The sequence below is a fragment of the Balaenoptera musculus genome, chromosome 7 (assembly GCF_009873245.2).
Source record: "Balaenoptera musculus isolate JJ_BM4_2016_0621 chromosome 7, mBalMus1.pri.v3, whole genome shotgun sequence".
NCBI lineage: Eukaryota > Metazoa > Chordata > Mammalia > Artiodactyla > Balaenopteridae > Balaenoptera > Balaenoptera musculus.
This window is the reverse complement of record NC_045791.1, coordinates 70,131,844-70,420,201: the sequence shown is the minus strand read 5'-3', so window position 1 is coordinate 70,420,201 and position 288,358 is coordinate 70,131,844. Positions and strand designations below refer to the sequence as shown.

The window sequence follows — 288,358 nt, the reverse complement described above, 5'->3', positions numbered from 1 at the left end:
ACAATTTTAGCCAATATAAACTATTTAATCAATAAATAGTTATTGTGCATCCATGATATATGTGAAAGTCACTGTGCTCAGGATAAAGGAACAGATAACAAGACACAGATGGTTCCTGTGATCATGGAGCTGACAATCTAGCTATCTCAGAATTCTAGTTATCATATGAAGAGAAACTTTCACATAACTGTTTCATCCACTTCCCATCAGTATATAGTACGGAATCCTATGTCTAGTGAAGTGGAATTTTTACTTTAATATTCCAGTGCCCAGAGAGTCTGTTTTAATGGGTGTTGGGGGAAAGCCTGAGCATTGACGTTATTTGAAAACTCCCCCAGATAACTGAGTATGTTGCAAGGGTTGAGAACCAGCTTTGTTCCAGTGTTTCCTGCCTCTGCTGGGTCCTAAGAATCACATGGGGATATGATTCAAACTAGGCCCCAGACCGACTATATCAGAATAAGAGGGCTGGGAGTCTGTATTTTAACCAGCATTCTGTAATGTTTATAACAGGACCAATTTGGGAAATGCTGATTTTTTGTCAAAAATAAAATAAAACTTGTCAACTGAAATGTGAATCAATCCATCATAAATTCTAATTTTTAAGTTAAAGTTTAAAAATTTGTAATCAGCTTTTCATTATTAATGAGCCAGAATTTGCCTTTATAATAAATATTATACCACTGTTTTAGGAAGTGTCAGAATGAAGTGGAATTAAAATAAATATGGTCCTATATGTTGCTGGCCTTTAAAGAGCCAAATAAAAAATGGACTTTGTCCTGGCATTAACACAATTACAAATCAGTTTGTTAAAATATGTTTGGATTTAGAACATCGGATTTCTTGATCACAAACTAACCTAAACATTTCTTATTAAATGAAATTTAGTCATAACTGGAAATATCTGAAGAAAAGCAGTCATCCAGAAAATTAAGGTCAACCAAAAACAGATGGCATCTATGAAATAGGGCGTTGAATTCTCTGTTATGCCAAGTAAAAAAATAAAACAAAATCTGTGTTAGAAGACAGTCCTTTTGAAATTTATATGTCTTATCTGGGAATGCATATATATTTTTTTAATAACCCAGACTTTTTAAATAGTAGCAGGCCTTTCATGTTTCCCTCCAAGGCGTCTGTCATTTGAAAATAAAGTTCCAAGAAACATGGTTTTTGGAGGAAACATATTTTCATGTCACAAATCAGCTAGGACTTCTTAGAGCCCATTACATATACTACATTTTCATCTACATCCATTAGAAAGAAAGCATCTTTTTTGTTTTCTTACTATAGCCTTTTAAAGAACTTTATTTTCACCCTAGTGCTACTTTTGGAGAAAAACTTTTCCCAATTATGACGCATAAGGGGAAAAAGCATGTTCTCAAGTCTCAGCTGACTAAGCCATCTAGACTCCCAGAAAAAGGCAGGGAGAATAAATGACACTGGCAAGGGAACCAAATGGTTTTGCTGATGACAAAAATAACAGATACTATCCTAGGGCAGCAAACACAATGAAGCAAATGGTTGCTGCTGTAGAGCTTTTTCATCGTTCATTTCCACTACAACTTTCTATCTTTCAGATATAATGAGTAACCCAGAATTTTTCATTTACCAATGCAGAAAACCTCTTTCTAGGGCACTGGAATGTGAAAGGCATGAATAAAGATGAAGAAATGGGCATTTTCATTTTGACTGGAGCTAAGTAGTTTAAAAAATGATAATGGGATTGAAAATGTATTTAATAAAAAATTGTGCTGTGAATAATAAATCAGGTATTGTAATTCTGACATTAAATCATTTTCTAGAATATCTGTTTTTCAGTAGAATATGAGCTCAAAACTAAGAACTAGAAAATACATTAGACATTTTTCTATCCTGAATGACATTTTTTCTTCTTCGTAGAAAAAATAAAGGGCAAAACCATGCCCTAAATTGATATTTATGGATAATGTTTTGTATGGTTTTAAAATTAAATGTATTGTGAAATGCTTTACAAATATTAATTCATTAATCACTACTAAATTCCTTTGTAGATTACAGCAAAAATGCTATTAAAAGAAACCATACCCTTGTCCCGTCTTCCAAATGGCTTTTCCTATACTGGGTTCTACAATGAAGAGCTGTATATTTCATGATTATTCAAGTTCCTAGGAAGAATTTGGTCTTTTCCTGACTAATGATACCATTTGGTTCCAAACATCTGATATCCAAGTTACAGAATAAATGATTCACAGTATGGATTTATTCCAACATAACTTGCTCTCAAACATTTGTTGACATCTCACTGAAATCAAATGATGTGGAAAGTTACTCATGTTATATTATGAAATAAAATAGCAATTTATCAAATACTACATGGTACCAAAACGTGTAAATATATACCTATAGCTACAGCTGTTGATATGTCTGAAGAGAATTATAGTTGCTTCATGCTTGTTTCCACAATGAACATGGCTCACTATTGTAATTTAAACGTATTTATTCATGGTATATATTGGTGAGATATGTATCTGGTGAGATAAGAGATAAAGAAGGTAGTCAAGATTATCACACTTAATTGTATTTAAATAAATTCTTAAATAAACAAAATATCAAGACCACAAAACTGGAGTTAGATTTGCCATCAGAATTTCCAAGACCCTGATTAAGTCTTTCCCCCTCTGCTCACTCGGCACCTAGGCTCCTTCATCTCCTCGCAAACATTTGAGACCACCCAGTGCCCTCTGGATGTGTGCTGGATACCTGGGAGTGCCCAAGGTTTACCATCTTTCCCACAACATGGGCAAAACAAACCTGGATCCCAGCCTCAAGGAGTTTAGAAGAGAAGCCATGTTCACAAATAACAACCAGAAAAACAATACAGGATAAGTTCCTTGAAGAGAATAAAACCGTGGTGTTATGAAACTTTAACACCTTCTTCCTATGTGTTTGATTCCACTGCCCACCCCTTCCGCCCTGGATATCTTCACTGTCTCTTCTTTTACACCTTCAGTCTCTGCCAGCTCCTGACCTCAACTGTGACACCCTCTCTAGTTTTGTTCCGCTTTCTCCCCTCTTTCCCGTCAAGAAATTTCTGTCTAAGCTTTCTCAAAATAAATATGCATTGTCTTTTTCTCTTTTATTTTACCCCTAGTGACTAGAATACCAACACAAGAACCGGAACATGCTGCCTGGGGATTGTTTTCTTCGCAGTTTTACACTCACTCCCACCAATTTCCTCTATGACGAGGGTAACTTCAGAAATATAGCTCAATCATTGTTAAATGTTCTAGTACATTTAAGCTGATCATAACGTATCTTCATGATGTTTATATTCATCGATCCAAAATAATGGAAAACTTTGAGCCCTGTTTGCTGGGGGAGGGGTTGAGAAGAGAAATGGGAGAAGGCCTGTAATTTTCAGGTAACGTTTTGAGTTAAGAGAATAGTATAAACTGACTATTGTTTAAGTACTGAGCCATGCAACTTGTTCAGTTATGTAAGATTAAAACAGAAGATTCTCTTTTTTGGTTTTGTTTTTTACCGTAAAAACCTCTAAAGGGGTGGTCAGTTTTTAGATGAAATGTCGGAGGAAGAAAAGCATAAGAAGGTGAGATATAAAGAAGAGAAGAAAAACAAAAAAAAAAATCAAGGAATTAGAAAAATAAGGCCTTATAGCATTTCCACCTTCATTTTGAAGTGAAAAAAAGTAGAAGGGACGTTCAGGTAAAAGGGCTCCTAGCTTAGCCCCACCGCCAGGCCCTCCGCAAGGCTCTCCTCTCCCGAACGCTGAAGGGTCGGTGCGGCAGTCGAGTAAGCACTTCATTAGGCTCGTCCCACCTTCAAAGTCAAGGCTTCCGCCTTCACAGACACAACACCGGCTCCCACAGAGACGCGGCCGCTCGCTGCACCGGAGCCCGGGAGACACCGGCCTCAGCTCGCCCCACGCCAGCTTCTCCCGCCCGGACCACAGCCCCGCGCGACCCTCTGCGATGCTCGGCCCCAGGAGTCGGGGAGAAGGGGTTATGCGTGGTGTTTGGGGCAAGAGTGGAACCCAGAAGCTACCTTGGGATGTGAGGACGCCACCGCGAGGGGGCTCCGGAAGCTGCTCCCCGCAGGCCCCGCAGGACTCGACGCCTCCCCGTCCTCCGGACCGCGCTCGTCCCGGGAAACCCCGGCATCCGGCCGCCGCCCGAGACGGCTCCCGCGGCTTTGTACTCACTCTGCCCTCAAAGTCCGTTTCTGCAGCCCTCACGTCGGCCAGGCGCTCCCCAGAGCTAAATAACGGACGAGGCTCGGCCTGAGGTCCGACGGCCTAGTCGACCGGCTGCCTGGACCGTGGAGAGGCGGGAAGAGGCAATATCGACGGCAGCTGCACTCCATCCCACTCGGCGCAGGCGCAGGCGCAGGCGCAGGCGGAGTATCGCCGGCCTCCGGGCCCGTTTTATCCTTTTGCAACAGGGCTTGGAGCTGCCCTCCCAAGGGTAGGCATCTGCACAGAGCTGCAGTCAACAGTGTCCTTCTGGGCCCATGCCCCATATCACAGAGTCAAGCTAAGCCTCGTCCCTTTGAAGAGTCAGTCGGGACCCTACCTACTGAATAGCCTCTAGCACTTCTCATTTCTTTCCCCACGGAAATCGCATGTGGCAAAGCATGCAAAACAGGAGATGTGGAGGAAAAAGCGTGAGGAAGGAAGAGCGGTTGGAAACAACCAATATTTCCCAAGCAGGGTCTGAGTTCTAAGTTCATACTAGAATGTGTCTGAGTCCGTTTGACAGAGCTAAATATAGTGTGTTCACCACGTTTCTTCCTCCGCCAATTTCAGGAGATGTCTTGGTTGTTCCTCACTTCCACGGCCTTCTTTATGCTGATACGGGGCGTTTGTTGAAGAGAAAAAACCAAGAGGGCCGACAGCTGCAGACCAAGGAAAGGCATCCACCTGGAGGCTGAAGGAGGCAGTAGGGGAAGGGCAGAGGAACTGGCAAAGCTAGGAGGAGGTGGGGTTCTGACCATTTAGGAGAGCGAACAGAGTTGGGCCCGGGGGCGTGCTGTAGCCTGTGAATAATGGGAATGTTTGCCAGGTGCCATGCAACGTAATTCCAGTTTGCTGTCTCTTCAAAGTACTTCAGGAAAAGCGTACAGGAACTTTATAATTTACTTGGGTTTCTTTTAGATTTGACAGAAACAGAAAGACCTAGGTCTAATTCAGGTTTTGGTACATGTGGGATGTCAGGGTTAGTGAGGGATGTGAGGAGTGAGAGTAGGCAAAAGAGAAAGATAAGACCCAACAGAATATGGTCCTTTAGTCTCCAGAGCTTTAAGAATACTCTCTTTGGGAGATATACCCCTACATTTGCTAGACATTTATTGCTGCCAATTTTTCCCCACTAACAAGAAATGTTCTACCGTGTCACACTAATCTATTTAAAAACCAGAGAACCGTGAAAATTCTGCACAAAAATCCCAGACCCATGACGAAACAAACAGAAATGCTGCTGTATCTACATCCTTTAAAAGTTATCGATGTTCATTATAAAATATTAAATGACTGAGTAAATATTAACACACGTTCTATTGTTTTTTTAATTTCAGTGGAGTTAGGGACTAAAGGGGCAGCAGAAATTCTGTTTCACTGATGTGAATCACTCATTCTGTCCTAAGTACACTCCTACATAATCAAGTTTAACATACTACTCTGTATCATCTGTTTGGGGGGAAAAAAAAACTTTTAATAAGCCACAAATCTAAATTCTAAAAATTAATGTTTTATATTAAAAATGTTATCATACTACAAAAAAAATAAATTCATTCTGGGATTAAGGAATTATGGAAATGCAAATAAACCCAAGAGAGAAACAGAGACTGAGAGAGAAATAATTTTTTAAATAGATACCATGAATCTTTTGGCTCATTTTACTTACCAGAGAATTTTGTTCTACTTGACCCTAATTTTACCCTGATCAGAGGAACTAGAGTTTGACTCAGCTGTGCTTATGCTGTATCATCATTCAATAGTAATACCCAATGTTAATAGGACACAACCTATACACATGCAGCTGAACTTTGCCTTTCTCTGATTCATTAAGCTCATCTGTTACCAGATTTTAACTTCGCAAATCCAGAACTTTCAGTATCTCTTGCCAAAAGAATTCATATGGACACCAATCTGTCCAGCAGTTCCTCTGCAGGGTATGTCTGCATAATACCCTCTGTTCACTGTAAAGCTTTATTCCTCTGGAAGCTGAAGGTCTTCTGAATCATTATGAAGATGTCTGTTGAACGACCTCTCCTTTAGGGCTCTGATTCATCCCACAATCATCTCCTTCAATCTTTCACTATAATTTCGAATCCTCTACTAATCCTAGGAAATGGAGAAATATGGTCAGGCCATATGTTTCTTTACTGGAAAAAAATATTTGATGAGGTAAGCCTATTTTCATTCTACTTAGTACAGGTGGAAAAAATAATGATTGTATTATTTATTTTATTTTCATGTGTCCTGTTTAGCCTTGAAAAGACAAAAGTGAGAGCTTCCTCCAAGTTTTACCTATTCAGCCACTCACTTTCCAGGATCCTTTATCAGGAAAGCAATTGTATTGGGTAAAAGATGGGAGTCAATGCTAGAAACAAGAAAAGGCAAAATGTGGGCCTAGCTAAATAAACAATCCTAGACAAGGTATATTAGGGTGCTAGAGGAGGTGGTTAGAGATGAAAAGGAATTCAAAGCTAAACAAGTTTTGGGTCCACAAAGACCATACAATGCTCTGAAGCCAGATGAATGTGATATAACCTTTTGTTTCCTTCTTGCTTGGTTGTCCAGAAGCTGAGAATTATTTATTTATTGTTGACTCACCATAAATATCTCTGTATAATCTCCCTTCCCAGGTTCACAGGGTGTGTGGTAGTAGCCACTGGTGGAAACTGCTGTGGGTCTGGGAGGCCTGAACTGATACTGGGATATGAAACTTCATGCTCATAATTGTAATTCAGGAAGCCATCAGGCAAAGGCAGCACTGTCTGGGGTTGTGATCTGAGTACCAGAAACCAAAATGTGAATATTAATAAATATGGAACTACAAAGACCTCCTGTATTGAGCAGAGCACTGCAGGTAGAAGAAATGTGAGTCCTCAATTCAGTATGGTGCCAGTAGCCTCTAGTATGAGCATTCTGGAAGCAATTGAAGATACTAATATGGTAAAGCCTCAGTTCTGAGATACTAATAATTTTCCCCTACCTTACATGGGATTTTTGATCATCTCTGCCATGCTCTACTAGAAAGCAAGGGGAACTTCCATGCACACCACTGAAAACTTCCACACACACAGTTGGCAACTTGCAGCACCTGGCAGCTCCTGCTGGCTCTCACAATGTGCCCCTGCAGGTCCTCGTTTACCTATTGTTTGAACAGTTCTCCCCTCCTAGTGGCAAGCTTCCTGAAGGTTCCAATATCTCCATTTTTCCTTAATCTTTTTTTACATTATTCAAATTACTTAATTTTTTTCTTCCAGTTTTATTGAGATATAATTAACATACAACACTATTAGTTTAAGGTATACAGCATAATGATTTGACTGACATACTTCATGAAATGGTTACCACAGTAAGTTTTGTGAACATCCATCATTTCATATAGACACAAAATAAAAGAAAAAAAATTTTTTTCTTGTGATAAGAACTCAGGATTTACTGTCTTAACTTTCGTATAAAACATAGAGCAGCGTTAAGTATATTAGTCATGTTGTACATTACATCCCTAGTACTTATAACTGGAAGTTTGTACCTTTTGACTGCCTTCATCCAACTCCCCCTCCCCCCCACTCTCCTGCCTCGTTCCAGAACTTTTTAAAACCCTTTGTTATGGACCTTACCAAAAAGTCAATATTTTCACATTAATGACATATATACACTACCATGTGTAAAATAGATAGCTAACGAGAACATGCTATAAAGCACAGGAAGCTCAGCAAGGTGCTCTGTGACGACCTAGATGGGTGGGATGGGGGGGTGAGGTGGGAGGGAGGTCCAAGAGGGAGGGGATATAGGTATACATATAGCTGATTCACTTCATTGTACAGCAGAAACTAACACAACATTGTAAAGCAATTATACTCCAATAAAAAATAAAATAACCCCCCCCAAAATAATAGTAGACTTGACTCTCCCCAGATAAGTTTTGACAATTTTCCTCTCCACTACTAGTATATGGATAGCTACAGAAACGTATTTACAATTACCTTTAAGCTAAAGTCACATGACTACTATTGGGCCCTAGAATAAATATTTACTACTGATGAGGATATGGGATGCTCTAAACCCAGAACTTGCAGACTATGAAGCCATGATCTGGGCAGCACTATTTTGGACTGAATAAGGTCATTGATGATTAATGCAATAATAATAGCAAATATCTGCATGATGTTTTTTATTTTATAAAATACTTCTACAATACTCAGTATGTCAACTAAACCTCCATTACTAAAGTAGTGGAGCAGAAATTCTTATTTCCTATTTAGGATGGGGAAATTGAGATTCTGGGAGATTACGTGACTTGCTCGGGTAATTGTTTCAACAAGTTTTGTCAGAGCAGTGACTCAGAACCAGGACATGTGACTCCAAATCAAATGTTCATTCAACCGTTATATGCTGGTGGCCTTTTCCTGTCTTGAGCCTACATGAGAATTAAAGTCACAAACGAAAGGGCACTAACCATTTTCTGGCATTACTGAGCAGCTGAATGTCACTGTTGATGCTTTCGGTCTTACATCTTTATAGTTGTTTCATAAATGCCTGGTCTTTACATCTCCTAAATGCTTTTCATATATAATAAATGTTAGAGACAGTGGTTGGTCATTGTCATTTCACTTCTTAATGATTTGATGGAGAATGTACAAGTGGCCTGTGTATACTTGATTCAGAAGTCAGCTTGAAGCAGTGAGTCACTACAAAAATAAGCATTTAGCCATTGTATTCATTCATTTTAGGCAAGGATGCTACTTTATCATTTACCCCTTCTTCTTTGGAGCTGATAAAGTAATGGATGACTCTTCTGACTGCTAGTCATCATGGAAGAGGGATATGTTATTGCTTTTTACATGAATCAGAGCTATGGTTATGTTGGAGGGAACATGGATAAACTCTCTACCCCAGAAGCCCCAAACAGGTCTCTGGGACTGTCTCCTTTTATGTTTGTTTAAAACAGTTAAGAATGATGTTGGGTCACCCTTTGAGAAGGCCAGGATGCAAATGCTCTGCTTTACATCAAACTTGTGTGCTCAGAGCTCGTATTAACTCCAGCTTCTTTCAGCGCAAAATAAGACGGAATATATTGAGTATACACAGAATAGTCCTCCACCAGTTCCTCTCACTTTCGTGCACGGCCTTCACTCCTCCAAAACATCTTTCCTCCAGACTAGATGAGACGGTATCATTCTTTTTAAATATAAAGACTTCTTTTCAATGTTAAAAAAAAAGTCTAGATTCCAAAACAATAATTGTAATTAATTGTAATTGTTATTTGTATATTGTAAGAAAATACAAAATAAAAAAGACTTCAGTGAATTAAATAATAGGTTTAAAAAGAAAACTTTGTTTTATTCACCATGGTATTCTGAATACACTTTTGAAAAAAGTAGTATGTGTATGCAAGACATATTTATGTTTCATCTACACATGACTTTACAGTCATCCTCCCACCCACACATCCCTCCCACAACTGATCTAGAATTTTTGTTTCCCAGATTGTTCCATTGTCAGAGCAGTCTCCATAGCTCAATCTTCTCTTCAGGTAGAGAGATCAGCCTTTATGCAAGAGCAAGGAGCTGGTATGAATTCATCCATCCCTTCAGCAGACATTTGAGTACCTCCTCTCTAAGTGCCATGCTAGACCTAGGTGGCGTGATTTCTGGGGATGCCTGTACACCCACCCACTCATGTTTGAAATTGTGCTAGTCAGAACTGCATTCCTTTCCTATTAACCTCAGATCTCTCAACGTTCAGATTTCCCTGAGAAAGATAATACTACTGAGTTGTTGCTTGCTTCTCAATCCTAGCTACACAGTAAAATCACCTAGGAGACTTTTTTTAAAAACTGCCGATGTCTGGGTCCAACCCCAAGCCAGTTAAATGAGACCATGTAGGGGAGGAGAACCCAGACACTGTTTTTTGTTGCATTTTTTTATTTTGTTAAGTTTCCAGATGATCTAATATGTTGACAGGTAAGAACTATTGGTTTCTCAATGTTCCTAAGGACCTAAAGGAGAACAGTGGCAACAGGAATGATGTGATGAAATGTCTCTGAACATGAACCTGCCCTGGAGTCTGGATCGGCAGGCAGGATAGACAAGGAGCAAGTCCTGATGACAAATTTCTTCAACCTCATAACTCTGCCCTCGACTTGTCCTGACCCACTCTCTTATCTTGAACATGTTATTTAGAATGTTTTCATCCAAAAGACTTTTCCTTTGGCTGAACCCCATGTCTTCATTCTTTTAACACACACTAATATTTATTGAGCACCTACTGAGTGCCAGGCACAAGGCAAAGTTCTGCCCTCGTAGAATTTACATTCTAACTGGGGAGAAGGGCAATAAAACAATGAACTTAACATCCATTTTGTACTTCTGGTTCTTATCTCTTTTCTTTTATTTGCTGGCATCTTCCAGGTACTTGATATTACTCTGATCAAATGTAAATGGCTCTCATATTGGATTCTTTTCTATGTCATTATGCACAGGTATCATGTGGGCTTTTTAAAGAGTATTTCTAATTACACTCCATAAATCTATGTCTGAGATGACTAACTTCCATCCTACCCTTAGAAAATTAAAGTACTTTGGTTTTAAAATGTTTCTGTCTCCAGGTAAAATACGGAATTGGGGCAGAATTTAAAGTCAGGAGACCCAAATTCAAATTCTGACTCTGCCTTACTTGGCTATGTGCCCTCAGACCAGATACTTAACCTCCTTAGATCTCAACATACTCATTTGTGAAGTAAGGATAATAATATGAAAATCAAATGAGAAATAAACACATACTATTAACAGAGATCCACACAGAACACACATGTAAGACCAGTGACCAAGAGTGAGCTGGCCCAGGGGCCAAGACCACTCTCCCTAGCCCTTCCACCTCCATAATCAAAGGCGAAGACAGATTTTCAGAAACTCCCTCCTTCTTCGCCACCAAACACATGTTCTCACCACCATTATCTGTCTTGACAACTATCTCATTTTTTCATTTATCCTAATTTATGTCAGCCACCACAAACCCTCCTAGAATCCCTCTTATCTCCCACACTCTAATCCTTTTAAAACTCTTTACATATCCTATTCTTTCATCTTCTCTCTCCCTTCCACCACTCCTGAAAACCCATCCATGGTGCTTTCTGAAATTCATGTCCATTATTTGCAAAATAACCTTGTATTAATTATCAATAGATTTGCTGCATACCAAATAACTCCAAAAATTAGTGACTTAAAATAAAAACAATCATTTACTATATAGGATAGTTTCTGCAGATTGGAAATCAGGTAATGGCTTGGTTAGACAGTTTTAGCTTGGAGTCTCTCACAAGGCTGCAGTCATCTGAAAGTTTGGGGAGGAAGGATCTGCTTTCAATGTAGTTCACACATACTGGCAAGTTGGTGGTAGTTATTGGGGGGAAGCCTCTTTTCTTCTCCACAAGGACCTCTCGACAGGGCTGCTTGAGTGTCCTCATGGCCTGGTGGCTGGATTCACCAAGAATCAGTAATCTAAGAGAGCAAAGCAGAGCTGCAGTATGACCTTGCCTCAGAAATTACACGTCATCACTTCTGCAGTATTCTATTGGTCACACAGGTCAGCTGATTCAGTAAGGGAGGGGACTAAAAAATGGCTTACATACCAGGGGGTGAGGATCACTGGGTATCATCTTGGTGGCTGGCTGCCATACCTCTATTTTCACAAACATTCTTTGAACACTACCTTCACCTTCTTGCTCTCATCAAAACCTGGCTTTCCCCTGAGAATACCCTATCAGCCTTCCAATTGGAGACTGCTTTTTCCTTTTGTAGCCTTCAGATCTTCGAGCCTGGAGATGAGTAGGTGTCATCCTTACTCCTCATGGCTTTCAGACACTTCTCCCTCCCTCTTCCCTAAAAATGCCAACTTGAATCTCACATCATCATATATCACACATCAATCATTGATTGATGACTCTGCTATCCCCTCATCTCTCTAGATTCTAGCTCCTGGCTCATAGTTGTACTATCCAGTACTACTCCTGCCTTCATTCTTGAACCTATGGACACACAAGTAGATCATCATGCCTGCACCTTGGCCTCTCAATTCCTTGAACTTTTCTCTTCTTTTCTCTTCTCTTCTCCATTGATCATGTCAACAGCCTCTAATCCTATGGTCTTAGCCCTAAGACCATGTTATTAGCAGTAAATGCAACCCTTCTTAATGTTAAATTCATTCATTCCACCCTGTGACCACCACCTCCAATCTTTCCAAATCACTCCCTGTACTATCCCATCCCCAATCATCTTTCAAATTCACTGGGACCTCCATTGATCTACCACTATTCCATTGTCCCTCTCCCTTTAATGTTATCATCCCCCTACTTGCCAAGCTTAAATTCCATGACCAAGCTTTATAACTGCTCCCTTACGTATACCTTTGACTCTTCTGCCTCTCTTCAGATTTATCATACTTACTTGGAAGACCAGAATCTTGGTTACAATCTAACTCTCTGCCTGTGCCAAACCTCCACCCTACAACTAACTGTGACTGGAGAAAAACATACAGTTCTGCTGAATGGTCTCACTTGAAACTCATGAATGGATCCTCAAATATGCTCTTAATACTACTTATACATATCACAACAACAGGAATATCACAACTTAATTTCCCAAGATCATTCAGTTTCCCACTCTGCTAGATAACCTTTTCACACTTTCACTCTTCTCAAATACCCAAACTTCCTTCCTATCTTCACTACCCTTCATCACTGAGAAAATTAAAGCAATCAGAAGACAACTTCCACAGACTTCCACCCACCATATTTACACACCTACCAGTACACGTATCACGTCTCTGTCTCCCTGCCTGTTACTATCCATGATCCTACCTAAAGCCAACACTTCTTCTTAGGCACTAAATCCCATTCCCTACAGCCTACTCAAAGACATCACTCCAGCACTCTCTGCTGGATCATTTTCATTCAAATGCAAGTAAGATACTGATGTCATTCTTATCTTTTAAAAACATTAAAAAAAATAAAATAAAACAATAACTTCTCTGGATTCCACTTAACCCACTGGCTATTGGCTCATTTCTTCCCTGTCTTTTGAAGAAAAACACCTCCAGGAACACCTATACCTGCTGTCTGTATTTTATTTCTTGCCATTCTCCATTAAAACCAATATAGTCAGATTTTTGCCTCCAAAGAAACTGCTCTTAACTGTTCACTCTAAATGTGAACAACATCCATCATGTTGCCAAATCCAGCAGCCCGGTCCTACCTTCGCTTGCCTATCAGCAGGATTTGGCACAGTTGATCACTCTCTCCTTTTTGATACACTTTTTCACTTGGCTTGCAGGACACAACATTCTCTGGTTTTTCTCCTATCTCACTGGCTGCGCCTTTTTAATCTCCTTGGTTGGTTCTTCCTCTTTCTCTCAGACCCTTGAATGTTGCAATGCCCCAGGGCTCAGTTTTCTCTGACTACACTGATTCCCTTGGTGAAGAAAGCAGTATTATGGCTTTAAATACCAGTGATATGCTGCTGACCTCCAAATGTATATCTCCAACTCAGACCACATTCACAGGCTCCAGATTTGTATGTCCTTGGATGTAAAATAAACATCTTAAACACAACATGCCCGAATTTGAACTGATCTTACTGCCAAAACCTGCTCTACTCTCAGCTTTCTCTCAGTTAATAACAACCCCACCTTCCTATTCAGCAAATGAAAAATGCTGGAGCCCTCTTTGACTTCTCTCTTTCTCTCACAGCTCACATCCATTCCAACCACAAATCTTATTTGCTGTACTTTCAAAATATATTCAGAATCTGAATGCTTTTCCCCACCTTCTCTGCTGCCACCTGCTGTACGCCATCATCTCTCACCTGGCTACTGCAGTAGCCTCTTAACAGTTCTCCCACTTCCAGCCTTGCCCCTTTACAAGACTCTCAACATGGCAGCTAGAGTGATTCTTTTTTTTTTTTTTTTAATTAATAGACTTTTTACTTTTTTTTTTAAAAGTATTTGTTTATTTATTTATTTATGGCTGTGTTGGGTCTTCGTTTCTGTGCGAGGGCTTTCTCCAGTTGTGGCAAGTGGGGGCCACTCCTCATCACGGTGCGCGGGCCTCTCACTGTCGCGGCCTCTCTTCTTGCGGAGCACAGGCTCCAGACGCGCAGGCTCAGTAATTGTGGCTCACGGGACTAGTTGCTCCGCGGCACGTGGGATCTTCCCAGACCAGGGCTCGAATCCGTGTCCCCTGCATTGGCAGGCAGACTCTCAACCACTGCGCCACCAGGGAAGCCCCTAGAGTGATTCTTTTAAAACACTCTTGTATCCATCTTCTGTTCATAATCCCCAGTTGTCCTCCCCCTGGTACAGAGTAAAAGACAATGTCTTACTAGACCTTACAGGACTGAAAACACCATCTTGCTTACCTCTCTGACCTCATCTCCAACTGCTCTTCCCCTTGATCACTCCGCTCCAGTCACATCAGTCCCTTCTTCTTCCTAGAACATGGGCCAGACAAGCTCCCGCCTTAGCACCTACACTTTAGCTGTTCCTTCCATGTGGATGTTATTCCCAGCTTGGTTAAATCCATAGCTTTTTCATGTCTTTGCTCAAATGTCACCATATCATGGAGGCTTACCTTTACCACCTCATTGATTACCACCTCATTTATTATTGCAATGACACAACTGCGCGCACACACACACACACACTGCCAGTGGCCACTCACCCTGTCTCATTTTTTAAAAATTGTCTGGGGACTTCCCTGGTGGTGCAGTGGTTAAGAATCCGCCTGCCAGTGCAGGGGACAGGGGTTTGAGTCCTGGTCCGGGAAGATCCCACATGCCGCGGAGCAACTAAGCCCATGTGCCACAACTACTGAGCCTGCGTGCCACAACTACGGAGCCCGTGCGTCACAACTACTGAAGCCTGCACACCTAGAGCCCGTGCTCCGCAGCAAGAGAAGTCACTGCAATGAGAAGCCCGCGAACTGCAACAGAGTAGCCCCCGCTTGCTGCAACTAGAGGAAACCTGCACACAGCAACAAAGACCCAACACGCCAAAAATAAATTAATTTATTTTTTTTTAAATTTCTGTCATTTGTCATATTCTAAGGTATTTATTTATTTATTTATTTATTTATTTTTATTCACTATCTTTCCCTTCTTCCTTCCTCTTCCTCCTACAATGCAAAATGAAACCTCTTTGAAGGCAGAGATCTTTACAATAGTCACTGATCTATCCTAACCCTAGAACTTCACGTAACCTATTCAATAAATCAATAAACAATGTCCTCCTAGAATTTACCACCAAGAGATTTTAGGTATAGGTTCTACAGCTAACTAGTAGAAGAGCTAAAACTTGAACTCAGACATTATGATTACAAGTTCAGTGACCTTTCCACTCTCTTGCTCTACCTTCCAGACAAGAACAACCCTTTATCAAACCCTTGAAGTACCAATATTATTTGTTAAATTTTGACAACTTAATGAGAGTAAAATATATTACTTTAATTAAGTATTTGATTATTAGGGCAAATATTTTTCATGTTTTTTGCTGAATTAACTGAATTGATGGTATATTTTGCACCTCCAAAACTTGTTTTGTGGCCAAGAATGATTGCTTTCTTAGACCTCTATTCTTTCTCTTTACTACCATTACCAACACTATTTTCTTTTATAGCCCATTTTACACAAAGAAACTAAGGTTTTATCACTTTAGGAGAGTTTGTGTGCATGCTAATGAGAAAGAACACAGCCAAGTTGAAATTCAGAGGCTGTGGTGGATGCCTCCCTATTTCTGTGAGTCATTCTAGCACATCAGTATTGCAAAGCTTACAACCAAAATTCACTCCTCAGCGAAACTGCAAATCGCTACATGTTAAGTTGCTTGAAAATAGTCAAAAGCACAAATTTTTAAAACTCAAGTGCCAATGATGTACTGTCATTGGATTGAATCATTACAACAAACATCTTAAAGTAGGGGATAGCACACAGATGAAAAAGAAAAAGAGAAGGGAATCCAAAGTTAGGACTATGTAGAGTTAGAAATTCTTCTGCTTTGGGCAACCCTCTGCTCCTCCAGGTGGTGGCAGGAGGAAGGTAGCGGAAGCAACAATGAACTGTCAAAGTAAAAATGTTTTAATGTTACAATTGTGACTCTTATAAACATTAAGTATGTCAAAATTTACATAACTCATTCATGAGGGAACCAGCAGGATGATAAATCTGGCTCAAAGAGGATATGGAGAACTGAGTAGTTATAGAAACTGAAGGAAGAATGTTGGAATAGATTGCTAGGTTAGATACAAAACTGGTTGATATTCTACAAAGCAATAAAATCATCATCTCAGGGTTATATTTTCTATAAACAGAAATCATTTGCACCTCTACCAGATAAAACTTTATACATTAACATGTAATATCACGGAATACGGGCCCTAATCAATACAAAATAATATGTCAAACAAAAGGATAGTCCTCCAAAAGAATTAAGTAATTCTTGGGTGGGCCTGTTAGACAATGTTACATTATGATGCTGAAAAGACACACAGCCATCCCTTTGCTTTATTTCCAAATTTTTAATAATTTATTTTTAACAGAAATGACACAGGAGAGCCTTCTCTTGAAAAGCTGCCTTTGGAGAAATACTCTATTCTACTCCATGAGAACGTGTGTATGGTCTGTTTTGAGAACCCCTCCTGGTTCCAAACGTTAAAAGGATCCCTTCAGACCACAGCCTATCTTAGTACAGAGTATTTTGCTTGAATATAATTATATCTCTTCCAAACAAGAATATAATTTATTAATTAATGATTGAATGAATCCCATATTTCAGTCTGACTGATAAAATTCTCTGTATTCAAAGAATTTCAACTGTATTTCAGAAATGGGAAGCACCGTAGTGAAGAGTCTTAGAGTAAAATGATGTCCAGAAAGGTTAAGCAATTTGCCCAAGGTCACCCTGTGACTCTCAAACTTAGCTCATAGAGAAACTTAGAGCAGAAGAACACATGGGGCTATAACAGCTGTAGAAATTCCAGCTTCTGTGGTTGGTCTCTCCATAACCATGATCTCTAACACTCAAGTGATGCTGCTGTGCCAGAAAACAGGCTTTATAGCAAGGAACTCATGTTTAAGGACCGTGAGGACTTTCTGACTCTTAGTAATTTTCTCCAGGAAGATGCACAGAAAAAGAAATAGGTTAATTCAACTGCAAAAAATGAAATGATGAAAGCTTAGACGTAGCACCATTTAAATTGGCTAGTCACATCATTTCCTCTTTCATAACTTGACCATCGCTTTTTCTAATTGTTTTTCCAGAGAGAAAACTGCCTCCTTGACAGACACTTTCATTTTAGAAAATAAGGCCATATTGGTGAAGTAATCAGGTTTTCAAAAGATAAGAGTATGTGCTGATACCAAAAACACAAGGGATTTTGACTAGTGAATAACCTTGATGGCAGATTAGAAGGCACTCATCTTCTTTTTAATTCTCCTTATCTACGAATTGAATTTCGAATACAGGATGGGCTGGTAGCATTGAGAGTGAATTTTGTTACTTACTCTCAAGTACTTATGTCAGTCATGATAATTATGCTTGAGCAATAACCGTCTTTCATCATGAATTTGTGGAATACTGATTCTTCTCCTACCAAAATTATTCACTTAAAACCAAGGATTTGGTATTCCAGATGAATCTCAATGAGTGTTCAAAATTGGTTGCTAATTCCTGCCTTGATTCTGTAGTCCCTAAGTTACTCCGAACAATAGTCTTCACACAATTTAAAGTTAATTCAAATCTACATTAGTTTAAAATACATGTGCATACAACATGGCACTTTTACATTTAGGGAGACGGAGAAAACTGTCAGACAAATAGGATAACCAAAATGGACGGTCAAAATTCTGAAAACTTTAAGAACAGTTGTAATATCAAAAATACACCTTCTTGGTTATATTTAAAGTTTTAGTTCCGTATTACCTCATAATTATCTTAAATCCTAAGAGGAGGCTTAATACTTACTACCCAACCTGGACTATTCAAAATATATATTTTATTAAAATCCTCCAAATATACCATTCAAAATGACTGAATAAAAATCTTTTAAAATGGAATCTGATGATTCTTATTCAGCTCTCTCAAGGTTGTTAGTAAACACTCACCTTTTAAAATAAATGAATATATCCTAATACAGAACAGAGGTTTCAAGAAAATTTAGACAGCTTAAGCCGCCCAAAGCAGTATTTCCTAATAGTGTTCTTGCCACATTCAAATGATTTCATATTCTCCCACTTTGGCTAAATGTATACTAAAAAGAAGTGTTACTAGTTTGATACAAGTGAGTGACCAGAATGGGGGATTTTGGTGGCACCAACCCCATGCTCTGACAAGACAAACTGGAGCCTTCAAAGGGCAGAGATCCTTTATGACTGAGAAACCAGCCCCTGAAGTCTGGGGAAACTTCTGCATCTCCATTCTGCTAGAAAAAACAAAGCGTCTAATTGTTCTTAAAAATATGATGGGGGCTTCCCTGGTGGCGCTGTGGTTAAGAATCCGCCTGCCAATGCAGGGGACACGGGTTCGAGCCCTGGTCTGGGAAGATCCCACATGCCGCGAAGCAACTAAGCCCGTGAGCCACAACTACTGAGCCTGCGCGTCTGGAGCCCATGCTCCACAACAAGAGAGGCCGCGATAGTGAGAGGCCCGCGCACCGCGATGAAGAGTGGCCCCCACTCGCCGCAACTGGAGAAAGCCCTCGCACAGAAACGAAGACCCAACACAGCCAAAAATAAATTTAATTAATTAATTAATTAATTTAAAATATATATGATGAAAGGACAATAATTCTGGTGTTTTGTTTTTTGTTTGTTTGTTTGTTTTAGCATTTGAATTAAATGTATGTGTATGCCTAGGAGAAAGAGGGAGCTGAAGTTCCCAGGTCCTAAAATCTAGAAACTCGTTGAGTGAAAGTCAGGTTCAAAAACGTCCTTTGGCCATTGAATCATGTCTGTATTCCAGCTGACCATTTTCCCCCCCTTTAGACCTCCTTAAAGTCACTAGAAATTTATATCTTGAGGGATTTGTATCATTTTAAAAACAAAATTCCTTACTAGAACTCAGATACAAAGTCACTAAGGTCACGCTTTCACTTACTCTAGGGGATTGATAAGTGGGGAAAATTTCAACATATTGCTCCTCTCTCATACTCCTTGAGTTTCCTATATGAGGTGGGTATTCATACAGATTGAAATGGAAATTAACAATGATTTTTTTGCCTAGGGCATGAAAAATGCTAGCAAAATGCTACCTTAAAAGGTTTTGGTGGTCCATCCAGCTTCACAGGTGATCCATAAACGGGTTAAAAAAAAAAAAGGTTTTTATTAGATGAAGAGAAAAGTCCCAAACTGGAAATGTCAAAGATAATCTAAGCCAAAGGAGACATTCTAAAGTCGGTGGTGACATCATTGCCTTTCACCTTACTGTCAACAGACACTGTATATTTTTTAATGGAATTATATGAAAGTATGTTTATGTAATTCTAAAAGAATGAAATATCGCTATCTCAAGAGATAATACATTTTCCCAACGTATACGTGCCCTTGGGGATTTTAGATTAGAATGGAATATGTGCCTTATATATCTAAGCAAGGTTAAAAAAAAATGTGCTTAATAATAAAATTTAGCAAATACACTGGGAACATGACATGCCCTAAAGTTATCATTTATAATGAAAACAAAAATAATCTGAGAATAAAGACTTCTTTGAAGAAATAAGAGAAATAAATTCACAATCATGTAGATGGTCGATGCTGAAGCTAGAAATTGAATTCACTAACATATTTCTGTGCCCTGTTAGTAATAACTCCCTAGGTTTCCATACTATGTTCAGTCTTTTTGTTGTTGTTTTTAATTGTTGTTTTAACGAATGGAAACATTTTATATGTAAAATAAATGAGAAATTAATGAGTATAAACTACTACAACAATCTTGGTAGCACATGTACAAGATATAAAATAAATGCTTTAAAAAGTACTTAAATTACTCAAATCCTAGCTCTGAAAAAATGGGCCCACAGGGGACTTCCCTGGTGGCGCAGTGGTTGAGAGTCCACCTGCCAATGCAGGGGACATGGGTTCGAGCCCTGATCCGGGAAGATTCCACATGCCGTGGAGCAACTAAGCCCGTGTGCCACGACTACTGAGCCTGTGCTCTAGAGCCCGCGAGCCGCAACAAGAGAGGCCATGACAATGAGAAGCCCACGCACTACAACGAAGAGTAGCCCCCGCTCGCCGCAAGTAGAGAAAGCCCGCGTGCAGCGACGAAGACCCAACACAGCCATAAAATAAATAAATTAATTAATTAAAAAAAAAATGGGCCCACATCAAGGAAAACACATAATCAAGCCAGACACGTGGAAATTGGTAAGTAGCCTTAGCCAGCCACATGGATCTTCCCCTCCTAGCCTCCTAGGCTCAGTAAGTCTATGCTGTACTATTCCCTGGGAAGGACTGGTGTTTTCCTTTTAGTAGTTCACAGGTAGCAAGGTCAAGTTTGAATCTACTTGACTTTTTCTCTTTGTAAGCAGCAAGTCTCCTGTAACCAAGGCAACTGATATTGGCTCTGGTTACCTATTCCATATTGTTGTGCTGTCCAGGGTTATTTTCATAGCCATAATGAATCTCTTTGATAACTTCAGGGCTCCAGGTAATATAGACAATCTTGGGACGTCTTTTTCTAAATAAGAGGAGATGCTTGCATTCTCCTAGATACAGAGAGTTTCAGTATACCTCTCACCCATCATTAATATCTTATACTACCATAAAACATTTGTCAAAGCTAAACCAAAACAAAACAGAACAAAATCCTTGATACATTATTATGAACTAGTCTCCTAGTTAATAATAATTTGGATTATTAAATATTAATAAATATTTGGATTTCATCAGCTTTTCTAATAATATCCTCTTTCTGTTCCAGGATCTAAGCGTGACATACTTCATTTACTCATTATATCTCCCTAGTCTCCTCTAGTCTATGACAGTTTCCCAGGAGTTCCTGGGACAACTTTCCAGTATTTTCCAGGTTCCTCTACTGGAAAGTTACTATTTCTCCCTTCCTATAGTCTCTTTTTAGAATTAAGTCACTAAGTCTAGCCCACCTTCAAGGCAGAGAAGGTTCCACCTCCTGAAGAGGAGAATATCAATATATACAAAATAGAATTCTTTTGTAAGGAAGGTTTGTATCTTCTCCTCCAAACTCTTTATATGTGTCCCATTTCAGTACACACACACACACACACACACACACACACACACTCTTCCAGTGTTACTCTCTGAGTCCTTCTCCTAACAGTCTCCCCCCATTCACTCTGTGCTGGCTACACTGGCTTCTATGCTATTTATCAGCCCATCAGGCATGCCCCAGCCTTAGGTAAACTTACTGTTTATTCTGCCTGAAATGCTTTTTGCCCACTTATCCACATGGCTCATTTCTTCACCCCTTCGGGTCTTTACTCAGATGTTATCCTCTTAGTGAGGACTTTCTTGGCAACTCTATTTAAAATTACAATCTCCCCGCCTAATCACTGCCCATCACCTTCCTACTCAACACTACTTATTCCATCTCCCTGACTTAATCTTTTCTATAGCTCACGGTCAAACATGCTATGCATTTTGTTTATTTATCTTTTTATTGTCTAGGCTACCCCTTGAGAATGCCTAAAAGCAAAATGGTTATCTCCTGTGGTGATCACTGTTTCCTCAATCCTTGGAACTATCTGTCCCTTTGTAGAAACTCAAAAATACATGTTGAATGAAATTATTTTTTTCAATATCTTTTTTTCAGGATCATTTTTTTCAGGATCTTAGTCATTTCAAGCTTCTGGGCCTCCTCACTTTGCCCTGGGGGCTGTATCTTTGTTCTTGGGCATATGCAGAGTCATTGCAGCAGGGGGAGAGCACCTGGTCCACGGTTATTAAAGATGATAGTAATAAGGCAAGCAGAAGTAAATGACATAAATCTGTATATTCACCAAGATTTCCAATTGAATGGTCCATGAACTCTGCATCCTCCTCTTTCCCACTGTGGTGTCCCTTCAGGTCCTCTCACCCTCCAGCCCAAACCTTCTCAGAGATCAGGAATGCTCTGCTGTCTGAGACCTGTGAAGCTGCCTGCAGCCTATTTGTCTACGCCCGCCTCACTACTGATTCACCATGCCAGCACCAAGCAAGCCAGTGGATTCATGGAGAAGCTAACAGTCTCCTCAGGCTACATTCTTTAAAATGAATCACATGGGGCTTCCCTGGTGGCTCAGTGGTTAAGAATCTGCCTGCCAATGCAGGAGACACGGGTTCGAGCCCTGGTCTGGGAAGATCCCACATGCCACGGAGCAACTAAGCCTGTGTGCCACAACTACTGAGCCTGCGGGCCTAGAGCCCGTGCTCCGCAACAAGAGAAGTCACCGCAATGAGAAGCCCGCGCACCGCAGCGAAGAGTAGCTCCCACTCGCCACAACTAGAGAAAGCCCGCTCACGGCAACGAAGACCCAATGCAGCCAAAAATAAAACAAATAAATAAATTTTTAAAAAATAAAATAAAATGAATCACAGATCTTTTCCATAGCTTCCTCCAAACTTTATGTGGAGTTGCAATCACCCTCTCTATCTTGGTGGATGGGAGTGTTAAGGACATAATTAACCCTTGAAAATTCTTGTCTTCATCTTCAGTGCAGAAAAGGTTTTTAAATTTCTTTTGTGTGTGTGTTGGAGGAGTGGGTAGAGGTGGTGGCACAATTCTCTCACACTTACAGTTAATGGATAAACTTTACATACGAATATTTGTTAAGAACTTCAGCTCTTGATATTCAAAGTAAAGCTTGTACAATTCCCCCCAAAAATCTTTTCTCTCTTAGAAAGCTCTTGCAAATCAAAAGCACCCAGGCTTCCAAGACTTGGAAGTCGACTATGGATATTTCAATGTATTTAGAAGTGCAAATAACATTTTCTTCTTTCCTGATTCTTCCGTGTCTGACCATCCCTGGAACAAATGAATGTCTCCTGAGGCCACAGAGGGTGTTAGTTCAGTGAGGGAGTCGATGGTTGGGAGGTGGAACAAACCAAGAGAAACAAAACCCACCCTGATAGTTCCCAAATTTACTCTGCCATGCAGAATATTCTGCTCCAATTTTTATGAAAACTCAGAAGTGCAGGCCACCTAACTTGTTTCTGAACAAGACAGCCAGACGGGGTCTCTTGTACCAAGCAAGTGTCAGGAAATGGTGCAAACCTGGCCCCAGTTGACTTGCCTAAGGCCATGATGGCCAATAAATAGCTTCACTGGTTTAGCTCAGGAAGAGACATAGCAAGGAAAATGTTATCATGCAGTAACTAAGTGGTCTGGAGTAGTGGTCTCCAAAGAGAGGGAGTACAGTCCAGGAATTCTAGAAAAATTATTAGAACGATTATTTCTATTTTATCTAAAGAAAAATAATAAAGTAGTTTAGCTTTGTTATTATCTCATACACCAGGTGACCCTGGCACCTTGCCTAGTTCTGTATGTGAAGTGGTTGTGCGCACATTAAATTCCTAAACGGTCTTGAGACAAGAATGGGAGTTTCATGAAGTCGAGAGTGGCAGCTGCTTTTGTTCGTCTGCCTTCAGTATATCATGATATATTATAGCTAACCTGTGCCTGGTAGAGCAGCCATACTCGTCTGAAATTAAATTCGCCGATGTGGCTTTTCAATAAGGAAATCAGCCCCTGAAGTAATCCAGCACCACATACAAGTTGTTATAGAAAGCAAGTCAAACTCTCAACAAATGGATAGACTAATATTTTACTGGACTAGCACTGTCACCACTTTCAAATGTAGTATATTATCTTGTTTTAGCTACACTAATCTTCAAATGTTGGGCTTAAAGGAGTTGCTACAGTATAAACACTAATATACTACTAATAAGATAAACAGAAGTAAATTTTATAAATTTATTTATTTATTTTTGGCTGTGTTGGGTCTTCGTTTCTGCACGCGGGCTTCCTCTAGTTGTGGCGAGCGGGGGCCACTCTTCATCGCGGTGCACGGGTCTTTCACTGTCGTGGCCTCTCTTGTTGCAGGGCACAGGCTCCAGACGCGCAAGCTCAGTAGTTGTGGCTCACGGGCCCAGTTGCTCCGTGGCATGTGGGATCTTCCCAGACCAGGGCTCGAACCCGTGTCCCCTGCATTGGCAGGCAGATTCTCAACCACTGCGCCACCAGGGAAGCCCCAGAAGTAAATTTTAAAATGGCAGCAATGACCCACAAGAGAACTCTTAGCCACATACAGACAAAAGCAAGGACAGTTTAATCCAGAGGCTCCCAAACATTCTCCATTCACAGTGTCTTGATGTCTCAGTAGTATTTTCTTGGTAGCCCTAGATTAAAAAAAAGAAAGTTTAAAAATTCAATAGTTTCATTTATTAAGTAGTTAGGTCCAAAGAATTTAAGTATTTCTTTCCTAACAACTTAGTAGTCATTTGAAAAAAAAGTAATACACATAAATTGAAAAAAGAATTTATCTCATTCTTTAACAGTGACAATTACTAGTAGGATAAATGCACCTGTTGGGGTCTGCACAGCCTCTCAAACCTTGGAATCAGATTAGACACACCACTCTCTTTTCCTGTTCCACACTGATTTTCAGAGGCACTGCTTTTTATTCCAGCAACCACCAAAAACCTAGGACTGCAAATATATGCCATCACTGAAAATATTATAGCATTACATAATGTTGAAAATGGAATCTACCTTGTGCTGGTAGTTCACATCCTATCCAACAGATGTTGATTTTTGCTGTGTTTCACTCAAAAGTTTAAAATATCCTGCTGCATCTCTGTGTAAGACCCTTGGAAAAAATACCTGAGTGAGTCCAAGACTGGAGCAGAAGATCCACAAGATAAGTCTAGTATATTTTCTCATATTCATAGGGGGAAGGAAAAAAACTCTTAAAAACTACTAGAGTTATATCAGAAGGATTCTGGAGCCAACTTAAAGAGGTTCTCATTGGCCAGAGATGGGATACTTTAAGCATGTTAAGGATAATATCTTTAATAGATTGAAATGTATCAGTTTGTTTAAATCCTTGTCTTAATAATAATGATTTAAAAATCCAGTTGGTCATCTTGTAGATATATATCATTATTTTGAAAGCTGGTAAATAAATAGAAATAATCTAGCATTTCTCCTCCCTCTCTTTTTTTTTTTTTTTTTTGCTTTATCTATTACAATATTTTTAGTCTACTTTTTATTGTAGTTTACATACAATATTGTATTAGTTTCAGTTGTACAACATCGTGATTCAACGTTTATATACATTACTAATTGATCACCATGATAAGTCTAGTAACGCTCTGTCTCCATACAAAGTTATTACAATATTATTGACAATATTCCTTATGCTGTACATTATATCTTTTCGACATTTATTTTATAACTGGAGCTATATATTTTGTAGCTCTCAGTCTTCTTCACCTTTTTCACCCAACCCCCCCACCTCCCTTTCTTCCGGCAACTGCCAGTTTGTTCTCTGTATCTATGGGTCTGTCTCTGTTTTATTTGGTTGGTTGTTTGTTTTTTAGATTCCACATATAAGTGAAATCATACTGTATTTGTCTTCTTCTGTCTGACTTATTTCACTTTGCATAATACCCTCTAGGTCCATCCATTTTGTCACAAATGGCAAGATTTCATAATTTTTATGGCTGAATAATATTCCATTGTGTAAATAAAATATACCACATCTTCTGTATTCATTCATCTATCAGTGGACACTAAGGTTGCTTCTATATCTTGACTATGGTGAATAATGCTGCCATGAACATTGGGGTACATATATCTTTTTGAATTATTGTTTTTTTTCCAGAAGTGGAATTGCTGGATCATATGGTAGTTCTATTTTCAATTTTTTGAGGAATCTTCATACTTTTTTCATAGTGGCTGTACCAATTTACATTCCTACCAACCGATAGGAGGGCTTCCTTTTCTCCACATCTTCACCAACACTTGTTATTTGTTGTCTTTTTGATAACAGCCATTCTGAGAGGTCCAAAGTGATATCTAATTGTGGTTTTGATTTGCATTTCCCTGTTGATTAGTGATTTGAGCAATTTTTCATGTGTCTTTTTTCCATCTGTATGTCTTCCTTGGAAAAAGTTTATTCAGGTTTTCTGCTTATTTTTTAACCAAATTGTTTGTTTTTTTGATATTGATTTGTGAGAGTTCTTTATATATTTTGGATATTGACCCTTTATCAGACATACAATTTGCAAATATCTTCTTCCTTTCAGTAGGTTGCCTTTTTGTTGTATTGATGATTTCCTTCACTGTGTAAAAGCTTTTTAGTTTGGTGGGGTTTTTTTTTTCTTTTTTTGCATTTGTTTACTATTGCTTTTGTTGCCCTTACCTTACAGATTGAAAAAAAATATTGCTGCAACGTCAAAGAGTGTACTGCATACTTTTGTCTAGTCATTTTATGGTTTCAAGTTTTATATTTATGTCTTTATTTTAACTTTATTTTTGTATATGGTGTGAGAAAGGGGTCCAGTTTCATTCTTTTGCATGTAGCTACCCAGTTTTCCCAACACCATTTATAGAAGAGACTGTCTTTTCCCCCACTGTATATTCTTGCCTCCTTTGATTAATTGACCAGTTAAGCATGGGTTAATTTCTGGGCTCTCCATTCTGTTCCATTGATCTATGTGTCTGTTTCTGTGTCAGTGCCATACTTTTTGATTACTATAGCTTTGTAATATAACTTAAAATCAGGGAGTGTGATATCTCCAACTTTGTTTCTCTTTCTCAAGATTGTTCTGGCTACTTGGGGTCTTTTTGGGTTCCACACAAACTTTAGGATTATTTGTTCTAGTTCTGTGAAAAATGCCATTGGTATTTTGTTAGAAATTCCATTGAATCTGTAGATTGTTTTGGATAATACATTTTAACAATATTAATTTCCAACCTATGAGCACAGTATATCTTTCCATTTGTTTGTGTCATCTTCAATTTCTTTCATCAATGCCTTATAGATTTAGAGTACAGGACTTTTACTTCCTTGGTTAAATTTATTCCTAGGTGTTTTATTCTTTTTGATACAATTGTAAATGGTATTGTTTTCTTAATTTCTCTCTCTGATTGCTTTTTTTTTTTTTTTTTCATTTCTGATTTTATTTACTTGAGCCCTCTTTTTTCTTCATGAGTCTGGCTAAAGGCTTACCAATTCTGTTTATCTTTTTAAAGAACCACCTGTTAGTTTCAGCTGTTGATCTTTTCTTTTTTTTTCTTTCTTTCTTTCTTTTTTTTTTTTTTTGTCTCTATATCATTTATTTCCACTCTGATCTTTATTATTTCCTTCTAGTAACTTGGGCTTTTTTTATTCTTCTTTTTCTAGTTCCTTTAGGTGTAAGGTTAGATTGTTTGAGATTTTTCTTATTTTCTCTCTTTCTTATATAAACTGAATCATTGGGTAACCAAATAGTAGATGAAGGGTGTTTCTCTTTATACAAGTATTGCAGCTAGCTAGTAAATAAAGAAGGGATGAAATAATTATAGAATATTACCATTTTGCAACATCTAATAAATTATAAAATCTTGAAATCAATTATAAATGGTTGGGACCATCACAGGAGAGAGAGAGAGAGTGAGAGTGAGAGAGACATCCAGACACTTGATAAATTTGACAACACACAAATTTTAAACTTTAAAACACCATAAAAGATGTCAAAATACAAACAAGCTGGAAAAATATATAATATACATATTAGAAAATAAGTTAATTTCTTTAACATTTAGAGAACTCTTAAAAATCAGTTTGAAAAAATTAAATATGCCAATAAAAATAGATGAAAACATGAAACATCAGTTCCCAGAAAAATAAATACAAGGACATTTATTTCAGCTTTGTTTATAATAGTCAAGTCTTGGAAATACATGTTCATCAGTGATAGAAAAAATAAAAAGATGGAGAGGAATATATAAATAAAAATAAAATTAAAAGACATGTCAACCAATCACTATGTGTGGACATTATTCAAATGATGACTCAAATGAAAATATTTTTTAAAAAGGAATGACATTTATGAAACAATTGGAAATTTGAACATTGACTGAATATTTGATAATAAGGAATTAGTGTTACTTTTTTTCATCTGATAATGTTTATGTTTTAAAAAGCCCTTTTCTTTTAGAGAGTCATACTGAAATATTTATGGATGAAATGACATGATATCTGAAATTTCCTTCAAAATAAATAAGGGAGAGAGAGGTGTAGATGAGCCATGAATGGCTATAAGTTGATAGTCAGTGGAGTTGGGTACTGAGTACATGTATGTTCAAGAAATATTTTGTCTACTTTATTGTATATTCAAATTCTCATAATAAAATGAAGTTTTAATTTTGTAAGAAGAAAAAAAAAAAGAGCCAAAGAGGAGACAGTATAGCTTGATCTTTAGGAGCACAGGTTTCAGAGTCCAATGCCTAAATTCAAATTTTAGGTCCATGGGGCAATTATCTGAGCAGTTGCTTTCTCAGTTTTCTGATGTGTAAATTTGAAGTGATAATAATACCCACCTCACTGGATTGTCCTGAAAGTGACCTTGACATAACACCCTAAATTTGGCAGACAGAATGCCATTGACTTTGAGTTCAGAAAATCATGACATGGATGTAATTCTTCCTATTATGTACACTATTAGTTCTAAATTGTTCCCACACCATCCTCATCAGTGTAAATAATCAGAATCCCAGAATAAGAGTGATATTTTGAAAATTCTACACAGAGACTCTAGTATGCTTGCCACAGGGGTCATGATTCTGCAGACCATTACTCAAGCAGTTTCTTGGGGATGCTCACATGGCAAGAAGCCAACAGCCAGCACCAACTTGCCAATCATGTGAGTGAGCCACCTTGGAAGTGCATCTTCCAGCCCCAGTTAGGGCTTCACATGGCTGCTGCCCCAGTTAACAACTGACTCAACCTCATTAGTAACCCTGAGCCAGAACCACCGAGCCTAGACACTCATGAATTCCTGACTGGCAAAAACAATAAATACTATGAGTGATAATAAAATAAATTAGTGGCCATTTAAAGCCACTAAGGTTTGGAGTAATTTGTTACACAGTAATGGATAACTAATAGACATATAAAGATATGTGAACATTAAGATTCACTGGTAAATATAAATTCAGCTGTAAAATGCTACTCCAGTTTGCATAATTCTCAGAAAAAGAAAATGTTCTGGAGTGCACTACAGAGAAGCTCCTTTACAAGATCAGCAGTGGTCATGATTAATATATGGACCAATTAACACAGCAGATTAAGTGTTGGCTCAAAAAAAAAAAAAAAAAGAGTTTGCCTTCTTGGGCTATATCATCCACTTGTTTGAAAACAAAGTGTGTTTTTGAAAAATAAACATTTGATTAAAAACCATCTAATGTAAAGCATAAGAGGTAATATGGATTGTCAGCAACAAACTGTTCCTGATGGCATGTGTACTTTGGGTTTGTGGTCAATTTATTTTTTTCCTCAATTGATCTTAGTATTCTTGTTGGAACCATCTGGCAATACTATTTCCAAATATGCATTGGAAGTTCCAGTATGGAACTTTGCATGGAGCTATGCAAATAAGGTCAGGGATAGTTAGAGCTATAAACTATAATTGACAAAGACTTCAGTTGAACAGAAGGTCTTCTATTTGTCAAGTGTTGTGCTAGATGCCTGAAACAGAAAACTCAGTCAAGTGTGAATTTTTAAAAACTCAGAGTCTGAAAACTCTTTTAAGTAATAAAGGCATTGATACAAGGGATTAATCAATTCAAAAGGGATGGGAGGAGAACCAAAATGAAAATCAGGGGCCACAAAGAACTAAGATGACTGAAGAAGACAAGGGGCCAGCCAAGAGTTATGTGACTTCCCTGCTGAAGAGAGATTGGAAGTTCAGTTAACATCATCACGATGCCTGTTAGTTTTAGGTTTTTCTCTAATATAATTATGATATTAAATTTTTTTTTCTTCTTTTTTTGGCTGTGTTGGGTCTTCATTGCTACATACAGGCTTTCTCTAGTTGCAGTGAGCAGGGGCTACTCTTCATTGCGGTGCGCGGGCTTCTCATTGCAGTGGCTTCTCTTGTTGCAGAGCACGGGCTCTAGGTGCGCAGGCTTCAGTAGTTGTGGTGCATGGGCTTAGTTGCTCCGCGGCATGTGGGATCTTCCTGGACCAGGGCTCGAACCCATGTCCCCTGCATTGGCAGGCAGATTCTTATCCACTGTACCACCAGGGAAGCCCGATACTAATTATTGAGTAAACTCAACTCTCAATTAACTCTCATTCCATGGGGTGGGTCCTATTAGTCTCGGTATTTCCAATAATGATATAAATTATAATTGTAAAACATTTATACAGAAATATGTATGTCACACTATAGTTAATCTTTTAAAACTTAAAAAAAATTTTTTTTTAATTAATTCATTTATCTTTGGCTGAGTTGGGTCTTTGTTGCTGCGCGCGGGCTTTCTCTAGTTGCGGCGAGAGGGGGCTACTCTTTGTTGAGGTGCGCGGGCTTCTTGTTGTGGTGGCTTCTCTAGTTGTGGAGCACAGGCTCTAGGCGCACGGGCTTCAGTAGCTGTGGCTCGTGGGCTCTAGAGCGCAGGCTCAGTAGTTGTGGCTCACAGGCTTAGTTGCTCCGTGGCATGTGGGATCTTCCCGGACCAGGGCTCGAACCCGTGTCCCTTGCATTGGCAGGCGGATTCTTAACCACTGCGCCACCAGGGAAGTCCCTAAACCTTTTGAACTAAAAAAAAAATTTTTAAGAACTAATTTGGTAAAGGTACATACCCTAAACCTACTAATTTCCCTTCTAAGGAGCTACCTTAAAGAAAAATCTTGCACATTTGCACAAGAAAACATGTAGAAAATATACTTTCCTGTATTGTTTATAATAGGTAATATTGGAAAGTTTAATGGGGTATTAAAATATAATTTCTTTCATTGCTTTTCATTTTAGGGTTTGCCTAGTTGTTCTTGACTGTTTATTTTTCAAATCATCTTTAGATTCAATTTGTCTAGCTCTAGGGGAAAAGTTCAGTGGTATCTTTATTGGTTTTGCCTTAAACTTATATACTAACTTGAGAGAGTTGACATTTCTGAGGTTAAGCCATTCCATCCAAGAGCAAAGAATATCTTTCCATTTGTTTAAGTTATCTGGGTTTTTTTCCTTTCATACAGTTTGCAGAGCCATCCCTCTCTTACTCTTAGATCATTGGTGTGGGTGGCGTTGAGCCTAATCTGACTGAGGGGAAAGAGTGGGCACACAGCCCAGGTTCTATCCATCAGAGTAAATGTTGGGTTCAGGAATGGATATATGACCTGACCTGGACCAATGAGCATCAGCTGGAGAACTGTTTCTGCCTCTATAAGGAAAGAGAGACAGTCTGCTGGGGTTGCTGAGGTGATAGAACGTAAAGCTTCAGTTGTTTGGAAAGAGTCTAAGAACAAAGCCAACACCAAGAAAAAGACAAATCAAGGGATGGAATGAGTCAGGCTCCTGACAACAATCCTTGTACACCAGGATCCAGCCTTGCCTGATCGTGTACCTTGGAGTCAGTACGTTTAGTTTTTTTAAGACAGTTCAAGTTTAATTTTTATTCCATGCAACTGAAAGAGACAACATGACTAATATAATACTTTAAAAAATTATTTTGGAAATCCATGTAGCGCGTGATTCCATTGTTATCAGATCATTTCTGTCTTCTACCTTGGTCACTCTCACCTAACTTTATCTGGATCAAGGTCTTGAGGCAGAGGAAGGACATAGTGAGAGCAGTCCACACACATCATTTTCTCTGCAAACTTTTTTGTCTCTATAGCTAGACAAGAAGGTCTTTGCTTAGAGACATGCAGTTAAACTTATATTAAAGATTTCAGCTCCGGAAGAAACGGCCTGGCCCTCTGCAGCCACAGGACACTGTATCACATGTATAAGACTCCTCATAACAATGAGTCTGACACATCCCTTTTTTCTGAACGTAAAAATCAGCCCTCTGGCTCTCATTTTACAAAGCGAAGACATGCTTTGTAACTGACTAAACACATAAAGGACAGAAGGTATGAACCTGGAGCTACTGTTTCTAAGTAGTTGAAATACATGCAACCAAAAGCTACAGGAGATCTTTAATATACCTGTCCCCGGTTCACATATTCCGCTGCTTCTGACTTGCACCACAAAACACAAAGAGCCCAGCAACACAAGAAACCCAGCAAATGTGCAGACGGCATGTCCCAGCAGGGGCCTCAGCCTCTCACAGCATGGGGCTCTGCCTCTCAGCGATGTGAAAAGCCCATCACAGAACCGAGGTTTCCAGCTGATGCTGCAGCCTTCTTACATTGCGGATAAGCAACTTCTCTACCGCTACTTTTCTCCCACGAATTTCACAGATGGTTCCCGTGAATTTGGCACAACCTCGTCACCTGAAATTTCCTAAGAAATGACATCTCTACCCCTGGAGAGATGAAGTAAATGTGTAAATGTATTTGAGGATTTTGCCTTAAATATCATGCTACATATTCTAGTTACATTGTATCTTGGCCATCGTAATGTGTTTCTTTTTATACATTCTAGATTATATAACATACACTCTCTAAAAAATGTATCAGAATCTCTAAAACTGTTACTTACTTCCATCCATTCCTCTTCTCTTAAATTATTAAGGATTTATTATGTACTCAATTTCTTGAATTCTGCACCAGAACTAATTATTTATTCCATTCCTCCTCTTTTGTTTTCCTCCCCTTTCATTTCCCTCCCCTTTTTATTCCCTTGTCCAGTCCTTCCTTCTTACTGTGCAAGTTCCTTCACTAGGCCCTGGATTACTGTTGTGTGTGTGTGTGTGTGTGTGTGTGTGTGTGTGTGTGTGTGTGTGTGTGTGTGATAGAGTTTAATGAATCTATTATAGGTACATAATCTGTTAGAAGTGTATCAATTTACCCTAAGGTTTGCTTACTGGGGGATTTAGGAATGGTGAAGCAGGCAAATCAAGAGTCTATCTGCAGGACTTCCCTGGTGGCGCAGTGGTTGGGAATCCGCCTGCCAATGCAGGGGACACGGGTTTGAGCCCTGGTCCGGGAAGATCCCACATGCCGCGGAGCAGCTAAGCCCATGAGCCACAACTACTGAGCCCACGTGTCACAACTACTGAAGCCCACGTGCCTAGAGCCCGTGCTCCGCAACAAGAGAAGCCACCGCAATGAGAAACCCGCACACTGCAACGGAGAGTAGCCCCTGCTCACCGCAACTAGAGAAAGCCCATGTGCATCAACGAAGACCCGATACAGCCAAAAATAAATAAATAAATAAAATTTAAATAAATAAGTAAATAACAAATCTTAAAAAAAAAAAGAGTCTATCTGCAGCAGGAAAAAAAAAAAAGGAATTTCCTCAGAAAAACTCATTCTAAGGGGAGAGTCAAGATGCACAATTTAGTGGTAGGAGTGAGGGTGGTGAGTCCCAGAAAAAAGGGCTACAATAAAAGAGTGAGAAAGCAGGTGATGTCACCATCACAGTTGAGTAGGAGACCCCAGCTTCCACCCGCAACAAAAATCAACAATTAGACAGCTATCCACGAACAAAATTAGCTCTGGGAGAGCTTAGAAGTCCACTTAAGAAACTTCAGCAACACAGTGGAACAAAATTCCTTCTGAGAATAACCACACACACACAAAAGGAAGAAAAAATAGCTTCATTTTCCCTACATCATCCTATCCTCCAGGCTGACATTGCACAGTACCAAGAGGGAACTCTCTGGCTCAAAAGAGTGCCCCTCACCAGGAAAGCGGGAACAAGGTAAGTGACCAACTTCCCCAGACTTTCAGGATGCTTCATGAAAGACCCTCTTCAGTCTCGCCCTATCTAGAGACTAACAAAGCTGAGACATCTAGAGATGGCTAGAAACAAGGAAGAAGAGCAGAGGCTAACAGGATCAGACATGCAGTGGGAACCATGAAGCGGGGGAACCATGAAGTGGGGGGAGCCATGCAGAGCAGATTCCTAGTGACTGGTTTTGCAGAGGACCCCAGCAGCTTTCACTGCTGAAGAAACCAAGGCAACACAGCTGCCTCAGGCCCCCTACAGATCTCACCACTGAGGTTTCCCCCCGAAGATTTTTCCATTTGCAGACACCAGCTCTCTCCTTGCTTTCTCTCCAACCCTTCCCTCCCCTTTCCCCAACAAAGCTGGGATCCATACTGGTAGCCAGCGCTGGCCTCTGCTACTGTGTGAGTGTGAGATACCAGCCTAGACGCCAGCAGCTGGCCCCCAGAACTATATGTGCTTTGAGGACTACCCCCTCCAGCTGTGCACCTGCAAGACCTTGGCCCAATTCCTGTCACCAGTCTCCAGTGCCATGCACATGCCCATAGGGAGACCCTGAAGCCACAGGAGTACACACAGACAGCCAGGATTCCCAAAGCTGATTGTGGGCCCAGACCTGACACAGTCTCCTGTCACTGGCCTGTGCTGCTGGCTCACCTGTAGCTAACCCCTCCGGCTGCACACCTGTTTGCCCCTGGCCCAACTCCCATCACTGGCCTTCACTACCGTATGCATACCTGTGGGGATACCTACAGCCATACGAGTGCATACGAGGCAGCCAGGGCCTCCACAGCTACTAGCATGCCCACAGTTGGCCCCAGCACTTACTGCTGGCCCTGGCCACAACCACTATGTATATGTCTGCATCCAGCCCCTGCCACTATACAGGCACCTGAAGTCAGCCTCCATGGTCAAGTGTATGCACACCACCAGTGCCGACCACCACTGATGCCCTGTTCTGGTAACTGGAGGCCCTGCTAAAGACCCCAACAGGCCTTACAGCCACTGCAGAACTCCTTCAGTGCTTGCCAAGGACCACACAGTTGTCAATGCCATGGACCTCAGCAGCCTAAGCCAACAAGACATTATACCTCCCCCAGAACCAGAATCACCACTAGCCCCCACATTTGGTGACTTATACCACTAGACCCCAGTTTGTAGCATGCTACAACATGCACCCACCCTGAGGTGAAGTACTTTCCATACCAAAGTTAGTCTATAACATCTGAAAGAGGTGACTGCTTCTTCAAATGTGCAGATACCTATGCAAGGCTACAGGGATCATGATGAATTAGGGAAACATGACACCACCACAGGAACACAGTTAACTTACAGTAACTGACCCCCCAGAAATGGAGATATATTAATTTCCTGATAAAAGATTCAAAATAATTGCTGTAAAGATGTTCAGAGAGCTATAAATGAACAGAGATAAACAATTTAACAATTATCCATTTGAAATTATCCAGTCAGAGGAGGAAAGAGGAAAAAGAATGAAAAGGAACGAAGAGAGTCTATGGGATCTATGGAACACACAAAGAGAAACAATCTGTGCATTACTGGCATGCCAGTGGGAGAAGAGAGAGAGAAAGGGACAGAAAGATACTTAAAGAAATAATGGCTGAGAACTTTGCAAAACTGGGGAGAGATTTGGACATACAAGTTCATGAAGCTCATAAATTTAAACCCAAAATGATTTCCTCCAAGAAATATTATAATAAAACTGTCTAAAATAAAAGACAAAGAGAGAACCTTGAAAGCAGCAAGAGAAAAGAAGCTTGTTACTTACCAGAGAACCCCTATAAGTTTACGAGCAAATTTCTCAGCAGAAACCTTACAGGTCAGAAGAGAGTGAAATGATATATTCAAAGTGCTAAAAGAAAAAAAAATTCCAACCAAAAACACTTTTCCCAGCAAACATTGTCCTTCAGAATGAGAGATAAAGACTCCCAAACAAAAGCTGAGGGAGTTCATCACACTAGACCTACCTTAAAAGAAATGTTGAAAGGAGTTCTGTAAGTTGTAATGAAAGGATGCTAATTAGTAACATGAAAACATATGAACATATAAAACACACTGGTAATGGTAAGTACATAGCAAATTCAGAATACTTCAATACTGTAATATGGTGGTATGTTAATCACTTAACTCTAGTATGAAGGTAAAAGGACAGAAATATTAAAAATAGCTTTAGCTACAATAATTTCTCAATGGGTACACAATAGAAGAACATGTAAATTGTGACATCAAAAACATAAAAGGTGAGGAGGGAGTAAAAGGGTAGAATTTTTTAATACAATTGAAGTTGCAATCAGCTTTAAATAGATTGTTATACCTGTAAGATGTTTCATGTAAACCTCAGGGTAACTGCAAAACAAAAACCTATATTCGATATGAACAAGATAAAGAAAAGGGAATCAAAGTATACCACTATGGAAAATTATCAATTCACATTGGAAGACAGCAGGAGAGGAAGAAAGGAACAAAATAATTAAAAACCAGTCAGAAAAAAATTAACAAGGTGTCATTAGCAAGTCCTTACCTATCAATAATTACTTTAAATGTAAACTAAATTAAATTCTTTAATCAGAAGGCGTAGAGTGGCTGAATGGATTAAAAAACAAACAAAACAAACAAACAAACAAAAAAACACCAAACTATCTGCTGCCCACAAGAGACTCATTTCAGCACTTCAGCTTTGAGGACACACATAGGCTCAAAGTGAAGGGATGGAAAAAGATTTTCCATGCAAATAGAAAGCAAAAGAGAGCAAGTATAGCAAAAGCTATACTCATATCAGATAAAATAGACGTTAAGTCAAAAACTGTAACAACAGAAAAGAAGGTCATTATATAATGATAAATGGGTTAATTTACCAAAAATTTATAATAATAAATTATATAAATATATGCAACCAATATCAGATTACCTAAATATATTAAGCAAATATGTAAAATATCTGAAGGGAATAATGGAAAACAATACAATAAGAGTAGTGGACTCCAATACCTCACTTTCAACAATGGATACATCATCCAGACAGAAAATCAATAAGAAACATTGGACTTGAACTATACTTTAAACCAAATGAACCTAACAGACATATACAGAACATTCCATCCAACAGCAGCAGAATACACATTCTTCTCAAGCACACACTGAACATTCTCCAGGACAGATCACAAAACAAACCTTTTCTCCAGGACAGATCACAAAACAAACAAATCTAAAAAGATTAACATCATACTGAATACATTTTCTGACCACAATGGTATGAAAGTAAAAATCAATAATAAAAGAAACACTGAAAAATTTCACAAATATGTGGAAATTAAACAACACACTCTTAAACAACGAATGGGTCAAAGAAGAAATCAAAGGGGAAATGAAAAATATCTTGAAACAAATGAAAATGGAAACATAATATATCAAAACTTATAGGACACAGCAAAAGCAGGTTTAGGTAGGAAGATTATAGCAATAAATGCCTACATTAAAAAAAAGGGCTTCCCTGGTGGCGCAGTGGTTGAGAATCTGCCTGCCAATGCAGGGGACATGGGTTCGAGCCCTGGTCTGGGAAGATCCCACATACCGCGGAGCAACTAGGCCCGTGAGCCACAGCTACTGAGCCTGCGCGTCTGGAGCCTGTGCTCCGCAACAAGAGAGGCCGCGATAGTGAGAGGCCCGCGCACCATGATGAAGAGTGGCCCCCGCTTGCCGCAACTAGAGAAGGCCCTCGCACAGAAACGAAGACCCAACACAGCCATAAATAAATAAAATAAAATTAAAAAAAAGAAAGATCTCAAATAAAAAACCTAACTTTACACCTTAAGGAACTAGAAGAAGAAGAACAAAGTAAGTGCAAAATTAGCAAAAGAAAGGAGATAACAAATATCAGAGCAGAAATAAATGAAATAGAAAATAGAAAACAAATAGAAAAGATCAACAAAACTAAAAGTTGATTTTTTGAAAAGATAAACAAAATTAACAAAACTTTAGCTAGAGTAACCAAGAAAAAAAGGAGACTCAAAAAAATAATATTATAAATGAAAGAGGAGACCTTAAAACTTATAGCACAGAAATACAAAGTATTGTGAGACTACTATGAGTAAGTTAAGTAAACACCAAAAAATTGGACAAGCTAGAAGAAATGGATCAATTCCTAGAAATATCCAACCTACCAAGACTGAATCATGAAGAAACAGGAACTCTGAGCAGACCAATAATGAGCAAGGAGATTGAATCAGTAATCAAAAACCTCCCAAGAAAGGAAAGCCCAGGACCAAATGGCTTTATGAATGAATTCTACCAAACATTTAAGGAAGAATTAATACCAATCTTTATCAAACTCTTCCCAAAAAATGAAGAGGAGGGAATGCTTGCAAACTCATTTTAAGCCAGATAAGAAAATGAGAGGAAAAGAAAAGTACAGGCCAATATCCCTGATAAATATAGAAGCCAAAATTATCAACAAAATATTAGCAAACCTAATTCAATAACCCATTAAAATTATCATACACCAGGTCAAGTGGGATTCATTCCTGGGATGTAAGAATGCTTCAACATATGTAAACCAATAAATGTGGTATATCACATTTATAAAATGAAAGATAAAAATCATGATCATTTCAATAGATACAAAAAAAGTATTCAACAAAATTCAATACCCTTTCCTAATAAAAAAAACTCAACAAAGTATGTATAAAAGTAACATACCTCAACATAATAGAGGCCACATATGACAAGCACAACTAACATCATACTCAATGGTGAATGGTTGAAAGCTTCCCTTCTAAGATCAGGAACATGACAAGAGTGTACGCTACCACCACTCCTATTCAACATAGTACTGGAAGTCCTAGCCAGAGCAATTAAGCAAGAAAAAGAAATAAAAGGCATCCAAATCAGAAAGGAAAAAAGTAAAATTGTGTGCTTGCTGATGACATAATACTGTATATAGAAAATACTAAAGATACCACCAAAAAGCTGTTAGAACTAATAAATGAATTCAGTAAAGTTTCAAGATACAAAATCAACACACAACAATCAGTTTTATTTTTATACACTAACAATAAACTACCTGAAAAATAAATAAATAAATAAATTTCATTCACAACAGCATCAAAAACAATAAAATACTTAGGAATAAATTTAACTAAGGAAGTAAAAGATCTACACACCAAAAACTATAAGAAAGAAATTGAAGAAGACACAAATAAATGGAAAGATATCCATGTCCATGGATTAGAAGAGTTAACATTGTTAAAATGTCCATACTACCCAAAGAAATCTACAGATTCACTGCAATCCTATCAGAATTTCAAAGGCATTTTTTACAGAAATAGAAAAAAAATCCTAAAATTTGTATGATATCACAAAAGACCCTGAATAGTCAAAGCAATATTGAGAAAGAAGAACAAACTTAGAGGCATTACATTTCCTGATTTCAAACTATATTACAAAGCTATAGTAATCAAAACAATATGGTACTGGCATAAAAACAGATACATCAACCAATCTAACAGAATTGAGAGCCTGGAGATAAACTCATGTACATACAGTCAACTAATATTTGAAAAGGTAGTCACGAATACTCAATAGGGAAAGGACAGTGTCTTCAACAAATGGTATTGGGAAAACTAGATATTCACATTCAAAAGAATGAAGTTGGACACCTACCTTACTCCTTTCACAAAACTTAACTTCAAATAGATTAAGGACTTAAGCACAAGACCTGAAACCTGAAACATAAAACCCTTAGAAGAAAATAGAGGGAAAAAACTCCTTGACATTAGTCTTGACAAGTATTTTTTGGATATGACACCAAAAGCACAAACAACAAAAGCAAATATCAACAAGTGGGACTACATCATACTAGAAAGCTTCTGCACAGCAAAAGAAACAGTCGACAAAATGAAAAGGCAACCTATGGAATGGGAGAAAATATTTACAAACTGTATATATGATAAGGGGTTAATATCCAAAATATCTATAGAATGCATATAACTCAAAAGCAAAATAATAATAATAATAATAATCCAATTAAAAATGGGCAAAGGACCTGAATAGATATTTTTCCAAAGAAAACTTCCAATTGGCCAACAGGTACATGAAAAGATGTTCAATACCACTAATCAACAGGGGAATGCAAATGAAATCCAGAATGAGATATCACTTCATATGTGTTAGAAAGACTATTATCAAAAAGACAAGATACAAGGGTTGGTGAGGACTCAGAGAAAAGAAAACACTTGTGCACTGTTGGTGGCAATGTAAATTGGTATAGGCACCATGGAAAACAGTATGGTGGTTCCTAAAAAAATTAAAAATAGAACTACCATATGATCCACCAGTCCTACGTTTGGTTACATAGCCAAAGAAAATGAAATCACTATCTCAGAGAGCTATCTGCACTCCCATGATTATTGCAACATTATTCACAATAGCCAAGACATGGAAATATTATTCAGCTGTAAAAAAGACGGAAATCCTGCCATTTGCAACAACATGGAAGGACCTTGAGGGCATTATGCTAAGTGAAATAAGTCGACAGAGAAAGAAAAATACTGCAATGATCTCACTTATGTGTGGAATCTTATAAAGCCAAATTCACAGAAGTAGAGAGTAGAACTGTGGTTCTCAGGGGCTGGGGGGTGAGGGAAATGAGGAGATATTGGTCAAAGGATACAAACCTCCAGTTATAAGAGGAATAATGCATAGCATGGTAACCACAGTTAACAATACCGTATTTTGTAGTTGAGAGTTTTTATGCGAGTAGATTTTAAATGTTCTCACAACAACAACAACAAAATGGTAATTATATGAGGTGAAAGATGTGTTGACAAACCTTATATATCTCCACAATATATACATCTATCAAATCATCACAGTATACACCTTAAACTCACACAATGTGTCAATTATATCTCAATAAAACTGGGGTGGGGGGAGAATGGAAAAAGTGAGAAATGCTAAAACAGACAGAAGTTCAAGACAGCAGAGTGATTAGCATTGAATCCATCAGCCTCTGCAGCATCAGAACATGGCACCCTCAATGTATATTATGCATGCTCTCACAGTCCTGGCTGCCTTGAGCCCAGGCTTAGGGACAGACCCAGAGGCCTCACTACCACCTCTGGCAGTGTCCAATACTAGGTACTAAGGCAGTGGAGACATCAACAAGGAAAACTGACCATCACTGATGGACGTCAGTGGACACTCCCATAGGCATTGATGTTTGGGCTCCCATAGCAGCAGGAACTATCACCATCCCCAGGGCCTAGAGTGAACTCTTTCCCAGTACTCATCGTCAGAAGCTGAGAAGGGCCAAACTGTGACTCTATTACAAGTTGTTATTATCCCAGAATCTACAACAATACCTGACACAGAGTAGGCATACGCTGAATATTTATGGAATGAATGTGTGAATAAATGGATGAGCAATGAATGAATGAACAAACTAGAAAATATTGAAGTCACTGGATACACATTTTCAACTATGGGAATAAGCTTCAAAGACTGTCTTTAAAAATGTATGAAGGGAATGTTTGTGAACAGTTAAAACTCCAATCAAGGTGGCGGAGAGCAGTCTCAAGGAAGCAGAACTGTATTTGGTTGTAAGTAGAACCCTAATCAAGTATATCAGACTCATGTTTGAAAGAAAAACCACACGAATAGAAGATGATCAGCCACATGAGCAGAGGAAAAAAACAGGATCCCAAAGGAAGAAAATGTTTACAAATAACTATGCAAGTGTTACCTAGAGGAAAAGGAATTCTGACTGAACACTAACATTTTGAACTTCTTGGTAACAGTACCCCAATCTGTTCCAGCTGGGGGATACTTCTTGAATCAAATCACTCCTAATATTTGGATTCCTTGCTCACCAATCTTCTGCCAATCCAGGCATTTTCATTTCTTGACAGTTATAATGCTTCCTAAAATTTGACAAATTTGTGCATAGGAGACAAGCCTCTGAGAGCTGGGTTAATGGCACTCTCTTGGGGTGCTGGAAAAATGAGATTTCTGAGCCCCAGGGCTGAGGACTAGCTATGCCCTCATGGTAGTGAAACTCCCAGAGTGAAGGCCACAAGCTGTGGAAAGTGGTTGGTGGCTGGCTGGTCTTCTAGAAGTCACTTCTCTTCTTTGCCCAGGGCCCTTGCCAATATCACCTCTCCCCCAAGAGAGTCAGAGGAGGACAGTAGGAAAATGGTGAACGCCACTTAGCAACCAGTGGTTTGTAATAAACATAAAAAAACACCCTGGAGTTCCCCAAAAAGGTGTAAATAATTTTTAAATCTCTGGATTTTTCTACAAAGAAAATAGAAGCAGAACCAAAGAAAATCCATTTTGTGTCTGTCACTATGACGCTATACTTTGTTGGGCCAGTGTCTCTGGGAAACTTTGTTTACACCATATTTATCCCAAATCTAATAAAATTCAAAGTCACTTAGTATTTGCTTCTGTGCATCTCACCAAGTCACCAATTACTTCCAAATTACCAAGTTCATCTTGTTCATTGATTATCTTGGTACCTCTGAAATATTTGACACTGTAGATCACCAGCTCTTAATGGAAACTTTTTCTATTAGGCACAATGATGGGGCAACATGCTGCCTCTCACCCTATCTCTTCAGTGGCTTCTTCACTAATTCCAATTTTTCCTCCTTATGCCTACTGGAGTTTGAGTCTTCAGACCTCTACTCTCTATCTTTACTCCTAGCGAATCCTGACCCATTCTGACTACTCCAACCATTTTCAACCAATATTTATTTATTGAGCAGTTCCTGTGTGGTATGCTATCTTCTTCATAATTGTGACTCAAGCCCAGCCCTGACTGGTGTCTGGAACATTAGATGCATGCCTTTAACAGAACTTCCGGACATTTATGTGTTGATGGCCTACCTTCACCTCCAACAAAGCACAGTATTGGATATGCAGATCAAAATAGCTTAAATATAAATGAAAATCATTTGCTCGAGCCCAGGTGTAGAGTGAATTTCAGGATTCTGGCTTCTTTTTTCTGTCTCAGTTCTGCCCTCTTCCATGGGTTGAATTAATGCTCAGGCAGGTTACTGGCCTTAGCACCATCTTCTTAGAAACCTCCACACCATGAGAGCCAAGAGGAGGAAGAAGCAGATGGGCAGGCTGAAGCCCAAAAGAAAAAAGAAAGATGAGTTAGAGGTCCAAGCAAACCACTACCTTGAACACTCATAGAGGCCACAAGAGCAGAAATATGGAAGGCAGGTGGCCAGGCACAATGGTACAAGTTGTTAGATTGCATGCTACTGCCTGGAACTTGTTTCAATGGATCTAGAACTTCCATAGCCATCTTGTTGCCACAGCCCCTGCTGAGAGGCCCACTTTGCACACACCAAAACAGGCTCTCCTGGTTCTGTGACATTCTGGACTGGTTGTATTCTCAGGTGTGGCTGAGTGTAACACGTGTACAATAGATCATCTCTTCTGCTGCCTTAAAAAATATCCTCAGGTGGACTTTCTCATTGTAATGAGTGGTTGCCACAGTTCCAGGACTCAAATGTACATCTCAGATTACAGGAGAAGAGAGCCTCTCTTCCATAGCCGCTGAACAGAAGCTAATGGCTTTATCCTGACTGATGAATTGGGGTCAGCATCTACCTCTGAATGGTCACTGTGGCCAGAGAAATGCTTTGAGCTGTTGGTTTAGGTCACAGCTCCAGGCTCTTTCCTGAATCAGTTACTGGGGCAAGGGGATGTGATTATCATGACTAGCTTAAGCCAAGCAGAGCCTTTCTCTGTAGCTAGAATTGTGTCAGCCCCACCAAAAGTATGGCTGCCAACTAATGGGAGAAGGGTGGAATGGATGCCAGAGAGGCAACCAATAGTTTTAGCTACATCTTGTCTATTTGGAACCCATAGAAAAAGAAGAATTCTGTATAATCAAGTTTCCATACAGCTAAGGGTTTACTTCATTCCTTATACATATTAACCAGCTTGAAGGACATAGTTCAGAAGTGTATTCTTTATATCTTCTACTATTAACAGAAGTATACCGAATATAAATTAACTATTTAATGATGATTTGAGGTCATCATGCTGAAAATTTATTATTGTACCAATTACAGTACAGGGACTGACCCCAGGAATTACTGAGCTGTGCATGGCTATGGCCCATGAAATGATCCAGAACACTATGAGCTTTAACAAATTGTATCTACTTTTTATGACTTTTCTTTCTCTTCCCTTTCTTTAGATTGCTACTTCTAATCTACAGTGGAATAATGAAGGTTTTAAAATTGCGTATAAATTAAAAGTAAAAAGAAATTGCCTAGGTGGAAATATGCCAGAATGCAAACCATGGTTGCCTCTGGGAAGGGGTGTTAACTTGTTTTTATTCATCTTTGTTTCCTCATTATTGTTGTCTATAATGATTAAGAGTAACTTTTATGATCTCTCACACACACACACACACACACACACACACACACACACACACACACACACACACACCACACACCCCATACACACACACATGCAAAACTAAACAAAGTAAATAGGATTTGGGTGGTGCCTTAAAATTCCCCAAGTGGAAAAATGTCCCAGGTATTAATTCTTCCAGGCTGTGACAGATTTTCTAGCAGATTTAAGGCCTTGTTGTTGATTCTCTGTTGCCTGGTGTTTTCTGGGTCAGGGAGTATATATGCTTGAAGCGAAGAGATCATAGAAATGTCAAACATACCAGGGGGAAGGTCAGCTACCTACCTACCGTGAGGCTTTGACCTGGTAGCTCTCCACCAGGCAGAGACTGGCCCTCAGCCTTACAGAGGGGGAAACGCAGTTTTGCCTGTGCCTCAGGGTTGCACAATTCATGAGGATGATGACTCAACACTGTGGAAACTCATGATTGACATGTGTGCTTCTTACCCAGAATATCAATTTAATGACAGACAATGAAAAAGGACCTGCTACCCAAAAGGAATTTCTCTCCCGGCATAGAAACCATACGGGGAGCCAAATTATATTTAGAAGGTTGATCTGGTGAGCATAAAATTAGAACAAATTATGAAGTGTCATAAGGTTAAAATAGCCTGGTACATCCATCCATCAACAGGCTGGGTCATATCTGCCAATCACACCTGACTGCCTAAGGCCTCAGACCATTCCAAACAATGCTTTTTGGACACTGCCAAACTTTATCTTCATGGCTCACCATTTTATTTATTTCATTACCAAATAACCCCCTTTCTAATGAGCAATTCTTTCTTTGGATGAGTTAATACAGTCACAGGCTTTGGATAAAGATTATTGCTCTTAAAGTTACTTTTCATACTTCTCTTTACATATAGCTCTGGGAGAGCAGTTTTCAACTGCCAGGGCCACCTCGTGGTTACCTCCCACTCTACATACTGTGTTCAACTTCTAAGAGAACCGAAATCCAAATCAAAAAGAGTACAAATAAATATAAAACCAAACTAATTACCTTACCCACAGCTCCTCCACCAAACCAAATCAGTTCCCCAAACTACCTTATCTTTTTAAAAAATAAATGATAAAGCTCATCTTCGACTCTTCTCTCTCTGTTGTCCCTTATTCTTGAGGTGGCCAAGTCTTATTTTCTCCTCCTTCTCAATGTCTCCCCCATCCATTGTTTGCTTTCCATTCCCACTGCCCCACTTTTTAAAAAAAAATCTCAACCTGAATTACTGCGAGTCCAGTAATTCCTTTCCTAACCTCCTGTTTCCTCTCTTCTCCTCTCATCTGCATATCATTGCCCTATTAATCTTCTAGAAACTTTCTCAAAATATTTAAGGACCCCTCATGACACAAAGAATGAAGTGCGAATGCTCTGGACCAGTGCTCAAAGTTCTCCCAAGTTCGGTCTTTACGTTCTGTTTGGCTTTGCTTTCTGTGACGCCTCAACAGGACCCTGCATTTCAGCTTTGTATATTCACTATGGACAAATGAAAAAGTTAAATACAGACAATACTTATGTTTTCTAATGCAAACCTACTGGGAAGAAGTCTTAGAAGTCAACACCAATAGATACCGTTTGCAGATTTTCATATTAACAACTCATTCAAATTTAAAAAAAAATTCCCTGTATTTACCTTCACAGACACATACATACTTTCCTAGAACCATGGTTAGTTACCAGGTAATCAACGAGTATCCATAGCTGCAGTCATGCTTTTGAAGGAAACCTAAACCTGTCCAATATAGGTCTTAATCCAATGACAACTTCAGACAAGCATTGCATAACTCATATTGACTTGTGACCTACAATCATTCAGGAATATCTTGGGACATAAATGTCTCTGACATTTAATGTGATAGAAACTCTGCTTATTTCTTACGCAGGCAGGATGTGACCTTGAGTGACATAATATGATCTGTTGGGTTTAGTCACCTTTCAGTAAGAACCCAACACAAAGTGATTTGAGCAATAAAGGGAATATTTTGACTCATGTAATTCAAAACGTGACATAGCTATACCCAAGTATTCAAACATGAACATATCTCAGCTCTGCATTTCCTCATACTTTATCCCCAGTAGATTCTTTCCAGATAGAAGGAATGACCAGCAGCTCAGTCTTAGCAACCAGAGCAAAAAGACGGTGTCACTTTCCCAATACTATCAATAAATATGCTACGGTAGATTCTTATTGGGCCAGCTCAAGTCATATGCCCATTACTGAACCAATCATTGTGGCAGGCGGGTACATTGTCTTGATTACCCAGGACTGTCTCATATACTCCTGCTCCCTGCTGAAGCCACAGGATGGGGTCAGTCCCACTGCACTACATGGATTGAGAATGGAGGAAATGTAGTTCTCCCAAGGAAAATCAAATGCTGTTATCAGAAGAAGCGAGAACAGATACAAAACAAACAGGTGAATACTAGGGGCAGATTCTTACATTAATGGGCATCCCTATTATCTCTTACTATCATATATTCATTCATGAGACCCACAACTTTATAATCAAATTTTAAGATTAACTTTAGCAATTTGTATCAATATTTTTAATATACATACCCTTAACCCAGCAATTCCGTTTCTAGGAATGATAGCTCTGCTATTAAGTGTTTTCCTATGTGCCCAACACTGGCCTGTGTACATTGCAGACATTATTTCATTTAATACAGAACTCTAGGATGGAGTGGTATTATCTCTATCTTTGAGCTGAAGAAATTGGGCTGTTAAGGGACTTAAACAAGGTTGCCCAGCTAATAAGAGGTAAAGCCAGAAGTCAGCCTTCAAAGTCTTCACTACTATTAGTTACTTCCCTCAGCAGTCTCTGTGGCATATAGTCTCATGAATTTATTCTAAGCAAAACTATGACAGGTGAGAAAAGATGTACATCCCAGGAGGTTATTTATAAATATTTGTCCACAGAACTCAAGTATGAAATAAAGTTTCAATAAATTATGTCAACCTACATATTCCCCTCATTATCAGTAAATATATACTAAGTTCTTACTTTATAAAATGATAAAAGATTAATGACTTTTTTGGTAAGGCTGTGAAATTACAATTTTGTTCAAACCAGCTATCTAAGCTATGGAAGCATCCACAGTTAATCAAACACAATAAGGCCTTGTGCATTGTTTCATATCTCTCACCATGTCAGTTTACCATTTAGGAAAAAGTTGGATACTTAATCTGTACAACAACTCAAAATATATCTTTATACATTGCAGCTGTCTATTATCAGGCCAAAGAGAGCTTTAGGCTAAATTATTTAACCTTGATGACACTCAACAGTGGAACATTCCATCAAATTGGAAAGTGAGTGGCCTAGGAGCCCACAGACCTGCTGGTTTTAACCATTTCACCCAAGAGTGAGAAGCTTCTGTTAGCAGTCAGAAACCTTCGCTCTGCCCTAGTCCCCAAATCAGGGCAAAAGAGGGGGCAGGACAGCAATGGCCCTGAAGCCAATGAAGAGCTTAGACCACTCTAAGGACAGCTGGAAAGGTAGCCATACCGGTCTAGGTTTCTGACAGCTGCCTGGACTAGGTGGGAGGAGGGGGAAAACTCAATACATAGAACTCTGTAACACATAGAAAGATCAGTTAATTTATAATCAGTCTCTTTTTACCATGCCTCTATTTCTCATTATCCTCAGGAATGTATCCTCAGCAAATATAGCCTTAAAACACTCCTGAAAAGCACATGAAGGAGAAGCTCATTTGCACAAGAGTAATGATTTAGTCCTGTGAACTTTTAATTTGCATAATCCCCTTTCCGTTCCCCCTTTTGTAAAGGTCTTTGATATTTTTTTCTCCAAATGACGTGGGTTGGGGAAAAGAATTAAGCATGCATCAAAGTTCTCCCTCCTGTGTTCTCAGCTATTACATTAATCTTTAAGATTTTTCTCTCCCATTTATTAAAAATCAGTGACTCATCCAACTTTACACATAAATCCACATCAAAGTTAATTAGAATCTTGGTAGGCTAATGTTTGTCTCTTCCCTTATTAATTCCTAGAAGCTTGAAGCAAGGCTCTGTGTGAGATTGTGGAAGAAAGAAAAAGAGAAGCCAGTGGACTGACCTGCTAGGGTTTCACGGGCAGTGTTTGCATGGCTGGATTCAGAGTTGGGCCCAAGCCCACTTGCTGTGAAGAAGGACCAGGCCTCTAAGTAGCCCTGCTGATGGTCAGATCAACCTCCTCTGGAACTGTGGTGAACTCTGACACCAATCTGAAAGAGGGAAAATGGAGGTAAGAATTAAACAACAGAGGATAGAGCCTTGCTTGCTGTCTTTTGCTCTCTCTCCTCTATAATCAGGAAAAGCAGCCAATCATTCTTGTAAATTGACTTTCTCTCTTTCCTTCCTGTAAAGTTAAAAAAAAAAAAAAAAGATACCATGCAGGTTTGTAGAACTTCTACTGGAAGCAGGAAAAAAAAAAAAAGTGCAAGAGGTAAGAGGATAGTGCAAGATAGAAATGATCATGCAGCAAGACATTTTTGCGTTTGGTTTTCTCAAAGTGTACCTGGAAAGAGAATGTAGGGAGAGTACATGAGTAGGACAGGGGATTCGATCTAATGTACTTATTAGTGAGAAACTGACAGCACCAGCTCCAGGATTTTACTGCATATTGATTTTGCTTTAGGAAGTATGTGTGGAAATCACATAAAACAAACTGAGAAAACAAACTTTCTTCCCAAACCATTCTTGAAATGTGTTGGGAAATCTTCCGAAGTATTTTCTTATTTTGAAAAATTAGTTACATTATTAACATTCCAAAGTCTAAAGAATACACAACAGGAAAGCCAAAACCTCATACTTCTGCCCCATAACAAGAGGTTTAAATTATCCACAGATAAGACAAGTTAAAGTTTTAGAGCATAATAAACTTATTTCACATTCATACATTTGAAACTACTCTTTATAAAGCCATATAATTCCATGCTATATGTAAGGAGATAATTTGAAGTCCTAGAAAAACTTAAAACCAAAAGAGTTCATATTGAGTTTAACCCACACTGGAGGGCTGATGCATTGTATTCAGCGCTTCCTCCCTTAGCTCTGATGACTAAGACTTTGTTCTGGGTCACATTCCCTGTGCTCAGATCCCTTCCTCCCAGGAAGTTTCTCACCCTTTCCCACCACCTTCTTCTTCCCCTCAAAACACAAGTGTCAGGCCGTCTCACCAGCTTGCCCAGGGCCAATGCTCCTGAGCCCCAGCTTGAGTTCACCTCCCAGGAGGCTCTTCTGCCTCCAGAGAACAAGAAATCCAGGCAGGTTGGACCCCCAGAAGAATTGATAATTCCAGAAAAAGAACAGGGATGGTAACAGGCAGAATCAAAGGCACTTTCAGTCCCACAGAGGGGCGGCCACAGGGTTGCTTTGGATCAATGGGTTCTTCACACCATTACACAGCATGGCTAAAATGTAGGGCTGGGGGTGGGCACAGATGCCTCAAATATGATAATCAGTTTATAATATTCACATTGTCACATAAGACCAGGTAAACCAGACTTGGGTTTTGCAATTTACATAGCCAAGTTCACGTCCTTGTGGCAACTCTACCACATTTCTACCCGTTACTGTTCAGTCCCTTTGAGATATGAAAAGGGTTGTTTTCCAACATCCCTTGGCCCTTCCTTCCCTAGATGCTACATTTAAACTTCATCTTCACTTTTCAATGCTCAACCCACCCAGCTCTTAAGGATCTATTGTTGTTTTGTATGAAATAAAATGATAAACATTGAATTTTGACACACCCTCTGTGCCACACTAATTCAACACCTACAAATGAGACGTTTGTTTTGATTCATTATATGTAACAGAAATCATATAGAGGAGCCATGTTTTATGCAGGGATAGGTCTAAAGTCAGCATGTAAAATAAAATCACGTAGCAGCTAAATTTGTTATGCCCTTAAACTAATTTGGAATGCATAATTTTGTATATACAGCTCTACTCAGTAATATATATCACTTTCAAATGATTCCACTTAATATAAGTGAAAAATATAATTTTCAACATTTTTTAATTTTGTAAGAAGAGAGAGTGAGAAGTTGGTATTCTTCATTGAGTTCTGAATAAGGTAGCTGGCTTGCATTTAGAGTGCACCTTCTATTAAAAAAAAAACAAAAAACAAAAAACACAACCATGTCTTTAAGGGCTAGAATCCCACAGAGCAGCAAGATGCTCCTCTCTGAGAATCACACAAGAGCTAGACAAAGCAGGGGAGCACCGGTTGTTGGTGTCATGGTGGATGCACGATTAAAATAAATATTTTTGTCCTTCTCTCACCTTTATCTTGTTTTTTATTGTTGTGTAGGCTGTTGGTTTGCTAAGCCAAGCACTTTTAGTTGAATTCCCATAAATTATATGTGTATGTGTATGAAATGCAACTCCACTGTAGAGGCAAAAATGTGTATCAGGTTGATTACCCAGCAATGTTCATTTATTTGTCTATTTACTCTAAATATGAAGTTTGACTCCTTTTTACTGGGGGATTGAATCTCCTATTGCCACTGCTGCATGCAAAAAGATGTCCATATACACATGCACAGATGCATGCGGGCGTCACACACACACATGCACATACTGCCACCACTGAGGGGGCAGTATATGAAACACCCTCCTGCAAAATCTCCAGTCAAGGTTTAAGCAACTTCGTCCCACTAACTGTTAAACCCCTTGGCATCTACAACCCCACCCCACCCTTGGCCATGTGGCCAGATGTCTCATCTACTTCCTTGTGCCCCGGAAGTTACCTACATGGTGCCTACAATGCCCCTTTGGGCACTGAGTTCCTCCGGGGCCCCACCAGTACCCTGCCCTGGTCCAGGGCCCTGCTGTGTGCTGCAGGCTCTGCTGCCCTCGCTGTGACCTGCACTTTTGCCATGGCCACCTTTCTGCCCCCAGCACTGCTGGTAGTCTCTATTGTTGCTGCATGTGCTGCGGTAACCAGTACTGCTGGCTGCCTCTCCCCTAGAAAGGCAAGAAAAAGAGGAAACCAAGACACTCTTGGGTACTAGTCAGCTCTCTCCTTCAACAGTTCAAGGTCTGAATTTCTGGGTTATATGGAGTCTTGAAGATACTACCGCAGGAGGGAAGGAGGGGGCCTTGTCAGCAAAGGGCATATTTCAGGTTAGCTGATGACGGGAAAATCATTAACATGAAATAACGGCAACAACAAACACTTATATAGCACTTAGAACACCCTAAGCACTGTTTTAAGTGCTGACACACATTAACTCATTTAAGGCAACTGTTTTGCCCCCTTTCAACCTTAAGAACATGTTGCTACCTGTATTGGCCTCCTAGCCCCACCCCAAACTTGCCAATAGGAGGGAAATCCCTTTCTCTCCCATCGTCAGCCAGAGTGACAGTTCTGTCTTCCCAGTCAGGGCATACTCAGATTGCATATGGTTGATAGCTGGCTTCTCCCAAATTCTAGCAGTCCTAGATTACTAGATTACAATATAAAGTGTAGGCTTCCTAGGAACAGATAATGTGTTTGCATTCACATTTTTAAACTTGTTTTATAATGAAAATGAGTAGGAAACATTTATACATACATATATACATGCATATGCATCGATACGTTTATCTCATATATATGAGATACACATGATATACATATGAGAAAACAAATGTCATATATATATAGTCATATATATATGAGAAAAACATATATAAAAAGTAGAGAGAAGAGTATAATAAACCTTTATAAACCAGTCCTAATTTCAACAATTATCAACATGTGAATGATCTTGTTTCATCTATACCCCACCCACAGAATTATTTTGAAGCAAATTGCAGACATCCTATTATTTCATCTATAAATACCTCAGTATGTGTGCCAGTTATCAGTTTAACATTCCGCAGCTCCAAACCCACCCTTCTTTGTTCCAATGTGTGATTCTGGAGCTGGACCCTAGAAACATTTCTCTTTTGCCAGCTAGCAAGATGTTAAGCTTTGTCGTTAGAGGACATCAGAGGGACCCTGGAGGCGGAAGGGGTGTCTCTTCCAGGCCTCACTGTGCTCTCCCCTGTCTGTTCTTGTAGTCGCAGGCAGCCGCAGCTCAGGAGCCGCATAGGGGCACTCACCTCCCAGAGAGTTTGGCAGCACCCAAATGGGTGGCTTCCCGGTGAGTTCTATTGGCATCTCAGCCAACCTCCCAGTGAGTCTCACGTGTGCTCAGCTGGGGTCCTCTCATGATTTTATATATGTGTGTGTTTGTATACAGCTATATGCAAAACATTTCCATGATTCTAAAGTTATAGCTACAAAACAAATATTTAGTGCAGTCTAGCTTCCATTCGTGTCCTCTTCCTTTTCCTTTAAGAAATCATTTTTCATTAATTTGTCAATTCTACCATTTTTAAAGATAAAAGCCAAAATATTCACATTCCCCTTTCTTTAAAAAAGGTAGAACACTATATGTACTATTTTGTACTTTGCTTTTTTCCACTTAACAGTATATCCTGAAAATCACTTCGTAAATGTAGAGAGACTTCTACTGCAGTTGCTTAGTATTCCCTGAGTGAATGCACGGTATTCAACCATCCCTGAACTGGCGGACATCTGAGTTGTCTCCAGTCCTTTGTTATTATAGGCAATGCTTCAGTGAACATGTCTTTTCATTTCTATGTCATAGTATCTTCAGTACTGTATCAGTTAGCTTTTGCTATCTATAGGACATTACCTCAAAACTTAGTGGCACAGAGGAACATCATTTATTAGCTCAACATTCTGTAGGTCAGCAATTTGGGCAGAGCTCAGCCCTGTCCTTCCTTCTGCTGTTTTCACTCATGTGACTGAAGTCAGCTGTCAACTCAGTTGGAACTGGAGAGTCCAAGGTAGACTCACTCACATGTTGGGAGGTTGGTCAGCTGCCGGCCGAGAAGCCACGAGTGGCCTCTCACCCTCTGGTAGGCTAGCTAGCACTCACGTGTACGTTCTTGTCGCACTCTCAGGGCTCCAAGCACGTCAAGAGAAAACAAGACCCAGTGCACAAGTTCTTTTCAATCTTCTGCTTGCATTAACTTTGCTACTGTCCTAGGGTACTCAGACAAGCTCATTGTCATGGGGAAGAGGGTGACTACCCAAAGATATGCACACAGGCAGAGGTATTCTAGCAGTCATTTGCAATCTGTCACAGGGATAGATCTCCAGAGACAAGGTTGTTGGGTCACAGGGCAAATTCAAATGTAAAATTTCCAAATCCCCCAACCTCCTAACCCTAAGGATTAGACCATTAGTACTCCCTCCCACTACGAATGAAAGTGCCTGTTTCTCATAGTGTCAGTGTCCATACAATAGAGTATGTTTTCAAACTTTAATATCTTTGTCAATCTAAAAGTGAGTGATGGTATCTCAGTGGCAATTTAATCTGCATCTCTCAATATGAGTGAGGTTGAGCATTCTTTTCATATGCTTAGGAGCCATTTGGATTTTACATGTGAACTGCCTATATTTCTTGTCCATTTTTTCGCTATCAAGCGCTACAGAGTGATTGGTCTTCTCTACTTGTACAAGCTTTGTATATATTAGGACTATTAGCCCTTTGTCAGTGATATAAATTACAAATATTTTTCCCAATTTATCATTTGTCTTTATGCTTTTTTAACCGTGCAGTCTTTCCTTTGTTTCTGGATTTTGAGTCATTGTTAGAAAAAGTTTTATCCATTCCCAAATAATGGGGGAATTCACCCATGTTCTTCTAATATTTGTGTGTGTTGGGAGGAGGGGATCTAAATATTCCAGTTTCCCTATCAAGATACCACCTCTGTTGTAAACTAAATTTCCTTAACTAATTGGGTGTATATTCAGTTGACATTTAAAGTATGACTAATTCCAAGTGAAAATGTGAATTAGTCAAATTCTGTATTCCTGTTCTCCATCTCCGCCTCTACCTATAGCTGAATTTACACTCCCTTTTAAAACCAATTCAAACCCCATCTCCTGTCCACACTGTCTAGTGAGTCAGCAGGACCCTCCCAGTTTCCACATTGTTAGGTAGTTGAAAGTACAAATTCCTGGTTGTGTGATCTCAGGCAAATTATGTCAATCCTCCTAAATCTTAGTCTTTTTATCTATAATCTGTGAGGATAACAAAACCTCCCTCACAGGGTCATTTAACAGAATCAATGAGATAATGTAGGGAACTCACTAGCATAGTACTGGCACATAGTAAGTGCTCAATAAATTATGGGTCACCCATTAGAGAAGTGGAAAGACCAAGTAATGAAAAAAGGAAAATACCTAAGACTGGAAAATATGGAGCTTAATGCAGAAAAAGCTTTGTTGGCAGTGATTAACATGTATGTATATAAACATGTGTGCACAAACTGGGAAAGAACACACAATTGTGTTTTCTTTAGTGTGTTTCATCCAGGGATGCTTCCCTATAGACTGAGAGTGGTGGGCTCTTTGCTTGGCAAGGAACTTTTACACTCTTGAGTATACCAACTCTGAATCCCTGCCTGTGAGAAGAAAAGGCAAAACCGTGAGCAGAAGACACTTCTGGTCAGCTTAAACCTTAAGAAAATCAGAGTTTTCGACTCAAAATGTGCTAAATAGCTGAGCACTTGACCTGCAAACACTGAAGTTCCAAGGTGCCTCTTGCATGCCTGGCACTCCATCCCAGAGGACTTCGTATCATGTCCTGCCAGAGGTTCCCCTTCCAACTCCTGACTCAGAGCTGCTTGGGGCAGATGGTATGTTCCAGGTAGCCAACTCCTTCCAGCCACACCCGTGGGACTGCAAGTCCTCCTGCTCAGCTGGTCTTCATTCTAGCAGTTTCTACCCCAAGAATCTAGGATGTCAGATGTAAATCTTGAGGGGGAAAAAAAATAGATATTAGTAAGGGCAGTCCTGGAGCTAAATTGAAACAAGACAGAGTAAAAAACACCAAGGTCATGGAATGACACTTGTGAGGTGTGTGAGGGTGCTGGGTTTGGTAGCACTCTGGCATGGCTGGAACAGGAGTTACATGGCTCAGTGAGGCAATCTAGAGCTGACCTTGGCACATGTGAAACTTTTACCTTTAGTTAAGCTAAGAGTGGTTTTTAAAATATCACAAAAGTGACTGCCACTGGAGCCATGGGGAGGGGGGTTTGCTTGGGAAGATGCATGAGGGAAGTTTCTGGAGTGATGGCAATGTTCCATATCTTCATAGGGGCTGGAGTTACCCAGGTGGCTAAGCATTTGTTAAAACTCACAAATGTACACCTGAGATTTGTGTATTTCTTTGTAAATTTTACACTAAAAGCAGCAAAACCTTGAAATCTAGTGAACAGGCATGCTGAAATAAATATTTAGTGCACTGATGTCTGCAATTTATTTGAAATGTATTAAAAATGGACTAATGGATGTCCAGAATAGGATGAATAAAAACAAACATAGGGCTTCCCTGGTGGCGCAGTGGTTAGGAATCTCCTGCCAATGCAGGGGACACGGGTTTGAGCCCTGGTCTGGGGGGATCCCACATGCCGTGGAGCAGCTGAGCCCGTGCGCCACAGCTACTGAGCCTGCGTGCTAGAGCCTCCGAGCCACAACTACTGAGCCCGGGCGCCACAACTACTGAAGCCTGTGTGCCTAGAGCCCGTGCTCTGCAACAAGAGAAGCCACTGCAATGAGAAGCCCGCGCACCACAACAAAAGGGTAGCCCCCGCGCACTGCAACTAGAGAAAGCCCGCTCGCAGCAACAAAGACCCAACACAGCCAAAAAAAAATAAAGAATTAAAAAAAAGAAAAAACACATAGGTGGTAATGGTAAAAATCGCGCTGGTGAGTACACAGGTGTTTACACTACGATTCTTTCAACATGTTTGAAATTTTTCATAATAAAACGTTGGGGAAAGTTATCAGAAGCAAACCAGCAAACTCCGGATACACAGCAATCCTGAGGACTGTCACTGGGAAGATAGAATTCCTTCCAGCACCCTCTTCTCTCCCCTTGGCCACTGACCTCCTCCCTGACACAAACCCTGGCGCACACATCCTTCCTCTTCCCCTGCACCTTCATAATCCTGCCCTCACCCTCTGGGCAAAGGTGAATGGAAAAACAGCACAGGCTACTCAGGTATTGGGCAGACTTCATGATGAAGACTCAAGCCGACATGCTATCCTCGTAATCATGGTAAATTGTCAGCACACGTACTTTTCTGCACCCAGAAGACTGTAAAATCTTGTTTTTTTTAAAAAAAAAAAACCTAATTGCAATTATATAAATTGCTTAATATTCCAGATTTTAAATTATAGAAAAGATTGTCTCCTAATAATGGCATGGAGAAATGACCAGTATTTGCCTCTTATTTCCACTGCTCACGGGGAAAGAACATAACATTTGTTAAGCCCTAGATACAGAACAGATGTTTTGCATACATTGACTCACATAGTTCTCATAGCCCTGCCAGCATATAGCCCCAATATCCTCATTTTATAATGAAGCTCATGATTATAGAGCCAGTAAATAGTAGATCTAGGACTCAAACCAAGATCTCCTCAGCTCAAAACCAGTTCTTTTCACCAAAGCATACTGTCTTTGGCATTTAAAATAGGTTATGTTCTGCAAAGCTAACATAGCTCCAAGAACAACAGCAGTCACTTGGCCAGGATTTGACAAAATACCACTAGTAAAGGAATAACATTTATAAGGGCAGTTCATGTTCTACTTCAACTGCTTTTACCAAACCACCACCCACCCAAAGGTATTTTTAACGGTTTACACTTCCCACCAGTATTATTGTTAAATGTAACAAGCATACAAAACTTGGCAACTATTCCCATATTTTCTGTAGCTTTAGGGGCAGTTCAGGGTTTAATAAACCTGCTTAACTGAGGGGAATTTACTTTTGACGTCGGTACTGCCTGTTCATAAACTAGAATTAAACAGATAGCCCAACTTCTCCTTAATGATCTTCCATATGATGCTTAAACCATCAAAAATTCCTATCCAATAATGGAATAATGGAATCTTTTCCTCACATTAAGCCAGATTTCTATACTACTGAAACGATATAGCAATCACCCAGTAGATGGCACTAATTGTGCTGACTACCCTGTTTTTATTGGTTTTCTATCTTAATTAGTCCAGAGACTTAGGTCAGAGGTCTTACTCAGCTCCCTACTAGGGTTATAAATATTTAAAACAAAAGACTAGCCCCACATGGCAGTCAAATCATACCTTGTATATTACTTCTTTATGTAAAGTATTTATGGTATCCATCTCTCTGAACAGGATTAAGATCTGTTAAGTGGTAGGTTCTGTAGGCATTCTCAGTAATATTTATCATGCCTCCAACCCCACCAGCATCTCTCCACATAATAAAGTAGGTAACTGAGGAACGCTTTGGGGGATAGGAGGAAGGTAGGAGATGCTGCAAACAGATTTGCTGAAATAAGCTACAATAAAATCTTTTTTTTTTTTTTTTTTTTAACAGAAACCTAGGGTGAAAAGGCTTATTTTCACTTTGATCTATATAGGTCCAAAGGAAGCCAGGCAACTCCACTATGGGTAATCTGATCTTAACATACTCTATTTGAACCTAATTCAAAACTCAGCGCTCAGCTCACATCCAGAGGCCATACTCAAAACTCTGTTCTGCTGGGAACTACTCTGCTTTACCCATCAATTCTGACCTTCACAGGTATATGCTTCCAAGTACAATTCTTCCACATTTTATAATACAGAACCTTCGTATATTCTGGCCTCACAAAGATAAACTGGTACGTGTATTTGTGTACATACGCTTCAAAATAAAGTTATTTCTTTGTTAATGGGAGATATCAAGGGCAGGGGACAAAAATTTTCAGGGACTTTGTTTCAAGTGCAGCTCTCCCAGACCTACACTTATAAACTCTCCTTCTGGTAGAGCAGAGAAATAATCCATACATTTAACAAGTTCCTGGGGAGAATCTCATATAGATTTATAAACCATTCTTTGAAAGTTTTATTCAACATCTATTCAATTTGTGGACCAAGAAACTGGACTCTCTCTTCTATGTCCAGAAGCATAGATTTTGATGGCATGAAATTTTTTAAAATGTACTCAAATTTTTGAAAATGGTTAAAGACCTGATTTTTAAGGACATGTCAATGGTCCTTCAGTTGAGGCTCTTAGACAATAAACATGGTATGACAGTGAGGACTGTGGTGCGTCAACAGTCTCAAGAGACCTGGGCCCTAATATAATTCAACATCTAGTCCCTAAGTTTTCAGGAGGCATGTTTTTAAAACTTTGGGAGCCATGGTAAAATTGTGTATTCTCTATCAAGACCTTTAAAAAGACTTAAGTGATTAAATGTCTACTAGCCAACCTTGTGAAAATGTTCATCTTCTTTACATCATACTGATTATCTCATTGTGGTAAACAGCTCTTCCTAACATCTTTGGACATAATGTTCTTAATGAGGAAACATACTAAATAAGGGGCTTGTCAGATAGTCTGGACTTGATTCTCTTGCCTGTGATCAGTGCTTTAAGAAACATTATACCCTTTTAGCTCAGAAACCTGGAGTAATGTGGTCACAGTACTGGAAGACAAATTCTTGTGCATCCCTAACAAAGCAAACCTTGAGGAATTTGGAAAAAACTTGAATACACCTGGAAAGTAGAATGTTTTTCTAGCTTTTCCCTCAGGTTCTAACAACATACCATCATTCATGATAGTGCTGTTTTTCCAAGGTCACAATTAGATTTCCTCAGAAGCATAACTTAACTGTTAGTCATTATGGCTACTTTGTGAAATGTGGGCTGTTTACTCCATTTACTTAATAATTGGCTGGAACCTCAATACACAGATTTTCACTACGGCCAAGTATATCTGCTTTTACCCCTGTCATTAAACCCATACCAGAGATCGACTGTGACCCTCTTCTACTAGAAATGTTCACCTTCATCAGACAGGGGATAAAACAAATTAAGAGAAGGAAAAATAGATTATTAAAAAAAAAAAAAAAGAGGCCATCATAGGGCAAGTTTTCCCAAGTCTAGAGGTAAGAACAGACTTTGGTGTGGAAAAGTGTTCCATGTTGATACTGCTTTTCACATGGTTTTCTGGTTTGTTGTCTCTAGAACCTTTGTGAATACATTAAAGTCTCTCAAGAGTCATGGCAGCCTAAAATTGCTTGGAGCAATCAGGCATTATGGTACATTATGATACTTAATGGTATTATTAAGGTATAAGAAAAGGGAAGTCATGTAAGTAAACTGGAATGTCAGATCCATATAAACTTAAACAACTGCTACTGTGTCTTAAGACTGATGTAAAATACTCTCAACTTGCACCTTCTTAGAAAACTTTTTAGTTTATCTTAAAACTTCCTATACTTTAAATGTTCTTTATATATCATAAGATTACTTTTTTACTAACCTCACATCTATTTTTTAGTATCACTCCCTTGGCATTATTACTCAACCCAGCAAATTAAACATCCTTAAAATGTTAAATAATAAAAATACAAGTGACAAATACTCAGTGATACAAATATTTAGGGTAGCCTCAAGTTAAACTGTCCTCAAATTTAAAACGTAATTACTAAAGCTACAGGAACAAAGCAAAAATGACTTGGTATACTATAGGAAAACCAGTCTAAGTGTCCATGGGAAAGCATACTGCAGCCTTCACTATCATACACCATCATCTGGGCTTATGGGTTTCATCTTTCCATGTCTACTGTAGCAACTCCCAGGAGGGGCCACCTGCCTAATGAGACTTCAATCCACTTCAGAACTGGTTTGTAAAAATAAAGTGGGACCCAAACCTAGCAGTGTGTATTTCTATACTAAATGGCTTTTGTTTTCAGTAGGTGTTTAAACTTATTTAAAAGTTGATAGCTGAAAGCGCCAGGAAGGAGGAAGGTAGGAAACTTTCTTCCTCTTAACTTCTTGATGAGTACTGTCCAAGCAGGCTGGGAAGGCAAATATTCATTATGGATTGTAACTCACTTTGCTTTGGTTTTGAAGGCTTTCCTTAAGAAAAAAGAAATTTGTTAATAAATGATAAAAAATACAGAACAACAAGGTTAAATGATTGAGGCAAATGTCAATTACAAAAGTAAAAGATAAGGTCTTTCTCTACTTAATCTCAACACGTTAAAGGGTAACAATACTTCCACACCTAACCCTGCATTTTCTTCTGTTCTTGAGGTATGACTAGACAATAAACACTTGACTGCTTATTATGAGCCAGAAATCATTCTACTCATTCACACGGGAAAATCTTAAGTATACAAAGGGGTAATATTACTCACTTACTTGTTTTTATAGTTATGGAACCTATGGCTTACAGAGGTTTCAAGTGGAATAACTTGCCCAACATCACAGGTGAAGAGAAAATAAGGCCAGGATTGGAAGCTCAGCAATCCATACCTGATTATTTTAATCTTCCAAAACTCCAAAATTCTTTCTTTTAAAATCACCTTAAACACTATTCTCCCACAAATAACTCAGTGTTAGTGCTCCTACATCTACTTAGATTTAAAAAAAAAAAAATTATGTACTAATTTGTAATGTTTTTTTTTACTCCAAACATCTGTAATTTTGTGAACATCTTAAGAAAATACTAGTCACAAAGCCAAATTACCTATAATCATCAGTATATGAATAAAGGAAAAACTTATTTCTATAACATATAATCCCCAGTTACTGAAATACTATAAACAATAATCTTCTTGAGATTATTCATTATTTCATCTACCCCTTAACACTATCCCCACAGTGCCTAATATGTGACATACTGAAATACCTGTTAGACACACTGGATTGGAGCAAACAAATACCTGGCACAAATTTTTATATTTAAACGCTATGGCACTTTCAGAAAACAAAGTCCACTTAAATTATTGTTATTTGAGGTGGGGAAAAAAAAGACACAGTGACAAATACAAAGCTAAGTAGTCACCAGGCTTAAGTCATCATTACAATTACAGTAAAAGGTACTGGCTCTCCATTGTAAACCATTAAAAGAGCAAAAATAAGGTAGGTCTGTTAACATTAACGTAAGTTTTATTCAAGAGATAATGTTGAAGAAGAGTTTAATTCCAACAAAGGAAAAATTTACCAGTTATCCACCCTACAGTAAAAAGTGGAACTGGACACCATTTACAACACATAAATAAATTCTACCTTTACATTTCTAAATAAAGCTGTATTTGCTTCTTTGAGAGAGCCATTTCTTAACTTTTGCTGATAAGGCTTTGTGAATTGTGTTCAGAAACTGACAATAAACACACACACACATACCCTTCAAATAAAGTAAGAACCTAGGAATTTCACTCCAGGCTGAGTTTCTGCAAGGACCTAGGACGCTATAAATTAAGATTACATTTTTCTACATAAATTCAATTTGAACTGCCTTCATTATAATATTTATCTACCATAATTTGTAAAAATTAGATCAATGTTTATTATGTCTTCATAACTCCCTCAAATTAAACTTCAATATTTGACATAGTAGTTTAAGAAAATAAACATTCAAGGCCTCAGTTTTAAATTTCCATTCAGTGTAATGCACAAAGCTGATAAGTATTAATAAGACTACCCTAAGATAAAGTAAATGTAGCTTTCTTCCAAAAATTTCTTGTTATAATACAGATCACATTCTATTCCATAATTCTGATAAAGAATATGTTTTTTGGTAACAGAACAAGAGTTTAGGATGATTCAGTCCCTGGAAAATCTTAATGGCAGTCACTCAATGAAGAAGTCAATCATTCCTGGAGTCACAAACACTCAAAAATTGCTGTTAGCATTAACCATGTTTTTGTTTTTTTGGTGGTTATTGCTTTAGCTGGCAATATCTGTTTTTAAGACAAAAGAACATCTCCCACTAAGCCTTATTTTAAATATTACAAAGTTTATACAGAAAATAGACTCATAGAGGCTAAAATGCTGATGTTGTAAGTAACTCAACCCATGAAATGGGTGCAGGTATTTTAGAGGATATCCAAAGATCTTTTTGCTCTAAAAATAAATGCCCCTATTCTTCAGAGTGTTCCCATTCTTCAATAGGAGACTCGAGCAGCTTAATAGTTCTGCTATAAAAAACAAACCACTCTTGTTAACAAACCAAAAACATAAAAGGAAACCGATAAAGGACAGTTTTCACAGCTAACAATAAATAAAAGTGCAGTAAGTGTTCAAGTAGGGCATGTAGTTTAAAAACTACATGGGCGTATTTGGCATAGGTCATCTTTTAAAGGCTCTCCGAGGGTCCCTGCCATTACTTATTGTGGTCATGACTGTTTGATTATTAGCTGTTCCTGGTTGCTGTGGATTTACAGGTCCCCGGCCATTGCTTCTACCAGCATATGAAAATTGGCATCCCCTTGCTTCTGAGCCAGTTTGAACACCATTTCCTAAAAAAGAATATAAAAAATCACCACCATTTTCAAATAGAAGTACATCTATTTGAAGTTGTAACACATGCTATTAATGCTTACAAGTAATATTATGGAAAACAAACTCTTTTATTTTTAAACTACTGGAAAAAACTCAGTTTGAGTTCTAGGTTTTCCCAAATATATAATTACTGTAAATATATTAACTTGATGCTTGAATTAATAGGGAGAGGAAAAAAAAGCAACTTGGGCAATAGAATGAGAAATTAATAAAGTAGGAAAAAAGCATAGATAATGCACTACCTACATTATAAGGGAAAAAGAAAAAGCAAAATGGTATGTAAGTATTGGCATTTGGTTCAAATAAGGTTAACAATGTTTTAAGAGAGACACATAATTCTAACTTTTTAAAAAAAACAAAGCGTCCCACAACATAATAACACAGCTACAGCTGTGCTCAAACATGTAGCCAACAGGTCAAATAAAACTTCAGCCACCTTAATGAAGTCCAATCACAAAAGACTTTTCCTCTGGTCTTTAAGAATAAAGGCTTCAAAAGACCTTTAACAAGGATGCAAGAACCACTGACCTTTGAGAGTATTTGAGGGGTAAAGGGCAGTCTTTTAAAGAGGCAGCCATGAGCATGTGAAAAATTAAGGTGAGCATCAATCTGAAGATAAACTGCTTTCAGTACACAAAAATAACCAGTTATTCTGCATCTATTATAAATAATCACTAGATTACAGAAATTTTGTAAAAATCAATGGAAAATAACATAATGAATCACCAAAACTTAGATTTCTTATTATTAGCCAACGTTCACCCAGTAACTGGCCCAAATGTTTAAATACAGGATGTGCTCAATAAATTAGCTTAAGAGGGAATCTGCTTTCTAGAAAAATCAGTTATATTTTCATAAGATAGATTCCCTTAATTCTTACACCTGATCACAAATACACCAAAAAAAAAAAAATCTTACCCACTGGTCCAAATGTACCTGTACCCATATTACTATTCATGGAATTATTCTTCTGTTCACTGTGTGCCTATTAAAAAAATGTTTTAATTTAATCAAATGAAGATTTTTTAAAAACCATATTATTATAACGTGTTGTAGTCATTCTTTTTTTTAACTTTCAAGGTTTTTTTAAACAATTTAAAAAGATTTATCCAAGTCCTTTCAATGTTAAAATATTCAGGAATGTTTCCAGACCTTTCAAAGCTTCTGTTACATCTTACATCTTCCTGATATTACTCCCTGCTCCTCAAAAGTGCTAAACTGCTAAATGGCACATACAGTCGTCCCTCAGTATCCCATGGGGATTGGTTCCAGGACCCCCCAGATACCAAAATCTGGAGATGTAGAAGTTTCTTGTGCAATATGGCGTACTGTAGTCAGCCCTCTGTATAGGAACGTTCTGCATCAGCAAATTCAACCAGTGCAATCCCAGTTGGTTAAATGATCCATGGATACGGAGAGCTGACTGTACATTTCATATATGATACTACAGATACCTATACAGACTCACAAAACATATAAAATGGAAAAGAATTCCATTAAAGAATCTTTAAAAAGATTCCTTTTAAACTTCTCTCCATTATACTTAGGGTATGAAAAGCTTGGCAACCTAGCCACAGATTTATAGTACACAGTCAAAATTAGCCTAATCATAAAAACAGACAATACATTTGGATTAATTACCCCTTTGTTCTGCTGTCCTCGATAATCTGGGTTAGGTTCACTGAAATTTGGCACTTCTGAATAAACCATACAAAATCTGAAAGACAATAAAAGTACAATTTGAATGACTTCTGAAATAATCAACCTTTCTTTACATAACATGCATAACTTTCAGGAATAAAGAACGTAGATGTCAAATGAATTAACAAACAGCAATATGCTAACTCTATTCATTTACAACAAAAACTTTCTAAATGCTTATGTTTCATTAAAAAGAAAATCAAATATTTGATTGCCTACAATGTTTAAAACATTCTATTTTGTATTTTAATTCTTCTTCTGTCCTTGTCAAAGATCAAGGACACAGAAACACATCTTTGTCCTGTTTTTCCACATAGGCTGATTGATGCCTCTGAACCATGTTTAGGGTTCCAGAGTTTTTCCAGCAATGGTGATGGATTTGTACTGATCCACTCACACACTTTCATGCAGTCCCTCTTTGACCAATCACTGTGAATCTGCAAAGATAATCATTCAAGGTTAAAAGTGGATTTTGCAGGCATGAATAAAGACAACTGGCTATCAAGACACGGTTTATCCCAATGCTTCTTATCAGCTGACTATGGTGTATACTGATAAACATTACACATAAGCATTTTCTTAGCTCCTCAACCCACAAATAAATCGGAATCAGTTTTGGTAACTCCTGGACTGACCCTGACAAAGTCACTATGTATTGAGTGACCCCCAGTGGTTCTTCACATAACTGACCTCCATTATTATAAATACCTCTCTATACATGGAAGTCAGAACAGGATCCTCAATCTTTCTGTAATACTGATGCTAAGACCTCTCATAACACATTGCTCTACTACTACTCTAAGTACGAACATAAGTGAATCCTAATTTTCCTCCTAAGAGAAAGCAAAGTGTTACCAGTTTCTGATCTTTAAAAGCTAGCAAGATTGCTTATTTTTCCCAAAGTATCTTATTCCTGTAGTGTAGAATACATTCTTCCTTCCTTTATTTATTTATTTTTGGTGCCATTTGTGGCTTCTCTCTTTAGATATCTTCTATTTTGACAGGCATTAAGTAGATGTCAGGCATTAACCCAACAGAATGGACTTTATAATTTGGCTCATTGCCTATACCACACTTTATGAGTACATCCCAAATGTCTAGGCCAGCATGGAGGCTGAATTACCTTTACACCCCTAGAGAGGATGGTTCCTCCAAGTCAGGGTGGAGATTACCAGGGTAGTAGTTTATAGAAGCTCGCATTGTGGCTGCCTGTACGATACCTAGACTGTGGATAAATACAGGACTTCAACTGTCATTGCTGCAAGTCCTTTTACATATGGGTACATATTCACCCATAAGCAGAGAAAAAGAAAAATTAAACGTATGGCCTAACACCCACACCCAGCTTCTTAACTGGCAATTCACTATATGACAGAACTTACTTCAAATGGCATTTGTGACACCTGAAAGATATACATTCCCAAAGCCTACAGAAACGGTCCCACTGGGGATTGTCTCAAGTGCAGCTTCTTAATGCTCTTTGCCAGGAAAAACTGACATTCTCAACCACAGGAAACAGTACTGATAGGTGTTAAACTAGCACATACATGCAAAGTTAAGCTGCTGCAAGCATTCAGTTTACCAGTCAAAAAGTCAACAAATAGGTTCATAGTTTATACCTACCAGTTATTCTGTACATATTATTTGTAATTTATTCAATTATATGAAATGCATCTTGATACTTACTCCCCAATTTTTTGAAGTTCTCCACCCCTTCCAGTATAAAGTGTCAGACATCCTTTCCACATGGATGCATACCTAGAAAGAAAAGAAACATCAGTTCTATGGAAATATGTATATTTCCTTCTACTTAAATAAATCTTTATACTATATTTTTTGTATTGGGGTGCAGGTGGGGCTCAAACCCTGTATCTACCATTGATTAACTTGTTACTTATTAAGGAATAATGCAAAGAAAACTCTACTGACAAATTTTGACATAATTATGTAAACAATAACTAACCCTAGAAAATAGAAGTCTTTTTGCAAAGCAAGCATTGTTATACTCCAAAGATCACATCTTCAGTCAATTAAGAAAGGGAGAACATTCAAACTGCAGAGATTCAAGCAGAAATTACTTTTCAAACACAGGACATATAAAATCAACACCCAGTGTTTACTTTTTTTTTTTTTTTTTTAAAATGATTACCACAATAATTTAGTTAACAACCATCACCACATTTAGGTACAATTAGTTTTCTAGTGATGATGACTTTTTTTTTTTTTTTTTGGCTGTGTTGGGTCTTCGTTTCTGTGCGTGGGCTTCCTCCAGTTGCGGCGAGTGGGGGCCACTCTTCATCGCAGTGCGCGGGCCTCTCACTATCGCAGCCTCTCTTGTTGCGGAGCACAGGCTCCAGACGCGCAGGCTCAGCAGTTGTGGCTCACGGGCCCAGTTGCTCCGCGGCATGTGGGATCTTCCCAGACCAGGGCTTGAACCCATGTCCCCTGCATTGGCAGGCGGATTCTCAACCACTGCGCCACCAGGGAAGCCCCCCTAGTGTTTACTTTTACACGCATGTACTTGGTCTACCAGATATTGATATATTTTTTCCTTTGCCTCCATAAAACACATAGGCTAGTATGTGTTATTCCTAAGCTACTGAAAATTTAGTAAAATTTAATCAAGGGGCTAAAAAACTCTGATCACAAATCTTTCGCTTATCTGCTTTTCCAAATTCCCAATTTTTAGCAACAACTTGGCTGAACAATTATTTACTGAGAACAATTTTGAATGCAGGCAGCATCATTAGATAAAATAATCCTATTCACGAATCTAAGACAAATGTAAATTAATCAATATTATAAAATAAGCCCAAGGCTTGGTTTTCAGTGGTTCTTTGTACAACTACTATGGTAACTTCATGATTTAGAAAGATAAATTACAACCAAATATTGTTTAAGTATAATGATAGTTCATCTTTTAATACAGGTTAATAAAAATTTTCTCATTTCACGTTATATATTTCTCTTCATTTAGTAAAGGTTATTTATTAAAGACTCCACTTACCACTTTTAAGTTACACAAAAAGTGACTTAGGAGACAGTGCACTAATATTTCACCTTACTAAAGTAAAAATTAATGTCTATTTTGAGAGAAAATTTGAAGTTACTACAACTACAACATTTAACTTTCACTTATTTCAGCAATGAGATCAATGTTTGCAGAGTTTTCTGATATGCATGCCAATATTCAAATTACCATTATTGAGATGTATACCTTTCTTCAAAAGCTACTTTTCTTAGATTCAACCAAAATTTAAGGGCCTTACAATGGGCCAGACTCTGCTAGATATGTTACTTTAGTAAGGTATAAATATTCCCATTTTACAGAAAAGGAAGTTGAAAAGTGTAATAACTTCAAGGTTACACTGAAGTTAAAAAACAGTAGAGTTTCTTTGGTTTTGAATTTTCCTTTAAACTGTACTCCTTGGTAACTATACTCCTTAAAATCCTATAGATACTATAAGGCTACTGACTTAGTTTTTCCACATTTTTTTTGATGGACACATCTATGTATTTTCCGTGACTACAAAATATGAAATAATTGAAAAGAGATGCTGTTTACAGTGTATAAAAAAACTTCTAATCACTGGATGAGATACTTTGGCAGCCAAAAAACTTTAATTATGCTAATTCTCACCATATCCTCCCAGGTAGAAATTCTCTTTTGTGCAAGTTAAAGATGTAGAAGTTTAAAAGACATAACCAGTGTCATAATGAGTCAGTGTATGAGAAAAAAAAAGTCTAAGTCCTGACTCTCACTTCCTTCTTTGATGATACTCTGCCTCACTTCCTGAAGATGTTGTAAGACCTGTAAGGTACTATCAAAGGGCTCTAAGCTCCTACTTTCAGGGTGATCCAACACTTTTCTGAGATTCTATTTACTATGCCAACGTCAATCTCCACCCACTTTTCCTACAGTTATGACCAATGAATTATTACAATTCTACTGACCACAAAGCTTCCAAAATATATTTTTAAGACCCCTTTCTGGCATTTTATCTTCCTAATACTTGGTAAATCTTTAAAGGCAGTCTAATTACTAATCAAAAAAAAACGGTTGTACTAAATTATTTTTAAAAGCCAATCTGCCAACTAACTCTTTTGGACAGAGGTATCATAGACATCTTTCTGCCAAACATTTTCTGCACATCATTTTGTTTTTGTACAACATTGACCTTACAGCAGTAGGCACAAGAAATTATTTTCAAGAACGAGCCTTCCAGATATTGTAACTTCCTCTTTCAACTTCTACATCCGAGTACAAATCTGACACACTACAAAACCTACTAAATTCTCCAGCTACAATCTCGATTTACGTCCACACTGTCTAAATGAGTATACAAATAAAATACGGGCAGGATCTCAAAAGTCATTAAAAAGGGGAAAAGGTTGGAAAAAAGCGAAGTGACAACTATATTAAATAGTTTATGAAAAAGATTAAGTATTGATTATGTTAGTTTTAACAGTCTACTAAAAAGACTCAATAATCCCAAAACAGTATTTAAAAATCTACTTAATCTGTAAACTGAGGGTGGGGTTGTTTAGATTCGGCTGAAACTGACTGCTTTTAAAGGCGAAAGTGTTACATCCCAATGCCGTCCATCACCTGAGATTAACGTTGAAGGGGCTTAAAAAATCCTCGGGGTGGCCCACAGAAAAGATGAAATTTTAGAACTTGCCAAGGTCCCGGGAGTCAGCCAATTCCGATTCCGCAGACTCCTACTTAGGAGGCACTGTGATCCCCCAACCCTTTTATGCACACCTACCCTCTGGTCAACCGGATAATATCCCCTGGCTGTATAAGACCTCCGATTTCATCCCACACGGAAATAGTGATGCTGCCAGTTTTATCTGCTACTTTGCATGATCTCACTTCATGGCCGTCTTTGGTTTTGGTCACGCGTCCTGTGAGGATTTAAAAATCAAAATGGGGAGGGGTGTATTAGATAATGAGGACTTCCAAAAAGCTAACTCCTGCTCCGGGATCAAAATGCACCTGAAAGGTGGGAAGAGGTCGAGCCCCGGGTTCTCGCCGCAGGTAGGCTACGGCCCCAGCTGGGGCCAACGGGGCCACGTGGATGGGGGAGGGGAGAGGAAAGGGAGGAAAGGGGGAGGGGAGCCCCCGGCTCGCGGCGGCGGCGCCCTTCCCTCCTGTCCCAGGACGCACAGAGGGCGGCGAGGCGGGCTGCGGACCCCACTTACCTATCTCCAGCACAATAAAGACGACATTTAAGTTTTTCAGTCCGGGCTTAATATCTTTTATAAAAAGAGGGGGGTCGTTGACCCCGTTCATACTGAAGCAGGTGCTGCTACGCTGCGGAGACTCGAGTGGGCAGGGAGCCTGACAAAGCTTCCCACCCCCCGGGCCAGGGGCGAGGGCAGAGGGGCGACCTTGGGCGGGGGTGGCGAGAGAAGGGGCAGAAAGCGGTTAGTCAGGGACCAATGAAACCAGTCCAGACGGCACTGAGCCTAAAAAAAAGGGGAGGAAAAAAATAAAAACAAAAACAAAAACGCTCACAAGTTTAAAAGAAAAAAAGACGAACCACTCCGCACACCAACCCCGCTCCCTACGGGGCGACAGGAAGGCAAGCGCGAGAACTGCCCCCTTCTTTGGATAAAAGGAAGAAAAAAAGACAGCGAGAGGACGCCTCTGCCCTGAGTCCCGCTCACACACACACACGGGCGTTGCCCTGTCTGTCCCGGGCTCCCGGGAGTGACGGACTGTGACAGCGAACCCGGAGCAGAAACCAAACTACCGCGCACCCAGAGTCCCAAACACCGACTGCGGAACGCGCCCGCGCGCCGGCTGGACCCCCGGGTCGCCCCGCCTCTTGTGACGTCCCATGGCGTCTGGCTCGCCCGACGCCCCGCCCCCCAGGCTCCGGGGAAGCCAAGGGGCGGAAACGGGCAGGCGACGCCAGCGCAGCCTCCCTCTTTCCTCCCCGGCACGTCAGCGCGGGCCCCTCCCCCTCAGCCGTCCAATCGGCTGTCGGCTCCGCCCCACCCTCCTCCAGCTTCCACCGTCGCTGCGCAGCGTCAGCCCTACTCTGCCTAGTCTTCTTTCTCCAGGATTCTATCGCTTGCTGTCAGTCTTTTGGGTTTTCTTGCATTTTTTTTTTTCCCCCTCAGAGTTCAGTCCTTCCACACACACCCCCCCGCCCTTTAGTTTCGCAGTCACGGTGAACGGTTGCTGTGTTTTAGGACCCAGTGAGTACGCCAAAAAGTATGCAGTAGAGTAAGAACAAGGTTCAGGCTAGGGTGGCTGGTCTGGGTTGAAAGAAAAAAAAAAGGTAGGGATGGGTCCTTAGCTGTAAGGCTGGAATTTTAGGGCCGGAAGGGAAGTTAGAGATCAACTCAACCGCCTCATTTTAAGCATATTTAAAATTGAGGTCCAGAAAGGTGAGGTAGTTTGCTGAAGGTCACCCAGGAACTTTGTGAGCAAGCAGGGCGTCAACACAAGTTGTCCAACCTAGTCTTGGTGCTTTTTACTCTATAATGCTAGGCAGATAGACAAGTAGTTAAATTCCTTTGCAAATTTATTATTTTTCCTTACCCTTCTCTAGATTACACCGCTTCCCCATGTTGCTTTTCTTTATGCTTGTTTGTTTTTTAATAGACTATTTTTTAGAGTAGTTTTATGTTAGAGAAGAAGGTACCGAGATTTCCCTTATACTCTCTACCCCGACACAGGCATAACCTCTCCCCATTATCAATATTCCCCCCAGAGTGGTACCTTTGTTGCAGCTGATGAACCTACATTAACACATCATCACTCAAAGTCCATATAATTTACCTTAGGGTTGGTTCTTGGTGTTGTACATTTTATAGTTTTGGACAAATGTATAATAACATGTATTCACCAATATAGTATCATACAGAGTAGTTTCACTGCCCTGAAAATCTTATGTGTGCCACCTACTCATCCTTCCCTCTCCCCTAACCCCTGGCAACTACTGATATTTTTACAGTTTTCATTTTCCAGTATGTCATATAGTTGAAATCATACAGTATGTAGCCTTTTCATATTGACTTCTTTCACTTAGTAATATGTATTTAAGTTTCCTCCATGTCATTTCATGAGCTATCAAGTCATGCATTTGTTTTCATACATACAAAATAACTGTGTGACAACAGTGGGAGACCCTGAAACATTATAACCTGGGGAGGGAAAAGAGGAATAAAGTTTTCTTTATCTTGTGTAGTGAAAAGGACATGTGCTTTAGAAGCAAACCTGGGTGTGAACTATTTACTAGCTGTGTGACCTTTAGGACAGTTGATTAAGCTTTCTAGTCATAATTTAATCATCCAAAAATAAAAGGATGTCTACCTCACAGAGGATTGCATGGGCTCATAATAGTGCCTAGCAAATAGTAGATACTCAATAAATATTTTCCCCTTGCCTATTTTCTATGATTAATGAAAAGGAGACAATAGTAGCTTAAGCTGTGATTACTTAATCTTTTCTACCTACGTGGTGATTGCTAATTTTTATCCCCATTTTACAGATGATGAAATTCACCTGAGACCACATAGCCAGAGAAGGCCAAACTGAGTTTTGAATCTAGGCAATCTTGACCCCAGAGCCTTCCGGCCTAAAGGTAATTTTTAGACTTAAATTGCAGTAGTGGAATTATGAGTCAAAAACAGACTAAATAAATAAAGTATTAGCAGCAACATATATCTATAGGGCTTTAGAGAATCATGTAATTAACTATTTGAGATGGTAACAGATACATTGAGAAGAGTATCAGAGAATTTGCGTGGCAGAAGACTTTTTCCTTGAATCTTTCTGAATATTTTTAGCTCAACCACACCACTTCCCAAACATCTGCAAACAAACAGCATAGATATATTACAGCACAAGAAATGAGTTTCAACGATAATCACAACATTAATAGGGGAGTCAAGACATTCTTAAGGAAGCAGAAGCTTTCAATTCGTGGACAAATAAGGTCCAGTGTGCCAAAGACACTGACGTAATTCTGGAAAATGGTGTAAGACAATATTATAAGCATGATTTCAATATCCAGTAAAACAATGATGAAACATGTGAGTTAATGGCAGAACCACATCCAACGTCAGGGCTCCCGTAGACTCCCAATCTGGCCCAGAGTTTAGGCAAAGAAAGTTAGCCACTCCCTGAACCCTGGGTCATTTGTTCCCAGAAAGGGGATTAGGTAGGACTGCTCAAACCAATTTTACAGACATTTAGAAAGAGGAACCAGACACTTGGGAAACCAGCCCCACAAAAGTAGAAGCCTGTGCTCAGAGGCACAGCCCAGCCCAGCCCTGCACTTCCCCCACAGGACAGAAATCAGTCGAACATCTCTCACTTCCTTTCCTCCTAACTCAGCAGTTCTCAGAAAGGAAATGGCAACAAGTGCTTTCTCATTCACCAAAACTAAAGGCAGTCTTGAGAAACAAGATGGTGTGGGCAGTTTACGAACTCTTCAACCCAGGTCAGTTGGTTTAAACTACCCCTGATCACTCCTCAAGGGTGGTGGTTAATTAAAAAAAAAAAACGAAAGGAGATGTCTAGAAGAGCAACTATTGCCACCCAAATAATCTTTCCTAATATTACCATTCAGTGAAATAAACAAAGATCTATCAATGCCCAGCCAGTTAGATCGTAATGACTATATTGCTGCTTCTTTACTGTCTTTGCAGGATTACTTCATGGTCTTGCTTCTAAGACTGTTTGTGGGCTTTTGTCATTTTCATAGCCCAAACATAGACTTATTCTGAGATGATGAGAGGTTTATACCCAGAACCTCAACACCACTACTCCGTGTAAAGAAGATATTGCTTGGTCAGATCCAGTACAATACCAAAGGGCATCCATTAGAATTTTGTGCATGAGTTTGCCCACCACACACTACCCGTGCTCACTACCAGGTTCTGGTTTCTGGGACCCCAGTGGTCATTTTCACTTTCTTTGTACTATCCGTCTATTTTAAACTATTACAACATCAATAAAATACCTGGCCAAGTACTATTTGATACTAGACATATTGTGCAGTGAAACTAACAATAAAAAAAATTAACAAGAACTGCAGTGTTCTCACATTACAGAGATAATCCACTTTGTAGCATAATTGGCAAGGTCAAAAAAAAAAGGTCTTAATCTTCTTTAAAACATTTAATCAAAAGCCTCATAAGTAATGTTTAGTAATATTTAAACACAAATCATCCCTAGAATGGTAAATGCTGACACACATTGAGCATGTGCTATGTGCCAGGCATTTTACCTTAAAAGCACTTTATGCTTATTTATATATTACTTAATTCATGTGAAGTGGATTTTCTCATTTTATATACTAAGTTATGAAGCTGGAATTTAAAACCAACTGTCTGTTACATACAATGACCTTTTTTCCAAAACAGGTTATTTTCCCTAAAAAGTGCATTTCTTTTTTTTTTTTTAATTTTTTAATTTAATTTTATTTATTTTTTTATACAGCAGGTTCTTATTAGTTATCCATTTTATACACATCAGTGTATACATGTCAATCCCAATTGCCCAATTCATCACACCACCACCCCCACCCCCCCCGCCACTTTCCCCCCTTGGTGTCCATACGTTTGTTCTCCACATCTGTGTCTCAATTTCTGCCCTGCAAACCAGTTCATCTGTACCATTTTTCTAGGTTCCACATATATGCGTTAATATACGATATTTGTTTTTCTCTTTCTGACTTACTTCACTCTGTATGACAGTCTCTAGATCCATCCACGTCTCAACAAATGACTCAATTTCTTTCCTTTTTATGGCTGAGTAATATTCCATTGTATATATGTACCACACTTCTTTATCCATCCGTCTGTCGATGGGCATTTAGGTTGCTTCCATGACCTGGCTATTGTAAATAGTGCTGCAATGAACACTGGGGTGCATGTGTCTTTTTTTTTTTTTTTCACACACACACACTGTATTTTATTTTTACAAGAGATAAATAGACTGACACCAAACATTGTACATGGATGACCACAACAAAAGCAACAATGATTGCAATTACCAAACATGAAACACACTCATACTATGTCATAATATTGACATTCAGTCCAGTAATCCTCCACTGTAACAGCTCCTTTACTTTGCAGTGAAAATTGATTTGTATATTCTTTGCCTCTGAGTCCTTGTGGGATTTTTTTTTTTTTTAATTCAGACAAAAAGTCACAAAAATTATACTCATCCTCATCAGTTCACTCAGTCCCATGTAATTCATTTTTTTTTTCATCTTGATCTTTTGTTAGCACTTTTATGAGTTCATCAGTTTTTCATTAGAGTTCTGAAAATGCTTATTCATTCAGTTCAGCAGTACAGTCAGTTACCAGAAACCTGTACTTGTCAGAGTCTTTTCCATGAATTTCTTGAAGATGAAACCCTTTTATAAGAATATATTTGCAAAATCATCAGAGTACACCCAGAACTGTCTGTAAATGACAAAAGACTTAAAAATGACCACGGTTAAAGATTTGATGAAAGTTCATAATAATGCAGTTGACAAGAAAATTAGTTATTTCTGAGATATACATTTTAAAGTAATAACTAGGATTATTACTTATAACATTATACCAGAACATATAAGATTTTTAGAAATTTCATGTAATGTCTGAAACATTTATATTAACATATTTCCATACATATTTCCATACAAATACAAATATAAGATTTTTAGAAATTTCATGTAATGTCTGAAACATTTATATTAACATATTTCCATACAAATACAAATATAGGATTTTTAGAAATTTCATGTAATGTCTGAAACATTTATATTAACATATTTCCATACAAATAACCCAATGAAAGTTTAGTATTAGTTGTTTTGTTTGTTTTTTTATACTGCAGGTTCTTATTAGGCATCAATTTTATACACATCAGTGTATACATGTCAATCCCAATTGCCCAATTCATCACACCACCACCCCCACCCCCCCGCCACTGTCCCCCCTTGGTGTCCATACGTTTGTTCTCCACATCTGTGTCTCAATTTCTGCCCTGCAAACCAGTTCATCTGTACCATTTTTCTAGGTTCCACATATATGTGTTAATATACGATATTTGTTTTTCTCTTTCTGACTTACCTCACTCTGTATGACAGTCTCTAGATCCATCCACGTCTCAACAAATGACTCAATTTCTTTCCTTTTTATGGCTGAGTAATATTCCATTGTATATATGTACCACACTTCTTTATCCATCCGTCTGTCGATGGGCATTTAGGTTGCTTCCATGACCTGGCTATTGTAAATAGTGCTGCAATGAACACTGGGGTGCACGTGTCTTTTTGAATTATGGTTTTCTCTGGGTATATGCCCAGTAGTGGGATTGCTGGATCATATGGTAATTCTATTTTTAGGTTTTTAAGGAACCTCCATACTGTTCTCCATAGTGGCTGTATCAATTTACATTCCCACCAACAGTGCAAGAGGGTTCCCTTTTCTCCACACCCTCTCCAGCATCTGTTGTTTGTAGATTTTCTGATGATGCCCATTCTAACTGGTGTGAGGTGATACCTCATTGTAGTTTTGATTTGCATTTCTCTAGTAATTAGTGATGTTGAGCAGCATTTCATGTGCTTCTTCGCCATCTGTATGTCTTCTTTGGAGAAATGTCTGTTTAGGTCTTTGGCCCATTTTTGGATTGGGTTGTTTTTTTAATATTGAGCTGCATGAGCTGTTTATATATTTTGGAGATTAATCCTTTGTCCGTTGATTCGCTTACACATATTTTTCTCCCATTCTGAGGGTTGTCTTTTCATCGTGTTTATGATTTCCTTTGCTGAGCAAAAGCTTTGAAGTTTCATTAAATCCCATTTGTTTATTTTTCTTTTTATTTCCATTACTTTAGGAGGTGGATCCAAAAAGACCTTGCTGTGATTTATGTCAAAGAGTGTTCTTCTCATGTTTTCCTCTAAGAGTTTTATACTGTCCGGTCTTACATTTAGGTCTCTAATCCATTTTGAGTTTATTTTTGTGTATGGTGTTAGGGAGTGTTCTAATTTCATTCTTTTACATGTAGCTGTCCAGTTTTCCCAGCACCACTTATTGAAGAGTCTGTCTTTTCTCCATTGTATATCCTTGCCTCCTTTGTCATAGATTAGTTGACCATAGGTGCGTGGGTTTATCTCTGGGCTTTCTATCTTGTTCCATTGATCTATGTTTCTGTTTTTGTGCCAGTACCATATTATCTTGATTACTATAGCTTTGTAGTATAGTCTGAAGGCAGGGAGTCTGATTCCTCCAGCTCCATTTTTTTTCCTCAAGACTGCTTTGGCTATTTGGGGTTTTTTGTGTCTCCATACAAATTTTAAGATTTTTTGTTCTAGTTCCGTAAAAAATGCCATTGGGATTTCATTGGGATTTCATTGAATCTGTAGATTGCTTTGGGTAGTATAGTCATTTTCACAATATTGATTCTTCCAATCCAAGAACATGGTATATCTCTCCATCTGTTGCTATCATCTTTAATTTCTTTCATCAGTGTCTTATAGTTTTCTGCATACAGGTCTTTTGTGTCCCTAGGTAGGTTTATTCCTAGGTATTTTATTCTTTTTGTTGCAGTGGTAAATGGGAGTGTTTCCTTAATTTCTCTTTCAGATTTTTCATCATTAACGTACAGGAATGCAAGAGATTTCTGTGCATTAATTTTGTATCCTGCAACTTTACCAAATTCATTGATTAGCTCTAGTAGTTTTCTGGTGGCATCTTTAGGATTCTCTGTATATAGTATCATGTCATCTGCAAACAGTGACAGTTTTACTTCTTCTTTTCTGATTTGGATTCCTTTTATTTCTTTTTCTTCTCTGATTGCTGTGGCTAGGACTTCCAAAAGTATGTTGAATAATAGTGGCGAGAGTGGACATCCTTGTCTTGTTCCTGATCTTAGAGGAAATGCTTTCAGTTTTTCACCATTGAGAATGATGTTTGCTGTGGGTTTGTCATATATGGCCTTTATTATGTTGAGGTAGGTTCCCTCTGTGCCCACTTTCTGTAGAGTTTTTATCATAAATGGGTGTTGAATTTTGTCAACAGGTTTTTCTGCATCTATTGAGATGATCATATGGTTTTTCTTCTTCAATTTGTTAATATGGTGTATCACATTGATTGATTTGCGTATATTGAAGAATCCTTGCATCCCTGGGATAAATCCCACTTGATCATGGTGTATGATCCTTTTAATGTGTTGTTGGATTCTGTTTGCTAGTATTTTGTTGAGGTTTTTTGCATCTATATTCATCAGTGATATTGGTCTGTAATTTTCTTGTTTTGTAGTATCTTTGTCTGGTTTTGGTATCAGGGTGATGGTGACCTCATAGAATGAGTTTGGGAGTGTTCCTTCCTCCACAATTTTTTGGAAGAGTTTGAGAAGGATGGGTGTTAGCTCTCCTCTAAATGTTTGATAGAATTCACCTGTGAAGCCATCTGGTCCTGGACTTTTGTTTGTTGGAAGATTTTTAATCACAGTTTCAATTTCAGTGCTTGTGATTGGTCTGTTCATATTTTCTGTTTCTTCCTGGTTCAGTCTTGGAAAGTTATACCTTTCTAAGAATTTGTCCATTTCTTCCAGGTTGTCCATTTTATTGGCACAGAGTTGCTTGTAATAGTCTCTTAGGATGCTTTGTATTTCTGTGGTGCCTGTTGTAACCTCTCCTTTTTCATTTCTAATTTTATTGATTTGAGTCCTCTCCCTCTTTTTCTTGATGAGTCTGGCTAATGGTTTATCAATTTTGTTTATCTTCTCAAAGAACCAGCTTTTAGTTTTATTGATCTTTCCTATTGTTTTCTTTGTTTCTGTTTCATTTATTTCTGCTCTGATCTTTATGATTTCTTTCCTTCTGCTAACTTTGGGTTTTGTTTGTTCTTCTGTCTCTAGTTCCGTTAGGTGTAAGGTTAGATTGAGATTTTTCTTGTTTCTTGAGGTAGGCTTGTATAGCTATAAACTTTCCTCTTAGAACTGCTTTTGCTGCATCCCATAGGTTTTGGGTCCTCGTGTTTTCATTGTCATTTGTCTCTAGGTATTTTTTGTTTCCTCTTTGATTTCTTCAGTGATTTCTTGGTTATTTAGTAACGTATTGTTTAACCTCCATGTGTTTGTGTTTTTTACATTTTTTTCCCTGTAATTCATTTCTAATCTCATATCCTTGTGGTCAGAATAGATGCTTGATATGATTTCAATTTTGTTAAGTTTACTGAGGCTTGATTTGTGACCCAGGATGTGATCTATCCTGGAGAATGTTCTGTGCGCACTTGAGAAGAAATTCTAATCTGCTGTTTTTGTATGGAATGTCCTGTAAATATCAATTAAATCTATCTGGTCTATTGTGTCATTTAAAACGTGTGTTTCCTTATTTATTTTCATTTTGGATGATCTGTCCATTGGTGTAAGTGAGGTGTTAAAGTCCCCCACTATTACTGTGTTACTGTCGATTTCCTCTTTTATAGCTGTTAGCAGTTGCCTTATGTATTGAGGTGCTCCGATGTTGCGTGCATATATATTTATAATTGTTATATCTTCTTGGATTGATCCCCTGATCATTATGTAGTGTCCTTCCCTGTCTCTTGTAACATTCTTTATTTTAAAGTCTATTTTATCTGAAATGAGTATTGCTACTGCAGCTTTCTTTTGATTTCCATTTGCATGGAATATCTTTTTCCATCCCCTCACTTTCAGTCTGTATGTGTCCCTAGGTCTGAAGTGGGTCTCTTGTAGACAGCATATAGATGGGTCTTGTTTTTGTATCCATTCAGCAAGCCTGTGTCTTTTGTTTGGAGCATTTAATCCATTCACGTTTAAGGTAATTATCGATATGTATGTTCCTATGACCACTTTCTGAATTGTTTTGGGTTTGTTTTTGTAGGTCCTTTTCTTCTCTTGTGTTTCCCACTTAGAGAAGTTCCTTTAGCATTTGTTGTAGAGCTGGTTTGGTGGTGCTGCATGTCTTATTTTTCTAGAAAATTTTGTCATGATTCAAAAATTGGCCCCTCTCAGGGTTTGTATGGAATCGAAAGAAGCCTAAACATTAGTTTGGGAAATATAAATTTCTTTGTAATATCCAAGTTCCCCATTCAGGACCCACACTGTGATCTTCTATACTGGTCTTTTAAATTTTGCTGGATTAACTACTCATTCATGTTTTTATACATCTTAAATCCCCCTGAGATATAGTTTTGCTTTGATTTTGATTTTGCTAGAGTGAGTTCTCAAGTAAATTCCCCAGAAAGAAAAGCAGAAGGTAACTTTCTGGTACTTTACGTATCCAAAAATGTCTAATTTTTTTTCTCATATACATATCATATCTTGGGCATATATAGAATCTTGATATTGTAATCCTTTTCTCTTAATATTTATCCCTAAGTCCAATAGATAGAATGTTCCTTGAAACACTACTATTAGAAGGAAAAAAATGGAAAACAACCTAAATGTCAAAAAGGAAGAGATATATTAAATGGTAGTGTATCCTTTGTAGGCAAGTCTATAAACTATTTTTAAGGTAGGTAAATATATATGCATGATAAGGAAATAAGTCCATGTGGAAAAAAGGACACTGCATAACATGTATACTATGATTGGATTATTTATTTATTTATTTATTTATTTATTTTTGGCTGTTTTGGGTCTTCGTTTTGTGCGAGGGCCTTCTCTAGTTGCGGCAAGCGGGGGCCACCCTTCATCACTGTGCGGGGGCCACTCTTCATCGCGGTGCGCGGGCCTTTCACTATTGCGGCCTCTCTTGTTGCGGGGCACAGGCTCCAGACACGCAGTCTCAGTAGTTGTGGCCCATGGGCCCAGTTGCTCCGTGGCATGTGGGATCCTCTCAGACCAGGGCTCGAACCCGTGTCCCCTGCATTGGCAGGCAGATTCTCAACCACTGCGCCACCAGGGAAGCCCCTGATTCGATTTTTTGAAAAATAAAACCCTACATGGATATATATTCATATATCTATTTTCGTATCTATACATCTGGAAGAACATGAACCAAAAATTAACAAATCACTATGGGGATTAAGATTAATGTGTGTGGAAGGAAGAACTTTCACTTTTTATTTTATATACTCTAAATTATTTGAAGTTTTAGAATGATGTCTTATTACTAATTAACAGGGTAGAGTTTTATGCAGCCAATGTACACATTTACTTGACCTTTTCCACGCCTTTATTTCACTCTACGCTGTTGACCACACTCCCTCCTGTACAAACACTGGTTTAGGTGACTCTTCTGAGTCTTTCCATGACACACTATACTTATTCCAATTTAGAACTTTGCATTTTAATTTATAATTGCCTATTTATTTGTCTATTTTTTCCAAGTAGACTGGAAAGTCAGATACTTTCCCTATTTCATCATTTTATACCTTATAGAGTGCCAGTTCAATGACTATTTGTTGAAAGTGTCTGTGATTTGAAAGGGAATGTGTATTATCTGGTTCTCTGGAAGGTAAAAGAAACAGTGCTCAGAAGGTAAAAAGGGAAGTGATAGAGGCAGGATGGAAAGTCCTGAAGATGGGCTGTGTCCATTGGCTGAGCAGTTGAACTACTGAGGGAGAGGTTCCCTTAACTGCAGTCTAACTAGATCAAAGGAACAAGGTGGAGATGTGTGTGAGAAACTATGCAAAAGTGGCGAGAAGGTAACTGGCCTTCTCCTTTGGGGGAATTCCACACTTCAGTAGGAAACTATTATGTAAATGTCTGTCTCTGGTAATCTAGTAGTTTCTGCATCTCATGTGGATGGGATATATAGGAGTAGCATGGGACTTCTGAAGGGGAAATTGGAAGGCAAATATCACTATAAAAGCAAGAGAAAGCAGGACTTGCTTATTAGGGTAAAGACTAAGCTGTCCCCGAAAAGAGACACCAAAAAGTATACACCTATACGCAGAGGCTTAAATAACATGTTTTCTCATGTTACAGTAAGGTGAACAGTCCAGCTTGGCAGGGAGTCTCTACTCCACAGAGTCATTCAAGGACCCATATTCCTTTCATTTATTGCTTCATGGTCAAAGTTAGGTTGTGGGGACATTCAGTGTTCCAGCCTGAGGAAAGGGAAAAGAGAGGAACTTCAAGGCAAGTCACTTATCTTTTAAGGTAGAGATGATCCAGAAATTACATATAACTTCAATTTACCCATTACTTCTACTTATATCCATCAGCCAAAACTTAGCCACATAATCACATCTAACTGTGAAAAGAGGATGAAGCTGTAGTCTTTAGCTGAGTAGCCATGTACCTGGTGTAACTTCTATTTCTATGGAAGAAGGGAAGTATGGATTTTGGAGAAAAACTAGTTTCTGCCATATAAAGAAATTATTGTTTTCATAACCTGAGTAATAAAAGTTGTCTTGAAACTCTAGTTGCCATCAAATGCTGGTCTACTACTGCTAATGCACATGCAGTGCAAAAACCAAGGACAATGGAAGAAACTTAAAGCTAAATGTATTCAACGTAAGAGACTGTCCTTTATTATGAGATAATGTTAAAATATCTTTAATGATATGCAGAGCATTTTTTTGTTTTTATTTTCTATGCATAGCATTTAAAATGTCCTTTAAAAAAAAAAAAAGAAGTAAAATAGAACATTGGCAAAACTACTATCAGTATACCCATTCCCCAACTTCTGTGTGTGTGTTTGTTGAAATTTTACTGATTCTTGAAATCCTTATCTGAGACTAATGCACCATATTGCTGAGACAAAGCACAGAGGGTCAGCAGAAAGGCTAGTAGTTAGGAGTAGAGTCCCTACTCCTTCAACATTGAAGGTGGCATCTCACCCCCAGAATAGGTTTCTTAAACTCTCCCCACTGGACCCGCCATCATCTCCCTCTCCATCACCAGTAAGGTCCCCCTCCTCTGGACTCCCATAGTATTCTTTACATGGTTCTACTGCAGCATTTATCACATTGCATTGTATCAAAAGTTACTGTCTCTCTCCTCCAACTTGAACATGATCATCTCAAGAATAAGGACCATCTGCTCATTGAAGGTACTAGTTCTTTTTCAAGATGAAAACATCTGTATTAATTTGCTAGGGCTACCCTAACAAAATACTACAGACTGGGTGGTTTAAACAGCAGAAATTTATTTTCTCACAGTTATAGAGTCTATAAACCCAAGATCAAAATGTCAGCAGGATTTGTTTCTTCTGAGGCCTTTCTCCTTGGCTTCCAGATGGCTACCTTCTCACTGTGTCCTTACATGGTCTTTCCTCTGTGCACATGGATCCCTGGTGTCTGTACATCCAAATTTCCTCTTCTTATAAGGACACTGGTCAGATTGGGTTAATATCATGCTTTGTACCAGTCAGATTGGATTGGGACCCTAACAACCACATTTTAACTTGTCTCTTTAAAGGCCCTATCTTCAAAAACAGTCACATTCTGAGTTACTGGGAATTAGGGCTTCAGCATATCAATTTTGGGGGGCAAAATTCAGCCCATAACACCTTTATGATCTTTGTTGATTATAAAAGTAATATAATATTTTTTTAATCAAATCATACAGAAATGTGTAAGTAGAAAGTCAAAGTCTCCTATCACTTCACTTCTCATGACACTATCTCCCGACAGTTAGGGGTAATCAGTGTTCCGTGAATGAATGAGTGAGTGAGCATGGGGTGGGCTTCATATAACATCTGAGAAAAATGAGCCACCAAGAGGCTAAGCAACTTTTTCTAGGTCATAAAACTAGTTAATGAAAAGAGAATCATACCCAGTTCTACCAATTTCTCATCTAACATTCATATTTCTCTTTATAAGTTACCAAACTTGGGAATTCCCTGGTGGTCCAGTGGTTAGGACTTGGCACTTTCACTGCCAGGGCCAGGGTTTGATCCCTGGTCGGGGAACTAAGATCCCGCAAACCATGAAGCACGGCCAAAAAAAATTAAAAAGTTACCAAACTTAATTAAGTGCTTTTCACTTATATTTGCCTTTGTCGTAGGCTCTTTCTGCAGCAAGAAACAGATATTCACTTAGATTTTCATGTACTTATTGCTGCATAACAAACCTCGTCAAAATTTAGTGAATTAAAACAGCAATTATTTCATTTTCACAATTCTGTAGGCTGGCCATCTGGGTGTGACTTCTGATTGCCTTGCCTGCAGTCACTCATGTGGCCTCATTCACATGTCTGCCAGCTGGTGCTGGCTCTGCACTGGGGTGCTTCTGTTGCCCTCCACAAGGTTTCACATCCTCTGGTAAGCTACACTGGGCTTCAGAGCTTGGTGATCTCAGGATTCCAGGTGGCAAAAGTGGAAGCTGCAAAGTCTTTTGCAGATTAGACTCTGGAATGGGCATTATGTCACTTCTATCACATTCTGTTGGTCCAAGTCAGCCACAAGGCCAACCCAGATTCAGGGGGGTGGAGAGATAGGCTCTGCCTCTTCATGGAAGGAATAGCAACATCACATTGCAAAAAAGTATGTGGACACAGGAAGGTGTGATTCACTGGGGGGCATTACCATAATGCTTTTCCACAGCTGACATTTCCTACAGGATGACATTCTGCGTGTTGGCCTTCCTATCATGCCCACAACTTCCTTTTAAAAAAGTGAATAATTCATATGGTATCATGCTTTGTACTTTGTAACTCTCCACCTGGCTTCAAGAAGTCAGACTGGAGATTAGTGCTTGTATTAGGATTAGAGCCAACTTCAAGTGAGAGAAAACCCCACATGGCTGGACTTAAAGCAGAAGTTTATTTCTGATTCTTGTCAAAGTCAAGAGGTAGGTTCTTCAGAATTGGTATTGGCCTCCACATTCTCTGGCCTCTTCTTTCTTGTTTTGCTCCATTGACTGTACCTTCCATCACCAAGGTTGCCTCATGATCCAAGATGGCTGCCAAAACTCCAAATATTACAGTCTATTTCACCCAGCAGGAAGGAAAAAAGGGAGGGAAAATAAAATCCACTCTTATAATGATACTTCCTAGATGTTGTACATCTGACTTCCACTTATATCCCATTGGCCTGCACTTAGTTATAAAGCTATACCTATCAGCACAGGGGATTGGGAACTGTACTCTTTATTTCTGATAACTCTGTGCCCAGCCAAAAATTAGGGGTTCTATTACTACAGAAGAAGGAAAGAGTAGATATTGATGGATAATCAGCAGTCTCTGCCACAGTGCTCAGCCTAAAGCCAGACATCAGTATGCTGCCCATGGGTGTATAATGTGGCCTGGTATGAGAAATATGCCCAACAGATATGCATTATTAATTCATTCCTTCTGCAAACATATTTATTTATTGAGTCTTTTCTATGTGCCAAGCACCTTTCTAGCTACTAAAAATAGAGCAGAGAACAAAACAGACAAAGTCACTGCCTTCATTTAGTTATACTCTAGTTTGGAAAGATAGGCAATAAACAGTATAAAGTAAAAAACTGATAACTGATATGAACAATTCATCTAGATGAAGGGGTAGACAGTTAAGAAATGTGAGTGGGAGAGGATAGCTATTTTAGGGAGGTAGGACATGAATGAAGACAGCCATGCAGATATCTGGAAGAAAAGGCACAGGTAGAGGGAACAGTAAGTACAAAGGTCTTGAAGCAGGAGCATGCTTGGAATGTTTGAGGAACAGCAAGGCATAACTAGAACAAGGAGTGGGGGAGTGGTAGGAGATGAGGATGAAGAGATAGCCAGAGGCCAGACCATAATAAGGACCAAGTAGTGGATTATCAGTAAGATACTCTTTCTTCAGGAGTCTAAAAGCAAAGATGTGTCAAGTTTCCTCAAGATCACCCCAGGTTCAGCGATTTGCTAGGAGGACTCACAGGTCTCAGCTTATAGTCATGCTTAAGGCTATGGCATCAACAGGATACAGAGCAAAATCAGCAAAGGGAAAAGGTGTATAGGGCAAAGTCTGGAGGAAGCAAGCTTCCAAGAGTCCTCTTCCAGTAGACTCACACAGGAGGTGCTTAATCCCTCCAGCAACAGATTGTGACAACAGGTATGAAATGCTCTCTACTAGGGAGCTCATTATAGACTCAGTGCCCAAGGTTTTTATTGAGAATTGGTCACATAGGTACCCTCTTCCTAGCACATATCAAATTCCCGACTGTCAGAAGGAAAGCAGGTTTTTAGCATAAACCATGTTGTTTGTACAAACAGTTTAGGCACAGTGAGCCATGCTTATCATTTAGCAAATGGTCAGAACCCTACTGAAACCTAAATTCTCAGATCGCAGTCAAGGGCTAACCTTGCAAGCAGATCTTTCTAAGAATAGCAGTCTTGGACCTGTTGTTAACTCTTTTCTACATAAAAGCACACAGAGAGATATGCATGAAGCAGAGCAGAATATGAGCCAGGAAACTAAACAGAGACTAAGCAGACTCCATGGGTTAGTGGAAGCAATGAATAAATAGAATCCATGAGATAAATAAACTGAGAAGTAGCCAGAGGGCAGAAACAACAGCAGGAGGAAGAAGCAGAGAACAAAGAAGCCGAATCAAATGAATAGAAGGACATCTTGTGCAGGAAGAACAAACATCCTTCTATGTGACGACCACCCCAGTATTCCTTTTGGGACATGAGAATTACTAGATGATCCCAGAGACCAATAAACAGTGCTCTTCATGAGGCCTGATTGCTCCATTAAATTGACTTCCCATACTTGCCTCCTAATTTCCTCTTGTATCGTATAGTAAATTCCCATCACCCAAGATCAGAGGCATGACTGTGCTCCTCGTAACCTGAAACCTCCTCACTAATACCTGGGTTTTCAGCCATTCAAAGCATAGACTTTAGAGAGGAAATTAGTACGGTGACCAAGGGATCACTGGCCAACTGGTTGAAGGACCCAGATTTGTAACATAGCATGAACCGCCCCACCCCTCCCCCCCCACCACATGAAGCCACGTTCCAGTCGTATCAAACTACTCACAACTGTACTCAGAGGCTAAGTGGACTTTTATGCTTTTAACATTTTGATCATGTACTTCACTCTGTCTAGAATTTCTGGTTTTTTCATCCTCAAAAAAATACCTCGGCTGGATGCTGTTTGCATTCTCTATGAAGTGTCTCTGACCGTTTCTCTCCCCACACTCTTGTCTACCGTCTTTTAAATGAATTCTTCCCTCTGCACTGCTCTCTTAGCTACTGGTCTATGTTTCTGTAGTAACACTTATTAAACATATTGTAATCAACTCCTTATGCATCTGTCTCTGAAATGAATTATGTTCCTAGTACCTAGCATAGTACTTCACAAATGGTAATTTTTTAATAAATGCTTATTTGGTGAATGAATGAATGAATGAACCAAGAAACAAATGCATTGAGTCACGTATTGAAGAATTCTGATTCCAGAAGTCAAGGACAAAGCTCCTGACCAAGACACCCTATTCTCAATTCTCATGCTTGAAACAATAATATCCCTTATCTATTGGGATGCTTATTATTTTCCAAAATTATATTGCTTTTGCGCTACATTATTTCTTTGATGATATTGTTGCTTTATAGATGTTAAATAGCCATGTTAGCATTTTTTTTTTTTTTTAAAGATTGGGAGCGTTTTATTTATTTATTTATTTATTTATTTATGGCTGTGTTGGGTCTTTGTTGCTGTGCATGGGCTTCTCTCTAGTTGCGGCGAGCAGGGGCTACTCTTCATTGCGGTGTGAGGGTTCTCACTGCGGTGGCTTCTCTTGTTGCAGAGCATGGGCTCTAGGCGCGCAGGCTTCAGTAGTTGCGGCACGCGGGCTCAGTAGTTGTGGTTCACGAGCTCTAGAGTGCAGGCTCAGTAGTTGTGGCGCACGGGCTTAGTTGCTCCGTGGCATGTGGGATCTTCCCGGACCAGGGCTCGAACCCGTGTCCCCTGCATTGGCAGGCGGATTCTTAACCACTGTGCCACCAGGGAAGTCCTGCCATGTTAGCATTGATTCTAATCATTTCCCTAGTGAGGAAGCAAATTTTTTTAACTTTTATTTTTTAATTATGGGAGGACTTAAATATTCCCCAACTAAAAAAGCATGTGATAAATATACTCAATGTTGTGGTTTCTGAGTATGTTTATACAAGTAAATAAACACACAGAATCGCTCTCCTGCTATGAAAGTACTTCCTATTACTACTGCCTCATATATGCATGTATATTTTTCAAATCAAACTTATCAGAGGGGAATAATTTCAAGAAGTATTGTTTTTACAATCCACTGCTTATGGCACTGAAAGTGAATTCCTTAAGAAATTTTATAATAAAACCAGTTCTAAAAAGCCTAGTCATGGTCATAGCAAACATCAAATAAAATCTAAATTGTTAGTCTTTTCACAAGATCTCTTTTGAGTAGTGGCCCTTTAAAATCTGGTAGTATATTTTATAGCTTTCCTTTACTTCCCTAGGGAGTTATCAGAATTAAGGCCTTTGCTTGAATGCTTTGATGACATGTCATGATTGGCTGTTAACATGCAAGAGGTTGCAAGAGCCAAACAAAATGGATTCCTAGAAACTAAGGACAGATTTTTTAAAAATAGCATCGTCTGAAACTAAAGGTAATTAGAATTGATTTTTAATTTCCACCATTAGCCATCTAAGAGAGGGTTTGCAAATATATGTGAATGAGATGGGGTATTGCCCAGTTCGCATGTGTTTTTGTGGGGGTGGAAGGGAAACTAATATTTTTTGATTATTTTCTTTGTGTCAGGCAGTTAACATACACTTTCATTTAATCATTACAACACTCCCTCTAAAAAAGGACTCTGATCCACAGTCCATAGATGGGAAAGTAAAGGTAGGAGAGAGAGGCTCCAGGCCACACAGTGCAGAGCAGAACTGAAATTCCAACCTAGTTTCTCTGACTCCAGAGTTTGTGTCTCTACCACCCAATATAGGAGGCCAGGTTATCACATCACAACATATAAATAACTCTAATTAAATGTAACCTATCCTGGATATCGTCCCCCAAATGGAATTTTCTGCTTGGAGATATTTAAAAAAAAAAGAATAGAACAGGGGTCAACAAGCTGTGACCTCAAACTTGTTTTGGTAAATGAAAAGGTGCTGGAATGGTGCCACAACCATTGCCAATGGCTGCTTCCAAGCAAGGGCAGTGTTGAGCAGTTGTGACAGAGGCCACACGGTCTGCAGAGCCCAAAATATTTACTATCTGATCTTGTTCAGAAAAACTGTGCCAACCTCTGGAATAGAACCTTTGTCAATCAATATGTAGTGCTGTCCCAGGGAGAGAGGTTCAGTGTTGGGCAGACACTTGGAGAGCTGTACTGCTGGGCAGGTGCTGGGGGATCTGCTGACTCTGCCCCATCCTGGAGGAAGTATTTTATAAAATGAGTCAATTCCACTTGCCCTGACCTATTGTCCATCAAGGAATTCCATTACAGAGACCATTCTCTGGGTACCATGATCACTGAAAACATGTATGAAGAAAAACATTAAATAATATAGTTGCTATAAAAACATAACCTAACGATAAATTAGTAGACTAGAAATAGAAAACTAATACATACAGAAAAACTTTTCAAGTTTGGTTTAGGCTGCCCATCCCTGAACCAATTAAACATTGGTAAAGGAGATGGGGTTATGGTGATGGGTTTAAACTAATCTTGGCCACCACTGGCCACCCAATATGACAGCTAATCTTAAAGGTGGAGTCAAGTGTATGTTGACAGAACAATCACCATATTCACTACAATAAACATGATTTTGTGATGAAGGGTCTTTTAAGACATAGCATAAAAATATACAATCCTAATTAAACAGTACAGTTGTCATTATTATTCTCCCATTTGACACACAGATTTAACTGATCATAAATGACTAAAAATTTTCATCATACAATGTCATTGCTTGACATTTCTAAAGGGTATTTCTAGAAACTTTTGAAATTTGCAAAATTGAGAAAAACAGAAAAATTTCATATATTAGTAGTTTTTTGGCTTTCTTCCTGTTCCATTGATAGACATGTCATTTCCTATGCACAGAATCACACCCTACAAATTACTGCCTTTTCTTTAATTCCTTTTTAAATAAAAAATTAATCTAGTTTATTTTTGAGAAAATCACATGTTCACACGATTAAAAATTTTCAAAGTAAATTGTCTCTAGTGAGACCTCTTTCCTATCTCTGTTCCCCAGTCACCCAGTTTCCCATTCCCCTCTACCACCAACGTTTCCATTTTCTTCTGCATCATTCCAGAGATAACCTGTGCCTTTATAAGTAAATATGTATATATATTGTTTCCCTCCACCTCTTTTTTACAATATTCTGCCCATTGCTTTTTTTCCTTTATAATATATCTTGGTGATCTTTTTATGTGATATATATCTTGCTCATTCTTTTATAGGTCTTCATAATATTCCATTGATGGATGTACTGTAATTTATTTGATTAATCCCCTATTGATGGACATTTGAGTTATTTCCAGTCATTTGATATTACAAACAATGCTGCAATGTGTAAGCCGAGACATATGTCATTTCTCACGTGTGGGAAGATATCTATTGAATAAATTTCTGCCTTTTCATCTTTCACCAAAATTTCATTTTCACTTGATGAACAATTTTTGCACCGGGAATGCTCACTAAAACACTTTAATCTCTTGTTTGTTTGATATAAAAGACTCATTCATGTCATAGACTGAAACTACTTCCAAATTATATATTCCACATACTAACTTACACCAAAACTCTGTTGCCTGGCTAAGAACAATCATTTTCTTAGAGCTTCACTTGTATTGCCAGAACTAGCAACTGGGAGACACACACACACAAAATAATAACACCATTGACTGCCTATGAAACAAGTTGAGAACAACACCAGGAAGTTGAGACACACATGCCAGGCAGTTTTCTGGCCTTGTTCATCAGCACAGCAACTGACTTACTGGTCTCAGAAACCTTTCAGTTCAAGCTGACATCTCAGCAAAGTCTCTAGGTTTGTGGCCCTTCTGGGGAAGCTTGTATGTGTCCAAAACTTTGAAAAGTTTTCCTGTCAGAGTTTGCAAAATTGTAACCCCCTGGCTATTTCACAGGATCCCATTAGCAAGGGTCAAGAAAGCTAACGGCATTGTTTTCTAGTTACCAGCCCAGAGCAGAAGCCAACAGACTCTGAGCAAGGCCCAAACAGTTTATTTAATGTGGATTATATCACCCCCTTATCAATGAATGTTCAGTCAATGCCCTAGGTGATAGGAGCTAAGTGATAGGATCCATATGATAAAATTACGGTAAAAATACTAGCTAACATTTATTGAGCATTCACTATGTGCCAACCACTAAGCTAAGAGCTTTACATGCATTCTTGTTTCCAAGTTCAGTCCATTGCAGATTTAAGCAAGGGTGTACAAGAAGCTCATTCCTTCCCCTTCTGGTCCCTCTCCCAAAGTAAACCCTGATCCCAGACTCTCATTTGTCCTAAGAGCTACTAAAATGAAAATACCCCTGCAAGAGGGAACACTGGAAACGGAACCAGGTTTTATACACCGTTTTGCCTGATTTTATCGTATTCTTAACAGGACAACATTTTAATGGGAGAGCTCTATGGATGCGTTGTTAGGTGGAGACAGACAGCCACTGACAGGGAGGCACTGATACACAGTAAAAGTTCAGTTTGCCTCAGAGTAGTCTCTGGAATATAATCACCACCATCGCCCCTCCCCAGTTTTAACCCCCACTCCCTTATGAATGCGTGGGAAAAGCAAAGGCCAGGATGGATTTTTTGACTCTGCATTGTTACAATAATTAACTTTACTTAATGGTTCGTTAAGTATTGACATGCTCAAGGATCAGTAACTTCTAATCAATGCATTAGACCATCTTCAGAAGTTGCTTATGGGTACTTATGAAGGGTGTTTGGGACTATGCCTTTAGTCCCAATCAGCTCTAAGAACAGTTTCATTTCATAGCAATTTCTTTTTCAAAATAATTTTCTTAAGAGTTGATCGTGGGTCTTTAAGCACAGACTGAAGACTATCTCTCACAGAGACATAATTTATCAAGGCCTAAAACCACTCAGACTGAGGAAGACCTCTGACTAATTGTTGTGAGGGGTGGGCAAGTGGAGTGGAATGCCTAAAAAAGTGGGTCACGCAGCTAATCACAGGGTTAAGCCAAGAGTTAAACGAAAGGCAGTCTCACTCTGTCTCTTTGATCTGTATCCAGTCGCTGGCATTAACTTAGTTTTTGAATCTTTTGAGTTCCCACAGGGAACTGGGCTGGGCTGTATTATTTATGGCCTCTCCTAGCTCCAAGTGTAGCTTGCTGAGTGAATGTCTGGGGCAGAGGGAGAAAAAAAAATCCTGTGGGTGTTCCACTGCATACAAGCCCTAACTGAAAGCATAAAACTGGGCTGCAATTACCATGCCCTCTCCATTATTTCCAGAGAATTACCCAGGAACATTACTGGAAATGAGCTGTCTTGTCCAGTCAGCTCCCATTCTCTCAGGAAGGTTAGAGCCCTGTGAATTTCACAACCCTTGCAGCTTCTTCGGAAATGCATTATGAGTTTCCAAATCTCTTGCTCAGCCTTGATAAAATTCCCAAGTGATTGCAAATGTGAAAATAAAACCCAAAGCTACTTTGTACCTTGGTATATATGAATAAGACAGGGAGTGAAAATTGCACATAAGTAACCTAGACTTCATAATCATATGGACTTTTGGGCACTTAGTGGAATCCACAATCCCTATATGGCAGAAATAAATATTGTTAATGATACAGGCTAACTCTTGTCATATACCTCAGCAATTCATGGAATGTTGGAGCTGGTAGGAACTTAAAGGTCATCTACTTCATACCTTCATGTCATGAATTTGAGACCAGAGAGATTCAGTCACTTATTGATAGGCACTCAGTTCATATGGTAGAAAGAACACTTAGCTTAGAATGAGAAAACTTGAACTTGAGTCTTCACCCTGCCCCTTTCTGGTGGTGGTTTTCAGACAAGCCAGTGAGCCTCAATTTTATATTGGCAAATTGGAGTTAATTTATGCCCCAGACAGGCTGTGAATATTGCTTTGGTGGGTAGGAACAAGGAGGTGCCACTAGGAACTTGGAAATAATTTAGCTCTTACAGAGTCAAACTAGTAAAATTCACACATAATAGATGAGAAAGTCACATGAAATTGTAAACTTATGACAGAAGAGTTGTTTTTAAAATAAGTCCGTTTTCCCCCTGATTTTATAGAGTACCATGTGTCCATTGTACTGAAAAAAAAAAAAAGAAGAAAATGCAGATTATGAGTAAATGCATGGTGAATGCATTCCAGATATATGCTGGAAGAATTCCTCATATTCATGAGGATGGGATCATGCCATACATGCTTTTGACTCTTAGCGAGATATTGGTATAATCTTTCAATGTATTTGAGAGCACTCAGAATTCTAAGCAAAATGAACTGAGTATAATATCTGGGAAGCCAGTCTTATCTGAAATGTGATGGTAATATGATAATCCAAGGAAAAACTGAGCGAATAAAATAAACACGCTTGGCAAGAAGCAAAGCAAAAGGAAGCCCCCAAATGCCAGAATGTAGACCAGGCATGGGGCTAGATTAAGCTTTACAAGCTTTACTTAATTTAATCCTCTCAACTACTCTACAGAATAGGTACCATTGCTATTTTCATTTTTCACATGAAGAAAGTGACGGTCAAGGAAATTAAATAATTTACCCAACATCATGCTATTAATAAGTGTTAGGAACTGGAACGTACCCAAGCAGTACACTTCCAGGGCCTGATTTGTCTAATTTATATTTTATTTTTACTAAAGTTACACATACATATAATTTTTTTTTAATATTTATTTATTTATTTGGCTGTTCCGGGTCTTAGTTGCAGTACTTGGCATCTTCGTTGTCGTGTGCGGGATCTTTAGTTGTGGTGGTGGGATCTAGTTCCCTGACCAGGGATCAAACCCGGGCCCCGTGCATTGAGAGCGCGGAGTCTTAACCACTGGACCACCAGGGAAGTCCCAACACATACACATAATTTAAAGAATCAGAGTTCTTCAAGGTTTGTTTGAAAACAACAGTCTCTAGTCCCTACCTCCCTATCCCATTTCTCACAATCTAGAGGTAATTATTTTCATTCCCTACCTAAACAGCTGATTCTTAAGGTATTTACCTCCATATTGCTAAACAACTTGTTTGAATTCTTTGTGGGTTTTACATTTTAGACATTCTCTGTTGTCATTCCACTCTAGAAGATGAGGATTTAGCCCTCTGTCTCCCTCATTCCCCACTCCCATCATGAGCTCTCTTCCCCTCTGCCTGTTCTCTCTATGTAGTCTGCTGTGGACTGAATGATTGTGCCTCTCCAAAATTCATATGTTGAAACTTAATTCCCAAGGTGATGATATTTGGAAGTGGGGCCTTTAGAAAGTGATTAGGTCTTGAGGGTAGAGCCCTCAAGACTGGAAGTAGTGTCCTTATAAAAGAGACCCCAGAGAGATCCCTTGCCCCTTCTGCCATGTGAGATTATAGCAAGAAGGCGTCATCTATGAACCAGAAAGTGGGCGCTCACCAGACACCAAACCTTCCAGTGCCTTCATCTTGGACTTTCCAGCCTCCAGAACAGTAAGATATAAATTTCTGTTATGTACAAGCCACCCAGTCTGTGGTGTTTTGTTACAGCAGCCTGAACAGACTAAGACGGTCATACTGTGATTTTCATTATATCTAATATTCAGTTGTCAGAATTCCTTGTCCCTCTTGTTCTGGATTTTTTGTTTATTCTTCAATACAAATTTATTGTGTTCCTACTATGTGCCAGGCACTATTATAGGTGCTAGCTTATGTCAGTGAAAGTTTATCATAAGATTCTCAGGTGGGCATCTATTTTTACCCATTGTTCTGGGCAGTTGGTGGGCCCTTCACTCTGGAAACTGAGATTGTAGGATATTTTTATTAATTTTTTGTTATGATTTACTATCCTCTGTTCTTTTCTTTTAGTAATCCTGTTTTTAGATATTGGACCTCCTATACAGCTCCTCTAATTTTCATCTTTTCTCTCCTACTATCCATATGCTAGTCTTTTACTCTACTTCTTGGGAGATTGCCTTAACATTATCTTTTAGCCCTTATATTGAATTTCTCATTTCTATGTCATGTTTTTAATATCTAAGTACCTTTTGAGTTTACTGACTATTCCTTTTATAGCTAACCTGTTATTGTTTCATATCTTCTCTTATCTCTCTGAAGACAAGATAGTTTGTTTTCTAAATTTTCTCTTGACAGACCTTGTTTCCTTCAAGTTGCTTTCTTCTGTTTCTTTTGGTGTTTAGCTTACATTAATAGGCATTCCTCACATATCTGATGATCACTGGCTGTCTAGTTTTATTTTAAGAATGGGGCACTGAAAAGAGGATGTGCTGCATGCAGAAGGGGATTCTCCGTTGAGTTTACTACAGGATGATGTAACATAGGCCAACATACTGGACCCATGTCAGTATCTTTTCTCTGAGGCTGATTAGATTACCCAGAGAATTCTTCCAGCCTTTTGCCAAGAAAACATAAGCCTGGCTAACAGTGTTCTGGGAACCAAGTGGAGGAAAAAGACTGAGGAAGTCTCAACACACAATTTAAATATTTACATTTAATCCCTGGTATTCAATATAGTAGTCCTCTTCCTTTCCCCGATCTCAATCTAGAGTCCTTCTGTTAGTTCTTGGCATGGGAATAAGCCTTCAGTTTCATACTGAATGAGGCAGAGGCAGTCTCCTGCCTGCAAGGAATAGGAGTAGGGAATTAGGGATCTACCAGCTTCTTAAAAAGACTTTCCACTAAATCCCCTGTGTTGTAATCCCCACCCTCATTCTCACTTCCTAAAGTATCTGTTGCTCCAGTTTTTTTAGGGCTCTGTATTGTAAATTGGGTTGGTTATCATCAAGTTTAAGATTCAGCTTTATTGACTATCCTAATTCAGTTAGTACTTGTCTCTCTGCTTCCTAGTTTCTAAAATTTTATTGCTGTTGTTTCCTATCCCATTCCCTTTGTCCTTGTGCGTTTTATTAAAATTATTCTATAGTTTTCTTAGCTGGGTGAAGGAAGGAAGGGATTTGAGTGCTTATGTTCAATCTGACATCTTTAAGTGGACTGATCCAGACCCTACGGTGTTATCAATACATTACAGAAAAGTTTGCAAGGTTTGTTCTAACTATTCTAGAAAGACAGATACTAGATCTAGCAAACAGAAACACAGTCACTAAAGAACCATGATAACCATTGTTGGACAAAATGTCCATCAGGACTCTCCATCTTTTTTTTGTTTCGATTCCATGCTTACTGGAAATCTTCTAATTATATAAAATTCAATATGTCTGAGGTAAAATTCATAATCTAACACCCAAACTAGGTTCTCTTACAGTGTTCACCATCTTAGTAAGTGGTACCTCATTCTTTCAATTACTCATGTCAGAAACATTGGAGTCATTCTAACTCCTTCCTCCTTCTCAGCCCCCACATCTACCCATCACCATGTCCTGCCTATAAATATTTATAACATGAGTCCATTTCTTCCCATCTCTACTCTGAAGACCCCTGTTCAAGTTACCAATACGTCCTACACTTGTACCGCTGTCTCCTAAATGATCTCCCTGCAACCATTACAGCCCCCTCACCTGTCCGTTTCCCACACTGTAGTCATAGTCACCTTTGCAAAATGCAGGTCAGATCTTGTTCTATACGATCTGCTTAAAATCTTCAGTGATTTCCCACTACTCTTTAGATAAGGACAGCAATCCTTAGCAAGGCCTGTAAGGTCCTGCAGGGACTGGCCTGTCTCCTCTGGCCTTATCTAGTGGTATTCCCCCCCTTGCTGTCAGCTCCCCAGCCACGCTGCCTTTCTTTCTGATCCTCTTTTTTCCTGATGCTCTCCCTGCTACCCACCCCTCACTACAGGCCACTGCAGGCAAAACAGCTCCCTCCTACAGCTGCCCCTAACAGCCTAACTGCCCCATTCACTTGGTCCCAGGTTCTCACCTACTGATTCCTTAGGTCTTGGTTCTAGAGTTACTTCCTCAGGGAAACCTGGTGAGGTCAGACTTCTATTTAGTATAGGCACACAGAAACATGCTTCATTTCTTTATAGCACTTATTAATTAGGCCCTCATTTTTATGACTGTTTTATTAATATCTGCCTCTCCTGTCAGATTGTAAGCACTATAAGAGCAAAGAGCATGTCTATTACTTTTCATCACGCTTTTCTCAGGACATGGCTAATTGCTGATTTTTCTTTTAAGGGTTGATTTAAAAAGGAAAAACTAGTATGTATCGTGGTTGACATCTTCCTCAAAGTAAGAATTTCAGTATACTGAATATCATGCAATATTTCCTTTAAAGATTCAAGGTCACCATTATAAAAACACATTGTGTAATATAGTAAATTTCTTAGTTTTTTGAATATGTAGGGATATCAACCATGATGTTAAATAGCCTCAGACTGATTGTCCAGAAGAAAAGCGAGGCAATTTTGAAGTTTTCTAAAGGGAATTTGAATTTTTTAATGCTTAGAAGACTAACAGATTGGTTCAGTTATCACCTTCAAATATAGGAATCATTTAATAACAATTATTATTATCGTTATTGAATACTTAGCATATACTTTATTATCATTATTGAATACTTAGCATATACTAGTAGTAATCAAGAAGTTTAGGGCTTCCCTGGTGGCGCAGTGGTTGAGAGTCTGCCTGCCAATGCAGGGGACGCGGGTTCGAGCCCTGGTCTGGGAGGATCCCACATGCCGCGGGGCAGCTGGGCCCATGAGCCACAACTACTGATCCTGCGCGTCTGGAGCCTGTGCTCCGCAACAAGAGAGGCCGCGACAGGTGAGAGGCCCGCGCATCGCGATGAAGAGTGGCCCCCGCTCGCCACAGCTGGAGGAAGCCCTCGCACAGAAACGAAGACCCAACACAGCCAAAAATAAATAAATTAATTAAAAAAAAAAAAAAGAAGTTTAAAAACATTATCTCATTTAATCCTCACAGCAACTCTCTGAGGTAGGTAACTGGTAGTATTTTCATTTTACCAATGAAGAAACTCAGGCAAGTTAAGGAAGAGGTTAAGAACTAACTGTGGGTAAAGGCAGTCTGGCTCTAGAGCCTGTAGGTTTAATCCCTTTAATGAAAAAGGTGATGAGCAATTCTTTTCAGGAGGCCAGAAATTTGACCAAGGAAAACATCTTAAATGAGGGAGAGCCTTCATTTGGACAGAAGGAAGAATCATTTAAAAGTATTAAACATTGCAATAAACTATTTTTAATAAATAAGTTGCATGTTTATTCTGTTTAGCTTTGAAAACTAGAGTGGGTAGGAATACAGCCCAGAGGGGTCAGTTAATTATGTATTTAAGAACAGGGCAGCACAGGGAACTCTACTCAATGCTCTGTGGTGACCTAAATGGGAAGGAAATCCAGAAAAGAGGGGATATATGTATACATATAGCTGATTCACTTTGCTGTACAGTAGAAACTAACACAACATGGTAAAGCAACTATACTCCAATAAAAAGTAAAAAAAGTAAAAAAAAAAAAAAAAAAAAGAACAGGGCTTAGACCTGATTATCTTTTGAGGTCCCCTCTTGTTCTCCAACTCTGGAAGGTTGTTTAGTGCCAAGTTATCTTTTGTCTTCAACCTTTTCCCTGGTTGAAAGTTTGCCTAATGTAGTCAACTCGTTTATGGTATTATCCCAGGATAGCTTATCCAGGGCAAATCTTGCCTTATTGAGTTTAGCAATCACTTTGCTTAATGACTTGCTGTGTTAACAACTTGGCATACGCTTCATCCACAGTCAGCACCTACTCAGTTTAATTACTTGCTTTGTTGATGTTATACTGTCTTCAGGGAAATACTTTGAAATCCAAAACTTAACTGACTCCTGTAGTACCAGTCACCCGCCCCCCCCACCCGCCCCAAATGAGATCATAAATGATGCCACAGAGGAAGAAAAAGGAGAAGAATTTAAAGAAATTGACATGATTGTCATGAGGAATTTGATGAATACAAAATGAAAAAAAAGACAATCTGACAATAAATCAGAACAGCAAGAGTCTATAAGAATAGTGTTAGGAAGACTAAATCATTCTTTAAAATTATCTTGAGGCTTGCTAAAAATATGCTAAGGATACTTTTCAGAAATAGATTATATTTTTAAACACCAAGAGAGCCCAACTTTATGGGGCAAATGGTCTACGTGTTGGCAGCTGCTGTGTAAAAGGAAAGCATGCTGCATCTCTTCCCTTGACTCTCCATGGAGCTGCCCTGATCCAGGAAAGCCTTTATTCTCCAATCCTCATGCAAGAGAAATCCCATCCTGTTGCCCTTACAGGGTGCTATGCTGCAGGACTCCGACAAATGGCTCACACTTGCTTTGGGAGAATGCTTGTCTAAAGGCCTTAAAACCTTAAAACCTGTGTGCTCAACTTCACCAAATGCCATATGTCTGCCTGTCTTATCTTTAAAAACCTTCTTCAGTCCTCAAATGAATCATTAGAAAAAGATGGGAAGTAACGGGTGAATTGTATATCTGTTTGGACCCTAGGCAAGTTCGCTGCAGGATTGTCTTTGGCTTAGTTAACTAAAAATATATATATATATATTCCCACAGTAGGGAGTCTAAACTGGTTTGTGGAATTTGAGATCAAAAGGTCAGGGGCAGCCTACCCATGGGCTTCTGTAATGTTTGAATGAAAGAGAGCACTTGATGTATATATACATATAAAACCAGTTAGCAGTTTCGATTGTCTTCACAGGACAGTGCCAGTGGCCCCAAATGACCAGTGACTCTCCTGTATGTGAAGATGATTGACATTATCATTCCCTAAATACACTAAAGCTCTAATTTTATAAGGTTTGTCATATTTGGAATTCTTAGTTCAATGTCTATCTCATCCCCAAGTTCACTGCAGGCTTTGTCTGCCCAACTTTGAATGGTATCCAGGGAACTGTACGATGCAATACCCAGCTCGTCACACTTTATACCCTAATGACATCCCCAGACCATGATCTTTTATGAGGCCAGGGGAATTACAACTGTCTTCTCTGATGCATTCCCAATATTTAGCAGAATACTTGTCATAATGTAAATGCTCAATAAATAGGTGGGTGGATGAACAAAAAATAAATTAATGGCCTGGGTGTGTTTTCTTACTTTACTCAGGACCCTGGGAAGGTCACTTAATCCCTGTGTTCCCAAATCTGGCTGTACTTCAGGATCACCTTGGGAGCTTTTTAAAAAACAGGGATTGGTCCCCACCTCCAGGCACTCCAAACAATAGTTTACATAACTCTTACAAGTGACTGTGATGTGCCACTAAATTTGAGAAGGGTCTAACCTCACTTTCCTCATTTGGGAAACAACTGGCCCTGCTGCCTCACAGGATGTCATTAAGGTCAAATATCTTAAACTGTAACATACTCTAGCAAAGAGGGGGGCTGTATGTGACCGCGCAAGGTAGGACAAGACTGGAGGCTGACCAAATAGACCTGCCAGAGAAAATGAACACACAATTTCAGAACCCAAGCGGCACATACATGACTTGTCAAATTCTAAGATTTCAATGGGATCTGAAAGTTTTCTGAACAAATCAACTCCTTACCTCTTTGCCTATAAATCTCCTACATCTGTCTCCCTTTGGCTAGTCCTGGCAACAAAGCACCTATTTTATATTAAAAGTATGGGAAGTTTAGGGGCTTCCCTGGTGGTGCAGTGGTTAAGAATCTGCCTGCCAATGCAGGGGACACGGATTCAAGCCCTGGCCCGGGAAGAACCCACATGCCGCGGAGCAACTAAGCCTGTGCGCCACAACTACTGAGCCTGTGCTCTAGAGCCCGCAAGCCACAACTACTGAGCCCGCGTGCCACAACTACTGAAGTCCGCGCACCTAGAGCCCATGCTCTGCAATAAGAGAAGCCACAGCAATGAGAAGCCCACGCACCGCGACGAAGAGTAGCACCCACTCGCCGCAACTAGAGAAAGCCCACATGCAGCAACGAAGACCCAATGCAGCCAAAAATAAAGAAATAAAATAAAAAAATTAAAAAAAAAAAGAGTATGGGAAGTTTATTGGAAAGAGTAGTCTGAGGAAAGACCATTCATTCATTCCCGGCTGTATTTATCTACTTGCTCAACTGGTCATAATTGGTCATTTCAATTTCATGCAAGATGATACCTCAGGCTGCTAACCCCCTAACCTGACATCAAGACAATTGTTGAAATACCATCAACACTCCACCTAGATTCCCTGGATTCCTCTTTTCTATCTGCCCATCCCCCCAGCTTCTGCACAATTAACTTTAATGTAACTTCTGGCAGCCTTCTTCAGAGAACTACCTTTGGGCTACAGGAGCCCCTTAGGATGCACTGGCAGCCAGAAATGGGGTGGGACAGGGGTGGGGGGGAGTTGACCTTCTGTCCCCTCACCCCAGGGCAGCAGGTAGTCAACTTCTGACTAGTAGAGGAGTGTGAAAGCCCAGATCACTTGCCTTGAGACAGAATAAACTATGCAGTGTCATTTACACTCCAGAGCTCCCCTCCCCTATTCTACTACCTCCACTCCCTTACTGGCTTCTCATTTAAGAACTTCCTTGATAATCATTTGCATGTAAATCTTCATCTCAGCATCTTCCTCATAACTTCCTATCGTGCTCAGCTATAGGTATTTTAACTTAAAAATAACTTTCATTTGCATTTGTCTGATTACTCAGATGGAATGTGCATCTATGTGTCCATGAGAGTTATGTCAGTTGATTTCTTTTGTGATCTCAAGTCCTTTGCGCATTTCATTAATTCAGATTAGATTTTTGTTTTGTTTTGTTTTGTTTGTTTTTTTTGTTTTTTTTTTTTGAGATTTTTTTTTTTGAGGTGTAGTTTACATACAGGAAAGTAAACAAATCTTAGTGTACAGTCCAATGAATCTTTACATATGTACACACCCATGTAACCACCACCCAGATCAAGATATAGAACATTTGTGTGTGTGTGTGTGTGGTATCGTTGATTTATAACATTATGTAAGTTTCACGTGTACAACACAGTAATTCACAATTTTTAAAGGTTATACTCCATTTATAGTTATTATAAAATATTGGCTATATTCTCTGTGCTCTACAATATATCTTTGTAGCTTATTTATTTATTTATTTTTTAGCTTATTTATTTTATATATGGTAGTTTGTACCTCTTAATCCCCTACCCCTTTCTTGCCTCTCCCCTCATCCCTCTCCCCACCAGTAACCACTAGTTTGTTCTCTATATCTGTGAGCCTGTTTCTTTTTTGTTATATTCACTAGTTTGTTTTATTTTTTTGATGCCATATATAAGTTAGAACATACAGTATTTGTCTTTCTCTGTCTGATACATTTCACTAAGCATGATACCCTCCAAGTCCATCCATATTGTTGCGAATGGCAAAATTTCATTCTTTTTTATGTCTGAGTAGTATTCCATTATACACAAACACACACACACACACACACACACACACACACACACACACCACATCTTCTTTATTCATTCATCTGTTGATAGAAACTTAGGTTGCTTCCATATCTTGGCTGTTGTAAATAGTGCTGCTATGAACATTTGGGTGCATAAAGATATAGAACATTTTTAGCACCCAGAAGCTCCCCCATATCTCCTCCCAGTCAGCAGTCACCACTCCCAAATATTCTAATCGCTATCATCATAGATAAGTTTAGCCTGTATTATACTTCTTATAAATGGAAACATCCTGTGTGTACTCTTGTGTCAGGCTTCTTTCATTCACCATTGTGTTTGGGAGATTCATCCATGTTGCGAATATCATTTATTATTTTTCATTGCTGTGTTATTTTCTACTGTATGGATATACCACAATTTATTTACTCATCCTATTGTTGATAGAAATTTGGGTTGTTTGCAGTTTGGAGGTATTATGAATAAGGCTGCTGTGAACATTCTTTACATGTCTTCTGGCAGATATAAGCACTCATTTCTGGGTATATACACAGGACTGGAATTGCTGCATCATAGGTTATATGATTGACTAGCATTGGTTGGTGCTATAGCAAACTTATTAACTCTTTGTTCTATTTGGGTAAATTTCCCCCTACTTACCTTTTAAACTATAGTTATCTTCTTTTTTCTCCAAGTTTTATTGCAGAATAATTTTCACACATAAAATTCACCTCTTGTAAGTGTAAAGTTTAAGAGTTTTGGCTAGGATTACTGTGGGTTTTTTGTTTTTTTCACTTTTTAAAAAAATTTAATAGATCTTTATTGGAGTATAATTGCTTCACAATACTGTGTTAGTTTCTGTTGCACAACAAAGCAAATCAGCCATATGCATACACATGTCCCCATATCCCCTCCCTCTTGAGCCGCCCTCCCATCCTCCCTATCCCACCCCTCTAGGTCATTGCAAAGCACTGAGCCAATCTCCCTGTGCTATGCTGCTGCTTCCCACCAGTCAACTATTTTACATTCAGTAGTGTATATATGCCGATGCTACTCTCACTTCGCCCCAGCTTCGCCCTCCCACTCCATGTCCTCAAGTCCATTCTCTGTGTCTACCTCTTTATTCCTGCCCTGCAACTAGGTTCATCAGTACCTTTTCTTTTCTTTTTTTTAGATTCCACGTATATGTGTTAGCATACATTAATTGTTTTTCTCTTTCTGACTTACTTCACTCTGTATGACAGACTCTAGGTCCATCCACCTCACTGCAAATATCTCAATTTTGTTTCTTTTTATGGCTGAGTAATATTCCATTGTATATATGTGCCACATCTTCTTTATCCATTCATCTGTCGATGAACATTTAGGTTGGTTCCATGTCCTGGCTATTGTAAATAGTGCTGCAATAAAAATTGTGGTACATGTCTCTGTTTGAATTATGGTTTTCTCAGGGTATATGCCCAGTAGTGGGATTGCTGGGTCACATGGTAGTTCTATTTTTAGATTTTTAAGGAACCGCCATACTGTTCTCCATAGTGGTTGTATCAATTTACATTCCCACCAACAGTACAGGATGGTTCCCTTTACACCACACCCTTTCCAGCATTTACTGTTCCTAGATTTTTTGATAATGGCCATTCTGACGGGCATGAGGTGATACCTCATTGTAGTTTTGATTTGCATTTCTCTAATAATTAGTGATGTTGAGCATCTTTTCATGTGCCTCTTGGCCATCTGTATGTCTTCCTTGGTGAAATGTCTATTTAGGTCTTCCACCCATTTTTTAACTGGGTTGTTTGTTTTTTTGATACTGAGCTCCATGAGCTGTTTGTATATTTTGGAGATTAATCCTTTGTCTGTTGTTTCATTTACAAATATCTTCTCCCATTCTGAGGGTTGTCTTTTTGTCTTATTTATGGTTTCCTTTGCTGTGCAAAAGCTTTTTATGCAATCCCTATCAAACTAGCAATGGCATTCTTCACAGAATTAGAACAAAAAATTTTACAGTTCGTTATGGAAACACAAAAGACCCCGAATAGCCAAAGCAATCTTGAGAAAGAAAAACAGAGTTGGAGGAACCAGGCTCTCCGACTTCAAACTATACCGCAAAGCTACAGTAATCAAGATATATGGTACTGGCACAAAAACAGAAATATAGATCAATGGTACAGGATAGAATGCCCAGAGATAAACCCATGCACATATGGTCACCTGACTTACAACAAAGGAGGCAAAGACATACAACGGAGAAAAGACAGCCTCTTCAATAACTGGTGCTGGGAAAATTGGACAGCTACATGTAAAAGAATGATATTAGAACACTACCTAACATCATACACAAAAATAAACTCCAAATGGATTAAAGACTTAAATGTAAGACCAGACACTATAAAACTCTTAGAGGAAAATATAGGAAAAACACTCTTTGACATAAACCACAGCAAGATCTTTTATGACCCACCTCCTAGAGTAAGGGAAATAAAAACAAAAATAAACACATGGGACTTAATTAAACTTAAAAGGATTACTGTTGTGTAACTACTACTACAACAAAGATAGAAAACGTTTCCATCACTCTAATTATCTTCTATTTTAACATAGAAATATTTACAATTTTGATGCAACCATCTATGACTAATCTCCTATTTCTCTATTTTTAACACACTTTGTTAATTTTACCAGATGAACTCTAGAATTACTCTACAAAGTCTGAAAACAAATACCATTGCCTTCTTATCTAGAAACACAAACATGTAATAAATACAGAGTCCTAGCTCTTGAGTTGGACAAGCCAGCATAGGAATCCCAGTCACTTACTTGCTGGATGACATTAGGCAAGCCCCTAGCCTCCCTGATATCAGCTTCTTCCTCTGTAACTGATTATAATAATGGTGCCCGTGTCATGAGGCTGTTGTAAGAAGTGGTGAAGGTAACTATAGCAGTTGCTTGCTATTTGCCAGGCACCGTTCTGAGCACTTTATTTGTAGTGACATTTAAATCTTATAACAATTCTGTGAGATATATATTGTACCTCTCCTGGTTTTACAGATGGAGAACTGAAGCACAGAGAAGTTAAAGAAAGCAAGTCAGGCTCAAGAGTGTGCCGGCTACTGCACTGCTTCTCAGCTTCATAGATAAGGAGGTGACACAGGGAAAATATGGAGCGTAGGCCCTAGCACAAAGTACACAGAAATGCTAATTTTTATTATTATTATTCATCTTCTTTATACATTCAATAAAGTTATATAATTGTCTTCATATCGGTCATGCACATTTCTTGTTAAGGCTACTCATAAATTTTTTATGCCCTTTCATACTGTGTGCATGGGATGTGTCTTTTTTCCATGATGTTTTCTCATTGGTTATTTTGAAATGTGGAAGGCTATTGACTTGTTTATACTGTGTAGCTAAAAGAACCTCAGCAGCACTTCAGTACCATTTAAAATACCCCTCCAAAAAGTAATTTTAATTATGTATAGTGCTCTTTTAATAGCAAATGAAGTTAGTAGATAGGAAGTGAGAAAAAAATGAAGATTAGAAATAACGCTTTTGATTCTTTCCTCCTTGGTTAAAGAGAAAAGAGAGGGGAAAAAGTAGAAAGAAATAATTCACTCATCTGAGACTAGTACACAAAAAGCCACAACACATTATCCCTCCCCTACAAAAAAATGCTTTATTCTCAAGCTCCTTTTCTTATGTGATACTTTAAAACAATATTTACAGTTTAAATTAACTAAGTGAATTTTTAAATGCCTTCTCACCACTTGGAGAATTCTGAGATGAGCAAATACTTTTCCTATCTGGATGTTTGTTTTATTCTTCTTGAGAATCTGATCAGGGAAAAAAGGAGGGGAATATTTCTTTTGAAAAATTGATTTTTCTTCAATAGATAGCCAAATGTTGTCCTTGTTTGCAGGACAGGGGAGTGAGTGGGTGGGGTGGGTAAAAAGTTTCTCTTGGGTAAAACATTCAAAGGTTTTGACCTTTGTATAGTAGCTGTATTTAAAAGTGACTATGTCAGCTCTCTTGGGGACATTTTAGTGCCAGTGAAGGTACATCTGTGTCAATGTAACATAATGACTGATCTGCTCTCAGTCAGGAGGCCAATGGGAAAAGGCGCTACAGTCAAAGAAAAAGTAGAATAATCAAACGACTTTTGATTATTCAAAGGACTTAATCAAAGGACTGTTTACAAAAGGTATGGGCAGGTGGAGGAATTCTAAAGAATGGTGCAGTATGCCAGGGCCGGTAATACTGAAACTTACCGCCCCAGACCGGAAGGGAGTGGGTGAAGGAGCAGTGATAGGAACTTGGAAAGCCTGTCGATAAGGCCATGTTATAAAGATTCCAAAAGGGCAGTCACATCCAAATCCAATACTAAACCTAATGTGCTCAAAGGAGGCCCATTTACAGCACTAGAAAAGATGGTATTTCCCTCTAGCCACTCAATACATGTTTCTTGAAATTGATTTTATTAAATATAAGAACATCAGCTAACGTATTCATCAAAACTTCAGGTTTGTAAATGACAAAGACCTACATCAAACTGGCTTAAACAAAGAAAGAGAATTTATTTGTTCGCAATTGGGAAATTCAGGAGTACAGGTGGCTTTATATGTAGCTGGATCCAGGAATTCAAGCAGTTGTGACTCTCTGAGGATGCACAAGCATGAGAAGAACTCTAGCACTCTCCAACTCCTCATTCATTCCTCATTCATAGGAGGAGTGATCTAGATCTGCGGGCACACTGATGCAGTGGGGGCAAGTAGGGGCTAAAATATAGTAGAACCTCAGGTCACCAAACCATGAGCCATAGCCTAGGAGAGAGTTATTCAGCTGGGGAATTGGAAAAAGTATCTGGCGTGTGGGCATGGTTCGGCTCTCCCAGTGTCCTTCATTTTCTCTGATAAGATGGTCTGTCTTCCAGTCTGCCCTACTACCTTGTGCAGTCTGCAGTGGAGGGCAAAGTCTAAAGGTCTCAGCCATGCCAGTGACTGGTTGTAAATCCGATTAACTAAGGAGCAGAGTGTTAGAAAGTTCTTTTGGGCAGTAATCTAAAGTCATGACCTCAGTCAGCTTCTCAGTAATAAAATGATTTCATCTCCATTTACCTAACCTCTCCATCTATCTCTCAATTATTCTCAATTTAGGCAAAGAGGGGTATTATATTTTGGACCCCTAAAAACTCCATCAACACTTATCAGGATACTGTCTACTCTTTACATTTCTCAACAGTGCTTTCCTCTCTATGCTTGATTCTCAGGCAGATTTTCCTGATTTTGGAGTAGACAGCCTAATGAAGTTCAAGATTCAGTGATCTTTCAGCTCGCAATTTCTGTGAAAAGAGAGTGCTTCTTTTATGATAACCCTAGCAAATATTGTGGGAAATTTTTTCATTGGTTCGACTTGGGTCATGTGTCTATCCCAGGACAGGAATAGAGCACCCTGACTGGGCACACCTGGGTAACTTGACTACTCCAGTTGCTGGGGGATGGGTCAGCCTAACCTGAATCACATGGGATAAGAATGGGGGAAGGGACTACACTCACGTGCAGCTTGAGCAGAAAGCAACTAGTTTGGTCTCAGTAGATTGCTAAAGACCTTGCAAATGCTTTGAAAATTGTTTTCCTTATTTCGTATTATTACTGGTTGTCAACGTTGGCTATACATTGGAGTCACCTGGGGAGCACACCACCCCAGACCAATTAAATCTCGGGGATGGGACCCTGGCATTGGCATTTTTACAGCTCCCAAGGTGCTACTGATGTGCAGCCAAAGTTGACAAACATATCCTATGGAGAACATTATTTCTAAGTCTGGGGCCAATTAAGAATGACATTGATCTTGCTCTGTAGCTAGTTTAACTTGTTATAAAATAGAAAGCCTGAGAGTAGAGGGAGATTCTGGGAAGATAGAAGTAATAGTGACATGGTTTTTTAATCTTTCTATAATTCTACATAAAAACAGACTGAACAACTAAATAAAAAACCCCAAAATCCACAAACAATGTATGCAACCACAATGGGTGCAAGATATGTGCACAGACCATGGAGTAAAAGCAGGTGACAGCAAACCACAGTGTCTGTGCAGATGGATGCAGAGGAGAAGCAACTGGGTGTCTGGAGGATGTGAGACAAGGAAATCCACAAAATAGTGGATTTGAGGACAGCAGCTCCCTTCCTGGACAGGGCACTACCCAGAGGAGAAACTTCTGGAAATGAAATCAAATTGAGCAGAATAGGGTCAGTAAAAAAATGAAGGGAAAAGAAGTTCCTACCAAAGTGGAGGAGAGTTGGGAACTTTCACAAAATATCAGTAGTTAACTCCAAAATATGGAAGGTAAACACTAAACTTTAAAAAATGATTATCTTTGGCAGTAAAATTTCTAAAATTTTTCACTTCAACTTCACATGCCTCTTGTTATTTAATACGTTATTCCAGTGAGCATGTACTGCTGGAACAGCAAGCATATATTTGTAACATACATATGTTACAAAAGCCATATATATATACACATATATAAAGTATATATTTAGATTATAATATATATACTTAAATTAACATTGAAAAACAGTATACTAAAATACAGGTGCCTGAACTAGCCTATATATCCCAAAGGCAGTTTAAGTAGAACCCACTTGGAGATCACCAAAATGAAACCCTGTATATCATGTGAATCCAAAGCAGGTAATCAAGGAGGAAAGTGGGACCTTGCAAGAAAGACTGTGAAAACAAGCCGCTGGTGCCATACCTTTTTCTGCAGACTTGGAATTGTTTAGACATTATGAAGGCAATAAACGATGACTACTTGAAAGAATGAATCTAAAATATGAGTGAATGTAGAGTATAAAAAAACTTTAAATCAGTTTTTTTTTTTAATGAAACAAAAATCAAGTAAGCATTTCAGGAGAATGAAAAACTAGAAGGAAAAGTATTTAGAACCTTGAATTGGAGAGTACTGTAGTGTTGGACTAAACTCAGTTTCAATAATTAGAATTTCCAATAAGAAACTCTAAAATCAGGTCTCAGTCTTTTCTCCACTGTGATAAACATATGAAAGATTTCATGAGCATCGTAGTTTCTCACCATTTTCCACATATTAGCCATGATTCTAGCCTCATCTCTCCCTCAAAACAACATATTAGAATGCAAATGAGAAATTCTTGGGTCCCTTTAATTAAAAAAACTAGAGAAGATCCTAGAAACGTTCAGTGTAACTATTGTCAATAACTATGTATGGTTAGGGCGTTAGCATTGGAATGGATCTTTTTGATAATCCAAGTGTTTCCTCAATCTGTGTTCCCAGGCAAATTACTTTACATCTCTAAGTTTCATTTTCTCCATCTGTGAAATGGGTTTCATAATTGTACACATGCTGTTGTGATAACAGAATGAAATAGTGAATGTAGAGCATATAGCAAATACCAAAATATTGGCTAACAACAACAACTTACCAGTAATATTCTCAGTATAGATGGTAATATACTAGTGTGAAAGGAAAAAATGCCATTGAAAACCATTAATTGATAGTCTTAAGCTTCATTCTTAATAAAATTCTTTAATTCTTTATATATTTCCCTCATACTCAGGTTAATAAATCTTTTGCTATTTATTTTAAAAGTTATGAGTACCTACTATGTATAAGGCACATGCACATTAGTTGGTAATTTGATGGAAAAGGTATTAGGTTTTCTCCCATTTTATTTAGCTTTTATTTGCATAGTATTTAAGTTTCAGGATCCTCCTCAAATGAAGGGGGATTTTAAAACCACAGTAACACCTGGTGGGTGTTCCTGTGCAGTTACCGCTGGCCTGTGCGGCCAGCTCATCTTGTGCCTCCAGCCTCAGCGGGACGTGGGCAGGGTTGTGGGGCCTGAGCTGTGCCTCCAGCTGTGCAGCCAGAAGCCCCTCTTCCAGTCCAGGGAGTGGAAGGTGTGTGGGATCACAGGTGCACCAGCTGATTGCAGAAAAGCCCTGAGTTCATTGTAACACTTGTGTTCTGAGTTGTGCACGCCCTGGGAACTTGGTAAACAAGCCTCCCTCAGTTTTAGTCTCTGGAGTCAGCAGCGTATAGCAACCAGCTGGTTTCCTGTGCATGCTTGCAAATGACTCGGTTTGCATGATTTCTCACCAAGGTGACTAAATCAACTGGTGGGCTTTGTGTAGACAAAGACTTTGAACCTGTTTTGCGTGGTGCAATTTCAGTTATGATCTCTCCAGTTATTTTTGTTTACAAGCTGTTGGTCCTGACAATTATTTACATTTTAATTACGAGTGTTCAACCCCCTCAAGAGGAGAGTCAAGCAGCTTATTTACTTCCTGCTGGCAGGCTTCTGAGGAAACAGCTTAGCCAGGCTTGCGGAGCCACTGAACTAAAATAAAGTAACTTTCAGAAGAGCAGCACCACATCCTCAATAGCCAGCTTTGCTTCTCCTCTACTGGGGCTTCTCATGGGAACCAAAACTGAAATGAGCCTCGCAACGTAGCACTCAAAATACTGCTTCATTTTTCCCTCTCCCTTTTATCTCAATGAAGCAAACTTCTAACATTCTATTTGCATATATGTACAGCACTCATTTATTGAGCACCGCAAGGGAGAGCGTTGTTCTCTGTGTGCCTTTTCAGATAAGCGTGTCCCTTTAATCATTTAACCTTTTCCTTATTTACGAAGAAATAGTTTTAAATATTAATCAGCCTCAACCCCCTTCTAAAACAATACACTAAACAGAAAGCAAGCTTCCGTTGATGACAGGTGGCCATCATTATGGATTAGTCATTGAGATGTACTCTGATATCCACAAGGCCTACGGAGGTGAGAGGCTTTTATTTAATGTTAAATAAAAGCCTCTCACCTCCGTAGGCCTTTTATAAATGTTAAATAATTTAACATTATTTAATGTTTGTTCCAACATTAAATAATCCCACACTGTTACCTCCTCAGTTCTTGTTTCTGCCTTGATATCTCTTCCTTCTCTGTCGGGCTACCTGTCTCTAACAGCTCTTTCTCCACTTTTAATGGGCTGTTGTTTTTAATCTGCCATGAACTGGGAAATCAGATAAGCCTGTTTCCTAGAACTAAATGCCTGACATAATGTTCTATAAACAGAGTGCACAAACTTTAGTGCGTACTTGCCTATTAGTTAGGGTGTTTGGGCTGCAAATAATGGAAAATCCTGACTCATCATGGCTCAAACAGCAAGGCAATTCATTGTTTCATAGAACTAAGAGGGCCCAAGGAGGATGGAGTCCAGGCATGATACTTCAGGCTCTGTTTTACTCCTGGTGATTCTACCAGCTCTGCCTTCTTCCATGCCTGGCTTCATCCTCCAGCTGGTGGCAATATGGCTGCAGTGGTTCCAGAGACACATCCTGACCCAGCAATGTTCCAAGGAAGGAAAGAGAATGTCTCCTTCTGTGTCTCTTTTAGGAGAAGGAAACCTTTTCCAGAACCACGCCACCCCCACTCCAGCTGACTTCCCCTTCCTAAACTTGCCACCAACTAGGGGGATAGAATTCTCATGATTGATTTGGACTAATTAGCATCCACCCTGGGCCAAAGTGGAATTCTCTTAGGAAAAAGAAGAGGGAAAAGTAGACATTGGGAAGGGAACCAACAGTGTGTGCTAGGAATTGAAATCATTTGCTTATGATTTTTTAAACAATTTTTATAGATTTGCAGCTGTGTCTATAATTAGTTCAGATATGGAGCAGATCACTTTTAGAAAAGTGAGGTATTGTTTTAAAATAAAATCAAACGGTAACCAGAGATATTTAGTGAAAAACTAATATTGGGGCTGTGTGTACCCATAAATGGAGACAAAGTTTGGGGGTTGCTTCTCTGTGAATATTATAGCACTTGAATGATTCAACCTAGAAAAAAAAGACTACACAGTTTATCACAAGGAAATGTTTGGAGGAAGGAGCTGTTGAGAGGGGGAGCTATAGAGGTGACTGTGGCTTTTCGTGAAGGTCAGGTACCCTTCAAATGACTACAGGTAAATCCATTAAGTGACAGGAAAATCCCATGAACCAATATTTTCTTCTTGGAGCACATTAGGAAAAAGATGTTAAGACCTAGACCACTCATCAGGGTGTAAGCAGTCATGGATAAATTAGGCAAATTCACTTATATCTTTTGTTTCTTCCTTGAAGCTCTGGTAAGCTTCTCCCTATATGGGGAGCTCACATGAGCATTTCTTCAGTTAACATAAGCGTATAGAGTAGGATGTTTCTTTTAGATCAACTAATGAACCCCTCTCATTTCATAGAGTTCAAGCTTCCAAGAAAATATCACCTTTTCTTCAAAGTGGTCCCTGACTCTCCTCCCCATCTCCAAGTGTGATTTGATGTTCTTTCTCTTTGCTCCTTTAGCACTCTTTGCACATTTCCAATATCATGTTTACCACACTGAATTATAATCTTTGATTTTTTGCTTGTCTTTTCCCCTAAATTCCAAGTATCTTGACAAAGGACCCAGGTTCTACTTATTTTTGTCCCACAGGGTTATGGTACTTAATGACTATCTGTCAGAAGGATGGATGAATAGATGGATCAGGAAACTAAAGAGCAAAGCCATTAATGATTTGTCCCAGCCCCTCTCAGGAAGTTAGCTGCACAGTTAGGAAGAGAATCATAGATGTTAGGGCTATTTTCCAATCCACAAATTTGCTAGGTCTATGCAGATGGTATTTTTATTTTAAAATAAACTATGCTAGGGCAAGTAGAGTGTGGGGACACTAGAGCCAAAACAAAACAAAAAAAGCCATGAAATCACAGCCTCAGGCTGTGCAGGGTTTTAAGAATGGCAATGTGGCGTGCGCGCACACACACACACACACACACACACACACACAAAACTTCCTATGAGAAACAAACACTTGTAATTCTCTTTTCTAAGACACCTTTGGTTACCAACCATTGAGGAGACTGATTCCTAAGCCTGTCCCTTACTCCCCTCCCCATATCCCAATATGTACAAAAGGCAAAGTGCTGTGAACATGGGGACAACAGCCACTAGATGCCTCCATCATTCACTTTAGCTTTGTGACAATTCCCTGGAAACTCAACATCTTGAAGGATAAAATATTTTTTATGGCAAAGTTCCAGTGTCACTTCAGATTTTAGTAAGATCATAGCACTCTCTTTTCTTAGACTAGAACCAGGCGGAAAGTCTCACTCGGTTATAGCCCTGAAGCTCATCCTAGACTAGTCACCTAAAGTAATGAAAGGAGGGAAGGGTCACTTCCCATTTGACCCAAATTCACCAGAGCCACAAACCTGTTAGAGCATTTATTCCTCAGTGCAGAATGTAACTCCTGCTCATGCCTGAAAAATTAGAGTGACCCATTTTATTGAATGGTGGGCACATTCCAGGAGGTAGACTAAACTGGCTCCAGGACTGATGAAAGTGTCCTTTTCGCCTCACATTTTGGGACTCTTATGAATTATCAGCACATCAAGCCCTGACTGGAAATGCCAAGATGTTTCAAATTTCACAAACTGAAGCAATTTGGCTAAATGAAATTTCACCAAATATAATTTGACCAAACATAAAGTTTGTATGTGTTTAACTTAAAGTAATTTGGTCAATAGGAAAATTAATAAAAATAATACTTACATGAAAGTGAGTAATCATAATCACTGCTTCTTTTAGTGTTGGTAACTTTGGTATGTGTACCATGAGGTGGCTCTGTGTATCTTTTCATTTTTGTCTGTTAAAATTGGTTCTTTTGTTCTTATTGTTGTTGTTGCCAGTTACTTATGCTCTTTGTTTCTTAGAATACTGAAAAGTTGGAAAAAAGAATTGTTCAACAACAGTGGAACAACCTAAATGGCCGACAAAAGTAGATTGGTTAAAACAACCTAAATATCCTTTAATAGGGGAATTCATTAAAACAGAATTTTCATATGCTTTCTTCCATGCTTTATTTTATTAAAGTTCTTTTGTTAATTTTCTAGTGATATAAAAGCAGTGTTACTAAATACAAAAAAATTAGGACATATAGACATGCAAAAAGGGATATTATGAACACATAAATTCAACCTATCTAGTTGAAACTTTGAAATCTTGAGTTATTTCCTTCCAGGACACACACACACACATACACACACGTCTAGTCCTTAAAAGTAGGATCATGCTATGTTTCATAACCTCCAGTATAAGGCCACAAATTATTAGATCTCTAAGTAATTTTAACGAATATTCGATTGATCGAAAACTAGTTAGGAATTATTTTAAGTCCAAATAGTAGGGGGAAAATGTGATATGTGGACACAAATGCTTATAGCCAAATATAGGGTTATGAAACAACCTTATGATTAATATCAATTATCAATATTTTAAAAATTCACTTTCTACAAATTCAGAATTTTAACCTGATTGTCCTATTGGTCAGTTCTCTTTGGATCATATTCTTTAGTTCCTATATGCTTGTGGCCAAATCACCTTTGAGCAAATTATTAGAAGATGCAGTTTATTTTTAAGTTAAAGCTTAACTTCCCATGTCAAAACTGCCAGAGATGTCCGCACCAGTCATTTCCAACCCATTGGACCAGAGGCACACAACCTCAGATGGCCAAATTAGTGACACACCTGTGGGCCTTGTTCCAAAAAGAATTTTAGGTGGCTTTCACAAATATATGCAATAGAACCACATTAAAAGTAAGAGGAAATAGGTGAAAGGTACACAGGAACTCTCTGCTCTATGTTTGCAGCTTTTCTGTAAGCCTAATATTTGCTCAAAATAAAGTTTAAAAAATACCTTGAAATATAAATAGATTGGAGAGAAATCTTTTTCCAAAATTAAGAGAAATCAACTCCCCCAGTACACACACAAAGATGGGTAGTGATAAGATGAGACCTGATATGAAAATTCGTAGACAGGAGACATGCTGTAGGGTTTTACACAATTACTATAGTTAAACAGTGCCAAAGTAAGAAAGAAACATGATTGTTATAAGAATCACATTACTATCTATGAAAATGTACTGACTAAAGAGGAGAAGCAAAAGGTTTCCTGCACTTAGGTCCAAGAGAAATTTTTCCGCAGGTTTTTCCAAAGTGAGGATAAAGTGATGGAGAAGTTAACATTCTTAACAACACCCTAACTCTAAATAAACAGTGTCCTGTAGAAGAAGGAGTAGGATTGGATTGATAGGCAGAGAGGGAAAAGCAGTTAGATTTCTTTAATAGTCATTTGAGATATTACAAATAGACTCTAAACAGTTTTCTCTTTAAAAGAAAAAAAAAACCAAAACCTAATTATGGGGAGGGGTGGAGTAAAGAATGCTTTCAGGAAACATTAGTATACCTGTCCTGTCAGGAAGGTTCAAAAATAAATTAAATACTAGACAAGACAGGCAGACATGATACATTCAAGTCAAGAGTCACAGCTATTAGCCAAGGCGGAAAAGCAAGACTCTAGGCAGATGAGTTTTAAGAACGAATGGAGCAGCACCATGTTTCCTTAACGTACATGACGTACCCCATGACGTCAGGTGCTGCCTGCACTGTTTGTTTGTTGGCTTCTTTACTTTAGTCTGTTTAAAAAAAAAAAAAAAAGTCTATTTGTTGGGAGGCTCAGCCCATCTCAAGCAAAATCAGAAAGTAACACAAGCTGTGTCTTCTATTTGCTTCCTACTTATAACTCTGTCCTCCACCCATTTAAAAGAATGTTTCAAATGGGCCTAAATAAAGGAATGGAAGCATTTAACTCTGAATTCCTGAGGTCCAGCCTTGACTAGAGGAGGGACTCTTAGGCTACAATGGTGAAGAAAATGAGGACACTGTGAAGTGTGGAGCCCAGGAGCAGAGGTAAACCTTCAAGGGGGCAGAATCCAATGGGGCACTGGTGGGCTTACATGAGCTCCAACTGGGAAAAGAAGATCCGATGGGCTTCCTTAATTCATAGGGCCTTCCCCTGGTGAGCGGAGGATGGAGATAAGCCTGTTCCCACTTTAGACTCACAATGTTCTCATGCCCTTTTGTCCCAAGATATCTACTCCTTGCTTGGTATTACTATTTACTTATCCTGTAGTGTGCAGGAGGTTGTAAACCAGAATTGGCCCTTAATGAGGCTGCTAGAAGTCTATCCTGGAGTTGATAGGGATTGGAAGGGAGGGGGTATTGTCTAAGGGCCCAGGCTTCCTAGTGACAACCCGAGGACTTGGAGCCTAGTCAACCTGAGCACAGGTCTCCCAGCCCAGCTAGTGCCCTCTGTCCTCACCCCTTGTCTCCTCTTCCCCTCTGCCCCAAGATGCTGCACATGCAGTATCCATTCTTACTGCAACTTCTTCTCCAGCCTTTGCCCTGTCTGTGCTTAGGTTTCTTCACCTCATCCCCCCTCGCCATGTGCGCATCCCAAGCATGGCAACATAGATTTTCTATCCTGGACACATCATCCATCACTCAGCCTCCAGACCCAAGAATTTGGTTCTTTTGAGAGTGATTGGGTGGAGCTGCATGGGGGGGAAAAAAGGAAGTGAACCAAAAAGCCTCAGCAAGTGAGGGGACAGGAAATCTTATAAGCTACTAATGGCAAATCCTGATGTCCACTTCCCTCATAATTCAGATTCAGATAAGAAAGTTGAGATCCCAAGTGACTTATTCCAGATTACTCAGTCATTCATTGCCAGAGTCAAAGCTGGAATCCAGCTCACATAAATATCACCCAATTGATGTGGCTTCCTTCATGCCACATGGAGACAGAAAGGAAAATTGAGGTCTTTCCAGAAATGCCTATGCTAATAAGAGTGTGGGAAAGATATCAGGAAAGGTTTACGTTGGAACTATTTACAGATACTATGAAACTAATAAAAGTCTAAACTGATCTTTTTTTAAAAAAGCTTGCCTTGTTCATATAAAATAATGTTAATTAGGGGCATGTCCACACAGGGCAAAGCATTTCATAAATATTGTTCACTGGTGTGAAATATTGATTACATATTTTCATAGCAACAATCAAATATAGAGGTGGAATTTCACCCCTAGTTCTGCCTTCCTTCCTGAAATTAGGCATTGTTTTGATAAACTTGGTCAACTGAAAATATTCCCTCTATATCTGTCAAGTTGGTAGATGTTTTTTAGGAAAAAATATTGTTTTTCTGTTTAAAAATTAGATCACAAAACCTATGTATGGACACCAGTTTCTAGAAGAGGCGCTATTTTAAAATAGCACGTGGGGTCTGTAAGCCATTTCTTCAGAGTTGTCTCCTTTGACTAAGAAAGTAATCTGATACCAACCAAATGATTTGATTAATCAGTCCAATCAAATAAATGTTTAATTCCTTAGTGTTTTCTGTATGGGGTACAAAGAGCTGCTGCAGTCACAGAGCTTGCCATCGAGCGGGGAGGATTAGCTAAGGGCAGAGAGCTGTCACTGGAGATTCAGCGTGGGGGGAAGAGGGGTAAGTAGTGTCTATGACACAGAATCACTCTTTGCACTGCAGAGTGCAAAGAGCTATGGGGATTCAAAGGAAGGTGGGAACACAACTATTTGTTGAAAAAAAATTGGAGAGATCAGGAAAAGCAGTTGTGGAGGTAGATGCTTTAAGACAATCCTTGAATGATGGGAAGGATTGAAAAAAACCATTCCTGGGCTTTGCTCCAGAGCACAAACGTTTAGAAAATGCAAATATTTAGGATATTGATTTTTAAAAGATTGTGCAAAACATTTAAATTTTGCTCCTTCTAAAAACACTTGTCTCTTGCCATTGTGATGAACTTTTCAAGTCCCCAGGTCCTAGCCATTTTTGGCAGCCTTCTAATATGAAACCAGAAGGAATCCCAACAGCCTGGAGACATTTTGCTTCTGTGTCACAGACACTACTTGCCCCCCTTCCCCCCACGTTGAACCTTCATTTGTGCATGTACTGAAGATGACTTTACTTTTAACTAATTCACTCACTGGATAAATATTTATTGAACATCTGCTATGTTCCAGGCATTGCCAGGCACTAGTAATAGAAGGGTAAATACAAATCATCAGGGAAATGCAAATCAAAACCACAATGCGATATCACCTCACACCTGTTAGGATGGCCATTATCAAGAAAACAAAAGATAACAACTGTTGGTGAGGATGTGGAGAAAAGAGAACCCTTGTGCACTGTTGGTGGGAATGTAAAATGATGCAGCTGCCATAGAAAACAATATGGAGGTTCCTCAAAAAATTAAAAATAGAACTACAATATAATCCAGCAACCCCAGTCCTGGGTATTTGTCCAAAATAATTGAAATCAGGATCTCAAAGAGGTATCTGCCCTCCCATGTTTATTGTGGCATTATTCACAATAGCCAAGATATAGAAACAACTTAAATGTCCATGACAGATGAATGGATAAAGAAAATGTGGTATATACATATGATGGAATATTATTCAGCCTTAAATAAGAAGGAAATCCTGCTGTATGTGACAACATGGATGACCCTGGAGGACATTGTGCTAAGTGAAATAAGCCTGACACAGATGGACAAATACTGAATGATTCCACTTATATGAGGTATCTAAAGTAGTAAGTTCATAGAAACAAAATAGAATGGTGGTTGCCAGGGCCTTGGGAGAGGGAGAGATGGGAAGTTGCTATTCAATGGTTGTATAGTTTCAGTTATGCAAAAAGAAAAAGTTCTAGCTGTCTGCTGTACAACATCACGCCTATAGTTAACAATACTGTGTTGTGTACTTAAAACTTGTCAGGAAGGTAGATCTCATGTAAAGTTTGTTTTAGCATAATAAAAAAAATTAAAGTTTTTTTTTAAAGGGGTGAATACACCTTAAAAAAATCAGTTACACACAAGAGAATCAAAGGACACCAAAATGAAAAGGTAGCTGGGGCCACAGGGCAGAGGAACTAGACCACCAGGGTGGAACATTCCTTAGAGGTATTTCTGGAAGCAAATTAAGCCACCCAGACTATAGTCACAGGCCCATTATTTTCTAAGAACTCCAAATTAGAACAGTATGTACTTCCTAATTTTCCAGTTTGCCAGTTTTATGGACAAAAAGTAGTGTATTGTTTTCCGCCTGGTCCTGGAATATCATGGACTCCTTGCCAAAGTTCCTGCTCTCCCAACTCCTGGCTGGTCCCCTTATGGGAATTGCCATCTTATACATGGCTGTTCTGGAACAAGCTTCCAGGATATTCTTCAAAGGCAACATCAAAAGCCCAGGTTAAAACTGGAAGGTTCCCTATGAGCTTCCTATTCTGTTGTGCCCCAAAGAGAGGACATTTGGTAAGAAAGAGATTGGTGGTCAAAGGAACGATCTCATCCAAAAAGGTAAGACTAGCTCCAGTTTAACAAGAAGTATCTTTGTCTCCTGATATCAAGGTAGTGCAATACCCTACATCCAATACAGTTCCCCCAGCACACAGTTGACAACAGGGGCACACACTTCTCCATAGAACATCATTCCCTCCCAGGGCCAACCAAGTGAAAGGAAGGGTGGTTACTCAGTGAATAAGCCATGTCCTCCCCTGCAGATGATGTGACCAGTATGCCCACCACGGCTAAAAAAAATCCGTCAACGCATCTGTGGATTTGCTGGGCCTGAGCTAGCCCCTGCCTCTATAGCAACATATTTAGCCACTCTCCTCATCTACTAAGAAAAAGATGTGACTGGGTGAGTCATAGCCGCGAGATTTGGGATTTATCATCAGGCAAGGAAAACCAACGCCTAAATGGAATTAACAAAAGCCTTTATTTGTTGGGTTGGGTTTTTTTAAGCTTCACTGAATTGTAATTTACACACCATAAAATTCACCCATTTTTAAGCATAAAATTTAATGATTTTTACAATAGTTACAGTAGTGCAAAATGTGCAAACTTTCTGTCACCCCAGAAAGATCCTTTGTCCATTTGTAGTCAATCCCTATTCCTAGCCCCTGCCCCCAAACAACCACCATTCTGCTTTCTGTCATTGATTCCCCCAAAATTTCACATAAATGGAATCATACCACATGTAGCTTTTTTGTGTGTCTGGCTCCTTTCACTTAGCATAACGTTACCATTACTGAGGCTCTTCAATTTTGTAGCATATATCAGTACTTCTTTTTATCATTGTGGAGTACTTCACTTTATGGATATACCACATTTTGTTTTTTCATTCACCAGTTGATAGACGTTTGGATTTTTTCCAGTGTGCTGCTATTATGAATAAACCTGCTATGAACATTCCCATACATGTCTTTGTATAGACACACATCTTCATTTCTCTTGGGTAGGTACCTAGGAGTAGGATTGCTGGGTCATATGGCAAGTTTATATTTCACTTTTTAGAAACTGCCAAACTATTTTCCAAAGTGGCTGTACCATTTCACATTCTTATCTGCAATAGTTGTTATTGTCTGTCTTTTTTACTATAGTCTTTTCAGTGAGTTTGTTTTTAAGACTCAGATTTTTCTCACCACTCACATCCCAGAAACCAGCATGGATAAGCATAAGATCTGGGTCATAACTGGCTAAGGCTTTTGAGACTGTGGCAATTTAGGAAAGAGTCTGGTTGTAGGAGATGGACAACTACACGCTTGTTATTATAACAAAGAAGGGGTAGAGCAAGGCCAGACACTTCCTTTGTCCAACCTTTATTGGCTGAGGCAGGAAAACTAGTTCTTCTAAGAATGGAAAGTTTCATTTAGATTAGAAGTAGTCTCAGCTTGTTCATGCAAGAACTAATGAACATTTATGAGCGCCTGTAGTGTGGCGAATAAAAGGTATTTCTCATATACTACATAAAATGAGAGTCAGTTTAACTTAAATATTTTTTGACTGTCTGTTGAGAATAAAACATTATATTGGGGGATAGAAGAGTGCCAAACATCCCTGATTCAAGAAGTTTGAAATCTGCTCATTCTGGTGTATGGAAGTGGGAGAGGAGGTAGGATGGGGAGGGAGTGGTACCATTGCCTGTCATTGATACAGACTGCTGAGTCACAGACACCTTAGCATGTTCTAAGAAGTGCTTGTGTATGCGTGCAAAGGGGGCTAGGAAGTTGAGCAAATACTTGAAAAAAATTAATTTGGAAGGTGAATGACTATAACCCCAAAGTTAGTCTGTAGTACACATTACTAATTCTGAGAGTTGTGAACTGCCATCATATTAGTGACCCTTAAGAAACTTCTGAGTAGATCCATTTTATGACTCGTTGCCCATGACTTTAAAGTTATTTCAGTGTTTGTCAAGATCTTGTGCGGTTGGCTGGGGAGGGGCAAGAGGAGGCAAACATGGAAAGTGAGACAGTCGTATGGACAGGTACTACAGGCTTGCTTGTGCAGGTGGAGGAGGGATTCAGTGGCCTTCTCCATTCCCTGCAGAATAGCATTTCTCACTCTCCCTGAGGTGTGTGCCACGGACATGCTGGAACTTTCTGAAGTCTGGCCAGCAGGAACCAATTTTATACGTTTCCCAACTCCACCTTCAGTGAGGTCTAGAATCAGCAAACACTAGGAATCAGGCCTTCCGTCTCACCACCCACCTCAGAACCTGTTGTTAAACATTTACCAGCATACCACTGCCGTGAGCTGTACTAACTCGCTAGCAAAGCATTCTGGGTGATCTTCCTCTGAGCTTAGGGAAGGGCCTGAAGGTTACCTTTGGAAGACATCTGCAACATACACTGGAAAAGACTCAAACGGTTTACTAAGTAGAAAACAAAGACTGGGTACTCTTACCATGGGGTGGGGGAGATGGCCTTTGGAAATTAAGCTCACATCTTGTAAGACAGATAAAGCAGTTTCATACATAATTATGACAGGAGACAGGAGGTGGTCAGAAGCACGAAGTGTAAACTAGAGATGATTCAGAGGAGGGTGAGGCTGAGCACACCCCACGTTCCAGTGCAGGCCCTTAGAGCCGAGAATTGCCGGGTTGCTCCCAGCTTTGAGGCTCCTGGTATACCAAAACATGAAGAAATGCCAAAACAAGGTTAAAAAAATGGTAGTATATTTTAAACGTTTCCACTAAACATCTTACATACTAAATGCAATGCCATATAATTGCAGTATTCATAAAAGCATTAAAATATTAACTTACTGCACACTTTGGGGGGGGGATGGCTTAAATTAAAAGTTGTCTGATAAACATCTTCTTTGAAAACTGTTAGCTAATCTCAGTGACTGCCTGTTAAGCCTCACTGGGAGGTGAAGCCTAAACGTAAGGACCATCGGGACAGGAAAGCCCTGACCCCAGAGCCCTTTTTTTACATGCTTGTGTTCGGGTTTATAGCAAAACCTTCATGAATTCCAAGCAGGACCTTGTCTATCATCTACAGAAAGAAGTATCTATCTCGTAGAACTAGGAAATTTTAATTTTGCATAGGTGAATTACTCTAATAACTGAATTTTCTCTCTTTTAAATGCCCAAACAATTTTCACTATATTTTATGGGAAATTTTCCACAGCCTTCTATAGGTTTTTTAAACTAACATCACCTACTCTTGACAGTTCAGGAATATTGTTATTATCTGCTCTCATGGTACTACACGGCAATTGACAATAGTTTTGCCCTTTTAAGGTTTTTCTGCTGCTCTCTCAGTGCTGAAGTCACTTCCTGCTGCCGTTGGCACACCCGCCCCTCGCAGTGTGGCTTTTTTCTGGTTGGTGGTTACTATACCCACTGGGCTGCTGCAGTCTGGGGAATCAGATAAGCACTTTGTTTACATTTGTTATGAAGAGTCTGTAATGTGAGAGAGGGGCCTGCGACATCTGAACCTAATGGGGCTCCATAATCCGACTTTCACACAGACTTTGAGGTTTGCGGGCTGTGTTTTAGAACTAATTGTTGTTGCTGGAAATATGGTATTTATGTGAGGAATTGTTAATATACTGTTACGGGCTGAATTGTGTCCCCCTCTAAATTTATATACTGAAATCCTAATCCCCAGTACCTCAGAATGTGATTGTATTTGGAGATAGGGTCTTTAAAGAGATAATTAAAATGAGTCTTAGAGTGGGCCCTAATCCAATGACTGGTGCCTTTATAAAAAGAGATTAGGACACAGACACACACAGAGAGGAGACCATGTGAAGACACAGGGAGAGAAGGGCCATCTACGAGCTAAGGAAAGAGGCCTCAAGAGAAACCAATCCTGCTGACACCTTGATCTTGGACTTCTAGCCTCCAGAACTGTTAGAAAATAAATTTCTGTTGGTTAAGCCACCCAGTCAGTGGTACTTTTTATGGCAACCCTAGCAAACTAAGACACTAACCAAGTTTCTGCCCCTGTGGTATAGTGTCCTGATATTACACCTGGAGTAGAGAACAGTAAGGGCTATCTTGAAGGCTCCCCTTGCCAAGCCCATGTCTTAGGACAACTCTTTAAGCTGTTGGTAAATTATTGCTAACATTGATTTTCCAGGTAGTGCAGTGTCAACTCATGAAGCAGTAAGGAAAAGATAACTAGACACTGCAGGAAGAAAGAGAAATGAGCCTCTATGTATGCACGAATAATGCAGAATTTAAGAGAAAAAAATGTTTCACGTACAGGAAGATAAATTCTGAGCTATCAGTTAAAATCTAAGAAAAGCACCAGGAGTCATTGTCAACTCTTCTCTAAACAAATATATTAGTCCAAATAGCTACTGAGACCAAAAAAAAAACAAACAAAAGAACCACTTATAAACTGGGAAATTTTATACACAAAAAATTTTTTTAAAAGCATGAAAGTAAATCAGGGGGCTTCCCTGGTGGTGCAGTGGTTAGGAATCCGCCTGCCAACGCAGGGGATATGGGTTTGAGCCCTGCTCTGGGAAGATCCCACGTGCCGCGGGGCAACTAAGCCCGTGCGCCACAACTACTGAGCCTGCGCTCTAGAGCCCGTGAGCCACAGCTACCGAAGCCTGGGCGCCTGGAGCCCGTGCTCCGCAACAAGAGAAGCCACCGCAGTGAGAAGCCTGCGCACCGCAACAAACAGTAGTCCCCGCTCACCGCAACTAGAGAAAGCCCATGCGCAGCAATGAAGACCCAATGCAGCCAAAAATAAATAAATTTATTTTTTTAAAAAAGTAAATCATTAGGGTATCATCAGACAAAAACCACAGTGAAAGATGGATGAGTGTGTGACACGCTGATTTCAATTTAAGAAAGACATCGAAGAAAGAGAAAAGGCCCAGAGTAAGAAAATGAAAATTTAAAGGGAAAGAAGTGACTTAGAAATGAGGACAGATGGGACCAGGAAAAGGGGAGTGAGTTGGAATAGAATTACAGTTTTTGAAATTACGAACATGAAGTCTGGTTGGACAGGGGCTGGTCCTCCACACCCCAGGGTGCTAGACCTGATGAAAGCCCTTGGAGTTTAAAAAGTGTTGTTTTAGGATCGCTTATATATGGAATCTAGAAAAATGGTACTGTTGAATACCATCAATATTCATCTGCAGGAATAAAGATGCAGACGTTGAGAAGGGACTTGAGGATACCGGGGTAGGGGGAAGGGGAGGCTGGGATGTAGTGAGAGAGTAGCATTGACATATATACACTACCAAATGTAAAATAGATAGCTAGTGGGAAGCTGCTGAATAGCACAGGGAGATCAGCTCGGTGCTTTGTGACCACCTAGAGGGGTGGGATAGGGAGAGTGGGAGGGAGGCACAAGAGGGAGGGGATATGGGGATATATGTATGCATATAGCTGATTCACTTTGTTATACAGCAGAAGCTAACATAACACTGTAAAGCAATTATACTCCAATAAAGGTGTATTAAAACAAAAGTCGTCGTTTTAGGATAAAGGAAAGGCACTCTTTGTCTAATAAGTGAAAGACAGTATGCTAATTTCCCCCAATTGTTGGTACCAAAAAAAAGATACCTAGATGTGAAGCAGATGTGCATCAAAATATGTGTGATGGACAATGTTAATGGAAACTGTGGATGTTTGGAAATTTTCTAATCAGCCACAATTGAATCCAGGGTGAGCAAACCCGCTTACCCACCATTGACCCCAGACCCTTTGCCTGAGACAGAACTGCTCTGTCCTCACGAGGCACAAAGCAAAGACACCCCAGAAGTCTGAGTGAGTAGGGGACACACAGGACAGGGAAGTTCCGAGTCTTCACATATCTTCAAGGGGACTTTATTTTTTATTTCCTTACTAGCCCTAAAATTTTCCTGTCTTCTTAGAAGTGGTGGCAGTTTCTGAGACCACATAAATAGCAAAAATATGGTTTTAAACTGTTCCTAAATATTAAAGTAGAAAAAAAGTTAAACCAACTTGGAGCCATTCGCAGTCATTTATCTCCTATTGATTGGAAAGTGCTGTCCTTATTTGCACGTCATGCCTGCCAGGTGCTCAGACAGAATCTACCTGGCTTCAGGACTGTTATTCCTGGGCTCAGAGTTGTCCCTTTTAGACTTAATTCAAAAAAAGCAAACAGGTCCAGATTCCGCATGGCTGAGCCCTAGGGCAACGAGCTGACATCATCAACACGTTAGCTTCAAAGCCCAGCACCTGCAAGCAAGGGCACAGGGCCTGGCAGACCTGCTAACAAGTTAGATTCCAAAACACTTGACAGACTGGAAAAGCAATCAGATGAGCATGACCAGGTGTCCATAACTTGACCACTTAACCTCACCTGATTTTACTTCTCTGACCAGAATGGCAGGAAATTTAGCAATGTAACTGACCTACCTCTGAGCTCTAATTAAAGTTTGCTAAGAGCTTTATGATCTGCCCAGACAACTACCCTGGGAATGCAGAAGGGCTCAGTCACAGTGCTGCTGTTATTATTTTGTTGTTGTTAGTATTGTTCCTGTTTTATAATAATGATTCAGAGCGTAACTGACTCTGAGAGCTCTGATTTTTGTTTTTGTTCGTTCGAGGGGCAGTGGTGGGGAGTCTTTGTTATGTGCCTCCTTTGTTGACAGTGATGTAAGCAATGTCTGCAGCAGGACTGATGCACGTGCACTAAAACACCCATCTCCTCTCCTCAAGCGTCCTCTGACCAAGGGAATTGGGTGTGAGATACACTGTCGGGGTGGAGGATGGAGGTGCTATCTCTGGGCCATCCCTGACATGTTCTCTTTGTACGTGCATTGGTTAGCATGGCAGTCAAACCCAGGCGTTGATTCTGAAGACTTTTTAGTTCAGATTCTGTGGTTTGCGATTTGAGAGCTAGAACAAAAGAATTGTCTAGGGGTTGAAGGCAGACATTTAACTTTCGGATTCATTTGAGAACCTGAAAGATACAACACCCACACCCACATCCACCCACTCAGTCCCAAACACCGCAGCATTGTTTGGCTGTCAGACAATTCATTCCATAAACCAGCTTGGGGTGAAGATGACAGAGAGTCAAACTTTGACCTATTCAATGCTCAAACTGAAGCCAAGTTAACAAAATCTCTGCATTTGGAGGAAACTTAGTGGTCTATTACATCCAGATTATACACAACATCTGAGTTCCCATGATAACATTACCCATAAATGATCATGAACCTTTTGTCTAAATACCTCAAGGCAGAAGGTAGACATTTATGCTGAAACTAATGAAGCATCAGCACCAGGGCTTCTCATTTGCAAAGGCTTCTTCCAAGCCCTGTACCTAACTTTGTATCCATTATTTGTATTTTTTGTCTTAAAGTGGACCCCCCAAAATGTATAAGCTTCAGGACCCACAAAAGCTGAGGTGGGGAGAAGAACATTCCGAATCTTTACACTGGAATAAAATTTGCCCCCCTACACATATGCCTGAAATATCAGAAACATGTTTTCTGTAATACAGTGATATTTCTGAGATTGGGTGTAATCATTGAGTGAGTATTTAAGAGGGTTATCTGAAAGTCCTACATTTAGATTTAACACCACTTGCTCTTTTTTTGCCCCAGGACCTTTGGCCAGGTTGTTCCCTCTTCCTGGAAACTCTTACCCCTTTTGTCTGATTATCTCCTACTTTGCTTTCAGATCTCAACTCACATGTCCACCAGAATGTCCTCCCTAAATTCCCTGATCAGGTCATATCCTCCTCTATATAGCATCACCACACCATGCTTCTTCCTGGCACAGATGACACTGTAATTTCACTCATGTTTACGTGTTTATTCTTTTGATTACTCTCTAACTCCCCCACCAGACTGAACGATGCCTGAGCCCTGGACATGACCTTTTTCTCACCCCTGCAACCCCAGGCTCAGCACAGAGCCTAGCACAGTACCAATTTGTAGACCAAATCAAGAATGCACAACAAGGGTTAAAAGGAGTTGGTAAGAAAAGATCCTCTGGATTTAGGTTAAACACAAACTTAAAAAGAACTAAAAAGTCAACATTATAAGGAATTACATTTTAGCTCGTTATAATGGACATTTTCTGACAATAATTATTTGATGTCTAAGAATGAAACAGGCTATCTTAAAGAGTAGAATCTGTTCCTCAAAAGTACATGTTTACTACTAAGGAAGTTGAAGAGGAAAATTCTGTAAAGGGTTAGAGATGGACTGAGATCAGCTACATCAACTAGAAACCTTAAGTCTATGGTCACTGATGTACCGTAAGGGCACTTATGATGATCTAATTTGTGAGGATGTGGTGCTATGTTTAACAATGAAGACATTAAATAGAACTAAATAGTTTCTGTCAGAAATTTATGTTCAATATAAGTAGAAACCAACACATGGGAGCGAGTATATGTAAGCAAATAAAAACGTGACCACTGATAATAACTTAATTCAACAATAAATATTCTGGGCTTCCCTGGTGGCACAGTGGTTGAGAATCTGCCTGCTAATGCAGGGGACATGGGTTCGAGCCCTGGTCTGGGAAGATCCCACATGCCGCAGAGCAACAAAGCCCGTGCGCGACAGCTACTGAGCCTGCACGTCTGGAGCCTGTGCCCCGCAACAAGAGAGGCCGCGATAGTGAGAGGCCCGCGCACCGCGATGAAGAGTGGCCCCCGCTTGCCACAACTAGAGAAAGCCCTCGCACAGAAACGAAGACCCAACACAGCCGAAAATAAATTAATTAATTAATTAATTTAAAAAAAAAAAAGAATAAATATTCTTTCCAAGATGGAATAAAGGGGTTAAATTTAACCTCCCACCTGAAATAACTAGAACACAAAATAAAACATATGAAACAATGGTTTTGAAAGTATTGAAAAACAAACAGCACAGGACTGTGATCCCTGAAAGGAGGGAAACAAGGTGACTCCTGCGATTGAACCAGCGTATTTCCTAGAGGCTGTGACACAGGAAGGGGGAACCCACACAGAACCTGTAGTCTAGCTGAGTGGCAGGGAGAGAGATCAGAGTTCAGAGAGGCCATGACAGCTAGGATTTGTAGAAGAGTGCCAGAGAGGAGGGAGCTGCACAGAGAGAAATTTGGAGAAAGGTCCCTTCAAGTCTTTGGCTGAGTGCTAATCTACATATGCATGAGAGGAAACCACCCAGGGCTGGGGAAAGAATCCTGAGAATAAAGTTTCTGGAACTCATGCCCGGATGGGAATAGTTCATGTTCCTTTCAGTCAGAGTGGAAAGACCTCTTCATGCAAAGGACATCAGATAGGGCAGGGTTGGCAAACTACAGCCCACAGGCCAAATCCAGCCCACAGATTGGTTTTTGAACAGCTTGTAAACTCAGAATGATTTTATATTTTTAAAGGATTGTAAAAACACACGGAGAAAAATATGCAACAGAGACTATATATGGCCTGCAGAGCCTACAATATTTACTATGTGTCCCCCTTACCAAAAAAGTTTGTCAGTCCCTGATATAGTCAGCTTAGTAGTGGAGACAAATTAGTCCCCAGCTAAAGGCTTCTCTGGACCCACCCTAGCAAACTTAAAAGCAATCCTTAAAAGGATTCTACAAATTCCTAGTAATATAGCTAACAGTGAACAAAATCTAACACTATTTAATGAAATACAACAAAATTCAGTGCCCCAAAACATAAAATTCATCCAATAAAAATTGCTGGATTGTAAGAACTAGGAAAATATTACCCTGTATGATTTATCTATTGCTGTATAACAAACTACCCCCAAACTTGGTGGCTTCAAACAATGATCATTTATTCTTTCTTATCATTTCTCTGAATCAGGAATTCTGACAGAGCACAATAGGCAATGCTTGTTTCTGCTTCACAATGTTTGGGACCTAAGCTGGAAGATTTGAAGTCTGGGGGCTAGAATTTTCTGAAGTCTCATTCAGCTACATATTTGGCAGTTGATGCTAACTGTTGGCCCCCTTCTGTGAGGAAAGTGTTGACAGAGCAGGTCTGGTTGCTTATTCCTTGCATATCTCCAAGAGAACATGGAACCCTGAATGATCCTTGACCATCCACTGGGAATATGTCCCTTGGATGTCAGGGATTGTTGATTTGGTTATGTACACCTAGAGCAATGGGCTGTGCTATATCAGCTTGTCAAGTTTCTCTGCACAAATATCAAGATGAACAAGGTGCACCGGTTTCATTGTTGGGGTCCCAAGTTTTAGTTGCCATGGCTGGTTGCATAGCAAGATATGCTTGTGTGCCCAGCACACCAAAAAAGCCTTGGACCCTAGGGCTCCAACAGGACTCACTGGGTAGGGACATTTCACACATGTTCCTACAGTTCCCTGCTGGTGGCCTCTGATGAAGGACTCTGAAGCCTGTACTGGACCTCTCTGGACTCTACCCAATGAAAATATCTTTCCTGCTGCTTTACTCTGTATTTTCTCCCGTAATAAATTTTAGCTGTGTGTATAACCTTCTCTTGAGTCTTGTGAGTCCTTCCGGCCAATCACCGAAATTTGGGTGTCTTGGGACCCTTAAAAAACACCATGAAAATATTAGTCAAAAGAAAGCTAGAAGATGTAGAGGTTATTCATTGCTGTATAACAAATCACCTCAAATTTAGCAATTTAAAACAACAAACATTTACTATCTCATCGCTTCTGTGCATTGGGATTCTGGGGTGGCTTAGCTTGGTGTTCTTGTTCAGGGTCTCTCACAGTCTAGGTGCCAGTCTTGGCTGGGTCTAGAGGATCTGCATCCAGGCCCACTTACCTGGTGGTTGGCAGGAGGCTTCAGCTCCTTGCCACTTGGATTCTCCATAGGGCTGCTCATGACCTGACTTCTCCCAGAGAAAGTGACCCCAGAAAGAGACAGGGCCTTTGACATAAGCCACAATCTGTTATCATCTAATCTCAGAAGTAAAATAACTTCACTTTTACCAAGTTCATTAGTTACGCAGACCAATTTTGGTATCATATGAGGAAGGACTACACAAAGGTGTGTTTACCATGAGGTGGGGATCATGGGGAACCATCTTGAAGGCTACTAGAATAGCTATATTAACATCAGACAAGGTAGATTCCAGAAGAAGGGATATTATCAGAGATAAAGAGGAACATTTCATAGTAGTAAAGAGGTCAATTCCTCAAGAAAATGAAAAATTCTAAATGTGTATACTGAGCTTCATGCCTAATTCTAAAACCCAAATAGAGGTTTTTCTCCATTTGTGTTTATTGTTATAAGCATTTTCTGTAGGAGATATTTGGCATATTTCTAAGTCCACCTGTGTTTCATCATCATCTTCATTATAGTTGTCCTCATCAATATCAAGGGAATCCAAAAACCAATATATTTTTTCTTTTATGAAATAATTATGGAAATACTGTAAAAAAATAAAAGTTCATTTGTAAATAACTTGGCTTTAAGTAACGCTCAGTAGGAAAATCACCTAGGTGTTAAGAAAGGGCATGGGGATTTCAAGAAATCAGAGTTCAGCAAGGCAAACAGGAAATCATAACCACAAACGAGAAACAATGCCAAGACAGCGGAATGTGATGTCGAGGTAATGGATATTTTTAATTGTTGGTAAGCCAGCAAAATTTGACACTGATGATGTCTGGGAAGTGGGGAGGAGGCACTAGAAATTCTAGTAACTAGGCCATGAGCACATGAGGATCAGACTGTCTTGTTCACCACTGACATCTTGGTGCCTAGCACAGTACTGGGCATATGAGTAAACTAAATATGAAATGTTTATCTCTTTTTGGAAAGAAAAAAGTCTGTAATGGGAGAGCCTGTCAAAATGGACCAACAGGTTTAAAGACATCATTTGAATAAGGACTCTAGAATATAGACTTTCATGCTTCAAGACTAGTTTATCTGGTCTCTTCTTAAATTCTAACGGCTTGTGATAAGAAGAAAAGAAAGATCTGGAAGAGAATTCTATGCTAGAGTCAAAACAGGCAGATTTCAGATGTCCCCTGGCATTCAAGACTCTCCATGATCTGGCTTTTACTTACTTTTCTAGAATTTTTTTTTTTAATCAATTCTACCTTCTAGAAATCTTCCATTCCAGCCAAATTGACCAAATACTGTATTTTTTAAATTTAAGTTGTACATTTCTGCCCACTTTTTAATATCTCTGAAATCAAGAAGTACATCAGTGCATTTGGATGATGACCCTCCTTTAAACATATCCTCTGTTTTCTTCTCCCAGAGATTTGGCTAAAAGTATTTTTTTTCCCCCTCTTTTACATCAGTGGAAATCCAATCAGTTTTTCCAGACCCAATATAAATCCAAAATCTTCTTTAAAAAACCTTCCTGATCAGCCTTCATAAGAATTAACTTTCTTCTGACCTACAGTGGTACTAAAATCTAAGTTTACATATTCTGTACTACTTAATATTGTAGTTGTATATGTTCCTGTTTTATTTCTCTTTCCAGAATATAGTAAGCCTCCAGAGGGTGAAAACTATGTCTTTTACAAAGTTGCACTTTTCTATAGCAACTAGCACATATTTTCCTCATTTTGATGATCAATAAATATTACTTTGGTGAATAAAGGAATAAGTTAATAACTATACAAATTATGCTTAAGGAATACAACTAATTACAGAAGAATGGGAACAAAAACAATATGAGAAGATGTCCATGGTACATGGTTAAACAGGAAAAAAGCAAGTTGCAGAATAGTATGTATAGAATGATTTTATTTTTGCTAAATCAACCACAACAAATTCCTCCCTAATATGCAGGATATAAATGTTTGCAGGTACTTCATAAGTTGTTTGGAAGAACATAGGCCTAATGGTTAACATCAATTATCTCTGTAAAGTGGGATGCAGGTGATGAAATTATGAAAGTTCAAGATAAATTTTCCCTTTTTACTTGTTTTCTTCATACACACACACCCCTATGTTATTTGGCTTTGGATTTTTTAAAAAGTCAGCAAAGTATGTGAATACATTTTGCAGTGAAAATTAGGGGAGAAAAAGGAAAGTTCTGGCTATCTTTCAGATATGTAGCTTTATGGTGAAAAAGAAGAGAAAGCCCCGAATTCAATACCTAGAAAGTTGTGAGTTATGAGATATGACAACCAAGAAATAAGACTAATTCAGAAAACTATAGAAGAAGATAGTTTTTTGAATCCAGATGTGACAGAATTCTAGGGCCTAGTACATTGGTTGATTTAAAAGCCACTATCACACAAAACAAAGTGGAAAGTTCAGGGCAGTGGGGAAGTAAGTTATTTTAACAAAAAAGCCTCTTGCTTATGTTAAGGTATAACTGAAGCAAGATTCCTATGCAAGGGACATCTCTCAAATGTGTTTTTCTTTATAACATTGCCCCATCAGAGGCATATTGCAAGTAGAGAAAATTGTGTATTTGTATGTAATCTTGTGACACCACTGATGTTAACTAAACACCCTGGGTGAGATATTTGTATCTTTACCTTTAGTAACAACAGTTAACTTTTAACTTTTTATTTTATTTTATTTTATTTTACCACTATCCATATACCTGGCACTGTGCTAAGTGTTTTATAGGTTTTATTTTATTGGTGTCTCCTGACAACCCTATGATATTACTCTCCCCATTTCACAGATGGGGAAACTGAGGCTTAGATAAGTTAAGCAAGTAATGGCGTCAAGTTTGAACTCAGTAAGTGTGCTAATTGATGCCAAATCCCTTTGCCTTTCCACAAATGTGTCTGCTATATAATCATACCTATTATTGCTAGACATCCCATTATTCCTATTTCACTTTCTTGCCTCACTATTGTGTGAAGGTATGTCCTAATTGCCCACATTTGTACCAACATAACACTAGAATCATTGTAACACATCTCAGAACAGTTCTTCCATCTACTCAGCTTCCTGTTTTTATCAGAAACATAAACAGGATATTCTGCTGGAAGGCAGGTGTTCCCAAATATTACTATTTTCCTTTACTAACTTGTAGCACCACCACTCCTAAATTCACCTATTTTCTTTTTTGAACAGTGCATTCTTTCAGCTTTATTCAGTGTAGAGAGAGAGAAGTATGTTAATCATTGCATAAAGTAGTCTAGGTTCATCATCCCTTATCCACCAATTTTGAAGTCCAAAGAGGTTTGAAAAATGAAAGACTTTTCATAACTCGCTTGGCCTTAAAGCCTGAGCAGACCTGAGCTCATCTGGCAACAAAACCTGCCCTGAACTGACTTGAGGCTATTTGTAACCTTCATTGATCTCAATCAGAGTGAATGTTTACACATTTCACTGCTGAAATGTCAATTTGTTTTATTACAGGGTGCCGCCCAGAACACACTCAGGGTTTTACCTGTGATATGGTATACTTACTTTTTTACCTATCCAAGGTCCAAAAGAAGTCCTAAATTACAAACATTTCTGGACCCCAAGGGTCTCGGATAAGTGATTTCAGATGTGTATCCTTTCTTTTACTCCCCCACCCCCTACCCCAGTCCTTTTTTAAAGAGTTAAGTGTAAGGTGTTTTCTGACATCTAATACTTCAACTTGGTGAACATCTATGGCCATGTAATACAAACACTTTGTGACTTTAGAAAATTCAAGTGTCACAGTGAATTTTAAGCTTTTTAAAATTTTAGCTCTTTTTAAACTTAATTTTTATACAGAAGTCATTACAGTCGTCTCCCACCCCCTATCCCCTTGCTGATAGTTTCCTTGTTCATTGATTGTGAGCTACTAAAACATTTTCCCCCAGTGAACTTTTTTTTTCCTCCTTAGACAGTGTCTAAATATGGGAAATTGCTTTATCAGGCCACTGGTTGGTTGTTTGATTGACTTTTTTGGAATGTGTAAAGCAGTTTATAACTCCATGTGGGATCAGATTAACCATGATGTGATTAAAATTAAGGAGGTCCTGATGAGCCTTAAATTTCTGACTGATCTGGGTTTGTTCAATCTGAATTTTTCTGGATATATTTATGCAGACTCACAGGGTTCATCTTCCCATTCATCTGTCACATTATTTTTCTGGCATACTGGCATGCTCTCCCAACCTTTGGTGCTAAACCATAACATCTAAATGACCCTTAAATCTGGCACTTCAGAAATTTTTTTAACTGTCACAGAATTATCATTCATTAGGTGAAATTTTCCATGATAGGTGTCTGAGTCATGCAACTTAATTCTAAGAGCCAAGGAAAGCTTCCCAAATGAAGGGAAAGGAAAAGCTCTTCTTAAGGCAATTCCTTGCTTTTCTGTGGTAAATCAGTTGCTCTGACAGTAGACTTGCTCAGAGAACATGTACCTAAATGCTTAAAATAGCAAAGAGTACTTCTCCCTAATGAATCAGATTCTGCAAGGCATTACTAAGTCTTACAGTATTTATATGAGCAGTATTTCACTAATCAATAACTAGAGCTACATGGTAGGGTTGAAAACATTCTATCACTTACAGTTTTTTAAAAAAGGAAATTCCCTAGTGATTAACATATACAGGTGTATGTGCCTGTTATTTTAAAAGCCGTCCATGTGGTTTAAGTTGAAATTATTTGATTTGAAGTCCACACTTTAAGTCATTAATTAATCCTTCTAACATCAGTGTGGCCTAAATGAATGCAATGATGCCCATTTTAAAGGGACTGATTAAAGATATCTAGTATATTTCCACCTTAAAGTAAATTTTCATTCAGAAATAAAACTCAGACTCTTTGCTCCCTGAGTAATTGCTATGTGATGACTGCTTTTCTCCACAAACTAAGTTATTCTTGATGATTCTCAAGTCTGCCCTTTGTCTTTACAGAATACTTGTTGGGCAGGCAATGGGGTTGAGGACCTAGGAATGCGCGAGGAGGAGGATGGCTCCCTTAGAAAATGGGGGAGGAGGCTGTGCCAGTGGTCCCTCTGTGGGTTGGTAATAGCTCTCTTTGAGTTGTCATCCTCGTTAGCAAGCATCCGGGGCACCAGCTCCCTTAGCTGCCCTTTCCCAGACAATCCAGGCTGCTTTCACTCCTGAATCCCTCTGTGGAGTTTCTCTCATCAGCCATTCTTGTGCACAGACCTCACTCTACTGCCAAAAGCTATAAATGGCCTGTCAGGCTTGATGTGCATGGGGCTGTTAACAAATAGGAACTGAAAGCCAGAGAATTTCATCTCCATGAGGTACCAGGGCTATTTCAGAAAGCAGAAGTGCCAGCTTCATCCTTTAGTGATGGTCCTCAAAGGGTAATTAGAGAGTGCAAGAAAAACCCTTAAGAAAATCCGAAATAATATACTGTAGTTGGGGAATTCTGAAAAGAGAAAACATGCTACAGACTTTTCTGCTTCTTCTCTCTCTTTTTAAACAGCCACACATCTTGTTGGTGTGCTAAGCACATATTTCGCTAAATGGGAACTTCATTCAAGTTCTCTCATCTGATAACATTTATTTATTATTCTACTTCCACTTAACCTTTTTCTCAGTAAATATAGCTATAGGATACAGGAAATCCCTTAGCACTTATTATCTATTGAGCCAGCATGGTGCTTATTAAGCCGGAGGAGAAGCCAGTGAATGCTATAGGTGTGACCTGCCCTCAGGGAGCTTACATTCTGGGGGCCTGAAAGAGGCTGGGAGCAAAAGCTTTACAAACAAGTCGCTTCTGTGGTGCTGCTGTGAAGGTTTGGCAGTTGCTGGAAAAGAATAAAGATATGTTGGTCTGCATTAGATATTCAGGATCAAGTATCAAAATGAAAGCCTATAATAGGCTTTGGCATAACCCCAAATTTGAATTGTGGGGGGATAAATGTTCTTGGCATCATACTGGAGTTTTTTGGAAGAAAAGTGCTATTAAAAAAAAAAAAAAAAAAGACTCTGGGACTTCCTTGGCGGTCCAGTGGGTAAGACTTCGGGCTCCCAATGCAGGGGGGCCAGGTTCGATCCCTGCTTGGAGAACTAGATCCCGCATGCATGCCACAACTAAGAGTCCGCAGGCTGCAACTAAGAAGCCCATAGGCCGCAACTAAGACCCAGCACAGCCAAAAAAAAAAAAAAAAAAACTCTAAGGCATTGTCTAAAATAGTACAAAAGCCACTGGTTGAAAATGAAAATGTTAAAAAAAAATTCATAGTAAAAAGATACATTGTTATTTCTCTGTATTCTTTGAAAAGAATGTAGCCAAAGATACATGTTAAGTAATTAGTCATTTCAGCCACAGTGATTACACCAGTTGCTCATTCACTCAGTGATTATGTAAGGGTTGTGGGTAGAGATTGCATTTTGTCTGAGTGTCAGAAGGAAAAGGGCCTTATTTTTATTCGTGGTCCTCATCCTTTCCCCCACTTCCTGGGAACTACAGATCCCCTCACTTTTAGGTCAACCTACACTCACATCATCTTGGAGGAGATGCCATAGCCTCTCCCTATGAGCCTCTGCTTGACCAACTTCACTGTTTGGAGATTCTTTCTTACTAGGTTTCTTTCAAAGATCTAGGCCCTGCTTTTGCTCTCTGCTCAGAAGTTACTAATATACATGTTTATGGCTCCACTACATAACGTTGCTTTGTCCTGAGCCAGCCCACACTCTGCCAAAGAAGGATTCCCTAATTTAGGAGATCATATCCACTAAACAAACTATCCAGCTCTGCTTTTAATGGCCCTGTGGGCACAGGTTAAATGCTTTTGCTAATACAGTTGTCAAGAAATCGTGTTTGGAACCTGGACTGAGAAACAGGTGTCAAGATCTACAGCTGTGGCCCTGTACCTCCAGACCAAGATGAACAGAGCCGAAAAGTTCAACATCTAATCAAGGGTCCACCAGTCTTCCAGGTTTAAATGAGACTGAGAAAGATAAACAGATTTGGAGAACTGCCTGGACACTACTCTTGAATAACTACATCACCCCCTTTTAATTATTTATAACAGATAGATATAAATATAAATGAGTCTCAAGCAAGCAAGGGAAATATTATCTCAAGTTCACTGGAAAGCGCTCAAGCTGTGGAGTTTCTGGGGGGTGCTGGACCAGAGATGAGAGTCCTCAGAGGCCAGTGAGCAGGCCAGGCCAGCAGAGCCACCTGATCCATTCGGGGCAGTACACAGACTATTAGGGGACACTAAGGAACTGCCCCCGTTAGGTATAACCTCCCCAGAGGACACTGGCCAGACATATTTACGTGAGTAGTTCAGGCCAGTAGAGGACCTCAGTACAAAAACATTGGTTTTGCCTATAATATTTATTGATATATCTCAGTAGCACTTACTTCTAACTTGTTATTACTAATATGTTTGCAAGTCTCCCCAGCCTACTGGCTTCCACCTACAAGTTATTATCTTCTGAATTTTAACCCACTATTCCAAATCAGACTTCTTTATTCTAGCAAAAATTTCAAGATGTTTATGCCATTTTTTTTTTCTTAGCACAGTAACATCAGATCTGCATACATGGGTATCTAAAACAGTTACATGCAGTAGGCAGAGCCCAACCCCTGCCTAATTCTGTGAGTTTCATCACCTGATGGTCCAGAGGGCACAGAGGCCTATACAAAAGCATCCACTGCCAGAATGCTTTGTGTATGCCCTTCCCATTTTTCTCCACGCACATATATTTCTGTATGTGTGGCACTGCTATCTATAAAGTAAAAGACTGGAAGCAACCTAAATATCCAAGATTAGAGAAATTTTCATTTATATTGTATTACAGCCAATTGCTGGGGTATTTTGCAGCTATTTCAGTGATCTTTATAATAATCTGTAGCAATGTGGGAAAAGAATTCAAATGTACATTTAACCGAAAAGGTAAGGATACAAAATGATTTGTATGCTTTAATACAATTTATATAAAAATAAATGCACATGGGAGGAACGGGAACTGGAAGAACACATACAAACCTGATTAATAGTTCATGTTCTAGGTTAGTATGATTATGGATAATTTCCTTATGTTCAGAAATTTCATAGTGTTGATACATTGTTTTTACACAAAATGATATTATACACATACACATACGTACTTCTTCCAAGACAAAGATTAGGACTTCGATAGGTCTTGGATTTTAATATTATCACTTACAAATAGAAGTAAAAGAAGTTCTTATTCAAACTGGTTGAACCTAAGAGAATTTACTAGGATATATCATTGGAAAGTTCAGAGGTTGGACCACCCTCAGGGTGAACTGTTCCAGAGATTCATGAGGTCCTCAGTGCTGGGGTTCCATTTCTCTTGACTCTGCCTTGCTGCATATATCAGCCTTTTTGTCACACTTCTTCCCTCGTGACAGAAAAAAGGTTGCAGCAGCCCCATATTAGAGAAAGAGCAAGGTCAACTCTTCTCCAAACCATCAATCAACAGTCTTCTGATTGGACCAGTATGGACCAATCATTGAGACCAGGGGACTGCTACCCTGGCTTACGGTTAAATGATGCCATCTGCACACCAGTCTATGGTAAGCTGGTTACAGTTCCCAAATATTTGCTGCCCCTACCTTTGAGAGGATTATCCTTCCCCACCTCGATGACATCAGGTTTGGCCATAACTTGCTCTGGACATTGAAATACAAATTATCAACGTTCAAAACCAAAATGTGACATAGCTGTTTAATGCTGCAGCTGGCTGCGCTGAAACCATTTTGTTTCTCTGCCAGGTAGAAGGGTTCAGAGCCACTGTGTGGTTCACCATACTCTCTTTCCCCTCTGCTGCAACTCCTGGCAATATTGCAAACAGAGGTTTCACTGTCAGCGGGGTTAGAGAATGAAGATGAAACTCAGTAGAGCCACAAAAAAACCAAGATGCATGTTTAGCAAGAGCTGCACCTTTGTTATTAGAAGCTGCTGAGATTTGGGGGTTGTTTGTTATTAAACATAACCTAGCCTATCCTGACTGGGCTTGGGTCCTGGCTTGGCCATTTCCAAGTTACGTGGCCTTGGACAAGTTATTTCATTTATCTATACTTATTTTCCTTATTGTAAAATAGAGATTATATGCAAAATTCCTGATACAAACTCAAAAATGACAACTATTATTATTTGTTGATAATAAGAATTATAATTCTTACTCCAATGGGGGATTTTCTTCTAATTTACCTCAGTGATTTTCGGTGGGGAAAAAAGTGCTGCTATCTGAAAGAGGAGGTATATTGTATTCCTTTTTCCAAAGGCAAAGTTACAGACCCAAAGTCTCAATATATATACTGATCACCTGTAGATAGAACAAGAAATTCTTCCTCAAATATATAAATGTTAGCTCCTTGGAATGCTCTTATTTTTTTAAGGAATAAAAAAGATTAACCCAAAATTTCATATGGGAAAAATGCTTTTTCATGTTCAATGCCAAAATGTGATATAACTATTCAACAGTACAGTTGGCTTCACTGAAGGAATTTTGTTCCTTCTCTGAGATATCAATTATTGAAGATAGGCAGGCAACGGATATTGAAATAAATGATTTTTCTATTCCACTGTGAAAACTCTTGTGTTCCCTGCACCCCTTCCCACAAAGTGATGTATTCTTTTGTGTGTATGAGACAGAGAGAGATTATAGTCAGAGGAATGCAGTTTAAAAGTAAAATGTCTACTTTCGTTTTTAATTGAGATTGTAATTATATCTAGACTTGAATCTAAGTTGACGATTTTGTAATCAATAATTATTTTACATTATGGAACACATTTTCCATCTCAGACATCCATCACTGACATCTAGCATGTTTTTTTCAGATAGTGTATGTTTTATCTTGCTTAGTTTTCTGGTGTCCAGTAATTAAGATATGAAGCAATTATTTGTCCTTTTAGATAAAAAATGTGCTCTGAAAAATGTAGGGTGAACTAAATCATGGTTTAAAGGTATTAGAGCAGTAATTCCCACACACTGCTGTGCAACAAAACTACCGGAAACTTTACACACACACACACACACACACACACACATTTCTGGGCCCTACTCAAGGACTTGTGAATTACAATCTTTGAAAGTAGGGCCCAAATTTTTTTATTTAAAAAAGCTTCTCAGACACCCAGATCTTGGTTTTTAAATATTATTCGCCACCAAAAGAAACCAAGGATCCTTGGTGAAGTGGCTGATTCTAGGGCCAAGGTAGAAAAGCTTGATGGGCTTAGAACATTTAAGATGAGCTTAGAACATTTTCTTGTGCCAGAAAGAAAATTGCTCAAGGAGTGGTGGGGATCATGTCCAAGAACACAGAAGCCTACTTGATGGGGCTCTTGCTGGCTTTTGAGCATGAAAATAAAATAATAACAATAATATATTATAACCCATTGAATAAAATAAGTCTATATTGAAATAAAAAAGGAAGGAAGGAAGGAAAGGCTCTTACAATAGAATGCCAACTAATAAATGTAGAAGGAATAATGCAATTAGAAAATCTCTAGTTGGGCAAGAATCACCAATAGACGCTAAAACCAATGGGTGAGAGTTTGGTGAGGAATAGATGTTTACATTGTCTCAAAGTACCTCCCCATTAATTACTTGTTAATGAAAAAAGAAAAATAGTAACTTTACAGTGAAAAAGCCTGGCATGTGCCCCCTGTACTGGCTTAAATGGTGGCCCCCAAAAGATAGATCCACATCCTAACCCCCAGGATTAGGAAGTTATGTGAATGTGACCTTCTTTGACAAAAAGGTCTTTGCACATGTAATTAAGTTAAAGATCTCAAGACGAAATCATCTTGGATTACTCGGGCCCTAAATCCAATGACAAGTGTCCTTATAAGAGACCAGAAGAGGAGAAGGCATGGACAGAGAGGAGGAAAAGAAAGCCATGTGAAGATAGAGGCAGAGATTGGCATGAGGCAACCATGAGAAATGCTGACAGCCACCAGAAGTCAGAAGATGCAAGGAAAGATTATACCCTAGACCCTCCAGAAGGAGTACAGCCCTGACGACAGCTTGATTTTGGACTCTGGCCTCCATACTGTGAGAGAAAACTTTTCTGTTGTTTTAAGCACCCAATTTGTGATAATTTGTTATGGTGGCCTTAGGAAACTAAGACACCACCTTAACAAAATGACTGGTTAACATCACCAATAAAGGGATTAACCTGCATCATGTGGTTCCTAATGAGATGCACTGAGAAGTTCACAGCATTACTCTCATAATGTTTCTGCCAAAATTGCACAACCTGAATCTAATCATGAGGACACGTCAGACACAATCAAATTGAGAGCCGTTCTACCAAAACAAGTAGTCTGTACTCCTGAAAAATATTGAGGTTATAGAAACCAATGAGAGGTTGAGAAACTTCTCTAGGTTAAAGGAAACTAAGAAATATGATAACAAACTACAATATGTGTCCTTCACTGGAGTCTGGACTGTGAAAAAAATAGTCATGTTGGGGGATAATTGGCAAAGCTTGGATATGGACTGTGGATTGATTAATAATATTGTATTAATCTTAAAGTTCCTGTTTTTGTTACTCATACTGTGATTATGTAAGAGAATATCCTTATTCCTAGGAAATACACACTTAACATTAAGGGGTAAGAGGGCATCCTGCCTGAAACTTATTCCCAAATGATCCAGAAAAAAGCATCTATGCATATATGTAGAAAAAGAAAGAAAAAGTACATCTGGCATTTATTAACAAGTGGGACATGAGAGTTCTTTGTACTGTAATTGCAGTTTGTCAGTAATTTTGAAATTATTTCAAAACAAGATGTTAAAAAAACTTACTAGATTATTATAGTATGTAACCAGGTATGAAAACTACTGCATTAAAACTCACTCTTTAAGGCAGTAGTTCTCATCTGGGTGATTTTACCTCCCAGAAAACGTATAGAAATGTCTGAAGACATGTTTGATCATCGATGACTGCACAGGGTGGGGAGGGGGGAGTGGATCTGGAGAGGCACTACTGGCCTCTAGTGTGTATAGAGGCCGGGGAAGCTGCTAAAGTGGTCAAGTGCACAGGACAGCCACTCACAACAAATAATTTTCTAGCCTAAAACATCAATAGTGCTACTGATAAAAACCCTTGCTTTAAGGAAATTATACATCTTCACTAATATAACCAGATTCTAAATGCTTATGGGAAATAGCACCAAATTTGAATATGAGCTTAGAATAGAGCAAAATTTTATATCAACAAAGGATTCCCATTTTATAGGTAAAAATATGTTTGCATTTCAAGACTCGGAAATCACATACAGAAATGCGTACAATTGCATGTCACATCATACATCAAACAAGAGTAGTGGGGGAATAAAGAAGCATAGAAGTTCAGTTCTTTCATTTTAACATCAACCAAGTAGCTTTCATAATATTGGACAATAAGTCCACTGAAAATGTGATTTCAAGGCATTAGAACAGCTTGGTGAAAAAGATAAATAGATTTTTCTCAAACTTACGACTATACTCATAAAGCAGTAAAAATATATTACATTTACTGGTTACCTGGGGTAATCCATATCACTGCTTTCTAAATCTAATGAGATTTCCAGTTTCTATATGTTTAGCATAGGAGAGCTACGCAAACATCAGCATAATTAATGAGTGATGAATCCCACAGTATTAGTCAGATTTCCACATAATAAAGAATCCACAAACCTCAATGACTCTTAACACCAAACATTCATTTCTCACTCATGGGTCTGTGCACTGACTGAGTTGACTCTGCTTCAAGATCAGGTACGTTCTGTGTGTCTCTCACTCTGGGCCCAGTAGTTACCTAGACAGATGGCTGCTACCTCATGGCAGATCACAGACGCTCAAGAATCCAGGCCAAACTCTGCAAGCACATATAAAGCCTCGCTCACATCACATCTGCTAATATTCCGTTGGCCAAAGCATACCATGACCAAGCCTAAAACATTGGGGCAGGGGTGTATGGGTCTACTTTACTGAGAGACATTGCAATGTCATGTGCACAAAGATATGGATGTATAATCCTATTACAAAAGCAGCAGAGAAGAATTGAGAAAAACAATGCAATCCACCATACTACTAAAGGCACTCTACAATAGCAGATTTTTCTAAAAGAACTGATGCTACTGATGCTACTTACACACATCATGTTAACTCAGGGGCTGGCAAACTTTTTCTGTGAAAACCAGCTAGTAAATGTTTGGGGCTTTGCGGGGACATACAGTCTTTGTTACAACTCTGATGTTACAGTGTGAAAGCAGCCACAGAAAATACATAAACAAACAGGTGTGTCTGTGTTCCAGTAAAACTTTGTGTATGGATACAAATTTGAATTTCACATAACTTTCACATGTCACAAAATGTTACTCTTCATTTGATTTTTTTTTAATCATTCAAAAATGTAACAGCTATTTTTAGCACATGGGCTGTACAAAAGTAGGTAGTTGGTCAGATTTGACCCACAGGCCATTGTTTGATGACACCTGTATTAGCCCCTTAACCAGCAAAGTCCTTAGCATTTATTGGTCATAGAAGACTGTATAAGAGAAAGAAAAGGCAATAACCAAGGAGTTTATACAGTTGAGGATGTAAAATACATACATGTGAAAACTATTTAATAATATTTGAAAAATATTATATAGGAATGAAAGTCCAAAGTCATGAATGTTAGGAGATATGGTGCCAAGTTATTAAGATTTAATACATTAGGACAATTCCTTAAAAAAGTTTTATGGATGAGAACATGGATTCACTGAATGATTACCCCATTCTTTCTTCATACACTGAGAAAGAAGACTTTTAGAAATAATACGTAAGCCTACAGTCTATTTTATTTTATGAATTTTGCCTTTTATATAACATTTAAATAAAACATTACTTTAAAAATTGTTAGTACTGCAAAAGTAATTCATACAATACAAAAATGTTGAAAATAGAAAGTGGAAGTCAGCCTATAGTCCCACCACCTACAGGTATCCTCTGTTAACAGCATAGTATGTAATTCTAGAGCTTTTTCTATACATACACATATGTGTTTTATTGTTATTTATTAAAATTTTATACCTAGTATTTAGCAATTTGCTTTCTTCACATTTAGCAGTATATCCTAAACATTTTTCCATGTCAATGTGAGTAGTTTTATCTCATTTTAATTGTTGCACAGTATTCTGTAGCATAGAACAGCTTACTGATGTGCATTTAGGTTGTTTCCAATTTTCCCCCTATTATATGTAATGTTGTGATAAACATCCTAAATCTTTACCTAAATTAACCATTTATTTTTAAGGAAAAAAATATCTACAAGTGGAACTTCTGGGTCAAAGCATAGAGACAACTGTTTTCAAAATGTTTTTCTTCTCAGTGTTATCTGATATTAAATCTGGTATTAAAATCAAGAGTGTTAATGGTAAGCTGTTGGTTGGGGATATGAGGGTTTGAGATACTGACCACATAAAACATGAGAATATAGTAATGTGTGTGGTTTTTGTATGTATATGAACAGGGTGGATAAGCGAGAGAGAGAAGCAGAAGGGAAGAGAGAGGAAAGAGAAGGGAGAAGAAATTTAATGTGAGAATCATCCAAATCCAATGTAAAATGATACCAGCTATTATATAAGAATTACTGGTTGTACTAGGAAAACCCTTTGTGAATAGCCAGGTATACTCATACTGATTTGTAAATGAAAAAAAAAAAAAACAACTGTTCAAATCCTAGGTAGTAATTTTCATAAGATATACTAATGTACCACTAGTAAATTATTGGGCCTAAGAATTTTTAACTACAATCTATTAACTTTATTTCTTTTTCTCAATAAATCATTAAGGGTGGTTCTCAACAGGAGTGGGTGGGTGTTACAGTTATCTACTGCTGTGTAACAAATCACTCCAAAACTTTGTAGCTTAGAACAACAATTTGTTATTATTACTTATGGTTCTGTGGGTCAGCTGTGCTCAGGTGGGCAGTTCCCTCTGGGTGTCTCTCATGCAACTGCAATCTGATGTTGGCTGGGGCTGACTCATCTGATAGCTCAACTGGGCTGAGTGTCCAACATGGCTCCCCCCGAGGACTGGCAATTGGTAGTAGTTGTTGGCTATGAGCTCAGTTGAATGTGCTAACCTGAGTGGCCACATGTGGCCTCTCCTTGTAGTTTGTGACCCTCACAGCATGGTGGCTATACTCGGGGGTGGAGTGTGCTGAGAGTGAGTGAACACTCCCAAGAGTGAGTGTTCCAAAAGTCCCAGGGAAAAGCTGCAAGACTCCCAATGATCTAACCTTGGAAGTCCCAGAATATTTCTTCCACTGCTTTCTTTTGTTTCAGCAAATCACTCAAGCCTTCACAGAAGCAAGGGGTGATGCATTAGACTCTACTTTTTGATGGGAGAGCAGCAAGTTACACTGCAGAAGTGCATGTGGGATGGAAGCTATTATTATGGCCATCTCTGGAAAATGCAATCTGCCACAGTGAGGAGTTGGCAGGAACTCTTGGAAATTGTGGACTAATTTTTCACATGTTTACATCTTCTCTGAAGAGAATCTTGAATATTCATAAGATTCTCAAAGGAATCTGACCAAAAAAAAAAAAAAAGAAAAGAAAAGAAAAGAAAAAGTAGAAACAATCACTGATCTAGGTAGATTATGGTCTATTACATAATTAAGTTTATTCTATACTGTAATATTCCTTTTAAGGATATTTAATCTCTACCACTATCTTGGAATTGTTTAGCATCTAGCTGTGATTCACTAAGAAACTCATCCAATTAAAATCTTTAAAAACAAGTCCGGATAATTCCAACAGTGTGAATGACCATAAGTTCAATGAAACTGGATAAATACACACACACTCCTGTACATGTATAAAAACATGCTCTGAATTTTAAACAGAGGGGGCCGATTAAATGGTGTTTATATTTTGGACCACTGTTCCCACTAGATCTACCTATATTTGACACTTAAAGAGAGAACTCTAATCGACTATTAATATTCTACACACTCTTCAGGGGAAATTTCTTTTTAGAACCCTGCAACACAGTCCTGCACAGTGCACAATGATTTACATCATTGAGCATGAGATTTGATTGCTTTTATCTCAGCGTATGTAATTATAACTTATTGATCACAAAATTATCTGGTTTTTATTACAGCGTTTGACTCTGTGACGTCCCCCCCTAATCCATGATGGCCTCAGAGAAACTCCATTTTGAGTAAGAACTATTTATGTCTGTTTATGCCCCTATACTTGCTATTAGTTTCATGAACTTGTCCCCTCTGGATTTTGATGGAGGTGGGAAGGGGAGGGCAGAGAATTTGGGAGGGGGTGCAGGAATCACCAGCCAGCTATATTCTTCACTAGAGGTTAGCAGAAGCACAACATCAGTCAAAAAACCAACCACAGTCCTTTGCTTAAATATCAATATATGTGCAAATTCAAGGTACAGAATTAACTAACATAAGGGAATTTTGTTGCTGCTGCTGTTTAAGTTGATATGTCTCTTAAGTCTCTTTTTTGTCTGGCACATTCATCTCCCCCATCACCCTGTTCTCAAGAATTGACTTCGTGAAGAGACTGGGTCAGTTGTTCCATAACATTCCAGATTTTGCTGATTTTTTTCAACTTGTTTCCTATCACCTATGTTTCTGTAACTGGAAGTTAGCTATAAAGGCTTGATTAGATTCAGTGTTAACATTTTTGGCACAGATACTTCACAGGTGGTCCTGTGTATCAATACTTCATGTGAAACCACATGAGGAAGTACATAATACCTCTTTGCCCTCCTTTTAAAGATGCCGATTGATTGGTAGTTGTAAAGTTATAAGGTGACCTTTTGGCTCCCTTGGAATATCCAGTTCCTCATTAATATTTAGTTTCTTAGTTTTAGCATCCATAAATGTTTATTGCCTGAATCAATTATTTCATTAGATGTTACAGAATGGTAAATTATTCTATCATTCCTTCTACATTTGTTAGTTAAAATACTTCTGTAAGAAAACGTTCTCTCATCCACTGGGGCTATTTTGTAACTTGCAAATAGATTTTCACAGGAAAGGCAGATCAAGACAATTTTTTTCCCTTTAAATACTAATTTTCAGAGTACAGAGTTGACTACCTCTAATAATGACAAATGATTTGTACTTGTTGCTTTGGCTTTCTCTTTTGAGTATCATAAATTCATGCATATTTATTTAATCAGTGTGTTTCAATCAATTGCTGTCATCTTCCGTTTGATGGTAAAATTGTCCACCTTTAGCCAATGGACAGCCTCCTTGCTTTCTAGCATAACAAGATGATCAAGTCTCGGCTTGTCATTTGCCATTCCACATCTGGAATCAGCAATCTCTTCAAGAATCACTGGTTCCTTTCAGTAGGAAATAGTATTCAGAGACCAGAGTTTGGATGCTAACATTCTCATTATTACTGAGTTGTCACTGCTGCTGGATCTGTTCAGTGGACAGAGCTGGGGTATTTTAACATTTTGAATTTTAAAACATTTCAAAATTTTAAACATTTTAAAAACCATAATCACTTATTCATAACTATAATTATAATAACTTCAAAATAATACCAATAAAATATAGTATAATGAAATATATCAGTATTACTACTAACATCAAGACAATAATGAAAGTGAAGATTGCTTTGTATTTTTATTAGGCCATATTCCACTAACGAACGACGTGTAACATCCTATGTTCTAAAATACCTAATGGGCATGTAAGTTTAGGCCAAAGCTTTTCCCTTGAGGAAGAGGAAAGTTCTGCAAGGATAATGGTCAGAATGACCTCAGTTATCTCATCCCCCCCCCCCCCCAGCTCCCCCCCCCCCCCCCCCCCCCACCCCCCCCCCGTTGAGTCCTGAGAAGAGAGGAGAGGAGGAAAGGCCCAAGGTGAGTAGAAGGTGGGGATGCATTAGCCTCTTGATAGGCATAGACAGAGATGCTCTGAGCCCCGCCCTCCAGGACTGCTGGGTGTTGCTGGCAGCAGAGGGGATATGCCCCAAGCAGCACTGAACAAAGACAGATGAAATACGAGATGTATGTTTATCTGTGCACAGTGTCTGTGCCAAGACTGCAAGCACGAGATAGCCAGACACTTCACTGAAGTGATAGAAACATTTCATAGTAGTTTGTCATTTCAAAAGAATAAATTGTATGAATGAAAATTATATACTCCCCTCCCAGACCCTAGATCATCCAAAATATTTCATTGGACAGCATGTGGCGCCAGCCTGACATTTTTGGGTGCATCACAAGGCTTGTTGCTATTATTTATCTTGTTCTTATCATGTTGGCATTTAAGCACCTTATCTCTGCCCTTGAGAGAAAAGATCCCATTTCTTTGGGCTGTGTTTTTTAACCAGTGATTCAGGGGCACCGATACACTCGCTCATTTAATTTTGAGCTGTACTCACATTTCTGCTGGGAGGCAACAACAAGGAAAAAACAGGTGAGGTTGGTAGCCCTCAGGGAGGCAACAGGTGGGAGGAGAGTGATCTGGAAGGAAAGCAAGGAAAGGCTTTGGTTCTTTTGGTAAACTGAAATCTGTTTTTTTCTCCCTGTGAGACACCACAAACTGTCTCACTTTCTTCCCTTCTCACCTTTTCCTCTTTTGTTTTGCCCAAACCCATCTTTACAAGCACAGAAAGGGGGAGTGACTTGCTTAGGTCCCATTCTCTATTTCCATGCCAATTAATTAGGTCTCCCCCACTCCCATCCCTGAGGAAAGACCCCTGCTCCTGTCACCTCCCACAGTCTTCTTATCATCTTGGAAATTTGCTTAGTTCAGTCCATTAACATGAATTACTGGGAGCAATTTGGCCACTCTGTTTCTTATTCTTCTAGCCCTTTCCTTAATCCTTTATGTTTGCAAAATATTTGCTTAAAGCAGTAGTGTCAGTCATTAATGTTCATATGGGATGTTCAGCATCCCATAGAGAGCTTGCTCGAAATACCAGGTCTTCTAACCTTGTATTTACATTCTGATCTAATAAGATCAGATCTCACAGTGGGGCCCTAGTGATACTGATAAAGGAAGTGCAAGGTTTGAACTTTCAGGAAAAATGGTTTAAACGTATGAGGAGTGGAGGAAACAAAGGATAGCCCTCACATTCTATCTGTACTCTCATTCCACTGGGGAAGACTCAGAGGGATATGGGAAATTTGCCCATGCTTCATACAATGGAATACTAGTCAGCAATTAAAAGGAACTAATTGCTGATACACATAAGAGGTATGAATCTCAAAAGTATTCAGTGAAAGAAGCCAGACACAAGAGTGCATATATGATAGAAATCAGATCAGTGGTTATTTATGGGAGGGAAGGGGATTGATTGGGAAGTGATCTGAGGCAATTTTCTTAGTGACGAAAATGTCTGTCTTGATTGGCAAGGGTGTGCATTACAGGAGTACATGCCTTGTCATAATCTACGTGAACATTTATGATCTGTGCTTTTCATTGTATGCAAATTATATCTTAAATTTTTTAACTTGAGTATACCTATTTTGGGTAATAATAAAATTTTTTACCAATCTTTTTTTACCAATTTATATGCAAAAGTCAAAAAAAGAAAACTTTTGAGATAGAAGATGATTTAACACAGTGCTTCAAACATGGTGTGCACTTAGTAAAAATGTATTGACGACTAATAGCCATGCAAGAGTGGTTCATTGCAAGAGTTTGTTTATAAGATGCCTACTTTCAGCCCAGCAATATGTTCAAATTCAGCATTGTATACAAGATTCAAATGTCCTAACCCTATAAAAATATTTTTAGTAATCCTCCATCCCATCAATCTGGTTATACAGCCTTTTCATGCAAGTATAATAAATAAAATCAATACCTTTTATTACTTCACCACCAGAAACTCTTAGTACACCCAGATTCAAAGGCATAAGGCTATCTGCAAGGCTGATCCAACCTTCAGGGAGTATTTTACAAGGAAAGCATACTATTACAATTTTGTATGAATAAGGAAAGCTATCCTCAAATCCTAAAAAGGATTTCTTTTTAATTTTTTTAATAAATTTATTTATTTATTTATTTTTGGCTGTGTTGGGTCTTCGTTGCTGCACGCAGGCTTCCCCTAGTTGCGGCGAGCAGGGGCTACTCTTCATTGTGGTGCGCAGGCTTCTCACTGCGGGGGCTTCTCTTGTTGCGGAGCACGGGCTCCAGGAGCACGGGCTCAGTAGTTGTGGCTTGCGGGCTCTAGAGCGCAGGCTCAGTAGTTGTGGCACGCGGGCACTAGAGCGGAGGCTCAGTAGTTGTGGCGCACAGGCCTAGCCGCTCCATGGCATGTGGGATCTTCCCAGACGAGGGCTCAAACCCGTGTCCCCTGCATTGGCAGGCGGACTCTTAACCACTGTGCCACCAGGGAAGCCCCATAAAAAGGATTTCTTAGGTTGAAAAAGTACATATAAGGGCTATCAATCCCCTATGGATGATCTCTAGCTGGATAAATATAGGGAAAATTCAGATATTCTTCCAAAGAAATAAAATTTTATGAAAATATATACTGGATGAATTTTATATGTATTCCTATAATAAAAAGTATGCACTGTCAAGTCTCAGGCAAATCGGACAAATCACTCAGTAGTACTTATCTTTCTTAATTGTGCTGTCTTTCCAGTGGTGACTGGCCTCGTAATGCATATGTGACTATCTTCCTTTACATTTTCCTACAATTTGAGAAATATGACCAAAAAAATCAACTAACAAGCAAAAGTGTAAATCAAACTAAAGCTTCAGATTAAAAGATAATTTACTGTTAGATTATGCATCCACAATGCTAAAGACACAAGTTTGAAACAAATTCTTTATCAGTAGGAACTCCTCAACTATTTTCAATTGTTTTGTTTCTAGAGAATTCACATACAGAGAAGAAATAAACAATAAAACATTACAGGACAGCTATTACTGGAGAAATATGATTTTCTTTTTCAATTTCAAGAGGATAAAATTTTTAAAGGGAAAACATAGAAATGATGAAAAATGTTAAGGACAATTCAAAAACTGGGAAAAGTTTTAAATCTCTCAACGATATATAAAAATTTTCATATCGTAATAGAAGAATTAGAGCTTTAACAATTCAAACTCTATTTATTCCAGTGATCTCAAAGTGTGGTACCCGGACCAGTAGCACCAGCATCACCTGGGAACTTGTTTGAAATGCACATTCTTGGGCACCAACCAGGCCTACTGAATTGGAAACTCTGGGGACGGGCCCAGCCATCTGTATTTTAACAAGCCTCCAGGTGATTATGGTACAGGGTAAAGTCTGCGAATCATTGATTTATTCCAAAAACATTTATTGGGTACCCACTGTGTGCCAGGCTCAAAGAAAGGCACTGGGGACACAAAGATTAAAACTTAACATGAACCATAGTTTAATCAGTCACAAAGAAAAGGAATATTAGCCAGTAAGATTGTTTTTTGAATACAGGAAAATAGGAGATTCCTCTGGCTACAGCTGGATCAGGTAGAACTGCCAAGAACACTGAGGAATTCTACTAAGGTGGGGGCAATGGTCCTCAGTCAGAATCACCTGGAAGGATTTTTCAAAAACACAGGTCCTGGCCCTTCCCAGACCACTGGAATCACAATCTCCTGGAGCGGGGCTCAGGAAAACTGTATTTTTAACAGTTGCCCCAGTAATTCTGATGTTTACCCAGAGTCAGTGATGCTGCTGCTGTAGAGTTGTCTCAGGTTCTGTGCTTCTCAGCACCTCCCTGCTGGCAGCTTCTCCCTGTGTTCTGTGATTATCTGTAGCAAATTGCCTCTGGGAGCATTGCTGGCGAGGGGAGATGTGAGCATGCTCTTGGGTAAAGCGCAGATCCCCAGGCTAAACCACTGAATCAGAATCTTTGGGGACAGGGCTCAGAAATATGCATGTTTTACAAGTCCCCAGGTGATTTTTAAGCATGCAACAATTTGAAACTTACTGCCTTGTGGGTCTCCCCAAGGAGCTACTTTTCTACTCTCCACTACAGTCTAGTCTCCGAGGGCATCTTATCAAAACATGTTCCCTAACTTTTTTTTTGTCTCTTGACATGTGTGTTGCATAAATAATGGCCCCTCAAAGATGTTCACATACTAATCCCCAGAATCTGTGAATCCTACGTGACGAAAAGGACTTTACAGATATGATGAAGTTAAGGATTTTGAGATGAGTGATTATCTTGGATTAGATGGGTGAGCTCAGTGTAATCACAGAGATCCTTATTAGAGAGAGGCTCGTGGATCAGAAAAGAGATGTTACAGTGGAAAAAGGAGGAGCAGAGTCAGAGTTTTAAAGATGCTTCTTTTGAAGATGGAGGAGGGGCCGTAAGCCAAGGAATACAAGTAGGCTTTAGGAGCTGAAAAAGGCAAGGAAATATTCTCCCCAAGAGCCTCCTGAAGGAATGTAGACCTACCAACACCTTGATTTCAGCCCAGCATAAACTCATATCAGGATTCTGACCCAAATTTGTGGTCATTTGTTATAATAACAATAGGAAACATACAATGTGTAAAATATATAGAAAGGAAAGTATTGTAATTCAAGACAAGCAGTGCTAATACTGATGAAGCTTATCTCATTTGGAGATTCTACCACATAAAAGATGGCATATTTAGTGTTCCCTTAGGATTTATATTTATCAGTTTCTTTGATTAGAGGTCTTAATTAGACCTATAGTTACAATGATCATAGTAAACAATTCCAGAATCTTAAAAAACAAAACAACAACAACAAAAAACCAATCAGCCTCAGTTGCTTGATAGCAGTAAGATTTCCTTTTCAGATTCAGTCTTCACAATTTATCAGAAGATATGGAAGGTCATCTATTGTGTACAGCTAAAGACATCATGCTCACTAGTGTCTACTCTCAGATAGCTGACAAGCCTAAAAATACTCAATTCAGAGGAAGAATCAGGAAAAACATTCACAACAGACATACTTAATGTGATGTCATCAGCTACACAGTAAAATTTGTGAAGGAACACCACCCTGGGAAAAAGCCTTCAAAATCCTCTTAAATTATCCACATTCTCTCACTCACTCTTTACTTGCTTCACTCTTACCAGTGGATGGTTCGTTTCTTTAAGCCGGGGTTCTCAAACTTGAGCGTGCATCATTAGATCACCTGCAAGGCTTGGACCCCAGTCCCAGGGCTTCTGACTCAGGAGGTCTGGAGTGGAGCCCAAGGCTTTGCATTTCTCACATGTGCCCTGGTGCTGCTCTGCTGCTCGTCCTGGGATCACAGTCTGAAAATCGCTGCCTAGAGCAGGGATTTGCATGCTCTCAATACTGCCTGCAAGTCAGCATCACCTGGAGACTTGTTCAAGCCCTGATGCCTCAGCCACACCCCAGGCCAATTAAGTCTGACTTCCTGGAGGTGAGATCATGCATCATGATTTTCAAACACTCCAGGTGATTAAAGATGCTGGTTTTGTGCAGCCAAAGCTGTGAACCACTGCCCTAGAAGCCAAAAGAACAATAAAGAAAGGGAGCAAGTAAATGTGAAGGAAACAGGGCAGTAACACTGACCATGAGCCGCCCTGCCCTTTGGCTGCCCTGGGCCCTAGGATTTTCTCTCAAGCAAATGCTTCTCCTGCGTAAGAGTTGAAGTTTAAAACAGCCTCTGATCTAAAGGAATAAGAATATGATGCTACAACACACTACCAAGTCAAAATATATGACATTCCTAATTAGATATTTAAGCTAGGGGAAAATGGTAACCTGTTGAAAATGATAACACAATTCTAAATACTGTTTAAAACTTTATAATAGTTTTGTATTAAATTGCAAGGAAAGCCCTTAATTCTCCTTTTACAGAAAGAATCAAAGGAATAGTTTCTTATATTAAGTAAAATAAAAGTTCAGTGCTTTATTTCTCAAACAGCCCCAGTATTTTCTGTTTCTCAGGCAGTTAATGTCCTGTGCTTCATACTTCGTATTCAAATATTTCTCTCTTCCACTCATACACACAACCTATTTTTATTGTCATGAATATTCATTGGTTTCAAACAATGTTGCTCACCTCTCAATTCAAGTTTTATTGTTTTAAATTCATAGTTTTCTATCAATGACCTGGAACTTAGAATACCTACCAATTTACTATTTTTGCTGCTTTTGGAAGTAACCTGAAAGGCAGTACTACTTTCATTCTTTATTTATTTATTTATTTATTTATGGCTGTGTTGGGTCTTCGTTTCTGTGCGAGGGCTTTTCTCTAGTTGTGGCAAGCGGGGACCACTCTATTGCGGTGCGCGTGCCTCTCACTATCGCGGCCTTTCTTGTTGCGGAGCACAGGCTCCAGACGCGCAGGCTCAGTAATTGTGGCTCACGGGCCCAGTTGCTCTGCGGCATGTGGGATCTTCCCAGACCAGGGCTCGAACCCGTGTCCCCTGCATTGGCAGGCAGATTCTCAACCACTGCGCCACCAGGGAAGCCCCCTTTTTTAAAAAATATTTATTTTATTTATTTATTTGGTTGCACCAGGTCTTAGTTGCAGCTCACGGGCTCCTTTAATTGCGGCATGTGAACTCTTAGTTACGGCATGCATTTGGGATCTAGTTCCCCGACCAGGGATCGAACCTGGGCCCCCTGCATTGGGAGCGTGGAGTTTTAACCACTGTGCCACCAGGGAAGACCAAGGCAGTACTACTTTCTAACACACAGCTTGCTACCTGCTGCTTAATGTCAGGGGCGCTCTGAAAATAATTGGGGATTTTTTGTTTTTGTAGTGTGCCCCAAATAGCAGTTCTAATCTATTCAGAAAACTCTGATACATAATCTGACATATTTACTCTATTCTATCCTAGATTTGTACAGGATGTATGGAAAAGTACTTTACTTTGGATTTTAGCACCTATCAACAAATATCATAAATCCCTTAAGCAAATATGTTTGTAACATACTACTGTATAAGAAAGAGCTATTAGAGTCACATCTATTTCTCCCAGGCTATTTGATGTAAAAACTCCTTAAATATTTACTTTCGTAAATAAAGGAAATTCACAAATTCTTTACTTCCTGGTAGGAATCTAGCCTCTAAACATCCCCTTTTCAGTTTTTTTTAGGTGATTGTGAAGGATAAGACCTGCAAGAGTGACCCTCACTTCAAACCACATCGGACTATTTTAGCACATTTTGTTAAAATGATCCTATGTGTTGTATTGCAGAGTTGAATCTCCTCCAGAACACAGACTGGATTTTATTTATGGTACTTTTAATTAGAATCAGCCCATAGGAAAAATTAAATAAAAGTGAATTATAAGATTTACTTCATCAATGTCAAAAAAATTAAAATATGAAAATGTATGTCAAATGGGTCGTTGAACACCAAACGAGTTACACACACGCACATAAGTTGAACTGTTTTCAAACTGGAGGGGGGGAACGTTCCTGAATTTACTCAAATTAACTTTATAATACAAACATATCAAAGGTATGAAATTTTAATCTGATTTTTATTTTACTTTAACATAAGCTTATTTCCAAAGTATCTATGTTTTGTTGCTATTTTCCTGATAATGTATGATGGCTGAAAAAATTCACATATTTCAGGAAAAGTAAAAACCTCCCTTTTACCTGTGTTTTAGTAAACATAAATGGGTCCATACCATAAACAGCATACTTTAACTGCATTTTTCTTTTTTTTTTTTTTTAATTTTATTTTTATTTTATTTTTGGCTGCGTTGGGTCTTCGTTTCTGTGCGCGGGCTTTCTTTAGTTGCAGTGAGCGGGGGCTACTCTTCATCGCAGTGTGCGGGCCTCTCACTATCGTGGCCTCTCTTGTTGCAGAGCACAGGCTCCAGACGCGCAGGCTCAGTAGTTGTGGCGCACAGGCTTAGTTGCTCCATGGCATGTGGGATCTTCCCGGACCAGGGCTCGAACCCGTGTCCCCTGCATTGGCAGGCAGATTCTTAACCACTGCGCCACTAGGGAAGCCCTGCATTTTTCTTGTTGTTGGATAGTTTTCCACAAAAATACATTAAGATTCCCATGGTAAAAACCACACTTGTAGGCATTTCAACGTTTGGATATATTCTAATGTATTTAACCAATCCCCTGTTGATAGACATTTAATTATTTAATTTATAATTAAATTTATTTCAGTTATTCAATACTGTAAACAACTTTGCAAGAAACAATCTTGCAGCATGTATCCAAATATTTCTTTAGAATAAATTCCTAGGAGTGGAATTGCTGGGTAAAAGAATACAAACATTCGAATTTTTGAAGTTTTGGTATATATTACCAGATGACTCTCCAAAGATTATGCCAAATTTCATTCTTACCATGTATTAAAGTGCTTATTTTCTTCCATATTCACCAGCAAATGAAAGAAAAAGGTTTACTGAGATAAATTTTCATATCTTACAATGTACTTGTTTTAAGTATAAAATTCAATGATTTTTAAGTACATTAACAATTGTACAACCATCTCCACAATCCAGCTTTAGAATATTTCCAGCACCCCCTAAGGGCTGCTCAGGCCCATTGGTAATCATTCCTCACTCCCATCTCAATCTAATCTAGGCAACCACTAATCTATTTTCTGCCTCAATAGATGTGCATTTTTTCCATACGTCATAGAAATGAAATCATACAGTATGTGGTCTTTTGTGTCTGGCTTCCCTCACTTAGCATAATGTTTTTGAAGTTCATCCATTCTGTAACACTATCAGTACTTCATTTCTTTTTATTGCCAAACAGCATTTTTTATAATTACAAAAAAAAATCCTCTCATTCAGAAAAGGGAAGATTCTGGATATGGGAGTCACTGCTCTATAGCACTTATGCTGACTGAAAACTCCTACGTCCAAGGTGGAGAAGTGCTTTGCTTTGACCTTGATTCTACTTTCTGTAGGAAGCTTCTCTGTCCATTTTTCTCCACAATTGTTGGATTTGCCCTTTGGGAGATCCTTCCTTGTCCATTTCCATCTTGGTCATAATTCCAGTGAAGTGGGAGACCTCCTCCTGTGGGACCAAAGAGCGTTTTCAGCGCATTTCTTGCTCATGCAAGTTTGGGGGTCCAAGAATGATTTTAAGGCAGCCAAAGGGTTTTTTACTCCAGGTTTATGATTTCTTTGGCAATATGTTTTTACCACTCAGTCCCACATGCCAGGAACACCACCCAAAACTCTTTCTTAAATATAATTATTAACTCTCATGTCTATCCTTGCTTCCTCACCCTCATGCCTCTCTCACATACACACAACTTAATGCCAGCATCGTTGAGGTCATACAGAGTATGGGAGTCTTGGCAGAGAAGGCTATGCCCTTAATTAAATTGGTCTTTGTCATGGGGCCATCAATTAAAAGCATTTTCAATCTTATTTTCTATTGTTGGGGATCTAGAAACAGTTAGCTTTTCCAACTCTTTGCTGCCCCAAATTTCTTTTCTCTCTGTATTTTTTTAAAATTTCTGCTTGAAAATCATCCAGCTATTTTCTGACTCATTTTTTCTTCTAGTATATTCCTAATAGAAGCCAGTAACGACCAACACACGTCACATAATTCTGTTTTCCAGTCTCTTCCCCTAGAGCTACAGGCTTAGTAAGTGCTTGATCTGCCTTCAAACTATCTCCAGTCACAGTTTTAACACATATTTTACCACTGTATTACATGGGTCTCCATCTCCCCATCCTCTGATATTAGTTTCCTCACTACCCAACGCCGATTCCACATCTTTTAGGTTTTTATTAGAGTTGCAGCTCATTTCCCTATTAGTTAAGAATATGCTAGCAGTAAAGTGAATAAAACCCCCAATTTTAATAGCTTAACATAATAGAATTTTATTTCTCACTCATATAATATCAATTAGAGGCAGTGGAAATTAGGGCTATTTCGCTTCACAGTTCTTCAGAAACAGCCTGACAGACGCTTTACTGTCTTCAACAAAAGCCAGCAGACAAGGGAAGAGAGAGGCTGAGCATTGTGTGAGAGGTGATTACAGGCCACACTTGGAAGTATTGTACATCATTTCATCACTTCTTCTCATGTTCCTTTGGAAATAATTCTGTCTTAAGTGCACATATCACTGCAAAGAAGGCTGAGAAGTGTACTTTACCTCTGTGCCCAGAAGGAAAATCAAACAAGTCTGGCAAACAGCTAGCCAATGTCTGCCATAGCATTGTATAAAACATTTAACCTTTGACTCAGTAATTCCAGTTCTAAGGATCTTTGCTAAGCAAATATTCTGAAATGCAAATATGTTTGTTCATTCTGAGGTCATTGAAAGAAGCAAATATAAATGTATAAATAAATAGAACATTAAAGGTAGAACCCATTTATGTAATGGAATATTATACAGCAATTAAAAATGATTCTTATTAAAATGTTTAATCACATAGGAAAATGTTTCTGATGTACTATTAAGAAAAATAGGACACAAATTTTACATATAATACATATATGCTTTTTAAAGAGAGCAGTAAAATGACGGAAAGAAAATATGCCCAAGTGGTAACACCTATAAACAGTGTGAAAGGATTATAGGTTTGTCAGTTTCTTCTTTTTATGATTCTAATTATTCATACTGCCCACAATGTAACAACATTATAATCAGAAATAAAATACACATTCTTCTAAAACATAATAAATTCACAGTCATATCTAGGTCTTCTAGTACTCTACCTTAATGTCAATATCTTTAATAATGAATTCAGGAAAATAACATAATAATAAAATAACATATCTTTTTCCTTTATAAAATATAAGAACTGAATATTATTATTTAATTACATATTCCAGAAAAATAGTTTGAAATGGATAAAGTTACAATAATTTCTTCAGAGATGACATTACTATAGGAATGCAATTTTTACTTATATTTCCCTACCTACAATGCTTTCTGTTTTTTGTTTTTTAAATTTCATTTCTAAAAATGTCTAAATCCATTTCTAAAAAGAATATATTCTAATGCCCTCTCTCTACCTCCCTCCCTCTTCTCCTCCTTCCCTTCCTCTTTCTCCTTCTCCTTCTTCTTCTTCTTCTTCTTTCTCTCCCTCTCTCCCTCCCTCTCTCTCTCTCTCTCTCTCCACTCCTGCAATATACAACCCCTAAAAGTATGTTTGATCTACCATTGGTAAATGGTATTTATCACCCATCAAGATTTTTAGTAGAAGCTTATTTTCTGTATGTCCAGCTGCTTCTGTATTGGAGGTAGACAGACAAAAAGACAGACAAAAAAACCCACACCATAATCACTAGATTTATTACCACACTGTTGGTTTCTGAGAGTTTAGAATGGATGGTGGCCACATGTCATGATCAGTTTCTATCAACACTTAGTTGGCCAGCCTCAGATTCTTCATAATCAGATATTCCCAAATCTCAGATACTCGCCTAAAATGAAGCTATTATTCTTACCTATGTGCAGTACTGCAAATCTATCGATTGTCAGCATTTAAGTTAAGGAATGTTGATTTTTCTGTTCACAACTGAAGGTTATTTTCATGTTAGAATGAATGATGCCCATCTTTCTTACCCTTTGTGGAGCTAGGACCACTAGTCTGAATATTCGGTCAGTTAATCTCCGTGACACATTATCTGTGTTCCCATCCATGGGAATTTGTCAATATATGCAAAAGATATTGTGAAAAGAAATCAAGGGTTAGTATAAAGCATACTGTGTTCATGCTTTCTTCATAGCAAAAGTAGTTTGCACTTAAGTTTTTTTCTACTGACAAGTGAATTCATAGCATTCTGTCTCCTCACTCTCACTCTGGTGTTTATACAGATTATTTTCTATTATAAGTTGTATTTATGATTTTTTTCTATTTCAGAAAGAGGAAGGTGAAACTTTAAAATCCAGATATCTTATTAAATACCTTTATGATTATTTCCATCTATGAATATATTTTTGTCTGTTTTGTGACAGTGCTTATTGTACAGTGAATAACTATGAATGGTAAAATTGTATGGAGCTACTAACACAATTCTGGAATCTAATCTTTAATATTTTTGCCAGGGATTATGCAAAAACTTATAATTATGTTTTACTTTGGATTTACCCCATCCTTACTTTATCTCATATTAAAGTGTAATCAAAATCAGCCTGTTTCCATTCGGTTGCAAATCCCCTTCTTAAAGCACCTATTCAAAAGTCTCCCCAATTTTCATTTTCTCTGTCTTTTCTTATTATATTAAATCCTGATATCTGAAAATTGAACCATATAGTAGCATTACCATGTTCTTTTAAAAATACAGATCATATCTATTCTTCCTGTATTTTTACATTATAACTGTGTTTTTTTAAATCCTTGGCAGGTTGCAATTAGATTTCTTGTGTGTCATTGTATTATAGTAAATGCCATTATTATGGTAGAAATAATTCACTTTGTTTAGTGTACTGTTCAGATAGTCTGCTGAGATCCCTCTGATACCAAATGTTATTCCCATTCTTTAATTATAATTTTAATCTTTCCTGGTTTACCGTTCTTTCAGTAGATTAATTATTTTTATTTTAAAATTCAGAAGTTGTCTGAGCTTAATAATGTTTATTAATAAGAATTATAATATCCCATTGCTTTTTTTCCCTCTCCCTGCGGAACAGAAGGAGTAACTTTGTTTTTCCCAAACTCCTTGACCTATAACGTTTGAGAGCACTCTGTGGAGCAACAACTCAGGTTTATCATTAGTAGTTGAATACATTTCTGAGAGTAGTTGTTACTTGCATTCCAACTAGTTAGTGATCACCACATTAAAAGTCAGACAGTCAAAGATAGGGAGTTTCCTTTGTCTAGGGCTGTTGTTCATACACATGGTATAAAATGAGGCCATAATCCTTACACCACAAAAAAACACCCCTTAAGCATGTATTTAACAAACACATCTATAATAAGATGAGAGTGTAAGCCCTGTGAGGGCAGGGATGGTGTCTATCATGCTTATCATTAAATCCTCAGGAAACACCACAATGTGTTGGCACACAGTAGGTGCTCATCAAACAAGTGTTGAATGACTTAATGTGCATGTGAATGACCCTCACTGGTGCATGGGTTCAGTTTTTGTCCCTCTTGCTGTGTGCATGGATACATCTTTAGTTAAGGTTCAGTTCAATCTAAGCAAGTTGGTAAGAGTGAGCAATGAAGTATAGTGGTAGATGATGGACTCTGCAGTCAGGATTGGAGCTAACTTCCATTCTGTTCCTCCTAGTTGTGTGATTTGGGCCAAGGTGTTTTATCTCTATTAGCCATGATTACTTTATCTGTATAATAGGAAAAATAATCCCCACCTCCCAGATTTGTTATGAGAATTATATGAAGCAATATTTGTCAAGTGCTTAGAACCTAATCTGATTTGGACACTGATGATTATTAGCTTTTTGGGGGGGGGAGGGAAGGTGCATAAATATTTGTAGCCTTGTGTGCCAGTCAGCCGTTGCCACAGGTCACCACAGTGTCTCAGTGGTATGCAACAACAAACACTGAAGTTTCTCTGCGGGTCTGCAGCCATTGCTCTGCTGATGACTGGGCAATCTCTGTGCTGCAGTTTGGGACCCAGTTGGCTCCCAGTGTTTCTCAGCTTCCTTGTGCCTGAGTGCCACCTAGGGCACATTCCTCTGACGGTCTTGGCAGAGATGTGATAGGACAAGCCTCCTGCACAAGTACATTTCAAGCCCGTACTTGTGTCATAAACTAACATCACATTGGCTAAAACATGTCCTGTGGCCATCCCAGTGTCAAAGGATGGGAAAGTGTATTCCTTACATGGGGGTGGGGACGTTTGGGGGCAGAGAGTGAAGGTTTTTGAACAATAATCCTACTAACATATGTTCAATAACTAGAGGTGAGTGAAGCTCATAAGTCTTTTCTCCCATATCCTTGCTTCCAAGTAGAATGATACAACGTTAAGTAAGTGTCAGATGGAATTCCGCCTTACCTACAGGCAAGCAGGCACAAAAACAGTCACAGAAGCTGTTCTGTGAGCTTGATAAAGTCCAAAATCTCTACCCTTTTAGGTGCTGTGATAGCTCTTGAATGAAAGGTTTATTATAGGGGCAGGATTTATCTAAATTTTTAATAGGTGTCAAATAACCAAAATCTTCCAAATCTGAACCTACTGGGTCAGAGTCAGAAGTCAGAAGTGCCTTTCTGGAGGCTACAGTTACTGGGGTTGTGAGATTCTTATACCTCGTACCTGCAAGAGCAGGACTGCCTGTACGATATTTTCAGCAAATCCATATTTCTTTATCACTACTAATTTTATCAATAAAGAAATCATTTCTAATTACATTCACATATTTCTAGTAATAGAACCATTAAAAAAATCTCTGGTGTTGATCAAAAATTAGGAAGAAAATTAGCTGAAGTGTTGGAGCAGCTCCTGGGGGAGTGCAGATCTCTGTGTCCTGTCTCTCCAATATTGGATTATCATTCCTGTCGTGTATTTGTAATAAGGGTACTTCAGATGGTAACTAACCATCACTTGGTTGTACTCTGAAGCTGTTACTGTACACTGAAACTAAATACAGCACTAATCAGTGTCCAAAAGAATGTTGATTGGGTGATTTCTATACCTGCCATCTTACATTCGAATTGCAAGTCCCTGTTAGGCTGTGTCTCTGGGTTCCTTAAAAACAAACTTAAATATAAAACAATCATTTGTTGTTTGGCCTAAGCATTACCAAAATATCATGTTAATCTTTTATTTGCACTGAATTTTTTGTTTGCATCATAAAACCAAGGGCGTAAAACTGGGCTAATAATAAATGAAAATAGCAATTTAAAAATAATATCACAATTCATGACTCCCAGACTTTATTCAGCTTTTACCTAATAACAAAGAATTCAAAATAGCATCAGAATTCTTTTTTCCTAAGTCTTTTGACCAAACAAGCTGAGATGAGGATGAACAAATCTATCTTAGGGACTCTTCTATAGGTCGTCAGGTTGTTGCCTCCAGATCGGCTGGGTAGGGATGGTGTGACATCCCCTAGAATGTCCCTGCCATCCAAAACCTCAGACATGTATAACTGTCCTTGATTATCCATTTATTCTAAGACAGGGAAGAGAAATGGCAGCTGTCCTTGAATATTTGAAAAGTTGTCAGGCCAAAGAGGGAGAAGAGTTATCCCATGTATTCCAGAGGACAGAACCAGGACCCCTCAAATCTAAAGAGAGGTAGTTGGACTCAACATGAGGGAAAGCACTGTAACAATTAGAGCAGTGTGAATTGTAAATACTGCCTTAGTGGAGGCGGGTGAGGGTGACCACTGCCTGCAATGTGGTTGAGGGGACAGAATTAGGTGACTCTTAGGTCACCTCTGCTGCTAAGATTTTATGAGTCTATGATTACAAGGAATGAATCAGGTTTTCTCACTGGCTTTTTATCCTCCCTTTGGCCATTTCCTCTTCCTTATCTTTCTCTCCTTTTCCCATCAGAGTAAGACTTTCTGGCCAAGAGCCTCTTGGATTGTTTAGTTTCAGACCTAAGACTCGGGTAGCTATGTGACACTCGCTGGCTCTACTTCAAGAGAAGTCCCAATTCCAAATGATTACCCTGAAGTTATTGCATAAATTTCTTTAGAAAGATAATTTCAATAAAAAGTCTCAGTTCATTTCCGGTTTCTGCCTAGTCTTTAATTTCTTCACCAAAAATAGAGAGGGAATAAGATGTAGCTAAAAGTTATAAGTAGGTAGCTAGTATTTCACAATTTTTTGCTTGCAGCCTTCTCTAAAACTAATGTATTTCCCTCATTTATTAAAGTTATTTTCTCTTCCATATGCAAATTTTACTCTTAGAAACACAAAATGTTTTAGTTAGAGAATTTTACCCTTAATTTACATTTATAATATTTCCATGGTCTCTCTTCCATAAATCCCTTTTGTTTGTGGTAATTATGGACACCTTCAGAAGTATAAACTCAGTGGCAATTTTATGATATACAGAACCAACAGCACTATTAAGTTACTAGAACTGTTCCCTTTTGTAGTTTCTAAACTGCTGAAGTGTCATTGAAACTCTTTCAAATCACATGGGTTTAACATATGGAATTTTTTAAGTTATTGTTTTTCTAGTAATAATTATTACTTGAATCATCAAGAATACTTTCCATTTACAGAAGCAAATATCAAGTAGCAATCATTCATTAGTCCTCCAATGTTGAATCATCAGTTATAAAGCATCAGAAGGACTATCTCCTCTCATTCAGGTATGTGTGTGTGTGTGTGTGTGTGTGTGTGTGTGTATAGAAGATCTTTCTAAGGCTGAAGAATCTCTCAGATGGGTGCACCACTCTTCTATTCATGAATGCAAGTACACACACATACACACATATATTCATCGAACACTGAGCCTAATGTGTAAATAGCACTGCAGTCCACTGTTAGTCAGTACTTTAAATTCTGGGAACTTGGGAACTTCTCTCAGAGGATCCAACCTGTCCAATCAGAGACGTCATTGAGTTCCATGTTTTATGCAGTGACTATACAACACCTGGTTTTAGGCAGACCCTTGCCATCAGATTATGGATGAAGAGATCACTCAGCCCATCACATTATCCAAGTATGAAGGCACCCTCTCTTTCCTTGGATACCTGGAGAGTGTATTGTCAACAGTCCTTGCAGTGATTTGGGCTCAAAGGCCAAGGGATTCTGTTGCAAAATTATCCAAACTAAGGTGTACATTTAACAAACACCTGAGGCTTTTGGTAAATGGAACTTTTGGTCAATAGCCTCTGGGGATTAGAGGTAGATGAGTCCACCTCAGCTTCCCGATATGTTCCTTAACAAGTGGTAGGCTAAGATGAAAGTCAGTCTTTAGCCAAAATCTGCCAAGTACTCAAACATTTTTTAGCAAGAAGGCACAAAAACAGTCAACCTGATCTGGTAAGTTTGGCGAAGTCCCACTCTCTGTCCTCAGACTTGCCAACAGGCACTTGGCAACAGGAAAGGTTCAGGAACAGGAAAGATTCCCTCCAAGGTGGACGCCATGATGTTCTAACGGTGATAATGGCAACATTCTGATCACGTGCCAGTGCTCTGTGAAGTGCGGGACCCAGGACTAAATGAGCTCTACACTTGAGGGCTTCTCCAAAGGAACTGAGTGGCTGGGCTTGCCAGATTCCCGTAAGTTTTCATGCAAGGGTGGTTGGAATTGAGAGTCAACATATATATTGAACATGACCCATTTCAGCAGTGAAAAATTACTTCTGACAGTTCTTATGCTAATTAGAAAATCCTCATGTGCAGATTTCCATAGTAATATTTGAAGTGCCTGGTAATCATGGCTGGAGTGTGGATTCCTGATCAGGATCCTTCAAATGCTAACTAATTACTTCCAGGATATAAATGAAAAATTAATTTCATTCCTACAACATACTGTTTATCCTGAAGTGTTTTTAAAGTAAAGTTTTACAAAGATAATATTCTAATATAATCAGGAACACTGTAGCCTTTCATCTCTTTTCTTGACTACTAATTGAATAACATTGGCAGCATTATTGGAAATCTCAAGACTGTGTTTATATGAGGCAAAATGGTGAAGTCAAGTTTCTACTTTCTCTATCCTTCACCTTAAACTTGGTGTCCAAAACTAAATGACAAAAACAGCATCTCTTCTACTCTTCCTTCTCTGGGTATTTGCTACCACAATCTTCCCATCTGTCCAGACCAGGGACTTGGGATTTATCCTCACTGGAACCTTCTCAATCAAACAAACTTAACATATTCAGGTGGTCACTATGGTAAGTTGAATGGTGACCTCCAAAAAGACATGTCTATGTCCTAACCCCCAAACATATGAACGTGGCCTTGAGATCATCCTGGATTATCTCAGCGGTCCCTAAATCCAATGACAAGTGTCCTTCTAAGGACAAGGCAGAGGAGATTTGTCATAGAAGGTAGAGAAGGAGGAAAAGGCCACGGGAAGACAAGGCAGAGATTGGAGTTATTCAGCCATAAGCCAAGGAATGCCTAAAGTCACCAGAAGCTGAGAGGCAAGGAAGGATTATTGCCTAAAGCCTTTGGAGGGAATGTAGTCTTGTCAACACCTTGATTTCAGACTTCTGGCCTCCAGATCTGTGAGAGAATAAATTTCTGTTGTTTTAAGCCACCAAGTGTGTGGCGGCAGTCCCAGGAAACTAATACAGTCACCAGTCCTCTTGAGACTACCTTTTGGATATCTTTGAAACCATCCCTTTACCTCTCTCTCATGCCACCAACGTAATTCAAATAACCATTAATTTCTACAAATATTTTGATTGATAGGAAAAGAGGTTACCAGGTAGTGGCAAAGACAACCTTCTAATCTGAGTTTTATTGGGGCATGGTCTTACAAACCCTATGCTTTGTACTCACTATCTGCCCAAACTGAGCACTTCTGGAAACAGGAAAATGACAACATACCTGATTGTCATCATTGATGAACTTCCTTAGCATGCCTGGCAGTCAGTTAAGCCACGCAGCAGAAACATACATAGCTTAACTTTACCTGAATTTGAGAAACTACAAACATTTCTCATCTAACCATGGAAGAAGGAAAACAGTTTGCTTCTTTTTTGCCGCATATGTCTCATACTGCTGCAGTGTGCTGGAAGACACAGACCTCTTATGAATCTAAGCATGTCTCCCTTCTCCTTGGACTGGAAAAGCTACAGCAAAAAAAGGACTCCAGTGCTCACTGGGATTAACCAGATTAAACCCTGAGCTGACTGATTGTAAGGAGACTTCAACAAAAGCTTCAGGGCAGGGACAGCAATGAGTCCAACCGTAATATCGATAAATAGTTGTTCAGTACCTGGAGAGCTGTTCTCCAAATTCTTCTGAGCTTTAAAGCCTGCAAAAAACAAAAAACAAAAAACAAAAAAAACCTCTCCTCTAAGATGGATGCCCATGGACAGGTGTTCCAGCAACTGTACCATTCTACTAAGTCTAGAGATCCTAGTCTCCTGGGGCTAATTAGGTTTTTGATTCCCAAGAGCTATTTGGCTTCAGGAGGCTACCTACTCCCAGAGACAGAAATCTATTCTAGAGCGAATGTTGCAATATGTTTTCCCACTGGCTTAATGCAGTCTCAGTTGTCTTTATCTAAAATGTAGGTATTTAACAAATATCATTTCAATGGGTTACTAATTACTGATTATAGGCAATGGTGCCAAGAATAAATTCTTTAAACCTTCTCCAAGCTTTAGGACACTTCTTCAGAATTTCTCTTGACAGCTGTTTACTCATTTTTAGATTCCAGCACTTCATCTTTTCTTTCTCGACATCTCCACCCAGACACTAGAATAATAAGACTAAAAACATCACAGTTTATCAAATTTGGAGGGAGGCGGTGAGAAAATCTGGGGGAACTTTCCACTTGAAGCCTCTTCTGTTAATGTCTCTCACAGCTTCTCATTACCCAAGAACAGAAATCACAGTGAAAATGCTTCTGTCATAACACATGCAAGAAATAACTAACTGGATTGCAAGGAGACAGTTTTTATTGTATTTATTTTGGGTTGGGTATAGAAATAGACCATCAAGGAGCATGTATATGTGCATAAACACAGATATACATTTTGGCAAAATAGAATTGTACCGTCATAGAACCAGAATCATTTCCTTGTCAGACTCATGGAATAATGCGTTTGTCATTCTGTATATGTTTGTGTTCAATAATTGTGTTTCAAATGCAACACTGAAATAGCTAAACTCATAAGTATGTTGGAGTCCCTTCTCAATTCAGCACTCACCTAGTTAGCTTTATGACTCTCACTCAAGCTCCATGATTACAATGAACATCTAGACAAATTAGGTGGACATAAAAGAGTAGGACACAACACATAAAGCACCTTCATTGAGTAGATGGCCATTACTCTCCATGATGGTCATCCAGTTTCAATTGTTCTTGAAAAGTCCTTTTGTCAAAAGGAAAAGTCCCAAAGTGTTTATCTCCTGCATGCCTGCCACTTGTATGTCTGACATTCCTTTAACTACCATTCATGGGCCAGGCACTTTATATATTATCTCTTATCTCTAAAGCCACTCACAAATGTGCAGATTATGATCATCATTACCATTTTACAGATGAGAAAACAGACTCATAAAGGTTAAATGACTTGCCTACAGATTTACAAGTGATAAATAGACAACGAACGCAGATTAGAACTTCTGTCTAATTACCAATCTTCTGTCTCATTACCAAACCTTTTGTCTCAAAGACAAAGCCCTTCATGCCCACCATTACTGTTAAAATGCAAATGTAATCAGCACAAGATACTTAAGACTCTGTGTAGCTCACACTAAGGATCTAATATGGAAAGCAATGGAATGTCTATACCTGACAAAGACAGGGTAGGAAGAGGTTCTCGAAGAGGAGGAATGGAGTCTGGGGGGCCTGGGAACACAGTGTGCCTTCTCATAATTCTGCCCAAGGACGTTTTTGAGTTCTCGAAGCCCTTTCTTGCTTCATCTTGTTGACTGAGGAAAAAGCCCACTTTCATCCTAGGGCTTCAAAAGTAGCAAGCACATTTCAACTACCCAATTCATCATAAAAGTATTGTTAGGAAAATGCCAACACTATCAAAGATGAATTACATTAAAGAAAAAAAAGATGAATTACATTCTTCTGAAAGATTGAGTCACGCTCCCCTTTTCTTTCAGCTGATATGCTATTGCTTGGTTTTTCACAATTTTGGTATCTTTGCTTAGCTAGCTGTGTATTATAGAAGCAACATTCTCAGCCACTAGGTATCAAGTCAGTGTTCAGGCCTTTCTATCTGAGTTCAGATTTTCAGAGTTTGGAGGAAGACAGCCTAAAAGTAACTGAAATTATAATAACCAAAGGGAAAAATGTGCCAAGTGAGGCTTTGTGGCTTATTCCCTAGCAAACCCAAGAGAAAGAGGTAAGGAGCAAGACTGCTCGCATGACAGTTTTTATTGTTGTTGTTCCTAAAGGTCAAAGTTTCTTCAGCTCTGGTTAAATTTTCAGCATCCCTGACTCTGCAATGTTACTCAGGCCCGTGTATCCCTACTGTTTTGAGACGGTCACTAAGAGAAAGGGCTGTCACAAAATCAGACACCAGAAGCAAATAAGTAAAAACATCTATGGGCAAGGTTATATTAAAATGCAATGAAGGGAGTTCCCTAGTGGTTAGGATTCTGGGCTTTCACTGCCATGGTTCAGGTTCAATCCCTGGTCGTGGAATTAAGATCCCACAAGCCATGCGGCGCGGCAAAAAAAAAAAAAAATGCAGTGAAGTCAAGAAATTTCTCCAGGGCCCTTATCTTTGTATTGAAGCAAAATAATTCCCCATACCATGGTTGTCTCACTTCATTCCTTTTCATGTTTGCAACTTTGGTGATGAAAGAAGAAAAGAAAAGAAGATGAGAGGGGAGGGGAGGGGAGGGGAGGAGAAGGAAGGGAAGGGAAGGGAAGGGAAGGGAAGGGAAGGGAAGGGAAGGGAAGGGAAGGGAAGGGAAGGGAAGGGAAGGGAAGGGAAGGGAAGGGAAAGGAAGAAAGGAAGGAAGGGAGAAAGGAAAGGAAGGAAGGAGGGTAGGCAGGCAGACAGACATAAAATAAAGGATTTGTTATCAGTGCCCTCTTCTGGAAGCAGATGAGAGTAGCTCAGAATCCCAGAGCTGTGGCCTTCTCTTTCATTAGAAAGCAGTGATTCACGCCAGCAGACAGTGTCAGGCTTCCATGTGTCAGATGTGATTTGGTGCTGGCATGATATAGTGGAAAGGGCCCTGAACTTAAAAATCAGAAACTGGATTTAAATCCAGCCTTTGCTCCTAATCTTCTATGACCTGGAACAAATTATTTAAATCATTTGGTTCATTGTCTTGAGTATTACTAGCCACATATCTGGATTAGAATCACCAGAGTATATGGTTAAAGATGCAGAACACTGGGTCCACCCCATCATTGGGATTGAAGGGCAGGAAGAAATATGAATCTGAATTATAAATAATCTCTAAGGAAATTCTCAAGTAGTTCTGGCTTCAGTTATCTAATCTGTACAATGATTTTCTTAAATTAAGGGATCTGAAAGCCCCTTATAGCTCTAATACTTTATGATTTTTATAAAACAAAAGGAATGATTGCTGAACAGGTTAACAAATTGTGATATGTCCATACAATGGGTTACTACTCTGCAATAAAAAGGGATTATTGATACATGTGACGACATGGATGAATCTCAAAATAATTATGCTAAGTGAAAGAAACCAGACCAAAAGAAAAAAAAAAAAAAGATGAGTTCACTTACATAAAATTCTAGAAATGCAAACTAATCTATAGTCATGGTAGTTGTCTAGGGATGGGGACAAAAAGGAGGGATTACCAAGAGGCACTATGAAACTTTTATGGTGAAAGATATGTTTATTATCTTGATTGAAGTGACAGTTTCCCAGGTAAATATGTAAGTCAAAATTTATGAAATTGTATACTTTAAGTCTGCAGTATATCAATTGCTTCAATAAAGTTGTTTTAAAAAGAAAAAAAGAGGGGCTTCCCTGGTGGCACAGTGGTTGAGAGTCTGCCTGCCAATGCAGGGGACACGGGTTCGAGCCCTGGTCTGGGAAGATCCCACATGCCGCAGAGCAACTAGGCCTGTGAGCCACAATTACTGAGCCTGTGCGTCTGGAGCCTGTGCTCCGCAACAAGTGAGGCCGCGACAGTGAGAGGCCCGCGCACCGTGATGAAGAGTGGCCCCCGCTCGCCACAACTAGAGAAAGCCCTCACACAGAAACGAAGACCCAACACAGCCAAAAATAAATAAATAAATAAATAAATTAATTAATTAATAATAATAATACATAAATAAAAAAGATAAATGTAAAAAAAAAAAAAAGAAACAGACTAGGAGCTTGGGGGACAGAGAGCAGGGGGCATTCATTAAACACAGAGGGATCTGCAGGCATCTGTAATTGCTCCACTTCAAAGGCCAGACAAGTCATCTGGAAGCTCTAAAAGCAAAGCCTGTGGCCTGTGCTGTGGCCTGCACAAGCTGGGTGTCAGAAGACTCTGCCTGCTGCCCAGCCCTTTGACCTCAGTCACCAAAGCCACCATGGATATTCCCCACGTGTCTCCTGGTCCTGTCTCAGAGTAGGTAGTGCCTGGACCTGCCCACATAGTTATGTCGCTGCATTGTCCATCACATTCAGCCCAGGCTGGCCTCAGGGCTTTTGAGACTAGGACTCTAGGGAAAGCAGTGTCCACTGAAGATGACCTTGCTGGCACAAAGGAGTCTCAAACTGGAGTCATGTTGAGGACTTGCTCCAGGCTCTTCCAGAAGAAGGTTCCCAGCTCCCACTTTCACCTAGACTGACACCAATATTGTAGTCTGTGTCCACACAGTCCCTCCTCTTACCTTCCCAACTGGCTTCCCCCCACCCCTCCAACATGGGGATTCAAAAAAGCAAGCGGCCTCATTCTGAGTGGAGCATGTACACTGGCACAGGGACTGCAGGGAACTGCCTACATCTTGGGCTCTGAGCTCTGCTTTCTGCAGGCTTAAAAGAACTTTACTGGAAGCTCCGGCAGAAAGTTAAATTGAATAAAGATCAAACTTGATAAAATTCCTGGTAAACCCACAGATGGTCCACTTTAAAGGCAATAGTCCCTTTCACTTCTGATTAAAATGGAAATTGTCTATAAAGAACCCCTTGGAACAAAGTTGAACGATGGGACTAGATTAAGAGAGCAGTTCATTACCCTTAAGTGAAAAACGCACAAAGCCATCATTCAGAGGCAGTAATGGCGTAGCGATGGCAAAGGGATAATTAAAGGGACAACCTAAATTTAGCTGAACAATTTTGGAGATCCTTCAGGGCACTGAAAATGGAACAGAGGCTCCCCCAAACTCATACTATCCTCAGACTACCTAGATGATCAGATTAGTGTCACATTTTAGATGTCAGTCCAACTACCTTTGACTATCACAGTACAAATATTAGAAACAAGTTCTGCTCATGACCTCTAGTCTGGTTTTTCTGTTTTTGAAGAAGGCATTTACTTCTGTTTCCTCAGCTCCTAATATTTATCTCGAACAGCAGGTGCATGTTTTTTACCTGACCCATCCATTGTGGGGAGGGCTGTATTTGCATAATCACCCTTCTTCCCCTTCCCCACATTACCACCACACCCCATTTGCGAAATCCAGAAACAATCAACTTGGTGGAATCTTATCACCTGTCCTAAAGAATAGAAATTCACTGCTATTTATACAGAAATCGGTAGCAACATTAAATTAGACTCTGTCTTCAGAGAATCTGAAAGTTGAATCTTTTAGTAGTAAACACTTTAGAAGACAGAAAGAAAGTCTCAGTTGAGAATCTTTTCACAAACTAATTCAAGAGGTGTTATTAAAAACAAGTGGAAAGGAATGTTATACTGGTCACAGCTGTGGCTACCTGCTACTAAAAGTAGGAATGTGGCAGAAAGAAAATTCTTGTGGAAAAGTTAGGATTACTATTACCGTTAGAGATGTGGGTATGATGCACGAGTCTGGTAGTAATCACCCACTTGTCTTTAACCAGCATAAAACCCGAGGGAGCGTTGATGTGGCACTCCTTAGGGCTCATCACATACATCTGGAGACCCAGCAAAAAAAGGCATTTCCTGTCTGGGTGCATGATGGTGCTGTGTCTGTGAGGAAGCTTCTTCATTACTTAGAAATACAGTGAGTGGTTTAAATTTACTCCAGTGCTTGGGAACAAGCAATTTACGATCAACCCCCATGCAGGACTTTTTTTTTGTTTTAATCACTGTAAAATTAAGGCCTTTTACTATTGGTCTGGGGGTCTCTAACCCAGGAAAAGGTGGTGAAGGAGAATTAGCTTCTAGCGTGATCCTCAGAAACTCAACTCAGGAAGAAGTGAGGTCTGCAGTTCCGGTTAGAAATAGACCCCCAGGGTGAGAAACCTGGCTAGACCCAGGCACCACCGGCACATTGTAGAAGTGAGTGTGCTGCTCCCATGTGGACAAAATACTTCTCTTTGTGGCTCTGCTCCTCAGACCCTGTGGGTCACAGCGTTCAGGATTAGTTGCAGTGGTGAATATTCTAGGGTCTGTTGGAACCAGGAACAAATACTGCTTTAATGCTCACACCACACAAGACTGGCTTTGCCATGTAACCCTGGACCTGGTGGCATTTGGCAGGCATCTTTCATTCCTCCCTTCATGGAATATAAGTTTGTTGAGTGCTGGACCATGATAGGCTATCGGGATGGTGAAATGCCTGAGAACCAGTCCTTACTCCACAAGCAGATAAGATAACTTTCAAACATCTATGAATGCAACCTGATAAGGCTACAAAAAGAAGGGGGAACAAAGTTCTGTGAGCACTTGAGAACAGGGAGTGCTTTATTCTTCCTGAGAAGGGTCAAAGAAAACCTCAGGAAGAGGGAGGCTTTGGACCTTGTCTTGAAACATAGGAGGATGTCACCATGTGGGGGAATAGGAGAAAAGCACCATGAGGAAAGGGAACAACATAAACCAAGACAGAAACCTCGCTCCTCTCCGGGAACATCTAATAACACATGTGGCTGCAATGAGAGTGATTCGGTAAAGGGCGAAGGCAAGATAAGAAACTGTGAAAGGAGATTATGGGCAAAATAGGAATGGTCTTACAAATGACCTGGGCTTTAACTTTTAGACAATGGAGAGCTGTTGAAGTCTTTTAGAGTAGATAAGATGTGATCAAATTTGTATTTTTAAATAGGCACTCTGGTCTTGTTTATGGTTTCCTTTGCTGTATGAAAGCTTTTAAGTTCAATTAGGTCCCATTTGTTTATTGTTATTCTTATTTCCATTACTCTAGGAGGTGGGTCAAAAAAGATCTTGCTGCGATTTATGTCAAAGAGTGTTCTGCCTATGTTTTCCTCTAAGAGTTTTATAGTGTCTGGCCTTACATTTAGGTCTTTAATCCATTTTGAATTTATTTTTGTGTATGGTGTTAGGGAGTGTTCTAATTTCATTCTTTTACATGTAGCTGTCCAGTTTTCCCAGCACCACTTATTGAAGAGGCTGTCTTTTCTCCATTATATGTTCTTGCCTCCTTTGTCAAAGATAAGGTGACCATATGTGCGTGGGTTTATCTCTGAGCTTTCTATCCTGTTCCATTGATCTATATTTCTGTTTTTGTGCCAGTACCATACTGTCTTGATTACTGTAGCTCTGTAGTATAGTCTGAAGTCAGGGAGCCTGATTCCTCCAGCTCTGTTTTTCTTTCTCAAGATTGCTTAAGCTATTTGGGCTCTTTTGTGTTTACATAGAAATTGTAAAATTTTTTGTTCTAGTTCTGTGAAAAATGCCATTGGTAATTTGATAGGGATTGCATTGAATCTGTAGATTGCTTTGGGTAGTATAGTCATTTTCACAATACTGATTCTTCCAATCCAAGAATATGGTATATCTCTCCATCTGTTTGTGTTGTCTTTGATTTCTTTCATCAGTATCTTATAGTTAAGCTTTTGCACAGTAAAGGAAACCATAAACAAGACAAAAAGACAACCCTCAGAATGGGAGAAAATATTTGCAAATGAAGCAACTGACAAAGGATTAATCTCCAAAATATACAAGTAGTTCATGCAGCTCAATATCAAAAAAACAAACAACCCAATCAAAAAATGGGCAGAAGACCTAAATAGACATTTCTCCAAAGAAGACATATAGATGGCCAAGAGGCACATGAAAAGATGCTCAACATCACTAATTATTAGAGAAATGCAATTCAAAACTACAACGAGGTATCACCTCACACTGGTCAGAATGGCCATCATCAAAAAATCTACAAACAGGGCTTCCCTGGTGGCGCAGTGGTTAAGAATCTGCCTGCCAATGCAGGGGACACGGGTTCGAGCCCTCATCTGGGAAGATCCCACATGCCGCGGAGCGACTAAGCCCGTGAGCCACAACTACTGAGCCTGCGCGTCTGGAGCCTGTGCTCCGCAACGGGAGAGGCCGCGACAGTGAGAGGCCCGCACACCGCGATGAAGAGTGGCCCCCACTCGCCGCAACTGGAGAAAGCCCTCGCACAGAAACGAAGACCCAACACAGCCAAAAATAAATATAAATAAATAAATAAATTTCTAAAAAAAATCTACAAACAATAAATGTCGGAGAGGGTGTGGAGAAAAGGGAACCCTCGTGTGCTGTTGGTGGGAATGTAAATTGATACAGCTACTATGGAAAACAGTATGGAGGTTCCTTAAAAAACTAAAAATAGGGATTTCCCTGGTGGTCCAGTGGTAAAGAATCTGCCTTCCAATGAGGGGACACAGGTTCGATCCCTGGTTGGGGAACTAAGATCCCACATGCTGCGGGGCAACTATGCCCGTGTGCTACAACAAAAGAACCCACAACGAAGATCCAGCATGTCGCAACTAAGACCTGACACAGCGAAAAAAAAAAAAAAAAAAAACTAAAAATAGAACTACCATATGATCCAGCAAGCCCACTACTGGGCATATACCCAGAGAAGACCATAATTCAAAAAGACACATGCACCCCAATGTTCATAGCAACACTATTTACAATAGCCAGGCATGAAAGCAACCTAAATGTCCATCAGCAGAGGAATGGATAAAGAAGATGTGGTACATATATGTGATGGAATATTACTCAGCCATACAAAGGAATGAAATTGAGTCATTTGTAGAGATGTGGATGGACCTAGAGAGTGTCATACAGAGTGAAGTAAGTCAGAAAGAGAAAAACAAATATTGTATATTAATGCATATATGTGGAACCTAGAAAAATGGTATAGATCATCTTATTTGCAAAGCAGAATTAGAGACACAAACGTAGAGAACAAATGTATGGAAACCAAGGGGAAAGGAGGGGGGAGGAATTGAGAGACTGGGATTGAGACACATGTACACTATTGATACTATGCATAAAATACATAACTAATGAGAACATACTATATAGCACAGAGAACTCTACTTAACGCACTGTGGTGACCTAAATGGGAAGGAAATACAAAAAAGAGGGGATATATGTGTATGTATAGCTCATTCATTTTGCTGTACAGTAGAAACTAACACAACATTGTAAAGCAACTATACTCCAATAAAAATTAACTTTAAAATATTAAAAAAAAAATAGGCACTCTGGCAGCATTGTGGAGGATGAATTTGGGGGTTGATGCAGAACTTGGAGAAAAGGAAAGCAAAGGCTTCTGTAGTATTTTCCAGGTGCAAAAGGAGGAGGTCTGGGCCAAGCAGTGAAGAAAGGGCAGGTATTTAAACAACATTTCTGTTAGACAAGTGATAGAGTTGGAGATTTATTGGAAGTGGAGGTTGAAAGAAAGTGATGTAGGATGATTCCCAGGTTTCTAGTCTGTCTATCCCAGAGGGATGTTCCTGCCATTAAGCATGGGAGGGACTATTGAGGGCAGATGCAATGAGGCAGGGGTGTTGAGTTGTTTGCTTTTGGTCCTGTTGGGCTTCAGCTGGGGATGCACAGTAGAGGGTTGCAAATGAAGATCTGGATCTTAGGTATTTATGACATCTGGAAATTGAGGCTACGAGGTGTTATTGATACTATGATCAATAGATACTATGTCTAAGGATTCCTAGTAGGTGGTGATGTTTTAGTCATCTTTCATTCCTGCCTTTTATCATGATACCTGAAATGAATAAATGTCATTTTATTATCCCGAAGCCAGAGAAGAGAGAGAAGGGCAGAACCTGGAAAACATCAGATTCTAAGGACAAACAGAATGAGACTGAACCAACAAGAGCTGAGGGAGAGCAATGGGATTAGTATTGCAAAAGCCAAGGAAGAAGAATTCCAGGAAAGACAAAGGGATGGAAACGTTAAATGCCCTAGAGCCCAGGGAGGAAGAGAATTTGTCAGTTGAGGGTCACTTTTACCTTCAGTAGGGAGATGAATATGAACACTAGTTTGGAAATGAGTGAGGGGAGAATGAGAGACAAAGCACTGGGAGAGGAAAATTCAGACTACACTTCTAGTGAATTTAGACTTAGATAGGAGGCTCAAAGGATTGGAGATTGAGCGAAGGTGTTTTGGGTTGGGTGGATGGTTGGTTTTAAAGGATGAAGTAGACTAGAGTGTGTTTATGGACAAAAGGAAAGGCCCTGGTGGACAAAGAGAGGCCAGAGATAAAAGTCAGTGGACTACAGGAGGATGAGCTAAAGGAGAAGAGGTGGTGGAGTGACTTTTGAAGGAATATTCACATCTAATCCTCCAAAATAGGAGGGAAGGAGTAAGCACAAACAAGGAAGCACTCCTTAAAAATCAGCTTCTAGGATTATAATTATTTCTTAATTACACATCATAAATTTCTGCAGAAATGCCTAATTAGCAACATCTTCCATAGCACTTGTTCTAATTGATGTTGAAAAGGCAGAAGTTTGGGTTTCTGTTCTACCTGGCATGGGTCAAACAGAGGTTTTTACTTGAAGCTCTTATTTTCAGGTTTTTATTTTGGTCTATTTCAACCTTGAGTTAACAACTAAAAATACTGTATCAGACAAAAGGGACATAAAAAGAAAAGGCATTCCATTTCACCATTATCTCAGCCTTCCCGGAAACGCTACCTCTCAATAGCTGCAATAAACGGCACTATAGCCCTGAACCGAAACCCATCACCTCCCGGTTATGCTGGACCGTTTAGGGACCATTGACATTCCCCACAACAATGGAGTTCAAAACTGTACAACTGGCATCACAGACAGTAAAAAATAAATTGCTATCTATTCCTCCTTTCACATCACCGTCCTCTTCCTGAATGGGATCCTTGTAGAAAAACAAGAATTCTCATCTTTGGTCTTTCACAGCTTCAGTTTTATGATCCAGTCTGCTCAATGACGGCTTACTTCAGCCACAATTTTAAATGGCTAAGAAGCTTAGGATTTTTCCCTGTCATTAAATCTCTTTCTCTAATTTTATAATAATTTTTCTTCTTCCTTCTATCCATGTACTAACCTTATCCTGAAAAGAAATCCAGATCTGAGGGTCTGCGTAACTGAAGCTTTGGTTTGGCTATTATCTAGATGAGGAAGAAATAAAAGGAATTTTTTGAACTAAACCACCTTCCCTCCTAATTCTATGAGGGCCTGATGAATGTTGCCCATATGCTCCCCCGACTCTCCCCACAAATGTACCTTACAAACTTCTGCAATTGGCAAGTGACGAATTGCACAAATGCCATGTGCCTTTGACGGAAAGAGTTTAAGTCCAGTTCTTAACACAAAACATGTACTTTAGTCTCTGTTGTTCTCAATGGATGTGTTCCACAGCTTTATGGCTACAGTACACTAAGGACTGCGGCACCCTGCGTCAGGATTCCTCCACTGTCAACTGGTCCATATCCACCCCTGCACTCCATTTATGTCCTGCGTCCACAAGTCTGCCTGGATTCATCTTCGTTTCTTGTTAAGGTTCTATTCCAAATTCTTTATCTTCCCCCTTCTAGGTAAAAGATGGTTTGGTATAAGCCAGAGTATTTTAGATAGAAAATATTGCCAAAAGAAATCTCAAAATTGGGTCTCCCCCTAATCTTTGTAGGTCATGTATTGTGACAAGATTATTGACTAACGACACAGGAGATGTCGCCCTCTAATGGAGAAAATGTTTTCAGGCACTGAACTGTTCAAATGTACCATCCTTGAGGTCCTTCAACTTTTTGCTCTGACTCCATTTTACCAATCACCCTCTTAAAAAAAAATTCACTTCAAACTCAATTCTAACTCTTTATCTTTCTTACAAACCAGTTCCTCATTTTATTTCTAACAAAGCTTTTTCTTTATATAATTAATATATGTTAATTGCTTGATATTCAGAAAACACAGACAGATCAAAGACAATAAAAATCCCATGAGTCAGAAATAACTCCTGTTAACATTTCAGTCTTTTTCTCTACACCCACATTAACAAACACATATACCATTTTGGATTGCTTTTTAAAATGGGATTTATATATATTTTTCTTTCCATTTGACAATAGATCATAAATGTCTTTCATATCATTTAATACTCTTTTTTCTTTAATAAAAAACTTCTAATTTCTAAATATAAATTCTCACTGCAACAAATGAAATAGTCCAAAGATGCATACACACACACACACACACACACACACACACACACACACACACACACATATATATGCTACCCACCTGAGGTAGCCAAAGTTAACATCCTGATTTGTAACCATTCAGAGCCTTCTCCACTCTTATACAAACTTTCATACACACAGAGATTATTGTCTGTTTTCACAAAATGGGGTCTTGCTCTACACATTATGAAAGCAACTTTTCTCACACAATATATCATGGACACTCCTCTAGGTCAATAAGTCAAGATCGAATTCATTACTTAAAGAGCTGCATTAATATAACATAGCATGGATGTACCGTAATTAATCAATCATTGTCTTATTGACAGACATACAATTATTTCCAGATTTTTGCCTTATGTCCATGCTTTACTTTCTGTAATATAGATTCTCATAAATAATAATGTTAGTCAAAGGGTTACACGTTTCTAATCTTTAAGCATGTTAGAAGTTTTGGTCAAATTCCTTTGCAAAGATATCCTAACAAGTCCCACTCTCATCAGTAGTGAAGGAAAGTGCCTGGTTCTTGCCAGCACTGAACATTACGTCTCCTTCTCATTTTTTCCACTCTACTTTCATTTGCATTTCGCTGACTACTGGTGCAGTTTTGCATTTTTCATATGTGAATATTCCTCTAAAATACATGTTTAAAGGCTTTGGGTTCATATTAACATACTTGTTTATTTAATCAGTCTCCTACTACCAAACGCAAGAGTTGTACCCAGTTTTTTCAAGTTATTAGAGACATTGCAATTAAGATCCAGCTATGTTATTTTGTGCATCTATTTCCTGAGACTAAATTCCTAGAACTAGAATTCTTGTGTTCATGAGCATTAGTAAGCAGAGTGATCAAGAGTGTGGGTTCTGGTGTCAGACTGTTTGGATGGAATTTATCAGTTTACGACTTGAGGCAAATAGTGTAGTCTTTCCTTGCCTTGGTTTCTTTGCTGCAAAATGGAGGTAATGATAATATATAACACAGGACTGTTGAGAAACTAAACTTATTAGTACAGATAAAGCTCTTGGAATAGTCTGTGCAATATAGTAGGTGCTGAATAAGCATTTGCTACTATTATGAACATCTTTAAGGCTTTCAATGCATATGTAACAGGATATTAAAAGTTTGACCCTGACACTTGCAAACAGTAGACTCCAGAACCCCAGCTCTTACGCACCATGTTACTAGCACCCACAAACACAACTCTTCCAGTTCTAGGCATTCAGTCTGAGAAAATACACAGACCCACACAGACTAAAAGTACATGGATCTGAACCGCAGTGATGTTCTACACCAAAGTTACACGCCTGAACAAAATTTCAAAGGATGAAAATAAAGTCAATTCCTCCTCCCTTGGATCACTCAGGCAGAAAGGGCTGAAAGTTTGGAAGGGGAAGTGGATTTATGACGAAAGAATCTTCAGCTGAGCTGTGATGTGAGGCCCCATCATGTGGATGGGGGTGGGAGGAGCATGGTGACCCTTACCTCAAGCTTAATAGCCTCTTCCTCCACCATGGTCCATCCTCTGAGAGGCCAGAAGATGCAACTAGCAAGTAAAAAGAAGGGAAGAGAGGAATGCTAAGGTGATCAAAACCATTGTCCAAAAGAAAGGTGGCCCATCAACCATAGGCCTTAGCTGGGAGAGGGGAGGAAAAGTCTGACCTCTGACTGAAGACTGAAGTTTGATTAATAGCTCATACTGTATAGTTTTCATTCCTGAATTGAGCCAGTGTTTGTGACTTTGATCATAGGCCAATCTATTCCATATGAGTAAGTGGAAAAGTCAGGGGGTCGGCCAAGTTTTTAGACAGTGACAGGGGCAAGATTCCACCACTGAATAAATTTTCAAGGGGTGACAGGAGACGCAAATAAAGAACTCATCATGCTTGTTCAATGTAAAAGTTGCACATAATAAAACATTGCCTTCCAGAAAACTTGTCTCCATTTACACTCCAATAAGCAGTGTATGAGAGTCCATTTTCCCCTCACCAAGAAACCTTGTGATCTGTAATTTGTTTTCCCAAACAGACTTTAATTGTGTGAAAATAACGAACTGAGTGGCTGACGCAGATTTATTGCTTGGCAAGTACATTTCTAATGGTAAATACAGAAGTGGGCATTTTAGCTTATCAGCCAGTCTCTTATGACATGAGTTAACATGAATCAGGCCCATAAAATGAAATCCCTTTTGGAGTTGACAGCTCGTGTTCCCACACACCCATCTGAGGACCAGAGTTGGGTCTCTGGTGGCTCAGCAGCACCAGAGGCCTAGGGGAAGCCAGCTGGCTGCCAGGCCTGCTCTCTTTAGCACCATTTAAATGGCAACAAGCAAAACAGCAGGCTTTGAGGAGTGAGGACACGAAATGGCCTCCGGGGACCAAGAAACTGGATGCTCACAGACTAAGAGATCCGGTGTCTAATTGCGAAGCAGCTGATCATAGAGCATCTAATTGAGAGGGAGCATTGGAACAAGAAGCAGAAATAACCCTGACTCCATTCAACACAGAATGAGACCTGGGTCTCGCAATGAACAGCTCCTGCCGACGAAAATAGCAGGTCTGTGGGGCTGTGTAAAGGTGCTGGCAATGGGGCGTATGCACATTACCGTGACAGGCAAACACAACATCAGGAAAACACTTAATCTTCCTGTTTATCCGCAGAAGGACTCACAACCAGAGTGAGAGGGAGAGCTGCGTTCTTCTTCATTTCAAAACAAGCCACCACTAATGCCGTGCTCTCCCGGTTTATAGACCAAGTACCTGCTTGTGCTAAAACTGCCACATATTATAAACCTCACCAAGGAAGTGAATCCATCATGTTCCTGCTCCCTGAAGAATAGTTTTTCCCTGGAGTACATAACCGATTACTGCATATTTTGTAGAAATCAAGGGCAGACTCTATCTTCCACCACAGAACAAATCAGTTTTGTAGAAACAATGAACAAATCATGACATTTTGTTTTTCTTTAGCTTTAAGGCTTTTATTTCATTATGGTTATTGTTTTGTTCTTTTTCTTTGTTTTAAAGCAGCAATTCCTCTAGCATCACTACCCTTGGATTTGAGCCAGAGGTAAGGAAGGGATGTCATTCTCACCTTGGTCTTTGGGTGCAGAGTCAAGCGTAGCATCAAGGCCAGCTCTGGACCACAATGAGACGTAGCTTGAGGGACTTGAAAATTGCTTTTATTTATCTGGGACATTTTCCTGACCCTCTCCCCCCTCTTTCATACAGGTTCCTGACTTCATTCCTCTTAACGGAGGAAAAGTCTCTGCTATATCACTAACACTAGACTTGTTGCTCTGTGAGTTCAGGGATTTATTATTCACCACTGTATCCCCATGCCCAACACAGGCCTTGGCACACAGGGAACCATGAATGAATACTGGGTGAAAGAATCTAGATGTGAATGAAAGAATGAGCTGAGTATATTTAAAGAGGACTGAAAAAAAAAAGAATCCAAAGATTGATTCTAGTGCTAGACTTTGAAGAAATTGATACTTGTGGAATGGCTTCTGTGTATCAGTGATAGGCAAGGCACTTCAAATCTCACTTAATTACCACACCCCTCAAATCATAACACAGGCTCAGCAGTTCCTGTGTATATCCGGGCTTGCCTCTACCAGCACAAGCTGCTGCTAGAAATTGAGTTATTTTCATAAGAAGTTTAGAAACACAAAGTAGTGATGACTTTAAGAAAAAAAGATCTCAATGGTTTCTTGAATCAACCTTTTCCTTGCATTATATCTTATCAATATGCACAGCCAGATCGATTGATTCATCCATTTATCTGTTTATCTATCTATTTACTAAAGGTAAGTTGTGTAGGGAAGGTGGGAGGAGTCAAAAGCCATGTTTTATCAGGGAAAGCTTTTACACTCTTAAAGATTGTTTTAAACATATATAGGGGCTCACTACATCTGTCTCTGGCTTTAAATTTATTCAGAATGATTAGAGTTGGTTAGAATCAGGAAAGCAGTGCAATACAACTAGGAAACTGACACTGTGCAATTTAATCTCTGAGGAGGCATAAGTACCCCCAAGTTTCTGCATTGCTTTAGGGGCACCACCAGGAATGTCACACAAAACTGACATCACCTGAAGAACGGGCTTAAGTCAAGGTGATCCTATTGTGTTGATGTATCCCTAAAACCACACAACCTTAATTATCACTTTCTCTTAAAGATAGAGTTTGGGGAGAAGGGATTACCTTAGCTTTCTGGTTGGTTAAATTGTGGGTAAACAAGAGTTAGTAGTGCTTTACGTCAAGGAAGAAATAGTGTCTGATGCATTTGAAGGCCCTGTTGGCCTGGTGCGGCTCTTTCGCAGGCCGAATTTTGTCAGCTGGACATCTTGAGATCATTTCCAATTTTCCAACCTCTAGAAAGATATATTTACATTCAAGAAAAGCAGTTTTTCTTCTAACAGCCTTTTTGTTTTGCATCCAGGATGCAACAATGTTCAGCAGGGCTGACCATTACAGTCTCAAATAGAGAACTCCACACGTGCATGGCTGAGTGGCCAGGTCAGGCCTGCAATTGTAGCTGGATCTTCATTTGAGATAAGCCATTATCTTTCACTTTTATTTTTATTTATTTTTTAACATCTTTATTGGAGTATAAGTGCTTTACAATGGTGTGTTAGTTTCTGCTTTATAACAAAGTGAATCAGCTCTATACATATACATATATCCCCATATCTCCTCCCTCTTGCGTCTCCCTCCCACCCTCCCTATCCTACCCCTCTAGGTGGTCACAAAGCACTGAGCTGATCTCCCCGTGCCATGTGGCTGCTTCCCACTAGCTATCTATTTTACATTTGGTCGTGTATATATGTCAATGCCACTCTCTCACTTCGTCCCAGTTTACCCTTCCCCCTCCCCATGTCCTCAAGTCCATTCTCTACGTCTGCGTCTTTATTCCTGTCCTGCCCCTAGGTTCTTCAGAACCATTTTTTTTTTTCAGATTCCATATATATGTGTTGGCATATGGTATTTGTTTTTCTCTTTCTGACTTACTTCACTCTGTACGACAGACTCTAGGTCCATCCACCTCACTACAAATAACTCAATTTCATTTCTTTTTATGGCTGAGTAATATTCCATTGTATATATGTGCCACATCTTCTTTATCCATTCATCTGTCGATGGACACTTAGGTTGCCTCCATGTCCTGGCTGTCGTAAATAGAGCTGCAATGAACATTGTGGTACATGACTCTTTTTGAATTATGTTTTTCTCAGGGTATATGCCCAGTAGTGGGATTGCTGGGTCGTATGGTAGTTCTATTTTTAGTGTTTTAAGGAACCTCATACTGTTATCCATAGTGGCTGTATCCATTTACATTCTTTCACTTTTATGATTCTAGGCTGAAGCACAGCTGGCCTTGCTTATTTCAGCCCAAGAAAGAGACCTAAATGGACATAAAAACTTTTTGAATATTTGTTTTCAAGGGAATTACTCAAAACCTGCCTACTATATGTAGTCTATGAGTAATTAGCTAGCCATTTTAATAATGTCAAAAACTCATGGTCAAGTGAATTTTAGGTAATCCCAAAGTAACTGTTTAAACACAAAGTAATGTCCAAGAAATAATTATATATCCACTCAGGTATTACTGAGGTCACTAGAAAGAAAAATGCAGCAAATATTTTGGTGAATTTTTTGACTGTGACCATTTAAAAGCAACTTTAGTTCCATTGGCAGGAGAATTACAGATTTCTATGCTATAAACAGCAACAGATTGTGGCATAAATCAAAACTTTTAATGATTTTCTCTCTTTTGTAGAGGAAGGGAGTTTTCAGAAACCCATAGGCATTTTCTTGGTGGGCTAAGGGGTCTTTCTTTATGCAGATGGGATTTCTAGCTTTAAATTTATGGGAAGCTTCTATTTTCTAAATCTTGCCTGACAATCAGTGTTTCACTTGTTCTGGACCCAACATAGCTTCTCGTAAAACATTTTGCTTCTAAGTGAGTTGTGAAAATGGGACTCACAAAATGATGATAGAAATATTGCTTTTAAAACCCCTCCAGAAGCCTTCAGGGTAACAAAATAGAATGTATGAGAAAAAAAAAAAAAGCCTAGTTCGTGTTACAAAGGTGTAAAAGAAATGGGAGGTGGCTGCTTTTTACTGGATGCAGCCCAAAAGACTCATTAAAGACCAAAATTTACTCGTGTAATCTCCTTTGTTAAAATAATATTAAGATAGTACTGAGATAATTCCAGTAGAAATTATAAGACACAACTAACATTAATTCCAGAATACTAAAAACTGTTAAGAGGGAAATCAAAGAACATTTTTCTTATGAAATTTTAATCAAGAAAGAGTGACAAGAAGACATGCCAGATATGCAAACCCTTGGAAAATAGATTCCTCATGCACTATTTCTGAAATAATTATTAAGGATGTATTTTAGCAAAACACAAAAGCAAATCCAACTAAGGAGGAAACCTGAGATCTAACAAACAGAGAAACCAGCCAAGCAGTACACAACAAAGAAAGCCCACAGTGACAGATGTGGAACAAACCCATAAAGGGACTACACTGCACCATCCAACTGATGGTATGGTCAAGGGGCCATGTTCTAGTGACATGACAAACGAAGCCTATTTTCTTCTAACAATAAGAATAAGAAACGGCAAATAGAACCTGTAAAAAAACCAAAATATTTACATGAAAGTTGTGGTCCAGATGCAATTAAACCAGACATGGTGTTATTTTGAACACATTAGCGAAGAGAATCCATGTGACCTTGATGATGGGAGAATTCCCCTTTCAAGACTTGAGGTTAGTCATAGAGAATTCCCTACTGACCATACACTGCTCAGTCCTGTGGTAAATACTCTCTATGTAATTATACCACAATTGCTTTTCGTTACAGTTGTAGGACAGAATGTAAATTACTAACCTTGAGGACATAAAAATAAGGGTTTAACCAGCCAAAATTGGGAAATTTATAGGAAGGAGAGATATAGGAACATATAGGGAGATAATTTCTCTGTCTTACCTAATAAGTCAAGAGATACGAAGTACAGATTTAAGTATACTATTTAGTTACAAAGGCAAGAAGTACAGAGGAACCTCCCACTAATAAACATTCCCACTTGACATGACATGAAATCTGTCATTTACTTCAGGTTCATATTGTTCTAGGGAAAAAAACATTCTATCCCCTCTTTAGAACATAATTCTCTCTCTAGGTCAGGACTCTTCTGATTCCAAGAGGCTCCTCCTGATTATACAGAGAGCTCAAATTTAGAAAGCACTGTTGATCTCTTACTTCCTGTGTCAAGGGCAAGTACTGGGACAAAGAACAGAGGGTACACAAACAACAATCATATTCTCTCACTATCAAAATCCTGCTATTTGGCTGGTAAATCCACCCCTCCCCAAGCATGCTGTGGTCCAATTCCAAGCCATCCTTCCAAGGCCATTTTGGCCAGTGCCTGGTACTCCCAATTACAGAAGATGGTCTGACATACAGTAATGGAAAAATCATGGATTTATGTGATCACACTGGGTTCACACCTTGCCTCTGTCTTACTTCTCTGAAACTTCAGGCAAGTTACTTAATCTATCCCCACTTTAGCTTCCCCATCTGTAAAATAGAGGAATTGGTATCCAGCTCACAAGTCTGTATTGATGATCAAATTAAATAACATACAAGGCATTTAGTAAAGTGTTTGGCACATAGTAGGTGTCTGGAAATGTTATGATTTAGCTTCCTTCCCTTCACAGATGAAATTTGTTGTGTTGAATATTAAGTGTTCTTAATATATTGTTCTTCTTTTTTCCCTCCATTTCAACACATGTGGTCATTAGGAGAACTTTTAAGAAATGTTCTTTTGCGTCTCAATTTCTACAGTTCTCTGACCAGATGCTAATTAAACAAGTAGAACCATGCCAGTTAAGCATCTCCTGGGCTAGACCAGAAGTGGATTGTTGCTGCCACCTGGTGGTCACAAGGGGAATTTGAGGCAGCATTTCATAGAAGCTTGTTTGCTAAGGTCCAAGTGGCCAAGGGCCGCCCTGCCCCTCACCCCTACTCTTATTAGAGCTTGGTGAAGACAAAAAGCCTCTATTTTCCAAACATAGTGTCTGAAGAGGGAGATACTTACTAGTTTGTTTACATCATTTGGATTAGAAATTAAGGTCAAGAGTGACCATGGGCAAATATGTAAAGCTGACAAAGACTGACTTTGAGAATCTGAGATTCTTTCCTATTCCTCTTCCCCACACCTTCTTTGGTTTCCCTTGTCCTTATGCCATGTACGCTATTGTTCTTCCTCATATCAAAATCTGTTCAGAAAAGAAAATTCTGATAAAATAATTCACTCTGGGGTATAAGTGACTAACAAGGTTTAATGTGACATCTCCCCCTAGAATGTTTGCATTTTTAGTTACTCTGTTTCTTAATAAAGGAGTTATATATGTACATGGTACAAATTACAGAAGATCCACCCCTCCGCCAAACCGCCCTGTTCCATTCTACGGAAGCACCTCTTTACCGGTACTCTTCCAGAGATCTTCCGCCCATATATAAATATACTCATACAAATATTACTTCTTATTTTTAAAAGGCAAATGCTATACAGGCTATTCTGCATCTTGCTCTTTTCACCTAATGTATCTTGGAGATTATGTCATGGCATTTGCACTTTCACAGGAATTATAACCGTCTTCCTCGGGCAAAAAGAATAAAGCTCTCTTCCTACAGGTTGAGGGATTGTCAGGCCAGGTTAGAAGAGGTTTGAGGGGGTGGGCCTCCAACATTAGCGAGGATATGAATCACCTGGGGAGCCTGTAGGGTAGGTGCAACCCTGTGTCTGATTTGGTAGGTCTGGGGTGGGGCTGGGAATGATATGTTTAAGGAGGAACGTGGCTGATCCTAATGCAGGCTCTGTAACCTCACTCTGAGAGTCACTGCTTAAAGTAGAAGTTCTCGGGCTTCCCTGGTGGCGCAGTGGTTGGGAGTCAACACAGCCAAAAATAAAATAAATAAATAATTAATTAAATAATTAAAAAAAAAAAAAAAAAAAAAGTTGAGAGTTTTCTAATGACCTGTCTGGATGGCAAACAGATTACTTTTTTGTTTTTAACGTGATCGGGCGTAAGAACAGGAGAGAACTGTTAACATTTCTCTGGCTGTGCATTTTGGCAACACACCAGCTTCAGCTGTTTAATTTACAGCAATATGGCTGCGGGCAAGTCGGACTAATGAGGGAAACTAAAGATTTAGAGCTAAATATTAAATTTATCTTAGTCTTTATTTCTTGCTGTTCCGACTAATAAAAAACATTCCTCTGGGATATTCTAGTATGAATGTATCTAGTTTGTGGTGCTTTATGTACAGCCAGAAAGACATGGAACCCTAAATTACACATGGAACGGCCACAGCATTTGTTTTCTCTTTATTTTATGTTGATGGTATAACCTCTACTGGTTGGGAATGTGATACATTAATAGGGTTTATGTTGGAAGTAGCTTGGCCTAGGTTTTTCATTATAGGGTAATAGTAAGCTTTTCTCTTTTGGGAATTTACTGCAAACTGGTGCCCTGCATCAGCAGACCAGCAAGGATGCCAAAGAAGGCGCTATGGTGAAGGCTCGCTCTAAGTTGTGGATCTTGATATTTAAATCGGACTTCATGCATGATGAGTACAATAGACCCCCCTCATCGGTGGTTTCACTTTTGGAGGTTTTCAGTTATCCAAGGTCACCCTCGGTCTGAAAATATTAAATAGAAGGTTCCAGAAATAAACAATTCATACGTTTTTTCATTGTGCGCCATTCCAAGTAACATGATGAAATCTCATGCTGTCCAGCTCTGTCCTGCCCGGGTCGTGAATCATCCCTTTGTCCATCATATTCTGTTAGTCGCTTAGTAGCCATCTCGGCCGTCAGATCAACTGTCACAATACTGCCATGCTTGTGTTCAGGTAACCCTTACTTTATATAATAAGGTCCACAAGGTGCAAGAGTAGTGATGCTGGCAACTTGGATATACCAAAGAGAAGCAGTAAAGCGCTTCCCTTAAGTGAAAAGGTGAGAGTTCTGGACTTAAAAAGGAAAGAAAAAATCCGATGCTGAGGGTGCTAAGATTTACAGTAAGAACAAATCTCCTATCTGTGAAATTGTGAAAAAGAAAAAAGAAATTCATGCTACTTTTGCTGTTGTACCTCAAACTGCAAGAGTTACTGCCACAGTGAGTGATAAGTGCTTAGTTAAGATGGAAAAGTCATTAAATTTGTACAATAAGATATTTTGAGAGAGAGACCACATTCATATTTTTATTACAATATATTGTTATAATCGTTCTATTTTATTATTAGTTATTGTTAAGATCTTACTGTACCTAACTTATAAACTAAACTTTATCATAGGTATGTACATATAACAGTATTGTCGGGGAGGAAGAAATTTTCCTCTGCCCTTCTAGGTTCTTGCGGCTGGTCTAAGAATTAAATTGACATGAGACAGATTAACAGGAGAAAATCAAAGTTTAATAACATGTAGACATGGGAGAGACCCAGAAAAACTGAGTAACTCGCTAAAATGGCTGAAACCCCACTTTAAATACCATCCTTAGCTAAAGACAAAAGAGGATGTCGGTGCAGGGTTTGGAACTTCAAAGTGGAGGAAGGCAATTGACAATGTTTGCTGGGCCAGGCAGAGACAATGGGACACAGAGAGGAATTTTAACAAATAGACTTTGCTAGGTTCCTTCTTGCTTACCCCACCTAGTTCATACTGTAGTTATCTATGGTGGTTGCTCTATTCCCGTGATAGGTCCTCTATCTGAATTCTTTAGACAGCTAAGGGGACAGGTCAAAGTTTCTTCCTGAGTCTTTTGAGCCTTGATTGTTTTCAGCTCGAAATAATCTGCATGCCAAAGAGACATTTTGGGGTGGCAAATTTTGCTCCCCTACAGAATATTTAGGGTTCTGTACCATCTGCAGTTTTAGGCATCTACTGGGTGTCTCGGAACACATCCCCCGTGTATAAGGGGGGATTACTGTGTGTGTCAGCGCTGCAATCAAGGAAGGTGGATGACAGTTTTCCTTCCTTCTTACCCGTTCAGTCACTGCAGCACCATCAACTGAATCCTGCCCTTAATATTCTGGTGAAATGACTATCCCGAAGAATGACAGTTCCCGAAGAATTGACAACTCAAAGTTTTCTTCTCCGACCTTATCCTGTTTAACTCCCCTCCTGCTGTGGGTCCTGGTGGCCCTCTTTCCTCTGGAAATCTTCCTCCCATGGCTTTTTGAGCCTCCTCAGTTCTGGGCTCCCCTCCTTTATCTGATTGATACTCTCTCTTTCCTTTATTCTTTATTCACTAGTTCCCATCCCTTCATGTCCCCCTAAATGTGGACATTCACAAGGTTCTGTCCTGTACCTCGTCTGTTCTCACTCCATCCTCTCCCAGGTCACTCCTGTAGTTTCTGCTCCCGCCCATGTGTTGATGACTCTCAACATCTCCAGTGCCAACCTTTCCCAAATCCCAGGTCCACGAGTGCAGCTCAATCCACATCCCACAGCAATCCAAACTCAACCAAATTGATTGTAACACTTTGCCCACAAAACCAATTCCTTCTTGTGTCATCAGCTTCTCAGTCTGGAAGCTTCTTCCTGGCTCAACATACCAGCCCAGCCACTGCAGGAATTGCTTCCAAATCCATCTTCTCGATCTCTACTTCCACTTTCTATTTCTATACTTTATTATTCCTCACTTGGGCTATTCCTGTAACTTTCTACCTGGTTCTCCTTAATTCCAGGATTTTCCCCTTCTGTTTTACATAATGCTTTTTAAATCTCTTGCTAAAGTAAAATGTGTCCAAATCCTTTGGCTTATCACTGCCTACAGATTAGGCACTGGAGAACCTTCAACAAGGCACACATTTACCAACAACAGGGCTCAAACCCAAAATTTTAGCATTATTCTTCCATGCTCTTTTTGTGCCAAGCTCCTTCCATTACCTGAAACACCATACCATGTTTTCACTAAAAAACATTTACAAAGCATCAAAAGCTGCGAGCTGCTGCCAGGAATACAACAGGGATACAACATCTTTGTCAACTCTCCTTAATCCTGGTTCCATTGTTTGGTTTTTATATATGTAACCCGACTCAAATCTTTTGATAATAAAGTAAAATATGCATAACTAAATCTGTAAAATCCATTGAATTTGTTGGATACCGTGTGATTTGATGCCTCAGTGTCCTTGCACATGCTGTTCTCGTTTCCTGAAGTACCCTTTATCCAGAGTTAACCTCCATTCCTGGTCTTTCACTTCCACCCACTTGCCATCTATCTGGCAGATTCCTTCATGGAGGAGAAGCATCAGGCCATGGGTAACAGTTGAAAAGGAGGGCTTTTCCAGCTGACATCACTGAGCACCTGTCACCCACCAGTGTTAAGTGTACTCAATGCTTTGTCTCACTAACCCTCCCAACAACCCTTTCAGATAGGTTTTCATTGTATCTTCATTTTACAAATGAGGACATGGAGGCTTAGAGAGGTGAAGTGACTTTCCACGCAGTTTAATACCAACACTGGCGCTTAATGTCAACCCTGTACTGCTTCCCACTCATAACAGGTGACAAGTAAGTAGAATACAAGATATTTGTGCTATAAACGCAACCATACAAAACATGCATAAGAAGAGAGATTGGTAAGAAATACCACAAAGTTTACGGTAGTGGTTATGTGAGGTGGTAGGAATATTGAGCAGCCCACCTCAATTTTAGCCCAGCATTTTAGCCCAACAGCTAAAATGTCAGCTGCTTGCCCGTTCCCTCACCCCCCAAGAAAGGCTGCCTACTCTGTGTTCCTGTGGCATTTTTCATACATCGCTACTATAGCAGCTCTATCACTGTGTAATTTTTCTGTTTACCTTATTTTACCTGATGGATTGAGCTCCCCAAGAGAAGAGATGTTTCTTCACATCTTTCAACCATCAGTGCTTAGCAGAGAGCTTGGCACATGAAAAGTGCCTAGTGGTTATTATTTGACGAATGAATGAATGGTCTCTATTCTAGGCTCTGTGGGCCTATGATCTCTCTCACAACTACTCAACTCTGCCTTTATAATACAAAAGCAGCTATAAGCAATACATAAATGAATAATCATGGGTGTGTTCTAATAATACTTTATAGACAATAAAATTTGAATTTCACATAATTTTTACATGTCAAGAAATACTATTCTTCTTTTGATTTTTTTTTTTTCCAACCGTTTAAAAGCCGTTGTTAGAGTAGATCTGGGGTATCTGGATAAAAAAGGAAACAGCCAGATTTGGTCCACAGGCCATGGTTTGCCAAGCCCTGTTCTGAACCCTCAAACTACCCATCACAGTTCTCAGCCTGGGTACTGTTCTATTGTCCCACGTGGAAGAACAGTGCTGGAGGTGTGGTTATGGGATGCAGCCCACCACTCAAAACTATTTGGCATGCCAGTGCACAAAACACCTCTGCCGAAACCCAAACTGAAGGGTCTGTTAGAGATGCCCCACTCAACGGCATAAAGCAGCCTGGTGAGTCTCGCACAAAGTCCTGTTTTTTTATCCATTAACAGAGTTATTAGTTAATCTCCTAGGGAGAGGAGTTGAAAGGCTTGCGAATAGGGTTGCCACATAAAATTGGGAGGGATGGGCAGACTGTGAGTGGTTATTTGGGAAATATGTGGACATGTGCGTTCAGGAAGGCAGCAAGATCCATCAAAGGGCCCGCGTCCAAATGCATCACGTATGCCAGATAGCTTTTGATCTGTTACAAATAAAGGAATTAAAAATTCCCAAACAAAGCAAAACTCCAGAGGATGGTGCCAAGGTAATGGGATTATAGCACTGAAAACAGGTCAGTGGAGAGACCTGCCTTTTAAATCGACACAAATAGCTCAAAAGTGCTGAGCTGCTGCTTCTCTAAACCTAGACGCGTTTCTGAAGCTTTGTAGAAGGCCACTCTTTACATAAAACTTGTCTTCCCTGTTGAAAACAGGCATTCGTTGCTTCTTGAGTATCTCTCAGAGAGGGCACTAGGGGGATTTGCCAGACTTCAAAGCAGGGGAAAGAAAAACACTTCGAGATAACACTCTCTGGCGTATGTATAAATGTCAACTGCCCCACATCTCCAGGATTCATCTCACACTCACTAGGGTCCTGAAAAGTTGAAGAAAGTGAACACTAACATTTTAGGAGAGTTTAGCACGTGGTGTACCAGCCACAGCTAACTGCCACCAGCTGAGTCCAGCGATGGGCTTGTGACTTCTTTGGGCCTCAGTGTATTCATTTGAAATGTGAGGTAGTTGCATGAGGCTGTGAGGGTCTTTTCTGCTCTACAGTTCTGGGATCATAATATACGTTCCTATTTGCGTGTAACCTGAATTTCACCAGATCGCACCAATGTTTGGGTATGAAAAGAACACAATATTACTTATATAGTATTCTGACCCAAAACCTTTAACCTGGATCTAATCATGAGGAAACAATCAGACCAATCCCAATTCTGAGACAGTCTACAAAACAACTGGCCTGCACTCTTCAAAAATGCCACCATATGGAAAAGTTAAAAAATTTAAAAATAAGTCACAGGGATTGTTCCAGACTAAAAGAGACAAAAGTGACACAATGACATACAACTATGAGGATACTTGGAGTAATTTGACTAGGTACTATATATATATTAGTTAAAATATATGCACTATATAATATAATTACATATGTTGCATAGTATATAATAATGATATTGTGGTTATGTAAGAGAATGTCCTTGTTTTAGAAAATACAAGCTGAAATATTTAGGGGTAAACTGTCATGGTGTCTGTATCTCACACTCAAATGGCTCAGGGAAAAAAGTGTGTGTGTGTGTGTAGAGAGAGAGAGAAAGGATAAAGTAAGTGTGGCAAAATGTCAGCCACTGGTGAGTCCAGTGGAGAGGTATAAAAACTTTTGTTTTACTATTCTATCCACTTTTCCGTGGGTCTGAAATTTTCTAAAATTAAAAGTTGGGATAAAAATAACATGTGTCAGGGCTTCCCTGGTGGCACAGTGTTTAAGAATCTGCCTGCCAGTGCAGGGGACACGGGTTCGAGCCCTGGTCTGGGAAGATCCCACATGCCGCGGAGCAACTCAGCCCGTGCGCCACAACTACTGAGCCCGCGAGCCACAACTACTGAGCTCACGCACCACAACTACTGAAGCCCACATGCCTATAGCCTGTGCTCCACAACAGGAAAAGCCACCACAATGAGAAGTCCGCGCACCGCAACAAAGGGTAGCCCCCGCTCGCCGCAACTAGAGAAAGCCCGCGCATAGCAACGAAGACCCAACGCAGCCAAAAAAAAAAAAAAGAAAACGTGTCAGACTTCCTGCCAGGGCCAGTGCCCTGAAAGAAGGGAAGAAACTGAGAGAAGGCAGGCAAGCCAGGGGGTGGGGAAAAAGTGCTGTTTTCTTTGGGGGAGGCTGACGTCTTGGGCACATGCAAAAAGGAGAATGAGATCTTGGAGGCCAGGCTAGACAGATAAGAAGGCCAGAGGAAGATGCTCCCAGGTCCCACTCTTCTTAGAGATGGGACTAGAAAAGAGGGCTCCCTGGGACCCGAAGACTTCTAACAGAGAAAGAGAAGCCACACTTCCAGTGCTGACCAGAGCAATGAGGAGCAAAGGACTCAGCACTCAGGAAAATACCAATCAGAACCTCTTAAAGCTTCAGGTGGTACCCATAATTAGAGCAATTGGGATATCATCTTAAAGATTGGGGAAGTTGTGCTACAGACTTCCAGTTACAAGATAAATAAGTACTGGGGTTAGAATGTACATGTGACTACAGTTAGCACTGCTGTAGGGTGTATTTGAAAGTTGCTAGTTTTAGATCCCAAAAGCTCTCATCACAAGGAAAAAATATTTTGTAACTATATGAGGTAATGGATGTTAACTAAACTTACTATGGTAACCACTCAGCAATATATGTCTGTCAGGTCATTATGCTGTATACCTTCAACTTATACAGTGCTGTATGCCAGATATATCTCAATAAAACTGGAGAAAAAATGTTTGGGGTTATCTGTTCCAAGAATGTAGAGAAAATCTGGACAGATTTTTTTTTAAATTATTATTAATTAATTAATTTATTTATTTATTTTTGGCTGTGTTGGGTCTTCGTTTCTGTGCAAGGGCTTCCTCTAGTTGCGGCAAGCGGGGGCCACTCTTCATCACAGTGCGCGGGCCTCTCACTATCGCGGCCTCTTGTTGCGGAGCATGGGCTCCAGACGCGCAGGCTCAGTAGTTGTGGCTCACGGACCTAGTTGCTCCGCGGCATGTGGGATCTTCTCAGACCAGGGCTCGAACCCGTGTCCCCTGCATTGGCAGGCAGATTCTCAACCATTGCGCCACCAGGGAAGCCCCTGGACAGATTTGATCAGGAAAGTCCAGCAAGTTCCTTGCAGCCCATTTGAAGCATCTGGGTTCATTTTGAGATGACAAAGTTACCAAGAGAGGGGATTTGGGGGAATGTAGGTGGGTAGGATGCAGAGGGAAGACAAGAAGCCAGTTAGGACAGAAATAAGTAGAGTCCCGGCCAGTTTAGATGGTGGCCCAATGGGAATCCCTACCAGATGGAATTATCCACCTCAGCCTAGTGAGTAGAACAATGGGTGCTTTTGGCAGACCCAGCAGTCCTTGACTTTGTATCTGTCGCTCTGGGGGCTTCCCTGAGAAGTGTGTTAGAGACAAAGTCTGAACCTAAAGATGTAGAACAGTAGTTCTCTCCCATTAAATGAGCATTGGAATCACCTGGAGAGCTTGTTCAATTCCCAGACTGATGGGCCCCACCCAAGAGTTTCTGATCCACAGAGTGTAGGGAGGGGCCCAAGGATTTGCATATTTAACAAATTCCCAAGCGATGCTGAGGCTGCTGGTCCTGGGACCACACTTTGAGAACTGCTGACACACGACAGAGAGCAAAGGAAAAGAAAGGAGCCAGCTGTGCTAGCCCTGTGCAAGATGGAGAAAGGAAAAGGGACCGACCTTTTCCTGAGCAGCCAAAGAACAGATTAAATATTTAAAATCTCAGTTGAGTTTTTTAAAAAGTTGCGGGAGAGCCGTGGAGCAACAAGGGAGGATGATGTCCCCTTGCTGAAGAAAGAGAAAGAAACCTTGCTCGTGGGGTGGGATTGAAAAGTGAAGGAGGACAGCACAATGAGGACCAAGGCCGCTGGAGGCACAGGCTCCCGTGCGGTTCAGGGACCCGCCAAGGACAGCTCCCCACAGACGCCAACAGGAAAGGCGACGGGTTTCCCAGGCCTGAGCTACACCCGCCTCCCTCAGCCAATGAGGCTGACCCCTGAAACCACACAGCCTGCTTCCTCAGGCCTTTCCTGACACCTGTCCCAGGTAAATACCAGCTAAACTGCAGGTTAGTAAACTGGCTTATCACACTAAATCTTATTAAAATATGAGCTACCGTTTATTCAAGGTTTAAGTTAATGGGACCCTCATCATCACACCGTGAACTGCATTATTACTCATATTACAAATAAGAAATCTGACACTTGGACAGGTTGAGTATCTTGCCCAAAGTTACAGAGCAGGAATGAACTTAGATAATACTGCTTCATCACTTCTCCTCCTGGAGAGGAAGTTCCCCCTAGGAAACAGGAGGTATGGGGGCATAAACCTAGAGAGGAGAAGGAATGAGGGGCAGGAAGGAAAACAACAGCTGCCACTGCAAAAGGAAGGCTTTAGCGTTCATGCAAACCCGCCTGCTCCTTCTGAAATCATCCTATGAGAAAATCTTACATCCGTAAACTGACCTATTTTCATCCTGCTCTTCTGAGTTAGAAATCCCTCATAATGTAAAGCAAATAAAGAAGAATGCCCGACTCATATTCCTCTTAAAACCTGCTGTCTAACCAAGGAGACTGTTCAGTTCAAGCCTGTTTTCAGCACACAATGCCCATAACTGGACCCCAAGCACATCACCAGCTGGTGATCCTGTGAAGGAACGAACACAGAGTATCATCCGTGGATCTCACTGAGGGGCTGAGAGGTGCTTGCTTGGGAGAGGCAGGCAGGCATCACAAACATGAATAAAAGCCTGCAGCATAGGCTTAAAGAGCTTTGATCTGTTTGTAAAGATGGTAAAAACAGCTCCATGGGAGCCAAAGCCAAATCCAATACTGTAAAGGAACATTTACTAGAGAGCAACTTCCCTCCCGGGTACATATTTGCATGAGGTGTAAAATTTCTGAACATCTGAAGAAGATAACAGCTGGGAATCTTATGACTTAACTACAGTCACACTAATGCCCCAAGCCAAGTTTAAAACAGAAACAATGCCTTCAGCCTCAACCACTACCCCAAGTATTGCCACAGTGAGAATTTGTCTTCTCTAGACCCTTGGTCACTATGAGCAAAACCAGAAACATATTTACATATCAACTGGGAAGGAAAATTTACTTCTTTCATGCTGTTTTTGATGACAGAAAGTCAAGCAGAAGTGCATTCCAACTTTTTACACGTCAATGATAATATTTTATCTTGAATTCTTACCTTCTAAATGATTGGTTTCTTCTCAGGGCAGTGTTGTTCCTGGGGAAATAATGGGAAAATACTGAATAACTGTAAAGGGTTAATATCAATTGAGCTAACAAAGCATTGGGGTGCTTGCCCTGGAACGGGGCCCTTTAACTCTCCCAGTACTTTCTCAAAAAATAAATGTCATGAAAAGTGTTTCATCCACCATGCTGAGTTTCAGGGATAGCACGTTATCTCAAGAGAACCGGGAAGACACTGCTGGCCCCTAGCATTCAATGAAAAGCAATAGGTAATGCGCTCAAAAGGAAAGCAAGTTTGATATTTTCTGTTCTATTTCGGTACCCTCTGCTATATTTAGTTTCATGGTTAAGACCTATGTGATGAGTCTATATAGTTTTATTCTTGGTAATTTCTATTTAGTCTATCAGTTGATCACATACCATGAGATTTGGAACCAGGTAGTGGGCCCCAAATTGCTGCAAAAATGATGTCAAGCTCATGAGGTAAGTGGCTGAAGGAGAATGTCATGAAAAAGAAGACCTACAATCATATTAATAAGGAGCACAACCCATTAGAAAGAGATCATTGCTTCTTAAATATTTTGTCTTGCAGAGCAAAAATTGGCAGAATGAGATACATATGTTTCTTAAAGCCATTAGTTAACTCACTGCATTCAAATCTTCTTCCAAGTCATTCAGTTCAGATAAAACTTAGAGATCACTACTGGAATTTCCCCTGGGGGGAGCTGGGAACTTTCCATTCCCCAGCAGTGCCAGGTCCTGCTGCCCTCCACTTACTGCTCCCAAGAGGTGACAGATCTGCTGTGAGAGCTTGGGAGGAGAAACTGACCATGCCCAGCACTGTATTTAGCCTTTCGGGAGCAGCCCGTTCTCTGCTGTCTCCTAATTGGCCACTCTGTGTGCCTACAGCCTGCCAGAGCGGGTGGGAATTATAATTCGAGTGAGGAAATGGTAAGAAGCCCATTGGGCAACAGATCTCCACTTGTTTACTCATCAGCATTACCTGTAAAAAGGCAGATAGTTTTCATCGAAGTCTCTCCCGAGGAGGACAGGTTGTCCACTGCCACAACAGCTAAGAAATACAAACACATCCTTTTCCTTTATAGGCAAAATGGTGCAATTTGATGTAACTGCTCTCACTACAGATGGGCCAGGACGTGGCCCACTGCACCTTACCCTTTGCTGAGAAAGGACATCCCCCTTGCTGAGGGGCACATGTTAGTTCACACCCTGTATCCATGCCTGTGTCTTCCTGGGTCAACTTCAAACATTGCTTCTGCTCAGGCTTCTTGCTTCCGCCCATTTTTGTTTGCCATTCAGCACAGAATGGATATCATGGGCTCCTCTACTCTGTGGTCCCATGCAGATCAGTGCCAAGCAGCCCTTCCTGTAAGAGAGTTCAGTTGCATTTCAGGAACACAGCATGAGTTGAACCCCTTTGCAAGCCTAACTTGCCAAACTACTCCAGAGACTAGAAATGACATTGTTAGTAGGCCCAAGCCTTGGTCATGCCTACTTCTTGGACACCTCAGTCTGTTAACTCACACTTTGGTCTTTATACCACATTACCTTCTGGGCTTTCAAAGACTGACATAATTAATATTAAATACGTCAGAAACTAATGTGTATTTAATAATGTTTATGGAGTACCTATAATGCACCAGGTGGAAACATGGACCCTACATACAAGAAGTCCATAAGGAAAAAATAATAAACAAACAAAAATACAATAATGTTTAAATGTCATAATAGAGGACGAGAGACACGAGCTGTGTGGCATTATTCCAGCTCTCTGAGACAGGCTGGATATAATGATACCTCATCTCTCAGGTTTATTGAGGGGATAAAAAAAGAGCATGGCATAGAGAGAGTATGTATTATAGATCACTCTTTTTAGTCTCCTTATTGTTCCCACCACCTCTCCCACACCATAACTGTGATAGAATTGTGGTGATTGTAGCATGCCCAGGTAGGATTAAACATTTAAAATCTCCAAGAGAAGACTGATTACTTGGTCTTCCCACTTTGGGTACCAGCATGTATACTGCCATTGTCAACCGGAGTTTATCTGCCCAAGCCTTTGATTCAAGGAAGTAAGAGTAAGTGTAAATTATTGAACCCACACTATGGATTAGAACCATATACAGGTAACTAATGTGCAACCATGTATACCAATTTATAAATAGCATAGCTTAGAGTACTATTATTACATGAAATTCCATATTCCTTTCACCAGGAATTGCTGGAGCCATACCAGGTATGACTAAGGAAACTGTCCCTACTCTGATCTGGCCCAAACATCCTTCTTGTTCTTTCATCACCAGGATCCACAGATCCTCTTCTACATACGTATGCTGCCTTAGACCCAGGTAAAGGGCCCTGCCTTGGACTCGGAACTTTAGAAAAGCCCATTCTGTCCACCCCATGGGGCATATCTGGAGCCCAGGCCTCCTTCTAGGTCCCTCTGTCAGTAACCAGGACCCTGGAATCCCCTTCTAATAGCCCTGAGCCCACTTCCAAGCTGTACAAACTTCTTTCTTGGGCTGTCCTCTCCACGGTAGGGCCTTGCTAATGGTGTGTGTACAACCCTAATGCCAGTGGTGTGGTCAAGGGGTGACTCTTGGCCGGGGATGTGGCTGGAGCTTGGACATGCAAGCTAGCCATGTGTATACAGGCGGGCTCCTGCTATGTGGGATGGAGCCTGAGTAATAAGAAAAGGAAGTAGGTCACAGGCCTGAGGACAATGCGAAGTCTCGATTTGAACCTGACCTTCCTATTTATCAGAGTAGGGAGCTATAACATATTTTATTTATCATCTTGTAAACCTGATGAATAGTTTCAAAATATTTAGACATATAGTATGTGAGCTTCCCATTGTACTCCTGTCCTGGACCCTAGAAATGTTAGGAGGGAAACTGCCGCTCTGGCCCCTTATGTGTACCTCGTGATTATTTCCTTGTATCAGACCCCCCTTTACTAACCCCAGAATATTCTCTGTGTCTGCAGCTGCTCACGGTTCAGATTTTATATATAGTCCTTATCAACTGCGTTTGCTTCCTCTAATGCCTCTAATAAGCATCTGCTGCTTATCACTTATTGTGGCTTTTTATATATTCAGGGATTTAGAGCTTAGAGTTTAGTCTCTTTCTTGGTTCCTTCTATTTTCTACTCAGTCTTTTTAGTGGGAAATGCAGTTTCCAAATTGAGTCTGAGCCTCCAAAGTCAAGGGAACATGTTCTGGTATCGCTAACGAATGCCCGTGTTGGCTGACGCAGTATGGGCTTCACAGTTAAACCATTTCACACCCCATCCCTGCCCTTCAGCTGCCCACATGCTGTGGGATGGCAGAGGAGGCCCTGTCTACCTGTGCCTAGGGATCCAGAAAGGAGGGAGGATTTAAGCTGAGACTTACAGGGATTTCCCTGTAAGGTGAGGAGTGCTAAGATTATATCTCCAATTTTTGATGCACTAGGTGGATTAATTATAAGCATAAAAGCAAAAAAGTCACATACATATCTACTGGGGAACTCCCACATACAGCCTAAGATTCTAATCCATGATACAGAGTTGAAAGCATTCTCTGAGTGCTGACTCCTACATAGCAGCGTGGGGATACTAATCAATAAAGCACTGAGAAAAACAAGAAAAGATTTGATTCTAGCAGGCCCCCTGTGACTCTGCCATACTCTTGGTCATAAAGCTAATTCACTAAGAGATTAAATGAGAGAGAAGACAATTGTGGAACCAGGATTATTGTGGCATTCACAAGTTTTGCATCCCCCAGTCCCTGCATAACCCAGAAAGATGATAGTCGTTTCCGAATTTGTATGCAAATTTTTCCTCTGGTAGAAGTATCTGAAAGCAAAATTGGTCCATTGAGTTAATCACTAAACAGGGCACTTCAGTGTGCTCTAGTTCTGACATCTAATCAGCAATATAGCTGCATTTAAATACTGAAGACTTAAAGGATTTTGGCTTCTGAAGCAAGGGATTTTTAGATAATCTGCTTATAAGGGTCCTTGACTTGTGGCAGGTCAATGCTGCCAACTATGATCTGCAGGAAATTACAGTGCTGTACTTATATATGTTTTTCTCCTGTGTATATTGTTAGGAGTTTTTCATTATAATTAGCATTTGCTAGTGAAAAGCTTGTTTCTCAATTTCGCTGTTGACTTAATAGAAACCACATTTGCAAGTACACGTGCCCGCCCTCTCGGGCCCTCTGCAATTAACTCCAGTACCGGGCAAGGCACTGGGTGGCACGCAGCATAGCGGCCCTTAAAATGAAATCAGGAGGTTCTGCTCAAAAACTTCCTAGGCTGGAGCTCAGGCCAAGATTTTGCTTCTTCTGTGATTGGAAAGAATCTAACAGAGGGCTTCCCTGGTGGCACAGTGGTTAAGAATCCGCCTGCCTAACGCAGGAGGCACGGGTTCGAGCCCTGGTCCAGGAAGATCCCACATGCCGTGGAGCGACGAAGCCCGTGCACCACAACTACTGAGCCTGTGCTCTAGAGCCCGTGAGCCACAACTACTGAGCCTGCGTGCCACAGTTACTGAAGCCCGAGCACCTAGACCCCCACCTAGACCCCATGCTCTGCAACCAGAGAAGCCACTGCAATGAGAAGCCCACGCACCACAACGAAGAGTAGCTCCTGCTTGCCGCAACTAGAGAAAAGCCCACGTGCAGCAACGAAGACCCAATGCCGCCAAAAATTAATTAATTACTGCCAATTAATTAATTTCAAAAAAAGAATCTAACAGAGCAGAAACCAAAATTTTAAATTATGCTGAAATAAAAATGCTTCTAGGTTACTGTGGTGTAGATTATGCAAAAAAGGAATCATTACAATAAGGCAATCAGTTTCCATTAAATAAACCTAAAATAAGGAGCTGGTGAGGGAGGAGGATGAAAAAAAAATTTAATAAATAAAAAAGAAGAAGAAGGAAAAAAAGACACACTGAAACATTGCTTTCGGTGCCCCCTGCTGGATTGCTGGTAATTATGCTTGTTGGAATATTTAGCATAATTAGTCTTCAGCTGCCCATTTCAGTTTTGCTCAAGACATAAATGTCAAGTCAAAGCTATTAAAAACCATGTTCTTGAGAAACAGATACTCAGAAGGAGAATTGCCCAGGTAGCAAAGGCACTGCTGGAAATCACAAATGCCACTGAATATTTGTATTGTTGTGCTGGCTGGATGCACTAATTACCATAATTCTCTTACAGCATATAAACTCTGTGCTGGTTGATAGCCACATAAAATTAATTTTTATGTTAATTAGTCTCTCATTCAAGTGAAAGCTAACCAAAGTCACAAACTCTGCCCTGCCCATCTTTTGTATGGGTTGTTTCCTCTCAAAAGATTGGCGTGTGTGCCCTAGGTTAGTATCTCCTATTAAGTGGCAGGGTTCCTTTTGGCCTTGAGCTACTGTAAACCAGGCATATGATTTACTGTCCATCATCTCAGATAAAAATAGATTTTTTTCACAGGCAGCTTGAGTATTACTGGCTAGAGTCAACAGAAAACACGATCAGGTGTCACCAGCTGAGCAGAGGGCCCTTGTGGTAGTTTGCATTTATCATGGAAGGGAGCCCTGCCCCAGGCAGAGGCAGGAAGAGGCTCCCGGGAGCAGGAAGTACACCAGGGGTAGGGCTCTGGAATTTATAGACTCCCAGAAGCTTAAAGGGCCTTTCCTGGCTCCTCATTTTACAGGTAGGAAACTGAGATAGAGGAATGGGACTTTCCAAGAGTTAATGACAAAGCTGATGTAATGTGTGAGTAAGGGCTCTTTTTATCACGTCCCAGTTCACAAAAGTTAGAAAGGATGAGGTCTCCTCTGACCATTGACAATCAAGGAAACATGCCTATTTATTTAAAAAAAAAAGAATAGTATTTTGAAAAATTTAAAAACAGGAGCTTGGGAATAGGGCACAAATGTGAGCATGAATAAATGTGGCTCCGTAAGTAGGGGGAATGAAAATATGAAAACGGGAGGCCAGATGAGAAATCTGGCACCTTTTTCAAATAGAGCTCAACCTTTTGGCTGTCTAAAATTTCTTTCAGTTATTTGCTAGATTAAGTTCCACAAACGTTGTTTAACATGTAGAGAATTTGCCCACCTTCAGGCTCAGAAATAATGGGTGACTGAACATATAGGATGCATGCTTTCTAGAACTGCCAATGCGTACAGCCCAAGCTCTGTAAATGGGACCCAGGGTCCTTGTCTGGTCACAAACCAATTAAGTGCTACTGAAATTGCTTTTTATCATTTAGATAAGAAGCAGTTCACAAGTGGGATACAATACTTGACACATAGAAGCTTATTCATAAGCCTGGGCCTGGTGACTTAATAGTCACACTAAGACCTGTGTAACACATTTGCGAGTGGGAAGTGAACTGTTAAAGAATGGGAGCGCTCTGGGGGATCACAGATATTGGAACTGTATAACGGCTCCTCCTTCTCCATAAAATTGTTTAGAAACACCAACAGCGGCCCTCTAACAATTCCTTTGACGACCATGTCTACTTGCATCAAAGGAACTGAATCCCATCTGAATGGCTGGGCCGGTGGAAAAGGTGCTGGGCCGCCTCCCATGGCAAGGTTCAGCCTTAGCCAAACTGAACAACAATATTGCCTCCAGCCTGGAACAACCAGCTGACTGTTGCTTTTTTCTAAAATCGCCATTTCCTCTGGGGAACTACTGCCACAGCCCCTGCCCATGTGGGCAACAGTTCTGGCTGGTTTCTTCAGTGTAGCATGGGACCGTGCTCCCCTGGCTGTGCAGATGGGTTGTCATTCATTTTTCCAACATTTGTGGAACATTTCATTCATGGGGGAGTGGGCTTAGCTGTGGTTAGTGAGACAGCTACCAGCTACCAGCTTCACTAGGGACCATCCAGCCTTCAAACTGAGGTCACACTCTTCTCGGGTGGCCCCAGTCAATGACTGAGCAAGGCAGGGATAGCCAGGCTCACATCCTTCTTAAGGTCCCAAGGTACGAGGGCCTAGCCCAGAAGTCCTCAAGCCCTCTTAGTTCATGGCACCCTCAGAGTCTCAGTTATCTTTTCATGGCACTCCCTAAGCCAAAAGAAATTGCCTCCCAGTTCCATTTATTAAATACGTAGGTCCAAACAAGGAACGAGTAGCAGTTTGTAGGGTATCTGACAGATGTTACTTTGTTTCCCTGGAAGTTTAAAAATATTTAAAGTTGCAGGATACAAAATTAATGCACAGAAATCTCTTGCATTCCTATATACTAATGATGAAAAATCTGAAAGAGAAATTAAGGAAACACTCCCATTTACCATTGCAACAAAAAGAATAAAATACCTAGGAATAAACCTACCTAGGGAGACAAAAGACCTGTATGCAGAAAACTATAAGACACTGATGAAAGAAATTAAAGATGATACCAACAGATGGAGAGATATACCATGTTCTTGGATTGGAAGAATCAATATTGTGAAAATGACTCTACTACCCAAAGCAATCTACAGATTCAATGCAATCCCTATCAAATTACCAATGGCATTTTTTATGGAACTAGAACAAAAAATCTTAAAATTTGTATGGAGACACAAAAGACCCCAAATAGCCAAAGCAGTCTTGAGGGAAAAAAACGGAGCTGGAGGAATCAGACTCACTGACTTCAGACTATACTACAAAGCTACAGTAATCAAGACAATATGGTACTGGCACAAAAACAGAAACATAGATCAATGGAACAAGATAGAAAGCCCAGAGATAAACCCACGCACCTATGGTCAACTAATCTACGACAAAGGAGGCAAAGATATACAATGGAGAAAAGACAGTCTCTTCAATAAGTGGTGCTGGGAAAACTGGACAGCTACATGTAAAAGAATGAAATTAGAACACTCCCTAACACCATATACAAAAATAAACTCAAAATGGATTAGAGACCTAAATGTAAGACCGGACACTATAAAACTCTTAGAGGAAAACATGGGAAGAACATTCTTTGACATAAATCACAGCAAGATCCTTTTTGATCCACCTCCTAGAGTAATGGAAATAAAAACAAAAATAAACAAATGGGACCTAATGAAACTTCAAAGCTTTTGCACAGCAAAGGAAACCATAAACAACATGAAAAGACAACCCTCAGAATGGGAGAAAATATTTGCAAATGAATCAACGGACAAAGGATTAATCTCCAAAATATATAAACAGCTCATGCATCTCAATATTAAAGAAACAAACAACCCAATCCAAAAATGGGCAGAAGACCTAAATAGACATTTCTCCAAAGAAGACATACAGATGGCCAAGAAGCACATGAAAAGATGCTCAACATCACTAATTATTAGAGAAATGCAAATCAAAACTACAGTGAGGTATCACCTCACACCAGTTAGAATGGGCATCATCAGAAAATCTACAAACAACAAATGCTGGAGAGGGTGTGGAGAAAAGGGAACCCTCTTGCACTGTTGGTGGGAATGTAAATTGATACAGCCACTATGGAGAACAGTATGAAGGTTCCTTAAAAAACTAAAAATAGAATGACCATATGATCCAGCAATCCCACTACTGGGCATATACCCAGAGAAAACCATAATTCAAAAAGACACATGCACCCCAATGTTCATTGCAGCACTATTTACAATAGCCAGGTCATGGAAGCAACCTAAATGCCCATCGACAGACGAATGGATAAAGAAGATGTGGTACATATATACAGTGGAATATTACTCAGCCATAAAAAAGAACAAAACTGAGTCATTTGTTGAGACGTGGATGGATCTAGAGACTGTCATACAGAGTGAAGTAAGTCAGAAAGAGAAAAACAAATATCGTATATTAACGCATGTATGTGGAACCTAGAAAAATGGTACAGATGAACCGGTTTGCAGGGCAGAAGTTGAGACACAGATGTAGAGAACAAACATATGGACACCAAGGGGGGAAAACCACGGTAGGGTGGGGATGGTGGTGTGCTGAATTGGGTGATTGGGATTGACATGTATACACTGATGTGTATAAAATTGATGACTAAAAAAAAAGAAAAAAAAAAAAGTTCTACCGATCAATTATATTTTTCTCCCCAAAACTATATCATAAATTAGTAGCAAAATTTCTGACAGAAAATAAAAATTTGAGGGGGAAGCTATTTCTCTATTAGTTGAGTGTTTCATCATTGACCTAGAATGCAGTTGATCTCATCAGCAAGATTAATAATAATAAGTAGATTGGATTTTTTTAGTGTGTAGGAAACCCAAGTGAATTTCACAACCCAATCATTAGTGGATGAAACCAAGCTTGAAAACACAACTAGACAAAAAGTTATTTCTGTGCTTTGTAGTATCTGTGCCCAGGCATCTTATTGCCATATTTAATACACATTACAATAAACACTTTAAAAGTCTAAGAAAAAGGACATTTAATGAAGGTAAGCCCAACTTTGAACACATATCCGAAGAGAGAAGAGTGTTTAATTCTGTTTACCAGAGAAAGCTCTTGAAGCATTTTCCCAAATGTGCCTTATTGTACGAGCAGGGATTTCTCTCAATCAGATTAGAAATAAGAAAGGGATCGATTTGATTTGGGTTTCCATATATACCAGTTTGCCCTCACCTTCCTGGCATTCCCTGTATCATCTAGAAGCAGCATGTATCTGAGAGTCCTCCTTATAAGTCAACCCAAACTGCACTTCTGTGAATGTTAAATGCTCTTTTAAAATGAAAAGAAATACAATAGACAGAGCTTCAGGAGACTCAGCCCTATATCTCCCCTCCCTTCGGAGTCTTCCCAGAAGGCAGCAGGGGAGAGCTACCGGTACCATCATGGCCTTATTTAACACTTCATTCTTCACACTCTTCTAGAAGCAGCTCTGGTTTTCAGCTCAGGTGTATCGGCAGATGCCCTGGGACTTCACACCTGCTGTGATGGAAGACATAAACACAAGTCAATTAAGTCTATTGTTCAAACAGTTTGTTTCTCGCTGAGGTTGACTCGCATCTACTTCAGCACAATTTGATTTCTAAGAGGTAGACTGCCACCTTCGCTCCGGTGTGTGGACCTCCTTCTTTAGGAATTCATTTCATTTCAGAGACTTCTAGGTCACTGGCAGAGTAACAGAAAAAAAAAAAAAAAAAAAAATCTATCGCTAATGGATGACAAGCTGTTAAAAAACTAAGTGGTGCTGGTATTTTTTTTTTTTAATAGCCATAAAGCTTTTCAGAGTAACATCACTAGGTGAAACTGGAATGAGTCGAATGTTGGAGATAGTTTGGATTTAGTATGCATTCTTACTCAAAGTTGAGCCTGAAAACTGCTTTTGAAAGGCTTTCATAGTCTCCCTGGCAGAGTGAAGCATGGAAAATGAATGGAAGGTTTAGTCCAAGGAGAAAAATGTAGGCGAGAGACACATACATGGAGGGGGGTTTTAAAGCATGCCGCTTTGTTTTTATACAAAGGGGTCAAAGGACATTTCTCACATTAATTTCTTCCATTTTTGCTTTGTATCCGTATTGTACTTCCATTCCTCCTCTCTAACTGATGTTCTGGGAACTTTTTTTGTCCTTGTTCCTCCCTGGCCACATGCCACATCATTTCTGCCTGGGATCACCTGTCCTCGCTCTCTCATTATATCCTCTATGACAGTGCAACAGCCACCCTTGTGGTGCCCTTCCCTGGGGAGCAGCTACCCAGCCAGGGACCTCATTTCCCAGCCTCCCTGGCAGTAAGTTGAAGACAAGTGACTGAGTTCTTCTTATCTTGAATGTGAGAAGGATGCACTCTACTTCCAGACCTGGCCCATTACACCTTCTGTGCTCTCACTTTCTGCCTCAGCTGGCTGGAGGTTGATGCCCTGGGCCCCTCCATAGTCCCCCCACCACTTATCATTCTTTCTCCCACCATTGACTTTTCCATAAGCAAAAATAAACTTTTTCTGTGTTGTGCCATTGAGATTTGGGGGATTACTATTGAAACAGCTAGTGGTATCTTAACTAACGCATGAGATTAATGAAAATAACCAAAGCCGGCTACATATAATTATTCATTCTGAAAATATTTATTGAGCACCTACTATATACCAGGCCCTGTACTAAATTTGGGGGCTATAAGATAAAGAAAACAGATATAGCCCAACCCTCCCAGAGCTTACACAGAAGCCCCTTAATTTTCAAATCATCTTGTCTTCTTTATAGCATCTGTTCTGTTGAACTTCACCTGAAATCTCTGAAGTAGGAAAGCCATTTATGCCGATTTTACACACATAAAAACTACAAGCCAGACATGACATGGCATTTAGGTAAGCCAAATCCGGATCTCTCTAATACAGCATCCCACACAGCAGATCTGTGGAGCCACCAAGAAAAGTAGAACTGGCTTTTCCACAAGTCCTACCAAGTCAAGAATAGAACCAAACTTCCCAGCCACTAAACACATTAGACCTCAGCTGCTCACTCAGTGATACATTGTGGGTTTGAAGCAAAAGAGAATAAAAGTCAATGGATAAATAGAGATAATTTTTTAAGATACAAGAGTCTGGGGTTTTTCTCTTTGCCATCTCTTTATATGACTTGAAAAAATAGTTCATTTTAGGAATCACCTGCATTTAGCCATTTGTTTTTGCAAATAAAAAAAAATAGCCTATACAAAGAAAGGAGGCATAGCTAACCTAGACAAGGGTGAATCCAGACTTGTAAGACCTGAAACAAACATTTTGGAGACTCCTTTTAAAGAAAAGAATATGAAATTCCACAGGCAAATTTGGTACAGGGCCTAGATAGGGCTCTGGCAAATGAAGGACTGTAAAACTTAAGTTTCGTTAGTTTTATGGCAAATCCACATGCAAGCCACATTTTAAAAAATCAGTTGATTAATTGAAAGAAAAACTGAGAATTTTTAAGATATATTTCCACTTTGATCCCTAGCTCAGGTAATCACAAGTTGGTTGTCTGAAAACCATCAACTGTGTTTTTGAACTATTTTCTGAACCATATATCATGTTGCATGCTTCTGTTTTGATGTCTATTTGTATCTACTTATATAAGAGAAGACAACATGATTTTTTTAATGTGAACACTAGTATGGATACTGGAACATAAAATAATGATGATGGAAGGCTTTTCATAAATTTAGGAAATTTATTTTAACCCTAGTTGAAGAAAACTGTTCTTCTTCTCAGTGATCCTCAGACCAACGGCAAAACCACCGTGCCATTGTGTATGTAAATCAGTCAAGTACTGTAATTAGAAAATAAGTTAACTTGGTCCCTGATTTCTACCCACTCCCAACAAGTAAGATTTCATTTTGAAAATGTCCCTTTCCCATCCTCTAAGAACTAATGACCTTATGCTTTGTTGACTTGGGAAACCTCAGTTACCAAATGAGAATTGTCTACCGTGAACTGTCAGCTTCTAGCTCTTTAGATTGTAACTCAGGGAGCAATTAAAAGGAACATGTGCCTCATCTTTGCCACCAGGGGTCTTGGGAAGCCCAGACCTGGAAGCCTTCACCAGATAATTATATCACCATGAGTTAGCCTCAGGAGTAAATTTGTAACCTGGTTAGAAAGCACACACATTTCTGCAAGTGCCAAGGTAAATGTTGTCCTGTTAAACCCCTAACTATCAGCCACAAACTTGAGTTGACATTAACAAAAAATTTTCTTCTAAGATCCTGAAAAGTAAAGGGCTACCAAAATCTTTATTTTGATTTTCAATTGAATTCGGGCAAAGCTATATATTTTACTAAATTATAAACTCTTACCATGACCAAAAGTTCAGAACAATCTATTCTATATGATCAATGTATAGGAAACCTCTGTTAGATGACCCCACCCCAAAGAACCTGACCCACAGTTTCTCTCAAAGAGTCAACACATGGTGAATATGATTATCAATCTGCAAAAGACAGGCTACCTCACTTTAAAAGATAGGCTACCTCTCTGGTCAACATACCAGAAGAGCAGGTCCCAGAAAGAACAATTGGGGCTTGGTGTAAAAGATTTGCAGCCTTCTCAATATCTGAAGAAAGATCATGTAAACTTTTAAAAAGAACGGTCTTCTTTGAGCCTAGAAGATTCGAAAAGAAAGAATTCCATGAATTAAATCACTTCTGTTCACACCATATGTAAAAATTCACTTAAAATTGATCATAGACCTAGAAGTATGAGATAAAACTATAAAACTCTTTGACGAAAACAAGTGTAAATTTTCATGACCTTGGATTGGGCAATAGTTTCTTAGATATAACCCAAAAGTACAAGTAACAAAAGAAAAACTTGATAAATTGGACATCATCAAAATTTAGAACTATTGTACTTCAAAGCATACCACCAGGAAGTAAAAAGATAATGCACAAAATGGGAAAAAAATTTGCAAGTCATATATCTGATAAGGAACCTGTATACAGAATATATAAAGAACACTTACAGCTCAACAATAAAAAGAAAAATAACGCAACTGAAAAATGGATAAAGGACTTAATAGACATTCTTCCAAAGAAGATACAAATGTCCAATAAGCACATGAATGCTCAACATAATTAGTCATCAGGGAAATGTAAATTAAAACCACAATGGATACCACTTCACAACCACGAGGATGGCTAAAATTAAAAAGATAGACAATAATAAGTGTTAGAGAGTATATGGAGAAATTGGGAGCTTCATACATTGCTGGTGGGATTATAGGAATTTGCAGTCATTTTGGAAAATAGTCTAGTAGTTCCTCAAAAAGTAAAACATAGTTACCATATGATCTAATAATTCCCCTTCAGATATACTCTCAAGAGAAATGAAAATGTATATCCACACAAAAACTCATACATGAATGTTCATAGCAGTGTTATTTATAATAGGGGAAAAGTGGAAACAACTCAGATGTCCACCAACTAAAGAATGGCTATGTTTATGCAATATATTCATACAATGGAATATTATATGGCAATAAAAAGGAATGAAGTACTGATTCATGCCACAAGATGGATGAACCTTGAATACATGGCACTAAGTGAAAGAAGTCAGACAAAAAGGATCACATGTATCAATTCATTTATATGAAATGTCCAGAATAGGCACATCCATAGAGACAGAAAGTAGATTAGTAATTGCCTGAAGCTGAGGGGATTGGGGAATAAGGAGTGACTGCTGATGAGTATGGGATTTCTTTTTCCAGTGATGAAAATATTCTAAAATTAAATAATGGTGATGGCTGCACAACTTTGTGAATATACTAAAATTTTACACTTTGAAGGGGTGAATTTTATAGCATGTAAATTATATTTCTATAGAACTTCTTTTTTTTCTATTTTTTGGCCACACTGCATGGCATGTAGGATCTTAATTCCCCGACCAGGGATCGAACCTGTGCCCCCTGCAGTGGAAGCGTGGAGTCTTAACCACTGGACTGCCAGGAAAGTCCCTACAACTTATTTTTTTTAAAAAAACAAAAACTCACTTCTGTTCAGGGAAGAGAGTCATGATCCCTCTTAGCAGAAATAGTCTAGACAATGGAGACCATCATGGTGTGGTGCCACCAGTCAACAATGCCTTCCAAATAACTCTTTGCTCTGAATCTGAATGTAATTTGGCTTCCCATTTTCTCACAGAAAATAAACTTTTATCAGTGGAAGTGAGCATTTCACTCCCCTCTCATTCATGCATTTGACAAATATTTTTGAGCCTCTTATGTGCTGTGCACTAAAATATGCACATGGCACAGAACAGTGAGCAAGACAGACACGGTCCCTGCCCTGACAGTTCTCAAAGTCAGAGGGGCAGGGGGCATAAGTTAAAGAAGAAGCAAGTAAGTCAATAGTATTTTGTTTCATTATTTATTGTCTCACAACTATTTCCCTCCCTAACCAAACCTATCTATAGTCTTTATATCTCAGTGTAATTACTATACTATACTTAAATTTGGGTCTGCCTTTATCCTCTCTTTGAACCCTACCCCTCAGGAGTGCCCCAAGTACATTCACCCCAGGCCTATTGCATTAGGTAGGACTCATTAAGATAATACCTGTAAACACTTAGATGTGCCAGGCACATAGTAAGTGCTCAGTGACCATTGGTACCTTCTGAAGCAATGTTTATGTTAATGGCATTGTACCAAATGAGCCTGGAGAGGCCTGGTCTCCCTGAAGGGAGTGGAGCCTCCTGGTGTCCATCATCACAGAAGGAGATTTCAGAGGAGACCAGGTGGAGATTTCAGAGGAGACCTCCACTCTCCCTTGACCTCATTCTTTCAGGCCTGGATTTCAAGGACTTTAGCTTGTGTTTCCACAATCTAGCTGATCTGAATACTTGGGGGAATTTTTTTAAAAGATTCTGGACCCGAACCTGGGGAGATCCTGATGCAGTAGGCCTGGGGTGGGTGTGCCCAGGGGACTCCTGAGTGGTAGGAGACAAAGAGAGGATAGAGGCAGACCCAGATTTAAGCCACTCCATATTCCTACTGGGGACGCCAAGCTGAGGCATCAGATACACACAGTATCTGGCAAGCCACATTATCCGAATTATCCAACTCATATTCTCCACAACATTGCTAAAGGACAAGCTCCCCACCTGCTCTGCCCAGAAGTACTAGGTGGGAAGTTACAGCAGTGGCAGGGAAGAAGCCAGGGACTGTCCAGGAGAGAAGGAATATTCAATCTTTGGCAGGCCTGCCCCTTCCCACACAGAGATTCATATCACATGGCCTATCAAGGGGTATGGGGAGCAGGAGGGAGTCACTGGACTGGGACTTCCCATTCACAAAGGAGATTATGGCTGTGTGATTTAAAGAAAATTACTTAGCCATTCTGAATGTCAGTTTCTTCATCTATGAAAATGGGAGCAATGATAGTATTGACGTCAGGTAGTTTTTATGAGGACTAAATGAGGCATTTAAGACATTGAGCCTGGCACATGACTAACCCTTAATAAATGTTACTTAATAGTAGTAGTAGCAGTAGCAGCAGCAGCAGCAGCAGCAGTAATAGTAGTAATTTTTGAGATAGTAGTAACATCAGTAATTGAGCCACATTATCCAGATTCTGAATCTGTCAAGCTTAGGGCCAGACCTCAAACCATAGTGACCTCACCATGCCATGCCAATCAGCAGACTTCCCTCTTAAACATCTTTGATGACTCTCTCTCTAAAGCAGATTCCTTATTTACAAAAATTAAGCCATTAATATTAATTCCTTACAAATTTCAAGGTAATCTTTTTCCTCGGTATAAGATATAGATAGATCAGATATACGATAGACAGATGATAGATAGGTAGATGATAGATAGATAGATGGATAGATATAGACACTCAATGGTACAATGTTAAAAATATTATCATTTGGTTGCTTGGAATTTTACCATGCCAACTTTCATGCATTCATTCCCTCCAACAAATATTTATTAAATGTTTGTTACATGAGAAATATTTTACTAGATGCAGGGGATTTGACAGTGAGCAAAGCCAAGCATGCTCCCTGCCCTCATGAGCCTCCGAAAAGGGAGTGCCCTGGATGTACCCAGCAGGGCTGTGCTACATCTAAGCAGGTGATCTGTAAGATGCATTCCTTTCTAAATGTATAAATCCTTTTATGTTACTGCAAGAAATAGCATCAAATGATTGTTATCCTAATTCTCCAGAATATAAATCACTCTAAGAGAAAACTCCTGTTTTGGAGATCGGGTTTTGCTGGGTATCATCCATCACTGCCCTATAGTGGGCAGTTTACAAAAGGACATTCTCAATCACAGGTTCTTAGTGTCAACAATCACTTAAGAGGTCATCAGGTTCACCCTTGCTCCTGAGGAGGGAAGCTCCCATTGACATGTCTGAGAAGTATTCTTCCAGCTTCAGGAAATAGATTTATCTGCAAAAACACATTGCTCCCAGAAAATAGCTTTTCCCTGATGGCATCATGCTAATTACTTGGAATGACTAGCTTTTCGTGAACAGATTGCAATAAAAAGGTAAATTCCCTTAGGCAGACATTTATCATTAATCATTTCCCATATCTTGGTCATGGACCTCATTGAGCTTCGTCAGTCGACTCTACCAAACAAATAAAATTAGATTCATGCCCTTTGAAAAAGCAACATGATAATAACTGTCATTCAGAAGAAAATGGGGAGAAAGACTGCTCAAAAAAATGAAAGGCAACAATAAAAAAAAATTAAATCCACAAGTCCAGCTTCCAGCCAATTGAAAAGATATTTATTTTTAATTTTTTTAAAAAATTATTTATTTATTTATTTACTTACTTACTTATTTTTGGCTGCATTGGGTCTTCGTTGCTTCACGCAGGCTTTCTCTAGTTGCGGTGAGAGGGGGCTACTCTTCATTGTGGTGCGTGGGCTTCTCATTGCAGTGGCTTCTCTTGTTGCAGAGCACGGGCTCTAGGCACATGGGCTTCAGTAGTTGTGGCACATGGGCTCAGTAGTTGTGGTTCTTGGGCTCTAGAGTGCAGACTCAGTAGTTGTGGCGCATGGGCTTAGTTGCTCCACGGCATGTGGGATCTTCCCAGACCAGGGCTCGAACCTGTGTTCCCCTGCATTGGGCAGGCAGATTCTTAACCACTGCACCACCAAGGGAAGCCTGGAAAAGATATTGAAAATACACTGAAACAAAGAGCATTTGAGACGTTTAACCCTGATTTCACTCAAATCAAAGGACAGAAGATGTTGGGGGAAAAAATGTCAGCTTAGAAGCAATTGGGGGATGATAGGTTATTAGAATTCACATACTTCACTAACCACGCACCAAAGCCCTGAGTTGAGGCCTAATTGCCCTCATGACCTGCAGCACTAGATCATCACTAAAAATCCTCTTTGTCAAAACCTCTAGACAGAACACTAGCGTCTTAAGAGAAAATCTAGGGAAGGGGGAGGAAATGAAGCAAACTATTTTAGTACTGAGTGATTTTACTTCTTAAAAGAAATCTCCATGTGCACTCAAAAAGACAGTCTAAATCCTATCATCACTAATGTGCGTCTATGAGCCTTTAGTTTGTGTTTTAGAAAGCGCTTAGTTTTCATCATGTTATTTGAATTTTTCATCCATTTACCTACAATCTCAATAAGGCAGATATTATTAGACAAAACATAAAGATAAACGTACCTTCCCAAGTGCAAGAAGTGATTAACTTTTTGCATTCCATGTTGGGTTTACATTTTAACATGCAATGTAGACATTTAAACACCAGAGGACAGTGTGTGAATGAAAACAAAGTTCAATTACTATTCATCTAACTCAATTCATTTACTTAGTACATCAAAGTAAAATCTTAATTTTAAGTGCTTTTCCCCCAATGACATTTTTATGTTCATTTCATGCTTCAGAAATTAAAAGTAGAGGTTGATAGAAATGTGAATCATGAGACCAACTAATCAAGTTAATTTGAATCATAATGGAAATTAGAAAGATTAATTTCATAAGCAATCGTTAATAATGGAAGCTCTCATGTACGAATAATCAAAGCTTTAAGTATTATATGGTAATTAATTCATTACTATGGGTTGCATATTTTAAAATAGCTCAAATCTCCCTTGCTTTTGATGGGCTTATTAATAGCAATCCTGAGGGAAGAAAAGCTAAAAGGTTTCTTTAGAAAAGTTTTTTGTATATGTGTTTAAATGGGCAAGAGAGAAACTTGAATTAAATGATAAACAGGCTTGTTCATTGGTAATTTGCCTTCAACCATGGAAGAAGTCAATTGTCAGCCCTTTGTGAAGGAGGGGAAAATTGTGTTCTTGACGAAAAGACCAAAGGTGAAGGATTAATTGTATTATTTTCTTGTCCAATATGAAATGAATATTTTGTATATGTTTCATTTCATTTAAAAATGCATTTGATTTGGGGCTTGATTTGGAAAGTGGTCTGGTATGCACTCACTATTTATCACAGCATATGTTTAAAAATTAGCTAGACAGTTCTATTTCTCATTTGTAATGCCCTGTAATTTTTCCATAATCAAATTCATATGCAAAACACTTGTTATATGAGTTATCCATGAAAAATCAAGGCATAAATGTACTTGGAATGTACTTTCAAACCTTATCTCGTCTTATCTTTAGGAATATTTTAGTATTGTCATAAAAGAATTGTGAAAACTTATACAGCTTCTTAGGGATGCTGTGATCTCTGAAGTATAATATATTTCTACCATATGTTAAAATGATATTTTATGTATAATAACCTTCTTATATATAAATAGACCTGAGCTTGTTTTCTACATTTCCTTCCTCCACTTTGCTGAGTTTTCTAGGTGATGTGGATTTGCCCTGGTCTTGATGATACCTTGATTACAATATTCGACTTCTTTAATGCTAACTGTATTCATTCCTTCAGCCAACAAGTATTTAGAGTGTCCACCACATCCTAGTCACCCTTTCTGGTACCAGAGATATCAAGGCAAATAAGACAGATTAGATCTGGGGAAGGAGTCCTAGGCAGAGGCTTGCAAAGTCTCTGGTTTTCTGAGAGTCTAAAAGAAGACATTATGACTGACTCCCTGAATAGCGAGTAGAGGAGAAATTGATAAATGCTGTCAGGTGCCGTAGGGTCTTGGCAGGCCAGATAAGGGGCTTGGAATTTGTTCTAACTGCAATGGGAAGCCACTGGAGGGTTTTGAGTGGGGATATGCTTTGACCTGATTTACCCTTTTAAAGTATCATTCTGTCAAGGAGGCAAGTTCAGAGGCCATTACAAAGATAGGATGGTGGTTGGACTGGGATTGAGCAGTGGGGTTGATGGGAAGCAGACAGACTTAGAACATATTTGAGAGTTAGAGGCGACAGGGACTGCTGATGGATTGGCCACAGCATGTGAGGGAGAGAGCAGAGTCATGAAGGGCTTCTGGGTTTTTGGCTGAGAAATCTAGTGATGAAGAAGGCTGAGTGAGGAGCAGGTTTTCTCGGAGGGGAGGGGAGTTGTTTTGGCCTTGATAAATTTGAGGTGATTATTAAATACTCAAGTAGAAAAACTGAGTTGAGGTAACTGAAGCTCAAAGAAGTGGTCAGGGCTAGATGGCTAGATATAGATACCCATGAAACTTAACAACTAATGGGAGGAGAGAAATATTATATTAAGCAAATAGTATAAGTAAGAGGTCTTCTGAAAAAGAGAGTGCGATAGGAGAATCATATGTAAATGAAAGATTCAAGACAGCCTCTTTGAGAGCTGAAGGCTCTGACTTCTTTAACAGCATCATATTAAAGATCTTACAAACTGGACCTTTACCTATAAAATGGTAATTGCTTAGGGAAATAGATCCATAATTACATGCACTTTCTAATTCATATCAGCACCAGAGACTGCTTTCCTACCAATTACAAAGATCATCCCTCATAACTATTATATGGAACATATGCTTCCACAATGGATTATGACCAAGAACTAAGCCCTTGTTGTCAGCTCTTTGATTTTTCTCATTTATAGTTTTTTTCATAGGAGAAAGAGGGGAGAAAACAGCTTCTAGGAAAAAGGAATGCTATATATTGACATAATCTGTATCATATATATGTTCAACCTCTCCCTCCCACACCTCTCAAAATTACAAGTTTTTTTTTCTACTTTGAGTACCCATTATTATTATACATTGAGGCCAATAGTTAAACCTCATTTTCCTTGCTCTTTCTTTCTTCAGGAGCCTTAAGAAAAGCTCTTACTACAGTGGATGTCACCTTGGTCCCAGGTAACAGGGCTCTTGTGTGGCAGGAATTACAAAAGAACAACTTGCTAAGCCTCATCTGCCACATGATTCATTATCAAAATTTTTCTTGTTTTCCTCTGGAATAAGAAGTTGTACTTTAGGAAAAAAAAGAAAAAGAACATTCCAAATAATGGTTCATAATTTCCCTTTAAACTGTAACCTTTGTGAGGCCAAAACTGCCATTTTCAAATCAACTTACTCTACCAAAATCTCCTCCCCACTCAGAAATTAATGTATGAACACACACAAAAATACATAAACATACATACAAACAGACTAAATGGTATGTATGTATTTTTAAGTTTTAGCTTATGCTGTTCCTAGAAGCAGTCACAAAGGAACTAGTTGAACAATAAAAATATTGAGCATGTAGTTATATTTACTGAGTTGATTGAAGCAACTAGTATGTTGCCTCAGACTCTAACAAAGCTTCTTAGAGGCTTTCTAGCTGGTATTCACTTTTTTCATGAGTCTGTTAGTTTCTAAACCATAAAATTTGACTAGTCACAATTTTTTTTTTCTTTTCTGTGTCTTTGGACTATACCCTCGCTCTGGACTGGATCCCTTCCCACTTAGCCCCTTTCTTACAACAACCTTCTGCTCACCCTCCAGCCTCCAGACCCTTCCTGATGCAATCTTTCCTGCAACTCCATCAGATTACACTTCCTTAATTACCACTTTATGTCACTTCCCAGCTCAAACACGTCAATGGTTCACCAATTCTCCATGAAGTCCAGACTCTTAAATATGACACCAGCTGACACCTCACTTCTCTTATACAGAGACCCTCCTAAGTCCAGCTAAGCCGAGTTACCCCCATTGCTGTGCCTTATTTGAGAAGAACTTTCTGTCCACATCTTTACAAAAGTATTAGGCTTCCTTTAAGGTCCAACTCAAATGCATCTTCAAATGGTTTTCCTAATCACCAATTCTTGAAAAATATCTTACGTTCTCTTTAGCTATTAGTAGACAGCCCACAAAGTGACAGCTGTTAGGTGTCACACACCCTTGCATTATAGATCCTGTGTTTGCATAAGATTTTTGTTTTTTTCATCTTTCCCACTAGACGTAAGGTCCTTGAAGGCAGCCTCTCGCTGTTCATCACGCTGTACCCAAGCATACAGCAGGTGCTCAATAAATATTTGTTAACTAGAATTATCTAGATTGTCTGAAACTTTAGCAGTGATGTTAATTTTATCCTGATCCAAAGAACAACTGCTTTTAGACTATTCACATGGAAAGAATGATCCTATTTCCTCTCTCTACATTTCTCTTACTAACTGAAAGTTTTCTTGTGGCTGTGCATTTTCATATTTGCTTGCTATTCTCGTGCATTCCACAAGAATAAGCAGGCTGTTGGTTTTAATAAAAAAGAGAACCATGCTTGGGAGGTTTTTAGACAGACCCCCATCCTGCTCCCTGATAAATCAATGGTTAGGCAATAGGAACATAGAGATGTGCTTTTTCAGGCTGTAAGCATTCTACCCACTCCAGGACTTAACTTGAGCCACAGGAGGAATTTACCTGTTTCCGAGTATCTAGCTAATAATGTAATCTATGACGTCTTTTTAAAGCCTTAAATGTAAGAGACACAAATTAACTAGCATCCAATCATGTCAGTTTTGCAAAACAAAGTTAGTAGACCCATGGCAACCAAGCTTATAATGTTTACACCAGAGATTTCTCTCACCTGAGTGCCTTTTAGCCTCCCCACAAGGGGCTGCCAGTGCTACGTTTGGCCAAAGTGAAACCACAACTTGAGATTCTTGAAATTATCCGAGTTCTTCTACCTCTCTGTTTCTGTCTCTCTCACCAGTGAGTAACATACTGCCCCGACTCTGATTTCCATTTAACTATAAATTACATCAATGCCCAGCAGGAGGCCAGGGTCAAACACCTCTCCTGTACTCTTTATTTTTCTACAAAGATTGTAGGATGCATGTGGCAACAAAGGATGCTGAACTGGGCACCGATTTCAAATTTGAGAATTTTGAAAACAAAGAGATTAAAAAACAGAGGAAAAAAATATTTCAGCTCTTTCCAGCCTTGAAAAAGAAGTAGCCCATCGCTGTGGGGATTGTTGGGAAGCTCAACTCAAGGCAGCAAACAACCACAGGACATGAGGGAATGTGATAGGCTTTTAATTAAGTGAGTACAATTTTTAGATTTTCAAGTCTTTTTTTTTTTTAAGTGTGTCCATTAGCTTCTGAGAGATCAGCTCTTACTGACCCAGCTGCCACTTTGCTGTTGACACAGCTGCCAGGCTCTCCCTACAGAAGGACTGAGGGGAGTCTTCTTGCAGCTCGCCCCAGGCCCCTCCACCCATGCACCTTCATAAAACATTCAGATATTTCTCTGCTCGATTATCTGTGCATATACCACTGTGCAATTATCACTCTCCTAACCAGATGTTATCTCGAATAACCTCAATAGCACTATTATGAAAAACTAGGAATAAGGTATGGGGTTCAGCCAGGATTTCACAAGAAGATTTTGGCAATAGACCCTGTCTTGAAGCCAAGGGTGATTATTATTACTAATAGTAGCTATCATTTATTAAATTCCCACCAGGTGCCAGCTGTTATATCTGAAATAATGATGAGAAGTAACATTTACTGAGTTGCTTGTTATGTGCTGGGTACTGTTATAGATTCTTTACATGTATTTACATGTAGAGATTCTTTACATGTAAATAGAATTTACATGTATTTACATTTACATGTATTCTTTACATAAGAAAATGCAAGTTTAAGGTAGATACAGATTTTTAACACCAGTGGACGTATAAGGAAACTGAGGTTCCGACAGATTAAGTAAAATGCCGAGGTCACACAAGGAGTAAAAGCTGGAGCTGGGACATGATGTCTGGAAGCTCCAACGATCATACCCTTAACCACCTTGTTATTTTATCTTCCCTTTTCAGCCACTTTTCATCCTTGTAAAAATTCTACTGTAATACCCAGTTAGCAGATGAGGAAACTGAGGTCCAGAGATGTCAATTAATACAGGTAGTAATTGGGGTCCTCCTCAGATCCCTTGGACTCCAAAGCCTTGGCTTCTGGCCACTGAACTCTGTTTCCCCAGAAATCTCAATGGGTGTCTGGCCTTGAAGTGTCTGCCTTGAAGTGGGTGTCTGAGGTTTTCTCTAAGAGCTGCCACCTTCTCTCTTTTCCATTCTCCATCCTCTTTCTGTCTCTGAACTCTCACTGCAGCCCACCTTCCCCACTGCCCACCGAACCCCAAGGCATCATCATAAAACTGCCCCCTCCTTTGCCTCCTTGGGGGAGGGGCTTTATAAGGAAACTAATAATTTATTTATCCCATTCTAATTTTTCATGGTCTGAGGTAGCACTTTAGAGTGCTGAGTCTGCTGAAAATGCAAATCCCAGGCTCTGATGAGGTAGAACTGGGTGCGGCCCAGATATCCATCCACCCTTCTAGTAAGCAACCTTGATTCAGACCCAGGCAGCCCAGCTTCATTTACATTAGTCCAATATTTCATTATTTTTTGGCAACAGATATGCACGGTAGAGAGGGATTTTCCAGTGGGAATTTCAGGCCAGGGTGGGTGAGATATTTTACAGCAGAGAGGCCTTTGTTTCTTCTCCCGCTATCATATGGGTCATTCTTGGATACAGATTTTATTCATAGAGATATTAAAGCAAGGATCTTTTAAATATTCTTCTCACATCAAATTCAAAGAATAGGTCTTTTTAAAAAAAAGAACAAAAATAAAACCTCAGGTTTATTATCATGAAACTTACTAAATAACCATTTTTCCCTTTTTGATCATTATATATACATATATATATGAAATAAACAGTATTGGAGTTCATCCTTCCTTTTAATCAGGCTTCTTTCCCCACTGCTCCAAAGGATGTACCCCAAGGAATAATGTAGAGCTTTTAAAGACACACTTTTTTCCCAATATCCTAAAAGTTATGTTTTGAAAGATTTGAGCATATATCTCTGTATTTCAATGCACTTTTTCCAATAGTATTCAACACGAAAGAGCTAAAAACACTGATGATAAGAAAAATTACATATAGTGGAGAAAATAAAGGATTAATTCTTAATGCTAATAGAAGTTTGAACATTAAGAATTTTGGACTGTTAGACATCATACAAAGGACGAAGAGACCCATCCCAAGGAGATTTAACGGTTGACAAGGACAACCATAATATCATAAATAAATTAAGCTTGAATAAATACTAATGTAAGCCCTACCTCCTCTGAGTGCAGAGCTTTCTCACAAAATTCTTATTCATAATAAATTCCCTTTGCTACTACGGTGACCTTATAGTTTAAAATGCACAGTTATTTTTTCAGCCAACTTTGGACGTGTTCTGAAGGTTTTATCTGAACTTTTTTTTTCCCAGATACTCCTCTGGCTGACATTTGCATAGTCATTTGCATAATGTTATTCCCGATAAAGCCCTGGTTCTCTGAAGAAGAAAATTAGCAATTATTATTTTGCCACAGAATGAATGATAGCACAGGATGTTAGCTACCAACCTCATTTAAAAACTTTTGAAACCGGGCATAAAAATAATATGAAGACATGTACTATTAAAAAAATTACCATCCCATCACACATGGCACAGACTTCTCTTTCAGTGATTAACGGTGTCCACTGAAGGTCCGGGGGAGCGGGGGAAGGAGCAGAGCTGTCAGTTGCTAGAAAGGCAGGGAGAGCAGGCAAATTATTCTGAGCAAACCATTTAATGAGGGCTTTGTTAGCATGGAGGGCTGCCATGCTGTATGACAGCTGGCACTTAAGAGTCAGGTTATTAAGGCAACATAATTCCGTCCATCTGCAATTCAGCAAAAGGGGCAGTAACGGCCCACAATAGCCCAGAGCAACACTTGGTTTTAATTACATTTTCCCTTATTGCAAAACACTATATACATACATGCTATACACACCCATATGCACATACATAATTGTTTAGAGATAAGGAGGATTTTTTTTTATCATCGCAACACACCCTTTAAATGACTCCCCTTCTTCTCATGACCATCAGGGAAGGCCTCTGACCTCTCCTGTTTCCTGAGAAAGAAGTGCCCAGCTGTGCTTTCTCCCCAGGTAATGATGACAGGTATCGTCACATCATTAGCAGGACTGCCACAGATGATGGGATGAGGGAGAGCGCTGCCAGCAAAAGCTAATTGGCATTGTCTCACATACCCAAAGTTAAACAACTTCAGCATTTCTAGTGGGTTGAAAAGCCAATGGTCACCAACACTGTTTACTTACGGGACAATAGCAAACTCTTTAAAAAGAGGACCCTTAAAAATAAATTCAAATTTTCTCTTATAAGTGAAGTTATAGAACATTAAAAAATGCTGTAATTTCATTACCCAGAGATAAACAATAATAACCTTATAATATCTTTTTATTCTATATTTTATCTATCTGTCTATAATTTATTAAATAGTAATGTCATACCATTATATTGGTTTATATCTTTCTTTTTTCCATATAATAATATTCTGCTAACATCTTTTCCTTGTCGTTCAATATTTTATTCTACAATATGATTTTTAATGGCTGCCTAATATTCCAATTATAAGAATGTACCATCTTTTATTTAACCATCCCCCTAATGCTGGGCATTTAGGTTGTTTCCTTTTTTTTGCTATTATATAAAAAGAAATTATCAGATAGATACATGACAATAGTCATAGTATCTCACTGATTGAAGAAATTTCCAGAAACAGAAGGCGACTATTAATTTAGCAGTACTTTTCAGTGAATTTGTATTATATTTCATTAATCACAATGGTAACTACGCACACATTTAACAAGCTGTCATATATACACACAGGTTAAAAAAAAAGACTATCCAATTCCTGTATGATTTTCTAATATCCTATAAAATTACATAGGCTCATCAGGGGTCTCTGGCCCACAGGTGGGAAAGATTTGATTACAGCACTCATCTGCAAAGAATGTTCCAGAAATAGGCACAGAAAAGTGGCATTAACATTTCCTCAGATTTTAAAACCACAGTTTTATTAAGGTCCCTTAAAATAAAAGGCAGGCATTAATTTGCTGTCAGTGGTCTGTATTTGTTTTATGTAATATTTAAGAAAAATCCTTAAACTTCAGGGCTAGAAATCATAACATAGCTTTCACGTATGTTATCAGAGGCCCCTGCATCTGTTTGTGTTAACAGCTGATATTCAAGGAAATATTTTGCATTTTAAAAAACTAAATAGTTTGTATCTACCAGGAAAATCTGTCTATATCCAGTAAGAAGAAAAAAAGGGTAAACTAGCCTCCTAGCATAAGGCAGACTCTTAACATGTGTCCCAACTCATAGCCAAAAGTTAAAGAATAATGTAGAAGTAAGAAGAAAATAGATTTTGAAGAAGAAACAACCACAATAAATCTGTTTTAATTGTTCACACCAATTAAAGTCAGCGCAACACATCTATTGATATTTTGAGGTTTTAGCACATTTTATGCAATTTTAGTATTTAAAATTCAAGGAGACACGTTACTTGCTATTTCAGCATTTAGTTATTTGTAGGTACACAACAAAAATTAAATACTTGTCCAAATCTACAAAAATGAATTTATAAGGACTGTACAAATATCTTGCACCATCCATCTGTAATAGTGGGCCTATAAAATTTTATCTAGTTTTGAATTGGAATAGGCTATAACTCATAATAAAATTTTTAAGATTTCAGATTTAAATAGGATATATTTTCAAAAACATGTAAATGTTTATGGAACATGGGTCGAGGGAGGACATAAAACTATGCCCAGCGTCTTTGCAAATATTTTTCATTATATTGATGCAACCCAAGTGTCAGTTGACACTATCCTTACTTTAAGATTTAAACAAAATTGTTTTTGCCTCCTTTCTAAATCCCAATTGGAGTTTGCGACCATCTCCAAAATCTCTGTGCGTTTTGGGGTTAACTTTCTGAGTCACCTGTGGTGCCAGGCTTCTGCTAAACTCTGGATCTCATGCAAACGTCACTGCTATGGCGTTTCTCTACCTTCCTCTGCACTGATCCAGATGTGGGATGCAGCCATTTTGATTTCCCCCAAAACACCCACACCAGGCATTAGGATGTGAAGCAAGATGACACAGATTTGAGTGACCAAAGAGGGTCATCTATCACACAAGTTCAAATGAAGTCTTAGACATCCTTGCTCATAAAAGTCCTGTGATCACCCTGCCATGGGAATTTTTCATTTCAGCCTGTAGCTTCCTGACTTGTTCCCTTACTCACTTCTCATTTCCTCTTTCCTCCTCTCTTTTCTTTTCCCATAACTACACTTCTGATCATTTCACATGCAAGGCAATTTCACTGTCTCTTTGGCTATTTCCTTCTAAACATGCCCTGGAGCCTCATTTTCTGTATATGAGAGACTTATTAAGCACTTATCCTAAACAACTAAAACTACAATTTCATTCTACCTCTCTCTCTCTCTCCCCCTCCTCCCCCCCTCACACACACACACACACACACACACACACACACGCACATGCACACACATGCACACACAGGTAGTGTGGTAAATATTTAAAATGTTTATTATATAAAATTACTTTTATAGTTAGAAAACATGAAGAAATAATGACTTCGTAGGCTTTCTTCTCTGTGTTGGTCTGGAAACTGCTGGCAGAGGTACTTGGGGAATGCCCACTGTCAGACTGAAATGTAAAGTAACAGTACTAAACACTGTTTTTCCTTTATAGTCCCCTCATGTCAAGAGGGTTGAACTCAGAAGGCCCCTTTTTTTCTTCCTTCCTTCCTTCCTTTTTTCCTTCTTTCCTTCTTTCTTTTCTTTAAAAGGTGTTTTTACTCAAAGTTCCTATAGGTGTTGGGTGTGGTTATTTCTGCCAAGTTACATTCCAGATGGTTGAGATGGGGTCTGGACTATAAATAGGAACCTTAAATGATGTTCAAAAAAGAAAACATATGTATACGTACTCACATATTCTAAACCATATGTAGCCTACATTGGTTGCTAACACAACAGCCATCTCCCTTTCCTTTTCTTTATCATAGCAGGGCCCCTATTTCACTCCAGAGGTGATTCCTCTCCCGTGTGACTCAAGGATAAATCTTGATTGGTGTAAGCCAATCGTGAAACACAATTTCTCTTGCCAGTGATTGTTTTAAACATGGGCATGTGATCTAGTCCTGGACAACATATAATAATGGGCAAATATCTACTGGGGAATGTTGGGAAGCATTCCCTTCACTCTTAAAGGAAAAAAAAAAAAGCTCAAGGAAGATATAATCTCTTTTACTGGATGTTTTCATGTCTGCATATGATACCTGGAACTGCAGTCATCATCTTGTGACTATGAATACAGTAAGCTAGAGGATGAGTCTGACAGGATAAGTTGGTAGAGTGAAAACACAGAAAGAACCTGAATCCTTGATGATATCATTTTACCTTTGAATTAATCAACCTTGGAGCTGCCTCAGCATTTATTTTTTTCTGAGAAAAAATAAATTGCCCCCTTATTTATCCAGTTGAGTTTGGGTTTTTTGGCTTCTAGCGTGGAAAGCATCCCTGTACCCTGTGTTCAAGCCCATTGACTAAAATCAAACCCCTTTGAATACAATATTTACACTATGTCAATGGGAATTGCTATCGCAAGGACTGCCATTTTCACCTTCAGGTTTAAGGATGCTTGATCTCATTCACCACTCTCGAATTGCTCTGTGTTTATGTTGCCTTCTTGGCAATTAATACCAGGTGTTTCTGGACAGAAACATGACTGTTGGACCCCTGGGTTTTGTTTTGTTTTTCCTTTTTTACCATATGGCCTCAGGAAGGAGAAGGGTGCTGTTGAGGTGATAGGTTAGTTGCTCACAGCCAAATTTATGAGAAAAGGAATCACCAAGGCCATCAAGTTTCCCAAATTTGATGGAGGCCACTAACAGCATCTATTTGTTCCGTCTCTTGTATGTAGACCTAAATTCAGTTCAAAGATAGCAGAAAGACGTGTCATAGACAAAGACACCATGGTGAATATTTAAAAGACTGACTTGTTTCAAAGGAGCCTCTGTTACCCTACCCTTTCTTGCTGTCCAGCCCCAGGGGTTTCTGGCTCAGCAATGCAGCCTTGTCGGGTTGTGCTCCGGGTGGTTTGTAATCTCCGTCTCACACAATCGGCGGGGGAGGGGGGGGCGAGGGTGTGGCTGGATGGCAGGGGTCAGCCATCTCCACCTCCTGACATCTGGGTCTGGACCCCCCTTTGCGGCAGGAGTGTTGTTTCTCTATTATTAATCATAAGTATTCCATGTTTTAAAGTTTAATTTAACCTTGCAAATATAAAATATGATCAACCTACATTATTTACAAGCCCACCCACTATCCTTCAAAATATTGCAGAGGATGAAAAAAAAAAACCCTATGGATTATTCACATATCTTTCGGCTCATCTCCCAAAGACCAAAATTTGGAAGAGGATTTAATGTGTGCTTCTGTTACTCTTCATTCCTCTGTCTCCATTTAGGATTATTGATATTAATCCAGTTTAAACCTCAGCAAGGGCTGTGTGATTTTAAGCAAGTATTTAACCTCTTTAAGACTCAGTTTCCTAGCAAAATTAGACTAATAATTTCATTGCCAAGAGTAAGTGATATAATTTAGGTGAAGTGCTTTGCCTAATGCTTGGCAAAAAGCAAATGATCAATAAATAAAATATTAAGTATTGTTGTATTGTGTCATTACTGCTAACAATTCTGCAAAGAACTTTAGTTTGGCCTAGGAGGCATAAATTTAGTTTTGTTATGGTTTTTCTTTTCCTTCCTTAACTATAAAATGGAGAATAGATTCAGCCTAATATTGAAGGATTAAGTAATTTTAATCTAATGTTAACTCTTTAAGCATTAGATTTTACAGGCAGAATTTTTGCATTATAATGTGTTGATTAAAGTTTATTTCAAAACACTTATTATATTCAGAAAAGTAAACTTTTTCTTTGACAATTATAATGCTTCTTTTTCTTCTGCAAAGAAAGACAAGGTAGCAAGAAGTCCCCAGTAAATTTCACTCTGATTTTATGACACACAGCACAACCAAGAGATAAGATTAAATCCACAAGAGGGAGACAGGTTCATGCTCAATTTCCTCAGGGAAAGTTAAAAAAAAAAAAAAAAAAAAGGAGTAAAACTATAATTCTGTTCAAGGACTTCTTGAAATTTCCAAAGGCATTTTAGGTTTAGTCATTTTTTTAAGGGTGCAGTTTTCTATTCCATGAAGTAAAATAATATCTTAAAACAAGTTGGCAAACCTTTGAATGTGCGTACACACCTACACACTCAAATTTCTGTTGGGTGATTCAGTTTACAAAAGAAAAGAGGGTGAAAAAAGGAAAAGAAGAAGAAAGAGGAGGGGGCGTTAAGAAGGAGAAGGTAAAAGTCCTTTAACAAACCCAGTCTGCAGGATTGAGGAGCTGCAGTCCCAGGGCAGGCTTGGCAGCCTGGCCCGTTTCTGGCCCCATCTGGCAGTGAGCTATGCAAGCTCCTCCATTTAACTGGCTTGGCACTCAGGAGACGCTAGACGTGTGTCTTCCCTTCCTCCACCTCATTTCCCTGGGCTACTCTGCAGGGTCGCCCTTGCCTCCAGAACTGAAGTCCCCGCGGCCCGTCACCATCTGTTTCTACTCCCCAAAGGTGGAGACAGCTACCTCCGGGGCTGAGATAGCTCCTGGTTTTCTTTCTGGTCCTACACTTGAAACCCTCTGTGCGCTTTTCCCTTTACAGCTTACCTCTCAATTGGCCCTTGGAGAAAAGGGTCCTGTCTAGAGATGTAACGCAGCAGGACCATATGGGGCCTTCCCCATATCCTCTGCTGTAGCTCCTCTCTGAAGTAGCTAGATAATAGCCTCATGCATATTTCCTGAGTTTTTCAGATGCTAAAAACCACCTCCAAATGGAAGAATTAACTATCTGAGGATTATGAGCACATAGCCTCCAGACCTACTGGTGCCTAAGGCTTGACAATGTTAACCACCCTGTTATCTCAGCATTAGCCAGTCAGAGAATTGTGCACACGAGCTGATCATCTATCCTGGGGCTCTCCTCCCTCACCTTACCTTTTAAAATGCTTTGCTGAGGGAGTTCCCTTGTGATCTACTGGTTAGGATTTGGTGCTTTCACTGCCATGTCCCGGGTTCAATCTCTGGTCGGGGATCCTGCAAACCGCATGGTGTGGCTCCCCCCACCCCAGAAAAAATGCTTTGCTGAAACCCTTCAGGGAGTTTGGGGCTTCTGGGGGCACAAGCCACCCTTTTTCATTGCTGGACTCTTTCTCTGCTCTAAACTCTGACATTTCGGTTTGTTTGGCCTCACTGTGCATCAGGCACATGAACTTGCATTCAGTAACAGAGAGACTTAAACTGAAACCTGGTTCCCAGGCAGAGCTTTTAACAAAGGCCACAGCCATCTCCCAACATGGCCTTCGCTCCTCCGGCTGGACACGTGGCACCCCCATCCCACCAAGCCCCCTCGCACGCAGTTCCCTGGTCTCTCACTCTTTCCTGCTCTCTCTCCGGGGCTCTCCCCAGTACCCACAGTGCTGGCCCCTCCCCTTCCCCTTGGGCAAGAGCTCAGCACCTGGGCACCTGGAGGGCAGGGAAGAGGAATCGAGGCTACTGCTGCTCTGCCCTGTGTCATGTATTTTCTACCAGACACCGGGCAGCCTGGATCTCCCTGCTGGAAGCGGGTGAGGGGCCTGGAGATCAGGAACTGGAGGAAGAGAGACCTGAACGCAGGGGGATTCCCCAGGAGGTGAGCAATAATCCCAGTTCAGGCTCCACCTGGCTCAGCTTCCCCAGCAGCTAGAATTCGCTCTGTTTCTGCGAGCCAGAGTGGGCTTCCCCTATCCGGGGGATGATTCATTTGGGGGCAGTCCCACAGTTCCCAGAAACCTCCACTCTTTAAGCTGCTGCAGTGTATATGCCTCTGTTGAAAGGCAGTTCAAGTCTTGGGATGGAGACTTCCTAGCTCCATTACTTCCAGCCTGCGGGGTTTTGGCCTCCGTTTTACCATGTTACGTGGGGATGATAACACTTCGTCTGCAGAGTATCATAAGGGTTCAGTGAGGTCAGACAAGTCAGGGATTTTCAAATCCCTCCCTGAGGAGCCCTACGTGTCTGGAGGACGTATCAAAGAGACCACTCTGGCAATATGGAGGGAGGTCTGGCAATCAGATCTCACCCTCTTATGCATGCACAGGGGCACACAGACACACACACACACACACTTTTACACACACTGCAACCAGAATATCTGGTTGGCCTGATGTACAAGAGTTTGACCCTCTCTGGATTAGGATCCTCTTCTTCCCTGTGTCCCCATATGCCAACGGGCTTTCAGACTGGAGCTTCTAGTCACTCGTCTTGTGCAGAACTTTCCTGCAGCTACACTGGGGTTTGGATCCCCCAGATTCACAGCCACCCGACCCCCACCCCTTAACCAGAGCAGCTCCATTTTCATCTGTCCTGTGTAACTTAAAGCAATTCTGAGTAATATTGGTGAGGAGAAAACAGTCGAGTGCTTTCAAACAGTCTGAGAACCCCCCGGCAGAGCGCATCTGGAACCACTAAGATGAGCTGTAGGGATGGGGTGTGATGCTCAAAAGGCATGGGGCCGTGAGCAAGAATTGGGTGGGTCCCGGTCTGCATCAGCTGCAATCAGCTTGCTGGCACAGGAAGCTCAAAACACTTCTCAGTCCGAGTACTTACCACTTGCCAATTGCCAGGGACTGTTTTCTTTTTTGGCTTGTGCCAGCTTTATTGAGGAGGAAGCTGTTTGGCTTGAAGCAGCTCCAGGAGGGGCAGATACAGAAGCCAGGGTTGCAGAGCACAGCCGCTGCCCACAGCCAGCCCTGCCTCTGACGGGGGAGACAGTCCGCTGGTGTGGACTGTCCATGCCACGTGCCCTGTGAGTGACAGACGCTCCTTCTCAACTTGAAACACGAGACACACACACACACACACACACACACACACACACACACACACACGACTTTCGCATTGTGCCACGTGTTCCCATGAGCCTACCTAGATCAGTGAGTACGGACTTAGTGTGGTAAAAGTGTATCTGTCTCTGGGTATTCTTACTGAGTAAAAATTTGTTTTATTTTTGCCTTCTCTATAACTTCCCGGTTATTTTTTTATTTTACTTTGACTTAAAGTGTTTATGTCACAATAGTCAAAAGGTGGAGGCAACCCAAGTATCTATCGAGGGATGAATGGTTAAGTAAAATATGGTGTATACACACAATGGAATAGTATTCAGCCTTAAAAAGGAAGGACATTCTGACACATGCTACGATGTGGATGAACCTTGAGGACATTATTTTAAGCCAGTCACAAAAGGACAAATACAATATGATTCCACCTATACGAGGTACCTAGAACAGTCAAATTCATAAAGACAGAAAGTGGAATGGTGGTTGCCAGGAGCTGACGGGAGGGAGAATGGGGAGTTAGTGTTTAATGGCTAGAGTTTCAGTTTAGGAAGATGAAAAAAGTGCTGGAGATGGATGGTGGTGATGGCTGTACAATGTGAAGGTACTTACTACCACTGAACTGTACACTCAAAAATGGTTAAAATGGTAACTTTTATGTTATATATATTTTACCACAATAACATTTTAAAAATGTTTAACTGTGAAATATGTGAAACATACAGAAAAGTACATATAATAACAGCCAATTGTGTAAGCTCCTGGATTTAATAATTTTGCCCTGTTTGCTTCCTTTTTATTTCTAAGCAATAAATCATCACAGATGCAGCTAAATCGCCCCTCTTCACTCCATCTGTTTCATTCCTCTTTCTCCTCCACAGAGGTAACCACCTTTGCATGTATCCTTCCGTGTATACTTTAACATTTTACTACATAAGAACATATAATACTGTTTTGTGTGGTGTTTAAATTAGACAGAGGGATAATGTCTTTTGCAACTTGCTTTTTTACCCATCTTTTTGGGGAGATTTATACACATTGGTCTATGGAGTCCATGCATTTTAAAGTCCTGAATATTATTGTGTTGCTTCAATCCCGCACTGATGGACATTTAGCTTGCTTCCGCTTTTTTGCTATCATATCCTGAGCATGTTGCCCTGAGCACACATGTAAGAGTTTCTCTTGTGCTCATTCCTAGCAGTTAAACTTTGTTTAAAGTTGTAGGGGATGTGCATTTTCCACTTTATTGGATGTTGTCAAGTTGATCTCCAAAGTGGTTGTACAACTGAATTCCCACCTTCATTGAAAAAAGTCATTTTGTTTCCCCCATTGCCCTCACCAAACGTAGGTATCATTACTTTTTTTTCTCTTAATCTAATGGGTGTGAAGTGATATCTCATTGTGAGTTTAATTTGTATTCCCCCCATCAGTGAGATTGAGCAGGTTTTCACAAGTTTCTGGACATTCTAGCTTCTTCTTTTATAAACTGCTTGCTTCCTATACTGAAAATTCCATAAGGGCAAAGCAGTCTATTATTCATAGCAGAATACTCATCACCTAGCACAAAATAGGTAGTCATAATTATTTCCTGAATGAATGAATGAATGACTAAGCATTCTGATAGATGCTAGTAGAAGTTTGTTTTTGTTTTTTTAATTTTAATGACAGTTGGTGCTGTAATTACTCCTGACCTTGAGGTTCATGGAGGTTAAATGATTTGCCAATTCACACAACAAATAAATGGTAGAACCTAGACTTACACCGTGGTCTCATGTCAGTGCTCACGTCCTTAATATTTCAACATCCTGCCTCCCTTCAAAATTCAGCCAGGAAAACAGAAGAATAATGAACAAATATATTAAGGATCCTTAATTCTGTTAACAATTCTTTGTCTTAACTAAGGTACTTTACCTTGATTAAATCTCTCTCTCTCAAAAAAAAAAAAGTGTTTTAATGTGTGAAAGTACATTTGCTTTTGGAAAGCATCAAAGGATTTTATTAATTTGGAGGCCTTGTACCAGGAGGGGGAAGAAAATCCTAAAACTCCCATTTAAAACAAAAGCTGTTGCCAGCTGCTGCTTCCTCTAGAGACCATTTATATCTGTAACCCATACTTTTCACCTGAATTGTAGGCTTACACACACAACTGCCTAGGAGATAACTTTTCTTGACGTCTAAAAGACATCTCAGACTTGCCTCTCCAAAGGTGAACTTCTGATCCTCATCCCCTGGCCCCCAATCCGTCCCACCCACAGCCTTCCCATCCCAGGTGATGACAGCTCCATCCTTCCAGCTGCTCAGAACAAAAACCTTGGAGTCACCTTTACTGTGCTCTTTCTTTCCCATTTCACATCCTTTGCCCTCATTATATCACACTGGCTGGGCCTTAACAATACACGCCAGGCTGCACCACTGCTATGACCGTTCAGTGTAACACGCTGGTCCTATCACCCCATCTCTGCGTTAGTCTGTTAGGTACGCCTGCTACTCCCTTGCCTCCAATAGTCTGTTCTCAACACAGCAGTCAGGGTGATGCTCTGACAACTCAGATCATGTTCCTCCTCTGCTCAAAAGCCTGCAATGGCTCTCCATCTCACTCAGTCTAGAAACCAGTCCTCAAAATGGCCCCACAAGATCTAGCTCCCCATTTCTTCTCCGAGCTCATCTCCTCTACTGCCCCCTCACTGGTCCCTTGCACAGGCCAAGGGCACTCCTGCCTCAGGGCCTTTGCTCTTACTCTTCTCTGCATCTGGATAACTGCCCCCCGTACAGCCACAAGCCTCACTTCCTCTGCTCCTTCAGGTCTTTGCTGAGATCTTACCGTTTCAAGAAGTCTGTCCTAAGTCCTCCCTCCACCTCAGACTCCTATATTCCAAGTTCCCTGCTCTGCTCTAATTTTTCTCTTTTCCATACTACTTATCACATTCTAGCATGACATATATTAATACTCCATACTTAATAAATAATGCCTGTCTCCCCTCAACTAGAATGTAAGCTCCTCAAGGGCAGGAATACTTTTTGTCTTGTTCACTGAGGCATCCAAGCAGCTAGAACAGTGTCAGCATATACAGTAGCTAGTGCCCAACTATTCGAAGGAATGAATATTGTTTGCCTGCCCAACAGCCTTTCCCCTCATCCCTTCCATACTAAGAATATACGCACCCTAAATAATGAATCACAGTCTCCTTGTCAATAACTGGTCTTGAGGTATGCATGTGGCCCCAGTTTTGGAAACCTGAAAAGTTACACTTCAAAGATGCTTTTGCAGTTAGAAGAGACGCATATGATCTTGGTTTGACCAAGTAGATGTACTGGTGTTAGACGTGGATTGTGTAAGTGAGCACCATGGTTGATATTCTGGCCTCCAGGGGGATGAAAGTATCCAATTCTTATCAATCAGCTATGGTAGAGCTCTGTCTTCATAGGTGCTGCATGGCCAGGAGTCTACCTGCCTGTTCATCTACAGCAGCCCTAAGGTTTGGTAGGGCATTGTCCCCAGTTGTATTGTTCCTGGTTAGAAAACCTGTTTTTCTGGTTTCCAAGAAATTCTATGAACTATTTACTCTTCTTTAATACACCCTTTTCTGCTTACATTAACTAGAGTTGATTTTGATGTCTGCATCTAAGGAATGTGATTGATACAAGCTTTCTTTTTTCCTTTCTTGCCTTATTACTTTTCCTCCTTTGAACACTGTTTTGTAAGGATATAATATCCAGTGATTTGGCAGCTGTCTAGTAACTATGAGGTGATCTGCTTGAGGAAGAGAGCCAGACTCTGAGGTTAGTGCTATTGAGGACATCATTAAGCCATCAAATTAACCCTGGGACTGATTACCTCCAGATTTCTTGCAATGTAATAATCAGCATGATAGTGATTTAATAGTTCCTATATTTTCTGGTACCTTCAGCGGAACACATACTATTGTTAGTTGTACACATTCTTTAGTTCTATGAAAGATCTTCATGTGTTCTTGTTTTGTTCTGGTTTTTGATTAAAAATGTAAGGGCCCCTAAGCATGGCCTGGATGTGTGAGGATGGGACAGAAAAAGAGCTGGATTTCTCTGCCTAGTGAAATTAGGACTTGGTATTTCTGTTGATAGCTTGGAGTGAGAGAGAGGGGAAAACACTGGAAAGAAGTGAGAGATGTGTGGAAGTTATATAAAGAGAAAGAAGATGGCACTTCTATCTAGATTATAGAAAGCTAAGAAGAGCATCACTCCCACCATAGTAACAAGAAAAAGCTGCATAGGCTGCAAAATCATAATTCTCTAGAACCTATCAGGGAGCTGAATTCACAGGAAACCAGTTAACCTAAAATCTAAGAAAAACAGGCTCCTCCAAGGAGACAGGGTGCAAGCACTGGCTCAAGCCAGAGTAAGGAAGAGACACTGGATGCCACACATGCAGGTAAGATGAATTCAGCTAAGATGTTTAATGGATTACTAATTGCCAAGTGTGACTCCCAGGAATTCCACAGACACCAAGGAAGATTGCACCTACTCACAGACTATTCTCCACACCCCTCCACCCTACCCCCACATACTCTGGAGAAAGACTGGGGGCCTGGCCACACCTCATTTGGTGGTGGACTTCGAGAGGAGAGGAGTGGCTGCCTGCCACGGTGGGAAAAATCACAAACCCTGCCGGGACCATCTGCCCTATGGAACCAAAGTCATAAGCTGCTGGGGGAATAGAGGAAAGCCTGTCACTCCCAGAGTACAGATGAAGACCCATGGGGATGGGGGAAGGGAAGAGACAAGCCCTCTCCCAGTGATGTAGTCTGGATCCAGAGCATTAGAGGCCTTCTATTACTGGTGGAGGGGCAGGAAACTCCTTCATAATGCCCTCTCCAAAAATACAAGGTAGAGTTTGGCTGCCAGTGGGAGGACAGGAAGGAGCACTGAAAAATACTGACCCCCAAGATCCAGTGAGACACAGTTTACCTAAGACTGAGGTTGGATCAAGGCCTCAGGTGAGGGTGAAAAAAAGAGCATTGAGAGATACCCTCCAGCTACCCAAGCTCCACCCTAAGCACAGGGTAATGCTAAAGGAATTTAAAGTTGGTGGTCTACTAAAGGTAACCACAGCAACAATATGATCCAACCCCAGTCAAACTCTGACTAGACTGCCTCAACTCTCCACATGAATGGCCTAGCAGAAGAAGCATGTTCATTTTCAGGGATGAATTCAATTTACCTCGGTCTCTCCTGTGCTATGCTTTATATCTAGAATTCAAGCAAAAATTACAAAGGGGGAAAAAAAGCAAGAGGAAACAAACCACAAGGCAGAGTAATCATCAAAGTCTGACTCAGAAATGACACAGAATATTAGATGGGGCATTTAAAATAACTGTGATTGGGGCTTCCCTGGTGGCGCAGTGGTTGAGAATCTGCCAGCCAATGCAGGGGACACGGGTTCGAGCCCTGGTCTGGGAAGATCCTACATGCCGCGGAGCAACTGGGCCCGTGAGCCACAATTACTGAGCCTGCGCGTCTGGAGCTTGTGCTCCGCAACAAGAGAGGCCGCGATAGTGAGAGGCCCGCGCACCGCGATGAAGAGTGGCCCCCGCTTGCCACAACTAGAAGAAAGCCCTCGCACAGAAACGAAGACCCAACACAGCCATAAATAAATAAATAAATATTTAAAATAACTGTGATTTATATCAAAGTGTCTAGTGGTAAAGATGGACAACGTGAATAAATAGAATTTCAGTAGAGAGGAGAAATCTATTTGAAAGACTCAAATGGGTATATTAGAAATAGAAAACACAGTATCAAAAATGGAGAATAAATTTAATGGGCTATCAGTAGACTCAACACAACTAAGGAAAGAATCAGTGAATTTGAAGAGAGGTCAACAGAAATTACCCAAATTGAAACACAAAAAGACTGAAAAAAAAAAGTACCAGAACATGCAAGAGTTATGGGCCAATCTAAATGGACATAAAAGCATGTCATTGGAATCCCAGGAGAAGAGAGTATAAACTAGGAAGAAGAAATACTTGAAGAGATTCACGATGAGAATTTCTTAAAATAATAAAAGACTTCAACCACAGATCTAAGAGCTTAGAGAACGCCAATAAATAACAACAACGAAAACCTATTCAAACTGCTAAAATCCAAAGGTAAAGAGAAAATCTTGAAGACAGGTATACAAGCCAGAAGAAAATTAAGTGACATTTTTAATGTTCTAAAAGAAAACTGTCAACACAGAATTTCACACTTGATAAAAAATGAAGGTGAAATAAAAACTTTTCAAACAAACAAGCTTAGAGAATTCATGACTAACAGCTCTGCCCACAAGAAAAGTTAAAGGAAAACAATAAAGAAAATCAATGAAATCAAAAGCTGGTTCTTTGAAAAGATCAACAAAGATCAAGAAAAAAAAAGTAAACACAATATACTAATATCTGGAACAAATTATGGGAACTTGCTACAGATCCTCCATATATTATAAGGATAACTAGGAAATATTACCTACAATTTTGTACCCATAAATTTGACAATTTAGATGATATAGACCAAAGCTTGCTCAAAAAATTATAGATAACCTGAATAACTCTATATCTATTAAAGAAATTGAATTCACAGTTAAGTACCTTCTACCAAAGATAACTTCAGGCCCATATGTCTTTTCTGTCAAGTTCTACCAAATATTTAAAGAAGAAATAATTCCAATAATTCCCAACTCTTCCAGAAAATAGAAGAGAATACTTCCCAAATAATTTTATGAGGCAAGCATTGCTTGATACCAAAACCAGACAAAAACATCATGAGAAAAGGAAGTTACAGACCAACATCCCACATGAATATTGGAACGTGGATATAAAAATCCTCATAACAATAAAAAATTGAATCCAGCAATATGAATAATACATCATGCCAAATGGGGTTAATCCCAGGAATACAATGGTGGCTCAATATTTGAAAAACAATCATATTATTCACCATATCAAAAGACTAAGGAAGAAAAATTATATGATCATTTCAATAGATTCAGAAAAAGCATTTGACAAAATTACTATTCATGTTAAAACTCTCAGCAAGCTAGGAATAGAGGGGAACTTCCTTAATTTGATGAAGGACATCATTTAAAAACCTACAGCTAACATCGTACTTAATGGTGTCAGACTGATTGCTTTCCCCCTAAGATCAAGAAATAAGGCAAGGATATTTGCTCTCATTACTCCTACCAACATCCTTCTGGAGATTCCAGCCACTGTAATGAGGCAAGGAAAAAAGTGTCATACAGATTGGAAAGGAAGAAATAAAGCTATCTCTATTTGCAGACAGGATTGTCTACATAGAAAACTCCAGGAAGTCTCTATATATGTACTAGAAGTAATGAATGAGTTTAGCAAGGTCACATTTTATACAAGGTTGGTATCAAAACAAAATCAATGTATTTGTATACACTAATAATAAACAATTGAAAATTGAGTTTTTTAAATGTACCATTTATAATAGCACTGAAAAACAAAAATACTTAGGTATAAATCTAAAAAATATGTGGAATATTTATTTGTATAGTGGAAACTACAGAACATTGATGAAAGAAACCAAAGAATACCTAAATAAATGGAAAGGTTATTGTACTCACAGATTCAAAGACTCAATATTGTTAAGTTATTAATTGTCCCCAAATTTATCTAAAGATTCAACCTAAGCCAAAATCACAGCAGGATATTTTATAGAAATAGACAAGCTGATACTAAAATTTATATGGAAAAGCCAAGAAACTAGAAAAGCCAAAACAATTTTGAAAAAGAAGGACAAGATTGTAAGACCTTATACTACCTGATTTTAAGAATTATTATAAAGCAATATGAATCAAGACTATGTGGTATTAGTGAAAGGAGAGATCAATGGAACAGAATAGGGAGTTCAGATATGGAGCCAATATATATGGTCAATTGATTACTGGAAAGATTCCAAGGTAATTGGCATGATTCATGTTTTGCGTTAACTTGACTGGACCACAGGATGTCCAGAAATCTTGTTAAACATTATTTCTAGGTGTGTCTGCGAGAGTATTTCTGGAAGAGATTAGAATTCGTATTGGCAGACTGAGCAGAGCAGATGGCCCTCCCCAATGTAGGTGGGCATCATCCAAACCATTGAGGGCGTGAATAAAACAAAAAGGCAGAGGAAGGGAGAATTTTCTCTCTCTTTGCCTGACTGCTTGAATTAAAACATTGGTCTTCTGCTCTTGAACTGGGGCTTAAAACAGCTGTGTTCCTGGTTCTCAGCCTTTGGACTTGGACTGGAATTACACCAGCAGCTTCCCTGGGGCTCCAGCTTGCAGATTGCAGATGACAGAACTTCTTAGCCTGCATAATTACATTAGCCAATTCCTCATAATAAACAATTATATGTATTTTGTATATAATATAAATATAATATAAATACATATAACATTAATATAAAGATATATACATATCTTATTGGTTTTGTGTCTCTGGAGAACCCTAATACAGTAATTTAGTTGAGAGAGAATAGCGTTTTCAACAAATTGTGGTGGACTATTGGACATTTATATGGAAAAAAAAAAAAAAACTTTGACCCATATTTTGCACTATATACAAAAATGAATCTAAACCTAAATGTTAAATCTAAAACTATAAATTTCTTAGAAGAAGACATAAGAGAAAATTTTTGTGACTTTGAGTCAGCCAAAACATTTTTATATACCACACTAAAAGCATGATCCATAAAAGAACAAAAATTGATAAATTGGAATTAATCAAAATTTAAAACTTCTGCTCTTTGAGAGACATAATTAAGTTAATAGACACAAACCACTGACTGGGAGAAATATTTGTAAAACATGTTTGATGAAGCACTTATAAATTTATAAAGAACCTTAAAAATGCAATATTAAGAAAACAAACTATCCAATTTTTAAAAATGGGCAGAAGATTTGAACAGACACTTCACCAAAAAAGATATATGGGTGGCACACAAGGACATGAAAAGATGTGCAACATTATTAGTCATTAGGCAAATTAAAACTGCAATGAGATATCACTATACACTTATTAGAATTGCTGAAAGGAAACAATACCAAGTGATGATGAAGATGTAGATCCACTGGAAATTTATTCATTGCTGGTGGGAATGCAATATGACATACAGCCACTTTTGAAAGCTGTCAGTTTCTTACAAAGTTAAACATATACTTACCCCATGATTCACTTATCTCGTTTCCCAAGAGAAATGAAGACTTATAGTCACATGAAAACCTGTAAGCATATGTTTAGAGTGGTTTTACTAATAAACACCAAAAATGGGAAACAGCTCAAATGTCTTTCAACTGACAAATTGATTAAAAAAAAAATGTACACCTGTACAATGGAGTACTACTCACCAGTAAGGATGAACAAACCAATGATTCATGGAAAAAATGTGAATAAATCTCAAATGCATTATGCTAAGTAAATAAAGCTATATACGGTGTGACTCCTTTTTAACTCCTTTTTTATGACATTCTTGAAAAGGCAAAGATATAGACAGAAAACAGATCAGTGGTGGCCGAGGGCTGGTGGTAAGGTGAGGGGTGACTAGAAAGGAGCACAAGGGAATTTTGGGGGGTAATGAAGATGTTCTATATCTTGATTATGGTGGTGGTCATACAACTGTAGCATTTGTCCGAAGTCATAAAACTGCTGTACACTAAACAGGGTGAATTTTATATATTATATAAATTATACCTCCATATACTCAACTTTTAAAAGAATGAGAAATGGGGTGGGGAGGAGAGAGGGAGAGAGAAAAGAAGATACAGGTAATCCAGGGCATTGAGGAGGTTAGAAATTCACCATGATGAAATGGCTAAGGGATTTTAAGAGAGTAATCTCTAAATTTCATTTCCATCCTCAGCTACTTTTACTTAAAAAAATAAACCTTTTACCACCAACAGCATAGTGGGAAGTTCAGGAACAGAATGATGTAGGCAAATGTGTTTGCAGCCTTGCTCAGCTGAGGCCAACAGCATGAATCACAGCAGCATGATATCAAGGGGGGACAACAGAGTCCACAAGGACCAGGATTCAGGTAAATGGAGGTCCACGTGGGAGCTGCAGCCAGAGCATAACAGAGAAGTGGGCTGGTTTGGACTGACCCTGGAGCAGAAATGAGACAAGCTTCCCTTTTTCTCCAGAGGCACCAAAGAAGATAATCCCTGAATGGACACAGGCAGACACTTGGATTATAATTCAAAAAACAATCCAGACTCAAATTTTTTCTCCTACTATATATCATCAAGTTGTATTGAATTAATCTTTTACAACAGAAGTATAAACACAGCCCTATGTCAAGAATTTGCTTGTTTTTCTGCTTTGTGAATTATCACCACTATAACAGATACATTAAATATTTGTCCCACTTAAAGCTATAAAAACATCAAAATCCATCTTCGCATTGCTAACAAATATGATGTCAAGGCTCTTAGTTCATTTTACGAAAAATTAATAGCATCTTTTAATTTTACTTTTTTAAATGATGCAGGGTTCAACTTGGACAAGAGTTCAGGGCTGCTCTTTAGAAATACTCTTTCTACAAATTAGTTAGGCTCAGGATTTTATTTGATTTAGGTCAGCTATTCACAAATGAATATCCTAAGGAAAAGTAGTTCTCCTCTGTAAGCTTTACAAAAGAGAGAGGAAGAGGAAGAAGTGCGGTCAAATCAGTTGGGAAAATGTGGCACAGCATTTCCCCTTAGTATTCACAATGCACATTGGTCCTAAAGAATCTTCCAGGAAGCAAGCTTGTTTAACTGTGCTCGACCGGGTGTATTTTGCCCAGTGTCCAGCACAGCTCCTGAGACAAGGAGGCACTTTGTCTCTTTTTTTGAATGAAGCCAGGATTTCCCATGCTTTAACCAGAAGCATGGTTATAACATCTTTCTTTTATAACATCTGTTCAACAACCTGCATATCAGTGTTTTCAGGAACTTCTGAGTTAGCTATTTTTAAAAATCAATGAAGAAATTTAAAAGGAAAATTTGCATTGCTCAATAAAGGAGAACAGAGGAAAATTTTTATTAAAAAATCACTTGATGCCCTACTGTCAGATATAGTCATGTCCTTCCTTTGCTGTTTAGAGTTTAGCTAAAATGTGGTGAGTTTAGCAGTTTTCTAATTTGGGGGCTTTTTTTCTTAGGCCTCAGGAAGTTCATTCAAATGATATTCTGACTTTTTACCACTATCATGTCATGTTTTTAAATGACAGGGTGAAAAACAATAATGTGAGAAGCTACAAATTATGCATTTTGTAGGGGTTGGAAAAGTTCAGTTAATCATAATCCTTTTAAGATTGATTTTCACAACTTATCTCGTCCCAGAAGGGTCTGGAAATAGGAATTGTCAAAATAGATTAAGGAAGCCAGTCTTCAGCTCTGTAGATCAATTAGACAACCAAAAATCTCATAATACAGCTCAGTTCTTTGGGGGGAGGAGAGGAATGGGAGAGGTTGGAAGGTTGCAAAGGCTTAGGAAAGGCTTTTGCCTGATGGAAGCACTGTCCCCATGGGAGGGCCCACTAGGATGTGTGGCTTTCAGCTTCCTCCATCCTCCTCGACAGTCCTTTGCTGACAGAGTCAGGGACCTTCTTTCTTCACCTGAGGAGTCTTACAGGGAGGTGCTGACAACATATACTTGCCTGCACACAGTAAGAGCACTGCCTGCTTCCTCCTTTGCCACCTGGGTTCCGTGGTGGATTACCAAATGCAGGGAGAGGCAGGAGCCCTGGATGCCCCAGGCTTCTATCTTTCCTGGAGATCCAGCATGAATCAATCAGGGCTCAGTCAGAGGGGCAGAGTCCCTCTGTGTGTTACAGGATAAAGGACTTCTTACAGGAATCAGACCTTACACCAGTGTGGGAGTTTCTCTCTATATAACTTGAGAAGATGGAGGAGATAACCCCTAAGGAACTTTCTAGTTCTAAAATTCTACATCTACGGAAACATTATATCTGGAGAGGTGAGTCTGCCATTTCATGCAGAGGATGAAAATCTGCCAGAGAAAAGCTCCAGCTTATGGAAGAGAAAAAGCAGTAGTCATCATTTCTCATTAGCAGCACCAGATTCCGCTACCTCAGCTGCATGCTGGTTAGTCACCTCCAGTAATAACCTCCACTCCCAGCTCCACGCTGCTGCCCAGGCTCAGGCTGAAGTCTGTGGTTATGAGTCACAAACTCTTAGATCCAGGAATCGAAATGAGACCACGAAAGGCAATTCGCCTTCCATAACTGGTTTCCTAAGAACTGGTTTCTTCCCAAAAGAAAAAAATAGTATTTTTGGCTTATGAAATATCATGTCCTATTTCCTCCTAGACACATAGGTCCAGATATGAATTTTAATCTCCAATTGGAAAAACCGAGATTTTGGTTTTAGTTATCATTGTCGGTTGTTGGATCCAGAGCTCCTTCATGGGACATTAGGTCACAGCAAATGCAGTGCTTAACTGAACACAATCATTGACACAATCTGCTCCTATCTGGGAAGTCTGATGAGGCTACTTGTTCTTTTGGCATTTTCGCTTTACTTAATTTTAGGGCATGGGTTCAAAGCATGGCTTTGTGATAGCAGTGTCCTTCTAAGGCCATCCTGCCCACCCCCCTCCCCACAGGTATGCTCACCTGAGCTCCTTGCTGGGCTTCTACTCAGTATCTAATAAATACTCACTGTCAGTCCTCTCCCTGCCGCTATGTTATGAGAAATAAGAAGGAGGTGGTGCCAGTCCTACTTTTAGAGTACCACATGCAGGGCTGCCTTCACTGCCTAATTTCAAAGTTTGAGAGCAAACAGGAAATGCAATTTGCGGACTATAAAAAGAGTCTTGGAGAGGATCAAAGGTTGGATAGAAATGGAAACCCAAGTGTCTTCTGCAGAGCTAGCACACTGGGCCCCAGGGAATGGCGGGGAGTGGCTGTGTGGACAGTGTTACTGCCAGAATTTGGCCAAGGGAGATAAAGGGCAAGGCTGAGGGTGGGAGTGTGATCCTGGGAATCCAAAATGAGTACATGAGAGGACAGAAGCACAGAATACAAGGGAAGAGGCCCAGGAGAAGCGAGGAAGACCACAAAGAAGCAGTGCAGAATTTAAAGATCAAGCAAGATAATACATGATTGGTGATCTTGCTCAAAACCCAAGACGTGCTGTTTCTTCTAAGACCTCCCATGGGAAGGGGAGAGGAGTGGGAAAGTTTTCCCAGAAGATCCACTTCCCTTCCAACTTCCAGCGGAGGTGACATCTGTGCTGGTCTTAAAGACTGGGTTGGAATGAGTTAGTGATACTGCACAGACTAGGAACCCAGACAGCTGGGCTCCAGCCCGGCCCTACTGCATGCTAGTTGTGTCGTCTTAGCCTTAGCTGTGCCTCAGTTTTCTCATCCGTAAAGTTCGTTCATTCAGCAAGTCTTTGCTGAGCCCTACAGTGTACTAGGCAGCATTCTGGTGAATAAAACAGACAGAAATCCTTGCTCCCTACAGCTTACCTTTTAATGGATGAGAATAATGATAGTAATAATAATAATACCAACTCAAGGAGTTGTCATGAAGATGAAGGAGCAAACACATATCAAGCACACAAAACAGTGACAGCATATGTAACAGATGCTCAACAACGTTATTATTATTATTATTTTAACTGTTAGGTGAGCAAGAAGGCGAGGGCATTCCAGTCAGAGGTGGGAAGGATGTGGTGAATATGGAAACAGCAAGAAGTTAATTATGGCCACCTTGGTGGGTACCAGGGGTAAAGATAAAGTTGGAGAGTTGATTTAGGACTCCAGCTCCCTGAGCCCTCAGCACTTCCTACACATCTTCAGAGGCAGCAGTGTTCAGGCTCTAGAGTTTGAATCTCAGCTCAGTTGTTCACTAACTTGCTTACTATGTGACCTTGGATAAGTAACTGGAGTTCTCTGTGCCTCTGTTTCCTCACTGTAAATTGCAGTAATGAGATCTATTTCACAAAGTCGATGGAGGATTAAGGGGCTTAATACTTGTTAGCTCTTAAAACCTTGTGATCGCAACTCAGGGAGCATCTAATAAGTCTAAGCTGTAATTAGTCATTCTCATTATTATTATTTCTGTCATCTTCCTCAACTCTCTAGTTTACCCATAGGCGCTACAGTCATGTTTTATTCTTCTCATTGTTTTTCTTTCCTTCTATCTCCAACATAACTTGCCAGGAAGCTCTCCCTTTTCCCTTCATTGGGTCTCTGGGATGCTTCCTTTTTCTCCCAGGGTTTCTTTTCTAGTCTAGGCCCTCACTGCTTTGTTCCAACAACAGAGCAGCAATTTTCTAGTTGGCTTTTTTTTCTGAAGCCGTCCTTTATCTCAGTCCGTTTTTCACAGAGCTGCCAGAATAATCTTAAAGAGCATCGTCCACGTGCTTAAGAATCTATATTGTCTGTTGTACATGTTAGCCTTACCCTGGCATTCAGAATAATTTCATAAGCCCTGCCACCTCAACCATCACCACTACTATCCTACACCTTCCCTACCCCTCCAGGATGGCTAGCTAAGGTGCAAGGTGGAAAAAGGTACCCTGTCCTCAAGATATTTGACTGCCATCTGCAGCAAAATTCTTGTTATAAGCCAGGGTCTCATCAGGAAACAGATGGTACATTGGAACTGGATAATTCAGGTACAGTTAATAAAAGGACTATTTACAAAGCTTTGGGTAGGATTTAGGGAAACAAATAATGGAGAGTGTAGTACCCCAGGGCTTGCCACAGTCAGGAGCCATTATCACGCACAAGGCCTGGAGGGCAGGGTGTGGTTATCACAACCTAGAGAAAGGTAGCTGTATGGAAAGGGCTGTTTGACAAGAAGTGTGACCTTCAGTATAGGGATGTGGGCAACCTATGGTGACCCGGCAAAGAGAATTAGGGGAAGACATGCTCCCACCCCACATTCCTTTTACCCTGTGATCTTCTCTGAATCCAACCAGAAGCCATTGAGATAGCTCATACAGGTCAATTTCTTAGACACAGAGCAAGGTGAAGAAGTGCGAAGAGTGGAATGGGAGGAGCAGATGGGAGATGCTCAGCAGAATTATAATAACAAACATAAATCTATGATGACTGTACAGTTGCACAGTAAATAATCTGCACAGCCAAATGCAGCAGTCCTGACACCACGCTATGACCAGAACTACCTCCACCTCCAACCACACTCCCGCCCCTTAACCTTCCCCACCAAGGCAGAGGCTTGGCCCGAGGGAGCCTCTGTACAAATTAGAAGAAGGTACCCCTTCCCCAAGACATTTGACTTTTATTTGATGGAAAGGTTTTGGAACATACTGAGCTGGTTAGAATAAGATGTCGTACAGTCATCTGTCAGAAAGTGTTTATTATTATAAAGATACAAGTCTGCAATGCGAATGAGGTCTATGACTTCGGGATAGCAGCGCGAGGAGCCCCACAGACCCACTCCCCAGAGAAACAAGCAAAACTGGTGAAAACCACATTTAAAGTCTCGGAAATTGTCCTGAGGGAATAAGGCAAATGAAGAAACGTTTTTTCAAGAAAATCTACCAAAGTCAGAGAGATCCTGCGGCATTTGAACCACAACCCATTTCCTCCCTTCCCCCTGCTTCTCCTGCAGCTCAGCGGCATGGAAATTCCACTCTAGGCAGGTGTAGCCACGAAACTGGGGCTTCCTTCCCCCCTTGGCTCCCTATCAAGAGTTAATATACCTCACCAGGGGAGGACGCAACCAGCATTCCTTACCCCTACAACTCTGAGTGAAAGAGGCTAAAGTCCTTGTGAGTGTGGCTGAGAGGTTGGGGATCTCTTCTGCAACCCAGCTACCACTCATAAGGGGGGGCTCTGCCCCAGGCATGGAACAAGAATGCTGGAATGTGATCACTTTCACCTCAACTCACTGATAGGGTATAGGTTCTACCCTAGACGAGACAAGCTGAGAAGACGAGAGACTCTTGCCCTACGGAGCACCCAGAATAGTGGCTTAGAGATTTTGACCAGGGAGAGACAAAGTCCACAAGAAAAGGGGGCTCCAATGCTCTTCCTAAAGAAATTGACTTATTTATTTATTTATTTATTTTATTTATCTTTGGCTGTGTTGGGTCTTCGTTGCTGTGCGTGGGCTTTTCTCTAGTTGTGGTGAGCGGGGGCTACTCTTCGCCATGGTGTAGTGGCTTCTCTTGTTGTGGAGCACAGGCTCTAGGCGTGCAGGCTTCAGTAGTTGTGGCACATGAGCTCAGTAGTTGTGGCTCACAGGCTGTAGAGCGCAGGCTCAGTAGTTGTGGCGCACAGGCTTAGTTGCTCCGCGGCCTGTGGGATCTTCCCGGACCAGGGCTTGAACCCGTGTTCCCTGCATTGGCAGGCGGATTCTTAATCACTACACCACCAGGGAAGTCCTAAAGTTGACTTTATTTAAAACAAAGTGTGAAACGGAGCAGAACCCTGTGGGGCCCTCCTGGGTACAAGTCCTTTCTGTGTCCCCCATTTCTTGTTTGCAGGAAATAGGCTTCATTCAGCCTGCTAAAATCACTGTCATTCCAGGGTGGTGCTGTACACACCCAAGTTTTCACCCTCTGAGGAGCAACACTCCCAGAGGGTGAGACAGCGAGGGAAACAGCCTTCACTAAAATAGTCTAATCTAGTCACTAAATAAATAAACAAGCAAACAACACAAACTCCAGAGACAAGGGAGGGAAATTGGAATCCAGAGTTGCTACAATATGTTACCTAAAATACACAATTTTCAACAAAAAAATTACAAGACAGGCATAGAAAGAGGAAAGCGGGACCCATACATAGGGGGAAAAAAAAGAGCAGGCAACAAGAACTGCCTTGACAGGGCCCAGATGTTGGATTTAACAGACAAAGACTTCAAAGCAATCATTATAAAGATGTTCAAAGAACTAACGGAAACCCTACTTTAACAAGAAAAGGAAGATATGATGATAATGTCTCATCAAGTAGAAAATATTAATAAAGGGATAGAAATTATGTTTTTAAAAAAGAACTAAATGGAAATTCTCAAGTTGAAAATACAATAACTGAAATGAAAAATTCACTAGAGGGGCTCAACAGTAAATGTGAACTAGCATTATAATGAATCAGCAAACCTGAATATAGATGGATAGAGACTGTTCAATCTGAAGAAGAGAAAAAAATGCAAAAAAATTGACAGAGCCTTAGAGAAATGTGACACACCTTTAAGTACAGCAACATATGCATAACTGGAGTATCAGGAAGAGAGGAGAGAAAAAGGAGCAGAAGAAATAATGGCTGAAAACTTCCCATTGTGAATGACAGCACTTTAGATGTGATGCTTTTTGTGTGACACACAACTTGTGCAGCTGTACATGGAAGTCTGAATTTACCACCACAGTCATCACCACCATTACATCACTTCAACCCTTTTTCTTCTTCAAAAGAGCAATTCTGCTCTAGTCAGGTCAGTCGAAGCTGTTATCTGAACCTGTCTTAAGTCATTCTAGCACATGTCTTTTCCCTTGACATCTCTTATTCTTGGCTTACCCTTCTGGTTTCTTTTTATTAGTTACGAACCCATCATTTCTCCCAAGTTCCCAAGCCCATGTATTTTTTATCTAATTATATATATTCCTGACATGCTTTTTGTTTGTTGTTCTAATACTTCATTTAGATATCTGACAAATATTTATTGAATGCCTATTATGTTTCAGGCATCTTACTTAGCACTAGCAAACAATAAGACAAAGACCTTGCCTTCATTAGCCTACACACAAGTAAGCAAATACATAGCATAATTTTAGATAGCAGTAGGTGCTATGTGAATATAAAGCAGGGTGACAGAGTTTACCTGAGGGAGGAGAGCTGTTTTAGATAGTGTCCAGAGAGGGCCTGGCTGATATTGAAGACAAGGAGCCGGCCAGGTAAGAGCAAGGAGGGAGAGAGTGGCATGGACACATATACACTACCAAATGTAAAATAGATAGCTAGTGGGAAGCAGTTGCATAGCACAGGGAGATCAGCTCGGTGCTTTGTGACCACCTAGAGGGGTGGGATAGGGAGGGTGGGAGGGAGACGCAAGAGGGAGGGGATATGGGGATATATGTATACAAATAGCTGATTCACTTTGTTATACAGCAGAAACTAACACAACATTGTAAAGCAATTTTACTCCAATAAAGATGTTAAAAAAAAAAAAAAAAAGGCAGGGGAAACAGCAGGGGTGAAAGCCTTGAGGCATTCATGGTGGGTCTAGAGAAGAGCAAAAAGGACAGAGTGATAGGAGTCCAGTAAACCAGTAGGAAAAGAGTAGGAGGTGGGGTTGGAGGAGCAGGGGGAGGGGGCTCCGTTGTTTAGGGCCATATTGGTGTGCCTGTCTCTCCTTGGGATGTCTGTCTGGGAGTACTTCTTGAAATACCCAAGTCCTCCCTCATCCTCTACCCAGGCCCAATCTGTCCAGTGAAAGAAGGGCAATTTTTAGATGCAGGCCTCAGAGTCCCTGTTCTTGAAACTGAGAACTGTTATAGTCAAGAGTGAGGGCCAGATTGACTGGGGAACAGGAGGTGGGGAGCCGAGGGTTAGAGATCAGTGACGGTCACTAATAATGGTAGGGCCCCAGCAAGTCGACAGATAGATTTATTGGAATATTACTTACTGTACACTTAATCTATGTCAAAGCCTTTATATACACAACGCCATTTAAACTTGACCACAACCCTGTGACACAGGCATCATTATCCTATTTTACACAGAAGGAAACTGAGACACAAAAAGGTTAAGTAAGTTGTCCACAGTCACCCTGTTGGTGGTAAAGCTAGGATTTTAATCTACATCTGTTTGCTCCCAAAGCCCAGACTTTTAACTAACCACTACACTACCCCATAGAAGCTCAAAGATTTAACAGGAGGCCCACCAGAAAAACAGGAGGAAAAGAAGGAAAGCAGTGAAGGAAGTTAACAGGAAGAATTCCTTAATTCCTATGACCTAAGAATGTTTTAAAAACATAAGTAAATATTACTGCTTATGGTCAATCTGTTCTTCTTATTTCACATAAGTAAGCAATCGAATGAGAATTGACTTGAGAGTACAGAGATGAAATCCTATTTATTGAGTTTTTATTGTAGAGTTTTTATTGTAAAACCAGCAGCAAGCCTTTTGTTTTCCTCTTACAAAAATGTTGCGTGTTTTTTTGTTTGTTTAATTTAGAAAACACAGAGAAGAAAATAGAAAAAAACAAAAATCACCCTGAGAATACTCATTCAGCTTAAGTGCTGACGTACCTGTCTAGAATCTTCTGGGTCCTCATTGTAAATTCTTAGGAGAATCTGATTGGTTCAGCTTGGATCACATATGTTCCTCAATCCAATCACCTGTAGCCAGGAGGGTTAGGATTATACAGTGATATTGGAGTTGCAGAGACCCACCCCTTTGGATTTTTAGAGAAGGAGGTCATCAAGGACCCCAGAGGCTATGAAATCTGGTTGTGGAAGGCTCTCTCTGAAGGCAATGTGGGGTGGGGGCAGGGGTGGGGTGCAGCAGGACCAGAGACAGAGAGATGAATTGGGGGCTGTTGCAGTGATCTAGGCGAGAAAAAAAAAAGGCTCCTGAACTAAGTAGTGGCTATGGGATGGAGAGCTGAAGAAGGAACTCAGAAAAAATTAGGAGGGAGAACCAATTGCCTTTGGTGACTGATTTGATATGGGAGATGAGAGTGGGTTTAGGTAAGAGGATAGGCAAATTGGTTAACAAGATCATGATTTTGAGGTGCCTGTGGAATATCTAAGCAGATGTGTCCCATAGGCAGTTGTGAGCAGTCAGAGCTTAGGAGAGTGATCTGGGTTGGAGTGAGGGGACGGTTCCAGCCGGGGGTGAGGATAAGATAATCAGGGAGAACGTGTAGAGTGAGAAGAAGACTGAGGACAGAACCCAGAGAAAGCTGTTAATGGATAAGGGACAGGTCAATTAGGAGGCTGAGAAGGAGTGACAGAAGGGTGGGAGTACCAGAATGGAGTGCCGCCATGGAAATCAGCAGAGAGTATTGTCAGGAAAGCTGACAGGAAGTGCTGCAGACAGATCCAATGACACAGAGCCTAGAGAGAGCCTGTTCAACCTGGCAGCAAGGTGGGTCAGTGCGGGGAGAGCCTGTTCAACCTGGCAGCAAGGTGGGTCAGTGCGGGGAGAGCCTGTTCAACCTATAGCAGCAAGGTGGGTCAGTGCGGGGAGAGCCTGTTCAACCTATAGCAGCGAGGTGGGTCAGTGCGGGGAGAGCCTGTTCAACCTGGCAGCGAGGTGGGTCAGTGCGGGGAGAGCCTGTTCAACCTATAGCAGCGAGGTGGGTCAGTGCGGGGAGGGGCAGAGGGTGAGGCCAGGCTGCAGGAATGATCACACAGTGAGAACAGAGACGATGTGTGAGGCCTTTCAGGAAGCTTGGCCATTAAGGGAAGAAGAGAGGGTAAGGGCAGAAGCCAGAATAAAAGACATTTGGACAGATGACAGTGTGTGTGTGTGTGTGTGTGTGTGTGTGTGTGTGTGTGTATAAGACAAAGAGAGAGGAAGAGGGAAATGGAGAGAAGAATGTGGCCAAGTGCATTTAGGAAGTCTAATAAAGAGTAAGATGCAGGAGACAGAAGGAACCCTGAGGACAAGAGAAAAAGATGTACCAGTGCCTGAGACAGAGAAGAGTGAGGGGTGAGTCTGGGTGGCGGGCAGTGTGTAGCTAGAGAAGCAGTGGACTGAGAGACCTCTGCCTGGTGGCCTCCTTTTTCTCAGCACCCAGACAGAACAGGTCACCTGCTGAGAAGGTGGGAGGAGGTGGGATAGGGCTTGAGGAGCATGAGCTTTTTGCCGTGTGAACTGGAAATATAATGGAGACATTTCCCGCTGATATCAGAATCCATGATGCTGTGGTGACCTTAGTCTGAGCAGTGGGGACTTCTCTGTAAAACTCGGCAGCTGGGGCTGAAGAGAAAGAATGCTCATGGTTAGGCTGATCTGGTTTGGGGTTTTGGCTGAAAGTGGGGGACAGAATGGCAAAAGGGAAGGGCTGGTGGACATAGAGAAGATGGAGTAGGAAGTGGCAAGGGCCAAGGTGTGACAGCAGGAGCACAGCATTGTGTGATGGAAAATGATCTAGTTTCTCCACCCAGGTGGGATTGTATGGCCATTGCTGACAAAGCCTTGACTCCTTTGTGCTTTAATGTTGTCACTCTGTGTTAGGCTTAGACACTCTGGCCCTTAGTCAAGGGCTGTCCCACCCACAGTGGTAATAACAAACTAATAATAAGCTAATAATAAACATTTCTGAGCTCTTCGGAACATTTGTGCTAGTGGCTTCTCATGTTTTACGTCATCTAATTCCCATGACAATTTTGTCCTGATGTCTGGTAGTACCCTCATTTACAGAGGACATTTGGATTCAGGGTCCTAATCAACTCCAACAACATGTGAGCTTGGTTGATTTTTTAAAATAACCCCTTCCCCCAAATCAACTCCAAATCGGGTGTTAGCTTCATCTATTGAACATTCTACCAGAGTTCCTGACAGCCTCATATATATCCAGATAACCCAAAGTAGATCAAGAAATATCAAAGAATACTCATTTTAATTTCCATAAACTGTAGGAATTGGAAGAGAAGTTAAGCCCATGGGGAAAGGGCAGGGGAAGCAGGGGAAGGGTACGGATGATGGGGAGCGCCCTGAAAGTGCTGAGAATCCCCCAGAACTGCAGATTCTTAACTGAGGTGTATCTGGCAGGAAGCCCCAAAACACCTAAAATCTTGAACCCTTTGATCAGTGGCTTTTCTGAAAACTGTTTCTCCCTCGGCCTGCCCGACACGTGCAGGACTGAGAAATCTTATTAAAGGCCTTTCAAAAAAGCTCCATGTCGTGGAGCATCTGCTTCTGGTGTGCGGGAGATTATACATGCGTGATCTCTGCCAGAGGGACCCAGCCAGCTCTAGGCTCCGTCAGGGAGACAGGACTTCAAAAGAGACGCGCTCAATTAAGGAAACAGCCTTTCCTGGTCTTGGCTCTGAATCTCATTTCCAGCACAGGCTCATCTGGTTAATGATAAGAAGCCCAGGATAAGAGCCTGCTTGTCGCCTGAATGGCTTCCTTCCTGAGGGAGGAGAAGAAAAGGAGAGAAAAAGATTAGCACAGCATCAGGCTCCTGATTTAGCTTTCTTTCTGAAAAAAAAAGAAATTTACAAAGAGCCCTTTACCATCTGAGGCTGTTTGGATTTCTCTTCTTGCACTGCCCGATTCAGGTTGTGTCTTATTTTTTATGGTTGACCCTGTGCATTGTGGGGTATTGTGTCCTTTTTCTATGGAAGGCACTTAATGGATTAAATCTGAAAAGAGTCAATGGTAACCAGACATCCATTAGAGAGGACTATTTACATGCAGTCACTCCTGCAGTTTTTTGAAAAGCACGGAATTAAAAGAAAAAATTGCTGGAAAATACAATCATTAGAGTCCTTTGTCCCTCTTGGCTCCTCCTCTTCATACCCCTCCACCTGCTGTGGGGGAGGGGAAGGCACCGAGTCACTTCCACGGGATTGAATTTGGGAGGGTGGGCGTGGCTTCTGGGGTGAAAAGGACAGTGAGGACCAGTGAAGACTGCGAGACTCCTGGTTCTTACTGTTTTCCGTTCTACTGCTGCTGTATCTGAGGGTCTTTTCCTCCGGCACTCATAGAAACTCTTTTGAACAATCTGATTCAGAACAACATCTAAAATTCTTTACAAAAAAAAGCGAGATGGCCTGATTTGAAATTTTAGATTCAACCTTGTGCTTGTACCTTAAATCAACAGAGTCCTGGGCCAGAGAGGTACTGACAGGGAGCTTGGAGAATTTTACATCTCCAGCTCCATTAGAGGATTTGCACCGTTGAGTCCTTCATTTAAAGGACTGTGTTAATTTTTTGTTTTGTTGTAACAATCTACACGTTGAAGACCTCATTTTTGCTTTTCTTGTGCTTTGTGATCTTCACAGGGTTAACACAGTTGTTAGCCGGACACATCTTAACTCATTAATGGAGAAGGCTGGTAGCAAACACCAGATTTATGTCTTTTCCAGGTCACATTCATTATGGATGCAGAAATGGGATCTTTGCCTGATTTAAAGAAAGTACCCAGATGAGAGGAAATGCAGAATCCACACACTCTTCTGTTAAAAGATAAACTGAGGCATATCAACAATTTTAAGAGTTTGAGCAAAAATCAATTCAAATCAGGTAGCATCCAATTTAGCAGAAAGAAAGGAGCTCCAAGGAGCTGTACAAAAGGAGAGACTGTTAGAGCCAGAAGGGAGCAGGAACAAGGAAGTTATACTAGGCAAAAAAGTGCTTGGTTATTGCAAGGTCACTTTCCTTTAGGGGATGGCGGGGGTCTATCAGGCAGATGACCTCATTAGTGCTGATCAGGTGATTCCTGATTGACTGGTTTAAGATTCCATTTCTGGGAGAGCTGACACTAATTAAGACTCAGTTTGGGCTTGTTGTCTTGGTTTTTTTTTAACAGATCTCAAATCACTCTTTAAAGTAGAAAGGCTTAAGGGTTATAAAATTAATAAAAATTCAAAAATCTTTTGTTAAGTTGTGTTGACAGCCTAAAGCAAAATGGAAATCAATTCAACAAATATTTATTGACTATGCTAGATGCTTCTGGGAGTCAAAGATAAATGTAACATGAATGAACGTCAAGTCCAACATTTAGGTTCAATCAATTACATAAACTCACAATACATGGTACATGGATGAATCAATTAGGAGTTCCATGTGAAAAAGGCCTTGAACCTCTGATATGAATGGAAAATAGCTGGTGAAGCCTTGGGCTGCTCCAGTTGAGGTACAATACCATTTTTTTTTTAAATTGAAGTATAGTTGGTGTATAATATTATATGTTACAGGTGTATAATACAGTGATTCACAATTTTTAAAGGTTATACTCCATTTACAGTTATTATAAAATATTGGCTCTATTCCCCGTGTTGTGAGATGCAATACCTCTTACAATAGGTCAAAGTGGGCGTTGCCTCAGAGCCTCCTCTCTGGTGGGACCATGTCTGGAATATTACATTTATTCTGGGCATTACATACACTACACTACATTTTAAAGTAAACATTGACAGAGCAGAATCCACGCAAAGGGAGGCACACGTGTGGTTTTCCAGCATGGAAAACATATCATCTGAGGAACAGTTGACAGAATGGAGACTGTTGAACCTTGAGAAGATCCAATTTAGGAAAGAACTAGAATCACAGAACTGAGAATGACCTCCTCTACATCTTTTACGCTAATCTCTGTCTCTTACAGATGCAAAAACAGGCCCAGAAAAGGGAATGCCTTGCTCATCTCCATCTGTAGTCTTGCCTAAACCTGGCAGTTTTATTCCTGTATCATCAGGTTACCTAATCCCAGTACTCACTTTATAGCTCAGCTTATGCGCCCGGTCATTTGGTTGATTCCAGTTGTCAGAAGGATGGACCTTCCCTGCCCTCAAAGTAGTAGAAAGAAGAGGAGACCAGGAGTCTAATTCCTCTTCCATCCTTTGCCTGGCAAATTCCTACTCATCCTTCAAGACAGGTCAGATGTCACCACTTGGCTGAGCCCTCACGGTCCTCCACTGAAAATTAGTTACTCTCTCCTCTTAGGTGCCATGGCTCTCTGTTAATATCTCACTGTAGCATCTTTCACATTGCATTGTAATTATGTACTGCAATTACGTGTATGTTCATCTTTCCACTAGATTCTGAGCATCTGGTCTAACGTGACTCAAAGACTCAGCCCGGCTGACACTGTTGCCCAGCGCCACACGTGACCTCTCCGTTTGACCAGGGCTTCCCCACAGCACGACTGCCCCAGGGTAGTCAGGCTCCAAGAGCAAGTGTTCCAGTGAACAAGGCAGAAGCTGCATAACCTCTTATGACCTTGCTTCAGAAGTCACATGGTGTGATTCCCACCGTGCCTGCCAAGATTCAAGGGGAAGGGCACAGACCCTACCTCTCTGTGAGAGAAATGTCAAAGGATTTGCAGTCATGTTTTAAAACTACCACAGGTTGACAGAATATAAACTAATAAATACATAAACTACTAGATAATATGTCTAGTGGTGATAAATGTTACAAAGAAGAATAAAATTTTAAAGGGGGGATAGAAAGTACAGTGACTTGAGGAATTGGGGGTGAAGTTCTAGATAGGATGGTCAGAGAAGGCCTCACTGATAAGATGGCATTTGAGCAAATACTTTTCCCTACTTAATCTTTAATCCATATGTTCAACTATCTTTCCATTCCTTCTGTGTGTTTAGGCCTTATTCTTATTGACTTCACAGCACTCAAAGTTGTTCCAACCATGGACTTTTAAACTTTTATTTTTATGGCATCGTCTGTCAGAGTCTGCAATGTGGATTCCCTCTGCCTATTGCTCAGGAGATATCACATATAAGCAATCCTTGTTTGCATGACACTGTGTAAATGGAAACTCCTGCATTTCAAAACTGTCCTTGGGACTTCCCTGGCAGTCCAGTGGTTAAGACTCTGCACTTCCATTGCAGGGGGCGCAGGTTCGTTCCCTGGTTGGAGAACTAAGATCCTGCATGCCTCGCGGTGTGGCCAAAAAAAAAAAAAGAAGAAACTGTGTCCTTGCTAAGAGGTGAGAGGTGTCAGTTACTACGGAACCAGGAAAGGGAGCACACAGTCCCTTCCTATTCGCATGAGTTTCAGTTAACATGGTGCTGTGCAAAGCAAAGACTGCCTGTATTCTCTCATTTAAAAAAAAACCCACATTATTATTTCAAGCCTATCCTCAGTACCTAAAAACCTCTCCTTTGCATGCACTGCTTGGCATGTTTGATCCAGGACACTTAAATGTTTGGGATGTTGAATGAGTGTTATCTAGTAGAGAAAAGTTCACAGAGGTGGAAGACTAGTCAAACACAACCTCGTGGGATAACACACAATTATCCCTCGTGGGATAACCAGAACTGAGGTAGCTGGTAGATATTGTGTGAGTGTCTGCATTTTGCGTGTTCCTGTGGGCTCAGCTGCGTGCCCTTTTCTGCATTCACCTAGTGTTTCTCACAAACAAAATGGCACATAAGCAAAGGCAAAATTAGTTGTTATGCTCAAATTACTCCCTAATGCATCGATCATGTTAGAACAAATTCACAATTTCAAAATAAGTGTTATAGCAGAACTGACTATATTGTATTGAGCTTGAGATGCCTATTGTCAGGCAAGTGGAGCTGTTGAACAGGCATTTATCTAGAATTCAAGGAAGAGGCCAAAGCAGGATATATACATCAAGGAACCATGAGTTTATACATATATCTAAATCCACAAGATCATCCAGGGATTGAGTATAGATGGAGAAGGGAGTCAGACTGAGGTAGTCCAACATTTAGGGGTTAGAGAGATGAGGAGCAACTAGCAAGAGAGCCAAAGAAAGAGCAGCCTGTGATGCAGGAGTAAAACTAACGATTGTTCTAGAAACAAAGGGAAGAATGTATTCCCAGGAGAAGAGAATGATCAGCTTTGTTCAATTCTGCTGACAAATCAAACAAGATGACTGGAAGTTAATAACTGATGGAATGGTAGGAGCCAAAGCTTCACCGCAGAGGGTTCAGGAGAGAAATTGGAGACAGTAAGTATAGGTGCCTCCACCAAGAGTTGTGCTCCATCAAGGAGAGCAGAGAATTTGTCCATAACTAGTATGAGATATGAGGTCAAAAGAGATTTTAGAGATTTTTTTTCACCAAAGATGGGAGGAATGGCAGTCTTGTATACTGATAGAAACGGGGAGGGGAAAAGGAAAAATTACTGATGCCCTGGGGGAAGAAATAATTAAAGGAGAGAAGGCATTCTGTATGTGAGAGGGGATGGATGGGATTCAGTGCCCAAGTGGAGGGGTTGGCGGCAGATGGGGTGTGGACAGTTGATCTGTGGTAACAAGAGGGAAGGCAGAGAACATGGTACACATATAGGTAGGTATGTACATGAGGTGGTGGGAGTTCTTGTCATAGCTTCTTTTTCCTCAGTGAAATAAGAAGCAAGATTAGGGTTCATGAGATGATTAAGTAATAATCATATAAAGTGTTTGGAACAGTGCCTAGCACATCGTCATAATTAAATCATTGGTAGCCATTTGTTATCATCATCATCATCATCATCATCATCATCATCATCTCACACTCTTTACTCTTAAGAAACTTTAAGCAATCTTAAAAAGAGGGAAGAGGGATTTAATATTGAACATTTAATGTAGCCTCCTTACAAGAATTTTCCATTACCATTGCCCACCACAAGGCCTTGCTTTTAACTAGATCAGAGTTTGTCTACCAATTTAGTCACTTACTCTAGGCTGCTGTGACAATTATACAGGCAACTCTGGGAGTGTCATTCACTCCCAAATGTGACCCAAACTGAGCTATCATAGAACCCTATGTCTCTGGTAACAGTAGTCCATTGCATGGTAGCCACATGACCCAGTCAGATTCTTTCCCTATATTGCTATATATAGAGTGGAGAGAGAAAGAGAGAATTTTCTTTCTCTTGGGTTGCCTAAACTGGGAGATGCTCCATATTGTTGTCCAGTTGATGCTTTCAACTGATTGCTGGTGTATCTCCATTCCTTCTTTAGAACACACTGAATGATGCCCACAGCACTTTGAATACTCACTCACTGCTTCTAGGGGACGCTCATGTTTTCTCATTTCTGCTCCTATTGGTTGAGTTATATACTTACCGAGAGTTGGTTGCATTTGTTCCCAAACCTATTCATAACACCTGTTCTTGACTATAAATGTATAATGTAATGTATACTGTATAAATCAATGATATATATGTGTGTAGAGAAAGTTGTGCCTATGAAAACAAAGTCAAAGTCTTTGGAAAGACTTGATAAAAGCAAAGCACTACACAGAATAAAGTTGCTATCAATTTAAGTGTAGGCAAGAAAACTTTAAAAGATTGAAAGAATCATAAAAATTGAGATTTAAAAGCATCTTTAAGTTCTCCCTCCACAATAAAGAAAGCAAAAATAGAAATGATAAATAATACACAACGGAATGGCTTATGCAAGAAAGGCCACTTAGAACTGTAATCAGAGAGAACTTGGCCCTTCATCAAAAAATTGATGAATAAATGCACATTAAAATGTTTTAGGTTAAAATAGAATGTTTAAGATAAATGAGTATCATTTTTTAAATTTTATACTGTAATCAATTTTTAAAAATTTACCTACCAACTCCCAGACCTGATCCCATAAGATAAGAATAATTCCTTAGCAGCTTTTGAAATCTCTATGTTCCAAATTTACTAGGAGGCAAAATATAGACAGTGGAGGGTTCCATTAAACAAGTGGCATGCAAGAGCAGGCATTGAATGGGGAAGGGGGGGCGTGGGTCAAGGTCTGATCAGGAGTCCACCTTAAATTGGTTTTGGGGGTGTTCCTTGATGTCCCCACAGATCTAAATGGAAAAGAAAACAGTTTATGGGAATTTTAACTAGAGCAGGAGGATAAGTGTTTCCAGGCACGTATGGGGGGTGATGAGAGAGGCAATCAGTCTAGAGGCAGGATTCACAAGTCATGCAAGCAAAGAGCAGGGGTGGAGGTGAGCACTGACCCTAAGGGAGAGGCTGTGGGCTGTCTGTACCACTTTATGCTGCTAATAGGGCCTGGTAATCCTGGGCCTCAAACTGCTATCCAGAGCCAGAAGGATGTCAAAGAGCCTCAAGGTGAATCTCAACCCAATCTGAGAAAGAGCTAGAGATGCTGAGATTCATTTACATTATGAAAGATTTTGACATTAATTTTTAGTGTGTAGGCTAGTCTTATTGAACAAAGTTATTTGAAGTAGGAAGGCAAAATACTTTCTATTTTGAAAAGATTATTCCAGGCATTACTCATGACTGAGATTTTTTGTACTTAAAGACAAGTTCATATATCCTCAATGCCAGCAGACCTAGGAAAGAATTTTAATTCCTCTTCAAATGCCATATCAAAAGAGCAAACCTCACGCACCCACCCTGCACTTAATCAGGTTCCAAAGATAAATCAAATACAGTCACAGGCTTTAAGTCTTCATCATTTTTACTGAAAAGCCAAAGGCCCCTTTATGTATTTTGAGAACCATACTGTAAAGCTGGATTGATTACTGATACAACATAAAGTCTAACTTGAATTTTTTGCTATATTCAAGATTAATTCTCCAGAGTTTTATGAGGCTTTCTCAGAAGACAAGATGAAGACATCTTGCTGTGCATCAGAATTAAACAGTAACTGTACGATCTGAATTTCTTTTACTTCAAACAACTCAGCAATTACATATGTTTCATTTCCTTGGACAGACGGTAACCTGCTGAGTCTCCTATGTTATCACAGCCTGTTTAGTACCCTGGCTAAAATTTATTTTAAGGCTCTGTAAAATCAATTTCTCCATCTACAGAAGAAAGTATTCATAATAAATATGTGGAAGGATCTGGAGATGTAACAGACTAAGTCCCCCCAATGTATTTGGATTCCATTCTCAGTGGAAATCTGGCCACATAGGTCTGAGGTCAAGTGACAAATTCAATCCAAGGAAGCTTCATAATGATCTTAAAACTGCAATTGAATGTTTTTGGAGCAGTCAAGTTGTAATCTTTCATTTGTTCATTGGTTTTCTTCCTTCACATTAAACATATCTGAAGGTTTTATGTGGAAAATGTAAAGATGAGATAGGATCTGAAGGTTTTATGTGGAAAATGTAAAGATGAGATAGGACATGGTTATATGGAAACTTAAATGTTATTAACAGGTGCTCAATAACATAAAAACCAAGTAGCAACAAGATAGTCCATTTCTACTTGCTAGTGAAGTGGTGTTGGACAATGCATGTTGTGAATTAAAAGGAGGAAGAAACCCTCATGAGTTCATGTGCAGGATGACATCCAGAACAAGCTAGGACTTGAGCAGGGTCCTGAAGGATACACTGGAAACAAGGAAATGAAACACACGGGATGAACCAGGGAAAGGGGGGGATGCGGCACGGGCATGGAAATGACCGTGCTCGTTTAGCAGGATGGACCAGTCTACCTGCGGTAGCTGCCAAAATACTTTTGTTGAGTTTAACTGATGGCACATTGGAGGAGAGTTTTCAATGCTGGCCTACAGGTAAAGGAAAGCCTTTGAAGTCTCTTGAGCAGGGGCCTGGAAGGATGAAATTACAAAAGAAATTCCTGCTGTAGTTTAGGTATAATAAAATAAGGGCCTGGATTGGGTGCATGGGCCACAGTGACTGGTTCAGGAAAGTGAAAATATGTATCAAATTTATCCATTTAAAGTGAATCCTAACATTTTTGTGTGATGTCTGGAAGACAAATAGGCCTCTGTTGTGATATAGTTCTGGACAATGAGATGTAAGTTGAAGTTTTGGAGAGGGGCTTCCAGGAAAACTCTTCCAAAGGTCAGATTCAATAAACATGCACTATTTTGCCTTTTTTGCTTTTCCTTAATTCCTGAAAAGTGGAAGTACTGACTAGAGCCACGAAAAAAAAGGGCAAGAGGGGAATTCCTTGGCGGTCCAGCGGTTAGGACTCCGTGCTTCCACTGCAAGGGGCATGGCTTCTATCCCTGGTCGGGGGACTAAGATCCCACATGCCTCGCGGTCGGCCAGAAAAAAACATTTAAAAAGGCAAGATCCTTACTGAGATCTTGGCCTTGATGATTTTGAGCCACCCAATGAACATCAGCTGACAACTGCCCATTTCTTACTAGTTCCATGAGAAAAACAATTGCTTATCTTGTTTTAGCCACTGGTATTTGTGTTTTCTGCTATATACAGTCAATTTCACCTCTGCTAACTTCTCTTCCTTAATTTTCCAATTTTAAGTTTCTATTTTCCCCCATACTGTTTCCTTAACCTGCTCATGTATTTTCTGCTCCAGCAAGAGCAAAATACTTTCAGTTCTTTCAACAAGCCATGTCTTCTTACCTACAGGCCTTTTGTATGCTCTTTCTCTCTCTCCCTCAAACCCTTCTCCTGGTTAATTCCTGCTCAACCCTATGTCTCCCCGCAGTGGCACTTCCTCCTTGAAGGTGTCTCTTTCCTGCCCCCTCCCACCATCGCTGACCCCTGTCCAGATTTTAAGCCTTCCTATGAATTCCAAAGCACATGTTATTCTCTCCATAAGAAAACTAGCACATCAAAGGGGCTCTTTTAAGAACATCATGCCTTTCAATATGCTCAACATATGGGAGAAACACAGTGAGGTAGCAAGGTTTACATATCCAGGTTAACTGTCTAGCTTTGCTCTTTCCCAGAGAGCCTCTCTGCCTGAGAGCCTGTCAAGAGATCTCTCGTCAAGTGCTGGATTCCTTTACTCCCGAGGGAAGATCTTTTACCCAACAGAGTAGAGACCAAAAAATGGAGCAATGTAGTTCATATCCTTTACCACACTGATCTGAGAGTCGGTTCAAAACATAGGCAGGCTCGGCCTATCCTTTTTCTCTGGTAATTTAATACCTAGCTCACTTTACCATGCTATGATGTAGAAGATCCAACAGAGTCTGGCCTCAGTTTTACCATGGTTCCATCCTTTGTAACAGTTTATTTTCCATTAAAAAAAATAGTAATTGTGGGTGGATAATCTTCTCCACCTGTATTCTTTCCTTTTTCCTTCCTTCTATTCAAGGAGGTCAGGAAGTCAGCCCTGTCCTCGTGGTCTCTGGGTAGGTTTGTAACAGGGATGGATGAGAAGTAGCTTAGAGAAAGATCTGGCTTTGTCTTACAAAAACCTTCTCTCCTGTTCCTCTCTCTCTCCCCAGACTCGAAGAGAATCTCTCGGCCTGCTTGTGGAGAGGAAGAGGAGAAAGTGAGAGAGGGAAAACAAGTGAGAATGAGAGATGGAGACAGGTGAGTTCTGAGAGAGAAAGCCACAAGCAGAGGGCACAAGTGTTGCTCTCTCCAGGAGCTCTGAGGGGAAATGACTGCCGGTGCATCTGGGGAAGGGACCACAGGCTTCTGAGCAAGCATCCCCGTGCTCCAAAGGTGTAATGGAAACATTAGAGAGCCACCAGCCCTGCAGGCGATGTACAGATAAGAACGATGGATATCACAGTGGCAACGTGTGGGGACAACCGGAAGTTGCCTCCCTGCTCTCCCACCTCCCCACCCGAGGTCTTGGAAATTCGGAGTATCCAAGAACTCTGGCACCTACCCGGATGGGATGGGGGAGAAGCCCAGGAAAGACAGACAAAGGTTGTCAGGACTACTGCACATGCGTGTGTTGGTGGCCAACACAAGAGTACCTGGCTGAGGGGTGCAGGTGCAGGCTGGGTGAAACCTATGTGTTTCCTGTGCCCCAAGCTCTGTACCTAGAGGAAGAGGCTTTTTGTGACTTGCTCGCCTAAGGTGTGTTTTGTGATTCTACTACCTGGCAGGGGTGCGTTTTGGAAACTGAGTGTTAGTGGAGCCCTGAAAGTTGACTTCCACCAACCCAGAGTCAGGAATTAATTAATTCTAGAGAGTTCTATTCTTCCACACCTGAACTGTGGATGGGATCCATAGCCACTACATGTGTGCCAGGCCTACCTGATGGATGGCTGAGCAAATCAAATGAGGTAATATACGTGAAGAAAGTGTTTGAAAACTGGTGACATGCACACATGCTTGAGGCATTATTAGCAGCAGCTTTGTGCTTTGGGGCCAGAACACTTCTTTTTGTGTATGATCCATATAAAACATTAAATGTCTCTTGGATGCACTTTACTTGGCAGTGAGAAGGGCTAAGCCTACAAAACTGCATGTTCACTTTACTCATGTCATTGCATTTGGCTTGTGGAATGGTCGTTCTAGGTCCTTAGATCATTTGTTTGTTTAACAAAGGCAATACATGTTCTGTGTACTATTAAAAAAAATTGCTGATTGTGACACTAAAATTAAAACTATAAAGTACCATGAAACTCAATTAAATTGTTCTCAAAGGACTCTGAAAAGCAAACTTTCACAGTGCCAAAATCATTTCTTCTGTTGGAATATCAGACCAGGTTTAAAATGAAAATATTGTGTGAACATAAAACTAAATTGTTTTGTCCTATATTGTCACAGTAAGAGTTGAACCCAGGGACTCTGTTTTGGAAACTGATTCCAGTAAGACTTCTATTTTGGCTTTGTAAAGGCCTTTCTCTCTTTCCTATTCCTGTCTCATTTTATTTTTTAAGCTATAACTAAAATTACTTAGTAAAAAAATGTTTTGAGACATATGAATTCATTTATAAAGTAGTTCTGCTGTAAAATGTCTTTTTGGCATCAGTTTCAATGAGCTCACTCTCCCCCTTATTCTTATGTTTAAAGATGATAGAAGCTGGTAGGAGGAAAAACTTGGGGGGGTGGGGGGAATGGTTGGAGCCCTCAGGACTGCCTGTGATAGGAAGTCCCAGAGGAACAACCCACGGTTACAGGAAGTGAGGAGCCTTTCTTCCCAGAGTCTTCTGCAGCTGTGTCCACTGAGAAGGCCACATTCCTGCAACGACCTCCACTTAATTACTCTGACCAACAAAGCCCCAAACTTTGTCCTCAAAGTGGTGAGAGTATTTTCTGATTTTAAAAGTAGTTTTGACTCCTCACCTCTCCTAGGCCAGCCACTGCTGTGGGCTCCATCCCCGGAAGTGCCTCGGAGCCGCCTCTTCTTGAGCAAACCATCTCCTGGGACTATTCCCAGGCACAAGGTACAAGAGCTGGATGAAACCAAACAGCCTTGAAAGAAAGAATAGCAAACTGACAGTCTCTTGGATTTTACACATCCTCCATTTTCTCTTAGTAAAAGTGTAATATCTCAGGGGATTCCAACCAGATCTGACGAAAATTTGTATTAATAATAAAAAAATAGTAACTGGCTAGAGGAAACAGAAGTTATTGACCCAGAATCTGGAGTTATATATATGAGTCATTTTATAACATTTCTAATACCCTGGGCAGGAAAAAAAATGTCCCAGCGAGATATGTTTGCTTTCGACCTTCAGAGGAGGAATGTGATTTCAAGCCTTTTCAATAGTTGAAATACCTTTAAGCAAAAAGAAGTACGCTAAGTTGAGAGAGCAGAATTTTTTTCAGTGGTGGGAATGGGATGCTCTTAAAACTCTTGCCTTTGTTTCCTATTAGGGTCTTTGGGGAAGCCATAAGAACTCATCATTTAAAGGCACATTAGTTCTTCTAGGTCACTGGGTGTCATTAAGTAAATTACTGGCCCAAAACATTTTAAGGTGCCTTTGGGGCCTGAAAGAATATGTGCTTTTCTCAAAGAAGGACTAGATCACTGATGGTTGGCCTGCCTGCCCTTCTTCCCAGGAAAATCAGTACCAATCCATCTTAAACTCATGTTTAATTCTAGGAGGTTGCTATATATCAATGTCAGGAACCAGCTTCTGCTGAATTGCAACTCTGTGTTTTGTATAAAGGCTTGATACACTGATTCTTCTCCCTGAAATGTTCCCAACATTAGGCTAGTGTTTCCCAATGCTTTTTCCATGATTGTTCTCATAAGGGTCCTTTTAAAACATTATTATTAATTGCTACCCCTCTTCCTGGAAAATTAAATACTAAGTAACTAAGGAATAAGATTTTGCCAGGTAGGGTTGAGCCATTGTAACATGTAATTTACTGTCCTTGTTGAGAATATATGCATTAGACCAGGGCTTCTCAGCTTTGGCACTATTGACACCTAAGGCGAGATAATTCTTTGTTGTGGAGGCTCACCACACAGAGTAGAATGTTTATAGTAGGATGTTTAGAGCATCTCTGGCTTCACTCACTAGATGCCAGTGGTACCCCACTCCCCTGCCCCAGTGTGACCACCAAAAATATCTCCAGGGCTTCCCTGGTGGCGCAGTGGTTGAGAATCTGCCTGCCAATGCAGGGGACACGGGTTCGAGCCCTGGTCTGGGAGAATCCCACATGCCGCGGAGCGGCTGGGCCCGTGAGCCACAACTGCTGAGCCTGCGCGTCTGGAGCCTGTGCTCCGCAACAAGAGAGGCCGCGATAGTGAGAGGCCCGCGCACCGCAATGAAGAGTGGCCCCCGCTCACCGCAACTAGAGAGAGCCCTCGCACAGAAACGAAGACCCAACACAGCTATAAATAAATTAAAAAAAAAAAAAAACTCCAGACATTGCCCAATGTCCCCTGGGGGACAAAATTGCCCCCATTTGAGAACCACTGCTTTAGACATATAAACAAGTAAGAGGTATGTCAATGTATAGCAAAAGTCAGAACAACATTTTTTACAAAATGCAGGAAAGACAACTTTTAAAGTAAGAACTCAAGGAAATCTAGGAACTAGAAGGTCTAATGCAGAAGACAATAGTGAGAAAAGTGAAGTGCAAAAGGCAATGCAATGTGGGGGCATGGGAAAGGGAACGGTTGGGAAATCAGACCTATTTATTATGTGTCCTGGAGGGCAGCTCGCTGATCTCACTCTCCTCATCTGCCCCTTCTGCCCTCGGGCTCCCAACACATTGAGGGCCTAATGGCAGCCTGTATGCTTATCTTTTATTTATAACTCCGTGGATCAGTTTTTTGATGTTTTAAATAATTAGTTCTGCTTCTTTTTGTGAAGTCTAGGGGAAGAGTTGTCAGGGCTTGTCCTGGATTGGGTTGAGTTGCTAGGCAACCAGGCCTCAGTTTATAGCTAGAGTTACCAAAGTGAACAAGAATCTTGACTTCCTTGGGGCTTCCCTGGTGGCACAGTGCTTAAGAATCTGCCTGCCAATGCAGGGGACACGGGTTCGAGTCCTGGTCCGGGAAGATCCCACATGCCACGGAGCAACTACGCCCGTGTACCACAACTACTGAGCCTGTGCTCTAGGGCCTGCGAGCCACAACTGCTGAGCCCACGTACCACAACTACCAAAGCCCACGTACCTAGAGCCCGTGCTCCGCAACAAGAGAAGCCACCTCAATGAGAAGCCCGCGCACCGCAATGAAGAGTAGCCCCCGCTGTCCGCAACCAGACAAAAGCCAGCACACAACAACGAAGACCCAACGCAGCCAAAAATAAAATAAATAAATTTATGGAAAAAAAAAAGAATCTTGACTTCCTTGACAAACCCTTTTCATAATCAGTAGCACTCATCCCCTACTAATTGATTCTAAACAAGTAAAGAGATGATCAAGACCAGTAATTTGCCTATGGCCCCACCCTTGCTTCAATCAGTACAATTGTGCTTCAGTCTGTTTGGAGTGTATTCATAAGATCTTATTTGAAAAAAGAATTCTTCCACTTAAAAACATTGATCATTTAGAGGTGGTGAGTGACATCCTAGAACTTCATTTTACATAGAGTGCTGAGAAAAGAGCTAAAGGTATCAGAACAAACACAAATAAAATACTGTACCTCTGCCTTATTACATCTGATTCCAAGGAATTCTGAGGATCTGAGGGACACCCCTTGAAAACCAGCAATCGATATAGTTTTGTTGTTGAGGAACCCCTATAATGATGACAGGTCCAACCAAGGATGGGCAACAATGGCTTAACATGACCTGGAATAGCCCTATTTAGATTGGTATGATTAGATTTCATCTCTACCTGTGAGAGTTGGAGAAGACTGAGAAGGCTTAGGGAAGTACAGCAGAAATGTGTAAGAAATCGTACACCTGAAATTAATATAATATTGTAAATCAACTATACTTCAATTAAAAATAAATGAATAAAGTAACTACTGATAAAGCAAAAAGAAAAAGAAAAAGAAAAAGAAAAGGAAATATGTACGAACTAAGAACCAGAAGGAAACGATTAAAGAATGTTCATTTTCTTGAAAGGGAGAGGCCAAGAGATGATTTAGTGCAGAAAAAGGAGAAGGTAGTTTCTAGATATCATGAATCTTAGAGTCATTTAATCTTTACAATAAGCTAGAGTGTAATGCTACCATTTGCCCTGTAACATTCATTCTTTCCTTTTGCCATGGTAATAACATTTTCAAGTGGGCTGATAGCCTCCAAAATAAACACTACATTATATGCCGCAGAAGCTGGAACAGGAGCAACCACCTTGGGACTTCAGGTGAACTTGGTAATGTAGGCTGCTATGGACAGAGCCACAAGATGAAATGAGTCTCTAACAGCATGGAGTGCCATACCCGCTCTGGACCAACCTCCAGATTTATATATGAGAGATAAATAAACTTCTATTTTATTTGATCCTTTGTTATTTAATATTTTTCTGTCACTCAAACTTACCCAATCTCAACTAATAAACCTAGGTAAAGGCCATTAACCTCCTTTCCAGATGAGGAAATTGAGGCTCAGAGGTGTTAAATAGCCCAAAGTTCGAAGTGCCCTTTGTCCAATGCCAAAGCCTATGTGCTTTGTATTATACTGCAGCTAAACTACCATATAAATTTAGACAGGTCTAGGTAGAATGAATCTTATTACTGCTGTTCTTCATATCTGGGACAGAAAGAATATAGGTTTATCTTACAGTAAGAGTTTGGTAGACCTATTGTATTGCCTGATCCCTAATTAGGAGAAGTCAGACTTCATCATTGAATTTGTATCTATGGTTTAAGTATAGACCTGCCTGACAAAGAGGACGATCCGAATTTATTCAGTCTTCTGTGAACAAATGTCTAATGAGCATCTCTTAACTGCCAGGCACTGTTCTGACATTGAGGAGACAGCAATGAACAAAGAGACAAAAACTCTTGCCTTCATGGAGCTCACTTTTTCTAGCAGAAGTAGAAAATAAACAAAAGAGTAAAATGATAATATTTTAGAGGGCAGTAAGTATTATGAAGAAAACTATATTAAGGAAAGGAGATAAAAAATAGGGAGGGGGAGGAGGGGAGGTTGCATTTTTAATAGAATGGTCAGGGAAGGCCTCGCTGAGAAGGTGACATTTGAGCCAGACCTGAAGTAAGTGAAGGAGTGAGCAAGGTGGATACCTGAAGGAAGAGCATTTTAGGCAGGGGGAACAGTCAGAACTAATGCCCTGAGATAGGAGTATATCTACTGTGTGTTAGCACAGCAAGGAGGCAAGCATTCCTGGAGCAGAACATGAGATGTAGTTAGAGAGCTAATGAGAGGCCAGGTGGCAGAGGGCCTTGTAACTCATTGCAAAGAATTTGGCTTTTACTCTAAATGAGGTGAGAAATAGAGGATTCTGACCAGAAAAGTGAAACGATATGACTTTAATGCTAAAAGGACACTTTAGACTGCTGGGTAGAAAACTGAAAGGGCAAGAGTGGGAGCAAGGAGACCCATTAGGTGGCCATTTCTATACTCTAGGTAAGAAATGATGGTGGGTTCTGGTTCCGAGAATGGTAGAGTAACATGTATCAATTAAACCTCTCGCAAATAACAGTTATAAACTCTGAACAAAATGTTTTTTAAGGCACTGTCAAGTGATCAGAAGCAGGTAAAAACTGGAGAGAATTCAGCCCTTGGAAGAAAGGAATCACGTTAAGTGAGATTGTGGGTTTTCACTGGATAGCAGGCTCCAGTCCATGTAACATGGGGCAGCTAGAACTCACTCAGAAAGCAGTCTTACCAGTTTGAAGAGACAGACAGAATTTAGAGGCTGTAAGAGCAGCTGGAAATTGAGCAAAGAAGTCTCAGAAAAAAAGATTCCACAGAGTGGGGACCCCAAAATTCTGCATGTAAATTCCATTCAACTCCTTGGTGGACCCCTGAACTGCAAACACCTGGGGTAAAAAAAGTCCAGAAGAAAACAATAGGAAGAAGACTACAAGAACTGACCAGAAATTTTAACTGCTGCTCACATAAGGGGAGGCAGAGTTTGGAGTTTAAGTTCAGCCAAGTAAATTGTTTGCTAGAACAACTGGATAAAAGAATCCAAGATTCTCCACAATATACCATCCACAATGCCCAGTTTGAAATCCAAATTACTAGACATGTGAAGAAAGAGAAGAATGTGACCCATGGTCAAGAGAAAAAGCAATCAAGAGAAGCTAACCCCAAGATGACCAGATAGTGGAATTAACAAGCAAGACCTTTAAAGCAGGTATTATAAATGTGTTCAATGACTTAAAGGAAAAGGTAGCCATAATTATTGATGAATCTCAACAGAAAAAATGGAAACTATGAAAAAGGTTAAAGTTCTAGAACTGAAAAGTATAATACCACAAATGAAAAATTCACTAGATGGGCTTAACAATAGACTGGAAATAGCAGAAGGAGGAGACTGTGACCTTCAAGATAGATCAATAGAAATGATCTAATCCACAGAAAAGAAAGAAAAAAAGTTTTTAAAAAATGAATAGAGTTAAGTGACCTGTGGAACAATATCAAGTAATGTATTATCTGTGTACTTGGAGTTCCAGCAGGGGAACAGAGAGAATATAGAATAGCAGACCTGCACTACTAAAATGACAAGAGAAGAATTGTTTTCAAAATGAAGACAAAGGACACCAGATGGAAATACAGATTTACAGGAATGAATGAAGAGCACCAAAATGGCAAAAATTAAAGATCACATTTTTCCTCTCTTTATTTTAAAGATTGCTCACTTTCTAAAGCAAAGAATACAAAATTATATTATTGTATTATGAGATTTATAACATATGTAGATATAAAATACAGAAGAAGGATAATCCAACTGGATATCAAAATATATAATAAAAGCAATGGAATATAAAGCATTCAATAAAATATGTCCCTGAGTTCATACTGATATAAACAAATACATAATACATAAATAAATGGGAGATGGAAAATCTCTTTTTTACAGAATAATGACAGCTAATAAATTTAGAAGGAATGCTGGAATTTGAAAAGTATCAATGGAAACTAAAACTAGTGGTTGAAAATTTGATGAGGAATAGCATCTTTACATAGTCTTAAAGTTAATTATAATTTAACACTGAAAAACCAGGTAGATACCACTTTAATCAAGTGACCAAGTTCAGAATAAAATATACGTATGTTTATTTGTGTGTGTGTATCTGTTTGTGTGTGTTACGTTTTTGTGTTTGAGAGAAGGAAGAAAAAAGAGATGAGTGAATGACAAAGAAATTGAAGAAAAATGTAAAACATTGGAAAATATGGATAATGGGTATATGGGAGCTCTTTATACTATTTTGGCAACTTTTTTACATGTTTGAAATTGTATTGAAGTAAAAAGAAATGATGGCAGCTTGAACCAGAGTGGTAGTGGTGCATGTCATAAGAAACAGATTTCTGTTTGAAAGTAGAATTGGAAGGATTTGATGATGGGTTGGATGTAGGGTGTGAAAGACGGAGGTACCAAGGATGACCCCAAGATTTGGGACTAAGGCAAGTGGAAGGAAGAAGTAGACATTTACTGAGATAGGAAAACTGTGGGTAGAGAAAGTCTGGGGAGGTGGAAATCAGGAATTTGGTTGGGCACATAATAAGTTTGAGATGCCTATTAGTCAGCCAAGTGGAGCTGTCCAGTAGGCTATTAGAATATATACCTGGAGTTCAGGGGAGGGGTCTGGGCTGCAGATATACATTTGGGAGTCATCAGTTTATTTAAAGCCACAAGAGGATGTAGGAAATTAACATAATAGAAGGCAGAATTCTGGGATACTCCTGATGAAGACCTTCCTGCTTTAATCTATAAACAGCATATAAGTCTACAGTCTAGATTTAGCTATTTGCATACTCATGGTATAATTTAATATGTTCTTCTGTCTAATTTATTCACTGAAATTTTATAAAACAAGCACTTATTGAGTATCTTCAGTATGCAAGGCACTGTCTTGATATGCCTATAGCACAAGCATCAACATGTCTAAAAGATTCCACCTAATAATAGGACTTAGTAGACAGCATAAATAAACAATCCAGAGTCATGTATCTTGTCATGCTGCCTAACTGATTCATAGAAATTTATTGCCGTGATAAATTACAAACATGTTTTAGGTAATATCAAGCACGCTTTTGCAAGAGAAAACACATAACTCTATTTTCTCACCACTTCTGGGAGAGCAAGGGACAAAGCTTATCACTGTTTTGTTTACTTATTTTTTAAAAATAAACCTGTTCATGAAAGGTTACAGTAAATTGGAGGAAACTTAACCCAAAGTCCTCTAGAAGTAGGTTTGCTATGTCAAATCAACCCATGACCTCTGTGAGACATTGCCTTCCCAAACTAACAGTTATGGAAAAATTCACTCAATTTTTTGTTGGTTTTATCTTCTTTCTTTTTCTTCATATCCTCTTTAATTTTACTGTAAAATAAAACACTAATATAGAAAACTACATGAATTAAATGTATGGCTTACTGAATTACTATAAGGCAAATGTCTCCAAGGTCCTGAAATAGAACTTCACCAGTCACGCCAGAAGCCCTTCAATGTGTCCCAACCCAATCACAAACCCTCCCTTCCCCATGAGTAACCACTCTCCTGACTTAGTCTTCTATTCTCTATATTTCCTGCAAACTAGAAGATGAATCCAGAGACAAGGTCAGACTCTGGTTCATCCCCTTGACAAATCTGTAGGTGGTATTATGAAGACTTTGGAGGCACATAACATCTGATTGTCATTCATTTTGTGTTTTTAGAAACTGCTGACACTTAATATCTACCACAAATTGTGATATTCTAGTTCTATAACATTTTTTAATTTATTCATTAGAATACTTTCATAAAGAAACACTCCCCCTCATCCATTATTTGGTTGTACTGTGATACAGTTCATACAGGAAAGGAGGGATGAATATTTGGTTATTTAGCTCTACTTGCCAGTTTTCAAGATAATTATTTGATTTTCTATCATCTGCCAAAAGTAATAATTACTTTCCATATTTTTGTGAAATCATGGATTTACATTGCAATTATCATTATTAACTCAAAATTTTCCATCTTTGGCTAGTGAGAGCCTCCTCAGGTTGACTCCAGGGTCCTTTAGACACAACCCGAGCAGTGTTTGATAGCTTCTTTGCCATCTGGTGTGATGAGATGTTCCAGGGTCATCTTGTTCGTTTCCTGCCTTATACCTAGAACCAGACATTTCTCCAAAGAGACCTGGTCCCTTGTAGTGACAAATAGTATTGTAAGACCACAATCTGGGTGCTAGAGATGCTCATTGCTATTGTGTAGCTTACTGTTTCTAGGTCTTTTCAGTGGCCATATCCAGGGATAAAATTAGATCAAGTACCTCATGGGTTTATATTGATAGTTCCAATTCAGTTATGAAATTACAGAGTTTTTACTTAACCTCTTCTCTACTACTTTAGTATCTCTTTTCTTCCATATCAAGAATCCTGGTTCTTAAGGAACCAGAGATGACAGAATTCTTCTCAGGGACAAAGGAGATGATAGACTTGCATATCTCATTATTATTTATTTGTTTTATATTATACACCTAATAGTCTCAGGATAGCAATTATAAGATGAACACCAATATGATTACTGAAAATATTCCCTCCTCCATTTTTAAACAGTTGTACAATATCTACACTATCAGAGGATACAGCTCGAAGCATTCTCTCTTACTATTCAGTTGTCTTAGTTCTAGGGGACCTCTGTACTTAATGTTCACCAACAGTCCTTAGGTCAGTCAATATCTGTCTAGTTATTTTGTTGTCTGAAGCTCATTTTCTAGAAGATTTCACAGGAAGGAATCATGGGAGCAATATTTTCTGAGATCTGTGCCCATTACACTTGAAAGCTATGCTGGATAAAAAAAAAAAGAAATCTTTGACTCACACTTGTTTCCTTAAAGATCTTAAATTTGTTACTTCATATTTTTCTCATATAGAGCATTAGCATCAAAAGGTATAATAATCTAATTTTCTTTTCCTTATAAATCACATACTCTTTTTTTCTGGATACTTAAGCGGTATCTTCTTTCTCTTTAAAGTTGAGTGACTTTGCTAGAATATGTCTTGGTGTTGATCATCATGGGTCAGTATTCTCAGGGTAGATGGTATGTTCTTTAAATATTTAAGTTTCAAATCTTTAATTTCAGAAAGGTTCTTATATTATCCATATGTTCTATTTTCTTTGCCTGTCTTCAGTGTTTATTGTGCTCTCTCAAATCCTTTTATGTCTGTCTCCATTTCCTTTTTCTTTTATTTTTAAGCCTTTTTTATTTAAAAAAATTTTCATTTTGAAATTTTAGACTGTCTATAAAAAGATGTAAAAATAGTACAAAGAATTCCTGTCTACTGTTCACCTAGTTTCCCTAAATGTTAACATCTTACATATCCAAAGCATGAGGATCAAAATCAGGAAATTAACACCAATATAACTCTATTATCTATCTACAGACCTTACTTAAATTTCTTCAGTTGTTTCACCAATGTCTTTTTTCTCATTCACAATTCAGTCATTACACATTGACCTTAGATGTCTATCTCTTTAGTCTTCTTTAACTTTGAACAGTTCTTCCATCTCTCCTTATCTTTCATATTTTTGAAGAGTATCGGTCAGTTATTCTGTAGACTGTCCCCCAATGAGGGCTTATCTGATGTTTCCTCACAATTAAACTTAGGTCAGTGTTTCTCAATTTTGGCACCATGGACACTTTGGGCCTGATAATTCTTTGTTGTCGGAGGCTCTCCTCTTCATTGCTTTTATTGTATGTTTAACAGCACCCTCAGCCTTGACCCACTCCATGCCAGTAGTACTCTTGACAATCAAAAATGTCTCCAGACATTTTTAAAGTCCCCTAAGTGTGAGAGGGAATCAATTCTAGCTAAGAACCAACTAATGTAGGTTATGTATTTTTAGCAAGGATACCACAGAGCAACGTGTCCTTCTTATAGCGTCATACCAGGGGGGCACGATTTGTTCCATTACTGGTAAAGTTAATTTTTGATCACTTCATTAAGGTGGTTCTGCCAGAAGTCTCCACTCTAAATTTAATATTTTTTCCCTTTATAATAATATGTGTCATGTAAGGTCGTACAACTATAGTGTCTCTCATCATACTTTCACCTACTGATTTTGGCACTCATTGATGATTTTTGCCTGAAGCAATTATTACTGTAATTTTTGTCAACATTTCCTTCTTCATTGATTACTTATACTTCTATTTTAAGAAAGAGCTTTCCCTTTTGCTCCATTTATTTCTTCATTCAATTATTTATATCAGTATGGACTCGTATTCTTTTTTTATTATGTAAGTTTCAGGTGTACAGCATTATAGTTCAACATATGTATATGCTACAGAGTGATCACCACCACAACTATAGTTACCATCCAACACCATACAATTGACCCCCTTTACCCATTTCACCCACCCTCCTACTCCCTTCCCCTCTGATAATCACTAGTCTGTTCTCTGTAGCTATGAATTTATTTTGTTTGCTCATTTTTTTGTTTTATTTTTAGATTCCACATATGAGTGAAATCGTATGGTATTTGTCTTTCTCCATCTGACTTATTCCACTTAACATAATACCCTCAAGGTCCATCCATTTTATCATGAATGGCAGGATTTCATTCTTTTTTTACGGGTAAGTAGTATTCCATTTATCCATTCATCCATTGATGGACAAGGACTCATATATTCCTATTTTATAGGTTATAATCCATTACTATCATTATTCATTTTGTTGCTCAAATTGTCCCAGATATGGCCATTGGGAGTGCCTTGAAGTTGGCTTTTAAAAAAACTTTGCTCATTTTATTGATGTATAAAAAGAATCTGGGGACTTCCCTGGTGGTCCAATGGTTAAGAATCCGCCTTGCAATGCAGGGGATGCCGGTTCGATCCCTGGTTGGGGAACTAAGATCCCACATGCCGTGGGGCAACTAAGCCCGCGTGCCGCAACTACAGAGCCCATGCACTCTGGAGCCTGCATGCTGCAACTACAGAGCCCATGTGCTCTGGAGCCCACGTGCCACAACTAGAGAGAAGCCTGCACGCCACAAGGAAAGATCCTGCGTGCCGCAACTAAGACCCAACACAGCCATAAAATAATAAAATAAATAAATATTTTTTTAAAAATCAATCTAAGTAAAAAAATAAGATAATTTTTCAATCTCCTTCATCATATTGCTGCCCCCGAGTCTCTCCCATTTGGGCATTCCAGAGATGTCCTGCTTCTAGGCTATGAGATTTGGACTTCATTCAGTAGATGACGATGATGCGTCACTTGAAAGAAAGAAAGAAAGAAAAAGAAAAAAAAAGCCAGGAGCCAGCTGATCAGGACTGCAAATAAGAAAACATGATTCTGATATAGCCTGAAGTTTGGAGGCTGGAGGCAGGGAAGGCAACAACACTCTAGCAGGACCAGTGAAGACAGGGAGGGCGGGTTATTTTAAGAGAATGGAGGTGCTACTGCTCTGCTGCAAGGAAGAAAGATATCTGTGATATCACGTAATACACAGAGGAAATGTGCATGGAGGGCTGACTATATGCCAGGTGCTCTGCTAAGCATCATCTCACCCTCTCTGCCTAAGAAACCTGTGAGGTCAGTACTATCAGCCTCCTCACCAAGCATGGCCGCCTCTGGTGTTTGGCCCGGCACCCTGGACTGTAGAGCAGCAGATTCAAATAATCTCTAATGGACCTTGAGCCCTGCATCACTCCCCAAAGACCCAAAATTCCACAAGTGTCTGAGTCAGTGTGAAGGTCCCATGACCCAGGGAGGAAAAATATCTGCTGCTTTTAACTTCTGTGGTGGGTTCTGCCTCACTGCTATTCTTGTATTCCCTTCTAAATGGAAAAGGTATTAGAGGCTGGGCAGCCAAAACAATGGGTGTATAATCCAAAATTATAGATAATGATGAAAGGAATATCTTAATGCTTCAGTTATAGAATGCTTGGAATTGTTATGGCTTATAGTGTATATATTTATATACTCCCTTCCAAAGGATTGTACCAATTTCCACTTAGTCTTTGACACTGTGGATTGGTTGATCCAATAGTAAATTTCAATCTCTTCCTCTCTTGCTATTTTCTACTATAGAGGCTGGAAAAACAAAGCACTTGATTTTCCTGCCACCTTTGTGCTAGTAGTGACTTTGTGATACAATGTGATACAATAGAAGATTACAGGGGAGGATTCTGAAAGTTTTGTTTTTTTAACATCATCCCAGTTTTTTCTTTCTTTTCTTTTTTTTCTTTCCTTTCTTCCTTCCTCCCTCCCTTCCCCTTCCTCCCTTCCTTCCCTCCCTCCCTCCCATCCATCCATCCTTCCTTCCTTCCTTCCTTCCTTCCTGCCTGCCTGCCTGCCTGCCTGCCTGCCTGCCTTCCTTCCCTCTTCCCTCCCTTCCTACTTTGAATGCAGATGTGGTGTCTGGAGATGCAGCATCCATTTTGCAAAAATGTGGCAGTAAGCATGAGGGAAAGGTCAAGAAAATCAGAGACATTGCCATGACATCAACAGGCTGCTGAACCAAAGTCAGCACCTATTTGCCTCCAGATATATTCTTCTGTGACAAAATAAACCCTTCTTGGTTTAATTTACTATACAGAGAAACAGAACTAATAAGATGTGTCTATATATACAAAGAGATTTATTTTAAGGAATTGGTTCACATGATTTATAGGGTTGGCAAGTCCAAAACTGCAGGGTGGGCCAGTGACTGAAGACCCAAGGAAAAGTTGATGCTGCAGTTCAAGTCCAAAGGCCATTTGCTGACAGATGCTTGGGGGAGGTCAGTCTTTGTTCTATTAAAGCCTTCAATTGATTGGATGAAGCCCACCCACATTATGAAGGGCAATCTGCTTTACTCAAAGTCCACCTGTTTAAATGTTAACCTCATCCAAAAACACCCTCACAGAAACATCCAGAATAATATTTGACCAAATGTCCGAGTACTATGGCCCAGCCAAGTTGACACATAAAATTAACCATCACAGTCACTGTAATTCAGTTTGTGTTACTTGCAGCCAAAAGCATTTCTGATACATAGTGCTATTTGAAATCTATGGGTTGGCCAAAAAGTTCGTTCGTGTTTTCCCATAAGACATTACGAAAACCCAGACAAACTTTTTGGCAAACCCAATATGAAACTACTTAGATAGTCCAAACATTTCTCATTCTAGTTCACCTCAGTCATACCACACAAAGTATTTCCCTACTCTGTCTTTATGTATTCTTCATCTCCTACATTCTCAACCAAGATCTATGCATCCATTGTACATGAAAGGCCCTAGGAAACACTGGTAAATATCTACATATTTTTAGATAATTATTTTTTTCAAACTTCTATTCAAATGTTTGTTATGGTATAGACCTGTGACCTTTAATATGGTAGCCACTAGCTACATGTGGTAACTGAGCATTTGAAATGTGGGTGGTTTGAATTGAGCTGTGTGGTAAGTATAAAATATACATTGAATTTTGAAATTTTAATTCAATAAAAAGATATAAAATACCTCAATAACATTTTTACATTGATTGCATGTTGAAACGATAAGATTTTTGGATATATGGGGTCAAGTAAAATATACTAAATATATCATTAAAATTAATTTTATTTGATTCTTTTTACTTTTTTAATGTGACTACTAGAAAATTTTAAATTACATATGTGAACTGCATTTGTGGCTCACATTATATTTCTAATGGGCAGGGCTGGTATATGCATAGAATTTTCTGAAAAATTTACTGTCATTTTGTAATTTATCAATATTGCATGTACATTTTACTTGGATTTAAAATTTTTATTCAACTATATAAGTTGACTTATTTGTTTTATTATTTTTTAAAAAGGCTAGCTGAAACAGTTCAGAAAAACAAAAATTATAATGAAAAAATCCTATGTGTAATGAAAGGGTTATAAGAACAGAGAATCAGCACTTTGTGTCCAAAAAGTTTAGCAATTTTCCCAGCTCACTGAATTGTGGGAACTCAGCTTTTCCAAGGAATAAATATGCTATTTTTAACATTTTTATTATACAATTTGTCACAGGCTGTCTCATGAGAGTATCAACAATCAGTTTCAAACAGAATCCAACCACAAATACTTCTCCACATGTGACTTGCAACATCTGTCCTGCTCGAGTACCGTCCATATCAGGCGAGAGCTGGTCTGCCTTTGATTCTTACTCTCCTAAAATCCTTTGTCCTACTTCCCACACTGGACATGAGATAGGGTGAAAACCATCTTCTCAAGAGCCAGCCTTAAGCAAGTCCTTCGCTTCCCCTCACTGAAGACTGCAGACCCTTTCTGATGGAGACAAATGCTGCACTCCAGGGATATCACTGACTCAGTGATTTATGTGGCATTTTCCCTAATGAATCAAGATGAAAGCTTTGATCTAGAAAAAAAATCCAACCAGCACCTCTTAGCTGAGGAGTTCATCATACCTGCCCTGAGCAGAATGCTTTAAGCAGGAGGTGCACATTCTTAGGAGACTACACCCTCAGGTAATGAAGAAAAGGCTCATGACTGGAAAAATGAAAAAAGAAAATGTGCTCATTCAGTTAGGGGCGCTGAAGCTAAAAGAGGGTGATCTAGTGGGATGTGGAGAATTACGTAAAGGGAACCCAGGAGTCTTACCTCCCCTTTAAACAGTATCAGTCTTTTTGAAGTTAGACACTCAGTATTAAAAACTCACTGATGTTGTTGGCTATCTAAATAAGGTCCATGGTGAGTGCTTTCCTAAAAGAAAAAAATCTTTGGTGAAGCAAAACTATCCCCAAATTATGGTTTCCAAGTACAGATCTCTATACCAGTTTTTCTTTAAATGAGGGCACACGTAGAAAATTCTAGTTCATAGGAGAGGTAGAGTCTTCGGGATAGCATGTATTTACAAGTAAATGCTTGTTTGACAGTTCAGTTCACCCCTATGCAATAGGTAGACACACTACACCTCTCACTACTCCATGATTCATATGAGAAAATACACACTTAGTTGTTCTCAGCAATGATAACAAGACTCACAAGAAAGCATTTGCCTCAGCAGGAAACAGATTTCATTTTTAAGAAGGTTATTATCAAAGTAGTTGAAAATATTTAAGCAGCCTTGATATGAATAAAAATTTTACTGTAAGATGAAATATATTTGAATGAATATATGCCATTCCTTTTTTAATGTTATTAACATTAAATATTAGTATGCTTGTTCCTTTTTGCCACAGTCATAATTGTATGAAATAAATGACAGAGAAGATAGCAAAAGATTCAACTTGAGTTAGACTCAAATTAAAGTCACTGCTACAATAACTTTTAAATTCAGTCTTTTAACTGCAATGACAATGTTACATGTAGCATATGTATATATTTTGTACATAGGGCACAATTTTTATTCCCAGACTTTTACAGGGAGTATTATATACTTTTTATGTCATTACATAGTCATCATAATATTCATCTTTGTGAGTATTTAATGGATGCATGAGTAAATGAATGAAAGGGAAGCAATAATGCAGGAAAATAAAAGAAATTCTACAAAATCAATATAGTATTTTCATTGGGAGGATGCCTTTTAATTTTAATGTCTAATGAGAATTCATGCAACTTGTGGAAAAGGTTTACCACCTTATCTAGTTGGTGAACGGTCTTCCACATCAACATTGGGACAGCCTCTCTTGTTTGATTTTTCCCTTTGGAAGAAGAAAAGTTTGAGTGACGTATAGACAGACCACAACTGGGGAAGGAGAACCAGGACTAACACCTACGTTGCAGGGCCATGATCAAGTTCTTCCTCTTAATAATGATGATGTTGGAGCAATGAGTAGATAAAATATTTACAACTATTTTTAAAAAGCCAGGTTATTAACACTGTAATGCTTCCTCCAACATTTCATTGGGTTTTGCCCATGCTGAAATCCCCTCTAACCACACAGATAGGCTGTATTCCAAAAGTTAATTAAGTTCATTGTTAGACACATGAATATCTTTTCTTTAAAAGTTCTTCTAAAAGATAGTTGGGATCCTATGCTCATATCCAAAGCTTATTCATATTATAATGTGGCTGGAACATTATGTTTGCAATGACATATAGTTGAAAATAATACTATATAATATTAGTCATTAAGAGAGAAAAATAACGAGGTAAAATAAAAAATATTTTCACTGGAAAGCAGCACTTAAGGAAAAGTTTTAACTAGAAAAAGATAAGGAGATAGAATCTTATGTTTACTTTCAAGGATTTTAGAGCTTGATCATACTGGTTTTTTTATGATGTCTACTTTCAGTTGCTTTTTCTTTTATTTAAATGAGGATAATTTGTTGCATTTATTAATTGAACATAAGCTCCAGGAGTCTAGGGACTTGTCAATTTTTTTGGTCATTATATCCCAGTACCTAGGGTAGTATCTGATATATAGTAGGTGCTCAATAAATACTACATTCATTCATTCAATAATTCAGCAAATATTTGTTGAATGTCTGCCTTGTGCCTGCCACTATATAGAAGCTGGGAATATAATAAAAGAAGTGAGAAAAACCAAAGTCACCACCTTTATGGAGTTATTCTCCTGCAGGGGAGAGAGAAATTCACAAAAGAATCTCACTAATGAATGTAAACATTCAAAGTTAGCCAAGTGCTCTAAAGGAAGTGTTACTTTGCCATGATTAGCACACATTTTTTGGCTCAAAAATGCCACGAAGATGAAGAAGAAATATAATTCTCCTGAGAAAACTGAGAGGCTAAAGGGCAAGAAGGAAGGAGATTATAAAGAGTGTGTGTAAGCAGAAAAGAATAAACTTTCCAGAGATGCAGTGAACCAAGCTGAGAGAACAGAAGGACAGAGATGAGGCACAGCACCTCTAGGAGAAGGTGGGGTAGAAGGAAGGAAGTGTGGGGAGGCGACGTCCTCCGTGGACAAAAAGCGATACTGTCCAGAGCAGGTCAATGGGAGTGGAGTCGTGGGGAGATGAGGGAGCTAAAATGCCGCGTCATTCAAAAATACACAAGATGTTTCGTCCTTAGAAAGTTCCTACGTTGTCTTACTGAAAAGTTAATTTTTATGATTTAGACAAATAACTTGATTTAATGAGATTATCTTTATAACTGAGCTCTGGCAGACTAAGTGGCAGGAGAAGTGTAAGGGTATAATAGACACTTTATTAGTCGGTAAGGCATCTAACTCGAACTGCCTCTACACACAGCCATGTTTCCTCCCACTTACCATCCGGCCCAAACCTCCATTCTTAGCCCTGGTGGCTGTGCCTTGCCCGCTGCTCTGTTCAGACTGCTCGGCCACATCCCCGTCTCCATGGCGTCATCATCGGTCCTCCTATCTCTCTCACCCTTTTTCCCCATCAGTCTGTCAGAATGGCCTAGAGCCAACACACTAGTGCACCCTGCAGAGAGAGATGGCGCATCTTCCTGATGGCGTGAAGGGAAGCAACATTTTTCCAGTAGGGAAGGAATTAACAGTGGTGTTTAGGGGTCTGGCATCTGGGACTTTGCATGGTGGGGCATGGTAGATACAGAGCATGGAATTCTATTTTGTTATTTTGCTTTTTCAAAATTTTAACCGAAGCGTTATGGTCTTTGAGAGACAGGACATATTGTTTTCAAGGGAGGCAGAAAGAGGCAGGATTATGTTGCAAAATAGTTACAAAAATATCTCCAGTACTTCCTGATGAGATGCATCACAGATAAGGAAATCTGCCTATTTGCAAGATGAGGTTAAAGTTCAAAGAAGCAAGTGCATAATGAGGTATTTTTCCGTTTTCTTTTTTTTTTTTTTTCGATGTCTACCCATATGCACATGCGCGCGCACACACACCACCTTCAGAGCGGAGGATTCTGAACACCTTCTGTTTTGGAGAAAAATTTAGCCACAAGAGAATCATATGGTTTCAAAGAATAACATATGTTTGATAATTTTAAATATCCATCTGTCAGTCACAAGCACATGGAAATCTTATGACTGTTAGGTCAAGAGAGGCCCCATATCTAAAATTTAAATGCAAATAAGGCTCCCCATGTTGAATAAGTGACAGAAATAGAAGGAGGAAGAGTCTATATGTTAGCTTCTTAGCATATAAGCCCCAAGGTTTTCAAGGGGAAAAGTAGTAAGCTATTCCCTACAAAACTTAAATGAAGCATAAATTAAACTATGCAGATGTAATTATTTCTCTTTACGGTCCAAAGCACCAGCTGTGTAGATTCAAGAGCCACTTGGTGCTCAGGCGGCAGTCTGCCAGGCTGTCTCTGCTCTATTAGCTGCCACTCACACCAAGTGCTGAAGGACATGCTTAAGATGCTGAAACCACCACATATTACTCTGTACTTCAGTAGTTGAAAAAATACTTTCAAAACTGTAGCCATTTTTGTTTGTAACATACCTCATCATATTATTCTAATTTTCTTCAGTAACAGAATTATTCTATTTGGGGGCCTAGAAAATAAGAGAGGCAACAGAAAAAGTAATAGCTTACTTTTTTTTTTTTTAAAGAAACATGTGCTATACAGAATATACCCATGAACAACAAAATCTATCCCCAGCGGAATAATACAAATATGTCTTTCTTAGGCATATTCTGAAAAGTTTAGCATTTTTGTAAATTCTGTCTCTCATCATTTTACTTTTTACATTTCTTTCTGATAACTTGTTTTTGATTTTTCTCTGACTGGAAGTGGCTTCCAACATATCAACTCCTCAGAAGTGGAGAAGTGCCAGGCTGCCACACTGAAGCAGCGTATGTAGCTCTGGGGCTGTGTCTTTTGAGGGCTGCTGACTACCCTTCGTGCAGGGCTCCTAGGGCCGGGATAAGTACCACATGCAGGTGAAGAAAAGGAGGGTGTCAAACCTCTACTTTTTAAGTGAGGACCTGATGTTGCTGTCATTTTGAAGAGAGTAGACTTCTCCAGATCTGCTTCAGAGGACAACCAAGGTGGAGATCACAGTCACAGGCTTTATAACAGGTGTTCTCTAATCATATCTTCATCTGGAACACAATTTACTGTGGGCCATTTTAATCTTCATCAATTTAATATCAATTTATCAAAAGCATTGATTTTGAGTTACTAATTTGTTAAGAGAAACTTGTGAGCAATCCTCCCCAGATATCTTCAGGGCCACACTCCAATGCCAATAATCTGGGCTCCTGCTTTGCACTTGTCCTGAGAAGGTTTCGAGATGGAGGGATTAGAGAGATTGAGATAAGCAAGGAAAATAACAGGGCGAAGTGAGCATTAGTGAAGGTTTGTCCTTAAAAAAATAAACATGAGCCCAGTGTGTGCTACAGAAGCCCTGGGCTGTGTGTGTTTGTAAACCAGGATTAAGAACTAATGGAGCGGGACTTCCCTGGTGGTGCAGTGGTTAAGAATCCGCCTGCCAATGCAGGGAACACGGGTTTGATCCCTGGTCCGGGAAGATCCCACATGCCATGGAGCAACAAAGGCTGTGCACCACAACTACTGAGCCTGCGCTCTAGAGCTCATGCGCCACAACTACTGAGCCCATGTGCCACAACTACTGAAGCCGGCATGCCTAGAGCCCATGCTCCGCAACCAGAGAAGCCACTGCACCGCAACGAAGAGTAGCCCCCACCCGCTGCAACTAGAGAAAACCCACGCGCAGCAACAAAGACCCAACACCGCCAAAAACAAAACAAAACAAACAAATGGAGCTGACCGACTGTAGAAGGAGCTTCCAATCTGCTCTAAAAGGCTCTTCCTAAAAGATGTCAGGGCCCCCAGAGTCTAAGCAGTGCAAATCTGTACGAACACCCATCATTACTTTGTTTATCTGAGGTTGCAGGCATTGGCTTACTGCAGCCTCATGGAACTCAATCTGTTTCCCTGATCCTTCCTATTAAATAAATGGTGTGTTGCAAGCAGCCACATTGTTCTAAAAAAAAAAAAAAAAAAAAAAATGAAGTGCTGAGTCTCATACAGACTTGTTACTTTACACATGGTCACTATCAAATAAACTTAAAGTAACAATTTCCCCTATGAGATAAAATACCTAACTGCTCTATGTCTTCTCAGACAGCTGAGGGTATCTGTTCTCTCCTCTTTCCTTTGGGGAAATCAGAAGAGTCTACTATCGACTTGTCTGAAAGAGCCCTGAACCCAGGAAAGGATCATCTGAGTTAACATCTGACTCTGCCTGGCACGAAGCACTCTTCCCTGGACAGCTCTATCAGCTCTTCTACAAAAAGCTAAGTCCAGTAGGATTCAAGTAACAATTTCATGGACGTAGGGAAGATGCAAATATATTTCTGAAATGGGTGTTCCTGCTGCAGGATAGTTGATACTTAAAGATAAGATTTGTTTTTGGAATATACACCATCTTAATTCGCTTAGCGATAGCTTCTATAATACCAGAAAGAATGAATGAAGACCAGGGGAAGACTTATTTAATTATTCATATAAATGTTACTTTCCAGGATCACAAGAGAGAAAATTTCTTTCTGAAATATTTGCCTGGGAATTTAGAACAATCCGTCTGCTTGTGCCACTTCCTGCCAGTGGGATGGTCTCACAAAGTTATGACACAAAATTATTGGTGGTGGGGAGAGTGGACAGAGGTGGGAGTTGAATTATTACAAATAAATATCTTTGGGAAAAGCAGGTTTGAACATTCAATTGTATAAATTGAATGAACAAGGACAAGTGAAATCTTCATGTTTAAGGGAACTGGAACACTCGGGCAGGGTGGAGGTGGAGGGACAGAGGGTTAGAAATGGAGAAGTTGTGCTTCTATCTGCTCTATCTACTGAACAATTACCATGTGCTGGGCACTGCCAGTTTGGGCTTCCACATTGGGGTTCCATCTTTCCTGCATGTTTTTTATATTGTGGCATCTCCCATTAATACCCAGCACTATAAATTCATAAATGAAAATTCAGGAGTTTGATCATCCTTTTCTAATCCAACTAAGGGAGCCTGTGGTGGGGAGTAGAAAAACCAGGAGACATGAATTGCAATCTAGTTCTGCCAGAGACCATAAAAACTTGGACCAATCACTGAATCTCTCTGGGCCCTGATTTTTCTTTTCTCTGATGTAAAGGAATTGGAAGATACAGATTGGCAATTCTCAAACTATGGAGTATTTGCAAGGGGTCCATGATTCCACATGAAGTTCTGTCTGTTGATTGTACTGATGACTGCAAACGTATGTAGTTCCTTTTTGCAAATGTGCTGAGATGTTCTATGATTAAGCAAATGCAAATTTACTTAAGTAATCAACTTAGAAAAGTTATGTACCTACCCAATCAGAAGATGCTAAAAGCATGACCACCATCATGCAGGCAGTCATGAATAAATTAAGAAGGGGTCTTCATACTAGAAAACATTGGGATCCACCCAACTAGATGACAGATGTTCTCAATATTGTTTCATGGCTATTCTTGAAACTCCAATGTGTAAAGGAAAGATTCTCTTTTTAGGTAAGAGTTGAAAGTGCTTTTCCTTCACCAGCACTTTTAATCCTCAGCATCCACATTCTAAATCAAGGTGGCAACCTGTGAGACACTCTCAATGTACCTTCATTTGAACAGCAGTGTCAGGTTTCTACCAAGCAATCAGCTGGCATTTTTGTCTAGTGATACACATTTGGCAAGACTTGTTGAGGTGAAGTCTAAGATAAAGCAAAATGGCCCATTCAGGGATCTGATTTTGGTTTCAAGACATTTTATTAGCTTCATGAAAAGAACAAATGGTAATGCAATTATTGAAAAATAAGTGACTCGATCACATCAAAATAGGCCTCAACGTCAAAACTGGAAGAATCTAAATTTTTACACTCAACATAAAGCAGTTCCCATTACTAGAATGTACCATGTCTCAGCAGAAAATATAATTGACCCTTGAACAATGCGGGGGTTAGGGGAACCAATCCTCCACACAGTCGAAAATTCATGTATAATTTATAGTTGGCTCTCCATATACGTGGTTCCTCCGTACCTGTGGTTCAGCACCCAGGGATTCAACCAACTGTGGATCGTGTAGTACTACAGTATTTGCTGTTGAAAAAAAATCTACGTGTAAGTGGACCTGCGAAGTTCAAACCCATGTTGTTCAAGGGTCAATGGTATAATGAAATCCTGAAGTGGTTGCCCCAAAGTATTCAGAGATGGGTTTGTTTGGGAGGTAAGTGGCAACCATGTGACTAACGATGACTTCTAAGCAATCCAGGATGAGTAGAGCAGACCTGTACCAATTTTCCTAATTAGCCACAAGTGCCCATCAGAAATGGCATCCTTAGGGATATGAATGGTGTGTCTGCATCTGTACATATCAAACCGCACTTGTGAAATATATTGTTTCAAACGAACTTTGTGTGTCTGGTGTGGGCAGTTCAAGACACCACATGGCATCTTCATCTGTGGGGTTTCTTTTCTAGTGGAAGGAACAAATTGGGGGGTGGATTTCCTTCCCTTTTTATAATGTTTCAGCAACAGCTCCCAACTGCTTTTCCTTTAATGTTACCAGATCCCATTTTTTTTTTTTCAGATCCAAGTCCAGCTTGTGCAAGGAAGTAAAGACAGCTGTTACCAACAGCCTCCAAGATGATCAGAAAGACTAGGTTCCAACTACTGACACTTCCTGAATGTCTACCTTAATCTGTGCCGAGTGAGTCCATAATACCCAGACACAAGAACTGTTTCCCCATTTCTATTCAAAGCTATAGTAAAGTGACCATGTTCTCCAACAAAAAGACATCTATGAACATCTTTCTTTTAATTTTTGTTTATAGTCACCCAAATCCTACAAAACAATGAGAGAAATAAGTTGTCTCCCCTCCTGAGTAAATGGTATGCCTGGGCAGCATTAAACTTGTCAAGCCCTTTTTGAACTTGAATCTCAAAAATGCCAGCTGGGACATCTTAATAGAAACTTACTGACTTTCCCCCATCAAAAAGTATTCGGTAGTTTCAACTGAATAAAATGGTGCCGAATCCTATCTAATAGATACAGTTCTATCTTCCGTGAGCTTTATTCTAAAAGCGGTTTTCAATCTTTTGGAAATTCATTTCAGGTCATTTTTAGGGGCTATAACAAGGAGAATGAGTCACTATGATTACTCTGCTTAAATATAACACTATCCCCTTTCAGAAGATAGAATATATTCTAAGAGACAATAGAATGGCAATATTACCATATACATTATATTACTGAATAAACAATGAAGATGACCTTGTAGCTGAAGGACTACTTTCAGGTTTCTAAATGGAAGAAAGTTTTATTTTCTTCTATGCAGTGCCTCAGCAACTCCATCCCTCTCCCTTCTGTGTATGAGCTGAGACCCATACAAACTTCTTCCTTATTTGACTTACAGATATGCGTACCTTTTTGGGAAATTATTATTGTTGCATATAAAATCAATAT

The 288,358-nt window shown here is 39.6% G+C and overlaps 1 protein-coding gene and 2 long non-coding RNA genes across 5 annotated transcripts; 1 reads left to right on the top strand and 2 right to left on the bottom strand.

The window, feature by feature from the left end:
- Window positions 1-24,437: 24,437 nt before the first annotated feature.
- On the bottom strand, window positions 24,438-55,990 carry LOC118897900. The gene is made up of 3 exons (XR_005020564.1): window positions 55,145-55,990; window positions 48,640-48,787; window positions 24,438-24,624 (listed from the first exon to the last, which is right to left on the bottom strand). It is a non-coding gene; the product is annotated as an uncharacterized LOC118897900 (long non-coding RNA).
- A 4,594-nt stretch (window positions 55,991-60,584) lies between these two features.
- Window positions 60,585-70,442, bottom strand: NABP1 (nucleic acid binding protein 1). Of its 2 annotated transcripts, XM_036857473.1 has the most exons (7): window positions 69,863-70,442; window positions 69,427-69,565; window positions 66,344-66,415; window positions 64,598-64,673; window positions 63,875-63,941; window positions 63,485-63,576; window positions 60,585-62,913 (listed from the first exon to the last, which is right to left on the bottom strand). In XM_036857473.1, the coding sequence occupies exons 1-7, from the start codon at window positions 69,951-69,953 to the stop codon at window positions 62,833-62,835; spliced, it is 618 nt and encodes a 205-aa protein (XP_036713368.1). In that variant the 5' UTR covers window positions 69,954-70,442; the 3' UTR covers window positions 60,585-62,832. The 2 variants fall into 2 exon arrangements, with proteins under 2 accessions (XP_036713368.1, XP_036713369.1); XM_036857474.1 differs by lacking the exon at window positions 63,485-63,576.
- Window positions 69,587-277,804, top strand: LOC118897901. Of its 2 annotated transcripts, none has more exons than XR_005020566.1 (5): window positions 69,587-69,698; window positions 72,166-72,258; window positions 146,198-146,257; window positions 263,005-263,092; window positions 277,401-277,804. It is a non-coding gene; the product is annotated as an uncharacterized LOC118897901 (long non-coding RNA). The 2 variants fall into 2 exon arrangements; XR_005020565.1 differs by lacking the exon at window positions 69,587-69,698 and adding an exon at window positions 70,671-70,745.
- Window positions 277,805-288,358: the final 10,554 nt, after the last annotated feature.

Excerpts from the sequence above, each read along its gene's own strand:
- NABP1 (XM_036857473.1), bottom strand. The coding sequence starts at position 69,953 with ATGAACGGGGTCAACGACCCCCCTCTTTTTATAAAAGATATTAAGCCC. Across the intron at positions 66,416-69,426 it reads ATTATCCGGTTGACCAGAGG|GTATGCATCCATGTGGAAAG; the intron begins GTAGGTGTGCAT and ends TTTTCTTTCTAG. Across the intron at positions 62,914-63,484 it reads CCCCTCAAATACTCTCAAAG|GAAATGGTGTTCAAACTGGC; the intron begins GTCAGTGGTTCT and ends ATTCTTTTTTAG.